The 288,358-nt window shown below is 40.5% G+C and overlaps 5 protein-coding genes across 5 annotated transcripts; 3 read left to right on the forward strand and 2 right to left on the reverse strand.

Moving 5' to 3' along the window:
* Positions 1 to 13,409: 13,409 nt before the first annotated feature.
* Positions 13,410 to 22,868, forward strand: ACTL6A (actin like 6A). Its single transcript, XM_066325779.1, has 14 exons — positions 13,410 to 13,555; positions 14,305 to 14,381; positions 14,577 to 14,751; positions 15,114 to 15,214; positions 16,457 to 16,554; positions 17,243 to 17,337; positions 17,570 to 17,676; positions 17,762 to 17,851; positions 18,037 to 18,098; positions 18,377 to 18,491; positions 18,804 to 18,884; positions 19,828 to 19,923; positions 20,928 to 21,014; positions 21,597 to 22,868. The coding sequence occupies exons 1-14, from the start codon at positions 13,531 to 13,533 to the stop codon at positions 21,675 to 21,677; spliced, it is 1,290 nt and encodes a 429-aa protein (XP_066181876.1). The 5' UTR covers positions 13,410 to 13,530; the 3' UTR covers positions 21,678 to 22,868.
* Positions 22,869 to 25,262: 2,394 nt separating this feature from the next.
* MRPL47 (mitochondrial ribosomal protein L47) lies at positions 25,263 to 29,512 on the reverse strand. The gene is made up of 7 exons (XM_066325780.1): positions 29,302 to 29,512; positions 28,440 to 28,585; positions 27,818 to 27,878; positions 27,053 to 27,149; positions 26,350 to 26,480; positions 25,981 to 26,076; positions 25,263 to 25,548 (listed from the first exon to the last, which is right to left on the reverse strand). The coding sequence occupies exons 1-7, from the start codon at positions 29,385 to 29,387 to the stop codon at positions 25,431 to 25,433; spliced, it is 735 nt and encodes a 244-aa protein (XP_066181877.1). The 5' UTR covers positions 29,388 to 29,512; the 3' UTR covers positions 25,263 to 25,430.
* A 119-nt stretch (positions 29,513 to 29,631) lies between these two features.
* NDUFB5 (NADH:ubiquinone oxidoreductase subunit B5) lies at positions 29,632 to 33,956 on the forward strand. Its single transcript, XM_066325782.1, has 6 exons — positions 29,632 to 29,818; positions 30,297 to 30,385; positions 31,249 to 31,315; positions 32,001 to 32,062; positions 33,050 to 33,156; positions 33,717 to 33,956. Exons 1-6 carry the CDS (start codon positions 29,668 to 29,670, stop codon positions 33,835 to 33,837), a joined length of 597 nt encoding a protein of 198 aa, XP_066181879.1. The 5' UTR covers positions 29,632 to 29,667; the 3' UTR covers positions 33,838 to 33,956.
* Positions 33,957 to 36,319: 2,363 nt separating this feature from the next.
* On the forward strand, positions 36,320 to 82,638 carry USP13 (ubiquitin specific peptidase 13). Its single transcript, XM_066325785.1, has 21 exons — positions 36,320 to 36,507; positions 46,088 to 46,213; positions 50,235 to 50,295; positions 58,564 to 58,685; positions 59,099 to 59,241; positions 59,476 to 59,660; positions 64,171 to 64,265; positions 65,863 to 66,050; positions 67,537 to 67,608; positions 67,873 to 67,966; positions 71,042 to 71,167; positions 72,440 to 72,593; positions 73,934 to 74,108; positions 74,477 to 74,565; positions 74,925 to 75,047; positions 76,459 to 76,485; positions 77,190 to 77,333; positions 78,305 to 78,471; positions 78,974 to 79,136; positions 80,718 to 80,802; positions 81,418 to 82,638. Exons 1-21 carry the CDS (start codon positions 36,355 to 36,357, stop codon positions 81,509 to 81,511), a joined length of 2,586 nt encoding a protein of 861 aa, XP_066181882.1. The 5' UTR covers positions 36,320 to 36,354; the 3' UTR covers positions 81,512 to 82,638.
* A 5,140-nt stretch (positions 82,639 to 87,778) lies between these two features.
* PEX5L (peroxisomal biogenesis factor 5 like) lies at positions 87,779 to 194,335 on the reverse strand. Its single transcript, XM_066325790.1, has 14 exons — positions 194,275 to 194,335; positions 128,017 to 128,121; positions 115,896 to 116,007; positions 113,827 to 114,036; positions 112,627 to 112,753; positions 112,045 to 112,141; positions 106,084 to 106,179; positions 99,550 to 99,666; positions 98,484 to 98,627; positions 97,578 to 97,648; positions 96,566 to 96,763; positions 95,145 to 95,310; positions 94,618 to 94,775; positions 87,779 to 93,995 (listed from the first exon to the last, which is right to left on the reverse strand). Exons 1-14 carry the CDS (start codon positions 194,293 to 194,295, stop codon positions 93,791 to 93,793), a joined length of 1,827 nt encoding a protein of 608 aa, XP_066181887.1. The 5' UTR covers positions 194,296 to 194,335; the 3' UTR covers positions 87,779 to 93,790.
* Positions 194,336 to 288,358: the final 94,023 nt, after the last annotated feature.

Raw genomic sequence — 288,358 nt, forward strand, 5'->3', positions numbered from 1 at the left:
CAACTATTCAGTGCCTTCTGGGGCCACTTTAACTAAGTTCATGCAATTAAATTATTCTCTAACACTCTGAATACACATGTCCCATGATTTCACACCAGAGTTTTGGAGTTACATCACCAGATTCCAGAAGTAACAGAATCATGCTTACTCATAGCAGTGGACAGTCAGGCCCAGGTAATAAAACAACAGCCTATTACTTGTAATCCAAACAAGTAATAAGAAGATAGAAAACCATAAGGCTTTGCTTTGATAAAAAATGAATTAGTACACTTTTCATCTGATGGTCTCATTATTCACTATGGTCACAGATTAAAACTCACAGTATTCCTGTGAGATATAGATCCAGAGAGATACTGTTCATTCAAAAACCCAACAAACCAACCAACCAAAAAAGTAATCTATGCCAGATCACGGACAGATGACGTCTACCAGATAAAATAATCCATCAGGTCACGAGAACTGACCTCCACCAGCAAGGCCACAGTTCAGGCTGAGCTGTCCAGTGCAGAGATAGCACTAACTCTGTTATCAATAGTGATTTGCTTTGTCATACACTATAGTTAGAAATTATTGTTCACTTGATGATAATTCACCTTTATTTTTTTTCCTTCTGTTTTTCAAGGGATGAGGAGTTCGGGCTACTGAATGTTTTCAGACATTCTTGAATTTATCCAGCCTGTCTCTCCTGGAGAGACTTCTCCTCTTGGCCTCTGTTTTGCCATCCTGACATCCCCCTCATGAACATCTCCTTGTTTTTCAGCCTGTGCCATACTTTCCCATCCTGGTCTGAGGCCTGACTTTTTGTCAGTGGATCAGTTTGTCCTTTTAATTATTCCTCTCCTCAGGGCCACAGATACCTTGCCCTAATTATTGGCAGTTACACTGTGAACAATTCACAGCACAGGCTCATTCCCTTTTCTTCCTTGCAGCTTCCCTCCCTCTGTCCCACTGTCTGGAAGCAAATGCCATTCTCTGCACAATACAGCTACGGAGCATTTTCAAGTTGAAAAGAGAGATGGTGAAGCAGATGGACAAGGAAAAGGTGGACAGAAAGACAAAGACTGAGGCTTTTTACCCACCATCTTCTCCATCTTACTTCTGAATATCTCATTTGATAACCTACTTTCCTAATTACTTGCCTTATCTAAATGTCATCATGTTATTTCCCTGTCAAAAGACAACACCCAGAATAATACAAAACTATCATTTTGAGGTTCTGCTTCCCAGATTACTATAAATGGTGGAATCATATGGAATGCTGAAAAACATCAGATAACAATAAATTTTCTTTGAGCTTATTGATTTTTTCCTCTACAGTGCAAGCATTTAAAATTATTCATATCCTAAACTGCTTTAAAGTGATGCTCAGAACACAGATATCAAAAAACAGTAACAATTTTTAGAAAGGGGAAAATTTCTGAACAAACGTATTTTCTCAACAGCCTGATGAAAAGATCATTTTCATCTCAGACTTTTAAAACTGTCACTCTGAATTCTCTTCTCTCTCACATATACACATCCAGACTCTCTGCTGCACTCCACTTGTTTTGATAATGCAAAGCTATCATAAACACATCTGAACACATAGCAACATCTAAAATTTAGCAACAGGAATTTACCACTCAAAATTAAGTGCCCCAATATATTTTTCTGCTGGGGAAAAGTGTAAGCCAAAATTACACTCTATATATTTGCAGTAAGCAAAAAATTGAGTAAAATAAATGTATGCTTTATGCTGGTTTATATATACCATGTCCATCAGGACAGGTGAGATTGCCAGGATGTCAAGCATATGTGGAGGTGCACATATATTAAGCAGCAAACAATGATTCTAATGACAGTTACTAATTTGAACTTTGATATATTGGCAATTCCACAGGAAAACAATACAACCACCTCATCCATCGTCCCTCTCTCCCAGGAAGCCATCACAAACAAGGAACTGTGCCAGAGTCATTCTAAGGGGAGTCATTTAAAACAACAACAAAAACCCAACGAAACCATCCCAAACCAACCACTTCAGTCTCACCCGTCATAACCCAGATTACACATAAACACTTCCGAGGTCATTTGGAATATCTGAATAGATATTTTTTGCCTCCTCTCATGCAAAATAACAAAATCTGGGCCCATTCTGTGAGGCAATGACCACCAGCAGCTTACACTACTGATCCCAGTGCCAGAAAAATGGTTTGCAGCCTGGAGGTTCTGTTTTCTCATTGTCCATAGGTGAGCAAAGAGTCACCCATGAGCCTTCAAGTGGTAATTCAACAGACAACATTTAAAACCAACAGGAGTTCAACATCTTCAGCATCCTGTGGGACAGGACTCCTTTCTGGATTTTCAACTCCCAGTTGATGTGGCCTAATATATACATACAACACAACAAAGAGTATTCAGAACTTCCCATTTGCCTGAGAGGCAACCACATTTCATGCTCTGAAATCTGCATTACACCACTCTGCGAGCTTATTTTAAATTAATTCTTCTGAAAAGATGTTGGGGATGAGTGGATGTATATGGTGATTGCGGTGCTGAGAGAGGCTGTGGGGTTCATAATTGCAAAGAGAATAAAATCCTGCTCTCCTATATAAGCAGCACCACTAAGATATTGTTCACATTAAGAAAAAACCTCTCTAATTTCAAGGTCAGCTGCATTTAGAACAACAACAACTACAAAAACAACAACAACAAGTAATGATGCTCAATGCTTTCAAAAAATCCAGACAGGACAGTTAATAAAATAGAAAAATCCTCACTTACCTCAATAGTTGTAAGCTGTTATTTCATACTCTGTAAACTTTCCCTCCCTGCTAACTAAACAAAAGTTCTGCAATCTCGATGCTAGAATAGCTCTCAAATACATACTGCAGAATACCAAAAAAGAGAAAGCCTATGTTGTCCTTACTAGCAGGCATCTCTCCAGGGATGATTGGTCATTACCCTGGCAACCCTCACAAATGGCAAATGACGTAAAGAGAGTGGGAAAAAAAGCCACTGGGAGCAGAAAGCACTATATGCATTATAGATAGTTCTGGGAATCCATGCTCACATATGCATTAAATGGCTTCAGAGGAGCACAGGGACCTTCCATTTTGCAGAGCTGCCTGCTGAGGTGAATAAGAAACTTTCTAATTTTTTTCTTAATCAAAACATTGGGAACATCTCTAAGTATTTAATTGAAGCAATTTGGGGGTTGATTATTTTAATAATTCAGACACTGGGTTTATTCTCTTTTTTTCCCCAATTCTGTTAAAATATCCCATTAAAATAGCTCACAGTCATATTCAGGCAAGGGTGGATGTATTTTTCATCATTCCTTTTCACCTTATTTGTTGCTACATAAAGTTACCTATTATTATATTTATTCCCTTTATGTCTCATTTTCCCCTAACAATTCATTTGTACAAATGGTACAAGAGTTCTCATGTTTATGTCATTAAAAACATCAGCAGTTGTATTCAGTGTTACTGATAATTATGCCTAAAAAAGATGTAGCTCTAGCCAAACACCAGGGGACAAAATAAAAAGCATTTTGCTATTTTTGCACAGAATGATCACAGTGAATTTGATCATACTATCATTTGTCTGTCACAGAGCAAGATGAATTTGGGTGTGGTTCCTTCTTCCACAATTAGATTTTTAAAAGCTCAAGTAAGATAAAAAGGAAATCTTGCTTAGAGATTGGCACCACTCTACAATTCAGAAAAACTGAAGGAATTCTGGGTGCAAAACCCAAAAAAAAGCATCCTCACCCCTGCTTGCATGTGTCACCAATTACAATCCAGGATCAGGCATCCTTCTCCTTGCTCTTCTTTAGACCTCAGGATTTCTGGATTCCTAAATGTAAAAAAAATAAAAAAAAAAAGCTTTCCAAGAGCATACTGAAGAGCATTAGCACTCAGATAATTTTATAACCTAAAGGAAAGGGTGCAATTCTCTGAAATAAGAACTGAAGAAGTAAGTGAGGTGAGGAGGCTGCTCTAACCACTTAGCTATTATGTAAAAGTTGGATGGAAATGGCTCTACCATGACAACTGAGTTTCCTGTTGAACTGATGAAAACACGTTAGATGTATTTGAACTCTGCCCCACTCCAAACCTGAATTGAAATGGAAGTAACCAGCAGCTTCCACGAGGACATTTCTGTCCCTGGCTGCCTAAATTCAATTAATTACAGCTTTATGGAGTAAAATTTAGCACTCAGTGAAATTCAGATTTTTCTTATTTTCCAAACCTGCTACTCCATTGCAATCAGGAGGAAGGTGTTACACTTGTATCATGACAATTTTGCAAAAAGCCTGAATGAGCCAATGGAAATGATTGAGTTTTATGACCAAAGAAGTAATGAACAGAAAGGATATTCCATAATGCTCCATTAGGTGTACTTTATTTATTTGCAGAAGACAACTCATTTTTAATTATTTAAACTCTGGCAACATGATACTAGCAAATGTTCTGCTGGGTTGTAATTGACAAATATCTTGGTCCAAGCAAAGTGAAATCTCAGTATAACATTACCCTGATATTACATCTTTTTCCTGACAGGAGGACAAGGATTACTTTGTGTTTAGAAACCACAGAAAGCAAAGTTTAGCCATTTGTGAATGCCCAATGAAAGCTCTATGTTCCCATAGATCTTCTCCCTGATGGTCGAAATCTAAGCTTCTAATTTTTTTTTTTTACAATTACTCTTTGCAGAAATTTAGATCCAACTACAAACTTTCCACCAACCTTTCCACTCCTTACCAAAACAAAAAAAAACTCCCTCCATTGATGTTCCCAGAGTTGCTTTTGTAAGAACAAATGTGGTCTGTCATGGAAATACTTTGTATGAAATGTCAGTAGATGTAAGACCAAAAGTACTGAAATATACAAAAACTTGGTGTGTTTTTGCAACATGCACAGAGATTTCTGTGTTTTGTGGTCTTAACAAAACCTTCATATTTCAGATCATATCCAGTCCTGTGAAGTTACCTTCGTCTGAGCATGTGAGATTGACACATGTGAATGTTGTGGGAAGCACAACAGGGACACATCCAGTCAGTGACTGGGGAGATGGGGAGGACACTGATGCAAAGCTGCAGTCAGGAAACAAAGTCTTGAATGGAGTCTTAGGAAGAGGCACAAAGGAAAATAGGGTTGCCAGTCCTTAAAGGACCTTTTCTATACACTGCTATAATTTGCCAACACATTAGCAAATTAAATTAAAAATTCATCAGTATGTTAAAAAAGACTGGAGACAGGAATCACTCAATAAGTAAATTATTACTGATTTTAAGTGATTCATCACAGAAAAGGATCAGCTTACTCAAGTGAGTGGAAATTAAAACTTTTCAGCATTTTTCTGGCTCAACCATCCAAATGCTTGTGAAACACATCCAGTTGCAGAATCCATTCACTTAACTATGCCTGCAGTGACCTGATGTAAAGGACAATCACACCTTCTGGTGCTTTCCAAATTATGTCTTTTCTCTTAGGTGTGTCTATCCCAGTCTGGTTTTTAGCTGGAAAAAAATGAGCTCAGGTTTTAGCAGGCCTGATGTCCTTTACGCCACAGAGTTACAGAAAAAATCCCAAACCCATCAGAACATATTATCTCTGCAAAAGCCCTTACACTGTCACATCATGTAAACATCAAAGGGAGAATGATGATCTTTGTTTCCCAGGCTATGGATATGATTCTGAACAATACCCTGTTGAGTAAGGACAATATATTCTTTTTCCTTCTCTATCCTTCTAGAGGAAGGACAGACGTGTGCCTCACTAGATGATGCCAAACCCCTTATTAGTGTCCTTGCACTTCTCCATTAGCAAAATTGCAGCAAGACCAGCTGATGTCAAGGGTGTCCATGCTGAAAGATAACAACATTCCTTAGGAGGAGAAATTACAGCCTTTTAGCATTCTCTGGCTTTCCCAGAATTTAGCTTTATCTGGGAACATTATTACAGTGAAATTTAGTGAGATAAGCTAAGGAATAGAAAGTACTAACTTTCAGAAAATGCAAACATCTGAACAGAAACACTGCTGTAAAGCAGTATCTTTTACTACCCCATTTTAATCAAATCCATAGACACAGTCTGCATTTTAACACAGATGTATCCAAACACAGGAATTTGTTCTCTGACTCCTTATTTTTCCCAGTTCCTGCATTTGTCATCCAGCACCTTCATGACCCAGACCTCTGCTGACCCTACAAACCCTGTGCTAAAATATTCCAGTGGGTGACAATCACTGCAATGGGGAATGCTGGGGCAGGAACACTGGAGCAGTTCTGACCAGGGGGACAACAGTAAGTCCAATCATTCCAGCACACGACAGGGGCAAGTTCACATGTGCAGGTGACACCTGCAGAGTCTTTGCTGACACTTTCAGGGCTGCTGCTTCAGATTGACCATCAGCCCAACCAAATCACAGTCCTGAGGGGTGCTGCAGCCTCAGGATCCTCATAGCTTGGGCTACAACTCATAGTAAGCAGCAGATCTGAAGTGTCCAGGACTGGCTCTCCCTGTGCTGGCACTCGTGAGCACTTGTACACACGTAGTGAAACTGTGTCTGCAGCTTTGATTAAAGCATATCTAAACAAGCCATTGAAAATAAGCAGCTTCTGGGAAATACAGCTTAAAAGGCCTGGCTTCCTCCAGTTGTTTCATGTTTAGATTCTTTTGTGTGTCTCAAAAAAGCAAAAATTTCTGATCAAAGCTTTTACTAGGATAAAGATGCTTATGCAAATCTGTGTTCTACATGGATGATCTCTTGCCAGCTAATATAATGCAGCTTATGCTGCAACCTTATCATCTGTGGAAGCACTCAAAAAGGTAGCATGAGCCCAGTTTCCTAAAAACACTGGTTTAAAAATACCTGAGACTTGCTTACATCAGTTGTCCCTAACATAAGCATCCCACAGTGCGAGACAGTTTTTTATCCCTATTTTTCTTGATTGCTCAAAGAAATCAAGGAATTAATAAATATAAAACACCAAGATTTTCATGGAGTGGTGCTCTCATATGCTGTTTATGCCCTGTGAGAAAGAACATCCCTGACCACCCTCCTAGACAGGATTCTGTATGCCACACCTAGTTCTCATATATAGGAGTAAATGATGAAGGAAGACTACCCACACATGTGAGCTGCCATATCTGGGCTCAAGGAAAATCCATCATCAGCAGATCTGATCAGGTTCTCCACTGTACCACATCTTTTCCTGATAACACTTGGAAACACTCATTCCTCTCCACTTCACTTGCAAGGAAGATGTCTTGGGCCTGATGCACACAATTTTGCTGTACTGAAATAAAAGACATGGTGTCAGTGTGGTGAGAAAGAAGAATCAGTCTCCAAGATAACCACATAAGCTGAAGAAAAAGGGATTATAAATGTGCATGTGATATAAAAGTCAGAATTCTTACAATAATTATTAAAAAAGCCATGAATGTATCATCAAACAATACACATCAACAAATGCAAAGATCTTATCTATAGCAGCCCAATACTTTTTAAAATGGAGCATAATAATACAGATGTGTGCTGATGCAGTAATTCAACAGCTGATTTTTGAACAGCTGTAGCATGACTGCCCTATGATACAGGTCTTTGGTGAATAAATATTCGGATAAAGCACTGCAATCTGAAGCTTCCCTTTATAAACTGGTAATTCTTAATAGAAACAAACCCTTTTCTCATCTGACTTCTTGCTGCAATGCAATTGCATTGCTCTACATGCTCATTTTGGATGACAGAGTACCTACTTGTCACAGTAATGACCTGAATGAATTCAAGAAAGAAGCAGCAATCACTTTGCAAACATGCCCATCCAGCAAATACACCGTTGTTTTTCCTCACTACTGTTTAATAATTTAGTTTACAACAATATATGTATGTATCTGGTGATGCAGTAATACATAAATCTAAATCCCTCAAGCCAATAGTTTGGTTTTTGAAGCCCAGCAGAAATAAGGATGCTCTCACTGCTATTCCAAACCCTGCAGCTCTCTGTGGATTGCCAGTGTCTCTGCCCCTGCTTTGCCTGTGCCCTCTCCTGGTGGCAGAGCACACGTCACACAGGGCAGATGTTACAAAACCCTCCCTGCACAACAGACTATTCCTGATGTCAAGTGCAAACAGCTTTCTAAAGTAAACCAGACCCAGATTCCAAGCCTGAGGGTGTTCCAAAAAGGTGACACAAAAGGTGTCACGAGGTCTGTAAGATGAGTGGCGAGCACGCCCTCACTGCTCTGCTCCTCACACTGCCCCATTTCACCTACAGAAACTCGGGCTTTTCTCTCTCAGAGAAAGAGAATCCCTTTTGGATTCCTCACCTCAGCACAGAGCCATGGTTCTAAGCTGCACAGCACCACAGTCTGAAAATGCTACTGAGGCACCCCAGCACTGGAAAGCTGGGAACAGGGATTTGAACCTTGCCATGCTGCAACTGGCCAGGAAGTAGATGAGTGCTCCATGTTACCTGCTCAGCTCCTATAACCAAACTCCCAGTGTCACAGTGGGAAGCACAGGGGATCAATGCCCTCATTAATGACAGGGCTCAGCTGACACAAAGCTCTGTTTGTCAGGCTAAGCTGGTTCCTAGCACTAAGGAGCTCTGCTTCTGCAGATGAGAGGTACTGAGCCAGGTCAGGGCTGGCCCAGCTGCCAAGCAAATAAGCCCTGCAAGAATCCAAAGCGACTGCAGACCAAGCACTAAGCCTGAAACAGTGAGTTCTGCCAGACCTGAGCCAAGAGAGACATATGTGCACAAGAGACTCATTTGAGAAGGGCAATTTGGGCACACTTCAGCTCTGGCCAAGGCCAGCTCAGCCCAGAAGACCAATTAACTCAGAACCAGTTCCAGACAAGTATTGCTGGACATTGCTGATCAAATCTGGCCCTGTGATTCCTTACTCTGCCTGATCTAAACAATGAAAGAGTCTGGAGGCCTCTAATGTGGTTTCCCAGGAACCACTTACAGTACAAAACTATCCAGCAGTTCTGTTATTACATGGTTTTCCCCCCTGTTCTCCAGCATATCCTAGTCACTATTATTGCAGCCAGTCAGATGGAATCTCAGCATGCTCTCTGAAATCTAGTCAGGCCATCCACTGGTGAGGGAAAGTTGACTGTGTATTAATGGCAAGCACCATCACCTCTTCCTTCAATCATGTTCTACAGTAAGAGTGAGTCATGGGTCTTTTGCAGAACTAGTTAAACACACTAGCTCCAAAAGAAGATTCTGGAACATAGATCCTCAGGACTGCCTTGCTGGAGTCACAGAGGGATTTCAAACACATCTCCTTTCCTCAGAATTTTCAATTGCTGAGACCAAACAGCATCTACAGTGGTTATCCAGGTTTAAGGTGTGTCTGTCTTTAGTACATGTTATATGAAATAGAATTAATTTGATTGGACTTCAGTCTGAGATAAGAGCCTAAAAATCATTGTGCCAGTGTTGAGGCTCCTTAGTGAGGCTCAGCATTTAATTTCTGTTCTTGCTCATTTTCTGCAGAAGGAGAATGATAGCACATTTATACTCAGCATCCCTGTGAGGAAGGGAAATATTTAAATTGACAAAGTACCCAGCTACTTTAGCAAAGAAAGTGGAAAGCTGACAGGTCATAAAAAGTTCTTGAGTGAGTAAGTAGTAATGACTGTTTTGCTTTTTCATCTACAGATGCTTTCCTAGTTCACATAAACATTTAAGACCTCATCTGAAAATAGGAAAAAATAAAACCTTTAACATGCATTTTGCAATCAAGAAGCAAGGAGGAAGCCAGACATGATGAATAAGCCATTGTCACAGCCAGTCTGCTGGCACTGCAGTCTGGGAGACTGGCTGGCAGTTGTGGGGCACAGCTCAAAAGCAACAGGCCATCAGCCATCCCATGGGGAAGTGCAGCTTGATGAGAAACAAAAAATCACTCTGTTCCATTTTGGTTTGACATGTACATTGCTTTCTACATTGCTTTGTGTTACCACAAAGGTGAATGCACTTGCTTGAAACAATGAAGCCTTAAAAACCTCAAAGCAATAATTAGGAGACTTCCGTTTCTCCAGATTATCACTGATGGAATTAATTTTTGCTTATGACATAGCATCATCATTTGATGTCTTGGTTCATGCCTCACTTTTAAATGATTCTTCTCTTTATTCCCATGGACAATTTATGCCAGTGTCTGGCTCTGAAGTTACTGTAAAATGTCACACAGTAAATCATGTGATAAGCACATGGTTTGTTACACCTGCATCCACAACTCCTGCCAAGACATTATGGACATTTGTACCAATATGGGAACCTAGATAAAATACAGCCATTCTTTCTACCTACTTTGATTTTATAATCCTTGCTTCTGATGAAACTAAACAAAAATTATTAAAAGACCCCTAAATATTTGGGTTCATATGGAAAGTGGTAGCGAAATTAGAGATTTCACCTGCTCTTACGCAAACACAGGATGATGTGCAGGAGTTCACTGAAATAATCTGAAATTTCCAACTCTGGAAGTCCAGTCAGGCTGGACTCTGCTGAAAACAGATGCCTCAAGTCTGTTTCTCTTGTGCGTGGAACAGTGTAGAGTTATCCACCTGCTACAAAGCAAAATCACTGCAGAGCCCTGTCAAACCACAGTGATGATGCTCATTTTCCCCTCATACTCCAGGCTTCTTGTGAATTGCATGGATTTGGCTTTGTTCCTTATGGCTATCAAATCCTGAGGCTTCTAGATACCAACATGATTTACAGGGCATGTTCTTGTCTTGAAGAAAATATTGAAGAAAACTAAAGCAGCAGAATGCTGTGTTGGTTTCTGGCTTGCAGATCAGTCACAAGCAGCTGTTGTGCAGAGAGCAGGATCTGGCTTGAAGAACCAGAAGAACCTAAATGAAGAACCTCTGGCCCAAGGTAATTCCAAATTTTCTGAACTGCTTTTCCCATGTGCAATTAATTCCTCCTCCTCAAAGAACTCTGCCTTGAGTATTAGTGCCACATACTGGAAGTCATGATAACACACTGACTTGAAAATATTTCATAACACAGATGAAGGTGCACTGGCTTTATGATGTATAGTTAATGAAATGGCAGCATTTATCTTTCTAATTCTAGCATTTATATGTTGTAGTTGTATTGTATTACAAATTACGAATTAATTTCTTAATTGCATGATAAAATTATGAAGCTTGCTCCTTAAAGAAACAGGGACTCAAACTGTGTGTCAAATTAAGTTCCTTGCCCTTGAGAGTTGGTAAATCAAATCACCTCCCTGTACTAACATAACTGTGCTTAAAAAAGACACACTCAAGTGATTGTCCCTTGGAATTGTTGGATTTTGCTGCTTTTGCCATGTTTTGACATCCTCCTCCTTAAAGGGGGATTGCTGTTCAGCAGCCCAGTGTTAACTGCAGCATCTTGGGAGGTGCAGTACAAACACATCTGGGCTGCTTTTCCTACTCACCAGCATAAAGTCTGCTGAGATTTGCAGCGATTCCTTCAATTCTCAACAGCTTTACCAAGCCTATTTATTCAGCTTCCAGGACTAAACTAATGAGTACACCAAATGTCAGTTTTATCTCTCTTCTTACCTCCCTGATTCAATTCAGTGTAAGTAGGGAAGTATAACTGAAACTTAAGTCACAAGTTGAGGAAAAAAACCTCAAAGTTTTATAGGAAGTTCTGAATTCCCTATCCAAGTAAGACAAAGCAAGCTCATGCAATTTATTTTTTAAATGGTGAAAATACAAGAAACACATCTTTTTATCATTTCTAGTCCAATGATTAGGTGCTATTTAGACTGCTCATTATGCCATCCAAAACTTTATAGTCAAATGTAAATGTAATAAGTAAAATATTAAGCAGGCTAAATCTAATCACTTGAAGATCCTTGGGACAGTATTACAAAAATAAGCTACATATCTTACGTAAACTTCAAAAGAGCACCCAGCTTCCCATCTCCTCAAAAAAATCCACCTCATAAAAATTCAATGAAGTGCACTCCAGGAACACTTGCCCTTTAAGCCAATTCCCCTGTTCTCCAATTCAAACTTCAGTCTTCTCTAATGCTAACTGCTGGTTAGGCCTGAGGTCTTTCTTTTGTTTTCTTAAATTCCTACAGCTTTGTAGTTACCCATCTCTGGCTGTTCTGGCTGAACACCAGGTTTGGCTGAGCGTTCCAACACCAAACAAGGCGATGTGAAATCCTGACTAGTTCAGCTGTAAAACTGGCAGCTGAAGTGCCCAGCTCTGCAGACACATCAGCCTCAGAGACCAAGGGCAAGAAAGGAACCACACGAGGCAGGGCTATCAAGATAGGCTTCAACAGCTTAATCTCAGTGAAGAGCCCAAAAGAGCAGTGACAGCAGCAGGGGAATGACAGAATCAGTTAGGCTGGAAAATATCTCTGAGATCATCAAGTCCAAGCTGTGCCTGGCACAATTTGAGGTTTTAACCTCTTCTCCTGTCACTGGTTGCCCAGGAGAAGAGCCTGACCCCACATGGTTACAGCCTCCTGTCAGGGAGGACCTGGAGAGGGCCCCGGGGCAGAGGCTCCTTTCCACAGCCCCGATGCTCGGAGCCATCCCACTCCTCATGTGGCAGCAAGTTCACCCTGCAAGCCCTCAGGATTCACAGGCCCCCTGTCCCCACTCCGCTGACCCGGCAGCCTGCCCCATGTCCCCTTCTGGGCTCCTCAACACGGGACATGGAGCTCCTGGAGCCGGTCCAGCGGAGGACATGATTAAGGGACTGGAGTTTTTCATGAGGGAAAATGCTGAGGGAGCAGAGCCTCTTCAGCCTCGGGAAGAGGTGACCTCTGCAATGTCTGCAGGCAGGTGTGAGAGGATGGATCAGGCCCTTCTCGCTGGTGGTGAGCAATAGAACAAGAGACAACGGGGAGAAACTGATGTACAGAAAGTTCCACCTGAGCATGAGAAAGAACTCTCCTGTGCAATGATCACTCACTAGAACGGACTGCCCACATTAGGTGTGGAGTCGACTTACTGGAGATACCCCAGGACCCCCTGAACGCAATCCTGCGCCATGTGCTCTGGGACGACCCTGCTGACGCTGGGAACTGCGACCAGAGGATGCACTGTGGTGCCTTCCCGCCTGAACCATTCTGTGATTCCTCTCACGATCCCCACCTCACCTGCCCCGCCCCTCTCACCTCCCGCGCCCTCCGCCCTCACCCCGTCCCGTCCCCTCCCGCCGCCGCTCCCCTCAGGCCGCCCCCCCGCTCCGCACTCCCTCGCCTGCCCGCCCTCCGCGTCCCGCTCCGGGATTGGCTGGCAGCGCACCGCCCCGCCTCCCGCCGGCCGCGATTGGTCTGTTGTGCCCGCGCGGCGCTGCCATTGGCGGGCGGGAGACGGCGCTGCGGGTCGGGCCGCGCCGCGGGCGGGGAGCGTGGCCGGGGCGCTTTTGTTGCTGGGTCGGCGGCGAGAAGAGCGGGCGGGGAGCGCGGGGCCCGCGGACACCGGGGCCGGCGGGGAGCGGGGCCGGGCGGCGCGGCGCGGGCACGGCGGACGGCGGGGCCGGGCCCAGCGGCAGCCATGAGCGGCGGCGTGTACGGGGGAGGTGAGTCCGGCGCCGCCCTCCCCTCCCCCGCCCCGCGAGGCGGCGCGTGCGGCCCCGGCGGGCGCCTCCCGCCTCCCTCAGCCCGGGCCGGCGCTGCCGCGGCCCCGCCGTCACCCACCCGTGAGGACGCGGCGGCGGCGGGCCTTGTTCTGCGCGGCCCCGAGGTGCCTCCGCCGCTCGCACCGCGGCCTTTGGGCAGTACCGAGGTCCGGAGAAGGACCCGCACTTCGGGATCCGGGTGTGGTTCCCCTGAGCCCCCGTGCGCACCCCTGTGACCGCCGTTCTTTTCCTTTGGGATGTGCAGAGATCAGCGGGGATCGGGCCCGTAGCGATGGGCGCTTCGTGCTCTGACCCCTTCCCTCGCACAGTCGGTGTTTTCAGTCCCACTTTCCTCATCTTCATCACCCCCGGGGCTATCTGGGCCCGCCTGGCTTCATGTGACTGTTAAATTAAAACTTTTTGAAAACTTTATCTTGCGATCTGTTTCGCCAGTACTACGTTTTCCCTCTTCTGCTGAAATTCTCTTTCTTACAGCATACGGAGGGATTGCATTGCCCCGGTTAAAGCCTGTCTGCAGTTTTCCAATAGCTCTCTTGTAGCGGGAGTTCTGAATAACAAAGTTTCTCCCTGCTTTCTACAAGGTCCCTTGATTTGCTTGTCTTCCTTTGCCAGTAAAGCAGGCAGTGGGCAGGGAAAGCTGAGGGTTGCCGAAGAGCGTAATAACCATTCTTTATTAACAATCTTTTCAGATGAAGTTGGGGCTCTGGTTTTTGACATTGGCTCGTACACAGTGAGAGCAGGCTATGCAGGCGAGGACTGCCCAAAGGTGAGAGAATCTGTGCCTCGATGGAAATTCAACATGAATTTATGCCTTAGGTCTTCTTTGCAAGTGACAGCCCTTCCGAATACATGGGGGTTTGTTCTGACTGTACTGTATAAAGAAACCTCTGAATTTATGAGAAAAACACCAACTTCGAAAACATTTCTAATCCTCACGTACTGCTTGCCTCTTGCCTTGCAGGTTGATTTTCCAACAGCCATTGGTGTGGTGCTAGAAAGGGACAATGGCAGCACTCTGATGGAGATAGATGGTGACAAAGGCAAACAAGGGGGCCCGACTTACTTCATAGACACTAATGCCCTGAGAGTTCCAAGGGAGCATATGGAAGCCATTTCACCTTTAAAAAATGGAATGAGTATGCTGATCTATCTTTTTCTACCTGATTTTAAAATAGCATTGCTAGGGCTGCAGGAAGTCATAGTTGTGGTGACAGATGCTATGTACAGCAACAGAGGCTGTGAGAACAGATTCGTGGTTTACAAATTGCATTGGTTTTCACTGTCAGTGGACTTTCAGCATAATTACTGAAGTCATGGTGGTTGTGAAGGAAGAGAATTCTGCAGACCTGTTAGAGGACGTGTGTGTGTTAGAGGACAGCTTTTGACTGGAGAGCTCTATGCAAAACAATAAAAAAAAAAAATTGGAAAGCCTTTACGTATTTATGAAATGAAACAAAAGTTAGAAGTAACTAATCTGTTTGTCTCAATGTTGTTACAGTTGAAGACTGGGATAGTTTCCAGGCAATTTTGGATCACACTTACAAGATGCATATTAAATCTGAAGCAAGTTTGCATCCTGTCCTTATGTCTGAAGCACCAGTGAGTAAAAGCAGCTGTGCATTTTGATAAATCTCTGCTGACTCTGCAAACATTAGTCCTGGATAAGTCTGGCAATGACTTCTAGGTGACAAGTGCTAAAACTTAGCTACAGAAATGACGGTTTAAAAATACTTGGACAGGTTCTGGAAAATATGTAAAAACCCCTCAATTTGAAATAGTTTGTATGAGTTGTATTAGAAAGTATTTACAATATGCTATTGTTTTTCACTTACTGAAAAGAAGCCAGAAGTTAAAGAAATTTTACAGCCTAGAATAAAAAGGAAAAGATGTTTGAATGACTTATATATTAAGTTACACTTAATCAAATGCCATCCAAAAATCTTGCTTCATTCAGCCTTACAAGTGATATTATGTGGCACAGAATAATATTTATAATGGAGAAGTTTTAATTTTTCTGTCTTTGTTTCTGTTAGTGGTTCTATGAGGCAGCTGAAATGGATGAATACGAATTTCTGGGAAAATCTGGACAAGGTTTCTGTTGTTTTAAAATGCTCAGCATTTGAAGGGCAGATCTTGAAGTTAAGGGTAGAAAAGAGTAGACATGCCATACACAAGTGATGCCTTCTTTAATAAAACCTTATGAAAAGGATTTTCTTGAATTTCATGATTGCCTTGTGTTGAATCAGAGCTTGTGGAGTGTGGATGAATTTGCAATGGCTGTTTGATGTGAGTACCTGAGTAGAGACATTCCCATTGACATTCTCCTTACAAACCTCATCTTACTTTGTTCTATTGGTTTAGAAAAAACTTCACATTTTCAGTAATGTGTTGAATATTTGAGGTATATCCTGGCTTAATCACAACTACAGTGGAACTGTAGAAAGATACTTTGGGAACTGGAAAGTCTGGATTTATTTTTCTTCCCACTGGACAAGTTCCTTCATGTATCTCTCCCCTTGTAAAAGGCAGGGTGCTTGCTTTAGAGAGTTCTTTGGGAACTTGACACTGGAAGAGCTCTAGAAGTGTAAAGAAATGCATTGTAACACAAAAGGTGTGCAGCACTTCTTTGTGATAGATAAGCATGGACGTATTGTAGTATAAATGGAATAAAAAACGTTCTAAAGAAGTAAATCACTTGAAATCCATTTCTGTAGAATTTTGGTAGGAATTCAAACTGTGGCTGCAATTTTTCTAACCACTTCTTTATTGTGTTAGCAATCAGTGTGGAAACACTGCTTCCTTTTGGTCACTTAGTTGTGGTTTGGATTTATTGTTTTTTAGTGGAACACTCGGGCAAAGCGTGAAAAACTGACGGAATTGATGTTTGAACACTACAACATCCCGGCTTTTTTCCTGTGTAAAACCGCCGTTCTGACAGCGTATCCTTGGAAATGTTTCACTGCATGGTTTCATTTCCCTCCCCCTAGGAAATTATGGGCAACTTTTTCCAGGCAACTCCAAGTATAACAGCATGCCTAAGTTTGTTCAAATTGATTTTTCCCATAAAGGTCCAGGGAAGAAGTAAACAAATTCAGTTTCAGAAGTTTAAGGCATTAGAGCTCATTTTTGAAGTTCTTCCAATCTGACTCTGTCCTTGGGGTCCAATAAATTTTTTTTATTATGGGTTTTTTCCAGTGTATACTGTGGATAAGAATATTACAGACCTGAAATGGTGGTGTCCACATTACTAAATACAGTAATTAGAGCTTGAGGTTTTCATAGCCTTAAGAAGAACATTTATAATTACTTTAAACTAGTAATAGGTTTCCAGCTTCAAGTCTAAATGAGTTGGATGTACTTAGAGCTTGCTGCATAGTAGTGGCACGAAGTCTCACCCTTGTACATCCAAAGCTTGAGCTAGTTCACAGATGGTTCACAGTTAAATTCTGCTCTCTATGAGATTGTGCACTTCACAGAAAGATGATACACACTGGAAAATGACAAATCACTTTGCAAACGCAAGGAATAACATGTTAGGGTCCTCATTCCTAGTTATGATCTAATAGTATGGCAGCACTTCTTTTCTAGAGTGAAAATTACAATGTTTTCCTTAATCGTTTGGACTAGTTTTGCTAATGGGAGATCTACAGGTCTCATCTTGGATAGTGGAGCAACACACACCACTGCTATTCCAGTGCATGATGGATATGTGCTTCAGCAAGGTATAAACTTTTATGGATAACTGCACTGCAGTGTCATGGTTGACTTAGTGTGATTTCTGCTTGTACAGTTTTGTTACTGCTTTTACATCTGTGTGCCTCCTTAAAAAGGAAAAAAAAAACAAAACCCTAATAGTATTCACTGACAAATAGTTGGGAGAGTCTATTCATGATTTGGATACTTTCCAGGTTAGTTGTTTTGGGTTTTATTTTGGATCTCTTTTTTGCCTTCTAGGTATTGTAAAATCACCACTTGCAGGAGACTTTATCACTATGCAGTGCCGGGAGTTGTTTCAGGAAATGAACATAGAGATAATTCCTCCATATATGATTGCTTCAAAGGTGGGAAAGTAACTTTATTTAGTAAGTGTTGTCTTGGAGGGAGGCTTAAACGTTTACCTGATGACTTTGTATCCTACAATCTCAGGAGGCAGTTCGTGAGGGGTCACCAGCAAATTGGAAGAGAAAAGAGAAGTTGCCCCAGGTCACCAGGTCTTGGCACAACTACATGTGTAATGTAAGTAGGTCATTCCTCCTGCTCTCACCTCCCCTAGTGTTCCATAAATAACTTTTGTTTGCAAGAATAACAGCGTTTTCTCTTGAAGAATGAGAAAATCTTTGAAAAGTTAGTATGAATTCTATAAATTTTATAAAATTGAGGACTAAAATTCATATAAATTCATGTTATTTTTAATTCCACAGTGTGTCATTCAGGACTTCCAGGCTTCTGTCCTCCAAGTATCAGATTCAACCTATGATGAACAGTATGTTACTTTCTTCTTTCTTGTAAAATCAGTTTCCAGCTGTGCATGTGATGTTTTATCTAAAAATTGATTTATGAAAGTAGGAGCACTGTATATAGGCAGGTGATAGGTTTTTGTTCAATATTCCAAGATGAGATCATGATAAATACTATGGGAAGTGCAAGTCTTAGGAATCACAGTATTGCCATTGGAACTGCAGTTGATAAGACTGCTTAGATAACTTGCCATCCTATCTAGAGAGCACTGGAATGTGTTGTTTTTCCTGTCTGATGCTCCAGGGTGGCAGCACAGATGCCAACAGTTCATTACGAGTTCCCCAATGGCTACAACTGTGACTTCGGTGCCGAGCGTCTGAAAATTCCCGAGGGATTGTTTGACCCTTCCAATGTAAAGGTAAAACCAGTGTGGGAGCTGTGATTGGAAGGCTGTGCACATGGCTTTGTTTTGTGTAAGGTGTTTAATTTTGTGATTTGGATGTATTTGCACTGTGGGGTTCTGGGGGTAGAATTTGCCTGTTTTGAACTATGGCTGGGGAAGGGAAGGATGAAATGTTCAAACTGGGAAAATAGAGGTACTTTTGTTCTTTCCCTAACAAAATGCTTAGCTCTCTCTCCAGTCATACTTGTAAAAGTCAGCTCATTCAGGGCTTTTCTCTGCCTTGCTCTCTTGAAGCAGTGATGTGTAGATTGCTAATTCTCCCTGCAGGGTTTATCTGGTAACACGATGTTGGGTGTGAGCCACGTTGTCACAACCAGCGTTGGAATGTGTGATATAGATATCAGGCCGGTAAGTGTTGGTCAGCCAGGCAGGATTTTAAGGCATGGATATTTTGGTGCTGATACATGTTTTTGGGACTAGAAGAGCCACAGTAAAGAAATTTCCTAGCACTACCTAGAATCGTGATAAATATGTTAAAATAATTTTGTAAGTATTCTATATTTGTAGATAGGGATATGTACCATTAGTGTTTTGTCTTCCAAGATGCTAAATCAGGACCTTCTACTTCGTGTTTCTACCCGTATTTAAAGATCTGATGTGCAGATTTCATGGCTGGCACTGCATAATTTGGATTGGACTGGCTTCAGATAAGCATTTCTATTTGTAACTTTGAGTGTTATCTTCAGATTTTTAGGCATCGTTATGTTTAGAACATCCATGGAACTAATAAAGAGCAGAAGGAAGAGAAGTTCTAAAGGGAAACATTCTTTTTTTAAAATGAAACATTTTTTAAAATGAATGTGCTTTCTCAGGTGTCAATTTGATACAGATTGCATGAGAGTTCTTTCAAATTTTTTTTTCTGTTAACCAGTGTGTGGGGAGGCCATGGTGCATGTTCACCAAGTGCAGCAATAGTGAGATAGAAAACTGCTGCAGGGCTGTAGGGGTTTCTTTTGAGGTTGCAGTCAGCTGTAAAAAACCCAACAGTTTGGATACAGGGGAGATCTGCAGGTTGAGGGCTCTCCAGAGTAGAAATTGTTCCATGAAATCATATAGAACATATGGATTCTGCCTTCCTATTATAGTTTAGTATTAAGCTTCCTTTCAATATTGTGAAGTGGTGAAATAATTAATTGAATTGGGACAGGTAATACTGTTGGCATCAAGTGATGTGTTATTGCTGCTGACTATACATAGTCATGCCATTGCTCTCTGTTGTGAGAAAGAGCTGTTTTCAGAATGATTTCTGAGGTAAAGCTCCAGGGTTTCTTTTTCTTTCTTCTCTTTTTAGGGTCTCTATGGCAGTGTGATTGTAGCAGGAGGGAACACCCTAATACAGAGTTTCACAGACAGATTGAACCGAGAGCTGTCTCAGAAAACCCCACCGGTAAAACTTCTCTTTCCATGATTGCACTGAGTACTTAACGTTTGACTTCTCTGCAACATTAAGTACACAAGGATATCATGGTACTGACTTTCTTGGGAACCTGAGTGCTGACCAGATTTCTGCAGGATTAAGAAACCTCCCCTCTCTAAAGAAAAGAAAGAATTCTTGAAGACTTTTTTAGAGAATAAGTTCCAATATTCCTTGAGTATTTTACTGCCTCACTCTTGCTTTCAGATTGTGATCCTAAGTTCTGTCATTGTCCCCAAGCAACAGCCAGTATTTCTCTTGCTGGTCTCTTTTGAAGTGTTGCTGACTAACTTGAGGGACCTTAAGTCATTCTGCCTGAAATCACTTTGTTGTGGCAATTGTTTCTCCTTGATTCTGCAGACCACCTAAATCACCAGGTTTTGTCTATGAGTAGCATATTTATGCTTTTAATCACTTGATGTCGAAGAAAGTATTGATACCTTGCATCTGAGAGTAGATATAGATGATGATACTTGAGTTTTTTTATTCAAGCAAAAATGTTCTGCTTGTGACAGCTCTGCAGTGATGAACGGTAGGAGAAAGTGAGAAATGTCTTCACTGCTTAGAACAGCTGAGGAGGAGCCCATTGAAATTCAAAGATTTTATTGCAATAAGACATTTGGAAAGCAAAAGGAATTACTGGGCCCAAAAAACACTAGATTACTTAAGTGTAGCAACAGGAGTCACTTTAGTCCCAGTACAGCGTTGGAGATGACACTCTACACTGTGATATTCTTGCTCTCCACCTGCCCCATTTGCAGTTGGGAGCCAAGGTAAAAACCCCATTTCCTGTTCCACTGTGGTTGTTTTGAATTGTAACTATGGGGCAGGTGAGCAGCATTGCAGAAGTACTAGAATGGACCTTTGTCAGCTGTGTATTAGCATAGACTCGGGGTTCCTTGTGCTGCTTGTCCCTAAAGGTCACCCAAGGGCTGACAGTCTGTGTGACATTTCGTGTTGGCTCCTTTTCTGTGCAGAGCATGCGCCTGAAGTTGATCGCCAACAACACGACCGTGGAGAGGAGGTTCAGCTCGTGGATTGGGGGCTCCATTTTGGCTTCTCTGGTGAGTGAACCTGTGGTGCTGTGCTGAGCAGCACTGCCACCTGGAAATCTGACTGCCCACAAGTGTGTATTGCAGAGTCTGTGCTGCGTCATCCTCATCTTGGCTATCCTCATGGTAAGGGGAAGAGAATCTGCTTTAAAAAGAGGTGTGAGCATTTCCAGTGACAACATATCCTGCCACCTTCTCCCATTTTTAATGGCAAGGGGCAGCCTTGAAATACATGCACTTTCTCAAGACTCCTTCACCTAGTAGACCATGAAAGTAGCAAACCTGTTTCTGCATCATATTCCTGAGGTTAATTCTACAAGTTACTGAGCACTGAAATGGTTTGTAGGGGTTGGTTTATCATCGTGAGAAGAGGAGACTGGAATCAGCATTTGGTGCTGCACTTCCTGTCCTGAGTTGAATCCCTTAGCAATGAAACTCAAGGAAGAGACAGTTGAGCAGGTCAAGTCCTAATACTTCATTTAATGTCAGGACTTGCTGGTTTTCCCTCCTAGAAAAACCTAATGGTGTTTCAATTGACCATCATTTGTGTTCTGCTATTTTTTCATTGTGTGTTGCTTTTGTTTCTTTTTGTAGGGTACTTTCCAGCAGATGTGGATTTCTAAACAAGAATATGAAGAAGGAGGGAAACAGTGTGTAGAAAGAAAATGTCCTTAGAGCTCTTCACTGTGAAAACTGCTGCCTGCTCGGTGCTCCTTCTGTTTTATAGCTTTAGCATACTCAGGAATGGGATGGACTCTTTTGTAGCAAGTTTCTATTGGGGTTTTTGCATCATTCAAGTTCCATTTGAACAAACCTTAGAAATTCCGAGAGACCTAAGTGGTACTATCATAGAAAAAAAGATGTTTACGTCCCTTGTAAAGCAATAATTCATGTAACAGGCATTTTATAATTTTGTATAAATATCTATTTTCTCTAGTCTCTTTTCCTGGGAACAGCTTGACAGATTAGCTAATAGATAGAGGCATAACCTTGCAAATGCCTTTGCTTATTTATTAATTATTTCTCATCTAATTTCTTGTCTATTTTCACATCCCAGTCTTCCTTGCTGGTACTTTGGCCTTAAACTGCTCTTTTTCTCTTCAAAAATAAAAGTTGGTCTTTTCTATTGGAGCAAGCTTGTGAGTACTTGCAGATCAAGTGACTCTGCTGTTTTAAAAGCTGAAAGTTTTGTATTCAGTGATCTATTTTAGTGTCAGCGTTTACTGTCACACAGGTGTTACATTCCACGGAGTGAATGTTGTTTGAAGCACTGATTTGCTCGTTTTTTGATGGCAGAGCAGTTTCATTTCAGGAAGCAAGCAATGCTTTCCACTTGATGCCTAAGAATGTATTGAATGCCTTGGTGATGTTGTTGAGAAGCAAAACCTGTTGGAGACAGGGAAATGGAGACCAAGAAGTGCCTCTCCAGGGCTGGCAGCAGAGGCAGGAGCTGTCAGTGCGTGGTTTGACCCTGCCGCAGGGAGCTGCGAGCGCTGTGTGCTCACGGCTGCTCCTGTGCCTCCCAGCAGGGGCTGTGAGTGCCTGTGTTTGCAGGGGGAAGCTGCACTCGGGCTCAGGAACGGGGATGACTTTTTTTTTGGGCAGGAGTGGGCTGTCAAGATGCAGCTCAGTGTTGCTTTAAAGCTCAATTTACAAGGGTGCGATGGTCTGTTTTGGGACACAATGAAGTTTTGCTCCTTATCTCATGTCTGTGGAAAACCAAATAGCATTGAACTGATTGAAAAAAAAATAAACAATACTGCTACATTTTTGTATTCTGAAAGATCTTGTGGAGAAATAATTATGAGGCCTCTATTGGAAAACTTTCACTTTACCTCCAAAGAATAAAGTAATTTATCAAACCAATCTGCTTTTATCTTCTCATGAGAATATTGCTCTTTAGACAAAGTTGCTTGATCAGATTTTCAAAGCTATTGCCAAAACTTGTTTCTCTTGCCAAATGAGGCAAACTGCAAAGCTGTATCAAGTGATCCAAGTCACCAGCTCTGGTCAGTGTGGAAGGAAAAGCCTTAGTCCAGTTTCCATTCAAGTGGAACATAACTGAACTGCTGCCTCAGCACGCTGCAGTTCCTTTATTGTAAGAAAAGGGGGAAAACCAGCGAAAACAAAAAACCCTTTTCTGAAAAGGGTTAAAAAGGCAGAAAGCGCTTGTGGCTCCCACCTCCCGGCCCGGCAGAGCCGCCGGGGCTGTTGAAAAGCCCGCGCAGAGGCCGGGAGGGAACGAGGGACCGGCTTCGGAACCGTCAGCTCTGGGGAGGAGCTGCGAGCAGGAAATGTGCTCCGGCTCCTGCCGTCCGCAGAGCTCGCGTGTTCCGCACGGAGCTGCGAACCGAGCGGTGCCCGGGGCTTTCTGCACGATCAAACACCCACCGCGGCCACCCCGCGTCGCCGCCCGGGGACAGACACCGCGTCCCGCCGGAACCACTGGACAGCAGCACACTCACACCCATCCCGGCTCCCCGCTTTTTATTCTGTTCGGTTCCGGGTGCTGCCGTCACAAGGCACGGTCCCATCCCGCTGCCGCGGGTTCCCGCAGCCCGGGGCGCGGCCCGTGCTCTCCTGCCACGGCTCATCGGCGGCCAGCGGACCTTCCGCTCTCCGCCCGCCCGTCTCAGCGGCCGCGGTGCGTTCTTCGCTCGGGGCTCGCTGCCCCCGGGCCGCGCCTTCCCGGCACCTCCGGCTGTTTCTGCTCCGTGTTCCGCGCCCTCCCCGCTCGCCTCCCGCTCCGCGTCTTTCTGCACTTGGGGCCGTCCCGCGGGCGGCTCCAGCCGCCGCCTTTCGCTGCTTTGTGCATTCGCTGCTCCAATCTCCGCTCTCGGTTCGCCCCTCGGTGAGTCCCGGCTCCGCCCGCCCCGCCTCCAGCCCCGCAGCCTCGGCCGCCGCCTCCCGCCAGCGCCTCGGGGCACCAGAGCTTGCCCTTTTCTTCCTGCGGGAAAAGCCAGTTCTTTACTCACATCACTTCTTCGACACGCTTTTTACAGACCTCGTGTGCAACTCTTCACCTGGTTCATAGCTTGCTTGCCGATTGCTCTATTGCTTAGTCAAAGCTATTCTACTTGTCCAGCAAATCCATCGATTCTTGGATTGCTTACAGCTTGACTGGTTCTCCTGGGACAAATCCCTTCCTAGTGCAGGTGCATTTGCTTTTCGGCCCAGTATTAGCTTGTTATGCTAAGGAATTTTCAGACCACAATTGTTGTTTTTTGCGTGAGAACTTGCAAATGACTTCGAAGAAGTGACAGGCTAACTTTGGCCATTTAGCACAGCAGGCCTGATTTGATGAGGCTTTTATTTTGTGTCTTTTACCTGTCACGACATCCCTTCTCTGGCGTGCTTAGATTTCATGATGCCAAATCAGCTTTTCTCTTCTGTTTCTCTGCAAAGGATTGTCGTGCAGTAGGAATATTTGTTGATATTCCAGCAGCACAGGGAGAGCAAAGCACTGCTGGAGGTTTTCTCTGCACTGTCAAAATTCTGACTATGAACAGTGTGGGAATTTTCTGTGATGCAGAGGAGGAAGTGAAGGTGCCAGTGATGGAGACAGTCCTGGTTCCCTTGCAGTGTTTTACCGGGTGATACTGCTGAAAACCTGCTCTCTGTGACTTGAATCTAGATTTCTAGACCACCACATGTGGAGGTTAAAAGCTTTCAGGAAGTGGAAGGTGAAGGTGTTTCCATCAACTGAGCACAACAGCAGGAACTCCTTCAGTCTCCTATTGCAGCCTTCGTTTCAGCATTTTGCACTCTGCAAAAAAAAACCAACATTCTTCAAGGGTTTGAATTTGTCAAAGAAATCAAGGTAGGACAAATGGATTAGAAGTTCCCCTGCTGAGGATTTAAGAAGGCAGACTTAAAGCAGTGGGAACTATTCCTCCTGCAGAGCAAAGAGCCCATTTCCCAGTGCATTGCTGCCAAAAGCAAACACACCCTGCATAGCTTACCTGGAACTCTGGGAAAATATTCAGAAAAAGTGATCAGAAAAATAGCAGGAAAAATCTGATCAGGGAAAAGGCTCATCTGTGAGCCTCAGATGCTTTCATGTTCCTGTCTGGTTTTAATGCACATTTGTTCAACTAAACCAGGCAAATATTACCCCTACCCATGTTACTCTCAGCTGGCACTCTGTGACTGCTCTTCACTGTTTCTAGTGTTTGTCTCACTCTTGTAACTCTGGCCAGCACAACACTTGTTCCTGGAAAGATTAGAAATTAAATTATTTGAGTTAAGCACCAAATCTGCTTTTTGATTCCAGATCACAAGTTTTATTAAAGTCCAGTGTGGTATTAAAAACAAAAAAAAAAAAGATGGAGACTCTCTGGAATGCTCCGTGGAGTTGTTAGTAGCTCCAGAACATGATTCATGTTCCACAGACACTTGACCAATTGCTTGCAGTGCTCTCCCAGCACGTTACTGGCTCTGGGATTTCACAGCAACGTCAGGGAACTTCCTTTCCAAGACCTTCTGCCTGGTCCTCTCCAGGCTTTGCTGCCTTGCCCTTTTCCGTAAGGCTTTTTCAATTCTGAGTCTGAAACAGAGAAGTTGGTGTGGTTCATTTCCAGCCAGCTTGTGAGCACTTGAATGAGCTCCCCCTCAGCTCAGAGAGAGGCTCTCAGTGATTAACAACTTCAGTTCCCATCTGCTTTTGGTAAGTAAAACAGCCTGCCAAGTAACATTTTTCACTCTGCTTCTGAATTCTACAGGAGTTCAGCTTCTGGGAGGATTTTTGATAATCTGCATTTGAAGTTACTTTTACAGTGCTACTGCATAACCCTGTACTGTAGTAACTAAGGTGGGAACAGAAAAAAAGAAACAGAGCAAGGTGTAATTTTAAAAAGGCTCATTTTCAGTCTAGTAGCTGAAAAAAGAAAAAGATGGCAGCTATTTTTTTCCCTTTGAAGTGGAATAAGGATACAAACAGATCAGAAGATAACTTTCAATGTCAAAATAATCTTTTTACCTGATGAAGTGATTCACATGAGGTAAGTAATAGAATCTCTTCTTTTTGTGTTTTTTGTTCAAGTGCCATGGTATTGGCCATTCCTTGTAACTGTACCTGTTGGAGAGAGATAAAAATGCTTACAGAATGTACACATTGTTTGAATGCTAGGATTTGACCCCTTTCTCTTGGTTTCAAATCCAGTGATAAAATGGTCTGGGAGATCACAGAATTTGTGTGTGGGTTTTCTTTCCAGCTCTTGCTGGCTTGGTTTCTAACTCTACTTCCTGTTATCTGTACAGACTATGCATCCTTCCTTGATTAGATAAGGATCCTCTGGGAGACACATACCACAAGAAAAATTCACCTATTGAAAAAGGTTTTCCATACCAGAAAGTGCGTCCCAAGAAGTCGTTTCTCCACTCTCCAGGGACTGGCTTTTCATGGCCCGTTTGTAAAAGCCTCAGAGCAATTTCTCTTTCTCTGACAACCAAGTCTATATTTTTCATAGATGTTTCTACCTGGAAACGGTAAAAAAAAGTTTCAGGATGCACCAACAATGCTGAAAATTTAAAGTATCTCAAAGACTTAAAACAAAATTTAAAGGGAAAACAAAGGTAAAACGTGTTGGAGTTTGATCACGAGTTCTCTCTCAGCAGGCCCTGTGTACTAGAACAGGAAGGAATAGGTGCTTAAAAAAACAAATTTGAGAGCAGGAGAGATAAAATAACTGACAGTCTGATATTTGATTAAAGACCCGCTGGGTCATGCATGAAGCCAGATCCAATGCTGATGCAGAAGTCAGAGGCAGAGGTCAGAAGGAAGCAGGAGAAGCAAACAGAAGATTTGCTTATGGTTTGTAGTGGCTGTTGGTTAGTTTAGTTTTCAGTGGAGTCAGGTCACAGCCCCAGTAATGCCCACTGGACAGTGAGAAAGCTGCCTTGACCAAATCATGACTTGAGCAGTTAGTGCATACACTAAAATCAGGGAAATAATTTTTTTTAAAAAAAGGTCTTTAACAAGTTTACAAACACTTGATCTTTCAGCAATTTTACTGAAGAGTTACAGTCTTTATGCAGTATGAACAAGTTACCTTTTCTAGTCGCTCTGGGCTTGGCATAGGCTTGCGCTGTCGTTTGGATTCTTGCTCTAAAGTTAAGAGCATGTTCTTTTCTTTCAGCAGGACATACCTGGAGCAGAAAGCACAGCAATTCAAAATTAACTGTGGGACAGCTAAGCAGTTAGCCACTATCTCTAATTCCAAATCCTATATCTGCTGGCTTCACATATAGAAACAAAAGAGGAGAATGAGGGAGACAGGTTTAGTTAAGTCTGGAATAAAGAGGGCTTAGGAGGGAAGAGTTTAACACTGTTGTCTTCTACTACCCGGACAGAGCCAGATTTTTCTTACATGTACACAGGAAAAGGACAGGAAAAAACAAGGAAAAAGCTGGTCACAGTAATGATTAAGTTCAGCCTGAAGTGGCAATGCAACCTCCAGCCTCAGAAACTTCCAAAATCAGAATTAATGCAGGCCTGAGCACCCTGACGGAATGAAGTGCCCCCCCCCCACCAGAAGGCACTGACAGCCAAGTCTGCCCAACTCAAACAACTCCCACAAGGGTTTGTACCAAATCTGAGTCTTCTGAACTAGACACAACTGTCCTACAGACCTGCAGTGCAGCTTCTGTGTTCTGAGCAGGGCCAGGGGTGGGGCTGTCCCAAGCCCAAAGCTGGCTGGAGCCGGCACAGCTCTGTGGCAGACTAAAGTTACTGCACCATGAGTTCACCAGCCACATTTTATTAAAAAAGTGCAGTGCTGCTCTGAAAGACAAGAAGCTTCTTCACCAAAACTTACCAAAGTTTGTGTAAATCTTCACTACTCTTGCCCCTGAGCTGCTTTATATTCCATGAATCCCCTGTAAAAGAGAAAAAAAACCACCATTAATTTAATGGAACCAAGTTTTCTTATTCTGGAAAAAAAAAGTGCTTCTATTAGGCTCAGCTGACACAACAGTATAAAGACCACTTTTAAAATACTACTGCTTGGACAGCCATGCTTGAGGATATTCAGCTTTGCTTTTTAAACACAATACAGAAAAGCAATTACACATAGTATGTATTTGTGTTTGTAAAAGGCTGAGAATACAGAAAGCTGTCAGATGAATCTTTACACTGAACTAGTTTTCTTCCATGGTACTTCTGCTTCATCAAAGCACATCTCTTCTATGACACACTCTCACTTCAGAGCAATGCAGAGGATTTAGAGCAGAACACTTTGCTGCACAACTGCAATTTGCTTTCATAAACACTGAATACACACAGCACAGATTAACAGGCATAAAGACACACAAGTGGATGTATGCACGTGTATCTAGAAAACTAAGTTGTATGCAGCTATGAATGCTCTCTATGATGCAAAAATACCAGGTCAGATTTCAGCTCAAAGATCACTTCGGGAAATGCTAAATCTAACTCACCAGACTTTACACTTTTTTCCCCCCAGTTTCCTGGATCATCAAAAAACTCCTCCAGACCTCTCCGAGACAGAGTTGTGTGCAGGAACTTCACCTGATGGAGGGTCTCAGTGTTTGGCAGGTTCTTGTGGTACAGATTCAGTGCCATCCTGCATAAAAGTTAAAAAGAAAGCTGTGTATAATAAGAAAAACAATATTCTGCTAAATGAGAATGTTTGTTTCATTCACAAAGGTACAGGTCCTACAAACAGGCTGCAAAGAAATAGCAGGGGATTCGTCAGTCACAAAAATGTCATCTAGGTGTTTTCTCCTCCCCCTAATTTAATCTATTTATCAATTTTCTATACTTAAGAGATAAAAGAAAATAAAAAATTAAGGAATAAATTTGAGCTGTGCTGTACGAGAGTACATCATAGAATCACAGAACTTTTAGCACTAGAAAGGACCTCTGGAGATCATCCAGTCCAACACCCGTTCCAAAGCAGGGTCACCCAGAGAAAGTGACATAGGAACTTATCCAGGTGGGTTTGGGGCGTCTCCGGAGACGGAGGACCCACGCCCTCGCCCGTGGCCTTAAGGCAAAAGCTGTGGACACGGGAAAGCACACAGCCCACCCGTGCTGGAAGCACCAGCACAATGACTGCAGGATCCCACAGGCACAGGGAACCACTTCGTGCTGCCCTCACCCGCCGCCTGCAGCCACGCACCGCCCGCAGCCCTCAGGGACCCCGGGACACAGGGACCCCGGGACACAGGGACCCCGGGACACAGGGACACCCGCCTCCCGCCAAAGGGTCTCCTTGCTCCCGGGAACCGCGCCCGGCCCTCCGTGCCTGAGCCCGAGTTCCCCCGGCTCAATGCGTACCCGGGGAGTCCCGGCCGAGCCCGGGGCAGCCGGAGTGCAGCCGTGAGGCACCGGCCAAGCGCAGCCATGGCCGCGGCCGCCGCCATCGCCCCGCGCCCTCCCACAGCGCCGGGGGCACGGGGCGGGAGCTGCCCTTTCCCAAGATGGCGCCGGCCCGGCTTCACCCCGCGCTCTCCGGCGGCACATTGAGCACAGCGAAGGCTTTGCCCTTTTCAAAGATGGCACCCGCGCGGCTTCGCCCCTCCACACCCTCCCGCTGCGCCGGGGGCACTGGGAAGGCTTTGCCCTTTCCCAAGATGGCGGCCCCCGGCTTCACCCCGCGGCGGGAAGCGGCGCCGCCGGCCCCGCCCCGTGCCAGTCCCAGCCATGGCGGCCATGAGCCGGGTGCTGCGGGCGGCCTCGGCCTGGGCGGCGCGGCGGGCGGGCGGCGCCGGCACCACCGGGACCACCCGGATCACCGGCATCACCGGCATCACCGGCATCACCGGGATCGGCCCCCGCCTCCCCGGCACCCTCGGTACGGCCCCGGCGGGGGAGCGGCGGGCCGGGGGCGGCGGGGGCGAGGTGACCTTGCGGAGCGGGGCAGAGGCGCTCTCCCGGAGCGGGAGGGCCCGGGGCACCGGAGCAGGTGCAGAGCCGTGGCCCCGTTCCTATGAAAAACTGCCGGGTTTGGGGAAAAATGGATGGAAAAGGGCGGGGGGCCGACCCGCCTGGCATTCTAATTGTCCATTTATTTGGCCCTGTATGGTGACATTCACTGATTCACGTGTTGGTGCTTACAGGTAGACATAGATCTCTGTAGTTAGAAGTAAGATAGGCTCATGCTAAGAAAATACGAAATTACTTCAGGCGAACTGCAGAAAACTCAGCCGCTGTTGTACCCTCTTTTTTTTTTTTTTTTTTTTTTTTTTTTCCTGTCCCCATGTGTGTTTGACCTTGTCCTGGCATAATCACCAATGGGGTATAAAACCATAATACTCTGGTTCAATTTTCAGTTCCTGTACGACACAGTGGTGACCATGGGAAGAGAATGTTTATCATCAAGGCAACAAGTTTTTATGATTCTCGATTTCTGAGCTTGTTGGTGAGTTATAAATCAAATGTATTGTATTCAGTGTAACGCATCAGTTGCAAATGGTGTAAGAATGTCTAAAATACAATTTCAATTGTTATTTAAGTGATACCATCTAAAATGTGATTGGAACTATTTACATAAAGAATTTTAGGTTCTCTTTAGGAATTTTTTGGTCATATGCTGTAAAATCAGCAAATGAAGTTCAAAGACTGGCTATATAGCAAAGGTTGTGATAGGTTCTTAAATTACATGTCTCTGTTCGTATAAGCATGACCCATAAATGCTTTCTACTCCAACCTCCTTTTTGAAACTTATTAGATACTCTTCTGCGGGGTTTGCCTTCACTTATCTACACCACTAATAACATAGGTGAGATTTAGGAAGCCTGGGCTGAGTTTGACCCCTCCAAAGTCAGGTATTGGATAAATCCCATTATAAGCAGCAACACCCAATTTGATACAACTCCCTTCATGTGATCAGGACTCTTTTATCTGCCTTCCACAGCTACAGAGCCCACAGTGGTTGCACTGGTGTTGGATTGTGCTGTCAGTGTCTCATTGCAGCTGCAGCCAGTCATGCCAAGGTGCTGAGGCAGATTTCAGGGAGATGTTGCTGTTTGCTGCTGCACAGACTGACCTCACTGGGAGATGGGAACTGACCTGAACAGGCTCATGGGCTGACACAGCATCACTTTCGTGTGTTCTGGTTCATCAGTTAACTCATTGCAATCAGCAGTGTTTATGTACAACATCTCTTTCCAACCTAGGAATGCAAATCTAAGAATTATTGGCTGTTTCACTATTTTCAGATCTCATGTAAATTTTGTCAGGGCTCTGAGTTGCCCACACTGACTGTTTTTTTCCCTTCTACAGAGATTCTATATATTCCTGACTGGAATACCAGTGGCCGTGCTCTTAACATATATCAACGTCTTTGTTGGTGAGTGCTCTGTCAGGGCTAGGCACAGTACAGTCAAAGTTATGAAATGGATAGAGAAAAAGGACTCTTTTAGGGCTCTCTCTTTGGAAGACCATGGAATAGGTGTAACATACAGTGATACTGCATAAGTACATAGAAAATGTTCCCAGTGTATTTGCTTTAGTTGTTGCTTTTTTAAAACAAAAGTTTGTCACATTTAAAAAAAATACATGTTCCTCTTTTTGTAGTCTTTCAAATGCCAGGGAGGTTTAGTAACTTGCTTTAATAAGACTGCAACTCTGGATTTTTATCTGGCAAAGTTGCCAAAATTCTGCTTGGCAATATGTGTTAAATCGACCGCTGTAATTATACATAATTAATTTAATAAAGAAATCAGGAAAAGTCCATGCTTTCAGCTGCTGTACTTTAAAGGGCGTTTCTGTGGACTTGATCCAAGTTGTTTCTTCTGTATAGCTGTTAATTTTACCCTTTTGGTGTGTTAACTTAAAATCTGTGAGTAGATACTTTCAGTGGGATGTGTCTGCAAAAATTGCAAGTTCCATTTTTCTGAAATAGAGCTCACACTGAGGGATTTACTATTCTCTATGTGGAATAATGATCTTTTCCTTATGTGAAAGGCAGAACATAAGGTAGGTTTGGAAAATAATCACAGAATTAAATATTCCTCCCTTCCTTCCCTTGTCAGGTGAAGCTGAACTTGCAGAGATTCCTGAAGGTTATGTTCCAGAGCACTGGGAATACTACAAAGTGAGTGCAACATGTAAAAGGGTGGGCATGTTATGGACAGCCTTTCTCTTGGGGATGCTTTTGGGAGTAAAATGTATGGACTATGATGATGTCTGTCAGTGTAGTAAAACTCAATAGTCCAGTTCTGATTTTGGTAAACTTTTTTGTGGCTTTATGGAACATGTAAAAGGCTGTAGGGAATCTGTTTATTGACAGAAGCAGATGCAAATGTTCTGTATGCAGTAAACTGGTGAAGCTGTATACCAAGAATTTTTCTGTAATATTCCTAATTAGGAAGAAAAGTCTTCTGCGTTCATAGCATGCAAGTTTTGTCTTTTTTTTTTTTTTTCTACAATAGCTTAAGAAACTGGAGTTTAAAGTGACATTTCTTTCTTTAGTGTTGTTTGCCAGTGTTGTTTTAAAGTACAATATCACACACACTTTTGGATCCAGAATTGAAGATTTTTATAGTCACAAACTCAAGGTTGTATGGTTTCAATTTAATTGTATTTTCTTAAAATTAGTGCCTGGCTTCTTGCTGCAAGCCCTGTTTTGTTTATGATAGGAAGTAATTGAATTCAGCAACATTATTGTGACTGTTTCAACTCATTTAGACTTTTGTTCCTAGTGAAATGCTCTCTATGTGAAGCAAAATATTGAAATGTTGCTGATTACAGTAAAGTTTGGAGTCCACTTCTGTGATTACTGTGGCAGTTTAAGGAACTTTAACTGAAAGAAAACAAATTATATCTTCCATTAAATTTTAGTTTTGCTACCAGACAGTCATCTGCAGGTTATCTTGGCATTAAGAATTGAAAAAGAAATACGACTTTTTAGGGTTCTGATCTCACAAGCAGTTGTGCATGTTTGTAACTTTACTGTTATGATTTGAATGGCAGCACTCATGGTGTCCATGACATCTTTTCAGCACTGTGGATATACAAAGAGATCCAGTTATGATGACCGTCCTGCCTGGAAATTGCACAACTAATCTCTGCTGTTTTCCAGCACCCCATAAGCCGCTGGATAGCTCGTTACATACTTGACCCCCCTGAGAAGAACTATGAGAAGGACATGGCCATGCTTGATGTGGAAGCGAGGAAATCTGAACTGAGGTATGTTTTATAGCTGAGGGGGTTAAAATCCTGATCCATGCTGTAGCTGACTCTTTGATTTTGCGTGACATACTGAGCTGGATACTGACATAAAGTGCTTTCATGTGTCCCCTGAGTGCTGCCTGCACTGGCTGCTGCCAGAGTGGGAGTCACAGTATCTGCTCTCACTGCCCTCTCAGGATTCAGGTTACCAGAACAATCCAAGGGCAAGGGGTCTTCAAAACATTTGGCATTTTTAAAGGTGTAGCTCTGTCTTCCTGAGTCAGCAAATGGAGCTCTTTTTGCCCCTGCTAATGCTATGCTCATGCTCACAGCTTAGAGAAGAACCTGTGATAAAACTGCCAGTATTTTTATTACTCCTTTGTGGAATGACTTGCTAAACAAACAAATAAAAACAAAATAGAAAGATTTAATAGCTCATGTCTTAATTGAACTCTTTATATTTTGGTCCTATGTTTCAGCAGTATTTATAAATCACTGATGCTAAAGTCATTGCTTTGTCAGTAATTCTCAACATCAAGAAACTTCATGCTGAGGGTGTCTATTGCTTTTTTTTTTAGGATGATGGAGTTGGAGGCACGCAGACTGATGAGACACCGGGGAGATGGACCTTGGTACCATTATGAAACACCTGACAAAAATCTTGTTGACAATTCTATGAAAGCCACACCTGACAATTAAATAATTTTAGGGCAGTGTGAAAAGTCTTAAATGCATACTGACAAATTGTGACTGTGCTATGGAACAGACATCCTGCTGTTTGCTGAAATACATAAATGAATAAACAGTGTTTGTGTTGATTCCAGTATCTTGAAAGAAACTATGTGACAGTTAAGCTCATACATCTGTTAAAGCTGTTAATCAGTGAAAATGCTTTATGTCAATAGCCAACAATCACTCCTTTCCTCCAGAACATGTGCACAAAACAAGCTGATAATATTAGCTTTCATTCTGTGGTTTCTAGTATTTATAGTTTTAAGTGAAAGATACAAGAAGCTAAGGGTTTTTTCTTTCTCAGTGCTTTGCATCAGGTAGTTGGTGAGAGATGAACTAAGTAAGAAAAGTACCTTCACACATACCTGCCATGCATTTTCAGAACTGTACAGCTGTTCTTCTACACCACTTTTGGCAACTCTTTAGGGAATACGAAGAGTTCTCTTGCCACCTGGCAGGATTTTGCCACTAGAGGGATGTGTTTCCTCAGATTCTACAGGCCATGGCACTCTGTTTTAAATTTCTCAAGAGGGAAGGAAAGTGCCTCTTACAGTTTGTGACTCTAAATTATCTGTCAATATTCAAAATCCTCACTTTTTAAAGGAAATAAGCCTAAACCCTTTACTAAACCCATATCATCTAGTGATTTGAAATGTAAAGCTCTGTATTTTTTTTACATTAGGCAACACTGCATGGAGTATTTTAAGCAAAAACTGCCTTGTTTGCTGTTTCCTGGCACTGACAAACATTAGAAAGACATTGATTTTCTATCAGTGCTTTACTTGTCCTTTTAGTTAGAATCAATCTTTCAGGTTAGATGGCTCATATGTCTTATGGTTCTCATAGTTTATAAATGCTGAGCTACTCATAAGAGAAGCCATTAAAAAAGCACAAAGTCTCTTCAGGTAAAATACATCTGTCTGACCCTCTATCAGTGTTTTTTATCCACCATCAAATGATGCTCACAAGTCTGATGTAATGTCTGTTTTTCAGTAAGTCTAAAACCACTCCATGGACATCACCCTCTGCCCTCAGTGTTTCACATTGTTCCCAACACTTGATTTTTCAGTAGTAAAAATTGCTGAGAACAGACTGTGCTACTCTGCTCACCCTCCCAGCCTGCTCACAGCTGGGTACAAACATTTTTCAGTTCTGTTTTTGAGATTTTCCTAGAATCACCTTTTGAAACTTCTCTATTTTTGAGGTAAAAGGTGGTTCTAGCAAAGGTCACATCGCCTCCTTGGAAGTGCTCAATGAATCCTTAGATATATTGTGGACAGTGGGTGGAAGGCAATTCATCTGCTCTATGCATCTTCATTTTAAATAGACTGGATATTTCTTTATTGCTGTTGCTGCCAGGCATATGGAGTAGTTATTAGACACTGCTTTAAAACAATAGCAATATTTTTTCCTACAAAGTTCACTCTTATTTCTCCTTTCTCTGGCATTATTCTTCCAAAGTGAAGAGCTGAAAGAAACACAGCAAAGGCCAAAAAAGGGCATTTTAAGGTAAAGGTACTACCCCTGAAGACAAGAAATTGAGGGTTGGCTCCTGGCACTGCCACAGGCTTCTCGAGCATCCCAGGATTCCCACCCTGTATCCCCCCACACCGACCTGCTCCTCTTGACCGCGGGGACATCCCACGGCGGGACCGCGACAGAGCTGTGTGACACACCTGCGCCGGGGGGCACCGGGCAGCGAGGAGAGGGGATTTTCTACTGTGTGTATTTTATACAAACCTGAGCCACCTGCGCCGCGGGGCACCGGGCAGCGAGGGGCTGAGAATGAAAACAGGAGATTTTTTTTACCATATGTATTTTATACAAACCTGAGCCACCTGCGCCGCGGGGCACTGGGCAGCGAGGGGCTGAGAATGAAAACAGAGAGGAGATTTTCTACTGTGTGCATCTTATACAAACATATATACACGCATATACATACATATATGTACACACATATATATACATATAGAGAATACATATACATAAGACATATATACATAATACATAATACACATACACAATACATATACATAATAATAAACATACATTATATATATACATACATATACATACATATACATGTAGTCTTTAAGAGCTTAAAAATAAATAACAGAGCGTAATAAAAGAGTACTACCGATCAGAGGGAAAGGTGCCCCGGGCTGCCCGGGCAGACCAGGAGCGGAGTCCCCGGGCACGGAGGTTTTCGGGCGAAGCGCGGCAATCCCGCCCCGCTGCCCTGCCCCTCGCCCGCCCCCGCCGGGACCCCCGAGTGCCGCCGCCGCAGCTGGTGCCGCTGCCGCTGCCATTGGATTAAAAATAGCATCTTCCCTCCCCCTGCCCTCCCTCGGGCCCGGCTCCCGCCGCCGCCCTGCCCCGGGCCCGGCCGCCCGCCGCCTCCATCGCCCGCGCAGAGCGGCTCGGCACGGAGGGCGGGCGGCAGCGAGGGCGGGCGGGAGCCGGGAGGGAAGGGAGGGAAGGAGGATGCAGCGGGCCGCGCTCTTCCGCGGCGGCGATGCGCAGATGGCCGCCGGGGACCTGGGCGAGCTGGTCGTCCCTTACATGCCCACGATCCGGGTGCCCAAGTCAGGGGACAGGGTCTACAAGACGGAATGTGCCTTCTCCTACGACTCGCCCGTGAGTGCAGCGAGCCACCCCCGGCTGCCTCCGCGCCCCCCGCCCGCCGCGGCCCCTTCCCTTCCCCGCCGCAGCCCCTCGGCCCCTCCCCGGGCCGCTGCTCCCCCTCAGCCTCCGGCATCCCCCCGGAGCCGCCCGCCACCTGCCGCGGCCCCTCGGCTCCGGTGCTCCTCAGGCCGGGGTCGCGGCTGCGGCGCTCCCTCACACCGCCGCGGCAGCGCCGTTCCTTCCTGCGTTTGTTTGTTTGTCTGTTTGCCTCCTTCAAGGCGCTCCCAAGTGCGTGCATGGACGCGGGGATTGTGTGGTTTGGGGGAAACTTCCCTGCTCGCTCTGTGTGCTCCACCCGGAGCCCTGCTTTGCTTTCGCACCGAGGGAGTGAAAAAAGGGAGAGTAATGGCCTTCTCCTTGGTGTATCTTGGCGAGCAGATGCCAATTATTTTGCTTTCCTACTGCCTCGGTGCTCGTTCTATTAAAAAAAAAATCTTCAGAGAAAGGTTCCAAGGTAAAGGCTGATCCTGAAAATCAGCGTGAAAGTTCCCCTGAAACACTTTCTCCCCCAGGGTTTCAGTTACATCACTGAACTTCAATGAACTCGTAGTATTTCCCCACCGGCTCGGTTCGTTTGCTGTTAGATGAATGTCTCATGTGCAGGAAACTTTCGGTGGTGTTATTCCTGTGGTGTCTTGCAAAACAACCCCCAGCTCCACAGATTGTGTGTGTTCCATGGCAGATTTTGGGGCCTGACTCAATTTTTAACTCCACTGCTAATATTGGAAGCCTTCAAAAATGGGAAGCGCTTAGCAAGAAACAGGTGCTTAAGAATTAGACATTTTCAAAAGAGGTTGAAAATTTTATTAAAAGTTGTTTCTCCACAGGAAACTGAGGTTTCCCAAAGGTGGTTGAGTACTACATGTTGATGTTAATGTCAGTGGCAGCAAACAGAAGGAAGCTGAACATTACAGAATATTCATTGAAAGATACATTTCAGACACGTTTTCAGAATCCTTTATCCCCTTCTATTTGATAATCCCCCCTCTCTTTGATAATTCCTTTTAATACAGAAAATCAGACTTGGTTTTAAAGGTGACTCAGCTGTCTGGTGTTCGTCATGTCTTGTTGAACAGAGGTTATTTTTACCCACACTCTTCAGATCTCAAGTGTCACCCAGCAGCCCTGACTGTACTGGGAGCTGGGCTGATTAGAACTGCCAAATCGGACTCCACCGCAGAGGCGATAATTGCATTATATACTTAAGAAGGTTTTGGCGGGGGAAAATCAATATGCCACATTCTTTCCTTCAGATTTCTGCTTGGCTGAGCACGTGGTTGATGTTTTTAGTAACACTTTCAGGCTTCTTGGATATTATGGTTTATAAAAAGTTTCTTTTAACAAGTAGGAAGGGATATAAAATACTATGGCAGATTAAAAAACAATCAATCACCACTCCTTGCAACAAGCCTCGATTGAACACAGCAAAAGCTGTGTTTAGCCAAAAAATATGTTCAAACAAAACATAAAACATTTGAGCCAAACGTAACAGAAACTATGGATAAAAGTAGCAAAAGGAGTGGGAAGCAGAATGTGTGATTTTTTTCTTTTAACTATAAAAATTTTCATCCTTTTGACATTATCAGGAAGAGATTTCAGATTTAGGAAAATGTTGCCCTCCAGTGTAAAAACTTCTCATTTAAATTGTGTTATGGGCATTCACTGGGCAAAAGGCTTGGCTGAGCTTATGCAGTACCAGTGGAAATAAAAGCAGTCTCAGTTTCTGTTGTTTTCCACAGCTTTTCAGCCCATACTACTCCTCTGCTTGGCTGAGTGAAAGATTTGCCTCAGATTTTATCTTAAATTCCCACATAATCCTATAGATACTTGGATATTGTTTGAAGGATGGAGATTCTAAGGGACATATGTAATGTGTGCTTTCTAGGGTCAAAACCTGTCATTTACAAATTGAAAATAGCAAAGCTGTGGTTTTTCAGTTTTTCATTCATGAGGAAAGTGAAAGGATACAGACAGGTTGTTTCTTGGCTAAAGGGAGATGTTTATGTTTTTATCAACTTACTACAGTAAGTTGATTTGGTGACTTATTTTCTTAGGTTATCGATGTATTACCTAAGTGACCCTCTTCCTCTTGAGGCACCTGCCTCTTTCTGAAAGATGTTGGCCCTGTTATAATGTCCAAGAATTTAAAAAAACCACATTCTTGGTTTTGTTAGCCATGCTAAAATTCCAGATTGCTTTTTTGCTGGAGGAGGTTTTTTTCCCTTGTAAGAATATTTCTCAGTATTTCCTCACATCTTCTCATTTTGCCATTTTAAAATATGCTCCTTGCTACAGTTTAACTTCACCATGTCACTTTATACGTGGTCATGCAGCAGCTCTACAGTCAAGTGTCTTTAGCTATATTAATTTGATATTAATCTTTTTCCTGCAAGGATGTGTTGTGATCTTTAAAATACACTGTAAACCATCAGACCTGCGAGTGTTAGAGTACAGAGTAATGTTATTATTGTAGAGAAAGATGCTGAAGCAAATTTGCAAGGACCAAGCAGAGTGGAATGGTCAAAATCAGAGCTTTTCCTGTCAGGGGGTGCCAAAGAAAATGAGGTACTGGGAGTGAGTAGTTCCCTCTTCTCCTTCCAGCTGTGCAAAGCTGAACGTGGCAGTGAGAGGAGGCTTTTGCAGCCCTGTTGGTCACTTGGTCAGTTGTGTCACCTTGTCTGAGTTTGAGTAGTCCATGTCCCAGTGGATACAGGCACCTTCACTGATTGTTCTCAAAACTCTTTGAGGTTCCTTTTCCGTGGGCTTTAAATCTTCCTTGGATGAAGATCTGAGAACAATGTCACCTTTGTGCTACAGGACGAGTCATTAGCTGAGAGACTTCAGAAGTGGGAGCTAGAAGTACAAGTGGCTGTTCAGTGTATTTTTTCTGTGTGGATTAACTGTATCATGGTGATCTTGTCGGAAAGGTGGTATTGTTAGAAATATAAACAGATGAGAAATTCATGTCCTTAGATCTGGCCTACTTCCAACAGAACATGCTAGGGTTGGTCTCTAGAAAGCTGGCAGGAACAGGAGGCAAATTTCTTTGCACTTAAGAGACCTAGTGACACTTTTATATAGCTTGGCTCATAACATGAGAAAATATGCTGTTTATGATTTACATTTTAATTACTTTTTGAGATTTTTTTTTTTTATATCTTCTAGAAAACTGTGTTTCTATGATGAAGGCTCCTACCCCAGTTAGCCATTCCTTTGTACAGGAATTGAGGAGGGAAGGCAGGCTGCCTACAAAACACAAGCCTGGCCTAGTGCTGAGTATTGCTTCCTCCAGGGACTGACCCAGCAGCTGTGGGAGCCAACCACTTCCCTGCAACTTGGTTGACAAAGTCCTCCACCTCTCAGTATTCACATCTGAGGTGCAGTCATGCCTCCTGGTGACTTTTTCCACATCTCCAACACCGTGCTGTAGGTTTCTTCTGTCCCATTTTGTCAACTGTGGCTTTTCTTCCTCATTGGATGCATGAGCCTGACTTTGTGTTCAGCAGAATGCAAAAGATATGAAGGTTGTATTAAATAATCTTTTGCTGTTCTTTTATTTTTTTAGAAGGATAATACTCAGCTTTGGAAATTCCACCTTTTACCGTGATCCTGGTCTCAAAAACCTCTGATCATTTATCACAGAACTACAGAGTCATAGAATGTGCTGAGTTGGAAGAGACCCATGAGGGTCACTGAGTGCTGGTCCTGGCCCTTAGAGGACACCCCAACAGTCCCACCCTGTGCCTGGGAGCCTTGTCCAGACACTTCTTGAGCTCTGTCAGGCTTGGTGCTGTCACCACATCCCTGGGAGCCTGTCCCCAGTGTCCAACCACTCTCTGGGTGAAAAACTTTTCTCTGATACCCAAACTAAACCTCTCCTGACACAGCTCCATGCCGTTCCCTCAGGTCCTGTCACTGGTGGTGAGAGTTGACGCATCTGGGGGAGAGACAACAGCTGGAACAGGTAAAAGGTGGAAAAGGGACACAAACTGGAGTATAGGAAGGGCTTTTATATGAGCTGTGGATGCTGCACATGGATGTGCTCTGAAACCTTCCCCACGAAGGGCATTGGTGACAACCCCAGCACAGCTCATGAGCCTGACACGGTGACAGGACCAGGCAAGCTGGCCCTGTGGAGTGCAGGGCTCTGTTTGTTTGAGCAGCTGGAAGTTTGGCTTTGCTCTGCTGGAAAACCTTGCTGCTGACAACAGCTTCCTTTGTGAATCTTGCTGACTTCATTCTTGTGGCTTGGGAACTCTGTAATGGTTATGTTGGGACAAGTCCCAAAATCTGAGCTGAGCTGATGCTCTGCTGTTTGTTGTGCAGTTGAGGCTGAAATCCTTGAGAGTCTGGGGTGTGTAATGGATATTGGTGATTGTGTTGCAGAAAACATTCTGGAAATAAGCACTTCCTGTCTGGTAATTCCTTTGGTCAATATTTCTTGAGGAAAATCAGAAAGTCACCGAGGCCTGTGTTTGTGAGGGGTAGGCTTGGATCTTGTTTCTGTTGATGGAATGAGAGCAGCAGAGAAAGAAACAAGAAGACTGAACACACCAAGACAAGGAGAATACTCCAGATAAGGATTTTGGCCTAGCTGCAAAAGGACCTCCAGTTAGTGAGGCAGTAAATTGCGTGGTGGTGGGTGATCACCTGAAAAGTCAGAGCAGTGTGGTACTGTTGCTTGACAGGGACATACCAAAGCTGTCACATGGGCAGGTGTTTTGCTGGCTGGAAGTGCACCAGGACACTCAACTGGTTCACATCAGCTGACCCACTGGTCTTCTGGTGTTGGAGAATGGTAACACCAGAAGAAGTTGTGCCTACAGTGGTTGGCACATGAGAAATAACTGTGGTGCTTGGGAGAACGAGCAGTGTGCATGTGCATTGTGCATTTCCTTGGAGTTGATTTAAATTTGGATGTTACTAGCCTTTTCCTCTTTATGTGCCCCTGACCATCCTGTTATCCAGAGTGGTGATGGACTGGAATATTTTGGGCAGCAGAGAGACTTGAATTCTGAGGTACCCAGAGTGTCAGAGGATAAATACAGAGATGCAGATGAATGTCAATACTGGAGCTCTACTGAAATGCTGTGGAACTATACATTTTCCTCTCAGTTCTTCTCCCCAGCTTTTCTGTTCTGGAAGTACAGCACTGTTTTTGTGACCAACAGAGCTGTACAGCCAGGTCTCTGCACTAAGCAAAATCCCAGCATCTGGGGTGCTGTGGAAGCAGTGCAGGTGGCACTGCTGGGGCTGCAGTGCTGGGCTGGAGCTTGGCAATCTCAAGTCTCACACAGTCTGCACCTGGATAAACTGACCCCAAACAGTGCTGATGGATGGGTGGAAGTTCTCTATTACTGGTTGCAGCTTAGTAGTACTCTTGACCCAGCATTAGTTTTGCCGTTGTGTTTGGTCACTAACTGTGAAGCTTTGATCCTGGCTGTGTATGTGACTTGTCCAAGACACTGCTTTGGAATTCATACCTGCTGCTTTGGAGTCCACCTGTGATTTATACGTGGGTGTGAGCAGTCAATCCACCTCTTGGAGTGGAAATTTGGTTTTGGGCTGACTGGCCCACACAGCTTTTTTCTTCCCAGGAAATGTTCTAAGTGCTATACTGGACTGGCCTTGTCCACTTGCCCATTTAGGAGCTACAACAAAGGCACCATAAATCTTTGTTAAGTAATTGTGAATTAATTTGCTTGTAGGGAAGTATCCAGTGCTGTCCAGTGCCATACAGTGCTTTTGTAAAGGAAGAACGGGGGGGAGGGGGGATTTCTTTTGCACTTCAAGTCAACAGTCCAACTACTGGAAGCCCTGTAATTTATTTCCTACTTCCACATCCTTCATCCTTTCTTTCTATGCCCAGCCCAGCTCTTCTTTTCCCATCTCTCATCTTTCACAGTAGTACAGGGCGCCTCTTCACTGCTTGTACATATTTTGCCATCAATGTCTGTGTATGTCAATGTCCTTCCGTTCCTTACTCTAATTCTGTTGCTTCTCCCTCTTGTCCTTTTTTTACCTGCTGCCCAATTTTACCCTCTCATTATTCCTTTTCTGCTTTCCTTTAGTGATCATTACTTTCTTGTCACCTTTGGCTGACAGAGGGCAGTTGTCCAGAAGGCAGACTTAGGCCACTGTTCATATCTTGTGTTTCTTTTGAATGTGACTAGATAAATTCTTGGCCTCAGCACACATTTTTTATTTTAGTTCTCCCACCCCACCCCAGAAGTAACTACATTTACTGCAGTGGAAACTTAAAAATGAGCTGTTTGTTTGCTGGAGCCATCTCTATGTCTTTTTGTGTTCAGTTGATTGTCTGTGGTTTGCTGTGGGTTTTTTTTCCTCCTTGTTTCAGTGTAGGTAGTACTGGTACCTGACAGGGAGACAGGCTTTCTTTTTGTTCTTCATTGTAAATTATTGTGTGTTGTTGAGATGAATATTAAGTGCAAGAACATCTGTTGTTCTTTTTAAGCCTGTCCTGAAATAAAATATGTGTCATTTAGTTAGACTATTGTTGGATTCAGTGCAATGTGTGTATGTTAGGAATGGTCCTGTAACTTTTCCAAATATATTAAAGATTGGATTGTAGTTCTACAGCAAGACTCTTATGACCAGAGTCTGATTAATTAATGGTGGTTCCTTATGAACAGACACCCTCAGCAGAGCCTGTAGCAGTTCTGTAAGGGCATGAATTTTGTAGGGAAACACTTTCATGGAAACCACAACAGAATGCACAGACAGTGACTCTGTGTCACAACTGGCACATTTATTTTGTATATGACAAAATGGATGAGTTTTCACTCTTCATGTTTGGGTGTGGAGACTTGAGGAGACTCAAGGTGCCATTTTACTCTCTCCTGTGATACTGTCTTAGCAAATGTTGTCGTTGTTCCAGAGGATCTAAAGCAAAAACCTGTGCAGGAGACACTGTCCCTGAGCCTGCAACCGTTTTCCATGTTAGGAGATCACCACAGCCCTTGTGTTTGTACAAAGTCACTGTTGTCTGAGCCACTGCAGGAGCTGAAATTGCTAAACCCTCAATTTCCCTGAGGGATCTAAATGGTTCGTGAGGGCTGGTAATGGGATGGAGGTCATTAGTTCAAGTCCTGATCAGGTTAGTGGTGTTTGAAAGCTGTTGGTGTCTGGTGCCATGAGCAGTGTGGAATGAGGGGGTGATCTCTCTCTCTCTGTCCTCATAGACCGGTGCTTGTGTTTGCCTCTCACCCACCAGCTTTTGCTCTGCTTTTGAGTCTGAGAGGGAGGAACTGGTGCATTTTACCTCTTTTTGCCTGTGGATTCTCTGCCTCTTTCCTTCCTCCAAAACATGTATTGGTATCCAAATAAGTAGGAGCAGCTCTTTTTTCTTTTTTAAAATACTTTTCTCCCTGGTGTGGGCTGTGTGTGTTCCCCTCTCTGAATAAAGCATACCATGAGCACCTTAGCAGCAAAGAGCAGGATGAAATACAGTGAGGAACAATCCCTTTTCCTTCTGCTTAGAATTTGAGAAGACTAATCTGCTCTTGGGTGGCCTTCTGGGCAGTGATGGAGCCTGAGCACCTACAAGCTTCTGCCCCACCAGTGCCACTCTAGATTAGAGTGATAAGGGTAGAGAATGTTTATACGTTACTTTATCCTAAACTTCACATTGCATGCCTGCTGCATCCTCAAGCAAGAACGAGGGAGAAAAATACCCAGCTAAAGTTCCTGGGTTTGTCAGATCAAGTTATGCTTTTCTGGTGTAGAATAGTGTCTCCAGTTCTTTAGATAAGCTGCCTTCCTCCAGCATAAACTTTCACACATATCTAAAACGAATGTCAAATGCAAAGATTTCCATGCCACAGATGATGTAAAATATCATTCCTTTCAGAACTGTTTGTCTGTTCAGTGGGGTTTAATTAACCAGCACAAAGTTTGTCTTAGATCACAGTTGAGTGTTTTTTGAGCACCAAACAGAGGCCTAATCCTTTGCTCAGCCATCTACAAAGGTGTCTTTTTCACACAGGCTTGTGTTTTAGTTTGACCTTTTGGGCTTTTGAACGGTCTGTCCACTTCTTTCCAAGCTGTGGGAGAGAACACTCTTCCTGTGTTCTCTTGGAGTAACAACTGTTTTGTTAGTAACCACAACCAACTTACTCAGACTCTACATTTAGCTCCTCTACTGAAAGTGTCAGATTGTTGTCATAGGCTGCCTGAGAAATGGTTCAGTGGTCTCTTGGATTCCCTCCAGAAAAAGAGAGAATGATCTCCAAGAAAACAAAACTTTAAACAAAGTTGCTGAGACACTAGAGTGACCCTGTGTGTTTTTATTTAGACTGGGTACCTCTAGGATCCTCTTGTAGGGGACACATCCATGACTTTCTCACAGAAAGAGGTAACGCAGAAGGGTTTGGATTTGGAATGCAGGATAGAAGAGCAGGCAGCATCTATGTGTCTAATATGACTTGTTTCTGGAGACAATGATCCTTCCTTTCATATATATATTTGTAATAATTTACTTCTGAGGTGCCTATGAATGAGTGTAGTTCATGTTGTTCTTTGGGGAATTAAACACAAGGTGTTCTGTGCTATCCAACAGCACAAACACACTCACAATAGAAGGAAGGTCACAGAGCTTCTGAAAGGCTCAATCTTTGTTATGCACCACCTACTCAAAACAATACATGTTAGAGGGCTTAAAAAAATTGATCTAACCCCAATGAGCAGATGACTGAAAGTCCTCCTGGCAGTGTGATGTAGGAGAGATCTTAGAGCAGTGCTAAAATTAAACAAGACCCTGGTACCAGCCAGCATCAACACCCAGTTTTAGGGAGAGCAAAAAGTGATGCCAGTTATGTTACTGAAATGTCATCATTTGTGACGAGCAGCAGGAGTATATATATTAATATTCCCTTTGTAATGCCCTTGTCTCCAAACTCTGTAGTTGTGTGAATGGAGAGGATCCCTGATAGATGCACACAAAACCCTTGCCAAGTTTTTGTTACTCAGTTTTGAGGGTTATGAGGTCACTTGAGATCTTTTTTTCTCAAGCAAGATTGTGATCAATTGTAGAAGCTGTGGCATCACATCCTGGACCATCAACTCTGCTGTGCTTCTGGTTTGGAATGATGTTCCTGCAGTCAAATGCCCACAAGAAATTCTGCTATTTCAAATAAATGCTCATGCTCATTTCTATGCTTTACGAATTTCTGTGCCTGTGAACCTCTGTGGGTTGGGCACTCTAGTGAAATTTTTCAAGACTAACTTCTGAAACTTCCAATTTGGACACTCACTAATCTGCAGTTGCAAGGTGACTCGTTTCAAAGAGTTTCTATAGGCTGTGGGATGATGTGTTCTTGTATGTGATATGATGGGAACGTTTCTTAGAGAGCTGATAGTGTAAACACCATAATATGTTATTAAAACCAGATTTTAGCTGCGTGCCTGATAACAGAAAGGGTCTGCAATTGTTTGGGCTTTTTTCTGTGTGCTGGGCTGCTCCTGTCCTGTTCAGTTCCTTCCCTGCTGTAACTGTTTGTGTCATTCCTTGCAGGACTCAGAAGGAGGTCTCTACGTGTGCATGAACACATTTCTGGGCTTTGGAAGGGAACACATTGAGAGGCATTACAGGAAAACAGGACAGTGTGTCTACCTGCACCTGAAACGCCACGTGAGACAGGTGAGGCTTCCCAAAGAGCACCCCAGCAGATCTCTTGTGCTTGTTTGGGTCATGCATTTCAGACACAGACCGAGTCCTGAGTGACTGAAGGGCACACATTCAGGTTTGGGGCTGGATATCAAATCCAGGTGCTTGGATCCCAACCAATCCTATAGCTTCAGTTCTGAGATGAATCAAAAGCCCTAAAGAGTCAGACCTTAAAGGCAGCTCTTTCCTGACTTTCACTGATGTTTTTCACTTACCATTTCTGTGTGTCACATACAGTTTTTCTGCATGTTAGTAGCTAAATACTTCTCTGAAACCTGTCTTTCAAGTGTGCAATTACTAGATTTGACTTGGATTTGGCTGGAAGCTGCTGAAATCTATTTATCTATTTTTCATAGGAGGTTTCATCTCAGGGTGCCAGGACTACTTTTCATCCTAAGATTCCTGTATAGTTAAACCTTGACTTGGCCTGGGATCTTCAGCTTAGCTTAAATTAATGCTGGATTCTAGAGACACACAGTGGCCTTCATTTAGCCTTTCCCCACATACGGGGGAAGTTCAGTTCCATGTGCACATCCAACCTCATGTTCCCTGCTCTTCCCTACCATCACTGCATATCAGCAGTCACTTGTAACCTGTGCTTTATAACCTCTGTCTGTGGTTTGTCTGGCATCTTTAAAAGACTCTTAATTACTTCTGACCTGAGCTATATGGGAGGTACTGAGTTTGCTTATAGCTCACTCTCCCATAAGCTCTGTCTCTACTGGCAATTTAGAGGGCTTAAAATAGCTGTTTGGAGTGGGTTAGAATCCTTGTTTCTCATTCTGAGCAATGCTTCCCCGGTGATGAAGGCCTTGAGTTATGTAAAGTGCCCTGACCACCTGCCTTATTTCCAGTAGAGGACTGTTCATAATTTATCAGAATTACAGTGAGATGGATTGCATGACTTCCAGGATGAGATGGAAGTTTGTTATACTTTAGAATTGCCTTTCTTCTAAAGGCAATACCAACATTTTCCTTCACTCTGTTCAGTGAGTTTTTGCACAGCCTGCTCTGGTTTTAGCAATGGTTCTTCTCACTGAATTTAACACTCCTGAAAGGTCAGCAGAAATCCTGTCAGCTTTCCCTGTATATAGCTTTCTTCCAGTAAGTTAAGGTAAACTGGGGTTAAAATGAGGCCTCAAAAATTCCTTTCCTGGTAAAGATTAGGCTGAAGAACTCCAAAATGGAGAAACAAATATCCCAACTGCTGTTTGGTGTTGCAAACTCCTTTGACTGAAGAAGTTCAGTGGTTCCTGTTTTTCTCTGGGTGAACCATGTTGTGGCAGAGGGGCTGGCTCTGTGCTGGAAGGTGCCAGCACACTGGTTCTCTGGGTCATGTGGCAGGAAACAGGGCTTGACTACACAGTGCAGGTGAATATTGCATCATGTAACAGGGCTCATAGCCAGGATTCCTCATATGTTAGCAGTGGATTTCTTTCTTTTTTTTTTTTTTTTTTTTTTTTTTTTTTTTTTTTTTTTTTTTTTTTTTTTCCATGACTATTTGCTTCTTAAGCGCTATCCATGTTTTCCTTTCTGTGTTTTCCTTTGAGCAATGTGAAGCATCAAGTGTTTTATGAAGTGTCTGGCACATGCTCCATTGTGGTTTTGGTTTTGGAAGCCAAGCTTTTAATGGTGTAGGATACAGTAAAGCCAAAGGCATTGGGTATGCTATCTTAAGATTCTTACAGTGAGGCTGCTATTCCTGCCTGTGGTTCCCTTGGCATCATCCTTGCAGAATGCACTACATTGCTGCAGAAATCCTGGGTTGCTTCCCAAGATGTTTGGGATAAATGTCAATTGTATATCTTGTCGCAATTCAATTAGAAAACAAGGGTCACATCTTCACCCTGCTGGCTCAAGTAGACCTGGAGCATCTGCCCGTGGCAGAGGCATCTGCTGAATCATCAGAGATGGACACAACTGCAAGTTATGGAGCACCCTCTGGTAAAATTCTTAGTTGAATAAAGGAAATTGATTTTTTTTTTAGTTTTTCCTTTTCCACAGAGTTACATTCTTCAGACTTTTTGAATCAGCCTCTTTCCTTCAGTGTATGACTTTTATGCAGCTGCTGTTCATTTCCAGGCAGAGCTTTAGCTTGGTGCTGTAGTGATGCCTCAGCCCTGTTGAAAACACCGGGCAGAGAAGCACAAAGATTTCCTACAGGGGCAGGTTTCTGGATGTTATCCAGGGATGATGGTACTATAAAAAGTGAGAGACAGCAGAACAGCCTGCACTGTCACCTTGTCCAAGGAGCATCACAAATGGGATTTAATGCCACTGCTGATGCCTGGTGTCACTCCAGTTTGTTGGGTGTGTCACGTCTGTTAGAAACAAAAATGGGTATGTGAAAGGAGAATGTTTTCAGTGATTCCTGGCAAGGTGAGAAAAGACTGTCAGGTTGTGGGTGTTTCAGGAGTATTGAGCATCTTCAATTCTGATGTATTTGTGTCTGGAAAAATCAAACTGAAATCACTGCCAGCCTGAGTTAAATATAAACACTCCATGTGAATTCTTTCTCTTTGAGATTGCTACCCTTAATGACTTTTACGATATTGCAGTTGGTGACATAAGAATTCAATTTTCTAATTCTGAGAATTAGGAAAAGACATTTTTTTTAGTTCTGGAAGTATAGTCCTTGGAGAATGTGTAATTTATTCATAATGCAATTGGGTTATGTTGTTTCTTGCTACTGCTTTCTAAAAAAGAATTAAAATAGATTCCCAGCTACTTCCTTCCCACTTGTTAAATTCCAGTAGCATTAATGAAAGAAATGTTCTGCATGTTATTTTCAGTTCATTGAGGAATTTTTATTTTTATTTTTATTTTAATTGCTGGAGTTGCAACCCTGACTTTTCCCTAGGGCTTTTCTACATGGATAATGGATTCTGTTCTTAAATGCAGCCAAGGGGTGTTTGTCAGCATCTGCTCTTTCTAAGAATGGAAAATTTTCCTATGATGTATAAGACCTCACTGATGATTAAAGCAGTTTGCTTAGGCCAAAGCTTTATTTACATGGTGAAGGGAACCACCCAAAATATGTGACCCTTTTGCCTGCGAAGGGGCAGAGGCGAACATGAACTTTCCCTGTAGGCTGACAGGTTCTTGGCTGGTTTCTCCCCACCTGTTGTATCTCAATATTATTATTAAAAAAAAAAAGTTGCCTGACAACCTTGCCAGTTACACTAACATTACACACTGCATCATGCATCATGTTGGCACCAAATAGCCACAGAGGCCTTTTTGATTTAATTTGATTTAATGGTGCTGTTTAATAAACAGCTTAAGGAGTAAGTGCATTGACTTTGACATTTCCTCAGTGAGTTGTGTTTTCCTTTGTAGTCTGAGGTGTTCTGAACTGAAAAAGTAGTGAAACTTAATCTCATTTGGAAGTTACTGTTTTCTGCTATGGTGCTTAAATTAAAAAATACAATAAAATCCCCCACTAAACAATTCCTTGGGTGTTGTCGAGGTTCCCCTTCACTTTCTAATATTTAGAAAACATGGTGGTAACTTGGATTAATGAAAGCAGGTGTAGATCCTGATGGAAAGGGCATTTTTTCCCTGGATAGAAGAAAATGAACCGAACTAACAGATCAAAGCAAAGTGGTCCTTCTGGAATTAGTTATGAAGGGTTGAATTGTTTATGCAAATAAAAGCCTTTTCTTCTGTCTAATTCAGCATTAGTCATTAAGAAATACTGTTGGGGACCTACTGGAGAGAGGTTTGAGAGGTGCTGGGTGTCTCTGTCTTGGTGACAGGGCACCTGTCACCCATGGTGGCTGTGGGACACCCTCTGATCCTTGGCCAACAAGCCAAGAGTGAAGGAGTGGGTGGAGTGGGAGGTGGTGGGCAGTGATGGGTGCCCATGTCAGAGGTGAGCAAAGAGCCTTTACGTTCTTGCTCATCAAGGGCTGTGATTTGATAGGAGGGGTTAATGCAGATTTACTGTTGTTTCACTTGATGGGTTTTTAATTGTCTCTTTCTCTCTTTCCAGAAGGTACCAGGAGCATCTGGTGGAGCTTTACCAAAAAGGAGGAATGCTAAGCTATTTTTAGGTACTGTGAGCAGCTGCTTTCACACAGTCCTTTTCTGACCCTCTCTGCATCTGGACTTGGATTTTGCCCACCATTGTGTCTGGCTTTGGGGCTCCTTTTGGGTTTTCTTTTCCTGCTGTTTGTTTTGGTTTTCTTTTTAGCTTTTGGTTCTAGATTTTATGGTTTTTCCAGGCAAATAAGTAATTCTTAACTATTTTGGTGCATATTGAGACATGTGTGTCTATATACATGAAAACATTTTAATGTAAAATAGATTCTCAACTATTCTGAAACAGCCTAGGCTTTGGAAGGCACTTTTTTTATTAGTTCTGTTGATTCTTTCTCTGTAATTTCCACAAAGCACTCTTTTATTGGAATGTTGACCCATACTTAATGTTTGAGGCCTCAGTGTGGCACTATTCTGCTCAGCAGCTGGTCATAGGAAGGGTTGTTACCATTTTAAAGTTGTTACACAGGTAAATGTTCTTCAGTGATGTTGTGGTCTCTCCTGTAATGAATGCAACTGCACATACATCATGAGCATTTGTGATTCTGTTATGTCCACAGTTCTATTCCCTTGCTTCATGGAAAGCAGTTTTCTTGCCATGCCCATATCATCCAAAATCCATTTATTCAGATTACCCAGAAAACCTGAGGGACTCATAAATATGGATGAAGAGAATGTGATGAAAAGCCTGTATTCTCTCTTCTCCCACAGCTTGTGGTATTTCTCCAATTCATCTATTATTTATTGTCTCTGTATTAATAGTGAATAGCGAATTTTTCTTCAGGTAACGAAAAGGTGAAATGTTTTCTTTGCAATTGCCAGCTCTTATGGCTAAAGAGAAACAATAGAATCACCTTTGTTGGAATTGCTTTGATCTGTGGAATGTGTCCCTAAGAGGCCTCTGCAGATTGTGATTGATTAAATTGTTATTGTTAATGTAAGTAAGTTTTGCAAGGAGGACTGAGAAGGAAAGAAGACTGAAAATGAGTCATCAAAAAGTTAAACTTGTAGGAAGAGACGTTACATCACAGATGTAAATGCCATTTACTGCCAGTTTACATTGAAAATCACGATTGTCACTGGATGATTATAAAATAATTGGTTCAGAAACAAAGCTGGCTGCAGTGCAGCAGTGCTTGTACAACGTTAGCAATGTGAGTGTAAATACAAAGTACAAAAGCACATTCAAATTTTGTCCTTGCTGGTCTTCTGCATACACCTGAAGGCTCCTGTCACTGAGGTGTGCCATCACTCAGGGTACTGGCAGAGTGTCTCTGATGTGCCACGTTGAAATCCTGTGTTTCATTTTTGTGTCTTGTGCCTTGTCCTGTCACTGGGCACTGCTGGAGAGAATCTGGCCCCATCCTCTTGACATATCCCCTTAAGATATTTGTGTGCCCTGATAAGATCCCCTCTCAGTCTCTTTTCCAGACTGAACAGGCCCAGCTCATCCCCATAAGAGAGATGCTTCAGTCCCTAATTATCTTTGTAGCCCTCCAGGGGACCCTCTCCATCCTCTCCTTGTCTTTCTTGGACTGAGGAGCCCAGAACTGGATGCAGTACTCCAGGTGCAGCCCCACCAGGGCAGACCAAAGGAGGAGGATGATCTCCCTTGATCTGCTGGCCACACTGTTCTTAATGTTCTTCTTGGAGGACACAGGGGCACATTGCTGGCTCATGGTTGGTTTATCCTGGCTGACACAGCCCAGGTATGTGACCTGCCAGGCAGGGCTTGCCCTGGACACAAAACCAGCCAAGGATCAGTGGCTGACTCCAGCATTCCTGTGTTTCTATGTGTGTATCAATAATTCCCTGAAGGAGATTTAAGCTTTGTGTACCAAGTCAATCCAGTTTGGGCATTTGTTACATTGCTCGTTATAATCCTCTTTGATGTAAAACTATTAAAGATACTAAGCCCTTTTCAATCTCCTTAGTATTAGGAAAACATCTTTTGGATGCTCACTGATTACTTTCTAGCACTGCTGCTATCTAGTAAATGGAATAGAAACACAGGCTGCTTGGCCAGTCAACTGCAATATTTATCTTTTCCTAAACATGGAAGAATTCACAGCAAAGTATGTGTGCATGTGCACATGTGCATCAGGTTCTGGGCACGTTTTGGTTTGGTTTTCTTTGGAGAAGGCAGGAGGATGCTGGCTGTGAGTGCTCTGTGTAATCAGGAAGCCTAACAGCATTTTCTATTGAAATGTAAGAACTGCCTTTAATCTGGCTGGTTTAGGTGTTGTGAGACAGTGTGGACATGACAGCTTCAGCTCAGGCTGTGCAGTGTTTCAGGGAGTTTGGGGTGATACTTAAAGCAGACTGTCTTCTTATTCAGTGCCATATGTGTGAACAAGAAAAACTCAGTTAATGGGGTGTACTGTGATCATCCTTATGAGCTTCTGGTCAAAAGGGGTAGTGGAATTAGAGAGAAGATTCTTGTGCTGGAGGGATTTGAGGTCCCATTTTTACCATAGTTACCAGCAAAGTCCCCCTGAACATGTTATCCTGGGAGTTATCTTCAGAATGTTCTAATTATGAAGAATTAACCCAATATAAGTGGTCTGGAAAGGGATTGAAAACTGAAGAAACTGGGTTTGCTGGTTGATTTAAAATTAGATAAGAGAATAAATCTGAAAGTGATTTTTAAGGTGTTACTGAATAACTGAAGCAGCTGAAAGATACAAAGAGCACAAGAGAAGTGCTTGGACTGTGTGTGCCCAAGGATGTGGTCCAAGTTACCTGTTGCTGATCAGAGAGGTGGTTCTGAGAGAGAGATGATGCAAATGGTTCTTTGAAATGTCAGCTCAGTTGTCAGCAGCAGTGGGAGATTTAAGTGGAACACCAGTAAATCAACACTTTATATTTTGTTCTCTATCATTTTGCTTTATAAATGGGAAGCAAACTTCTCTTCTGAACAGTGAACTGCATCTACACACAGTATTTTCCCCTATTTCTTTCTCCAAAACCAACTAGCAAACACCATTCCCCTCACCCCCAGCAAGCAAAGCACCTCAGGTCGATATTTGATCTCTGCATTGAGGGAGGAATCACCCCATTTTTGCCTGGTTCTGGTTCCCTCTTCCTGAGCATCTCCTGATCCGTGCCAGAGCCTGGACTCTTGGCTGTACAGAGCTGGCAGAGTGACTGTCATAAAACTTGTCTCTGGGCGGATGTTCTGTCTCAGATTGGTTACCAGAGCATCATCAGTGCTGCAAACCGTGGCAGCTCTGTTCTGAGCAAAGTCAGGGCTAACTCAGACCACCAGCTAAAAGTGATTTGAAGTCCTCAGATGAAAGCTCTGTCAGCAGATCTGTGACTGCTCCTGAGTATCTGTGACACACAGCGGGTCTCAGGAGACCTTGGAAAGGAAAACTTCCACTTGGGGAGGCTGGGAGAACTTGTAAACTTGCTGAGCTTTTCCTGGATGGCACCTCCCTGCTGATGGCAGTGGAGGGACTCGTGGCTACTGTTTCCAAGTGTAAAGGCCACTCCTAAGAGTGGCTGTACTGGATTTGACCACAGCTTCACTCTGTTCTCCCAGGTCTCCTAGGCAGAGCAGAGCCCTGCTTGCATTAAGGATGTTTTTGTTTGGAGAGCTTCTGAAAAGGGCTGTTACTGTGAGTGGTTAAAGTTTATATTTATGTGAGTAAGCAGAAGTAGAGTATCTGTATCTATGAATGAAAAGTTGTGATATAGGAGAATTTAAGCATTTCCTGACAATAGTTTTGCAATTTGGCCCAGTAAAACTGTGCATATTCCCCGAAAGCAGAAGTAGAGCAGTAGTAGATTAGCTGTTGCTTTTTAGTTTTGCCATGTATGCTTAAATTGAGTATAGGATGGTGGGCAGATACCTTACATTAGTATTAATAGAGTCTTAATAGTTTGCTGGTCTGGGTAGAACTGTGAAAATTAGACTAGGCTAATGCTGCTGTCAAAACAGTTCTGAATTTGAATTTTTGTGGTTTAGTTTTGCTTGCTTAACATATGACTGTGCCAGAGATGCAAGGGATGCAATAGGAAAAACATAAGAATGCTTTGGAGATGTAGCAAGCAATTTGAATGTTCTTTTACAAGTAGTGAATCAGTCAAATGATCCTTGTAGAAAGTTCTACTTTTCATTTTTTTCTGCAGAGGAAAACATTATGACTGGAAAGTAATTTTATTTTTTTTTTTACATAACTCTGTTTTATAATTTATCTGATGAAGTTAATATTTTGTATGTGCCTGAAAACAAATTAACTGATTGTTAACAAATTAACAAATTAGCTTATAGTTTGCAAAGTGCTGCTGCTGCTGTAATTCAGTATAGTTGAGAGGCTTCAGGAAGAAATAATTTGACTTAAAGGCCCAGGTCTCCACTTCCAAGTCAATATGAATTTGTCCATTGCTTTCAGCGAGGGCAGGATCAAGCCCAGATTCCTAAGATGTCTTTCTAGGGTTTCAAAACTAGTTGTAGACTTGCTAGTCAACATCCTCATTCAATTTTCACGTTTGTATTCCCTTTCACACGCATGCAGACACATCCATATGTGCAGGAAATCCTGCTTGGGGGTCCTATCTGGACTCTTTTATGCCCCTATTATTAGTGCAGTCAGTTGGTAACTTGTCTAAATCTGATCTGGACACATCCACTCCTTCTCTTCCCCTCTGCTGGGTTGGTTTACATTACAGTAGTGTCTCTCCCAGCTGCTGTTTTCAGTCAGTTCAGCAGCAGTGCATTCTCACCCTCACTCAGTGATGCCTTGTGAGGAGCAGTAAATTTACTTTACGGACCACTCGCCCAAAATAACGACGTCAGATGAGCCTCTGCCTTGAGGTGTCTGCTGCTTTGCTTTGCCTGGCCTCTCAACAGAGCACTTACAACCTGTTTTGGTGGCCAGAGAGCTGAACTGAGGCTCTCAGGAGTCACCAGAAAGGTGTTACTCCACTGGAAGGGAAGCAATGTCCTGTGCACCTTGACCATCAAGCTGTCACTCCTTGGAAGGATTACAGACTGTCTGGTTGTCTTGTAGCTCAGCCTTAGAATTTTTTTTTTGCCTTCTACTCACAGTGCATCTTGGAAGAACATCCTTGATCAGGAAACGACTTTGGATGAAGTGTAGTTCTTTAAAGCTCATGCTTTTCAGTGTCTTTAGTGGTAGAGTAATTTTTAATCAAATATGTTCCCTTTGCATGTAGATTTCACCCTACTCCTCTTTCCTGTAGTTACTCTTAATCCTCCTGATAATTCTGCACTAGAAACTACCTGCAGACTGCACATGATACTCAGTGGCTTCAGGGTTAAATTCTGTCCACTTTTAGTGTGGGCTCCATTGCCTTCTAAAGTCGTAGTCATCTGTTTTTATTATTTCTGCCCTCATGCTTTCTCAGCCTTGCTGGCCCTTGCACAGGCACAGAAAATATAATGCAGGTACAATTTCTCACTAAAATTAGCAGCTATGTCTCTCAGTACACACAAGCCAAGATTTAAAAATATGAGTGGTCTGGGTCTTTTCAACTGACATCATTAAGGGGTCCCTCTGAGTGTCCCTAAAAGGGATTAGTTTGTATGGTCACCTGCTCTGTATGGAGGGATTTCAGTCTGTGACCTTAGAAATCCACTCCACTCTTATGTACTGAGTCTGGACCCTGAGAAACTGTTTTTGGAGTGATAAGGCAGTGCCTTTTCACTCCTAGTCAGGGGGACTAGGTGTTGGGTGGAAGCGTACCAGTTTTAGGTGGTCACCTTCAAAAGGGGGTTTTTAAATCCTCATGTGTTTTCCGAGACTGTTATGAAGCTTTGTGCATCCTTTAAAACAGCAAAGTGGGATGCTGCCATACTGGTTTGTCAGGCAGAAGGAGTCCTATGCTGATGGGACACTAGTTTTTGCTTTTCTGCTGATACAGATTGCATGAAGCCTGAGGAGATCAAAAGGAAATTCCCTGCCCATTGCACACAAAAGGCTGGTGCTCCTAAGCATGTGAAGTCCTTAGATGACAGCAGATGATTGCTAATAGGATATTCCTGTCTTTCATCCCTGGATGCCTGGTTCAGATGCAGGTCAGGCTGGCAGCACTAAAGTCTGAACTGCTTGGCTGCTCTGTGCCTCGGGAGATGAGCCGCAGTGTGCGCCTGAATTTTGCACACAGGCCCCCGCAGCACTGCTGTTTGTCTAAGGCGATGGCAGGTGCTGTCAGTCCCTGTCCGGGCACAGGGCACTGCAGACCAGCGGCTCTCACACAGAGCCCGTGGCCGCTGTGAGCTGGTGCCAGGTTCCCTCTGGTGGCTGAGTGTCACCGCGGGAGCGTTCCCTGCCTCCAAACCCGGCTGAGCACAGCTGAGCTTTGGTCCTCTCTGAGGAACCTCTCTCCTGTTCAAGATGTGATCAGTACTTTCAGCGTTGTTATGCTGGCCACCATCAAATCTCTGGCATTAAGTGAAAATTCCTTATGATGCTTTGCTGTGTGGGCCATCAGGTTGGAGATACTCAGTTTCCTTGTTCCACAGAGCAGGAGAGCTCTTAAAAACTGCATCTGTGGAGATTCACTCCTGTGTCAAACCCAGGACTGTAATACAAACTGAGAAAGAAGCCTGGAGTAAAGTCATCTGGTCTCTGGTCATCTCCGTTATACAGCAATAAGGGATCATGACGAAAACAGTTTGATTTGGGGAATTAGTAATGAATTAATACCTTCTCTAAAAATGTCATGCTTTCAGTATGAGAAATGTTCTTGCTTTTTGTCCGTGTTGAGCTGATGAGAGAGGGGTTTTTTTGGTTGTTTTTTTTTTGGTGAGAGAGAGTTCATGTTGCTGGAAGTCACTGGCAGGGGGTGTTGTCACCTCTGGGCTGGCTGGTGCAGCAGGTGAGCCAAGAGTTGATGTTCCTCTCAAGAGCTGTTCTTTCCAGGTCAAGTTAAGATATATTTTGATACTGTTTTATCGTTTGGGTTGCTCAGTCTCTTACTGCTCACTGGGTAAATAGAGAGCTCAGTTTTCTGAGTCTGGCTTCTGTCATCCTCACCTCTCTCCCATACATATATTTGAGATTTCAGGCATTCCCAGGGTGCAGTGGTTGCTGCCAATGCTCATTTAGGATCAAATGACTCATTAAGCATCTGCCTGTACTGGGAGGGAGAAAATTAAGAGCCAGCTTTGGCTACTGCTAACACATCTCTTGTTTTGGTTGAACCTTACTGTGTCAGTGACTGGTACATCAGAATGCAGTGGATCCCACATGTCCAGATGAGAGAAGGATCCAGAAAGTCCCATTGTTGCCTGGGCAATTCTTGCAGTTGAATCTTGTAAAATTTCTGACACATGCATGTTTGGTTCTTAACTTTTTCATTTGTCTTGGGAAGAACAGAACAAAATTTTAACTCAGTCTTGTGTTAATTAATTAATAATTATATTTTTTTATGGCACTAGAGAAACAAACACTAGCCATTTAATTCCTAATACACCCTCCTGCTTCTCTTTGAGTCCACATATTTCTGGGCAAACATTTTAGCTGACATTGCTTGGTCAAGGCTCGTATTTAGGAAAAGAAGTCATTCTTACACTGGAAGAAAAATGTACACAAACACTGTGGAAGGCTTGATCTTCAAAGGAAAGCTTTACTTGCGAATTTGCTTTTTCAATAGATGGATACCCTTCAATAGTGCTTTTTCAATAGATGGATACCCTGGTTAAAGAGTGGAGTTAGCAAGAGAGGGATATTGTTAGTGTTACTGTGCTTGCTGTAGCTATTTGAGACTATGGATGAGACACAGGAATATTCCAGCCATGGAGACATCTTTATGGGAGGAAAGGCCACAGGTTCAAGATGGATGGGAGCCACAGCATGTTTCAGCCAGGTCTGTGATCTGGAAAATATGGGGTGCTCATTTTATTTGTCCTCTGCAATTTGGGCATGTGCAGTGCAACCTGGTCTCCATGCTTTATAGCATTTCAAGATTCTGGGTAAAAGGCACAGCAGTGTTGCATCCTGATTTTGTCCCAAAGGAGCAGAATTTTGTCAGCTGCTTTGCAGGATGTGATGTCTGCAACAGTGCACTGTTTGCAGAGGGGCCAAACCAGCTGTACCTGTGATTAGGGATGGCATTAAGTGGAGATTTTGGTCCTCAGAACATTCTCATGCTGCATGGTCAGATTTCAGTTTAGATCACGATTTCACAAATATTTCTAGCCAGAGAAACCACCGGCTGATGCCAGCCAGCAATGTTTATAGTGGCACCCCTGTCACAGTTTTGGAACATTGATCATGGGACAATCTCCTGACATTCCCCATCTTGTTTTCCAGATCTGGAGATAAGCAGTGATCTCAACAGTGACGATTTTGAATATGAGGATGAAGCAAAACTTGTTATCTTTCCTGATCACTATGAAATCTCCTTACCCAACATAGAAGAGCTACCAGCACTGGTCAGTGAGTGTGTGGAAGTGGCCATAGGAATTGTCTCCTATTTCTGTTTTTATCAAGATGGTGCCTTGTTTTCTTATGTGCAGTGCTTGTTTGGACAAGATCTTTCTTTGGCAGCTATAATAGAGTATCAGTCATTTTAAAAAGTGATCTTTGTTTCTTGGATTTCCTTCTATCCTCCTGTATTCCTTCCCTTACTATGGTGCCAGCTTGTCCTAGGGAAGCTCACATAGTACACATGCTTACTCTCCTGCTAAAATAATGACGACAGTCTAAAAGATTAGATGCATATTTGAGTATATAAATAGTCCTACTGATAAGCAGTTCTGTATGTGGTTAGCAATAGGCTGAATGCCAGGTTCTGTCCAGTCACTGAGTCGTGTAAGGCTTTGACTGACATCCATTTGTCTTCCAGGTGACGATAGCTTGTGATGCACTCCTCAGTGCAAAATCACCCTACAGGAAGCAGGAACCTGACTCCTGGGAAGAAGAGCTGCAGGCATCTAAACATGCTAAGACACTTGTGCAGTTAGACAATGGTGTTAGAATTCCCCCCAGGTGAGGGCAATAAGGTTTCCTCATTGTAGGCTCTCTTAATTCCAGGGTAACTGCACTAAAGGAACTCAGCTCATGATCCCCTTGTGCAGCACTGGGCTGGGAGTGTGGGTTGGTGCCCTGGGGTGACTTTATGATGCTTCTATCCCCAGCTGATGCTTGTATTCCCAACTGGGAAGCACAGAACCGGCTCCTGCCTTACGTGTTCCTGCTGTTTCTCCCTGTTTTGTGTGGCAGTGGTTGGAAATGCTCCAAGTGTGACCTGCGGGAGAACCTGTGGCTGAACCTGACCGACGGCTCCGTGCTCTGTGGGAAGTGGTTCTTCGATGGCAGTGGGGGCAATGGACATGCCATGGAGCACTACAAGGAGACAGGTTATCCCCTGGCAGTGAAGCTGGGAACCATCACTCCTGATGGAGCAGGTCAGCCACGTGGCATGTTCTGACCTGAGGTACCTCCTGTGCATGAGACTGACAGTGTGTATCTCCTACCAACTGGGTTTGTGCTTCTTGTGCAAAGTGTTGGAGAGTGGGAAAGGAAACTCTGAGTCTGTGAATGGTGATCAGGGTTGAGGGGAATGACACACACTCCATTCTCAGAAAGCCCATACCTATTTTATCTGCTCATGTTTATATTTTCTATTAGTATTTTTGAGTGTTTGCATAATACTAGGCTTATAGCATAAGAACGGTACTAGTCTGAAACAACAGAATGCAGAGAAACAATATTTTTTAGTTCTGCTGCATTTCCTAGGACAAGTGGTTCAACTTTCTGCAACAAAGAAACAAGAGGGTAATGAGCTTTTAAAATTTAAAAGTCTTGTTTGTAACAGCATGTATGGGTTTTTTAATCATCGTGGAAACTCCTCTTTTTCCTTGTTGAACAAAATGTTGCTGAAACAGTCTGATGAACTCTTATCTTCCTGGGGCTGCTGTGATGCTCATTTGTAAAATGTGTGATGATCTTGAGAGGGGAAAAAAGCTGTAGCTGTATCCTTGTTTGCATATTCTCCAAGTGTGATGTTCTGCAGTGTTGCTGTGGAGGGGATTATGGTGTGTGAAGATTAGATGGAACAAAAACATGAGGAGCTGAAAAAGTCATAACCAAAGAGATCTTTTGTTGCAGCTGCATGGAGAAGTAAAAATGGAAGAACATGTTGCATGATTATATTTTGGCTTTACTATTTATGACTACAGGGATGAAAAATTGCTGTTTAGAGCAGCCTTCTTTTTAACAAGCATCAGTTGAGAGCTTTTCTAAGTCCTATTCAGTGTTGGGGAAAGGCAACTGTTGTCAGATTCAACCAGCTGTGCCACAGAAACACTAAGCAAAAGCCATTTTTTTCTCTCCCAGATGGAATGTTATTTCCTTGCATGAGCTTGGTCTTGGAAGATTTCTGTCCAAATCTCTCAGTTATTGAAGGTGTTTAGAATTTGCCCAGCTGTAGGTTTCAACTGCATCTACAAAACAAACAGGATATTCTGTAGTGGGCTTTTTTTCAGAATTTTTTGTTTTCTTTCCCATCTTTAGCAGCAGTACTTGTTCCCTTATGGCTTCTGTCCTTGTGCCTCCCACTGATCAGCTGCTTCCTCTCTTATGTGGCCTTTGGGATAACAAAGGACAGGCTGTCATCCTCCTCTCTGAATGAGAGGCACCAGCTGTTCTCCACAGACCTTTGTTCTTCTGGATGATGTTTGCTTGGTTTCCCTTTAGAAAAGTCTTCCCTCCCCCAACCTTCCTTGTTCCTTTTCAGTAATTATTCTGTCTCTGATCTATATTTCTGCAGTACTCATAAGCCCTCGATGGGGCTGGGTGATAGATGAGCTTCAAGAAGGAGGCTCTGTGGCTGATGGTGACACAAAATCTGTCTGTTTGCTGCTTCCCTGGGTTAAGGGTGAAGAGGTGATGGTCCTGACATAATTTATTCCTTTTTCACATCAGTAGGAAGAAGAAGGAGGTGGTGCCAGTATTCCACTGACACTCACCCTACGTGTACACAGAGGAAAGAGCTCTTTGTCTTGCCCTGAGAAATCTGTGCTGTGTACACTGTGAAAGGTTTCTGAGGCACTGGCCCCATTTTGTAGCATTCTGTCAGCAGACACATCTGGGATCAGGGCAGAAATTGAACAAAGCTTCTCTTCCACTCTTGTACCTTGGGCAGGATGCACCAGGGAGTCAGAGGAGTTGTTTGCCTCAGTGGGCTGAGCACTGGGCAGACTGTGCTTCCTGCTGCCTCTCTTGACAGTGCCACTAGGTTTTCTTTCCAGTCACTGTGAGGTTGCTTGTTTGGAATAGATTGAGGCCTGGAATTGGGCACTGGCAGTGGGAAACCCCTTGTTTTGATCAGTGCTTGAAGGACTTGCTTTGTGGATGCTAATCTTAGCAGTTGTCAGATATTTTTGGGGAAATCCTCAGCCACTTCTTTTTTAGGGACAGTGTTACCATTGCCTGTCATCATCTAAGTAGAAAGGAGAGATGTCTGCACAGTGAGAACAGGTGTAAATCTTGAGCTGTGGGAGAAAATGTAGTCAAGTAGCACTGACATTTTCATTTTCTTAAAATAATATAGATCATAATGAATATTATGAGGAAAAACTTTCCAGCCAGGGGATGGTTTGGCACTTGAAAAATATCCCCAGGGAGGTGGTCACAGCACCAAGCCTGGGTTCAAAATGTATTTGGGCAACACTCTCAGGCTTGTGGTGGGATTCTTTGTGCATCCTTCATAGGGCCAGGAGTTGGACTGGATGATACTCATGGGTCTCTTCCAACTCAGCATATTCTATGATTTTTTTTTCTCTGTTTAATGGCATTCTGTGTTACCTGTTGTCTTAGATTTATCTTGGTGGGTTTTTTTCCTCCCTTCCACTTCCTTTTCCCCCTTTCTCACTCTAATGACACCAGGTCCTTGTGTGTCACATTTGCTGACCTGTCTACATTCCTCATCTACCAGAGTCTGTATGGCAGCACTGCAGACCTGTGTTTGGCAGCTCTTATCCTCTGTCTTTGGTTTTTTTTGAAATGAGTGAATTCTGTCTTTCTCCCATGAACTCAAGCTACTCAGCAGCAAATACTGAACAACAACACAAGCTGGGCTTGAGCAGAATATTAATCTTGTGTTCCACTTCTGCTGCTCTGGGCCAGTAGTCCAGGTGATTTGCTCTCTGCAGTTGTCAGAGGAGAGGGAAAACAATGTCAAAACCTTCCACACTGAAAGCAGTCACCCAAGCTCAGTTGCTGTGTAATCTCACTCCATTGGGTGTTTGAACTTTTCGGGATCTTCTGGCTGTGCAGTGACCTCACCAGAACACTATGGGAATGTTGTGATGCCATGTGTGTGGATGAACAGTCGTGTCTTCTGGGTGCATTTGCTACCACACAGCAGAATTCCAGCAGATGGCCACGCACATGCCAGAAAGGTCATGGGCACCAGTGTTAGTGGGGCATCTGATGGCTGATCTGCAGCTGGCAGCACAGCTCAAAGCACAGCTCCCTGCTTTTCCACAGGGCTGGTCAATGTTAAAAGTTAGTCTTTGAGTTCTTGGCTAACCTTCAATCTATCATTTCAGCATGGGTTTGGTACTAACAGACCTCGAGGAGAATGCCTTTTGTTAAAGGGGATGGGCTGAGTCAGAGCCAGGGTCTGCAGCTGCCAGGAGAGGCCAGGGTAAGGATCTTCCAGAAGTGATATTTGTGCTGTGAACAGCCTTTATCTGTGCTGCTGCTGTCTCCACCTGAGTTTGTCTCTCTTCCTTTCTCCTGGCTAAGCTTTCTCTGTCAGCCTAGGTTTGGTCTTAAGGAGCAAGGTCACTGTGAGAAACTGCTGGGCATGAAGGAAACTTCCTGAGGGAAATGCAGGGAGACTGGCACAGGGGCTCTGGATTTTGGTATAAGGAGACACCAAAGCAGTCATTGACTACAGAGGTGGAGACCTGATCAGAGAAAAGATGGAAGGCCTATTCAAGTCTTAAAAGTGCATGTCTTATCACTTTTAGCCTTGTATGATGCCTGCAGCTTTATTATTATTTGTTCAAGTAGGTGAAACCTGCTCTGATCTCAGTGTCATTATAGGACTTGATAGGTAAACTCTAAAAAAGAACGGTTTTACTTCCAATTCTTTTGTCCTTCTTTTGCATTTATTAAACTTGGTTTCATATTGAAAATATCATCATTAGACATACTGCTTCCCTTCAGTCTGAATTTTGCTCTGCCAGAATGTTTATGGGCTTTTACTTAAGGCTGTAAAGGCATATCACGAGAACTGAATTCTAAATCTCCCATACGATAAAGCAAGACACCTCACTCAGAAAATCAGCCTTTCACCCTAAACACAAGGTTAGATTAATCTTGGAAGTCCAATCCAGTGGTGTGTAATCCAAAAAATCCCTCTTTATTCTAATAAAGAATTTCTCTGTTCTTCCTGCATCTGTGTGTGAAAAGGGCAAAAGTGGACTTCTTAAACTGTGCTAAAAATTGAAATACTGTTTTCAATAGTGAGTTGGTGTGATATACTCACAGCTTTAATGGATCTGTGTCTAGCAGCTCTACAAAAATTCATAATCTCTTTTTGTCATGTTTAAGATGTGGGCTGGCTATATATCTGAGAACTTTGCATGCCCTGTTCTTGCTTTCCCTACAAATTTCTTGTTTTGGGTAGAGGAAATACTATGATCCCTATAAATGTTATTAGGTTTTAATACTGGGGAGGCAAATAATATTTTTTTTTTGAGAAGAGTGCTTGAGGTGATGTGTTAAAATACTTACTGACCTGTGTGCCTGTCCATGCGCTCCTGTGCTGGCCAGAACCAAACTTGGAGAATATAAATAAAGCATTTTGTATAGGCAGCCCAGTGCTGAGAATGCAGTGTTGGTAAACAGGGAGAGGGATAACATTTGATCCTGGGGCTCACTGGTTTCTCTCTGCTTTTGCAGATGTCTATTCCTTTGATGAAGAGGAGCCGGTTTTAGATCCGCATATAGCAAAACATTTGGCACACTTTGGGATTGATATGCTGCAGATGCAAGTGGTAGGAAATCCATTTCTTATTTAGCTTGTTGTTCACTTGTGTGTTCACTTGGGGGTGGGAGAGAAACAGGAGAAGAATGACACCTGTAGATTATTTGTGATTCCTTCAGACTGTTATGACACTATTCAGCTCAGTAAAGTTCAGCCAGCTAATTTGGGGGTTATTGTCTCAGTTCTGGGTAAATGGTTGCTCTCAAATACAGAAGTTGCCTTCTGAAAGAGGTACCTTTTGGTCTCTAGTTTACATTTTTCACTTTTCCTATGATGTAGCATTTGTCTTCAAGGTGAAAAAACCTCATTCAATTAGAGAAAAATGTCTAGGATATTTAATTACAGTGAGTGAAGGAAAGCCTGTTGCATGTGTAAACAGATACAGTACACAGGCGAAAAGAAGCTAAGCAATGGATAAGTTAAAAAGTGGCAGAAAGTTCTTTATGTAAATTTTAATTTAGGTTTTGTCAATAAATACATTAAAAATGAGAAAAATACATTTTCTCAAGTCTAGAAGACAGCATGATCAAAGGTGTGGCATGCTAGAAAGAGACTGGGGAAAAAAGGATTATCTGTGTGTGTCTGTATTGGTAAAGAAGTACTTCCATTAACTTGTATCTTAGTGGATGTTGATTCCAGTTCTCTTTAAATAATGTAAGAAATCAGAATAGGTTATGCTTATAAAGGCAGGAGTGGTTTTTGTGGTTGTGTTGGTTTTTTGTTTGGTGTGGTTTGTTTTTTGGTTTTGTTTTTTTAACCCAAGCATACAACCGAAAATGTTAAAAAGGAGCAAACCTGCTACTGGTTAAATGTATTTCATTGTCCAAGTGGTGAGAAAATTATAATAATTGAAATGATAGGGAAGAGTTAAACTGTGATTTCAAAAGTCTTTATGATACTAATAATATTTTTTATATACTAATGTCCTTGCCAGGATCATGAATAAGAAGTTTCTTTAATCCAAGTAATTCTGGAAAGCCTGTTTTACTCAGAAGCCTTGAAAACCTAGTCTTGACTGTTGCAAAGGTTTCACCTGTGGTCTTTGGTCTGTACAATTCTTTGAGAAGTGACAGAGTAGTGCCAGCAGTAAATGACACTGTAGTGACCTGCACCTACAGGCTGAAGGCTGAGTGTAAAGGGGAGAAACTTCAGGGTCACAAATTATTGGCTTTTACCATTTGAAAGAGGGGAAGAGTTCTTGGATCTGCAGCTCTTCGTGTGGTTTGTTTGTTATGAGCAGCTTCTACAGCAGCAGCTATTCCTGGCCATTATAAAGGGAATAGGAAACCTGGAAAAGTGCAGTGTTTGATGCTGGGGCTGGAGGTCACAGGGCTGAGAGACGTGAAGCTCCCAGCTGGGACTGAGGTCACGACTGGGAGCACTTGAAGAGCCAGTGGCTGTGCTAAAGAACCAAGGGTGTGTTGGAGGAACAAACTTCTGACTTTCTGACCCTCACCTTCCCCTGCATGCAGGATTTACCTCCCTTTGCCCATTGATTTGGCTCTTCATTTCTTGGAGTATAGCTCCCAAAGTTGGTGGTGGTGATGGCAGCTGCGTAACTGTGGCAGAAGTTAAAGAGACTAACATGAGAATCTTGTTGCTTTCAGACAGAGAACGGGCTAAGAGATAATGACATAAAGCCAAGAGTCTCAGAATGGGAAGTGATTCAGGAAGCTGGTGTAAAACTCAAGCCCATGTATGGCCCAGGATACACTGGCATGAAGAACCTGGGAAACAGCTGCTACCTCAATGCTGTCATGCAGGCCATTTTCAGCATCCCAGAGTTCCAGAGAGCGTAAGTAGCTCCAAACTACTTCTTGTCACCGGCTGCTGCGTGCATCAATTCATTGTTTTTCCAAGGAAAATGTTATTTTAGTTTTTGTCTCATCTGCAAACAAGTCTCTTTCAGTCAGTTCAGTGCTGTTTGGAGGATTTAGTGACCGTTTTGGTCTGTTCTGGAAAAGGCCGTAATACAAAACACCATCTGTCTCCGAAATAAAAACTCACTGTCTCAACTTCAGTGCTGGGAAATCGTGTGCCACCTTGTAAATTTGATGTCCCAGTCTCTGCTTTTTATATAGAGATTCACATATCTCTGGTTACCTGGATATGATCAGTATCACATTAGGGGGTTTGTACTGGCCTGTGAAGAATCACTGCACGAGTCATCCTGTGCTCCAGTGTGATTTCTGCCAAAAACTGGCACAAAATGTTGGTATTGAGCCATGCTAGTGAAAAACACTGCACCTGTTGCATGCAGGTCTGGCTAAGGTGGGTACTATCAGAGGCACATTTTAATCAAAACTAAAAAAAAAAAAAAAAAAAAAAAGAGGCAAGAATTGCGTAAACATATTCTTCCACCGAGTAATTAAGAGATTAAAAGGACAAAAGCATAACAGAAAAATACTAAATAGTCCCAACTGATCAAAACTGAACACATCACTCCAAGTAGAGAAACTTTTTTATAAAGGACAGTCAGTGGTTTGAAACAAAATTCAGAGTGCCCTTTCTTTCCAAAGCAGCAATAGTGTATGTGCTGAAAGTGAAGCTTTTAGATTTTGGAAACCCTCCCAAGTTTTTGTGTTGGAGAAGAGGGAGAAAACTGATGTTTATTTTCTTTGTTAGCCATGTGCAGTACAGTCTGTAAATTCACTAAGTGCCAGCTCTTCTGCCTCCACTGTTGAAAAATATCTACATGGACTTTATTAAATAAGATCATTTTCCACAGCATGGTCTTGAGAATTACCTGGAGGACTTAGTGTCATCAAAATAATGGAAATCTTTGATGAGAGAGGGACCAGCACCCTGACCACACCTACCCAGCCTGATCTGTCGTGTGCTCAAGGGCAGCAGTGCTCAGAGAGTGCTGCTGAGTGCTTCACTTTCCACTAGGCTGGCTAGAAGAGTGTTTCCCTCAGTGTTACCAGAATTGCTTGTCTTGTGAAACCGAGTAGGAATGTTCTTTTTACGTATTTTGGTCCTGATACAAACTTGAATTTACTTGGCTGCGTTGGTTGGGAGTAGAAAGGACACTGGTTCTCAGCTCTGAGGTTTTGACCAACACCATCCTGCAGCTTTTGCATGATTAAGGAATAGAACATAAATTCACATGAAGAACACAACCATATTCTTTAAAGCTAGAAGCTTCCAAGTAAATGTCCTCAATGTCCATTTCTTAACTTATTTACTATTATTTTTCTATGACAGAAGCACTCATTGGGGATAGATTGAATCATTAAGCTGCAATATTTGAATGTTTCTGCTTTGTTCTTTCTTCCCAGGTATGTGGGAAACCTTCCACGAATATTTGACTACTCCCCTCTTGATCCAACACAAGACTTCAACACTCAGATGTAAGTGACATTTCTCGGTTATTTACTTGGTCAGGTAAATAGAACCTAAATGATTTAATGGCAGAGCAAAAGAACACCTTTTCATGAGCTCACAGGTGAGATATGGCACAGGGAGAATGAGAGGATTTGACTCCTTAGTTGCAGGTAATGATGGTTCATCAAGGAGTCAAAAGTACTAAAGTTCTTTTTTTTTTGCTTGAAATAAGTCTTCTATTCTGTTTTTCTCACGTATTTGTTTCCACCCCACCACTTTCTTCCTTACAGGGCTAAACTGGGACACGGCCTCCTTTCAGGCCAATACTCTAAGCCACCCATGAAATCTGAGCTCATTGAGCAGGTGATGAAAGAAGAACACAAGGTATTTGCCTGAGTTTGTACAGCCTGGTAACTAGGTACAAGTGATATCCTGAGAAAAGGGAACAGGTGCTGGGCATTGAGGAACACGTGTGGATCCAGCATGGATGGGATGCTTTAGCAAGGTGGAATGTGCAGATTACTAAGTCAGGGATAAATTAGTCAGGCACTATTTGTGCAGTGCATCAAAGCAAGCACTGGTCCTGCTGATAAAGTGCTCTGCTGCTCCAGTGATGAGTGCAAATGTTCACAGAACTTGCAACCAATGTTTGTCTTCTCTGAGGAACAACAACAACAGTGTTGTGCAGAGAGCCCTGGAAGTAAACATTAAATTTCTGAAAGAAGTAGAAAGAGCTGAAGAATTGTTTCCAGGAGGTGTCTGACAATACTCCACTTGGTTTCAGGAGAAGCTGTCTAGGTAATGCAAGTTTAGGTGGTGCTGGAGGGGCTGTGCAGAGCCACAGGAGTAAAGCATGCTCTTTTCCTCTACCTTCATCTGTCAATTATTGACAAAGGAATTTCTCCTGAAATCAGAATGCCAGTAAGATTTTGGACAGACAGAGCATCTGGTACAGAGTAGTTTGCATGATCTGGAAGTCGTGTGTCTCCCAAATAATTGATTTATATAGTAGCAATTTGTTGTTTTAGAACGGCAAATGAATCCTGTTTGTTCCCATTAAATAAAGTTCAAGACTAATCCACACTCCACTGGGAAATAGGAATAGTGAGACAGACTTCAGCAAACTCCATACATTGAATTATGTGCACTGACTGACCTGCTTTCCTGAACACATACAGGATGTGGCTGGAAAATATTGTGCTGGAAGTTCAGGGATCTGAATCCTTGGAATAAAGCTGCACCTCCATGTTTAGCTCAGCAGCCACTACTAGATGAGATACTGAGAACACTTTAATGACAGATGGTATAAAACTGTGTCAGGTTGTAGTAGGCATCTACTGACATTTAACAGTACTTATGTTCATTAGTTCAGTTTAATGAAGCTTAAGTTACATGCATGAAGTTACTTCCTTATCAAGCAATTCATAGCATATATTAGGATTTGAAACAGCATTTACAGCTTTTGTTGCTTGTGGTGTTGATGATTTATTTACAGAAAAAGTCAGGTATAGATATATTCTCTATTCCTTCACTCTTGGAATACAAATCTATGGTCTTTTCAGATTGAGGATGCCTTTTTGTTTGTTTGTCTGCATACCATTTTAGGCCTTAAATATTTTTAAGTGCTTCTACTTTGTGTCTATAATATCAATTATTCATTTTACTTTTAATTCCTTTACTTTTTTTTTCCTTTCTACATGTAAAGAAGTTCTCAATCTTTCTGTGCCTTTGGAATTCATCCAAAGTTTTGGGGAGTTGTTGTCTGTAAAAGCATTCATATGAGATCTGCAGTGGTCCAGCACAATCTATATTTAGCTAAACTGTTTTGCAACTGTTGTTGGGGAAAGTATTCCAGGTATTCTGTAAATATTTGTGATGCTGTGGAGTTGAAATTTTTCACCACAGAAGTTTAGCCTGGAAATGGCAGCATTTTTCTTGGACCCACTTTAGGATTAAAAAGAGGCTAAAAATGCTTAAAGAGTCATCAGCCAGGGCTTGATTTTCTGCTTAGAGTTTTAACTTGTTGTTTTTTGTTGATTTTGTTCAGAGCTTCTGTTGTTTTTTTGGGTTTTTTTTCCCCCTTTTATTGTCCTTGAGGTGAGATTGCAAGATTCAATCCTTTTTTTGCAGACTGTCACACAAGGCATGTTTCTCTTCTCCCTCCTCAAGTGGCTGAGCACAAAGTGCATAGGTGGAAGCAAGGCTTGATTCCAAAGTCAGTGCAGCAGGCATCAGGGCCACATTCCTGCTTCTGGCAGAGGAAGAGCCTGGGATGTTGTAGTGGGAGCTGCTTTATGCACTTCTCTCCCCAGCCCTGGTTTTGATGTGAGGACACTGAAGTAATACATAACCCAGGAATCAGAAATCCCTAGAACATTTCTCTGTTCAAGCAATACTGTCTCTTGATGGGAACATTTATGGATCATCTTGGCCTGGTGTGGTTGGTGGTGTACAGCCAAAATTTGAATAACCATTTAAAAATGAGAATCTGCTTCTGATTTCACTGGGTCTAGGAATACTGCACCCTGGTAAAACAAAGAGAAAAATTACTCTTCTAGTGTGTGTTTTATATGGCCTCCACTTCATGCTGCTTTTTCTATTTTTATATTCATATGACAGCTCAAGTGTACTAAGGAATGAAATTGGCTGACAGCCTCTGAGAGCTCCTAAAGGTTATACTTTTGCTTGGATTGTCTAGAAAATTATTTGTTTTCATGGATGGTGAGGGCAAATCTGAGTAATAGATTCTGACCCCGTCAAAAATGTTCTTCAAAGGGCATAATAGCTAGTGTTCTCTTGAGGATCTGGAATGGTTGGAGAGGTATTTAAAATCGTGTAAAGGATTAGAAAGTCAAACCCAGGACTATCTTGGAAGCCAGAGATTTTCTAATTTAGGGCAGTTTCCTCCTGATGGAATGGCCAAAGGCAGTAAGTTAGGGTTTTCAACATGAACAACACCTGCAAATTGCAAATTCATGTCTGCTCTTAACAACCCACCTGGGAATGCATGCTGCACACAGTAGTTGTTCTCTGCTTGGTTCTGCACAGCTCTCTGGAAAGGTTTTGTTGAGGAAAGCTGCCAGCTGATACACCAAAGTGTTTCAATGCTCTGGCACAGGGTTCTGAATGCAATATCTAATGTTATATAACAATGTAGGCTTTCAGCCTTTCTGAAAACTATTAACCTTTAAAATCCTCCCATAATCTCTTTAAAATGCCAATTGCCAAAGGACAGGTAGAGTGAGTGCTGTAGAAACTAAGCCATAAAGCATATTGTAAATCTTGTTTCAGGACCCTTCCCATTTTTATTAAAATGGAAAAATAGGTGAAATGGAAACTATCATTCCTCCAGTGCTAGAAGTGGGCCGTAGACAGATTTAGTGGAGTAACTTTGAGATATTTGGTCTTTGATTGAATAAAAATCCCTTTTATAAAGACTTTTTTCTCTCTTTTATTTAGCCTCAACACAATGGAATATCTCCTCGAATGTTCAAGGCTTTTATAAGTAAAGGCCACCCAGAATTCTCATCTAATAGACAACAAGACGCACAGGAATTTTTCCTACATCTTATAAATCTAGTAGAGGTGAGAAATTCTGAACTGCTGCTTCTTTTTCTGGTTATATTAGACAATGAAGGCAAAACGGTTACATGAGTGGCTCATTTTATAGTTATATTATTTTTAGCCTTAGATATGTAGAAGGTGGGACTAATTAAAATGTAATTTGTTTTAGAAGCATTTGCTTCCTTAATTCTTCCTCTTCTTTACTTCAGACTCTTGCATGGCCATGAACAGGGCCAGTGATGCTGCTAACAAATATAAAGAGGTTGAGCATCACTCTACAGGCTATAAGATTCATAAACATATGTGACATTTTAAACTGCTGCTCCTATTTACCATATTGAAGTCTGTCATGGAATATTAATGAATTGGGTATTATTATGATTATTATTGTTATTGTTTCAAATTCATATAATTGTTGGGAGCAAATTAATTACCCTGTCCAGCTGTTTTACAAATCCCAGCTGTATGTTACTGAATCATGGGAGGAAGGATTCCCCCACTGAAAGCAGTGACTGTTTGTCAGTTGAATATTTCTATATAAAGCTTTATTTCCACCAAGCTCCAGCCCAGTGCTGTGTGTAAAGGAATCATACTGTGAATTTTAATGCTGCCTTTCAGAAAAGGAATTTATAAATACATGCAGTTTTGATGTAAAGCATTTCTTGTCTACCCTTCCTCCCTCGTTTTCCCATTTTCCCCAAGAATTGAGGCTATTTATTCATGTGTTCAGTCTCTAGATGAAGTTACTCACATTTGTATGCATAATGTTCCACATCCCTAAATGCATGTACTGATTATAGGGTGGTTAGAAGAGACTTTTCTGTTTCTTGCCTGATAACAGACATTAACATGAACAACAAAGAGGAGGTATATTATTTGCATGACATTCCCATCTGGATAATGAACTACAAGTTGCTTGTTCTGTTTCAGTGCATATTCAGAGTGTAGGAGCAATTCTATTTGCTGAGAGGATGCCCCATGTTATTTATCTGAGCTTTCTGTCTTTACTATAACTTGCCACCTTCCTACCTGCTGCTCACCTTGACTCAGTCAGGTTTTGGGGTACATACCCTGCAGGCTCCTGTGTGTAGAGAGATGCTGCTGTGGGTGCAGAGATTTTTGGATTCCAGTGGTTTTCTCTGTAGGCGCCCGAGCTCTGCACACAATCCAGCATGAGCTGGGCTGCCACATCAGTGTCTTTGTGCTTGCCTTAAAACAACCAGCAGCCTTCAGGTTTTCTGGTCAGTTTAATGATCTCCATGGGAGTGATTTGGTGGAAAACATTCCTTCCAGAGGAACCCTGTGGGCTCAGAAAACCCCAGCGATGTTTTCCGGTTCCTGGTGGAGGAGCGCACGCAGTGCTGCCAGTCCAGGAAGGTGCGCTACACGGAGAGAGTGGACTACATCATGCAGCTACCTGTGGCCATGGAGGCAGCAACTAACAAAGGTAAAGGAGAAAACTGCTCTGTCTGACCCAGGGATGTGCCACAGCATGCCCAGAGACCCCCACCAGCACTGGGTCTCCTTTGTCCTGGACGGAGAAACAGTTTGGGAAAACTTCTTCATTATAAAAGAGGAGCTGAATATACTAATGAATATCTTCTAAAAACACACACTCACAAAAAAAAAAAAAAAAAAAAAACAAAAAAACAAAAAAAACAAAAAAAAAACAAAACACACCCGAAAACCCCCTAAACCAGAACAATAAAAAACCCAAATCTGCTTTCTCTTCTTAAGAGCAGATTATAAGATTATAATATACTAACAGAGAACAGGGCTATTAAGGTAGTTTGTCATCTGTAAATCTAAAATACACAATTTGAATGTTCTGGAGAGTGGGAAGGAGGATGAAGTGTTGGATGTTGATTTAATAAGCACGAGTGTTTTTTCTCGTGCCTATGAAAAGCACCTTAGTTTTTAGAGCAGAAAGTGGCTGAGGAGGCTTGAAGACACAGGAGCAGGAGGGAGGAACTGACAAGTTGTGGTTGCTTCTGCAGTCAGTGGTGACGAGCCTTGCAGAATAACATAATAAGTGTATGCTTGAGGTGGAAGTGAAGAGGACATCACAGGAACATGAAGGGAGATGTGCCTCTAATTTCCTACATAATCTGAACATTTAAAATATTTTAAAACCAGAAGGTTCTATTTAGATTGTTTGATGAGATCCTATGAAATACCACAAGGCAGAGAATTCTGCCTACTTTTTACCTAGCCCACAACTCCTTGCACTGGACAAGAAGTTTAGGAGAACTTTGCATTCTTTGTTCATCAGTTTCAGTGATGACTCTGTTGCTTATAAAAGAACATGTTATTTCCAGGTAATGACTCAGGAGACAGATTAGTTTGTAAATTTACCATATGGCACTGCTCAACTTACCAGTATCAAGACTTTTTCTAGATCATGCATAATCCTGTCTAAAAAGTCAGATGACACAGATAAGCAGCAATAACTTTCCAACTCAGATTGAGCTCTGATAGAGTGGGTGTGTGGTGTTAATGTTCCCACAGGATTTTGGCTGTCATGGCAGAGTTTTCATTGTCTGTGTCCTGGTATTTCCAGTTCTGTGTTTTCACCATGAACAGAAACCTTAGAGATGTGGCTGGAAGTGTAGCTCCTGACCCCAATTTTTTACAGACAAAAAGACTTGATGTCTAGTTAAAAGCATGTAAAACTTTTATTGCTGAGTAGGCTTTTGTGTTTCTAAAACTTGCAAAAACAAGCCTGATGAGGAACACATAACATAATGACAATGTTCATTAGCTTCTAGTGTTATGTGTATTTCTCAGATGAATTAATTGCCTATGAATTGAAGAGGCGAGAAGCAGAAGCTGCAAGGAGACCTCTGCCAGAGCTGGTCCGTGCCAAGATCCCATTCACTGCATGTCTGCAGGCCTTTTCTGAACCAAGCAACGTGGAGGATTTCTGGAGCAGTGCCCTTCAAGCAAAATCTGCAGGAGTTAAGTAAGTGTATAGTCAAAAATTGTGCCCTGTGCTTGTCTTGCTACCTGGTCATAGTGCAGAGAGAAACACAGAAATGCACAGTGAGCTCTGGCCTCACATTAGTGTTGGGGCTCATCAATGTGATGTGCAGATCGAGCCTTGCAAGTGCTGTAATGATGAACTGAGCAAGAAGTTAATTGTTCTCATCGGTCAGACTCCAGGAGGTGATGCAGTCTGGTTGTTGAGAGCTTGAACTTTTAATGCTTGTAGGGTTGGACCCTTTGTATCCACCATCAGTAGCTCATCTCAGTGTGCATGAGGTGCTGAGATCTGTGCTGCTGGGGATTCTGTTCCTGATTTCAATGAATTGTGTTTCTTGTCCTTCCCAGGACTTCCCGTTTCGCTTCGTTTCCTGAGTATTTAGTGGTGCAGATAAAGAAATTCACCTTTGGCCTTGACTGGATACCCAAAAAGCTTGGTATGTGCCTGTTTTATTTACATTTCTATCCCAGATAATTAATAAGAGGTGCACACTATAGTGAGGACCTGATTCAAGTCTTAAGTTTGTACTGTGAAGATACTAATTAAATTTTCTTCTATTTTACAACAAATTTAACCAATCCATCAGGTCTGTGGAGTTAAAACACAGTTTCATATGATCTGAGCTAGTTAAATTGTGCTTTGACATTCCAAATTTCTCAAAGAACTCTTTTCAGAAGGAGAATCCTGGTTGTTCCTGTACCTTGAGTACCAGAGTCCCCTCTCTGAAGGGGTAGGTTGCACCATAAGGTCATTTTGCTGGCTGCAAAAGCTTAGCCCATTTCTCTGCTTTTGCAGATGTTTCTATAGACATGCCAGATTTCCTGGATATCAGTCACCTTCGGGCCAGGGGGCTCCAGCCAGGAGAAGAGGAGCTCCCAGACATTGCTCCTCCCATTGTCATTCCTGATGACCCAAAAGGTATTTACTGTCTTATTCTCCCCTGTATTTCCCTTTTCTTCTAGCACACAGGATTCTCTTTAATCTTCACCATTTGGAACTATGAACTTCTGTACTTCTGTACTCTAGCTCTGTACTTCTGTAGCTGAAGACAGTTCCAACACAACCTTTTTGCCTCCCTACTGGGACAACCCCAGTTCTTCCAGCTTTTCTGTTTTGAGGATTTATTATAGAATCACAGAATGTTTTGGGTTGGAAGGGATCTTAAAGATCATCTAGTTCCAACCCCCTTGCCATGGACAGGGACAGCTTTCCCTAGAAGGTTTGACAACTGATGTTGCTGTTCTTGACTCTCTCCAGAGAGCCTTCAGTGCATGTCCATGACTTCCTTGGAGTAAAGTCACTGTGCACTTCCCAGCTCTAGCACAGTACAACGATACTTAATACACAAATGACTACAATTTAGGAGAACAGCTTTCCAGGCATAGACTAGAACTCTAGATCTTATTAATTTTAAAAATACCAGAATGGTTAAGCCCTCACAGCTGTGCCTGCATGCATAGTCCTCTTGTCTGGATGTACATGGGCTGCACAGCCCATTAAAAAAGCTCTGTGTCAAGGAGAAGATGGCAAACAGCTGACTATAAGGTTTGTGGAGCAGAAAGAAGGAGGAGTGATTAAAATGCTATGCTTGTTTTTTTTCTTAAGTACTCTGTATTTTTATGCTAAAGTTGAGAAACAAGAATATTAAATATCCTCCTTCTTTATTTCCTGGGTTTCCCTGGAGAATAAAATGGTTTATAGCAAGTAAAATCATGTTTTTATAGAGTGACTTTTGACCCAGGTGGTTGCACTTTCCCCCAGATGACTGAAGTTTGAGTGCGTCAGTATTTAATACAAAGTAATGCAACTGCTCTCATGACACGAGTGCCCCATTTACTTGGATATTTATAATGATGGTGGCATAATACCATGCTGTATGAATGTGAAAGAAAGCTAGTACCTGATATTGTGTGCAGAGCAAGGATACGACAAACTTCAATTCTCTAAAGGTTTTAATTCCATCCCTTATCTAAGTTCCTCACAAAGGCCTGTACCTTCTTACCCTCTTGCTGAATGGACTGACCTAGTTTTAGTGTAAATGCATGGGTGATGGTACTTTATTTTTAAGATTCTTGCTTAGATCAGCCATCAGCTTTATTTCCTACTAGTGTATGGTATCAGTGACACTTTTCTCTGAACTGAGTTAGAGAAATATCCCTGCTTTAATTCATGGCAAAAACATCAGGGAAGTAAGGATGAAACTGCCCTGTCTCCAGGAGGTCAACTATTTCAATGAGTTTAAAAATATGGAATTGTTTTACCCATGTGGATCTACTTGGCCTTCATATAAGTCCTTTTCCCTGTTTCTTTCCCCATTGTTAATTTTCAGATCGCATGATGAACCATTTCGTGGAGTGTACGTATCTCACTTTTCTACTGTTTAAAAAATTGTTATGCTTTTGCTCAGCTAATGGCTTCTCTCTCCTCATAGAGAGGCACGAAGCCTTGCCCTGCATGCTTCCAAATAAAAGCTGATTTCTGTGCTTGTTCAGTGTTTACTTCCATGTGTGCAGGACTCTCTTTGAGAGTTAGTACTACCAGAATATCAGCTGCTCCTTTGTCTGCTGCTCCTCAGGAGAATCTGGCAGTTCTGGGGGTGACAGCCTGGCTCCCTCTGCACTCTGATCTCACATAAAGCTGTCTGACCCTGTCATCCAGAGGCTGCCAGACCTGGCAGCTGTTATTTCTCTAACCTGCAAGATCCTGCCTTTGAGAGGGGCTTGGCTTTGGCTGCCATTTCTAGCTGAGCTCAGCACCTGACTTCCTCCCTCCTTGAAATCCAGGGTTGAGGTATTTAAAATAAATAAAAGTCCTGTAGGAATTCATCAGGATTTAATGATCTATGGGGATTCCTACTGAGACAAAAGATTGTCATTAAGTCCATAACAACTACTGCAATGCTTTGTACAAGGCTGTTTTCTAATGGCTGTGGGTTTATCAAAGTACTAAACCAAATCCAAGCAATATGTGTTGTAGTGTATGGCACCGTGAGTAACAGTAAGAAATATTCTACAATGAATGAAATTAGACTTTTATATTTTAGAAGGTCCTTTCTTGTAGCCCTAGATATTGATGAGTCTTCAGTCATGCAGCTGGCAGAGATGGGCTTTCCTTTGGAGGCATGTCGGAAAGCTGTGTACTACACAGGCAACCTGGGTGCTGAAGTTGCTTTCAACTGGATCATTGCACACATGGAAGAACCAGGTCAGTGACTGGAGAGTGTAAGTTAAGCTCAGCTCCTGGTTGTGGATTTTGGCAGTCAGTAGAAATTTTATAATGTGTGACAGAGAAACAACGGCCCCCCTTCCCCACCTGGGAAACCTGGAGGTGTGAGTCAATTTTCCTAAGCTGCTCCTGGGATGTGCAGATCTTGACCATTATGTGGTGTCCTCTGCCTAGAAGAAGACAACAAACTAAGCTACACCAGAAGTCCTGTCCTCACCACTGGTGTGGGCCAGCTCTGTTTCCCTTTGGCTAGGTCCGTGCTGCTAAGGGGGAAGCTGACTTGTGACCAAGTGTAAGTACAAAGAATCCTGTGGTCTGGATGCTTTTCTTCCATATCAGCCTTCTCTAGCTCAGGCTGGAGCATTCATGCCACACTTGGGCTGTGTAGTGATGGACAGGGCTGCTAGATGTTCTCCACTTCCTGTGTTTCATCCATGCAAAGTTTGGACTCACGATTCAGCACTGAGTGCATCTGAGTGCTCCCTTGCCAGGAAACTCCAGATCTGGTTGAGTTCACGCTTCACCATGAGCTTTTGTGTTGCTTGTGTAAACGGGGAATGAGTTTCACTGGGGCTTGGCAGACATTTTCAGATATGGGATCAGTTCATTTTACATCTGTGCACTGGGTTGTCTATGATCCTGATGCCATCATTGCTTCCATACCAATCTTTGCTGCTTTCCTCCAGTTGTTTCACTTCTGCAATGTGCCGAGTTATTCCAGTCTGCTCAGTATGAGCTTGTGCACCTAGATATTTTGTAATGTGCACATTCATCTTGTTGTTTTTAAGGCTTTCCACACATGTAAGTCTGAATTTAGATGCCAGTGAAATAAACTTACATTGATTTCAGGACTGATTTTGAGGTCCTGTGTGTTGTTTGTTTGTGTTTGCTGTTGACTTTCCAGTTATGTGAGGCAAAAGAAGGAGCTGATGAATGTTTATTTGTTCCAGACTTCGCTGAGCCATTGGTCATACCTGCCTTTGGAGAAGTTGCTTCCAGTGGGGCAGCTGCTTTAGGAGCTGTAGGGCTAGATAACCAGCCTCCTGAAGAGATGGTTGCAATTATCATTTCCATGGGATTCCAAAGGAATCTAGCGATTCAGGCGCTGAAGGCAACAGTGAGTTCATGGGTTGTTGGTAGCACTGGGCTTTTGTTTCGTGTTCTTTGTGCATGTTCATGCTCAGATGCTTTTGAAATGTGTACAAAAATCCAGTTAGTGGATGATGACCCTGAAACTGTCGTGGCAAAGTGTGGGATGCCTGACTTCTCTGGAGTGGGGAAGGTGCTTTGTGTATTTCACTGGAATGGTAAAGTGTGGAAGGCAGTGAGGACAACCTACCTGCTTTTAATATCTGTTGAAGAATAACCTGGATGCTTGGAGACTGGATGTCTGCAAGATAAGAACCTGGGGCAGTGGGTCTTATTTGTGGGAGTATTTCTTTTTCATATACCAAGCTTTTACAGAGTGCTTGCTGAATGCTAATTTCCAGGGAGGTAGAGGTATCTTACAATTTTTAAGTGCTGTAAGCATGATCCTTACTCTGTTCAGAGGCTGATGAGTGGCAGCATGATGTTAGAGAGTGTATTAAAAGCTGCTCTTTTGATTGTTTGACTGGCAGAACAATAACTTAGAGCGTGCGCTGGAGTGGATCTTCAGCCACCCTGACCCTGAGGAAGAAAGTGACCCTTCTTTGGACACCGTGGATATGGAGAACAATGCTAATGCCAATATCCTTGCAGAGACAGGGTCAGAGGGACCCAGGATCAAAGATGGCCCTGGAAGTAAGTTCTGCTTCAGCTTAGACCTGGCTGTCATTTTGTTTCATCACACCCACCTTGTTGATAGAGCTCCTTCCTGTTTTGAAAGTAGTTATTGTGGGTGTTTTTGGACTCAATCCAGACAATTTACTTCCAGTCTTGTTTCTGGAGCTGGATCCAGCTCTGTGGGCTGCTGAGTTCCGTGGGCTGTGTTTGCTCAGAAAACTCTCTCCTTGGACTCACTGAATATCCCGAGTCCATAGTTTTTTGCTACTAGAGCACACAGATCTGTCCTGGCCTAGGTTTACTTTTTGTTCTGTTGCTACAAGATAAAGAAAAGCTAGAATGTTTAAATCTGCAGAGGCTGAGCATCCTAAAGACAACCCTGCTGTTACAGACCACCTGAGTTTCTGTCCTCCTGTGGTCTGCTGGGCGATTTGATAATCCCTCCAACCGAGTCCCTTATTCACAATACCACAGGTATAGTTGGTGTCCTGCATGTTTTGTTTTCTTTTGGTTGAGATTCTCTGTCATACTTCTGCTAAATATGCCACAAGGTGGGGCTAATGTACAGCAAGCAAAGCTGAGAAAAACCTCCTGGAGGTATCACAGCGCTGGAGTATAAAAGCCCGGTGGCAGTGCTAAGGACGTCACAGAAAGTTTTTTGAAGGGTCTTTAGTGACCAGTTCTAATAACTGTTCTAAACTTCTACCTCTGATCTTGAAGGTAAAGGTCCTAGGAAAAAAAAACAGGCAATTTGATTTTTGGGTCTGTGATTGGTACTGTTATATTAACATTACAAATATCAACTTTAAGTCTTTTGGAGACATTGGAAACATTGATTATTGCAAGGTTAAAAAAAAAAAAAAAACAACCCAAACTTGGAATAATTATTTTTTTGGGGTACTTAGCCTTTATAGACTGAGACCCTTTACTGAATGCCTGAAATCCTGATAACCAACATGATTCTGTAAAATGGCTCCAGAAAGCCCTCTCCAGCAAAATCCAGGCCCATGTCCTTATGCAATATCCTGAAAGAATGTACCCTTTTACTTGTAATTCAGGTGAATGGCATGAATGGGTGGGGATCAAGAACCAGTGCTGAGTTCTCCAGAGACTTTAAGCATAAAAATTGTCCTTGTTTTAAAGGAAGAGCTTTCTTTTCTGTCCTCTCTTCTATGGGCTGCTGAAATACAAACTTCTTTGGTTTTTTATATATGACAGAGCAGTGATCACTCATATAGACATAGCTAATTTGTGTGCAGAATGAACTCCCTGTTTGGCACTTTCTGTGGTGTTCAATGTGAACTGGGAATGAATCTGCTGTTTTCTTTCCTTGTAGGGGCTGTGGTCACAGCCCTGCTGTATGTTCACAGGTCTCTGTGGGTTTGATTTGGATTGGTTTGATGTTTGACAGTGAATCTGAGCCACTGGTTGAGTTGGGATCATGCTGCAGTGTTACTGGAGAAACTGAGTTTGTGGATGCAGAGTCTGAGTTGGGAGTGCTTTGATGCTTCTCCAGTATAAGAAAGAACATTTCCCCTGGAGTCATATTGCAGTGGTAGCAGTAAAAGATTTAAGGGCCATTTCTGTTTCTTAAAACAGGGTATGAGCTGTTTGGGTTCATCAGCCACATGGGAACATCCACAATGAGTGGCCACTACGTTTGTCACCTCCGAAAGGAAGGAAGGTGAGTGCAACTGAGAGAGACACATGGGATGAGCAAGTGTGTGGTTTGAAGCATCTGTACAGAGCAGGGTGTGCTCATGGCAAACATGGGCTGTTACCATCTGTAGGTTTTCCACAAAGAAATGAAAATGGTAACAGATGTGATGTCAGTTCTGATCCCACTGAAGTCTGTGGTGAAATGTACCATTGGCTCTCCTGTGCTTGCCATTCCAAATCTCTATTCAGTTTGGGGCATTGGTTCGGTATCTGGCTTAGTTTATCTGAGCTGTCCCCAACTTCCTTTTGTTGCCCATCAGTAGGAACCCATGGAGCTGTGGGCTGATACCAGTGTTGCTGGTGCTGATCATGGCTGGGATTTTGATATGCTCCCATTGTTTGACTTTGGGAATCCCTGATTTTCGTTTGTTTGAGCTGGAACTACACATGCCTCTGCACATCCCTCCTTTTCAATTCCTGACTCTGCCAGCTGGTTTGGCCATTTCTGTGATCCTTTATTCTCATTGCAAGGCCTAATTTTAGATTTTAAACTCTTTGAGGTTTCGGTCTGAGAAGTCTCTGGTAAACCTGTGGTGATTTTTATACTCATGGAATGTAATCAATCTTGTTTCCCTTTCAGATGGGTGATCTACAATGACCTTAGAGTCTGTGCCTCAGAACGACCTCCCAAAGACCTGGGCTACATTTATTTCTACCACAGGATACCAAGTTAGGCCTCAAATCTATCACCTGGCCTTAAGAAGCCATAAGCCTTTTTAATCTGCCCAAAAAAAGCATACAATAAAAATCCAAAACCAACAGAAGACCCCTTAACCCTTGGACTGCCAAAAAGCAAAGGAAAATATGGGATGTTTATAGTGTATTTAAAACCAATCATTTGATGCCGCCTTAAGTGTTAGACGGAAAATTTCTATTAGGTGCTGTATAGGACATTGTTTTAAATTTATACACCTTACAGGCCATGTGGATTTCTGGTGGAGTTTGCAGCTAGTGTGTGGAGAATATGGAAGCTTCAGTGTTGAGCAAGAGCAGTTCAGCCCAGCTCCTGCCTGTCCTGTCCGTGTGTCCTTTGAAGACCACAAACAAATGTTTGTGTCTTTGGTGACTGGGAGCCTGTGTTTTCATCCAGAGTCCAGATCACGTAGAGAAATCATTTGAAGGGAGGGGGTTTGTGGCTGTTCTTCAAAGCAGAATGTCTTACTTCAGAGATTATTTTCAGTGCAGTGAGAAAAGTCAGCTGAAGTTATATCTCTTGGAATTCAGTGGTACAGTATCTTGATTTGACTTTTCCATGCATAAGCCTAAGAGACTAATGGAGACAGGAGCTATCTCCTGTCAGTGCCCTGTACATTTTTTGCCAAAGAGGTATTTTATTTTTGCAGACATGGGTTTCTTCATCTTCACTTGAATGTTCATTTTGTAAAGTCTTTCAACAGATTCAGGATTACAGCTGGCTAAAAGCAGCAGACTTTCTGACTATGAAATTTAATACACACCCTCAGGAAAGGTAAAGCTGCTTTTAAAATTTTGTTTTCTTATGGAGGAGGTAAAGAAAGGTTTAGTGGCCCATTATATTTATGTCAAGGAAATTTGTATCAAGACCACTTATATTCCATCTGAAATCTGACAAAGTACTTGCAGTGCAATCCTGCTTTCTGCTAAAGATTTCTTAGACATTGACTTTCATATCTGAGTGGGGGAAATTGCTTAGTAAGTTTGCTGATTTATGGATTTACCCCTCTCTCCCTCCCTTAAAAACCCAAACCAACAAGAACAAAAAAACAACAAAAAACACCCTTGAACTGGCATTTTTGCTTTCTTTAAACTTTAAACTTCTTTAAATGTGTCAATAATCTGATCTCTTCAACAGACACCTCCTAAAAGGGGTTTGATATCTCTGGCAGGGATGATGGGATGGGTAGGCAGGAGCTGGCCTTTATGTCTTTTTTTCCTTTTTTTGTGTTATTTAAGTGTTTTTCACAGGTGAGAATACATATGTGGGTTTTAAAATTATATTTGAAAACACTCATTCTAGAAAAATTGCAGTGGTGAGTGCAAAATCTTTCATGATTTTGAAAAAAAAGAAGAAACCCAAAGGTTCACAGTGTTGGACACTGCTTAGAGGCTGTTGCTGAAGTTGCCTTGTACAATGTTACCAGGCCCTCAAAATAAATTGCAGCAATCAAAAAAAAATTCCTTTTTTGCAGATTGCAAGAGAGCCAGAGAGATGCCATTACATTTTCTCTGCAGTTAGTGCCTGCAAGTTTTAATAGCAAAATTCAGGCAGCTACACACTACAGAAGAGAACCCAAATCAAACATGTGGTTATGAGAAGGGCATTTTAGTTTCTGCAGTGTCTTGGGGAAAATAATTCTCCCTCTGGTCATAAAGCCTCACACAGAGCCAAAAAACCACTGTTGGTATTTTATTCAGGTTTTCATCTTAAGAGATTGTGAGAGAAATTCCAGTGCAATAATTCTGTAAAGGTGTCTAATTGCTGGGAAAGCTCCCTGCACTTAGAGCTCTTATGGACACATTAGTGCAGTGTCCTGGCACATTAATGAGTGGCCCCTATGAGATTCAGCTGCCTTGTGCTTACTGAGCCACCAGTTCTGGATGAAATAAAAGCTGCCAGTAATTTATTTTCTTCTTCCGGATTTTGGATATTTGAGAACTTCACCAGAAAGTGACAGGTTTGAAAATGGGATCAGCAAATTATGCAGTGATACATCTTCTATTTAAAGTGAAAGAGCAAACCTTCTGTATATCTGTGTGGCTTTTTTCATTCTGGCAGTAGAAAAAGGAGGAAAGGTCTTTTTTTTTTCCCCTTCCTTTAATTTTTAATTTTTTTTAAATTCCCATGTATATTCCACGGAAGTTCAACACAGCAGCTTCCCTCTTGCCTCATGAACTTAAAGGGCTATTTAGAAACTACCGAGACCTGGTGGCTGCTGCCTTTTTGTTTGGAAATGTTGGCTGAATAAAGGCCAGCTGAATAACTCCCGTGTTCATTGCCCAGCTGGAAGCATGGCTGGTTTTGTAGGCTCAAGGATGGAGCTGGAATCTTGCAAATTGGTGCATCCCAGAACTGTGATGGCTGTGGAACTGCCTGGTCTCAGGAGGCACAAGTGGAAGGTGATAAAGTGGAAATGGTGTTTGAAAGGGGAAGGCCCTTGGCTGGCTGTGGTAAGTGAATAGGAGCAGCTCAGATCCTGGAGTTCTTTTCAGTTCATCACTTCTGTGTTTTACCTGCCCAAACCAAAGTTGGTCAGGAGTGCAGGGAGCAGTTTAGGGGAAAGGATTGCAGGTTTTCTATAATGTAGCACTTAAAAATATGCTAGAAGTTCTTCAGTGAGGTGCTTGAGGAATTACTTTATTCTCTCTCAAAACAATGGCCTCCCTCCTTTTTTCAAGTTAGGTTAAGTCATCTCCCTTTCGTGATGGGTTTTGTGTGAAGAAGAAACATCATGAACCTGGGGGAGCAGGATGTAAACTGATGGGGGGCAGAGGAGTTTTGGTGGGCTTGGGGTTTTTTTTAAACTCCATCATTGCAGAAGCCCCACTCAAAGAGAGTGGTCAGCCAGGCTGTGCCTGCTGCAATGTGAGTGTGCTGAATTGTGCCAGGGGCACAGCCTGGGCACTCTCCCTGTGTCAGGTGCTGAAGGAGCTTCTTGGCCAAAAAAAAAAAAAAGGAGGAAGAAAAATCACTGTGAGCTGTTTGAGACAATCTATCCTGAGAATCATGGCAAGCCAGGACCTGGCAGTAAATAATGCTCTTATTTTTACTTTTTTGTATGATACATTTAGGTTAGGAGATAGGAAGGAATTAAAACCTCAGTAACTTTTCCTTGATTTCCTCATCTCCTCTCATTCCTAGCAGCATGCTGGATCCACAGACTCTTCATTCTGAGTCACAATCTTCAGTCTCCAAAACACATGTAGACACAAACTCCTATTTAATCTTCATAGCTAAAATATCATTAGGATACAAATTAATTTATTGAGAGCTGTGGTTTTAAAACAAGTGTAGATGTTTCATTTGTAACTCTACTGTGTTCAGTGCCATTACCTCTCACTGACTTTGGTGTAAGTGAAACCAACATCAATCAGCCCAGTGCTTTGATTCAGGCAGCCTCCACCAGGTCACAACACACATTCAGAATGTGGATGCATCCAGAACTCATTAGATTTCTTTAGAAACCTCCAACTGATTCCTTTTGTTCTCCATCCTGGCAGCAGCCATTTTTATCCTCTTGGCTGTTTTCATGCATTGGAAGTCTATGCAAAATATGTAACTGGACATTTTATTGTTTTTCCTGTCGCTCTTCCTACCATAATGGCTGAGATTGGTGTCTGATTTCTACTCACTCTTCAGTGGTTTTACTGTTGTATCCTGGAAGTGTCTGTCCTGGTTTACTTTGCACCATTCAGAGTTGTTTGCTTGAAGCACTGTTAACTTTCTGGAGAGTATTTGTCTGAGATGAGAAAGGCTGTGAATGACATTGTTGCAACTGTTTTAAATTAAAAAGAAATATTCTCACATCCGGTGACTGTGTGGATTCTTGCTTCTTTATTCCTGTCTGAACTGAAGAGGAATAGACAGAATGTGTTTTGATGCTGCCCCTCACTCTTTGTGGTCATATTTGGTGTTTTACTTTAAAAAACCCTGCACAGGGGTCAGAGAGGTTTGTGAGAGTCTTGATTTTCTGTGACTCCTGGCATTTCTGTGTATTAAAACAAACAAACAAACAAACAAAAAACAAAAAAAACCCCCAAAAAACCAAAAAAAACAAACCAGGCTTTAAATTAGATTGGTTTGTTTTTAACTTTTAGGCATGGTGATGTTCTTTCATCACAAGAGCTGGCAATGTTTGAGTCATTAATAGTCATTGAGTGGAACAGTCAATAGCTATCATTTCACCCCAAATTTCTGATTTATTTGTCTGTAGTTCCTCATATTCTGGAATTTCCTCTGCTGCTCAGTAAAGGAGAAGCCTGTTTTCCTCACGTGTAAGGACTTTACATAGAAATGTGACTTTGGGGACTCTGGTAGATGCAATAGGCTGAATAAGAAGACTGAGGGTTGATCACAGGACCAGCAACTGGAGGAGAGGTAAGAGGTAAATCAGCTGGGCTCAGTGACACTTCTTCACATAGAAGTAGAGGACATGTGACATACTGAGTGATATGAAATGTAGAGATGGTTGAGCTTCTGAAGTCTAAATTTAATGGTCTTTGGTTTCTCTTGTATCACAGATGTCTTTTGTGACCATGGCAACTCAAGCCACGCTGTTCACACCCCTTGTGGCAACTGGAAGAGGTGGGAGAGTGGCTCCCTGGAGAAGCCAACAAGCTCTGTGCAGAACTTCCAGGAATTTCCTGTATAGGATTTGTGCCTGCTGGCTTTTGCAGACTGTTTGTGGGAGGCAGCATTGGATAAGTGACAAGTTACCACCTTCTGCTCCCCCTCGTTGAGGTGGGAAGGAGCACCTTTGTGTCCCTCAGGTGTCCTACAAGCTTAACCTGGATAAGGGCAGCACTGACAGCCGTGGTGGAAGACAGATGCTGTGAATTTATTGAGAACAGTTACTGCATGAGTGACAGTTGTTTGGGGTGGGTGATGATGTTTTCAGCTGTTTGGAGTGGGTGAATATGTTTTCAGATGTCTTCAGCAGTGTTTTTTGAGCAGTTTTGTGTGTGGATTCGGTACTGTTGCTGTTCTCCCACTGTCTTCAGCTTTAGGACAACAGTGCTGTGTTCCTGATTTGGGTTCCCTATGAGCACATAACCAAAGGATTTTCCTGCTGCTGCTTTGTCAGTGGATTTGAGCAGAAAGAACTAAACTAGCCTTAAAATCTTCCAGAAAACACACCAGTGTCAAGAGCCCACACTTAATTTTGTCCTAACCTGAGGGTTAGTGTGGTTTTTGTGTTCCCTTTTGTTCCTTGGTGGAAGGTTCTGGTCAAAGCCATAAGTTTTAGCCAGCTGGTTTTTCTGACAGGGCTTTCCTCCTGCAGGCAAGCCATGGCTGTGCCTTCTGTTTGTTTTTCTGGAGCAGCTCCATGTCCATAGAGAGAGTCCTGCTTTTTCCATTGCCCTGTGCTGCCACTGTCACAGCCCCTCGTTGGCTCTCAGCTCTTCTGTCCACAGCAGCACACAGGGATTTTTATCCCTCATGGCTGTGCTTATGTTGGTGTCTCACAGCAAAAACACAGAGTAGGAATGACACCATCCTTGTCAGCACTTTTACCTCATCCCATGAAGGAACTGAAAAAGAACTGAGAGCCAGCTCCTGCGGTGGGATGTGAGAAATTGCTTCAGTGATTTCAGTCACTGCATGTTGGCTTTGCTTTTCATAAAGGTTGGTTTGTGATATCATTACTTCTGTTTTAATTATTGCATGGTCTTCAGGAAAAAATCTTACCTACTTGTTTTTCCCCATTTTCCTCATATGGGCTGTATGTGCAGAACCCTCTGGGCCAGGCCTCAGCTGGTATAAATTTCAGTTGTAAGTATCATTGATCAACATGTCAAAATAAAAATCAATTCTAAAAATAACTCTGCCTCAGAGAAACAATGAATTTAGGAAAAATGAGAACAAAAGTGTCTTCTGGACTTAATTTTTGAGCTGAGAAGCGTGTTCACTTGGTAAACAATAGGAGAGAAGAGCTCATTGAAAAAAATCCTTTCAGCTGGAGACTTTGATCCCTCCTTTCAGTTTAAGTCATTGAAGTCAACACCCTTTTCAAGTTGAAAAGAGATTTATGAAAGATTTGAAGCCACAGACAAAGTTTATTTTTAAAACATATTTAAAAATCGCACAGTTATAAATACAGGTAAATAAATACAATTTAATATGTGGAAAAGAACCCAAGGAAGGCATGCTTCCATTACAGTACAAAAATACTACATTAAGTGTGGTGCTTTGCAAATAGTCATCTATGACCTTAATAAATTTAACACATCCAATATGCACATCATTCTTTTTTTATTATTTTTTTTGATAGATTCTTTTAAAGGAGCAGTGCAGGGAAACACCAAATTAAAGCATCAGTAAACTATAGGTCTGTGTTTCATATTATACACAGCTGATAATGCACTAAGCATACAGAGGCAGAGTTACCTGTAGTAAGGAACTGACCTTTTCCCCCTCTGGTATGTTCTTTACATTCAGGTTGTGAACCTGGGTCAGTGTGAGCCTTTGTAAGGGAATGTAAACATTCAGGTGTCGGGCTGGGCTCCCACATGGGCACCTCTGCTGAGCCCTGCCCTGCACTGCCCCAGGACACCACCAGTTCAGGGGGCACTGGAAGTGTGTGCAGCAGCAGGGCTCTTCAGATGGCCCAGGTGAAAGTATCTGCCAACCCTGTAATCGCTCCTTTCCTCTAGGTCGGCTTAAAAATAAAGCCAAAAAGAACTGATGCAAGATTGCAAAGGTTTTTCAAACGGTTTACAGCATATAGAAGAAGCCACACAGAATGCCTCTCAAAACTATATAGTTTTATTTTACTCTAGATATGTTATACTCTGATATATAAAATATATTTATAAATTTTTTTTTTTTACTTTTCTGAATTTACAATAGCTTACTGATATTAAAAAGGATATTTAAATTAAAGTTTAGCCAATGTCGATGGCATTCTGTAAATGTAGAAGGGGAAAAGAGATCAAAGCACATCAAATCTTGACCATGCAAGCTTGCTCAATGGGCTGTCACATATTGCAAGCATTTGTAAAGTTACAGCATATTTTAGGAAAATTTAGATTCCTTCTGTCTCTTTACCTTGCCTGATGCCTGTTACTTTGTGGGCTGAGGCTCTGAAGCTTCCCATGGATTCTCTGACATGCCTGGTTTTCATTTTGCCTGTGTTTGTTCAGTATCAGTGATCTCTTCATGCATGGCACTCCTGTTCTCTGATCTATTTCACCAGTCCAAAAACCAGCAGAACCATAATGAAGGAATCTGATTCTAGCCTAGGTAAGATTTGAATAGTAGATGATACTGTATTGCATATCCACCATTTTTTTTTTCACAACGTGCAGTGCATTTTGTCTTACCATTTTTGTGAATACTTGGTATATTATTAACATTTATTACATAAATTCACTGTACAAACTGCTAAGCTGACAACACTGGTGACCAGAAATCACATTTTTTTTTTTAACTGTGCAGGTAATTCATGCGAAAATAATGAATATATCTCATTTTGCAGAGGCATGTTTGGGCAAAACAGATCTACAACCAATTTATGGTTTGCTCTGTTTCTCACTGGCTCCAACAGACAATGATTCAGGCCTCAGGCTTTGGCTGTGCCAAAGGACAGCAGTTGTTATTTCTGCCATGGAGGCCCATGCTCTGTGGATGTTCCTAGGATACCTGGCTGTTCTGTGGTTGAGACTAGAGATGAAAATGTGAAAATCCAAACAACCCAGCTTTTGCTGTGAAAGCTGTGCAGATACAGCTTTTTAATTCTTGAGAGGGTACTAAAATATGTCTGCAAAAGCTGTTATACAGATGTCTGTTATTAATTTAGCACTTGGAGCAAACATGAAGCCCACAACACAAAGTGAATTCTAAGGATGGGATTTTAAAAGGGCTCTGTGTTTGGTCTAGCCTGTTCCGGATAATATGAACAACTCAGATTTGAGTCTGGCAGATGCAAAAGACCTGTAAAATGTTCCACAGATGATACAAAACAATAGTTTAAGAATACCCTATGTGTGAGCCTTCTGCATGCATTCTCTAAACACATGCTCAGGTAGCATTACTGCATGCTCAGGGTTAATATTGCATAGTGGTTACTGGTTAATGTACTCGCATGCAATATTGTCATATGAGGTTTTGTGTCATTTGAACCTCCCCCTCGATATCTTTACAAGTGCTGTGATTTATCAGATCATAAGAAAACACCACTAGATACAGATATGTTTGTATGTGTGCCTAAAAGTCAAATCGGCTCTTCAAGCTGACATAAACCAGTCTGTAGCCACAAGGCTCCTGTGGTCATTCCAGTTTAAAGAGGTCAGCCAGAAATGAGCATTTTGCCTTCGGGGCAAAGCCTCACTCCCTGAACACTCCCTGTGATTCCAGTGCCTGCTCAGCACGTGCGGTGGTACCAGAGCCAGCCCTCTCCTGGTAATACCTGCATGTGAGCTGACCATGCAAAGTGCTGAGCACTCTTGTGCAGACTTTCAGGGTTCAGCAGCTTGATGGATCAGGCTTCTAGGTCATAACTATTCCTAAAGCTTTGCAGAGGACAAGGACTGTCCCATGCTGGGGCTAGGAAAACATTTTTTTTTAAATGCATGAAATATAAAATAGAAAAAAAAAAGGATTCAAAAACTTGGAATCAGTTACCTGGCAGTGATAAATCACCTCTGGAAAAAGAGAGGAGTAACAAGAAAGGGAAACAGGGGTGGGACATGGTGATACACCATTGCAGCACTCTAGTTGGGCCTCACCTCATGGATGCTCTACAGCATCTTGAAGTGTCTGAGTCTCTCCTCTGCTGAAATTGGTAATCTGTACATGCAACTGCTTCCCTTGACCTGAGCAAGGTTGTGTTTGAGTTACCTTCCTGCCCAGGGGGGTGCTCCCCTCTCCCCTGCAGGGAGACAGTGATATCCCCTGCTCCCAGGTAGTGCAAGGAATGCTGCTTCCCATCTTCCTTCCTGCACACCTGGGCACGTCAGGGGTGGCAGGAGGCTCTGCCTTGGTCGAGCTCCCAGGGAGTGCTGACAACAGGACCCAGATTTGCTGTCTCTCACTCTCAGGCTCAATCTGCTACTGTTCAGCACCCGGCTGATTTATCCCACCTCATGCTTGGTTAGAAGCACAAGTGGATAAATTTTCTATTCAGGTTGTTAATATGCTGCAGCCTCCTCACATGTTTCCTCTTGCTGTTTCAGGCAAAGATACAAACTTGTCCTGAATATTCTACGAACGCCAAGAGGGGGTCAGCTCAAAGCTGTATCTAATCCCGCCTGCTGCACTGGCAGTGCTTGGCAGAGGGGGCTAAAGGAGGATGATAAAGCCCAGGATCCTAAAGAAGTGCCCAGAAGTCCCAAGAATTGCTGGGCCTGACCTGTTAGAGTGAGGTGAGCTCGGTCTCCAGCCAGTCCCCCACACCGACCAGTCCAGAATGTGTGAGATGGGCCACTGTCCCCTGTCACCTGCCCTGCTTTAGCCTTTCCCTGTGCCTCAGTCAGTGGTTGACTGGCCATAGGCTACCTACAGCAGCAGAGAGCAGCTGGGATGATCTCCAAGGCTGTGCCCCTCTTTGGACAGGCTTTGTGCCCATGTGGTGTCCAGCAGGCTGGGATGGGCTGGGGGCTGAGCCTCCCTTGGGAAGGCAGATTTCAGCCCTGGGGAGTTGTCTCAGGGTTACACACACAGCTCGTGCCAGTCCCATGGGTGTGGACATACTTCAGCAGATAAATGTAGTTTTCAGCAGTGCATCCCAGGATAAATCAAAAGCTACCTAGTTGGTCTGTTCCTTATGGAGAGGCTTGGGCTTGCATAAGGTTTTCCTAATGATTTCTGTGTTACTCATCCACGGGCTGGAGGAGATGTTTAGTGAACTGCCATGAGAATCAAATATCCCTTGTCATTCTGACTCTGAGAATTACTTTTTTTTTTGTTGTTAATTTCAAAGATATGAAAATAAAGTCCCTGAACAGCTAATTCCTCTGGGTAAGCACCGATTATCCTACACCACAGCACAAAGGATATTCTAGAAGAACTTGTGTGATGGCAGGGCATCAAGCAAAATCTAAGCACATATGCCTTTGCTTTACAGCCTCTTCTCAAAGCTGCCTCCCTTCTCTCTTATCACTTCCCAGATTCAATTGCACTGCACCTTCTGCTCTGCCTTATCAATAAAGAGCTGTCATCACACATCGCTGTCAAAGCAAAAGAGCAAACTGTTGTCAGCAGATATGCATACAGCAGCCCACTTAGCTAAAGTGACATTCCCAGGCACTCCCATCCTTAGACAAAGCTGCAGGAATCAGTTACGAAACACCTGATAGATAAACAGGAATATATGTGTAAACAATGAATTAATAAAGCACTCTTAAAAAAATTTCAGCAGCTGTTTTGGCACCTCTATTTTGTGGGACAGAGTGAGAGGTAAACCTTTTGTTTTTCTAATGACAATTATTTTTATTTAACAACTTATAGATGGTGATTAGATGCAGTGATTACACTGTCTTACATGGAATTTTCCTTTAAATGCTGGCTCAAAATAACAGACAGCTGGAAGAAACTTTAGGTTGGTACTGGTGAAACTGTCCAACTCCCACAGAGCATCTTTCTCTGTGATCTGTGCAGTTGGATTTCTTTTTTTATCTCTCTGAGCTGGATTTTTCTTCTAATGTCGTTTATAGGAAATGTGCTATTTCTCCCACTTTAACACATTACAGTAGCTACTCTGGACATTGAACTCCTGACCACAGATCAACACATCTAATTACACTTTTTAATCTTTCACTACTCAAGAAAAAATACTTAAAATATCAGCAATTGAAAATCACCTCCTAAAAATTTCTCTTCCTTCTTTGATTGACACATTCACCCTGAGCCAAATGTGTTTGATTGTAGCTGAATCAATCCATTCATGAGGGATTGGTAGTGTCCCAACCCTGCTCCCCATCCATCCAGCCAGGGAAATTGAAGATAGTGTGTTTATATACACTTTTGTAAGCAGCTGCATGTACTCAGGTTGTCTGAGCATTTTCTCTGGTATCGTGGACGTCCTGGAGACTTTTAACAGCAGGATCAAGCCTTGGTCTCAATCCTACAAGCATTGTACAGACCAGTTTCTTTAAGGAAAGCTTTCCCTTGAGCATGGTCTGCAGGCAGTAACTCCTAGGAATATTTTTCTTCATTTCCAATGAATATCTGTAGCTTGTTGTGTTCTGAAATGACATCACTTGCATACAACATGTATGTGCATGCACATGCATGTATATGTGTAGTACCTGATGGATGCATATAATAATCTTCCTAGCTGTTAATGCAGTTTATATTGTCTTTGCATTTTTTAACATAAAAATATTGAAAACCCTCTCATCACATTTCAGGAAATGATATTTGGTCCTCTCTGCCAACAAAGCCATCCTGTACACTCCATTGTTGGTGACTAAAATAAAAGCATAGCACTATTTTACAAAGAAGAAAGATTAAAGTGCATAAGTACAAAGGTGCAGACCCTGCCACGAGCTCCTTCAGACTGCCCCAGATCAAGGACAGCTGGTTTGAACAGTAACAATTCCAGTGCAAATGTCCTCTTCTGCTGGCAACCCTTGGCTTCCCCAAATGTACCTGGGCTCATGCCATAGCCCTCCATGGACTATGTTCCTCTTGATATTGCACATGGCTTATGAGCCTGCAGAACTGGGCCCAAATTAATCCAGGTACCTTTGGAAGCAAAAAATCGATTGCCAGCTAATAAATAAACTCAAAATAAAACACATCCTTTTAACATGCATCTATTTTCAGAGCTGTGTTAAAAACGGACCTTGAGAAGATTTTTCATCAAGGAAACCAAAGGACAGGGAGTCCCCACTGTGGGGGAAAGTGGTGTCAGCATAGTGCAATGAGCTACTAAGCAGGTTCCTTGGATGCACTGCTTGCCATTCTAACGTGCAATAACCATTATCTAGGTTTCTTCTTAAGATACTTTTCTTTTTTTACAGCTGTATGTATATAGAGAGATATAGCTTGCATGGGATGAAGATTCTTCAGAAATTGCTATTTCGTCTAGTCCAGGGCTTTGTCTGATTAGCCACAGCTCATTTCAACCCTTTGAGTTTGAATCTATTTACACTATTTTTTGTGCTTTTGAACTTTTCCTTTATGAATAATATCTGAAGGAATTCCCCTACTGATCTAAGTCATGATCTTTCGGAAAATATGGTCATTTGGAGATGAGTAATAAAAAAGTTCTCTGTTTCCTAATACAATTCAATCAATTTTTGAATCCTTTTTATTACGGCTCTAGATTAAAAGCTCTTAAGAGAATGTCTAGATCACCCACGTTGGCAGCTTGAAATAGTTCTGGCTGGTCCATCATAGACAGAGCAATCCGAAGTGCTGCCCAAATATTGCCTGATAGAGCAGGGTGGGGAACCTGCTGTTGATTCCTGCTTTTTCTTTGCAAGCTGAGAGCAGTGAGGAAATTGCTGACAGCCTCTCTGTAGGGAAGGAGAAGAAAAAAAAAAAAAAGAAACAAGCAATATAATTTGCTTAACAACCACTGGCAAACTTTCTAAAGTTCCATATCAGGCTTAAATATATTGTTTTACAATGTTGTCCATCAGTCCCTTTGTGTTGTTCTTGCTTGATTTTCATCAAGCATGGCCTGGGGTAACACAAAACTCAGTCTACCCAAATATTTGGGAGGTCTGTCTTCATTGCAGCAAAGCTCCCCTTCACCTTCCCTGTCCTAACCTGAGAGCTGGACTCTGGAATATCACCTTTATTCCTGAAGTATGTTTTTGATGGCATAAACTACTTGAAGCAGCTTAACTCAAATTTCCCTTTTAAAGACAGGCTCATATATTTTCTTTTGCAAAAGCTCTTAAGAACAAGACTAATTCTAAGTGCAAGAACAAGCCCACTGATTATAAGAGTACTTGCAGTTAGAGCTACAAAACTGCTTTTTAGTCCTGTGTAAAAAGTGATGACCATTTTACAACAGCTGAGATTATGCAGTCATATTCTGGTTGGTTTTTTTCTTGGGTAGTGCCAGCTTGGAAATGAATTTTCACTTGGTATTGTGATGGCTGACTGTGTCTCCACATTTTCTATGCTCACCTGTATGCCCCTAGGTTGATGCAGCTAATCCCCAGGTTGTATCTGGACCTGATGAAGCCAGGCTGGATTTCCAAAGCTCGTGTGTAAGCCTCCACAGCTTCCTCACTGCGATCCCCGTTTGCCAGGGTTGCCCCAAGGCGGTTCCACAACGTGTAGTCCTGGGGAGAAAAGGAGTTTTCTACTGCAGCTGTCAAAAACCAGACAGACCATCTCATTTTTGCCTGTAAAGGAAGAGGGACTGCAGAAAATAATGCTATTGTATCTTAATTGACGAGGAATGTGAGGTTCTGACTGGTGATCAAAGGTAACTTTATATATCCAATACCATTAATCAGCACACAGGTAGGAATTGGGCATGCATAAATCTGCTTCTGAACAGGGCTGTCTTGTAATTAACATTTCTATTTCGGGCCTTACACTTTTAATGGCAGAAGTGGCATGTCATTAATAATAGCCTGATCCAGATGGGAAAAAGGAACTGGCCTGCAAAGTTATTTTTTAAAAAAATGTAAAAGTATAAAAGGTACCTCTGGTCGAACAGTTAAAGCAGCACTAAATGCATCTATTGCTCTGTTAAATTCTCCATTCAGGTGAAAAAGAACCCCAAGTCCCGTCTGCAGGTCAGGGTCTATCATATCACCATTCTGATGAGCAGCCTCCAGGTACAAATCCTTTACCTCTTCAAGTAATGAGCTAGACAAGGGAGAAAAATAACTTAGACAAGGGAGAAAAATAACTTAAAGGTCCACCATGCAGTCATTTACAAATATTTCAGTGTTGATTGCATAGCCTGAAATTAAAGTCTTGGTAGTGGATTTATCAGAAGTTTTATACTCCTAAAATTTGTAAACGAGCTTCTTCATCATGGCAAAGGTTTACTTCAGGGTGCTGTTGTAAACTCACATCTGAAATTAAAAAAATCATCTATGAAATGAGGTCAAAGCACAACCATGAACCCAAGTGGAATGACATGAAGGTTTATCAAAATTATTCAAATTAGATGAGTATCTCAGACATAAAACAGTTCTTTACTGGCAAAAATAGTAGTACTTTTTAAGAGGAATAGATAAAGGACCAGCCAAGACCCTTAAAAAAGATGCCAAAACATAAGAATTCTGTGCCCACTTCTTAAAACCTTTGCACTGACAGCACCAGCTGCCAGCAGGATGAAGTCAAAGTGGAATAACACACTTAGCAATTAAGCAGAACTTGCATATTTTATTTTTGCTCATACGAAATTATCTTGTCAACCCAGGACTTGTAAGTGATGAGGGTAAAACATAAGGCCTGTCTTCACAATGACAAGCAGTGAGATAGCCTGAGTGCTTTGGTTCTCTAAATCATGTTTATGCCTTTAATGACTTTATTGTGCATCTCACAGTCCAGAGGTACTTGTTTATTGAAATCAGGATGAGGGGCTGCCAAATCATTAATTTTTTGTTATTTAAGATGGCTGAAGATAAATCAAATGACTGTGTTGTCTCTTGGTTTGAACTAGAAGAGCTTTTAAACAAGCAGGTGCCACCTCTCAATATTCTAAGTGAACTCACGTTGCACTGCAAAATGGCTCATTCCTGGATTCTGCTGTGTTGGGATATGGGAAAACAGTAGGCAAAACACACACAGGTTGAGCTGGATAAAGGCTTGGTATGGATGTGAAAGCAGCTGAAGGATGAGGGTGCAGAATTTGGGAATACAAAGGCAGGAGACAGGGATGGAGGAAAGCAATGGGAGTTGAGGAGAAGCTTTTTTTTTTTTTTTTTAACTTCCAGGGATGGTGTAAAAGATAAAGCTTTCAGTCATTAAAGCAAATGTTCTCTGTTGGCTTCCCTCTCCTGCTATTACAGACAATAGGCTGGATTTCTACAGAACAAAGGGACATAGCAGGCACCATCAGTTTGAGGGATATCATTAGTATTCCCACCATGAGGATTTCCACTGCATTTACCTTTCATCTGCTGTCTTAGACATCCTCCTGGTAAGTGCTGGGGACCCTTTTTTGCTTCTCACTATATACTTGTACTTTGGATTTTGCTTTATCCAGTTTCTCAGGGATTGATAGGCTTCTTGTTGATGGCCAGTGTTGGTATAACTCACAGCCAGGGCCATCAGAGCTTTCAGGTTGTTTGGCTGCAGTTCCAAGCACCTAGGCAGAAAAAAAAAAAAAAAAAAAAAAAAAAAAAAAAAAAAGGTATTGAGATATTTCAGCAGCCAAGCACAATTCTCGAATTGTTCCAAAATAATCTATGGGGAGAAAATCACAATCATCACTGTTGCTCTTTTGAAACCCAGGGATGAGCAAGCTCAGGCAACCCCTTGGATTTCTATCTAGGTAAACTAATAAGGGACATATAAACAAGTTTGAGTATCTTTAGGTGAAATAACTTTATTGTTATCAGTGCTGATGCAATTGAATATTGCTTCAAATGGAAACATAAAAACCCGTTACAGAAAGATAATAATAATAATAATAATAATAATAATAATAATAATAATAATAATAATAATGCTGGGTTTTTGGAGCTCACATTTTATGTACAAGAATTCTGTGATCTTCACATCTCCATCAACCTAAAAATGTTGTCAGTTCAGCAGCTGAAGGGAGCTCATTCCAATTAAGAAAACCTCTTAATTTAAGGATGGACTACAGAAAATATGCCAAGTGGCTGGAATGTAAAAAAGGCACTTCATTTGCATCATGCCTAACTCATATTTATTAGGCCTTCTTTTTTGTGCATTTAGTTGAATTACTCCATGAAATATTGCACTTTTTTAATAAAACAGAAATATTAATCACTAGTCATCCCTCTGAAGTCAATGGGAGTTTCTATATCTGTGTCAGTGCTCTACTCTGCTGTGTAAATGCTTCACATTCCAAGACAGGAATGACATTAAATATCCCCCGGTGTCCATTACCCAACACTCATCAGACCCCAGATTCAGGACTCATCTCCCTCTACCTTTGGAGGGCCACGATGGCTGCCTGCTCATTTTCATTTTCTGCCTGTGTTATACCCAGGAACTGCCAGGCCTGCAAAAAATAATAACCATTTGGTTTGTTAAATATTTCCAACTGCAAACAGAATTACAACCAATATCACTGTTAAACACAGGAGTGAGGAAAAGCAGTAGATAAGTCCAGCACTAATCGCAGATTTTTCTACAGTGTGCCCACCAACAGTCCCAATCAATAAAGTTCTGAACATCTTTGGGCCTAATAAATATTTATAGTCAAGGATTGTGTAGGTATTCTCTCAGTGTGTAATCACATGATGATTGCTTAAATTTGAGTTACTGTACCTTTTAAATTTTGCTACGATTTTATGGAAAATAGAGAAGAAGAACTATTTAGTTGTATATTATATAGATTAGTGGTTTCTAGGGAGCTTGGGATTCTCTGCTTTTTTGAAATATGCTGCTTAATTTAACATAGCAGTAGATTCAATGAGCCCTAGATACAGTATAGATATTTTTAACATTTCACAACAAACCCAGACTTTAAATATAAACTAGTTGAAAACAGGAACATTGAAGAAATTCATGTAACTAAAAACTTTTTCAACAGTCTCGTTGAATCAAATATACTCATCTTTTTGATAGCAATGTTTACAAGATAGTTTGAAAACATCAGGACATGATCATAAGGTTTGAAATATTTCAAACAACCATATTTCAAAAGCAAAATGCTCATCCTGTGATGAACTCATTGTTGTCTATTTAAAGGCACACACTAATTCATAACCCTTAGAATCCAATGTTTCCGTCAGTCGTGACTGGCAAAGGTTGGAGCCCAGGAATCATTCCATCATCCCCTGCTGAAGGGAGTTCCCTTTTCCTCAGCCAGGAAAAGGCACAGCAGTGAATACCTCGGCATCGTTGGGCTCTTGGAGAATTGCAGCCTCCAGGTAAAGGATTGTAACAGGCAGATCACCTTCTTTCATTTTTTTCAGTCCTTCCTCAAAAGCACCGGGCCAGTCTTTGAAGGGATTGTCAGTGTGGAAATAATAACCCTGGAGAAGAGAGATAATGGACCCGTGGTGAATGACAAGTTCCAGGGAATGACAAGTCTAGAAACATACAATGACTCACTATTTTCCAACTGGGTGTAAACAACCTTTGTTCTGTGGAAATGGCACAAGCTCCCCCCGTGGAATTTCAATGACAAAAAGTGTAAAAAGTCACATCACCGGGCATTTATGTTTCTGCTCTCTTTATTTTTACTTCAGCTCTAAAGTTATATTTACTGGTGCTTATGCTGGGCTCTCCATCAAAGAAAATGTCAACAACTCACAGTGCCTGAGTATGAGCAGAACTGAACCTCTGAGCCCAGGACATCCAATGTGGTGGTGAAGAACACGCCCCAAGCAGCTGCAGTGCTCATAACCTCGTGGCTGCTCAGTTAAAGTCCTGAAATCTTCAATTAACCTTCCAGATACAGAACAGTGCTGCAAGCACCTGAGTTTATTTTAGCATTCCTTTAAGTTTTGCCTTTTTTCTCCTGTCACTGCAGTGTAAAGGGTGTGTGGTAACAGCAGCTACGTAATAGAAACCAAATTAAAATACGAAGTGGAAGGAATGAAGAAAAGAGATGGAATCTCCATAATTTCTATCCTCAACATTGTTTGAGTGTGCCAGCCCAGACATTTTTATTTGGTGCTTCTCCTGAAGTGCCTGTCTTCAAAAGGGCCCATAAATCCAGCAGTTGCTTTGTGATCCTTTCAGCTCAGTTTAAGCTGTGTGCAAGTCCAAACATATTCTCACTGTGGCAAGGTCTTCTAAATTTGCCCCACCCACAGGCAGTTAAAGAAGACCAGCTCTTTGGGCTAAAATTAGCTTCCATGTCCAAAGAGTTTCCTTGGGTTCCTTGGAAGATCTGAGGCTTATTTCAAATTTGCACAGGGGGGGTGTATTGCAATAAAAACTTGGTGCTACCTTCTCAATGGTTGAGATGGTCACTTGCCCTGGTGCTTCCTGGTTCTCTGAAATCCAGTTTCTGCGAGCCATTTCTTCCCATTCTGCTTGCATTTTATCCCAAAACTCTGTGTCAGACTGTAAGAAAAGGAGGAGAAGAGAAAATAAACACCAAAACTTTAAAATAAAGTTTTGGGTTTTTTTTTAACTTTTGAATTCCTTTCTACTGATGGTCTGAGTGTCAATTTTGCTGAGCAGTATTATTTCTATCAATAATCCCATGGACTGAAATACTACAGCTCCCATTTGGAATTCCAGATAATTAAATTTCATCTCTTAAACTGGAATGCATTTTGTCAACAGAAAACTTTTTATCTCAGAGGCAGCGTATGTCCTACTTGAAGCAGGATTTGCAGAACCTTACACTTCATCTTACAGATGCTAACAGCAAATTGTTACACAAAATTTGAAGGCAGTTAATGCTGCAAGTCCCCTGGACAAAGAAAAGAAAGGGAAAAAAATCAACTAAGTGCATATGCAAAAGAATAACAATAAAGAGTTTGAAAGAGAGCAAGCATTGCTTACTTGGGTATACTCAGCATCATTTTCAGCTATGAGAAAGAAATGCCGAAGATCAGACAGAGGGTGCTTGCATAAAGGATGTAATACAAATTGGGATTTTTGACACAGTGGAGAAATCTTAATACTGCATTGTATACTCTGCTGGTGAGAGGAACCTACAAGAGATTCTAAAATTTTACAGTGTGATTAACATTCAGCTCAAAGAGGAGGGGGAAAATGCACATACAAGGGAAAGAGAAATTATGAAAAACAGATGAGATTTAGGACAACGAATGAGATTAGCAACGACCAGAAGGAGGGAACAACTGTGGCTACTAGAAAATGATGCCAAGAAATAGAAATAGAATTAAAGAAGGGGAGAATCCAAATTAAGGTGCTACTTTTTCAGCTTCCACACACCAGTCATGGAACTCCGAAAAGGAGATCCATAGCAGAGTATTTGCAGAGCACTACAAGCCTTTCCAAAATTCTCCCATTCCTATGAGGATATAGCCAGTGTTTTTCAGTGAACTGAGCACTGGGGGCACAGTTTCTCAGCTTATTTATATCAAAGACAACAGCACAAATAAATCTATTGAGATTTAGACAGAATCATTTGAGGAGCAAGGTGCTAATCAAAATTAATTGAAGGTTTTATGAACTGGTCCAGATAGTTTTGTGTGAATCTTTGGTACAAGGCTGACAACTCCAATACAAGGCAGCTCCACAGCCAGGCATGATTGGAAAAATAGAGCTTAGACTGTGATTACATGGCTTTCTACAACCCTCCTGAACTGCTGGGGATGAGGAAAGTATACTGCCTTCCATTCAGGAAGAAATTCAGGATCGTCTGAATCACGCAATTGTTGGATCTGTGAAGGTATCTGCTGTATTCTTCTGTGGAAAAGGAAATAAAGAGGAAATTATTCACTCTTGGAGAGGAGATTTCACTCCAGGTAATAGAAGTGAACTGCCCCTGACCACTCTGTTACACCACTTGAGAACCTGCTCTCATTCCAGACTTGAAGAAAATACATTCATATGAAGAGTTGTGAGATTCTACTGAAATATCCATTTAGGGTTTGAAAAGGCTGGGATAATGAATCAGATTTTTCTCTTTGAATCTTACCAGCCATGACCAGAGACAATTGAATCCCTAAAAAGTTCCTGTTCAACAGATAACTCCATCAACTGCTTCTCATTCAGCACAAATGTCCTCTGCACTGAAATAAAAATTATGTGATCATGTTAACTTGCAATAATTTTGAGATTTAGCATGAAGTAAAAAAGTGGAAATTTCCCTTTCTTTCAAATGAAAACAAATAACTAACAAACAAATAACTACTTTCAAATGAAACAAAAAAACCTACTGAAAACCAATTAGTAGTGGCCTTGGTTAGCCAGATTAATTTATAGAAATAATTATATATGTGTGTGTGTGTAGGATATTTATATTAGAATTTTTGCTTGCATTTTCCCCCACAAAAATTCCTTATGGATCAATGGTACAGAAACATCAAATCATATTTCTGCAGACAGTAAGCAAGCATATAAGTGGATTTGCATCTTAAATTCAAATTCTGCTGTTTCAATTATATATTTATAATTCTCACAGGGGTTCACTGTGTTTACACTCCATGTAAAAAGCCAGCTGTGCACTCAGGTAGCCACTCTGAATGTCCATCTACGCAGAGGCAAAGGAGGAGGGGAAATGCAGTGAGGAGAAGACCAGCTTTGCTACAACCTCTCTCAGCCCATCCTACACTGCTTGGACACAGGACCAGCAGTCATTTTGCAATGATAAAGAAAGATTTGCTTGTTTGGGCCAGGCTACAGCCTTCTGAGGACATTCAGCACCAGAAGTTCCTGAAAATGCTACAGGAGTCTGCACTGAGTCCCTGGACCAGGCAGTGACCCAGTGCTGTGGTACCACTGTCAACAGCAGAGCAGCTCAATGTCCCTGAGAAAGAGCATTGTAAATATTACACACATTTAAATATTGTAAATATTACAGTCTTTGCTGAAGGCCTAATTCTATTTCAGCTGCCATTAGCAGCCTTTTTTTCATTAACTTCAGTGGCAGGAGGGTTAAATCAATATTGAGGCTTTCTGAGAACCTGGCTTTGGATCAAGGCTCCTAGATCTAATTTTAACTCTGTTTGCTACACCACCGCTGCCAATTAACCTCATTTCAATGTTTTTTGCCACCTTAAGGCTGGCAAAGAACTTTGCACGAACCAAAAGTTTTCAGACCAGTTGAACACATTTAACACATTCTTAGATCATCTGCAGCAGTTAAGAGGAATGACAACCAGGAAAACTGTTCATACCATCTGACTGCTTCCAAGCAGAAAATTCTGCATTTTGTCAAAGAAGCTATTTTTACTCTTAGTATTTTAGAAATATGCTGAAGCAGTTAAACAAATGGGAAGCAAAATATTTCCAGGCTCTTTATTTCCTATGATCCAATGAAAGGGGGGCAGGGGATGTATTTATAAATTTACCTATTGTCATAACTTTCAGAATTTTGCCTGTCCTTTATTGCCAAAAAGTAATTTGCAATATTCCTAACTGACCAATGAATAAGAAAGCTTCTGTCATTGTTCTCTGAATTACTGCATTACCATACTTTTTGATGTGGAAGACACAGTAAATTAAACTTGTGTGCTTAACTAGGTGAAACTTCCTTAGCTGATATCTTCTGGAAAATGAAAAAAATCTGAAGTTTTTACTGAAGTTTAGAGATAAAAAGTGTTTATCAAGGCAGAGATTCCCACTGTGTCTTGAAAGAGTATCAAATAAAATGACTCGAGTTCCTAGTTCCTGATTTAAAATACAGTTTGGCCAGTTTCAGGCCCATCCAAAGAAATGTCTAAATAGTGAGACAGGAAAATTGTAGGTACAGAGAGGGCTGCAACCAGTACTCATGGGAACCACAAAGCTGATGGTCCTGGAATATGCTTTCCATGGCTAGAACAAATTAATCCCATCTTTTCCCTCCTATTGTCACATAATTTAGCTGTAATGTGCTCTGATGCTTCAAAGCAGTACATTATACAGCAGATGGTTCATGTGACATTGTGTTGTAAATAAAATGATGCTGGGAAGGACAGCACAAAATTTCTTATGCATAAGCTCACCAAACAATGTAGCATCTGCAGTTTAATCAGAGAAATGTGGAATAAGAAAATAACAAAACAGCTTTTTTTCCATCTCTGAGACACTGCTCTGTTGGAAGTTTTTGCACCGTCTTGCTTTTATTTTTATTTATTCTAACTCATCACCGGTAGGATGGTTGTTGATAAAACAATTGTTTTAATGAATATAAGTACGGGATGGATCTGAATCCCCATCTTGGCATTTCTTTAAAAGTTCGAACCCACCAATTTTTGGTGAAACAGAGCTAATGATTAGAAAGATTCTGTTAAAACATAGTTCCTATGGCACTTGGAAATTATTGAGACAAAAACTCAAATCTAATTTCCTGAATAACAGAAAAGGTAGCAAGGTCTGCAAACATCCAAACACTACAAGGGAATCTGGACCCTCTCTAGTAAAAAAGCTATTTTACTCAACACTTTATTCTTAAAAGATTCCCCAACGGCATAGACAACTTTAAACCTTCTTAAGAAAGAATTACCTTGCAAATCTTCATTAATCTCAAAGTTTGACATCTTAAAACCATTCCCAAAGCACTGAAGTGAATACTGGGTGGAGGATAAAGTTTGGTGTCTTCATTTACTGAATTGTTAATTAATTCCTTTCAAACTAGGCCACAAAGAACCCGAGATTTACTTCCTTTTCTTGATCAGTTTTCTGGCTAATCTTTCCACTTGGAGCTTTCCCAATTGAAGAATATTATAGAAATATCCAAAGCCTAAAAAATGAATTTTTGACCTGTATCTATTCTCTGCCTATGAAAGCACTAATCTTTCTGAGATGGGCTCCAATTTATTTCAATCACTCCAGCTTTCTTATCACTTCATTTTAGTTAGGATGAAAAATCAGCTCTTTTCATATGCAAATGGAATAACTGCTCTGTACAGTCTTGAAGAATTTATATTTTAACTACCTGGCTCAAGGTTCTATTTTAAGCAGAAAGAATAACTTAAGGCTGCCAGCTACAGTTGGGGAAACATTTAATTCAATTCATTTTAATAGCCATTTTTGAGACTACTTTAAACTATTTTAACAACCTGTTCTCTGTTGCCTCAGAACGACCTTTTAGTCTGCAGGGTTTGGGTTTTTTTTTCCACAGTATATTCTCCTCCTCACTTTAGTCTGCAAAGTAATTCAATAATGTCTTGTAATCTGTTGTTGGACTCAACTCATTTTTCTTTCTGCTGAGTGTCTGGAAACTCCCCATCACCCAAGGTTCTGGCAATTGCAGGAGTACTGACATCATTTGCTTAACCACTGGCGCTGAGATGTTCAACATCAGATTCCCTGTGCTGCCTTCACAGGCCACAGCACAGCCCGTCCCACCCTGAGGATCAGCCCGCACTGCAAGCAGGAACATCTAAAGCGTTTTAAGCACTGGTAATTTGAAAGCAAGTTCCCTCCTTTCCTGCCAGGAGCAAATGTGTATGATATGTGACATCAAAAACATCTCCTGTGCCTCACCAGCACTTGTTTATGAAGGATTTATTTGATCCAGAAAGAAAAAATGCCTTCTGTGCTTAGGTTATGAAAGAGCTAATTTACTGATTGTGTCCATTGTAGCTTTGCATGCTGAGACCAGATATTTTTGTGTGTGCAATAAAATCCCAAGAAACTATGGTAGAAAGCCTGCATCTTACCAAAGTATATAATGAAAAAACCTTACAAATCAGATTTGTTACTTCAACAAGAAATTCCCTTTCTAGCTAGAAGCCGATATTAGATTTAGGCATAGTTTTGTTTCTCATCAGCCAATATTAATGTAGAATAGTTCAAGTGTCAACACTGGAATTAGAATGGAATAAAACTTGAGTTAGAAGAGTATTAAAATACATGACTAAAATTTAAATCTATACTCAAACACCCCTAAAGTGTTCTAGATGGTTTGGAGACTAATGAGCCTGCAGTCCATGCTAAAAATAACCAGTTTTGAGGAACTGGTTTCACAGCTTCATCCTTTGCACCCTAAGAACTCATTTCAGCAGCTGTTACATAATTTAGCCTGAAATTCTGTCCTTGCTGGAATGGAGTTGTCTTGACTCTTTGTGGTGATGGGATTTTGAAGGGTTGCCCATGGAACCCGTGAGAGGTTAATGATGCTCCAGATCAATGCTTATATCTAATTTTTTTTGTTGAGTTCTGCTAAAAAAACTGTATTCTAATTTTTGTCTAGACAGGATGAATTTGGGCTAGTGGTATAGGACAACACACAGGAGAAGTTTTAGATGTTGGAAATGTAGAAGTTAGGGAAGAAAAATCAGAAGTACAATAGGAGAACTATCCAAATACCTTTATCTTTTCAAACCAAACAGATTTACCAGGAAACAAGAATACTCCTGTGCTTAGCATTCTGCCACTAGTTGTAAAAATGTGAAAATGGTGCGTGGTTGGTGCTTATGTACAGCTCTGCTTTACAGCAGGCAGTTGTGCTGTTCTTCAGTGATTCTGAGCTCTGGTTTCACAGTGGGGACTTGGTGTGTGTCTGGGCTTAAAGAACTGGTGGCACACAATTGCTGAGGAGAAACGTTTCCCTCTTTTACTTGTGGTTTGGAATTAGCTGCATTTATGAGACATTTGTCTGTTTGCTCTAGCAATGATAATCCAGCTTTAAAATTTGGTTTTCTCTAATGTTTCTTTATAGGTAAGGGTTCTGGATTTCCTTTTTTTTTTTTTTTAAGCGACAAACTGCTATTTTTAATTAATAGCTCCATGAATTGCATATTTTCTCTGCTTTAAATAATCCAATTCCAACTCTCTCCTCTGCTTGTGCTGCAAGATAAAAAAAGAAAGCTGCAGAACATCAGCTGAAAATGAAAACAGTAAATGAAATAATACCTCAACAGCTGCCTTTGCTCTTTCAAATTCCTCCTCCAAGGAGTGATTTCTGGACAGAAGAGGTGTTCCCCAACGCTGCTCCTTACTTGACCGTGCCTAAAAAAATAAAAGAATAAATCAGAAAGGGATGATAGACTCTGTTTCACACTTGTGAGTTATTTCCTTAATTGTCTAGATCTCCAAATGGCCTTTTCTTTGGGAGAACTACTTGTTTGCCTGCATGAACTCCACTGAATTGTCTTACACTGTAGCAGAGACTACTTCTCATGGGAAGCAGAGTAATTTATTTTTTCCAGATTTTTCTTTTCACTCAAGATGTGTGAAAGATAAAGAGACATCTGAGAAAAGGCAATGCAAGGGTTGGATTACAAAAGGAGAGACCTGAATATTTGGTATGAGACTTTTACCTTCCTTGTTCCTTCTGCATTATGACTGTGGGAATGCGTTCCACTGACTCCCATCCAGGAAGAAAACATTTCTTTTTTCCCTGCACATTTTGTGGTTTTTTTCAGGTTTTCTTTTGGGATCACATTGGAGAGCCAGGTTTGCCCTGGATTCCAGTGGAAGGACAAATCCTTTTTACAACCATCACCTCTCTTATGTACCACACTATTGGTCTATCCCACTGGAAGCACATAATAACTTTTTGCCTGTTCTTTTTCTATAAACGATTTTTTTAAACAAAAAGCACTTTACAAAACCAAACATTTAAGGATGACACAAAAAGCACAAAGTGGCCTAATCTTGCTAAACAAAGCTCTGACTGCTAATCCCTTCCCCAGTGTTTGTCAGGAGGTTAAACTCATTAGTCACTTGTGTGCCCGTGCCTCCAATTGCATTAATTTCCCTGATTATATTTCTGATGACTGTACTTGTAATATTCAATTTCTGTGAACCACACTGCTAAAAGACTAATTTTGATCCCATCAGACTCATTGGGCTGTCTGTGCAAATGTTGGAATGGGATGGAACATCTGACAGGTTTCTGAGCTCTCAAATATGTCACGTGTAGTGTACGGCCAAACATATTTCTCTGTGGTTGTACACACTTGGCTGTTTCCCCCAGGAAGATGACATTCATTTGTCAAATGAGCTTTAGGTTTTTTGTCTTGCTCCTGAGGCTTTGGTCTCTCAGTTGGAGAGTGAGGAGTGAAATGGACATTGAGTGGATGAAACACATAAGGTAAGAAAGCAAGGATACAACAGGATTTCTGTGAGAAGCACGTGGTGGTGGTGGGCACCGTGTGTGTTCTCCTGTGCTGGCTTCTGCACTTGGCTTTGACAGGAAACTCAGAGTGTGAGGGAAGGTCTACACTGAGGATCTATTGTTTCTGCTTTCACATCTTCTACCTCTAGCCCACATTTGGAAAATACTGTTTTCCTTTGGTGAGGCCAGGAAGAGATTTCAGGTTGCCATTGAAAACAAACCAAGCCCTGTTCCTATACATAAAACAGTTCTTTTACTGATTAATAGAATTTCGGGTAGAAGAGATAACTGGCTCAGATCATTCATTTGTCTGTGTATCACATGATGGCATTTGCCACTCAACACCCATGGAACCAAAATTATGTTCTTCAGAGAATAAACTAAGGTTGTCTGGAATAAATATATCTTAGAAAGCTGCTTGGGTTTAATTTAAAGTTATCAAGAGACCTTAATGTCATCACTTTGTTTACAATTTGTTTAACTGCCCTCCTTGTTTCTCTTATTAATTTTAAGTTCAGTTTCCCTCTATTACTTTTTTTTTCCTCATGCTTTTTAATACTCCTTATTTTCTCTCTAGAAAGATACTGATGATTTTAATCAGGTTTTGGTGATATAAAGACATTTAATGATATAAAAGCATCACAATATTAAATATTCTCAATATGGAACATTCAGATTTTAAACTTGTTGTATCACTTTTACTCTGCCTCTTAATTTTTTATAGCTATGCAGACAAGCAAAGTGAACCCTTTATTGCAGCACCTCTCTTGCTGCTCCTCTATGCAGAAATCAGATGATTTCTGTCTCCCACTAATTATGTTTGCTTCTACACACTCCTCTTCCCCCAGGGAACAGGGGATACTCCTGTTGTTTCAAGCTCCCTCCCAGCAGAGTGTTGTAAGTGGAGCCTGCATTCTTGGTCTGAAATACATATTGCAATACAGTTCCTTGGAAAATCACATATTTATACAGATGCCTTGATCACCAGCTCCTTTTTATATGGCTTTTATTTTCATTTTTTTTTTATTCCACTGTTGCATCATATGGAAATTTTCTGAGGAATTGGCTTGCATGATTATTTTTAGATCAATAAAACTGAAGAACATTGTTTCTCTTTGGAATCCCAGAACAATCCCTAAGTGATTACAATTCCTAGTAAATAACTACTGCTCCTGAGACCTCAGGTTAGCCAGTTTTAATCTGTTTAACAACTGCTTTATTCACATTGTGTGGTGACAATTTTACAATCAGAATATGGCACATTAATTCAAAACTCTTGTAAAATATCACACATCAACATTTATCAACTGGACCTGTAATCTGATCAAAGAATTTAATTTGTTTTTCTTGACACGGGACTCTATTGATAGGCTCTAATTATGTTCCTGGCCTTTCCATTATTTATGACTTGGCTCCTGCAAACCGTTTGATTACTTCTGCTTTTTACCCATTTGTTTCCAGTGACTGCCATTGCTCAGGTCAAGGACAAGCCTGTAAATGAGGATGTTCAAAATGAGCTCTGCAGAAGGGCAGAGTGAGCTTCAGCACGGGGGTGAGGGGGAGAGGACAAGAAGCACAGAGCTCCCCTCCTCTGCCACAGGACAGAGTGCACACTTTGTCCCCACATCATCCCCACAGGAACAGACTTTCTCCTCCACTAAATGAACAGCAGGAGGGGAAAACAGGTCATCAACAAAAGCTGCATTTCTATATAGACAATGTGGATTGTACTGTGGGTTGTGACACCCAGAAATGAAAAACCTCATGGAAAAATCCCATGGAAAAGCCCCATGGAAGCTCTGGGGTTTGATATTCTCACCTCTCTACAAAGGAGGTGCTGGAGCTGGTCATGGCTTCTGTGTTCAGGGACAAAACCTTCCATTCCAATGCATTTGCACACCCTTTCCTGCACTTGGGTTCTCCTTACGTGCTGTTGGACCTTAACTGTTGGTGAGAGGCTTAAATTACAGTCTTAACTTTAGATCAAGTCTTCAGAGCTGAATCTGTGCCTTGTGTCTCTTCATTTCCTCAGAGTAAGTGGCACATCCAGGGAAAGTTAGGGCCATTAGTCTTTCTGTAGCTATTTGGGAGAGGTGGGGAATTAATTTTACGTTCCAAATATTGTTGCCTCAAACTGGAGATTTTTAAGTTTTACAGGATTTGCACTATATCTTTGTCTAAGAGCATTGACATATTAGAATTAGGTACAGATTTTTAGCACGTCGGGGGTTTTGTATAACCTGTGTGAGTAATGCAATATTTAAAATCCCCAGGAAAATATGAAAAGAGTTGAAACATGAGCAGACTTTATGCATAGACAATGGAACATATTATCTCCCTCTGCAGTTTATAATTTTAAGATTAAAAATTAACCTTCAAAATCCTCCTCCTCCCCACCAAACACTGTAAGATATCTCAGTACCAATAAAAGGACAACAAGGAACTTTTCAGAATGGCAGATAAATAAAAGAACAAGGATATTTTGGGCCAATGCAGTTTAAGAGTTAATAATATGTAAAATATGAGGTAAATGCTGAGAAGCAAGACAGCCACATCCAGTGAGAGCCACCAGTGACCTGCCCATTACAGCCATCAAACACATTTCTCCCTTCTTAGCTCAAAGCTTGTCTTTTGGATTTTGTATTGGCACAAGCGCTGGTAAACAAAGGATTTTGTTAAGAAGATTGCATAATTTTAATGAAAATATGACCCAGTTCCTTAGCATTTCACTTTGAGGAGCTAAATCTAACACGCCAAAGATGAGTGATGAGGTGATTGGGAAACTGCTGATGGAAGGCTGCAGCAAGTTTGACAAGATGAAATCTTTAGGGTATGGCAGAATGTGTTGCATTTGCAAAGGTTACCCTTAAATGAGATAGACAAGACCTACAGAGGACAAAGTATGGAAAACATATGCTTTGATAAAAGCCCTAATGTGATTTCTTTTGCAAGCAGATTAAGAACTCAGTCAAGACAGATGAGCCTGTGTGTTGGGAGCTGACAGCTTTGACAGTCCAAGTACCAGCAGGATGAACAGGCAGTGAACAAAACCACATTTCTGAGTAACCTACCTAGAATAAGAGCACATTCTCACTTCAGGTCATTTCTCTGCATTAATAATTAACAGTTTAACATTTTGTTGCTCAAATGGACCACAAGTTTGAAACAAGCAGGTTATGACAAACCAAAACAAAACATGAAATGTACCAAGACAACAGATAAGAAATTTAGTTTCTGCTTTTCATTTCAAGTTGGCTTATTCCACTTCACAGTTTTTTATTTTGAAGTATCAGTCATTTTACAAAACATTATGGAGCCTCAATTGACTGAACTTAAATAGAGTGAAAAATTCCAATTTTTGTTTCTGCAGTTATTCTAGTGGAAGACAAAAAGGAAATAGATCATCTGGAGATACACTGCATTTGTAATTGCTTTTACAGAAAGCCACAGCATTTAAATCCTGTGCCTGTCTACTTGACTTACACACATCTTGGGGGAACACAAATGTCCTGGAATTTAGATCTATTGGAACAGCTTCCTACAAGAGGGTCAGGGGTGCTTCAATATGAGCTGGACAAAGCACCTGAGAACACAACATCCATTTGAAGTGGATAGCATTGTGGAGTAGACCTTTTCCATTACTGAGATGTACAAATCTATTGTAGCGAAAGGGAAGATATCATGCATTACATGTGTAATGTAATCCAGAGGGGGAAAACCCCCATTTTGTCATGTAAAGATGGCAGAGAAGTAAAGGACACTTTTTCTCCTAAGAAAAACCCCAAAATGGATCTCATAACTGGATTCTATTTCTAAGTTCTGCAAAAAAGAAAGAAAGAAAAAAAAAAGGTGTATAATCTCAGGATACACATTTGGCAAGTAGTGTCTCATGTTTCCATTTTCAAATGAGGCTATTAATTTTCATTAATTTCCAGATTTTCTATCTGACAGAAAGTTTTTGAAGTCCAGGCCTAAAAATAGCTGTGGAAGGTGAGAAAATTCTTTTCAACTAAAAGCCAATCCACCAAAAACCTCTTTTTTCCCCCTCCCAGTGGCAATGGCTGAAGTATTTCAGTAAGAGTAAGAAGCAGCAGAGAAGGTGTGTGAACAACCCGACCTATGGGAATGCAGATACAAATATTTGCACCCGTTGGTGCACACATACATGCAACCCTCAGCAATCATTTCCAACAAGACCTGGCCAAGACACAAGACAACAGTGGAATTGGGCAAATCAACAAACCTTTATTAGCCCAGAGCCCTCCGTATTAATGCTCCTTTTCCAGCAGGAAAAAGTCCTGTGACCACACTGCTCCCCCACCTGTGGAGATAAACTGCTAATGAACATTGGGGTAATGATTGCTCCCTGTTTTCCTGAGCAATTCTCCAATTCTGGGGATTCCTGCCTGACCAAGACATCTAAAGGATAGATATTTAACATGGGTGGGGAACCACTAGAAGTCTGAATTTCAGAACTGGAGGGAGGGGGAAAAAATGATGATGTTCTAAACTCTAGTTTGAAGTTTTTTTCCCTCTGTACAGGAAGGTCAGAGTTCACTGCAGTATTAAACTCTGAATGTTTCAGATGCTGACAGTGACTTTCATAACCTATTCATTTCAGCAGTGTGGGAAGATATTTCCCCTGATGATCCTGATAATATCCCTTGAGCAGTTCTCCCAGAATGTCAGTGGTTAGCCAGTGGGAAATCCCTCCTTGCCTTTTTATTATTAATAAATCTTCCAAATCCTCTTACCTGTATTGCAGGTGCAAGTTCTAATTCTGATGCTGAATCAGAGTCCAAGGCACTCTTGACATTAGTCAGCTCAGACTGTGATCTGTTTTCTGTGGACCTAGAAATAATGCATTTACACACTCAGCACTGGGACACGCTGCCCCATGTCCTTCAGGTTCACAAGCACACACTGATTCATCAGGTTATTTCTTTCAACTGAATTGCTTAACTTTCAGTTATCAAAAAGTGCCTGGACCCTTCTTTGTGTTCTCACTCTTCTATTTCATAGACAGGGAGACTGAGGCTCAACAAAGACACAAGACTGTGCCTCAGTCCGTGTTTAAAAATCAGTAAAGGATTTCACTGCCTGTCTCACCATTCATTAAGTAATTGTACCTGCTACTTTCCACAACATTAAAAATTGCTGGTAAAACGGCATTTTATAGTGCATTTGACTATGATATATTGTCCAAAATATGTGCTTGAACAAATTTAATGTCATCTTAACAGGTTTAATAACGTGATTTGTTATCAGGCAAGCGTTTCTGTGGATTGAGAAAGCTGGGCTGGAAATATTTTTTTAAGGAAAACAAAAAGTTGTACCATAAAATCTCTTTAGATGGAGCTCTGGATGATGATGATGTTCGTTCTGCAGAAGGGTGGACCTTGCTACTCCTGTCTCCATGAAAACTGACATCATCCCATTTCTCTATCTGTGTCTGAATATCAACTGAAAAATAAAGAATAGAGAAATATGAATCTTTTAAAGAAACTACTTCTGAAATTTTTATCTCCTCTGTAAAATGTGTGTTATAGAGAAAATAATGCCACCAAAGTGTATATTTTAATAAAGGTCCAACATACAGAAATATTGTGCACCTTTCTAGCTGATACAGTGTGAAAATACTCTGAAATTCATAACATTTTTCTAAATCTGTTGGCATTCATGGTCAGAACGTCAGTGCAAGTCTTGACTTGAAATCAGTGACTTGCATGTAATTTAGACAAATTGTAAAAATGAAGCTTCTTTTAGAGACTAACGTAAAAATGACTATGTAGGCAACTGATATTATTCAGTCGTGTCAGACTCACTTTGCAAAGATCAGATGTTCAGCTTCTGTTTGAAGATAAAGGTCTCTGAAAGAATTTCTGTGCTGATGAATGGAAAATTTGCTGCCTTGGTATAAATTACATTTACCTTGCAAATTTCTCAGTGGCACTGCAAGTAATTTAGTTTGGATGGAACTAAATCAAATTCACCTTTTCCAAAGCTTGTCGATAGATCAGGCTTGGCAGGATATTGAGTTGTTTTGAGGATTTGTTTTTTTCAATCTGTATAAATATGTCTCTTGTCAAGAATGGATTTTTTTCCTCTCCTATGCATAGATAAAGCAGTATTTACAAATATAAATGTGCATTTGTGACATCTGCAGTTCTGAAAAGGACATCAGTATGGGCTGACTCTCATTTGTGCCCTTTAGCAATTTCTCATTACACCCCTGCAGATTTTTTTACCATTTTACACACCCTGATTAAATACCTTTTTCCGAAGAAATTTCAAAACTTTATTAGCCCACTTAGTGACAACTTAATAGGTATAATGGCAAAAGCAAAATGCAAAATGTGTTCACAGTGCCTAAGGTTTAAAGCTGCTCAAGCAGTTTATAATGGGGAGCAGAGGTTACACTGCTGAAATGTGCTGCAGAAAAATTTCTGGTGTTGCTCATTATTTTGTGACTGCAGCCAGGAGAAACCTGTGCTAAGCAGGGCTATGGAGCACTGATAAAACAGCTGCACTCTTACCTAAATCTAGAGAAGACTTGTCTGTAACTCTGACAGCCTGGACTTTCTGCTCAGAATCCACACTGATCAGGTCAGGATTCTCTGTCTTCTTTCTGTGGGTTGAAGCTTTTAAGCCTTCACTTCTTGAAGGATTCTCGGATTTCTTTGCTTTGTTTTGGGTTTGTGAGACAGGTTCACTAAGATCCAAGAGATCCAGACCTGTTGATAATACTTGGAGACAAAATATTAAAATTCAGTGTTGCTTTAATTCAAATAGCTCACTTTTTAAGATTCGTTTTAATTGAGGAAACAAATTACTGATGCGTTTGCATTTGGCTAGAGTAAGTATTCCTGGTGAAAGATGATGACCAGTATATTAAAATATGCCTGGGGATTTCAGGTGTTTAGCTGAGTGCAGTTTAGTGGATTTGCAAAAAAAAGCTTTTCCTCTGAAAATCTTAAAGACATCTGAAGTCTTGCGGCCTTCACAGGTAAAACTCTCTTTTGTGAGGGTTCCCTGTTCAACTGAGCTTTTAGATACGATTTGGTTTAATCTTTTGATTTGTTAAGTCCTGGTAAGAGCTGCTGAGGGCAGTGTAGTTGTGTCACAATCCATTTGGGAACAGCTGGAGCAGGCAGCTCCTGGGTGGACCTGCCTCATAAAGCAATGCAGGGGTTTATTAATGGTTTCTGTTGGTGTTTGTCCTTTGGGCCATAAATACTGAATATAAACTCTAATGCCATTTCTATTAAGGACTGTATCTGTACAAAAGGAATGTTCAATTTCAGCTCTTCTTTTCAATTTTGCCTAAAGAGTAACAACATTCACGATTCTTTAGCATGTAAAAGGTAGAAAAACTCCTTCTTTATCATCGTGTTACAAGGCAGGTATTTTTGACAAATCAATTTGCATTATCTCTTGCAGTGCTTTATCTGTGTTCTTGGAAATCACTGATTTTCACCAATCTTCATAGAATGAGTTTTTATTTTATTATTAAATGCATCTAATGAACACCCCCCACCCCAATCTAATAGGTAGGCAAGGCAGGTCTAAAATTTACAGGTACATTTTAAACCAAAGAGCATTCTTAAACAATCTGAAATAGTTCTATCCATCCCTGTAATATCTTCGGCTACATTTTTTAAAGTGAAAAAACATTACTTACAATTGTAATCTAATTCAGTATTTCAGCTTTTGTTACTAGAACTTGCACGCTGCTTTAGACACGTATCAATTAGAAGCCAAGATAATCACTCAGCAGTCAATTATTAATTTAATAATTTGCATGTATATAAATTTTAATTAAGTGGCTTCTAACAAGCCAAGTCCTTTTATAAGACAGCAAGAGAGCACAGTAGTGCAGTGCTGATATTATTGTGCCTCAGCTAATCTCCTCAACAGCATCGATTACCTTTGCACAGACACTGAGTGGGAGGGGGCTAATTTCTAAAACTACTTCCAAAGGACAAGATACTTCAAATAGAGTTCAGTATAATTCAAAAGGTTTTTGGGATTCACTCTTAGTTTTTATTACCTTTTCTGCTACCTCATTGCAACTCAAAGGAGGTAAGAAATATATTAGATCACTAATATATAATATTAATTATATAATTTCACTAATGAAGTGCCTGAACTCAGCCTGGATAAAGTGTTTTGGTACCAACCCCCCCTTTTTTCTCTCTAACATCTCATCCAAGATTTCAATTAAAAAAAATCTTTCTAGAGTAAGGAATGTGTTTGATTAAAACCAGACTAAATGTGGGTTTTCCCACAGGTTAAAATTTTGCGAAACTAAATACAGAGAATGGATCCAAACTCATATGTACATCCTGTGAGACTTAAGCTAATTGCATTAATTTCAGCCCCAAAGATCTGCTCGAATCGATGTGATTTGAATCACATCAGGTTTCCCCTAAAATATAATGAACAAAGTTTTTCTTCTAACAGGTCTGGCAATTATAATTTAATGCCAGCTTGTAATTCTGCACACAGTAACAAACCAAGAAATCACTTGATAAAAACGTGCCATGATTAAGATGACACTAAAACTATTTTTCTCGAGTGAGGGATAATAAAGAATGTTGTTTACCTGCAGTATTCGATGTTACAGGCCTTGCCACAGCTTCTGGCTTAGTTTCACAGAGAAAGTCATCAATGGAGGGGCTCAGGAGGGGTCTGCTCTCCTGCTGCTCATTCACCAGCTAGCAACAAAGAACCCCAGGTCACAGAGCGTTCTTGGGATGCAGAATTTACAGAAATAAAACATATTCTCACAGTATCTTTATTATATTTATAGTCTCACAACGTGCTTTATTTTCTATTGTGAGAGTAAGATATTAAAATTAGATGATGCACAAAAAGCACTGGGGTTAAAATAAAATAAAATAAAATAAAATAAAAGGCTTGGTTACCCTTTTGGGGCAAAATTATATTCCAGTTTGACAAATCACACAAAAAATAAAGCAGCAAGATGATTTTTCCTTAGCAGATATGGCATACTATTGCTTATAGGGCTAAAATCACAGTCCCTTCAAATCCATGGTGAAGTTCCTTTCTCTATCACCAGGAGGCTAAGCAGGGATTGGGTTTTTTTTTTTTTTTTTTTTTTTTTGGAAGTGGCCTTTTTTTCCCCACAAGTAACATGCTTCCCCACAGAACTGCCACAACAGCATTTCAGCTTGCAAATAAGCATTAGCCCATTAAACAATAACCTGCTGAGACAGGAAACACCTCTCTGCCATACAACAACATGTGAATGACAGTGGATGGAGCCTGGTGAGTGTGTGAACCTCCTGTGTGAGTTCTGGCTGTGGGAAGACTCATAAAGTGCTTTTTATTTATGAGCAGTTTTCCATTTTTAATTGTATGAGTGCTTTGTTGTTCTGCTACCTGACAAAAATCTCATTTACAAAAATAAAGGTATTATAGGCTATTTTAATTGGGAATTAAAAAGACAGAGCAGTACAAGTCTCAGAAATAAAAGTCTCCTCTCAATTATCTCTGATTGGAGGATCAAGATCTAAACTGAGCTGGAGGGATGTCTGATGGTGTGCCCTGCACTAACTTTGTCTTAATTTCTTTATCTGAAAAAAAGTTCTCCCACTGCTGCTTTTGTCTGGAGCTCTTTCAGCTTTATTTTCTCCTTTCCATCTTCTTCTTAATGACCTTCTGTTCTAACTCTTTTTCCATTGTTGAATTTTAAAAGTTTTCTCTCAGATATGTCTGAATTTTTAAGTTTAGCATGCTAATATGGACTAAAGCTGGCCAAAAAGGGTATTTACTCACCCTCATATTTGTTAAATACTGGCCCTGAGGTGCTCCAGCAGCAGGATTATCTCTAAAGTTATTACAGCAAACCAGATTAGACTCACTGCTGTTCAGTACTTGCTGTTTTGCTGCAAAGCTGCAGCAAAATACTGGAGGTACTGAAGTAACAAGCCCATGATTCTGATGGATCAAACATTCAAGTTGAAGTCTCACACTGACAAATGTATCTGCCCAGGAGCTCAGAGTTTTGCTCTAAAACACCCCTGTTTAGTTGCCATGAGCACCGTGGCAGACAGGTGAGTGATTGCCTGCCCAAATGAGCCCAGCACAACATGCAAATGTGGGGTCTGAATTTAGAAATCTGGCAGCGATGCTGCCCCAAACTCCAAATATGCATGTGCTAAACCCAGCCTGCAGCTGCACCTCACCAGGGAATTAATCATGGGGGGGTTGACTCTGGATTGCCTGTCCAGGTTGCTGTCTCATTCAATGCACACAAGGCACCTGCTTAATTTGGTAAATCTCAACACTTGATTGGAAATTGCATTTATATCAACTGCACACCTTTGATTTACATTCTCCCCAGGTCTGCAATCTACCTAATGATTTGGAACTCAAGCAGACCTAATTTTTCTTTTTGTAATTTGGTGACAGTCCTTACTCATGACTATTTTGAAAACATGTGGGTACCTTAAGTTAAGAGTTCAGTCTTTTCCAAACTGCTTTAAGTATTTTAAAATTTTATCCCAATATCAGCAAAAGTTTCTTGTTTATATATATATTTCTTTTTGCATTTACACCACATAAAGAAAAGTCCTAGACCATTTGGAGAGAGGAATAGGAGGGAAGTAAGAAGATGTTCTGTAGGGATTAGTGTAAATTTAAAACTTCATAGGAAATAATCTGTTTCTTTATCTATAAGACTATCATTAGGGAATATTATATTATCACATAATATTTAGATGCTTATCAAGTTTCCCATTGCATTCCATGAAGAAATGGGAGAAAGATGAGGAAAGAATGGGAGAAGGATGAAAAGAAAAAAAGACTATGAGAACCAAAGTACCCAAGATCACTCATTGCAGACAGTGAAGAATAGAAAATCTGAAGACCAACTGTTAATTAAAGGCAGTTTATTGCCCAAACCTCCTGCAGAGGTCAGAGAATAAGCTCTGGGAAGACCAGAAGTAATGTTAAGAATCAGAGTCATGGAGGGGAAAGAGACAAGACTTAATAAAGATCTGAATTTTTCCAAGGTCCAACTGAAGTATGAGCTCTGATAATTTTTTTGCCTTTTCAAAGATGGTTATCACATCCTTGGAATTTTCTTTATTATATTCATTAGATTTATTACATTTTAAAGGCAGACTAAAAGAGTTTGACTCAGTCAGGCTAACAAAATGATGATTGAGTAGGAATGTAGTTGCTGTTCATGTACACATAAAGGGAGAATGGTCAGATGACACTGGAGGAGCAAAGTTCTTTCAGCTATAGAGAAATGTTGGCCTGATAACGGAATTATAAACTGGGCACAAGAACATCTGGTCTGGGAATTAAAAGAACTGAACTATCCCAGCAGTGAATTTTGTGAGCAGTGGTTTTTTCTCACTGCAGGGGGACAAAATGCCCACCTATTTAAAATGGTTTTGCCAAGCCTTCTACAGGGCTGTTTATGATGTGACTGTGACCAGCAGGATCCCTCCTAGCCCGGTGTCCTCTGCTCCCATGGCTAAGGACTAGAAGCTGTAGGAATGTCTTACTGAAAGGTAATAAATAAAGGTAAAATAATCTGCTTTCAGCTCAAATATTTTTGTCAGAACAGATTGCAAAAACATGACCACATCTACTCAGTCTCAATAAACACAAACTATTTATGAATAGCAATAGAAAATATTAGAAAAATGCTATTTTGACGTGAAGCAGACATTTAATGATGAATTAAGACTTAACAAGTTAAAGTGCCATGAGATGATAGTTTTTTTTTGGAGAAGTGGGCAGTGGGGGAGGTTTCTGACATTACTCTGTAAGAAATGCCACTTGTTAAGCCCTTGGTCTCACACTTGGGATTTCATTTTGCTACCTCATATGCTGTACCAAATTTACCCCTCGCTTAATACTGCTCAAGTTATTAGAGTTATATCAGGCATGAATTTGGAGTAGTGCATAAAAGATTTATGAGATTAAAACTATGATCTATATTAAACCAATAATTTATGGTTCTCAAGCACCTTTCAGGTTAAAAATCAGAGAATGCCTTAAAACATTAATGAATCAAGCCTGGCACCAGCACAGAGCTGAGGGGTATTATCTCTGTGCTGCAGATGAGGGAAGCAAAGTGAAACTAGGGAAGTCACCCAGCATCCCTGGGTGCTGGAGAAGCAGCACTGGGGGCAGGAGCCAGGCAGTTGATCCCACACCAGATTTATGTGCCCAATATCTGCACACACACCAAGTGGAGCAGACTCAGCCTTGGAAAATGGGGCTATCTCAGTGCTAATTTAGCCAATGGGTGCCATAAATTCTCATAATGTCTCTAGGAACTTAAATTCTCTCTATAAGATTCACTTTAATTAAAGAAGAAGCCCACGCACTCCTTTAATTGAGGGATTTGTGAAATCTGTGGAGGCTGATATTCCCTACTACCAACATATCTGAAGGCACTCATCAAGCATATAAGATACTCCTAAATTCAAATGAGTCTTCTGGGAACAACGCAGCAGAAAAAGGTGGTTTTCTTACCCCAGTGCTGCTACTGTAATTTTTCATTCCAAAAAGCATGTAAGTGGGGTTTTGGGTGCTTTGGGAGAGATACTGGGAGAGTCAAAAGTGTCTAATACCAGCCCTTGTGCTTCAAAGTATGCAAAGCAAGGATCATTTAGCAATAACTATGGTATGGTCCTTCCAGCCCACTTTATATTTTCTTACTGCATTCCTGATCTTCATCTGTTTGCAGTGCAAAGGCAAGTTGGTTTGTTTCTTTTTTTTAAATTTTACTAGGGCATAACATAATGCTAGTCTTTAAGATAAATTATTTAGACTCTAAATTGGGAGGGTTTCCAGTCAGGCATGGGCAGCTAATTAGCACCTATGTTTTGAGCACAGAGTGAACTAGTTCTCTTAAATTAAGTGCCTGAATTCCCTCCATGTTCAATAGGGAGAGATAAATGCCTAGAAAAGCAACTCCAGAGGGAGATAGTGCCTGTCCAATTTAGGCTGTCCCTCAGGAGGCTCTCAAAGGCACCTAGCTTTCCCCCTGGCTGTATATGGGATTTATTTTAGAAGGACTGGCTTAAAAGGCATCTAAAATGTAGATGTAATTCGCTACTGAAGTGAGTTGGATTGAATTTTGGATTGGATCCATTTTGTTGCCTGAGCCTGATTGAATTACTCATGGCACTAATTTAGGAAACCCCAAACTACTACTGGGTAATCCCCTGTACTCTTCAGCAGCAAAGCTGCTCCTGGGCACTGAGACTTTCTCCTGTGCTGCCCACTCAGTGTGGTGAGAGGGTGGCTGGGCTGCATCAGTGACATGAGCTGCTCTGGAGGGCTCAGAGTGGTGATGGAGATGTGGTCATGAGCATGGGAGAAAGCAGGAAACATTTAACTTTAACTCAGATTTTCTACTGGAAAAACTTTATATTTGAACTTCCCTCTGAAAAACTTGTCTGCTGTTTGGGTGACACTGAACAAACAGGTAAAAGAGTCAGATCGATTCCAGCAGCTTTTAAGTGCTATTCTTAGGCAGAGACACCAGCTAATTTCAACCATTAGTAATTTTTTTAATGCACAGCAATGGTTGCCTGACAGATTCTCCACACACCTGGCACCTCATGACCTTTGGTGGCACTCACTGGGATAAGAGGAAAAAAATCAATTTATTTCTACTACCTGTTTCCTTCTAAAAACTGATAAATGGGAACATCAACTAAGAATGTAAAGTATTGTTTTCTAGAGTGTAACTGGAAGTATTGGCCTGACAGTCCTGTCTGTGGATCATTATCTTGGCAGGATAAGAACTGGAAGACCTCCTTTCCTGGTTGCAGAGGGGTGTTTGGAGAGAGAAATCCTGACAAACTCAGTAGCCTCATGATAAAAGTTGAGTTGCATGAATTTTGATTTTTTTCTTTTCTCACATTTCTAGTGTGTTTATAAAGATTTCACAATCAAAATTCGCACACTTTATTTACTCTTGTGTAGTAAGTGTGATTACTTTTTGCCCCATCCTCGTGCCAGAATGACACATTAATTTTTCTCTGTCACTCTACTATGAATGTATGTCCCAATGAAGCTGACATGAGAGCCAAAAAATCTGGTTTTCACCAGAAGAGAGAATCGATTCACACGACACATGGTATAACTGACTTCCACCTCACTAGAATTGTGGGAAGCTCCAAAACTGAGATGAGTCCATTGCACCCCCTTGCAAAGAGCACTCTGGAGCTGCTGCCTCTCTGAGCAGCTCTGCTCACCAGGTGCCACCAACGCTCTGTTGGTAGTTGGAACTGTGTGGTGTGGCCTGTGAATCAGAGGTGACAATTTCTTACCTGGAATTACACAAGCCAAGTCACCCCCCAGGGCTTCACACTAACAGCTGTCAGGGGTTGTGTGAAGTCAGAGAAGCTGTGGGAGGATTGCTGCAGATATTGGATATTTGAATTCATGTGCCAGCTGTGTTGTCTGAAACCTTTGCTTGTGTTGCATCTCCAAAAAGAGCAATTGCATTGCTGGGTGACAACTCTTGTGATCTCTGTGTCACACCAACTCCAGACCTGTGTTTCTACGTGCTGACCTGTACAGGGTGTACTGTTGCAAGGTAAAATCAAACATCTCAGTATCTCCTGCTCTCTGTTCAGCCTGGTCTGGTGAAAGGAGGTTTAACATGGGAGTTGTGTCTGGTCCCTGCATTTTGGCCTGGCTCCAGCTAAGCACTTAAACACGCTCTGCAAAACTCAAGGTTAAAGCACGTGCTTAACTGTCCTACTGGATCAGAGCCATGGAGGAAGAGGAGGAAAGTTACTCTTGTCTTTTTTTAGCTGTGACTGACAGTTTGGCCTTTACCCATACGGATTTACAGTGATTTATTGTAAATTGCCTGTTCCATTCATGCCTGCATGCTCCATGCACTTGTTTAAGTTAAAGGGAGTTGCTATCAAAAATGGAATGCCTCTCCCTCCTGGGTGTTAGAAGATTTTATTTAACAAATATCATGAGTTTTCTTTGTGGTGTGACCTGGTGATTTCTGCTTTAGCCTCTCCCCTGCCCCGTATCATTATCTGGGCTGAAGATCTACAGCAGTGATCAAAGACAACATTTTGTCGTTGCCATGGATAATTTGAGATCCCTGCTCTATTTTTGCATATGGGCTCAAATGACTTGAAAACCACGTGGATTTTTTTTCTTGCCCTCCCTGCGGATTTTTCTATCAAACAAAGTTCTGCAGCATATCTAGAGTCAGGCTGTGGTTTTGGATGTGTCACTGTGTCTGGTCATAGGAACCAAACCCTAAGTTCTTGTTATATGGCCTTCCCTGTCCATGGCATGTCTGGTTGCTTTGGGATGTTTTCAGCAGATTATAAAGAGGAGAGCTTGAAACTCATGAGCTCTTTGTGAATTGCAGCTCAGTAGAACAGTTTCACTGAAAAACCAGCAAGTTCAGGGATTCAGGAACTGTAGCACATGGTTTGCAACCCTTCAACAGGACAGTATATTCATACTTGGAGTTTTCATGAATGAAGAACCAAGAAGTTTCTCAAAAGTAACTCTTATTAATTAATATAAAATCCAGAGCTAAATTCTGTGTTATATTATTCACAAAAAAAAGTTTGTCTAATCTTTCTGTCCTTAAGGAATAGCAAGGAATTTTTCAATGTATGAAACAGTATGGTTAATCTTTTCACTTTATTAAAAAAAATTACACCACTAATTCCCATAGTAATTTCAAATTAAAATTTTAATTTTGTGAAAAAAATCTATTTAATTTATGTGACAGAGAGATCTATATAACTTTAGGAAAGCAGCCAATTTGTGACTTTTAAGAATATTGTCAAGACAATTTTATTGTCCTCATGAGAATATTTCTGCTGAAATTATGCATACAGCCCTAAAAGCAATTAATGATGAGCAATATTTAACTTAGAGGTAAAGAACCAATTAATATTTGTACTGTTAAGCATGCATTTATTCATTTTTGTATTTTTTTTTCTCTTCTTGTATTTACCTTGTCCTAATAATAGAGGAAAAAGAGTTATCAGTAGGATTTAGGATGTATCCTCTGATAAACTACTCAAAGCTTTTTATATTATATCAGATCTGAGATATATAGAACATACTGCTAATGAATTTATCATTAATCCTTTTAAAAGAATCCAAAAAATAGGATCTCAAGCCTAGTTATCCTAAGGTCAGTGAGGAAATTGCCACTGTTCTCAGAAGACAGATTGGAATGTACAATGAATTCTTGCACTCCAGACTTTGATAATGACAATAATTAAAGCTGGCATGATTTTTGCCTTTTTTACCTGAATGTATTTCACTAAGTTTAAATGGAGTGAATTCTGGTTTAGGTTGGTGTAAAAGAGAAGGGAAGCTAATTACACCCACTGGAACATCCCACCATTCTTTTATAATCTTATTGAGAAAATATGGAGTGGGCTGGAAGTCAGTGCAAGCCTAGTGCTAAGAAGCTTAAAATGAACATGATTGATTCAAATGGGACTGTTAAGTTTAAATGGAAAACTGTGATTATGCAATCAAATTCATGTAGTGAGCCCTTGATACACACATCAGAAAATCTACTAACAACATTGGGAGCTGAATATTAGCTCTCTTTAATCTTTTTCCTCTATAAAATTGAATGGAAGCATTCAAAAATCTCCTGTTAGGGATTAAAAAACCCCAAATAACCCGCCAAACCCCACAGAGAAGCCCCAGAACAAAACAAATATTAAAAAAAGCCTAACAAAGCAAGCAAGAAAAGAAAATTAAACCTAAGCAAAAACATACTACCACCACCAAAATAAGAAAATACATACATACACACATACAGACATACATAAAAGCAAATGAAAACCAAAGCACCAAAACAGTGAAATTTAGCAGTGGAAATGTTTGAGTATTTTATTCACAAGCCCTTAAGCAAATATAAATGTGCTTAGGTCAACTAAGTATTGGCATGCAAATGAAGTTCCCTTAAAAAAATAATAGCTCCTACTCTGAATACTAACTAATACCTTATAGACCATAAAAAAAGCCTTAAGCATCTGGTGGAGTTAATTGGGGTGTAGTAATGAAACATATCTCTTTTTCTGACGTGTGCTGTAGCCTGCATTTTTCACAGGGGAGGATGAATTTCAGCATGGTTCTCATGATGTAATTCCAGCTTTTAAAATTTCTTATTTCCAAGTCAAATTCTAAACCCTAAAGTGTTCTGTGTCTTAACTTCTAAAATGAGAAGTGCTCAAGATCAAAACTCTGCTCTGAGCAATGTCTGTGTGGGTCTCATAAATTCTAAGTGGGCAGCTCCAATATTTTTCAGTTACAAGCAGAAGTGGGGAATGGCTTTGAAGATACACTTTGCATTTCTTTTTCCTATGGGTGAAGTTCTCATGGACTCCCATTTCTGTTCTATGCGATTTCAGAGTATATTGGCCACAGGACTGTCATGAATGTGAATCCCCTCCTTCTTTCTTTCTGTTGTCTTTATAGGGATCCTACCACGAGCAGCTTTCCAACCTGTGTAGTCTAATAAAGAATCTAAATTAGGTGTGACGGATCTGGGACAAATAACTCCTGTGACACTGGGAGATTTCTTTTGTTTTTGCTGGCAAAGCATTTAAGTATGAACTTTTTACTGCTCAATAAAGCAGTTAATCATATTTTAAAGGATAAGTCTGGGTCGAGGTATGTGATTGAATCAGATCCTTTGAAGTTCACTGACCTGCAGTAAATTGGGGATTTCACAGCTGACTGCACAATTAAACTTTGACTTCAGGGCATATTTAGGTTTCAATTTCTCATTAGAAAGTAATTCTGAAGCAAGATTTTTTCTCCTGACAAATGCAAAGAAGCTGTGAAGAGGTTAAACAAAAGTTTTATTTTGCAATTGAAACCAAATTTATGCATGATTTTTCTCATTTATTCCTCTGCTTCAGGTAGAAGTAATTGGTTCATAACTTAATATCCAGGTAATCTCTGAACCTTCAGCAAGATTTCTTACACTTTTTCTAAGTTCTATTCATATGAAAAAAATACCTTTTTTTCATTTGTCCCAGTCTCTTATGAATTATCTTTTAAAAGATAAAGGGAGACAGCAACATGGATAGAGTTATATTCTACAAAATCCTATTAGAACGGAAGGATCACTCTCTTGATGCTTAAAGTATTAAATTTGGTGACTACTGAATCCTTTTTCACGCCAGTAAGTGTGAAGAAAGTGACTTTTAAGGAAGGTAATTGAGACAGGAAGACAGGATTACAAAAAATAGATACTGAAAGGTCCATTCAATTACCAGGAATACCCCTCTGCTCACAGTGGTACACTCATTACTGCTGGAATGGTGATTGAGATTCCCAGTTGCCATATAATGCCACAGCCCCACAGGAGTCTGCAGTACTTTTTTGGTTCATGTTATTTGAAGATTTGCCTCCAGTTTTGATGATGTAAAACTATATCTGATGGTATAAAATAATCTGTGAATTGGAAACATAATTTAAATTTTAATTCACAGTATTTATTAAAAAGTAGGTGCCATATTTTAAAAGTTGGGCTTTGCTAGGAGCATTACAATAAAATAGGACTATTATCTGTCTCATTCTGTGTTGGATAGGTTTTTGCACTTTCCAGAAGAAGGGAGCAAAGAGATGTACTTTAAATTACAAATTCAGGGGCCTACATATATTATCACTATCAAAAAGCAGATTTAGCGACTCTTCTTTGTGTATCAGATTCCAATTATGCTTCCTGTGGAGTCTGTCTCCACAGTCAGGCATAATTAATCCTCCATTCATGAAGGATTTTGGAAATGGGAGATTTCACTTTTTTTTTTTTTTTTTTTTTTTTTTTTTTTTTCTCTTAGAAAAGCCAGTGCTCCTGTCTGGGCCTGACCCTTGCATTTCAGCTGCAGGGTTTTGGTTAGGTAGATGTAAGGTTGGAGCAGCATAGATAATGCATTAAATTACTCCCTAAGGCGTGGACCTGCCCTCACTGGGTTTGGTGGTGGTGAGAACTTTGGGAAGACCAGGCTTTGTTAAGACCAGGCTTTATTCCCCTGACCCATTTGACTTGGGAAGTTTCCAGTCAATTTGGAACTTGTTCCACCCCGTGAGCAGCAACCACATCCATCTGTTTCATCATGTAAGGAGCAGAGACAGACACTGGGATGGGGATGGGTGACACAGCAGAGCGTTTTCCTGCGTGGATGATGGGGATGAGGGGTTCACACGGGCACACTGCAGTGACAGCATCTCAAACCAACACTTCAGCCAGACAATTAGGGGACAAATGACATATGCAACATGTGGTCGTACAACTGCACAATCACACATACATGATGCAGAGATGGCTATGGAAAATACTCACTTTTTCACTTGATTCTGCTTCCTTTTGGCTTCTGCACCCCTTTGGTGCATAGCAGGGAAGTAGGTATTTGTGTTTAGTGGAAGAAATTACACTGACTAACAGACACAAGCATTTTACTCATAAATTTATCATAGACTATTGCTGAGGAGACTGACAGACAGCCACTACAAATGGTGTGTTAAACATTTAATGAACCCAGGCTGAACTCCTGGCCCTGTTGAAGCCAATGGAAGTTTTGCATGTCAATCTTTTTTGGGGTGCAGTGAAGGTTTAGAGGGGGCGGCATTTTATACGGATTTCTAATTTTTTATTAATCACTCAGTGGAAAATTAGAAATGATGCCTTAAACAGAGCATCTTTTTTCTCTCTGCAATTTCTTCATAGACATTGGAGTTCACCATGAACAAAACGTGGTGTTCAACAGGGGCTGAGGAGGAGGTGCCAGACCTGGTTTCCAAATTAGTAGATGGTATTTCTAGAATGTGTATTAGTGCAGCACATCTGCGACGCTCTGCTAGAGAAGTATGTGCTGGTCTGTGTGCATCTTAAAACTTTCTAAAGTACAGGAGCTGTTATCCTAAATCATGAGAGGAATAAAACAGGACTGTGGATTCTGTTTATGGCTCTCACTTAAAAACAGCTTCCAGCAATTTCCATTCCTGATGAGCTGGAAGTATTTGTGTGCAGTAAATATGGGCAGTAAACTAAATGCTCTTGCCTGGGGACCAAATTCCTGTACGTGAGCAACATGAGGGAATAAAATCCACTCTCATACGAGAGTGCTGTGGTTTACAGTAGTGTTCAGTCACTGTCTTTAAGAGACTAATGGAACCACCAAATGCTTGGTGGCTACTCCAAGGTATGTGTAAGGTTCAGGTGGGGATATACGTCCTTCCTTTGACTGAAGGTGTAGAAATGAAAGCAATGAGATGCGCAAAGCCACGTATTCTGATCCAGACCAGGAGCAGAACCCCAGTGAGAGCTTAGGAATGGGATCTGAGGTTTTGGAAATGACACTACTGTGAACTGCTTGTTATTTTATATACGCACCAAATGGGAAAATTTTACATATGAATTGCAAATGAATATTTGTGGCATGACAATTGATGGCGTGAATCAGAACCGAGATCTTAAACCATCTTTAAACAACTTTCTGGTAACTGAACTGGGAGGGGGGAAAACAAAAAAGGCATTTTTGTTTAAATTTCCCCATCAAAGCATCTAACCCCCCAATATTTACCCCAGGCTGTTTCTCCCCCCCTCAGCGAAGCAGCGGGACGCCATGGCGCGGGATGGGTCACCCAGCGGGGCCGGGGACTCGCGCAGCGCCCGCGGCCCCCTCAGAGCCCCGCGCCGCGCCCACCTGGGATGCCACAGTGAGGAGGGGCTTTTCTTCTGCAGACTCCTCCCTCGGAATCTCCTTCATCACCATGGCCACAGCCTTATCGGCCGCCCTAGCGCCTTTGCCCTACAACAGCGAAACCAACAATGGCGCCAAGTCAGCAGCGGGCTCCGACCGCCTCCGCGCACGCGCTCCGGCCCGGCCGCGCCTGGAAGCCAAGCTCGGTTGGAAGCAGGGCACGCACACACACGCACGCACTGTTTAAAAATAGTAAAAGTAATAATAGTAATAATAGAACAAATGGTCCGTCAAGCCCGTGGTGAAGGAGGCGGTTGGGGTCTAGCCGTGGTCTGGTGGCTCGTTAGAGTTGCCGCAATGAAGCCAACAGGAATCCGGCCATTTTCCTGCTGGGCCGAGGCCTGCTGGAAATTCCCCCCTGCCAACCTTCCGCAGGATAACATCCCCAGATCAGGATTGGAGGATTAGCCCCTTGGTTTAATTTCAGTTATCTGAAAGTTTATACCCAAAAAACCTCTATGTGGGTTTTTTGGGGTTTTTTTTCCTAAACAATAGCATCAAGCGGAGTTTTCAAATAAAGCCCAGTTCCTTGTTGTTCACTGAGGCAAACTCTCCCTGAAATTTGAATGTATAATCTGGACCCGCAGAGTTTATAGCTCTAGTAACATTTAAAAAAGCAATTTACATCACATAAACAGTCTGGGTTTTTGCTAACAGAACATACGGAGCCAAATTCTGCCATCGTAGGCATTGCTACAGCTCTCCCTAAAATGATCATTGTTGTATAATTTACTGTAAGGATTTTTTTTAAAAAACTTTACTTTTTTTAAACTTCTCTTAATACATTGTAAACATCATGGAAAAGTTAAGGTATTTTAATTTTTATTTAATATAAATTAGCCAAATAAAAAGTGCACCAATATTATGTGTCATGCTGTTTGATGCCATTCTTTTTATTTAGTGAGGGTCTTTATCATCTTCGCATGGGTTTCTGTATCTTGATCTTTGGTCTTATTTTGATCTCTTCCTCTTGCAAGTGACAGAGAAGGCTGGAGCTTACACATAAAGCATCACAGCAGAGCAGTATTATGCCAGTGACCCTGGGCAGGTCCTCATTATTATACTTTAAAGGCTCCCATTGATTTCAGTGGAAGTTTTAGCTGTGCAAAGACTGCAGGATCTGGCTCCATAAAAGTATTTTACACTGGACTTAAATATATTTAAATCCTTAAAAGTCTATTAACAGAGGGGTTCTTTACTAAGACATCATATACAAGAATTATCTTCACTAGCAGTGTATTCTGTATCAAGTAAACCCCCAGTATTGCTTACACCGAACTACAGATTGTTTCAGGAACATTTCACCAATTGCAGGTAAAACCATTAAGTACTATTGCAGGTTCTAAACAGATTTTATTACTGGTCAGGTCAACATTAGATTAGCTTGCTTGTGCAACACATCACAGATACCCTAGAGAGAGTTCTTTGCATGCTGCAAGAAATTCTCAGAGCCGAAGTGTCACAAATGATAAGCATGCTGGATTTGTGATGCCTTTGATATCCAAAGAACTGCAAAGTCATTGTAAAATTAAATATATTAAATTCAATGAGAATTACGTTTAATTGGTAAGCATATCAAAGGTTCTGGGCCAATTACGTGTTTGTTCATGATTCATATGACATATTCCAGGTCTATGAAGCTTGTTTCCAGTATGACACATGAGCTATCATTAGCTAGCACTAATAGCATGCTATTGGTCTTTATAAAATGTTGTCCTTTTGTGCTGGGTGCTAGAACAAAATCGTTTATCAGCTAGGAAGGATGCATTGGAAAGCATGCAGTGCTTTTTATTTCTTGCAGAGTAAAAACCCACCAAAGCAAAGGTCAGGTCACTTTTTTGAAGACAGAGCCACTTTTTCTTCAAGGTTTCACCTACTGCCTGAAAAGAGTCATGATACTCGTATTAGTGCCTGCTGTTCATCCTCCACACACGTAACTGCAAAGCCCTGGGAGTGGCTGACACCAAATATAAAACCTCTCTCACCAGTTCAAAGTGGCCATGCTACAGTGGAGAAAAACAACCCAAAGGATACCTCTGTGCTATTTTTAATGAGCACACTTTGTTTATTTGCTGGGCAAAGCAAGTGGTTTGATCCTACTTTTTTTTTTTTTTTTTTTTTTTTTTTTTTTGTCAGATCTCAATTTTCTTAAAAGAAAAACGCACTTTGCTGTGTGTAAGTCAGGTTGACATTTCTAGCTGCTCAGCCTATGGTATGTGAAACATTTTGAAACTAGAAGTTGATAGCAATTTTCTGGATACCAAAGAGAAAGCCAATGCAGTGGAATAGCTCAATTTGTCAGATTCTGCTGGAGATGTACACAGGGGAGCAATTCACTGGAAAATGCAGCTTTTTATTCTGTTGCCTAGAAATTAATATTGTTGTCCTAGGTAAGGTAGGTAACCTTGAGAATTTTGGTCTCTCTTCCCTGTAGTGACCACTATGTAGCCAATTCTTCTCTATGAAGCCATTAGGCCAAGAATTGGAGAGAAATAAAACCAGTTTTCCTGTGGTCAGGATAACCTTGTTACTGTTGTCAACAGCAGCTGAAATTAAAACTTCCAGCATATTTATTACAATAACTGTTGAAGGATTATTAGTTGTAAGGTGCTATTTACTTGACCTCCTTCAAAAATAAGAGTTGTTTCTTAGCAAGCCAAAGTACCATATAAATTAACCTTGTACAGCAGTTTACTGCTCAAGCCCTGTAATCCTGTAACAGCTAATTTTACACATGCCAGGACTTCAAAACAAACAGTTTGTTGGTAGTGGAGGTTTGCAAGGTACATTACTTTCTCATGTAAACCACAGTTTAACAATTCAGTAAATAAATTTCATCCTTCCCTATTGGTTTGCAATGGAGAAATGGAAACAACTGTGATGTAGAACATGACAACCCATGTACAAATCATGACAAATGTGAACTGATGAAGGAAAAAATGTATTATTTGTTTTAATGGAACCTACTGCTTAAGAAAAACTGAGAAACGTGTCAGTATTTCATTATTTGATACGTTAAAAAAATGCAACAGTTCCCTTAGATAATATCTCCAAAGCAAAATAAGGAGTAGTGTTCAGAGTATTCCCCTGATGCTAAATATTGATAAAAACATGGAGTTCAAAACTTAATAATAGTTTCTCTAAGTTTATCCTTTGAGATCAGAAAATGGGTAGTAGTAGACATTTCCATAGGAGTATGCTGATTTAACAGGATTTTATAAAGAAATACTTTTTTTTTCTGCTGCTGTTTCTGAATAGCTCCAAATTCAATTTTGCACAAGTCACACTATTTAGATGTGGTACTTAGTAATGAGTATTTAATTAAATTACTGTAAGAGCATATTAATGTAAATTTCTAGTGCAGCATAAAACTGATTTTTTTCATTTTAATAAGTGATGCATATAGCTTTGTAACCATGCTCAGCTATGAGCAATCATTTAGTACTTGGGGCCAACAGATCACCTTCAAATCCTGATGGGCAGATGAGAACGAGCACATGGTCACACTTGAAACATTATTATTTAGTGAAATACTATATAATTCTGTAATTATTTTCTTCATTACAGTGATTTGCAAATTTGTTCTTGCATATGAAAAGCCAAACAGCCAGTGCTTTGTAAATGTTTAACATTTTGACAACAGTATTTAAACTATAATGATTAATTGCAGAAATTCTTTGTTGTTATCTATGCAATAAAGGGATTTTATCTAAACCTGTTTCATAACTATAAGCTTGCTTTTGACAAATATTTAAGGTACTTGAGTCCCAAATTCACTTTTCAGGAATATTTATAGCATCTGTTCTTGTGAGAAAGTGAGCAGAAAGAAATGGAGTGATCAAGTTTTCTTTTTTAGTATGTATGCATAAAGAAAGTATTCCTTCATTACACAGACCTGTGCTGTTCTACTTATTTTCCAAAGATCCTACCAAGCTCTTTCAGCTTTAACTGACACACTACAGTGCTTCCCTGTTCACAGAAATCATCTCAACACAGGCATGTTTAAATTTAAGCTTCTGTAAAATAGAAGTTTTAAGACAGCTTTCCTTATAAAGGAATTTGATAGGTAAAAAAATCATCTTCAGAGAGTGCTGGTAAAGGTATGACAAAATTTCTGGTTTCATGGGCATGTCCTTTTCTAGCTGAGGAGAAACAGAATAACACCTCGCTGCATTTATGAATGTAATGCCAAAAAATATGGCCAATTGTCTTGAACTTTCCCACTGGGCAATTGAATTGAAGTGTTTAAAAACAAAATAAAAACAACCCCCTGCAGTTCAGGACATGTTGAAGTATTGATCTGCTCTTTAAATGTCTTTAACAGGTTGGGAGGGCCTTTGTAAGGCAAACTTTATGAAAGATGAATAAACGAGAACTTCGAGTTTTGGTAGCTGTTGTCCTCCTGTGCTGGGAGAAAGAACAGGGAGAGCTGCTGAACATGTTGAATTTGGGAGGCTTGGCTGCTCTCCAGATCCCCCAGCAGCTGATGTATTAGAGTACCAGCTAAGCAGCCTATTCCAAATGGCTTTATTCGCCACAAATCTTCCTGTTTTGTGCGACTTAAAAATAAAAATGAAAGGAAAAACTTGGCTTTATTCTTTTTTAAAGTTTGCAGTGCTGAGATTTTTACCTCTGAAAATGAGCACACAGAGCTGTGCAATGGGAGTTCTAGCGTCCACAATACAACTGTGAGCTCTTGATTTATATAGGATCTGTTTATGACTTCAGATTTTTCCCTTCTCAGGCTTTTATTTTCATGTTCTCTGCATATGTCTTTCTTCTCATCTATACTCTTCTACTTTTTTCTAGGGGTATAACACTTTGTATTTCATATGTAATTAAAAATAATGAGGAAACACACGGTGAGGCAGTTTTATGGACTAATACAAGATCAGTATTTAACAAAAAAAAAAAATCTGTTTCATCGAAGCTCTTGGTAGTTTTTTATCATGAGCCTAATAAAGTCAGGTATATATCTAAGATAAATGTGGACACAATTCCTTTAAGCAGATTGACCATGGTGAGGAAACATGAACAAGCTCTCAGTCCTGAACTGGAAGCAGCATTGTCAGGGTAGACCAGCTTTCAGAACCTGAGCTATTATTTGGTATTGATTTGCATTTGGAACCTCTTATCAAGCTCTCTGTTAGTGATTATCCAAACTCTTTTGACATGTGACCTTCAGTAGTTCATTCTTACAGGATTATGATGAAATACAGACAGACAGAGTTGGCTACAGACAAGGAAGCAGCTATAGGAAGACTTGCCCAAGAAGCAATGTAGAGTAAAGCAGCTAAACCCATACTGGCTGAATTCACAGTGCTCTACTCCTCTTTCGTCCCTTTCCTCATCTTTTCATTCTCATGTTGATGGAATAACAGATATCAGTGTTAATACAGGAAAACTTCACTGCATTCAAGAAAAATGGCAAAGAAAGGGACAAAAGCTGATAAAAGGCAATCAGCATAAATATTCACATTTACCCTCACTGGGCTGTGTCTTATATCCATTTAAATGTCGATAGGGAGGTTAAATTGCATTCCAGCTTGAGAAGCATTTGCATTGAAATGGCACTGTAAGGTTTTCTGTTTATTGACTCTCAGTAACTGTTGCATCACTGTGCTCCCTTGGGAAGCTGTCTCAGTCTGAAGCCTATGGATTCATTCCCAAAGCCAAGTGGGACAGCTTCCAAAGTATCTCTGCTGGAAGCTCTGCAAGACCCATTTTTCTCTCAAGAACTTGTGCAAAGTTACTGTACTTAAAACTTTTGAACACAAATTATGACTGGAAATTAATAAACAATTCTGTCAAATCTACCTCATTTTCTATAAGCCAGTAGGATTCCTGCAGGTTAAGAGGAGCATGTGAAATAAGGGTGTTTTTTCTCTCTGAAGTCAGAGTTTTATTTGGAGTATAATAGACAGTGCACAGTTTGAGATAACAACAAGATAACAACACTGTAATGTTGGAACAATAATGATGATTTAACTGTAAATAGTAAATCCAGCTGGGAATATAGAGCAGGGGTGGTAAGAAGAAGGAGGTCTGGGACAGAACTAACTGCTTAGAGGTTGTTTAAGGTTCTGGTCCTTTTCCGAATGAGTTATATAATTTATCTCCTTGTGATAGAAGACTTGGATGAGAGGTTTTTTTTCCCTTTTCAATTGTCATATTTTAATAAGACCGTTGTGAATATGCGGGAACTATTTTTTAGCACTTATTTGATTGACTTCTTAATAATTTGGAATTGCATTACCAAAGGGATGAGTCCTTTGACTGCACAATGGTATATGACTTAAAAAATCTTAGGGAATAGCTGCAGGATTTCTTTCATCTTTGCTTAGTCTGTACCAAGGAACTTTGTGAAATCATTTGGTTTAGCAACTGGCAATTTTAAATTTGTTTGGTAGTCTTCAGCAGAGAATTAATACTGAAGTATTTTCTCTCCTCTATTTTGAGTTTCTTTTATGTTGATTCCAGTCTTATGATCCCAAATCATAACATACACATAGCATCTAAATTACTTACTATTATTTGCTATATTGCCATGATGATGCGTGTGCTGAACTAGAATAAGAGATTCCTCTGGTACCAGTTCAAGAGAAATTCCAGGAGATCAGATCCCTTACAAAATAAACAACTGTGATGAAAGTGCTGTCTGTCATCCAAATGTTTACTGCACACATGATGTGTAAATGATGGATTTTGTTCCCTCATTTCCTCCCAGCACACGATGTATTGTTCTTTGAAGTGGTAGGAGCTCCTCACCTCCTGCTACACAGTTTTTATGGTTTTGTTTCATGAAACATTCAGAGAACTCAGACTAACTCTGCAGTCTGTTTAGGAAAAGCAATGAAACAAACTGAGAAGTGGTGCTATTTTATGTGGAAAAATCAGCAGCTTATCAGTGAGCAGGAATACAGGATAGTCTTTGTAGAAAATGCAGAATATATAACATTGTTCCAAGTTAACTGGATCAGACAAGCTGTTAAAAGGCAGCTGTTTCTGAGCTTGTCCTTTAGAAACTCTTTTATAGGTGTAGCAATAGGGTAACCCTCAGTGAAATTAACGGCTGTTCCTATTTAACCTCAGATAATGGCTTCAGATACAAAGCTTGACACAAGCATTTACCTTCTTGCATGCTTGTCACAAATGTTTATAGATGTTGGGAATCTTGCCTCTGACAGTTTTGCTTGGATCTGCATTTGAATGATCTTTGCCTTTATCTCTGTTACTGTGAGAGAGGTTTCTGTTCTCCCAGTTGTGCCATCTTAAGAGTCAAAAAACTAATTTATTGATATCAATATAGCAAAGGCCGTGTTGACCAGAGAAAAATATTAAGTGAGTCATGGCATAGCCTAAAAGTTCTGTGTATTTAAAGAAAAAAAAACCCAGAAAAAAATCAGCTGTTTCCAGAAGTTGTTGTGCCTTAACTGCAGTATCTTAATATCACTAAAGTTTCTCAATAATAAAATCCACACAGATCTGGCAACATGGAACTATTTTGGCCTCATGTAAAATGTGCTATTCGAGTATCTTGAAGCAGTCTGTCTTCAATTTCAGAGAAAAAGTGTGTGATCTCTGGGATGAGTTCAGTTCTGTGGGTTGGTTCTCTCTTTTATTACATCTTCGCCTGGGACAAATGAAAATCGTATGATGATACTTTATAAGCAAAAGACAACTGGAAGTATAACTGTGTCTGGAACATGATGCAAGTTATTTTAAAAAGAAAGTTATGCAGGTTCTGATGTTTAAATAGAATAATCTGTGCTCTGCCAGCCTGGAACATAGAAGAAATATACATTTTTTTTCCAATGTTTGCAGACTTTGTTGTTCTTGTTCCAGATATCATTATTAATTCCAGCACTACACAGTTATACACCTGAGCAGCCAGAAAAGGAATCAGGTCCCATTAGCCCCATATTTTTGTTAGTGTAGACTTTTTCTAGATTAGGCAGACACTCATCAGACATTTAGAATGAGAAAAAGACAGGCAAAGGGATAAACACAATTTAAAAGATAAAGAAATCTCTGACTAAGCCAGAAAAAAGATCTGAATGCATAATAACCTGATCATATCCAAAAGATATAATTCTATGAGAGTTTTAAGATCATTTTCAAGTCCTTGAACTGTGGTTTTCTACACAGAAAGACACTGGTACTCAAAAGAATATAACAGAAATGTTTATCAAAACTACTGGAAGAGGCATAAAAATTGCCTGTTGTTCTCTCCTGCTTTACATTACCACATTAAGAGTCCAAATTGCTTATTTTTATAGTCAAGGCTTTACTCTGATTTTGGAAGCCCTTAAGGAAGGTAATGTTTAGCAAAGGTGGAATTATGTTGAATGAGGGTGACTGTTCAGATGACCTTTATTTTGGAATCAGATAAAATTCTGCATACTGTTGTGAAAAATGAGATATGTATTTAAGTAAATGAATTGGTATATGTCTCTTACTAGGTACCTAATCTCAGAGCCATTTAAAAATTGTATTAGTTCTTAAATTACTTATTTTGATTGTTCTGGTCTTGTTTTTGAGGGATGACAGCTTGGGCACTGAAGACAGTTGGGAATGCATTGTCACCACTATTAACTCTTATTGGAGATTAGGAAGAAAATCTCAGGATTTGAGTTCTATAAATATGGGGTAAACATTATGTGATCAAAATTCATGTCCTCAGTTTAATGTTTTCATACAGATTCCTTCATGGTTTGTGCATAATCATACAAGATTTAATTCTGTTTAGGATTTTTGTTTTTCTTTGGCTCACTTGTTAAACACCTTGCTCAAAGGCTATTAAAAACTATGAAAGTTTTTATGAACATGAAATGCTAAAATGTATTTAATCCCAACATAATAATAGATGTGATTCTCCTGTGTAAAAGGATAGAAAGATGATGAGGCAGAGAATTAATGGAACAAAAAGTAACAAAGGGTTGCTGGAAATTTGTGACTGGGTTTGTTTCGAAGCAGATGGATGTTACTTTCTCATCATCTGTGATTAGACCTGTATATATAAAATAAGGAAAACATACCTCACTGGATGGTAGGTTTGAAAATAACACATTAGCATAGTTTATGATTGAAAAATACTTTTATTTTCTTGACCTACATGAGCTCTCTCCAGCCATGGTTCGAAATGCTGCCTGAATAAATTTAGCCCTTCCTGTAATACAAACATTTGATTCCCCATAATATAAACTCTTTATACCCTTGAATTTATTATGGAATTTTTTTTTTGCTACAACCTTAAGATTTGAGTCCTTTCTAGAGTGAATGGTGTCAAAGTAGAACTCTTTTAGTACTTGGGTCATAAAGGGTCTTTATACTGCATCCTTGACCCAAAATTCATTCTGAGTCTCTTGTGCTACTTGTTCTTTGCAACAAAGGGTTCAGAACCTGAGTGTACTTACCTCCAGAATAAAACCCTATTTTTGATCTGTATAGCAGACTATACCCACCCCCTTATGTTTATTCCCTAAAAAGAGTAAACTCTCACTTATCAGACAATGGCAATAGTAGATGAGGAATTGGAATAACAGTGTGGCTGCAAAATAACTTCATGTCCCTGACCTGGACATGGCCTCTGCATGCACTTTCAGCTTCAGAATGATCTCATCCGAAGTACCAAAGTGTGTTAATGCTGCTTTTGCAGCATTAACAGCATCATATAAAAGCAGCATTAGCAGCATCATATAAGCCCATTTAGAGAGGATTATGCTACTGTCCCTTCATTTACACAGTTTGAAATCCTTCAGGGAGAAATTCTTAAAACTGAGGTGGTCTGATTGTGCTCTTAAAAATGTTCCTAATTCTCTGACCTGTACTGTTAATGTGGAGAATGGGCTTTTCTATTCTAATATTGCAAATACATTGTAATTACAAACAGGAAAACGAAAAAAAAAAAAAAAAAAAAAAAGTAGGTGCATTAGTAGATAATTACTTCTAGACCTAATCATAAGTTCAGCTGCCTTGGACAGCTGAAAGTTCATTCTAAGCAAGGAATCATAGAATTATTTGAGTTGGAGGCATTTTAAAGACCACCTGGTTCAAATTCCCTGCCATGAGCAGGGACACCTTCTATTAGATCAGGTTGTTCAGAGTCCCATCTGGCTTGATAATCTATTTTTACTGTTTAAGATAATTTTTTAGCATATTTAGCTAAATAATTCTAGCATAATGGGCCACATCAGTTACATTTGTATAAATCTGCTCTTTTGAGTATGTTTGCATGTATTCTATACTCTTTTCTGCTTTGGTGGATTTAATTTCATTTTCATATCAATGACAGTAATTAGCACCTGGCCTGTTCTACAAGGAGCTGAAAGCAACATCTCTATTTGTGATAGCCAGCACATCACTGATATTGGATATTCTCTGTACTGTTCTGCTTGAACAGGAATGCATTCTCTCCTACAGAAATTGTTTTACCTATTTTATTTCTTTTTACATACTTATAGCGAAAAGCATCTACTAAAGAGAAAAATAAGAAACTTGTGTACTTATTCACTCACTTTATATACACTTTTAAAATGTGTCCTTTAGGAGTGTACAATGTTTATAAGTGTTAATGTATAACGTTATGCAGTCTACTTGTGCTGAGGTTGGCAGGTTCCTTATTAGAGAAGCAAGTTCTCTGTTTTTGTTTCTGTAATTCAACAGTATCACAAAATTCAGTTGTTAACTACCAGTTTGAGGATGTCTGCAGTGTAATCAAAAAGGTGGTGAGTCCACACTTTTTACAGCCACTTAGTTTGGCTGGTAGTGTAGCAATTTAGTTTAATAAAAACTCTGTGGGTATCTACTACATTATATCTGTTTCCAAGCAGTTAAAGCAGCTGGTAGCAGCAAATGGCTCTTATGGAGAAATTCTTAATTCTCAAAACATCTTAATTAAGATTTCATATGCAAAAAAGTGCTAAATCATCAGTTATTTTTTCCAAGAAGCTTCTATTCTGATTACTTTCTTGGGATGTAAATGATGCTACTTGTGTTTCAAAACTGGGTTCTGGCAGATTCCAAACCCCTTGGAGGTACAGTTGCTCCAGTTAATGGATTATGCCTCTTCAGCTGGGATGTCAAATCTAGCACCAGTCTGTCCTGTGCAGTTAAAGCTAAACTAAATCTCCCCTGCACCCCAGGGCACAGTAACCTGAGGCTGTGGAGGTTAAATGGACTGACAACAGCACGACAGATATTGTCAGAAATATTTCTCCTCAGAGGTTCCATTAAAAAAATAAATCTGTCTCAATTGTGCAGTGCAGTCCTATATTCTGCTGGTGTCTCCTTCCACAAGATCACATTCATTTACCACAAACTCTTCCTGAACATCAAAATTGATCTTTCTCAAGTGAAAGAGCAGGGATGAGTTAACCATCTTCTGAATGGCTTGCAGACAGCCTCAATAAATGTGCTTTTTCTCAGAGAATGAGCAGGCTCTTAGCTGAGGGAGAGGGGGGCAGCAGCTCACTCATGTCTCATTGTGGCAAGGACTAGTCCAGGATGTGGCTGACAAACACCTGGAGAGGGGTTGGGTATTTTTGGCACCCCAGGGTGGGTGAGGTGGGTGTTAACCTGGGTGTAGAGAATAAACTGTGGAGCTTCAAACATATGTATTTGTGTCAAATATGTTTGCTTTTATCTATCTATGTCTGTATTTATACCATTTATATCTGTATCTTTGCTTTCTACTCACTGAGGAGAGCAACTGAGCCAGCACAGGGAAAGAAAGGTCCATTTGATGTCGTAGTGCTGCAGTAATTCACTATCCTGTCTCTTTTTGTATTTAGAAACAGAGAGTGGCCTTAGATAGCTTCTCTAATGACAGTGCTATGACTGACTGAAATCAGTCTATCAGCCAGCACTCTGGATTTTGTATTCGCTGGAACACTCTGCTGCTTCACTTCACTCTGAAAATCTTGTAAATAAGGAAGTTTCATTCCAACTTCACTCTTTCCCATTAAGCGTGAGACACTTCATATTAATGAAACAGCAGTGAAATGATATAAAGATGGCTTTGTCAGCTCAGATCGTTAAAAATTACTTGAGTAAATACACAGGCATATGCTTAGACTGGCGAGGGCTGGAAGGTTTTTTTCAGTCCAGATACCAGGAGCATAATTGAGGAATAAAAGGAGCTGCTGCAGATGGTGATAGCAGTGAGAGGCCCAGTGACATGTGCTTCAACTCCAAGTTTGCTACAGGGGAGTTACTGAGGTAGGATAACACACCAGAGCTACTGCCAGAATCTCAGGCTCCAAGAAACATGCTTATTAGCTAATTAGAGCTACATATTCATAAAGAGAGTGAATAGAATCAGCCCTTCTTATGGGGAGGTGCTCATGGGTTGAAAAGAGAAGTGAGAAATGCGTGTCTGTCCCAAGAGATCAGCGCCAGCCAGGATCCGGAAAAGATGAAGCAATGAGGATTTCCAGGAGCGAGGCAACCTGTGGTACTGGCACTGTGTAGGCACTGCCTGGTCAGGGGGAAGAAGAATTACCTATAATTGTGTCAATTGCCCGGTAGGATCGGAAAATACCCGTGCTTCCCTGGAAGGGAAGGAGGCTGTCACCTGGGTCACAAGGTGGCCTTGTTTGAAACCCTGCCAAGCTGTGGTTGGTCTAAAATCTGAACTAAGAGTGACCACAGCAAGACCAGGATTTTTTTTCGCCCTCCTGTTCACACTTTAACATGAGGCGCCTGTGGAGTCATTGGCAACTCCAGAACAATTCAAGCAGCTGATTCAGTCAGTGAACTGGAAAGCACAGCTTGGACAGTTTTCACACACTGAAATTGCACTGTCCACTCATCAGCTACACTTGAGTTTTTGCACACATTTTGTGTCATTTCATTAATAGAATAAGTTTTTTTGGTCAGTAACAGTGCCAACAGCTAAAGAGAGTTTGGCTACAGTAGAGTGAGAACTTTTATCTTAGTACATGGAAGACCATCTCCTTTCTACCATGTTATCCTGGAAGTGTTGGAAAAAACCCCTCTCTCTTTCATGCTCCTGTTCCCTGAACAGTAGAGGAATAACTCCTTGAATACCTGGTGAGGCTGTTTCTATTTTCTCCAAAAGATTTTTTTTGTGCTAGGGTTTTTGTTAAATGCTGACCTTTTATTTCTCTATTGTCTGTGATAATATAGTTTAACTGTTTATTATTTCCATATACGGGCTTTAAATATTTTGTTTTGCACTCTGTAAATATCCTTACATTACCAAAGGCTGTGAGTTTTTTGAAACTCTCCTAAAGGTCTGCTTGCAAATGTAAAAAATACGCACGTTCCACACACAAAGATAGCTGGAAGTCAATTATTAATTAAAACAAGGCAGTGTCTTCTGTGCAAATGTGAGCTCTTAGAGAGTAGACGCAGACAAGAGACACACACAATGAATGCATCAAGTGCTCGCATTTTGTGACTTAATTTGAAATTTTAGTCTGAATTTTCCTGTTTTATTTATGAACCAAAGGCTCCATGCACGATTGGTTTTCTGTGCACGAGAGCAGGATCAAGCTAAAAAAAAACAAAAGATTTTTTTGTTTGTTTATCTTGTAGCTGCCTAATTTAGAGCTCCTATTACTGAGCATGACTTGTTTATAACTGTATCAGGCTAGCCATTTGACTTTAATGAGGAGTATTACATATATCACCAGATCAGCAAATTATAGACGACATTTTAAATTGTTACAAATACTGTGGGAGCCACAAGAAGGAGGACTTTCTTCCCAAGGTTTCTCTGTACCATTGAGAAAGTGGCTTTAAATTTCTGGGTTGTGTGATACCATGTGATATAGTAATTCTTAGTAATTCCTAGCTTTTGAGGTTATGATATTCCTTGTGCTCACCTTAGCTGACCTCATACAAAATAGATAGAAAAAAACCTTTCTTTGTTTTGTATATCACTTGTATCTTGCAGGGAAAATCTTCTAAGATATATATATATATATATACGTAAAATTTTTGTGTGATTTGTATTATTCTGCTTGTGAAGTGCTCTAGTGCTGCTCTTAAGTCAGAGGAGCATCCTGGCCGACTCTCTGACCTTTCAGTTTGGAGAAAACCAAGCTCAGATGGAGACATTGATTTGCTCCCTCCACCCTCCTCATGAGATACATCCCCAAAAACCATTCTGCTGTTCACATCAATGTGCCAGCACTTCACTTCTCCACTGGGAGTGGATGGTGCTGAATACTCCCACGAGCAGGGATTTCAGCAGCCTGGAGAAAGGATCTCAACTGATCTGGAGGGGAATGTTTTATTTTGGGAAACTGCTACCTTTCTTCTCCTGGGTTCACACTTCAGGGCAGGTGTGATGTTGTGCTGAGAGCATTTCATGAATTTTCAGTTTGCATCCCCTTTCAGTGTCCTTAGGATTCTATGCTGGACGTCCTCTATTTTTTTTTTTTACTTCTATTTTTCTATTCTTTACAGTGCACCCAAAAGGCAGCAGAGCACCTGCTATCACAGTAGAGTTCTATTCAATGTAGTACTTGAACTCCAGGTAAACACTTGCTGTCTGCTTCAAGTATGATTTTTATAAATCCTCCTAGGAAATACTCTATAAAATAGCGATGAAGGCTACTTTTTGATCCTTAATTTTACTTTGCAGTAAATCTATCAACACTTGAAATTCATCCTTTGAGAATTACATGTTCAGTGAGTCAGAAATGCTGTTACAGAACTAAAATTAGATATTTCCGTTTCACTTTGTGACTATCAGGATGTTTGCCCTGATGTGTATTGCCCTCTATTCTGTTTCTTATACAGAATATCATACCCAGAAAGAATAGGTACTCTTTGTATAGGGGGATGGGAAATATTGTCTACTGAAACTGCTGAGTTAGAGTTACACTGTGGGAATAAATCTCAGCTGTGGCCTCTTAGGGACACAAATCCTATTGCAGTAGCTATTGAACAGGGTTGACATTTCTCCTACCATGTTTATATATTGATTTAATATCATTATTTAGAAAAATATATAAGAATGGTCTGGAATAATGATCACCTTGCAAGACATTCTGAATAAAGCAGTAGTGAAACACAGATCTATCAGAAGAACTGCTGGAACTTCTGCTCATTTGGCACCAGCACCAGTGTAAATGCTGACAATACACTTGTAAATGTTCCTATCCAGACTGTTCTGGCTTGTGTCTGGTTCATTGTCTGACTGGAAGGATCACAATGAAAAATTTGTTTATTTGACCCAGAATTAAAGTGACTATCGATGCAATGCAAAATTATGAAAGTAGTTAGCTTTGAATCACATGGGGTTTTTTACTGAGTCCAAGTTTTCCTATTACAGATGTGACAGAAAAATATATAGCTCAGAAAGAAATCAGTAAATTAACATTTGGAACTGATATCTCAAAATATTTTCACAGAAGACTGTCACCAAAAGATGGAGATGTTATAAACCTAATATGTGCTATATTTTTCCTGAAAAATCTATGTACATCAAATGTTTAATAAAATTGTATGCAATTCTGAGTCATGCTGAACACATCCTCTCAGTGAAAAGAAATAAGGACATTTAAAACTAACATATATATTAAAGCAAAAGGACTTTCTTGGTTTGTTGGCTTTTTTTAAACAATGCTATTTCAGTATTTGCTGCATAAGATGCATCTTTATTCCTTTGTTTGGCTTGTTGCTTCTATGGATGAATTCCAAACGAAAAACTCATATCTCCTTTCTCAGTTGCACATTTTGTAAAAACGACCTAATGTTGGCAGAGACTGGAATAAAACCAGCAGGACTGGAGGGAGGTAAAGGAATTTCTGAAATTCATGGCAATGTTCAGAGCTCCACGGGAAATCTTTGCAATGCAGTTGTCATCTCTACAGTAGAACAGAACAACTTTTGAGAGGTCGATGTTTTTCTCCCTGGGGTTCTGATGGGGGATGGACGTGAGGAAACACATCTATAAAGGACTGTTAACTTCTTGAAAGTCGTTCAGAATTATGAAGACCAGAGCCAATACAGCAAGTATTGACAGAAAGTGAAATTGAAAGAAATCAAGGAATGTGGCACAGAGTAATGAATAAGCACAGCTGTCCCTCACCAGTTTAAAGAGAAAATACTTTCCCATAGTCTTTTATTTTTTAAACTAATTTCAGCTATTGATGTGAAATCAAAGATTATACTCTCCTTTTTGCAATAACTCTGCCTGTAGTCTTCTACTTCTTTCATGTATAAAATGATTGAAATAGGAGTGAAGAGCCACATAGGATCCTCTAGAATCCTGGGAAATCATGATGTAAAATAAGCTATAGAAAAATAACAGCATTTTGCTCAGAAAAATCCAGAACAGTAGATGTTGTTCTCTAGCAGTTCAGTTATCAACTAGCAATTATCAAAATGGCTAGAAGCCAGTTAAAAGCACTACAGATTCTCCTATTGTGAGGTTGTATACTGCTGTCTATCTACAGCTGGTAGTGCTCTATTACAAGCCCCTGAGAACATGAATATGGTGTGTTCTGTAAGTATTTCCTGAGTAATGCAATTACAAAACCAGAAACTATACCCTGGATTGTAATTGCAGTTACATGTGACTCATATAAAGACAAAAGCTGGTGTAAGATATAACAGCCTATTCTGATGTGTGTAAGGACTAAATCTCATACATTTAAACCCTAAGTATAACTCCCTGTCTCAGTTAGGGATGGGACACAGGCCAGCCCTGTTATCTGCCCTCAGAGCATTAACCTGGAGGCATTTAGACAGTGGTTGTTGCTTGATGCTGTAAGACGTTAAATGCTCCCAATCCCATACCAGGCTATAAGGGGTGATCAGTAAATCTCCTAAACAGGAATTACATTTAGCAAAATAAGTCTTCCTTCTCTTGTTTTAATCGGTTGAGTTCCTGAATTAGTGGAAGCATTCAGAATGCATTAAAAATTAACATCAAAAAGCAGCCTAAAGTTTGTATTCAGTCAGCACAAACCCGTTTGTGACTGTAATTTCCAACTTCAGGCTTTGCTTGGTTCTGAGTGGCAAATGAAGCTCATAATTGTATTGTGAATGATGGGGAAGTATGATAATGAAACATCTGGAATATTTAGGAGGTAGCCCCAGTCAGTGTGCACAGCTGCAGCAAGCCAGAGCTCCTAGGTGGTAAAAACTCCTTATCTTTGTACAGGTTTAAAAAAAAAAAAAATAGTTGTTGATATGTTGACGAAGTTCACAATCCTATTATCAGTTTCATCACATCTCCCTGTTCCAAATCCCATCAGGGATTGTGTACACTTATGGAGAACTACTTGTCTCCTGGTTTCAGGAGAACAGAGAGAGCAGTTGTGAAAACTGCCCACGTCAGACAGAGGAAGAGAGAACAGAGATAATGGAAAATGTCAGAAGTAAAGAGAAGGAGAAGACAGACTGATGAGATCGTCAGCCCTCATGAAGTATGTCATGTCAAAGGTGTTTGACATGATGAAGTGAGATAACAAGCCCACACCACACACTGAAAGTTTCTCTGCTTATATACTTGCATATCTGCAGCAAAATTTTACTATTTTTAAAGCATTTTGCATAGAATGGTTTGGGTTGGAAGGGACCTTAAGGATTATCTAGTTCCAGCCCTTCTGCCATGAGCCAGCATGCCACCCACTAGCTCAGGTTACCCAGGGTCCCATCCAGCCTGGCCTTCAACACTTGCAAGGATGGAGCACCCACAGCTTCTCTGGGCAGCCAGTGTCTCACCACCCTCTGAGCAAAGAATTTCCAGCACTCCCAAGTCCTCTCTGCAGAGCTGTCCTCAGTGTTTGTGATTAAAGGCTCAGAGAGAAAAAGTTCTCCCATGGACTTTGTCAGTCTAAAGTTTCTGAAGAATCTGCCACAGAACTTATAGCAGAGAGAGTTTGAAAAGCATCGGGACCAATCTAGAATCTATAAGTGAAGGTCAGCAAATGTAGCTGTTCTTTATGAGGAACTAATCTGTGGGGGCTGGTCTAGCTGGGACAAAGAGCCGGCCAGATCTCACCCCTGACACGCCAGACCTTGGCTCCAAGCTCTGGGAGGCATTTATCTCGCCCAGGGTGAGCAGGGGATATCCTCCCAAGAGCCTTTGAGGCTACTATGTTAATGAATCTGAGTTCAGTTCCCCTATTGGTTACTTGTGTTCCATATACGGTAATATTTCTACAATGATCCACCCCCAAGTCTATATATTGTTACTCCTCCCTTGTTTCTGGTCTTTGGAATTTGTCCCAATATTTTGTTTGGTTTTTGGGCTTCATCCCTATTTTATTTGTCATTAAAGTGAAATTTCTTTTCAGGCTCTCCATTGTTCTCACTCCTTTCTCTGTGCCGCATTTGCCCTGAAGTCAGGGAACCCAAAAGACTCGTTGCAGCCACCCTCACTGCCACACTCATCATGGCGGTGCACTTTTACTTTTGTTTACACTCACAGATAAGGATTAAAACTTGTGGATTTCAGAAGAATTCTACCCAAGTTAGGGCAGTCCCGCAGCAGCTGTGAAATTGGAATACCAGCACAGCACATTGCCCCAGCCTTAGCACCTCCCATTCGCAAGTTGTCCTACGTACTCACTTTGAGGGAGGTGAAATAGAGCTGGCTGGCTTTGGACTTGTTCTGTGTGGTTGCATCTGCCTCTGTTTCCCTGGTGTGATCTGTTTTGTAAGAATGTATTATTAATAACCAATAATTCTGCTAAAGTGGGCAGGTAATTGACATATGCTTGTGCAATTTCTAGTTTGTCTCCTAGTCCATGTGTTTTTTTAGTCTTATGTTATTTTTAATTGTATTTTCAGGGAGGTAAATCTCCTATGTTTGGCAGTCTCGAGATACATGCAAGTATATGGAGTTGTGCTCCATCAGGACCTTGTCACAAGGTGAGAGGGATGGGTTTTTTTCACAACCATTAAAGAATTATAATGGTTAAAGGTGCCATTGCAAGTTCTCCTACTAGCTCATTCTCAATAGAAGATCTGCTGTGATTTGTTAAAGCTCAAAAACATCCTGTGTCCAGTCTTGGGCAGTTTCTGGGCTACAAATGAACCTGAACTTCCACTTTGAGAAAGTTCAAATTGGTAGTAAGCAGTGAAAATTGATTGTCCTAAACTCCAGAGCTGTATAGCACAAATATGGCCTGCAGTAATCCTATAGCTCTGCATCTCCATGCACTGCACGTGGTAAGAAAATATTGTCTCCAGCTGCTGCCTGCAAAAGACTTTCTATTCTGAGATATAACATTTCTCTGTAGGGATACATTAGCTGAATTCATATATATAGCCTGTCAGAAGTCATAATCCAGAGAATTAAGCTTTTAAACATTTGTGAACTACCTCGTATAATGAACTTCTTATCCTGTTATTGAAAAGACTCAGTGAAGTGAGACACTTAATTTTTGTAGAGTGAAATCTTTTTAAAAGACCAGTTAGGGAGAAAATTCAGCATCTGAAGAAACACAAATATCAGAGTTTCAAAGCTTCTAACTACATGACTGTATTTCAGCAACATGCACACATTTGCAATAAATCACACTATTCATCATCCTTTCCTAAATGTACACAAGGATGTAAATAGGTAAGAAAACTTCAACTGAAAAGTTCCATTATTTGCAAAATTATGGAAGATTTGTGCTGCTGTGTTATTTTACCCATTGCATGTGCAAATATCAGAGACAAATTGCACGGGGCAATCTCTCTTCTTGAGACTAAAGGTCTGCCACATAAACAAAGCAGTAAAAATTCCAGTAAAAACTGGAATTGAATTATTAACCTCTAGAGTTCTAAATCAGCCTTAAAAGTAGTCTGTGGACTACTTTAGTCTCTGCAATCCTCCTCTTACAGTAGATTTCCAGCTCTCAGTGTGCAGTCTGGCAGCAGTAAGTGCACTATGGCTGGGAGCAGCTGTTCATGATGGTATCCAGCAGCTGAAAAAAATCCCACTGAGAATGCCAAAAAGCAAAGTTTTAAAATCTACTCTAGAAACATCCCTCCAACCCCCTTCCCCTAAAGGACAATTTATTCACAAAAGATAAAGTTAATTTTGGATGAAAAAAGCATAAATTAAAATGTAGAGAGTTTTCTGCTTGTTTTGGGGTTGGTTTCCCCATCTCCTCCCCCTTTTTTCTCCTATCTATATCTTTGCACCTTCTGAAAATAATCAGATGCCTTGGCACACCAGATTGTGTGGCTCCTCAGCCTTACATATGTTATAAATTCAGGATCCTCTTTCTGAAAGGCTGGGGTGTGATGGGATGTCTCCTGAGAGGCTGCCACACCTGGAAGGCCAGGCGTATCCTTCCTCCTGATTCTGTCTTGGTAATTTTTCAATATGCCTTTCTTGGAGCTGGTAGCGCTCAGGTGTCAGATATGACTTTGTCAGAAAAATGTACTTGTGCTTATGTTGCAGTGTCTTTTAGATCAGTTTGGAGTACTTGTGATTCTATATCCTCCTCTTGGAAAATGTAGGTGGACTTTGACACTCTTACAGAAGCCAGAATTGTTGATGGATGGGTTGAAGTCAGAGTTTCTTGTGGGTGTATGCAGCCCCTGTGTGCATGAGTGACACTGAAAGACAACTGTGTGCTGTCCCCAGGCCACCCTGTCACTGTTACCACTTCCCAGTGTGGATTTTGGGAATGGCTGCAGCCTTGTCTTCTCTATCTCATTCCTGGGGGTGACTTGGGAAAACACCAGGTACTAGTGCAAGCAAGATGAGCACAAATAATCTGATTCTTTTTACTGTCCTCTGGTCTAAAGCCACTGAATGTAACTCTTGCCTGCCTGCTAAGGCTGTGGTCAGGCATTGTGGTCAGTGGCAGTAAGAGGAACCACAGCATGGGGCTGGAATTGAGTCACTGGAAGAGCCATAAGACTATTGGCTCCTCTGACTTCCTCAAGAGCTTTCTTCAAAGGAGTTACTAAATCTGCTGTGCCATAGGGATGTGCATACATGCTTTGGTGCCCAGATGCATGGAAAGATTTTCCTCTTTTTAAAGTGTTGCACTTGATGTGGATCCACAGAAACCACAGCTGAAGAGGTGGCCCAGGGAGCTGTCAGGGTGCAGCTTTCCACTGGGTTCCCTCTGAGGGTGTTTCTAACCAATATTGCTGCTGGTGTAATAGCTATGGTTTGTAGACACAAAATCTGCTTGTGGGTAATTCAAGGGCTGTACTCTGATCCTAATATCTCTTTTGAGTCTGTTTAATTCATTTGTACTAGAGGTAATACATGACCTTTACCAGATCTGTACCTGACTATACCTGCCATTGAATCTCTGCATTTTGCTTACTGGCTTCATAGCATTTAATTAAAAATGTGTCGGAGTATGTTCTTGGCTGTTGCAAAATTCTCACAGTAAATGATGGATCTATGGATTTTTAAAAATCATCTTGTCCATTTCTTTTTATTTTGACTTGGCTGTGTTTCTGTCATAAAAATAATTTTTAAATGGCACTTTTTAATAGAGCACTAGTGAAATCTGCAGGCAGCATCAGAAAGCCCGTTGATCTCTTGTCAGTGGGTCCCACAATACTGGCTGATTATAATTTTCTTTTTATGTCAGAGAACGTATTTCAGTGGAAGCACTCCAAACTTAAACTAACTTGAGAGTTTTAATTAAATGTCATTTGCATTTGGCTGCTGCTGTCTGTGTGGGGAAGAGTGGGATGACACAGCTTCTTCATTCCTTTAGCTGTGGTGTTGCTGAATGAAGCTTCCTTTTTGCCTGCTGTAGGAAGAAAGACAAAGCAAAATACTTGTTCTTTTATTGTAGCTCTTCATTCCTCCTGTCAGTGAGATACGTGGGACTTGCAGCACGTGAGAGGCAGGAAATCACTCATATTTAGGAAGAATATTGTTAGTACTTATCCCAGAAGCCTGAATGCATTTCCTAGATAAAGCCTATGATTAGATCACTCACCAGATATCAAAAATACAAAGGTTGTCAATGCTTTTTAGCACTTGTTATAGGTGCAATTAATTTCTGTGTCCTACAAGGGATATTATCATATGTGACTATGTATAAGTTTATCTCCTACAGATTTATAGATTCTTTGTATGACATAAATACAAATATCTTCTTTGGTGGGGCTGAGGGGTTTGCACCAGGTGATCCCCAGAGGCCTTTCCAAACTAAATTATTCTATGATTCTATTCCCTTACGCTGAATTTAATCTTTGTATCCTTTTAAGTGAAGAAGATTTTTAATAGTTAGTCCAAGGTGAAGGAGCAGAGCCACTTGTGATGTGAGTCATTCAGTACCTGGGTGGGAACTGAGGGACAGTGTTTTTACCAAGTTGCCTGAGGTTCCTGTTCTGCAGATGCCATCTGGCAAATTACTTTCTTACAAATAGTGGGAGTATTTAATCTCCAGTGTGTCATATAAAGTATGTACTGTGTGATAATCCTGAAGACACTTGCTGCAGCACACTGGGTCCTGACTCAGGGAAAAGCAGCTGTGAAGGGATGTGAATGAGCTGGGAATTTGAAAACACTCAAACTGATAGAGTGAGTAATTACTTGTCTGAAAGGGAAGGGTATGAATCCCCATCCCTGGTACTGAACTCGAGTGCAAAAACTGAGTCTGCTCAGCACAGGAAGGTGCAGGTCCCAGCAGGATTCAGGGTTTCCCCTCTTCTTGCTCACCCTGCTGCTCTGGTCAGGGCCCTTTTAGTCCAGAGCAGGAAGAGGCTCCCCCAGGAACAGCCCTCCAGGAATGCTCTAATTGCAGATGGCAAAAGCACCGCTGGATCTGCTCGTCTTCCCATCCCTGACACTTTGATTAATATTTGCAAGGATGGTCTCCAGCCCCAAAGCTGATGATTTAAGATTAACTTGGGTCAAAGAAACAAAAGCCTCTAATACATTTCAAGATTGATGAATAGGAGCAGTCCTCTGGGGCAGAGAATAGGGCATTTCCAGAGGAAAGAAATGTTACATTCTGTGTTATTATACAAGGCAATGATTTTTTAAATTATAAACTGTTTGTTTCAGTATGAAGAGAAAATGACTCTGTTTAATAGCTGCTTTCCACTGATATTCTCATTAAAAGAGGGATATCACCCTCTAAAGGGTAAAAAATGTCAGAATAATGAGGAATGTGCTCAACAGACAATGGGAGCTTTTTGCTGGCAAGGTGCTAACTGGTGAAAATGTAAATGCCTGACCTTTAGATTTCTGTTGGGAGTTCTAAATGTGTGTCTTTGTTTTGAAAAGTGAAATTGTTACATGATTTTTGATGGAACTGATGAACTATAATGGCTGTTGAGACAAAAGCATGAAATCTGTGGAAAAAAGGTGCAAATTAAGCTCCTGAAGAAATACATTTGGTTTCTATGTTTCGTCAGAAGACTATAAACAAGAAATAATCATAAATGGTATTGGTCCCTCTCCAATAATTTCATTTTACTGATCGTTCAAAAGCTATATTAAAGCTTCAGTTGTTATCCACCCATCAGAAACATTTAAAAGTGCAGGTAAACTCTGAATTCTTCCTCTAAAATAACTGAACCCTACAGAATTGCTAACTATGTTCAGGAGGATGACTCTACTGAAGATTATTGTCTCCTAGGAGATAATGATCATCTTCATTTCACGCTTCTGGAAAATTCTCAGTACCTTACAGAATCACTGAGCTAAGAAATTAATTTCTATGGCTTGTATGAGGATGTCTCCAGACTCACTGTTTTCAAGTAGCCCTTGGAGTACTGACGTCTACATCGATTTGATATTTTTCACATGTAAAATTCTAACAAGAAAAATGCTCCCAGTTCTTGATTTTCCTCTCTTCTTATGATGTAGTTGATTTAGACCATAATTTCTTGATGTTAGTGCACACCATTAGGTGTAAGTTATCACAGAAATATTGTAACAGATCCATGCTCACCAAATTTTCTGGTTGTTACAGGAATCCACTCAGATCCTGTGTACCTGGAGCAGACAGACTCTGTCTCTTCTCCTAAATATGATCGTTTATTTCTACTCATATTAACTGTGAAATAGACACTGGCCCCTCTTTGTGCCCTAGCTTGAAATCCATGATGAGGCATAACATAAACTAACCAAATCTCAATGTTAGGCTGAAAATTTTGGATAATCTTTTGGCTTAGTAGTGTGTCACTCACATAATCATCGAGGTAAAAAAACCCTTCAAATAAAGAAAGCATGCCTAAAAGGCTAACAGCTTGGAGTGTAAACCTTTTCCTCCAGTAGGTATTTGATATAAATAATGGATCATAAACTGCTTTTTAAATGGTGCTAGAAACGGGTTGAATATTCAGTCTGTCCTCCTTGAGAAGTCACATGTGAACAGTTCTTCATTTTCAATCCCAGATTTTTATTCAGAATTACTGAATGGATTCTCATGTAAACATATTTCAATCTACTGAAGAATTACAAATGTGATTTCAATATTCAGCTCCTGTGTGATTTGTTACTTTCAGGATGTGGTGTTGGCTCTCTCTGTTTTGTGGTTGGATGAATGCAGCTCTAGCAAAGCCTTGAGAAATATTATCAGAGCTGTAAACATTTTTTAAAAGCTGATAGAGGAAGGCTGGCTGAGTAAGGGATCTTTACATATTCTATTCTGGGTTTCCTGAGCTGAACTTTGCTAGAGGCATTGTTACAAGGAGAAAATATCCTGTATAATATTTAATGTGGTGAAATTTAAAGCATATGTATGCGTCTGCATTTCTGTGTCAGGACTTAAGCCTCAGGCATTGAGGACACTTCTTCAAGCCCTTCTGTTAAATCCATTAAGCATTAGCCTCTGCAGTGCTCTGCTAATCATCACCAAGTTTGGTAAGCTAAAGGTGATAAAACATGAAGGAGGAAAGGGTTTGCCAAGCAAATAAATTTACCTCTGCACACATAACTCAGATGATTGTGTCACAGATATGGGGAATGTTCTGGAATTGTGCTGTCTATGCTCAGACAGTTTGAGTATGGATGTTACTTTGTTTTGTCTTGAGACAAAGTACAGGCAGTCGGGAAATTATATTTAATAGGATAAGATATGGTTGATGATGTTGCCAAAAGCTAAAAGAGATGTGCTAGGATGTACTTGGTGAGATTAATAATTTTCTGCAGGAAACTAATTCTCCTTGCCTGTGTATATTATTAATCTCTCCTTGAATTTATCTCCTTAAAAAGTTTAGGAAACAATTTGTTTACTGATTTTCTTAATGCTAATTTCTGCTGAGCTTTCCAGTGTTTTCTTTCCTAAACTGGTGCAGGACTTAAAGGGTGAGTAGGGCTCAGGCTTGGTGCAACTGAACATATTTGCATATGAACACATGGACTCTTTTAATTAAAAAAACCTTCTTTTCATTTCCAAGGATGGATTGGTTTTTTTCTGCCTACATAAAACATTTTTGAGTATTTGCCACTGGCCAATCTGTAGAAGACTGAAATTGTATTGAGACTGAATATTTTGGACGTATGATCTTACCTTGAAGGCTTTCAGAGTTGCTATTGTACACACAGCCAACCTGTGCAGAATTCTTCTAAAACTAGTTATATGGGAAATCAGATATAGAAGGTTTTTTTTGGAAGAAACTTACAAGAAAATAATATGTGTTTCTTCAATTCTTCCTGCATTTTCCTGCCAAAGGTACTGAACTTTCATAAACTTATAGTGAGGAAATTGCTGTATTAATTACTGAAATTTAGCAGACTCTGAAATGTGATTTAGGTCCTGGATTGCATTACAATACAAATGTTACTAGGTGGATTGGCATTCAAACAGTTTCTAGCAATTTACTAGAAAACTTTTCTATCTTATTCCTTTGAAAGCTTTAAGTCAGAGAAGCTTTTGAGTTGCAGATGCCAAAAAAATCTGAGAATTTTGAGAAAAATATGTGGGCAAGTGTTTCTGTTGGTTTAAATACAAGTGTTTGACTACATGTGCAGCTTTTAGGTGTGCGGTTCCATTCGCATGTGCAATGTCAAAAACATTCATACTTTGGTAGGCAAAATGAGATCCAGGCAGCCCCATGGAACCAGGCTGCACCAGCCCTTTGAGCTGACAAAGCTGTTTGCAGATGCTTCATGAAGCAATGCATTGTTTATTGCCTCCTGTATTTATAGACCTTTTACGTTCTCCTTATTTTTCTGCTGAGAAAATGATGTTATTCCAAGACTTGTCATCTTCCTGAAGATTATTCAGCCTGTATTATATGACTTGAAATAAAACTGGAAACTAATAGTGCTGCCCAAGATGCAAAACCCATCTTCTGAGAAATGTATTAGTGACAGGGCACATTGTATTCAAAGATAAACCCCAGGAAACCTTCAGTACCTTCAGACTTGTATGGATCTCCTTCAGAAATGTAGCCACCAAGCAAATAAGATTGTTAAAGAAGGACTAGATGTAAACCTGGTGAGTAAGTAATGATTTAAGTAATAATGACTTATTGCAGTACTTTGTTTCTCAGATCTGAATGATGTTCCTAATTTTGTGTGTTTTATGTAACATCACTCACAGATTTTTGTTTGAATAAATCAGGATAAACCTTAGGGAGATTTTTATTGCTTCTGAAGATGTTTTATGGGTGAGGTTATTCTTGTGATCGCCTTTCTGTTACTTGTGGTTATCACTGCAGTATGTGAGTGCTTCACAAATATTTATCTTTGCATGCCCTTACCAAATCTGTCTGGGCCCTGACAAGGGCAGCATTAACCCTGCCTGTTTCAGCATATGAATGCTGGCACTGGTGATCATCCTACCTGGGCACTGGAAATCACACAAACTGAATTTTAATGCTCTGGCCTGCACTAGCTAACACCTCTGAAATCCAGTGCTGCCTGTTCAAACACAGATTTCTGAACTCACAGCATAGCCATTGTCACAGGCAGAGACACCTGGCACAAAGACATTAAGATAAATTTTTAAGTCTTTAGCAGCCTGGAATGACTCAGTGAGTAGTTGCATTTTTGAAGTATCTGATTTGACCAAAGCTGTCAGAATCCCCAGCATTATTTGGTGCATTGCAAAACATTTTTCCTTATTTTATATCTTCTGTCCCTATTTAATATATTTTTACATTGTTTTTTATTTTTGTGCACTTGGTAGATGCATGTTTCATCTTGGGCATCTGGGAAAGAATCCTTGATTGTTACTGTCTGGAATAACTCCACTGGCAACATCTTGCAATTTATACACCTTTTGAGCTTTTATTTCCTTATTGACAGGTAAATGCAAAAACTAGGTGAGATTTTTTGACACTTTGGGCATCTCTATTTCTGCTGGAGGAGGAAATATAGAGTGTCCTCAAATTGGCCATGCAGTACTGTTTAAATACTGGAGGCTTTGACTGTCTTTGAACTTATAAATAGTAATGGAAAGCATTTTATTATCATACTTTAGTATCTAGAAACAGTGGAGACACAAGCTCCTGTAGAAGTACAGTCTCCCTTGCAAGTGCCAAACGAAATTCTTTTATGCTGTGACTGAGCATATCCCAAATAATTTTAAGCTACTGATTGATTTTCTCTTGCTTCCTGTGGGCTCTTTGGTTTAATAGAGAGTTTGAACAGTGGAATGCAGAACGACTGATTTTATCCTGTGATTAATCTCATATATGACAGTTGAGGGACACTTCTGGCTTTTTCCCCCCATATTTTTTCCAGAGAAACCTTTCATTTATTCATAGCTGTCTCATAAATGACTATACAGATGACTAGATGCTGTTCCTAATGTTCCTTTCCCCACAGTGTGGCCAATAAATCCACTGGTGATTACAGGGAGCTTCCTTTATGACTTTCTAAAATAATTCCATCGACAGCTGTTCCTCCACCTAGTGACTCCTATTGACAATGATCCATTTGAAGTGCACACCTTCAGTGCCATTCACAAGGATCTGAAGAGACAGGGCAAGCCCTGTTCTGCAGGTAGAGGCTGAGGAACAGAGGGATTGATTTTCTAAGGGTCAACTAAGTGCATGGCAAAGCAGGGCTTTGAATATTTTTCTCCAGCTCATGAGCTCACTTTTTTAATCAATGAATTGTTCTTGGGTTGGAAGTGTGGGCACTGTTTGTAAAGCATTTTCACTTGTCGAGGTGTGTGTGTTTCCAGTGGAGGTTGGAACCTTTGCAGAGGGAATTAAGGCATAACAACTGTGACAATGCTTTTGTTAACTGCATTTCTAAGTCTCTCTAGATATCATCCATGGGTTTTCCTTCATTGGGAACTTTTCCTCTCTCTGAGCCACAGGTAGAAAACCACCAGTGTGGATTAAGAAGTAAAGGTGGGGTTTTTTTCTCTGTTTTTTATTTTACTACTGTTGTCTGTCTGCCTCTGTTGTCATTTGGACATTCTGGATCATTGTCCTAGCTCATGTGTTCCTTTGCAACAAATGGTTACTTAAACCCTTACCCTTATGGTAAAATTTAATTCTTTTATACAGTTTTTTTATCCAAATATGACCACTACTGCATGGCAAGAAATGAGATGAGGTCTTCTCCAGTAACTCGTCTATCTTTGAGAGTAACTCTCTGCCATCTGATCAGAAACCACATTGCTTCCTGTAACTTCACACTTACTCATCTTTGCAGAACCAACCCACTGAAAACTGACAGTAGAATTTTGGGTATTTTTAATTACTGATAGAAAATACTATCTTGAGATCTACTAAGATTGCATAATCTGGAGGTGTGCAACAGCCTCCTGTCTTGCACACAAGAATTTCCACCAGTTCACCTCTTTAAAGTCTGTCCTTCACTTACTTGTACACTCAGAAGTCTTGTTTGGGCTGAACTTCCTATCTGGGACCACGTGAAGTCAGCACCAAACAAGTGAAAACCAAGCAAATATCTCCTGCTTTTCTATTTACCTTCCTGTGATTACTCCTTCTGTCACTCCCCTACTCCAGGCTGCAGCAGACTTGTGAACCAGACATGAGGCAGCAGGGCAGAGCTGGAGAAAATCAGCAGCAAGGAGACGTCCAAAGATAAAGTACAAACATAATTTCAATCCAATCCAACCTGTCTGTTACTTGTAACAAGAATGGATATATATAATCTGCATAACCTTCATGTATCTTCAGTCATTTCCCCACAACTTAATTTTGAGAGGAATGATGTTCAAATCAATGTGATTAGGTTCAGCGCCTGGCTCTGCTACAATATTTTTGTGAAACCTTGCCCAGATTTTTATTGTTTCCATTTGTCATCACTAAAGGGACAGTAGTAGCTATTTGCCCATTTACAAAGTCGGAACAAAAATTTCAGAAGTGGCAGACTTTTTGGCAGCTAATGTTTCATTTAAAACACAACTCCCATTAGATTTTCCCCAACATTTTGGTTACCAAAAGATGCAGATAAGGGGGTTTTGATATTTTTGAAGTTATTTACAAAGATTAGGTTTCTGATCCCAAAGAAAGCTGGGAAGAGAGTTGTTTGGTGATTCTGTGAATGCTGCAAAGCCTCATCTTTAGGCACTAAACGAAGTGGGACTAAGGCTCAGACAAAAATAAATCACTTGAGCTGTAGGAAAAACACTCCATGTCTGCTCGTCTACCCCAGGGATCAATATGGGATGAACACTGGTAAACATCTCCATTAATGACCTGCTTGACGGGCCACAGCGAGCCCAGCAGGGCTACAGGCATTAAACTGAGAGTGGCTGGGTGACCAAATGGTTGTGCTGCTGTTTAGAGGGATCTCAAGAGGCTGGAAAAATGGGCTCCTGAACTCAACAAAGCAAAGCCTTGGACCTGGTGAGGAATAACCCCCTGCACCAGGACAGACCATGGGGAGTCTGGCCAGAAAGACCTTGGCAGAAAAGGGCCTGGGGGTTCCTGGTGGGCACCAAATTGAGTCCAGCAAAGGGTAGTGAAGACGAGGAAGAGAACTGGAGAATCTTAAATATGAGCGATGGTTGGAGAGAGCATCAGAACAGGTTGCCTAGAGAGGCTGTGGACTCTCCATCCTTGGAGATATTCAAAATCCCAGTGGACACCATCCTTGGCAACTTGCTTTAGTTAACTCTTCTCCTAGCAGAGATCTCCATAATCTCCAGAGGTTCCTCCAACATCAACACTTACATGATTCTGTGGAACTGATGAAGAATGGCTGAAATAACTGGGGTTGTTTTCTATTTGGTGCAGCGTAGGAGAGTGAATCCTTACAGCCTGGTGCATTAACTCACTCACAACAATTTCATATGTCTAAGCCCACAGTGTCCTTAATTATACAGTCAATTTTGATAAATTTATGTAAACTCTTTGATGTAAGAATGTGGTTTTTGTTAGTGGGGAATATGGCTCTGAATCCTCCCTGAACTGTTCATTGACACTTCCTCACAAACTCTCAGATCTCATTGTGATGGGCAGGTCCAAATCTTCATGTACTCTCACATTTATTTTGAAAATACGCATGTTAGCTTTGAAAAGTTTCAGCTTCTATTTTTTTTTATGCACAGTGTTAGCGCATTTGTGTGTGAACAGTGGTAGACATGCAGAGCTCAATGTGTAAGTGTGACCTCTGGGGTTTTCTGCTTTGGCAGGATGCTTCTCCCTGTTGGAATACTTAATCCAGCAATGTTTGCAAAGGCAGTTGAGAGGCTTGGATGGAAGGCGAAACAAAGGTGCAAAGTATCACAGTGTCACGATATTTACTATCAAGCTAAAGGGCTCTGAACCCAAGGGATCTTTTTTATGACAAAAGTAACATTTAATTCCGGGGTTTTTGCTAAGCTTACACATCTTATATCTGAGCACTTTGCAGGTCTTGCTGGTATAATTGCATCTGCAGGTGATGAAAAGAAACAACTTTTCCTACTGAGAATATCACAAAAAGATGCTGAATTCACAGTAGATTACAATACACTGGGCCTTTGCAGTTTTTACCAAAGAGGACATGAAATTGTTGAGACTACACACCATTATGATGGAGAAAGCATAGCACTAATATGTACTTTCCTCAGCTCTGGAGTTTATTCTCCTAAGCCAGTTGAAGTCCACATACTGAAATATATCCACTCTGCTAAGAAAAATATTGATATATATCAAACTTTCTAATTTACATTATTTTCAGCAAAATTATTGCCCATGTGAATTCTCCTAATGCATGTAGTGCAAAGTTGGTTCATACAGGATTGTCCATGAGGATTTAGCTTGGAGGAGTTGAAACTCAGAGAACTGTCTGGTCACAAAAGAGAAAACTTCTTACCTCCAACCCTAATTAAAGCTGTCTGTTGATGTCAGGTTCACATGCTGCTGTTTCAATTCACATTAAGGCTAGTTATTGATTTCAGCACAATGAAAGAGAAGAACAGCAAAGGCAGTATTAAAGGAGATGTCTGCTGCACATGTGTCTGCTTAGGGCTGGAACACTGCAGGGGCTGGAAACTTTGGATCTTGGCACCATGTGCAGGGTCAGAAAAGCACAGACTGAAGCTGAAAGTCGGTGGGTGATTGTGATGAGAAACTAACGGCTGAAAAATGTTTAAAGAGAAATATCCACACTAATTCATCAGTGCTCAGCCTGTACTAATAGAAACTGCTCTGCATATTACATACAATTCTCAACATTCGTGCTTCCTGTGTTACAAAAAATCTGATCCAGCTTATCACTGCATGGTAATTTGCATTTATTCAACAAGGGGTGCCTTGCTTTATGTACCCACGACATGAAAGAGGTGAGAACTTAAAAGACTGTCGTAGATTAAGGCCCAGTATAAATTAACTTGCTCAAAGACACCACCAGTCACCTGCTCCTTGCAGCTTTCATTAAGAAGCAGATCCCTCTTTGGAATGCAGATTTGGTAACAGCTAATTAGTTTATGTAGCTAATCTCTTACACAGTCTTTCAGGTTATGAAGATAAACTAAACAGGATGAATAGGAAAAAAACACCTACAGCTCGCTGATAATAATCTATCCCTGGACATTTTCCCCATCTTAATGTACATTGAGACATCTTTCAAAGCCGAATACTGTCGGAACAGCTGGGAGAAGCTGCAGAAAAGCCTTGAATAGTGATTTACATCTGACTGCTTTGGACTTAAGTACAGGAGGGCTGCTTACTGTAAGATGCTTTTCAGTGTTGGAATTGGGGGCTAGGAGAGATCAGTGGGGAAGAATGATCCAGGCAGTTCTAGGGAGGGAAGAAGTAATCTGATTTATCTGTCCTGTTGTGTCATGGCAAGAATGAATGCTGTATTCACCTCCGTGAAGGCAATTCACTCAGCTGAGTGAGATGTGGAGATGGAAAAGCCCATTTACAGTGAAAAAGATCAGAAAGGATTTTCTCAGCTTGCTGTTACTTAGATTTATGTGGCACCAGTCAGGTTGCAATGAACGTTCTCACTATCAAAATATTTTGTTCCTTTAGTATCTCTCTCTTCAGTCACCAAGTTTAAAGGTACTTCCACTCTTGGTTTTATAAGAAAGGAAGTTCTGGTTTTTCAGTGTGCTTTATTTGTAGTTCCAAGTGAAGCAAAAACAAATCAGCTTAAATAGGGCTCTGTTTTTTTAAACATACGAGCAAACAAATAAATAATTCCTCTTTGTATTCTAAGAATATATTTGGGGTTCCCTTTGCACACACAAGTATTTTCAATGTGAGGAGTTTTATACTTTCAAATTCCTGAACTAGTCCGACTTGCAGGTCTGCATCTTCTGAAACTTTGCTCTCTGAAAAGAACATTGCAGATTTAGATTCAGTGTTGTCCTAGTGTGGCACTGAAAGTCAAGAATTTATGAATTCTTTAGGAATATGAACCAACTCATTAAAAATAATGAGATAGTAAAAATAAAACTGTCAATTATTCTGCTTGCTTTGTGACTTGTTAAGTCTACATTTTAAAGTTCCTCTCCACAACCAAGAAAAGTTAAACACATTTTTCCAGAATCAGAAGACGTGCGACTCTAGAGGCTGGCTGTTTTAAAAAGAACAGAATGAGACCAAAAAGCAAATTGGTGAAAATGGAAAAAGGATGCAATAACATTGAAAATGGAATTTATGGAAGAAAGCTCCTTTATGTGGTACACAATTGTGGATGGAAGTCAGCTGGCATCCACTGTGTGTGGATATTTTGTTTATTAAGCCAGGAGCACGTGTACAGGAAGAGGACAACTGATGCAGATGAGGAAGTGACAGTTGTGTGCAAAAATGTGCATTCAATTTGTGTTTTATTGAATACTGTCAGTAGATGGCTCGGTGAATGGCAGAGCATCTGTCTTTTTAAACATAATTAAATTCTCACTGATTTGCATCTCAGATTTGTTCTCTTGATAATAAGCTGTTCTGCAGATGTGACATCATCTATTGAAACTGCTCAGAACATCACACAATTATTAATATATTATCACTAAATTGATAGTGAATGGTTTTCCAAGTCATAAAGTGAAGGACCAGATCATTTCACAATAAAAAGGATGTAAAATAGCTAATTACTTGGACTGAATTGCCTAAATGATTTTGTTCTGCACTTTGTGTGTTAAACACTGACAAATGAGGGCAATTAATACAGTACAAAAGTCCAGAGTGTGCAACTTACAGCACCTACTGCTCAGTGAAGTTATTTCTTCTCCATGGGTCAGTCATTTTTCACAATCAGTCCCAGATATTAGGGCCCACCTGTTTGCATTTCCGCCAAGATTCCAACATTATATAAGTTACCATTATTTTATTGTCCCTGTAGTGGCCCATGTGTGTGGGATGTGTGGGACATTCATGAGCTGTTTGTGCTGCAAAGCTCATGAGTGCTTGTGAGATCTTCCTTGTTACGTGGCTTTACAGCAAGATAGTCCATAGCTCTTAAACTTGACACAGTCTCCAAAAGAGATTGGCCAATTTTCAAATTTATTAAATATTAATTTTATATTGTATACATGTCCTCTTCTATGCATCAACTTTCTTTTGCTGTGGCAATTTCCTTTAGGTGAGCAGATTTTAGATAGAAAATTTCTACTCTAGTCATGTAAGTTCTAATTTCAATTTTTCTAAACAAATACCGTCTTCCCCAAAGAGCTTCTAAATGAGATAGAGACTGTTTGTTTCAGAGGGTTTTTTGGTGGAGAAAGGAGGTCCTACATTAAAATTAATTATTTTGCAGTTTCTTGATTACCTAGGTTTTACTTCTGGACATTCCTGTCTTGATATGTCTCATTCTGCATCTGTAAAATTAAGGAAATAAATGTTCTTGCGTCTCTTTTGCCTGCTTGGTTTAATCTGGGAGGCCTTTGGGGAGCATATCATGTTCACACAACATCCTTCTATTTCACCCAGGAGAGCCATGGTCAGAATAATCATCCTGTATCCCATTCTTTCCATTTCCCAAAATTATTTAATCTTCCTCACTCCATCAGAGTGGTGCTCACACACCAAACTGTAGAATACCCTGGTGTAGTGGAAGCCATTCTTACTACTTTTTTATTGAAGCAACTCTAATTTGTATGGAATAAATGCTTTCAGGTGGACTGTAGAAAGCCCTGTTTATGAATATTGAGAAAACCCAGTGTGAGAAAAACTAAGAAGATAATGCCCTGAATGTCAGACCCTTGCTTTACTGAACATTTTATTTTTTATTTTCAAATAATCAGCAAAAGAAAGGCAAAAACTCAGGTCTTTTTCTTTCCAGCATACCTCCTTTGGCCGCTGGGTTATATCCAAGTTTGCTTTTATCCCTCTTTTGACTGGAGCTATGAATATTTAATCAACTCCACGCACAGTGGAGCAGATTCGGCAGGAAGGGATGAAAATTCCATTAATACAGCAGATTGTCCTACATCTGCTGGCTTGGGGACACCTTGAAGGTGGCAGATGTTGTTGTGGATTCCACAGACACCCTCTGGAAGAGGGCACCTCTCTTCTGGAGAGGGCACTGGTGCTCCTCTGTTTTCTGTAGTTTGGGAGGAGGAACTTAGGCCACCTCGGTTTAACAGCAACATTTTGGGTATTGGAATCCCAGGAAGGGGTCTGAAGGAGTCTTTCCTCTGTCTCAGAGATAAGCCAAACCTGCCTTTTCTGAGCAGTGGATTTCCAGAGCAGCCCCAGCTCTGAATGGCTGTGAATGGTGATTTCAGGCACGCATTCACCTCAGAGTCTGGGGCACAGCTTGAGCTGAGGATTTCAGGACACAGGGCAACATTTCTGTGTTAGATGATGTCCTGTTCAGCACCACTGTGCCTCTGTGCTTCTCCTGCCCTGACCAGGTGCTTCATGGAAAGATGAGAATCCTAATGAGCAAGTGCTTTCCAAAGATTTCATCTCTTCCTTTTTTTCTTTTTGTCTTCCAGCCTAAATCATTGTTTTATCCACAGCAATTTCCAGAATCTTTACAATAATAAAATAAAATGGTTGCTCAAACAATCAAAATCACTGCAAATAGCACATGGAGCAAACCAGCTGTGCTTTTAATGACACAGTTTGAAAAGCACATGTCAAAACACAAATGAAAATGCTTACTAAAGATCACACCAGTTAGGGCAGCAGAGCACAGTACTGTTGGGTGAAAGGCTGTACATAAGGAGCTCTGACTTCTGTCTCCTTGTTAAGCAGTACTTCACGTGACCTTCTGCAGTACTTGAGCTGCACAGCCTCAGCAACACTTGCAGGCACACTAAAGAACTATTTTGATCCTGTTTTACAGAGGAGATAATTCAAAGCAAAGAGAAGTAAAAGTACAAAAGCAGAGGACATAGAGAAATATCCTTTGTTTCTTTTAGCTCAGAGGCAAGCTCTAAACCCATTCCATTAATCCCACTACGTGTGTGACAACAAGGGCAGAGAAGAGCTGGGCTGTGTGGCCGCACCCATTTCTGATACTGTTTTATAGCAAACCCAGGTAAGACCAGACCCATCTGAGCCGAGTGAACCTGTCTCTGCTCCCATCCAGAAGCAATGTTCTTTTCCCTTAGAAGCCTCTGGAGGCACTTGAAAGGCACTGCCTTTCCCCTCTGTCCCAGGCGGTGTCTCATTACAAGGTGGTAAATAACTCGCCTGCGGTTTCTGCAGCTCGCTAAAACCAGAGACAGAAACAAAACCAGCCAGATTTTTCTCCCTATTCATTTTCCACTTAATGAATAGTGAATGGAAATATATTTTTTTAATGAACTTTGATGGAAGCTGAAGCATGGACAGGATGGATGGAAAGAAAACAGAGAACAGTGTCACCCTCTGTACACAGTGACACATCCCTTCTGTATAGTCCTAAAATTGTCAGCTTTGATGCTCCTTCGGGTCCTTTCTTTCACCTGCATCATGTTCTTTTTCTGCAGCCTTGGGTGCTTAGGATGAGATTTCTGAGACAGGTTGCAAAGCTTCTTGCCTTTCTCAGCCTAAATGCCACTTTCACGGTCCTGCTTTCAGAAGGCGTTTTCTAGCAGCAGAGTCAAAAACAATTCAAGGACAGCAAAGTCTTGTGCTTGATGAAGATGAATAAAAACATTGTGCTGGTGCAATAATCAGTGCTGCACTTAATTTGCCTGATGTAGTTTGTCTAATAAATACCTGATTCTTCGTACTCTCACATCAAGTTAGATGTAAATTAATTAAGATAATGTTGACAGACACTACTGTGTTGTTTTTCTGCTGACTTATAAAAAATTGTTTATTTTTGCTTAGATGTTCAGTTATGTTTTGCTGTGGGAAAATCTAATTGTCAGCTATTAGTGGCACTGCCAGGAATCACTGTGGAGGCTGGCCTCCACTTATTAATGGGATTGCTATATGGTATCTTCTCTACTCTCATCATTTTTCTCTCCTCTCATCAATTTATAAGCCTTCCTTCACACCTCTTAGCTTTCAGGCAATCTGCCTTTATTCCTCTCCTGACCTTTCCCTACTGGCCTCAGCAGTTTCTCTCTATTCTTGCTTGGCTCCTTCTCCTTCTCTTCATTTTAAGTGCAGCTTCTCTGTCACCATTTGATCTCTCAATAGTGGTGGCCTTTTGTTCCCTGCACTTTGTTTCTCAGCCTGGCACAGTCCCACCAGCAATCCAGACCTGGGTATCTCCCACCTGCTGTTCCCACAGACATTTTCTAACAGGATCTGTGAGAGGAGCAAGACCCTGCAAGGCAGTGGTATTTCACTGGTTATTTTATGTGTTCTGCAAAAACACACACTGGAAACAGAATCTTTGCTGTTTTATGGAGACTTTAGAGTAAACTATTGCTTTTGTAAGAGTCACCATTTGCAGCAATAGCCACAGCCAGCTCTCTGAGGAGAGGAGCATGGGCAGGGCTGGAACAAATCTTGCGCTTTTCTCCCCCATAATCTTGACCAAGGTATTTCATTTGGCTTTCCATTGAAGTTTGAAATTTCAAAATAAATAAAAAAACTTTCAGAATGCCCCTCTTCTAACTCACTTCCACACTTATATGGTAACACCATTGTTATCAATGTAATAAGATTAAACTGAAATTGCCTGTATTGGGTTAGATTTTGCTGAAGAAAGCAGCTTGTACCCAAAAGCATACTTGCTTTTTTCAAGCTGTATCAGCTAATCTAATAAAAGACACCATTTTCACAAAACTCTCTTTGCTTATGCCCATTTCTCATATCCTCCTAAATCAATAAATAAAGTTAAGGGTATCTAAAAATAAACCAGGCTTGTTTTGTGGCAGGTTCCCAGGCACACCCTGCAAAATACCCTAAGAATCTGGCTATACATCTGCTCAGCACTACTTCATCTGGGAGACAACTGCTTGGAAGAAAACCAAGGCAGAGACAAGGACCTGATTTTTTTTTTTTTTCAGAATGTAACTTTTCTCACTTTGCATAAAAGAGTTATTTATGTACCCAGTGCATCCTAGAGCCATGTAAAATGGTGTGGTAAATTGTTTACTGATTCCTTCCCTAAGAGCATAACTGTTTCGAGCAGTACAATTTCACACACCACCTGATACTGCAGATGTATTTCATTCTTGTGTGCTTGATCTGTACTGAACATTTCAGTATTGCTATAGATAAATGAAGTACATGGCAGGTAAAGAGATTACAAGCACATTTCTTCAGTGCAAGCTGGAGGCTTTCAAGAAAATATCTCTTAATGATGTGTTGACAAATCCATAGTTCTACAGTTATTAAGGCACTATTCCCTTGAATTTCATACAATGTGATGAAAATATTCATACTTGTATCTAACCTTTCATTCCTCATCTGAACACCTAGGATTCTGAGCTGTGATTACCACCTTAAAAATGCTTATTCTGTAATAATTTGCATGGAAAAGAAATAATGAATTCACAATATTTTACTCTTTTTTTTTTCCCCTCTCCCTTCTTCAGTTTCTTAAGTGAATGTCACATTCTACGGGAATGTCAGAAAATTTATAAGTCCTCAAAATGGTTCATCCCCAACTGTTGATTTAATGCCCATTATTTGAAATCAAAGTATTTCTAGGCCACCACAGTAAACATGAGATTAGTGTGGTGCTGGGGATGTTCTTAATCACCAGGGACTGCAAAGTACTTCAGAAACCTGAAATTTCTTTGGGTCATATAGTGACTGCCTTTGGAGTGAGAGAAATGCCCACCCAATGACACTGACAGAGATTTGGCAGAATAAATCTCAGAAGATATTCTTCTATTGAACCTCCAGCATGCGTTGTCCTGTTCCAGAGACGTTGTTTGAGATTTACAGATGGAGTGCTGTCCTTACAGGTAGTGTTAGAGGTTCTGAAATTCTTATATCTCCTTCACTAATTGGTCCTTAGAATTCAAAATCAGATTATGATGTGAGTGCAATTAGTCAGGATCTAAACCAACAAAGGACTGTTTCATTTCGCATTGACCACTGGAGCAACTTGGTTACTATGAACTAAATGAGAAATCTACTTTTATCCTCGAAAAGGGTACTGAAACACTGTTTCCTCTAACAGTACTTCAGACAATACAAAAGACAAAAAACCTTTTACAAAACAGTCTCCTTGAAGTTGCTTGTGCTTTTTTCCCCTTTGCACGTGTTCAGAGATAATCAAACCCCTCAGGGAAGGCAGGTTATCAACTCCCTCCATGAAGAACAATCTTATATCTTTAATCGTTCTCGCCTATGTGAAAAGTAGGCAACCTGGAGGGAAAACAGCATGCCTTTACTGGTTTCAGATCCAAACATTTATATTAGTGCCTGAAGATTGGTCTACATTTTCAGTTTTCTCCACCAGCATTCAGACTTCTGTGAAGTAGAATGAGCTCAGTTGGGGAAAACATAAGTTTACAGAGTGTCAGCTGAACCTTTTCTTCTTTTAAATCTACCTCAGTGTACAGTAGGAGGAGAAACTTTTCCCTAAAATAAGAAAAAAAGAGTGTTTACATTGATATTGTAATTAAAATTATAGCTGTCTCCCAATTTCTCTGCGAGAACCCTCTGGAAAGTGTTCCCCTACATATAAAATATTAAACTGATGAAATCAAGCTTACACTGCATTATATGAAGTGAACATTTGATAACTCCTCTGTGAGAGCTTTCAGTGCTATTGCTCTCAGATTGTGCTTAACTTTAATATAAATGATGGCAAAGTGCTGCCGTGGGTTTTACCCAGTGTCTTCAGAATCTACGACATTGCAATAAAAGAAATGTGTATAATCTGTTTTCTATGTTACTAATAAGCTACATGAATCCATGGAGTTGTTGAGAAATTGGCTGATTTGGGTCTGACCTACACCCAGCAGCAGGACTGAGGTCACTGCACTTTACCTGCTTTGTGTGATTTCTGCCAGACCAGGAAGCAAAAAGCTCTAATTGCCTGCTCTTCCCCGGTGACCTGGAAACCTGTTGTGCTGGAAGATATGATAAATATAATACAGGCACAGTTTGTGGAGGGGAAACCTGAACTGCCAGTGCTTATACTCAAGTTTCCTCTCTGCTCCCTGCTCTGGGGATCCAACAAGCACAAGGCAAGGAAGAAAAAGATGGATCATGGATAGCCACAACCTTGTGCTGTAAAGCATCAGTTCTCACTTCTCTCATTAGCAGCAGTGATCAGTGGTCAGATATCAGCATCCTCATTAATTCACCCTCTGTCCTGCTCCTTCCTCTGTGATTTGCACTTGTGAAGCAACTCACCAGCCCTTGCTGCTCATTGAAAATATGATGTTCCCATTTAACCAGCAAGGGATATGGGGTGCTTTGCATAAACATTGTTAGGTGCTTGTACGCACTTACAAGGCAATAATCTGACTGCAGCTATTATCCAATTAAACTGACAGAACATGACAGGAATAATAATATCAGTGTAATAACTCCAAGGGAGAAGGTGTTAGTTAAACACTGTCTATATCCCAAACACTTCTAAAACTTCAAGAGTTAAGGCGATTTTAATTTTATGTTTATTTTAGGAATTACTTGGTACAGTAAGGTGCAAGTCAGATACCACTGTCAGAGTTCACAAACACAGAGGAGGCCTCATAATGAAAATTATGCAAAATAAATCCTGATCAAAGTGAATTTTTTAACTTTTATCTTTTTCTGCTTTTCCAAATGTGAGTTTTGATCAAAAACAAATGATCAAATAACACAGATTCTGATCCAATCCTATGGCATGAGCTGATACTAATTATGGCATTTGTGACATTTATGTAAGAGTGGAGCTCACAGTTGTGTAAGGGCCAGGTTGATTGACAGTGTAGCATCTGAGATTTTTTTTTTATTGCTGTGCTGAGCAGGTCAGTTTGAAAGGTAATTTGGTTTGTACTGGGCTTCCAATTTAGAAATTGTGCTGGAGAGGAAACTGAAATTGAGAAACCACAGTTAGTTGACTGTTTGGCTGTGTTTGTTAAGGGGATTGGGAAGAATGTAAAGGGAAAGGACTTCCCTCTGATTTTCTGCTTCTCTGTGACACTGCACATCTGCTCCACAGGGACTTGATCAGTGGAAAAATCCTGAGCTTTGCTGGAAGCTCCCACCTGCCTCACGAGCTCTGTCTGTGCCCGTGGTGCTGCTGCCCAGCCCTGCTCCCACAAGGAACCATCCAAAGTCCTTCTGATCTACCAAGATTAATCTGCTTTTAGGACTATACAACTGCTTTTGTCCTTGTGTTGGGCCCTCCCTCCTCAGGACCCCAAGCCCACCACTGATTCTGAATCCCAGGATTTGGAGCACTATATGCCAGTGTAGACAGTAATGAGGAGGGTGCAGGACATCCAGAATATCACTCATGGAGCTCTGAAAAGCAGTCCATGCACAGAAGATGGACTAATGACTGAAGAAGATAGAAATGTTCCTTTATGTCTTTGGGACTTCTCTCATCCTGTTAGATGAGCTCCCTGTGCACAGATTGTCTCTGATACACGGTCCAGTACAATGTCTTGAAGAATTTGCATAAACATTAAATAAGCAGCTCAATGCAATGTAGTAAATGACTATTTGAGGGAACAAAGCCTCAATGTGATGGACTTTCTGGCTTGCAGTGACAGATCTGATGTCATGCTCTGTGCTAGAGTAGTTACATTGCTTTGTGCTGCTGGCACAGAGAGATCCCAAGCACCTCCATCAGTAGGGAAGGCAGGAATAGCTTTGAGAGGAGTAATGTTCCCTCCAGCATTAAATTAGATTGGACCCCTTGGACAACTGTTTCTGTTGTTTGTTTTTAGGAGACAACTGGGTAGATTTTAGGAATAACAAATTACTAAGAGCGAGGTTCAGTCCCACAAGGAGGTAATCTTAAGTTCTGTTTGTTGGTAACAGGAGTTGGGCACAGAAAGCAGAAGCTGATGCTGACTGGTAGCAATAAGTGTCTTTAGTTGACTGGTATAACTTAAGCAGGTATTTTGAGACATACAATCACTATGGACTCTTACAGACACACTTTTTGTCAACATTCATGTCTTTAAATCTCCAATGTTCACAGAGTATCAGTGTTTTCCAGATGAATGTTATGTAGGGAATAAACCCTCCCTGTGTCCTAGTCTGAGGAAAAGGTATGTCAAATAAATTCTTAGTGACAAATCTGCATCGAGCACTAGACTGCTTCTGATTTTTTCCAGACAGCATCACTTATTTTTTTGACAAAAGAAACTGCTGAGAATGGCTAAGAGAGCAAAACACACATATCACCCAGAGACATCAGCACAGTCTACCTGCCCTCTGCTGACTGCTTGTTTTCACATAATTCTGCATATTTTTGCATAATGGGCATGCTATAATTTCCATGAGTGTATTTTCAGTTTAGAGATTTTAAAGCAAAATACTTTCTTTCAGCTATGAAAAGCTTTTCCCAAAATTCTCATTACCATTAATTCAGTGCTGGGTTATACAATTAGGAATAACTAATTAGACAAAGCAGGTAACAGTGCCAAAAACACCTCCACCATGTGCATTTGAAGTGAATGATGCATCCTGTTTAGCTGGGAATGCACTGAGGAATGCAGCAGCTTGTCTGTCTCTTGTTTCTGTCAAGATCACTTGGCTTTCTGAAAGATGTATTTTGAGCACAGTCTCCTGGGCTCCACTGAGGAACTGGAGTCTCATTCTTTGGTTTGTGCTACTGCCACTGGAGTGGTCGCTGTCCTCTGCCACCTTCTGAATCCTGGGAATTGTTTGGAAGCCTGCAAGCTAACACAGGGTGAAAGCCTGTCAGGGACCATTACGGCAGCCTAGCAGAGATTATTACAGTCCAGCATCCAGGCCCTTCCCCTGACCTTTTACCAGCATAAATAAAACCTGTAGGGTAACAGCATTTAGCTTAATTTCTCAGACTTTGTGCTCAAGATTACTGCCTGGAGGTTGTTAGCCATGTATGAGTTATTATTTTTAAAAGAGGCTATATTTTGAAAAATGAAGCTTGAAAGCCCTTTGAGGCTACTTTAATGCATCTGCCTCCTAAACCTGAGAGGTGGGAAAACACTGCATGTTATGCTGCTTTCTCTGCTCACAGCTCGGGATTGCTTTCCATGACTTGGTGGTTTTGAACCACTTTTAAAGCAAACAGACAATGTTTTTCAGAAAGATTTATGGTAAAATTGCAGTATACTGGAGCATCAGAATGAGGAGGCAGAAATGTTAAGACTTGCAATGGAAAATGTAACTTGTACATTTGATTAAATTGCTGACCGCGAACAGGTTTGTGTTCCAAAAGCAGGAATTTGTCAGACAGACAGTTTCCTCGTGGGCGACTGCTGGAGTTTTCTGTAGATCAACCTCACTCACATATGGCATGGGCTTTCTGGAATTGCAAATGCCATGTTTCCTTCAGGCGCTGGCTTTTGGAAGAGGGAAGGAACTGACTGAAGAACAAAGGCAGCATTATTGAGTGGGATTCTGGAGCCAGGGATGGCTGTTTGCACAACCCAGCAACAGGCACTTCACAGCTGCAGCAAGGGGAATAGTCTACATTTGCTCTGCCAGGGAGCCTGCTGATTTCCAAGGCACCCAGGGAGCTAATTTAGGTACTGAAACTTAGGTGTACAGGTTCTGATGTGTTTTACCTCTCAGTCTGCTGTGTAGAACTGAAAAGTGACTTCCTTCTGTAGCTTTTACCATTTACAGGATGGAGATAAAACTACTGACCTGATTTCCAATGACATTCTGGAAATAAGTGAGAACTGTTCAAGATGACTCTACTGACAAAGCCTCACATGTGCAAGAAGGGCAGCAGGTACACCACTTGTCTCTGCAGCACCTCAGTGACCCTGGTGATTGCACACCAGCCTCTACCACACCTGGGCTCCCCCTTCTGCCACTCATTCCTTACTCCTGTCACCATTTTAGGGCAGAACTCTTTGACCCCTGTCACACCTGCCCTTCTCTGCCTGTGTATGAACAAGAAGCTGTGTGTATTTATGTCAATTTTTTTTTAAGTGATTATGGTGATACTGGTAAAAATGGAAGAATTAAGGGCACCAAAACCTCATATTTACAACACAGCCACAGACCAACAAAATCAGTGAGGGCTTTTTTCTTTTGAAGGGCCTGAGTCCCAAAACACCTTGGAGGAGACCACAGAGCAGTGTACATAGGCCATCTGTCTACAAATCTACTGGCTAGGGTAAAATTTTGCAATAATTCTCCTATTACGTGCAATGTAGCTTGAGGCTCCCCCACGTATTTTTCAAAAGACACTTAAATCTTAGGTGATTTTAGTTTTCGTTGCATGTATGTATGGAAAATAAGGAAGCCTTTGTAGTTCCCTGGTGAGTGCCTGAAGACCTGGGAGCCATGGAATTAAAGACATTCCCTCTGCAGATTTCTCAAGCTGATGTCTTGCCCCAACTTCCATTTTGTTTTTCTCTCTCAGTATCTCTTTGCTCACTACTGCCAGCCAGAAAAACAGGCTGAAGCTCACTAAGATGAAGTAGCTGGGTCACGCCAGAAAGTGCTGATGTGAGCTGTTTCTTAACAGGTTGAGCTGTTATTTTCCCTCATAACCCTCTGGATGTGCTGAAACAATAGATTTTTTTTTTAGTGTAGGAAAGTATATGCATCTTGGACTAAAGCTATGGATGTACAGAATTATTTTTAATGGTGCAGGATTTAGTATTTCCCGTCCTATGCCTTAAAAACTGAATAACCTGCTAGTAGCTAACAAGTCCCACTATTTTGAGACATTATGTCAGATTATATCAAAGGATCTAAGAGAAAAAACACAACACATGAATTTAACCACATGATTGATCTGTCTCAGATGGCTTGGTACTGTCCCTGAGGTGTTTTTATAAAGAGAAGAACCAAGGCACAGAGAACTTCAAAAAACAGGGGGCTGTTTTTACAGGCACAGTGAACTTTGTGTCTAGTGAGATTCACTTTTCAAACACCTTAGGATCCCAATAAAAGCTTTTTGGTGTATGCCAAGCCGGCAATACACCAATAAATACTGGTATGAAATGTTGATTTCCTGTTGATTTGCTAACTCTGTGGTCTGTATGGTCTTCCAGTATGACACTAAAAGTTTGTGTTGAAGACAGAGGGGTTAATAAGAAAATATTAAAGTCCATACACAGAGAAGAATAATTTTTAGAATTGTTTTGGAGATATTCTGTTGTTTACTGGTAGTTTTGGATTGATATCATAGATTATCTCCTTTAATTTTATATTTTTGGTTATGTATATAAAAGTACAAAAAAGCTTGTTCTTTTACAAGCCTGCTTTTTCAAAATGCATTTAGAATTTTAGCCTTAGTGATTACCTCTAGTGAAGATACAGCTATTGATTTTCTGGGGACAAGAGTACTCTTATTATGTAGAGGTTACAGTCCTACAAATTTTCATAACAACACAAAATATTTTTCCATTATAAGTCTGGTAGGAAGGGAGAATGGAAATTTTTTTCATTCTCTTTCTGTGACCTTCCAAATGATTCTGTTTAATCCTGCATTTATCTGCCTGAAGCATTAGTCATACAAGTTGCCTATTTAGAAAAGTTCTTTACTTCTTCTATAGAAATGATCTAAACTTCATGTGAAAACAGATTTTGATTGATTTCTCTAGTTCATTCTTAAACATACCATTGGAGATTAGTCACAAAGTTAAAGCCACATTTACCAAGTAACTATGGCTATAGAGTATGTTCAGAAGTACTCGGGTTGGGAAAGGTTCCTTACAGAAATAGCTTTATTTCCCACAAGGCTCACATTATCTTCCCAGTTCTACATGAAAACTTTACTCTTTAAATACACTTCATATTTTAGATAAAGCGAGAAGTCTTTCAAGACACTTGCACTTCAGATTGCTGTACTGATAAAATATATAGGGATTTATTTTAAGAAGTTTGAGGACGGTGCAGCCTCTGCAGTGTGAACTGCAGCAGTTGTGGCCTTGCCCACTCACTGCCACCAGCTCAATGTGCAGATTTGATGCCAATAACCAGAAAGTTCCCCCAGCTGCAGACTGGCAAAGAGAGTCCTCTGCTCAGTGCTGGCGTGTTTGAAAAAATGGTTGTCTTCCTTCTGGCATCTGCCCATTCTAATTTTTCCTTAGGGCTTGGAGCACCAATATATACAGGATCCACAGCTTCAAGTGAAAAGATAAAAGGTTGTGTCTCATGGCAGGGTACTTTGTTGGAGCCAGTGGAAATTTGCTATTTCTTTCCACTGCGTAGTCACTGATGTATTGGTAAGGCTCAGGCACTGAATTAACTCCAGCCACTCCATACAGAAAGCATTTTAGGCACTATTTTTTTCGGGGGGGAGGTGATGGAGTGAAAATGGAGTGAAAATAGAGTGTAAGTATTTAAAGGAACATACACTATTGCTCAGTAAAGTGATTTTTTTAAAGGACATCTGTGTTTTGTTAACTCACACACAGCCCTGAGCAGTTCACTCTGACTGAGCTACACGGGGCACCCTGGCAGAATCCAGCAGGTCTGAAATGCTGGGAATCACAAATACCTCACAGCCTGCCTGGGTTATTAACATATCCCATTCAGTTTTTGTGAAAACCCTTCAGTATAACCTGGTTTGCTGAGCTGCCAAAATGGTTTTTAAATAACACTGATGGATGGCATTAGGAGACCGGGCTCCCTTAAGCAAAACACCTGGCACTCAGTAGCCATTGATAAAGCTTTTATCATCCAGCCATACAATTTCCAGTATTTTTAACTGTAATTTCACCCCTAATTGTAACAAAGTAAGCTTTAAAGAGAGATTCTCTTTCCCTGGGAATTTCCAGGTAACAACTGACACCATTCTCCCTGCGGAACTGCTGCCGTGACCCCCAGCTGGAACCGGTCACAGGGCAGGACACAGACTGACCTCTGCTGTGCCCATTGGGACACTCTGGGAAGAGCTCTGCTGCCAAAGCAAAGGGTCAAACATTCAGGAGCTCCTCCACCAGCTTCCAACCACGGCACAATAGGCACAGAAGGAACGACATTGCTGCCGAGTACTCAGGGGACCCAGGTGAATCTTCAATCAGCTAAATGTGACATTACTGCCACATCCCAAGGGACCCAGGGATCCAGACCCTGACAGTCTGCCCTGACATGTAACTGGCCAGAATTCTTCTCTGGGACTTCACTGCTGGCATTCCCAGCTGAGGGGACCTGAGTGGATTTGCTCACGCAGTGAGCAGAATGATGTGTCTTGATTAAGGCTCATTTGAATAGCTTTGTTTTGAGTAAATACAGCTGCAAGGGAAAGGTGCAGGCACACAGTCTTGTTGGTGAATTATTATCAACTTTTGTTGCTGGATAAATACAAATAAAGTACTTGGGAGAAAAAAAAAAGTTGTTGGTCAAAATGTTAGAAATTCAAGGCAAGGCACGGCTTTAGGTAAGTCAGGCTGACAGCACCCAGGCAGAGATTCATTGCACTAAGCTCTGCTGAGTCTGTTCTAAATAAAACAGGTAGGCTCTGCTTTATAAACAAGTGGATTCATCTACTGAGTCCTTGAAGAGAGATTTTTTTTTTGCCTTTGTATTGTCATGAAGATATAATAGAAAAATCCCCTAAGTCCTAATCCAGCATTAAAAATATATGGTAGATGTATTTTGGTTTGAATTAATGATAGTGAATAATTTCTCTGAAAGGAAGTAAATGTCATACTGTCTGAAATATATAAGCTTCTAAAATTCAGTATTTCCTAGCTGATTGATCCAGATAAATATTCAAGTATTTAGTAATGTACTTTTCAGGCAAGATCACTCTATTTCTGTTTTATGTGTACACAATGTACACAAAATATTTCCAAATCAGCACACTTAATTTTGGTATTAGTTTCACAGAAATTACTACTTTTTATGCCAAGAAATGAGAAGGAAATTAACCCAAGAAACTGGTGTCTTCATGGAGTTAACAGGCAAGAAATGATTTCAGAGAATGCAACTGGAAAGCATGAAATACTGTTTTAAGTGCTGGGATTATTGGCTTGGTTGTCATAAAGCAGGGGTAGTGGGTGATACTGGATGTAATTTCCACTGAACAGGGAAATGATAAGTTGGTGGTGGAGTCAATGCTTGACTTGATTTACCTTGATTTACCAGCACAGAACAATTTCTCCTTTCAGCCTCCCTCTGCTCCTTTCTTGGCTTCTAACATTCTCCTGGAGAGAGGATTGTCTTCAGCTGTAGTCTGTTCAGTGTCTTTAAATATTGATTCTTCTTCTTCCCGAATCAGGACACATGCTAACCTATTTCTTTCACTGACAAGTACAAACCTCCTTGTCTTCTGCTTCCATTCTCAGTGTGGGTAAAATGGTACTTCCATGTTTTGCAACTGGTTGAATAACCTTCTTACCTTTCCTTATTATAAGAGAGGAGTTTCTGATCTGTAGCCTTGTCCACCTCACTGGACAGTGATGTTAGTGAGAATTGTTTTCAGGCTTAGAGACTGTCACTCCGTTGTGTTAATTGGAGTGTAAAAACTTTCATTGCCAGGAACTTTCTGAGAAAATGCTAAAATAGCTGAGTGATCAAACCATCTCAGAGGAGGCAGGACTACATTTTGCCTACTGTAACATAGAGATACGCACTCCTGATAGACATGTGAATAGATTTTAAATTTTCTCTGCAGAGCAGCCCTCCTGTTACGTGACCCAGCTGTTTTTTCTAAGAGTTGATCAGAATTCCCTCCCACAAGACTAGAGGTGAAATCCTGGTTCCTCCAGAGGCAATGGACACTTTTACACTGTAAGCTCATTTTGTGCTGTGTAGAGCAGGAGGCTGCTGATGCCTTGAGGGTTTTTCCTCCAACTCCTCAAACTGCCACTTTTGTCCACTGTAAGTGAACTGGAAAACTGAGTTGGGAACAAGAACACACTTTTGACTGATTCTTTCATGTGTTTTACACAGCTCCCGAGTTAGCTGCATGCTTCATGCCTACAAATGTAATTTCAAGCCTTTTCAGCTTACCTGAGAATTCTAAAAATATTATCTGCTTTATTATATTACTCTAAGGTAGTTTCTAATGTATTTTGTGTGTGTACAAAAGAAATATTTTGTTGATGCTAAGAATACTTTGAACAGTCTGGAGTATCACTGCAGCAGTATCTTGAGCAAGTGACAGTAGATTCCCCTTCACTTAAATCTTTAGGCTTAAAATAAATGCTTTTCCAGAGTATGTGCTGTTCTCACTCACATGATGATCTTGAAGATCAATTGTGTCAAGTGTGTGAAGTCCATCGGCCTGTATTATGTTACAGTTCATAAGACAGGTCAATAAATGGATCCTTCCAGCCTCAAAATATGTCAAGGTGTTAGAACACACTTTGTTTTGTAACTTCAAGTGTGGTCCAAATGTCAAGAACATTTGCTAGTTTTGCTATTAGTTGTGCACCTCGGTGTATGTTTATTTATAGACTTTTCATCGGTACAATGTTGTAGTTCAATGGGAGCTTCTGCCTGGTTTTGTCTCCAGCTGCCCACTACACATTTGTATATAGGTGAAAACTTAAAAGTAGTAAAAAATTTCTGGATTATCAGTTTCATTTTTCCAGGAGGCTGAGGTTCTAGAGTAGCTAATATGTCTTCATTTCCCTTACAGCTGTTGTTAAATTGGATTAGAATTTAATTCGCAACTCTTGTGTTTTCTCCTTTCTCCTTTGGGACCAACCACATGGAAAATCATAAAATAAAATACCTTGCTTGCAGCAATGAAATAACTTTCAACAAAAAGGAAAGTATTGAAGCAACTTTACTAAGTGACTAGAATTGTTCAAATGAATTACAAATGATATCTAAATGAAATTTTAGAAGAGGCTGTCTAAACCTACTGAAAAAGAACATGTTTAGTGAAGCTCTACCTCTCAGAAGAGTAGAGCAGAGTACCACTCTAATCAAAGAACAATTAATTAATTCATTCTTCTACACGTCAAATGATTGACTAGAAAAGAAAATCCTCCATGAAGATGAATGGTATGAAAAGGAAAATACTAAGCAAGAATCTTTTTTTTTTTTTTTTTTGGTAACAAGCAGAAATTTGCAGAGAGAGAAACTCGGGTTTGCTCTAGAAAATAAACCACAAGTAAACAGGAAGTGGTGGCTGAGGGCTGGTTTATGGCACCCTTACTCCAAGAAAAATCTTACTCCATTAGCAGCACCATTAAATCCAGCAGTGCTACTTGTACAAAAAGCTCATTTTTGTTCTTTTGAGTTGTCACAATCTGACGCTACAGGGATATACTTTGTAAGACAGCGATGAAATGTTTTTCCATCGCTGCTCATCTGCACATTCATAATACATCAGAAATACCTTTTTTTTTTTTTTAGCTCTGTATCTATTCTTGGCTAGGAGGTTTTGAAACAGAATTCACACAACATCCTGCATCCCTGATGTTTTGTTCCTACCGCTCCCCAACTGTATCTGTCTGCACGTACCATTTCGTTATGTACATCTAAGCACTGACGTGGTCAAAAGGTTAATACGTTGCAGGGGAGGAGGAGTGGGTTCCCAAAAGGTTATGAGCCTCCCTAAGGACTTCACAGCAGCCATGATACCTATATTCCTTTTAGATGGTAATACCTGGCAACACGCTCGCATGCTTAAATTATTATATGTGCAATTTATATTCCCCTAGTTTGCTCTCAAAGCCTTGCTGTTCTGAAGCAATCTCCTGCTCAGTGACAGAAGATCCAGATCTCGCTGCTCAGCCTGTGAGTGTTTGGAAATGACCCTCTTTTTTTCAAAGGTGAGAAAACATTCTGATTCCTGCACCTTACAGTCTCTCCTGCAAGCTGCCCGTTTCTGACTCCCTTTTGCATTTCGTCTCTTTTACCACGAAAAATACAAAATCCTCTTAAACAATTTTCTTTCCCCCCCGACCCCAAACTTACCTTGCAGTATTTTGGTAGCATATTAGCTTGCACTGGACTTTCTTCCCTGGATGCTGGCATCAGAGTCCAAATGAGGTCATTAATCTAAAAGAGTGGAGTGGTCTCATGCCAGCCCCGGTTCCGGAGGGCGCCGCGCTCGGTCCTGTCCCCGTGAGCTCTGCAGCCTGTGCTGAGCCAGGCTCGGGGCTCCCACAGCAGGGCTGCTAATGGTCAGGAGTGCACAGCCTGAGCACTGCTGTGTCAGTAGCAGGAAGCTTTTACTGTGCCTGGGTTCCTGTCAGTGCTACTAATTCAATCACTTACATATGCAATAAATTCGCATGAAAAATTAACAAACACCTAACCAGCAGCAGAGCCCTCTGTTCAGTCTTTGTTTTTCCTAAAAAAAGCAACGTAGCTTTCCCTTAAAATGATTGGATTTAATGGTTCATTTCAGCATTTTGTGAAAAAAAAAATCTTTTATTCCTAAATAGCTTCTCGATATTAATCCATGACATTATTTTATTTAGCTTTTATTACTAATATCTTCCATCAGGTTCTCTTCTAATTACATCTGTATCATGCCTTGAACTAAAAGGGACTGAGTAGATGTCAGGGTGGGGTATAACTCAGCAGCTTGCAGTGATCTATTACACTCAAGATCTATTTGATTTGATTCTATTTTCCATCTCTAAGATCCACTACAGATAATTTTTGGTATCATTAGTAGTAATAGCTCTAAAGGCAGTGCAGCCTAAAGAGGAAAAAAGACCTCAGGACTCCTTTCTCCTCCTAAACAAGAATCCCTAGGGAATTGAGATCCTAGTATCACATCTTTCCCTATTACCTTTTTGAGAGATTGGTGATGCTCCCTGGAGAACTGGTCTGGGATTCTACAAGCAGTAGCCTACAGCTCATACAGTCTAACGACAAAGAAATGTGTTCAGAACTGACAATAACTTAAAGCAAAAGCTGCGGTCTTTAACAGCAGGTTCTGTTGAAACTGTCATTCCTAACACAGCTTGAGAAAGGAGGGTGAAGTAAATGTACACATCCTCTGCCCATGGGGCAGGCTGAGGTTTATACCAGCTGTTTAAGCAGCTGGTGACCACAGTGATATTCAGGATGCCTTTGGCATATTCCCTCCCCCATAGAAATGCTCCAGCACCTGCAGCCATGTGTGTCAACTGCCTGGGCCCTCTCACAGCTGCCTTTTGACACTCTAATAAACTGAAAATCACATGGGCAAGGATGTGCCCCATGTAATATAAAGGAATTAATCTTAAATTCCAGTGTCCACTAAAGTGCTTCCTCTGAATGTAGTCAGGGAGATTAAAGTAACTTAATTCTCTAGAAAATGCCTCTTTCTGAGGCCTTTAACTTTTTCATAAGACTTCCATCAGTCGTTGAGAAGGTTATCTCACTATGTTCTTCAAAGTTTCCAGTTGGTATGTGCGCTTGTGACCATGCTAAGATCCCTTCTTTGCTCTGTTTCTGGCAGTCTCCCCCTTTACGGCCTTAGAGTTATTCAAACCTGTTCTGCTGCTTTGCATGAACTCTTCTGCTTCATACCTTTTCACAACTCTGTATCTTGAGAAGCCACTTTGAGTATCTAGATCAGTACAGCAGTTGGTTGTTTTGCCATTGTTCAATACCAGTCTGCTCCTTGCCTTCTTAAAATTATCATATTATGTGTTATTAGACGTAGAAAGCCCCCCTGAAACCAAATCACCTTATTTTAGAAAAAATGCTAGGGGTAATGCATTGTAATTTTTTCTGCATTATATAAGAAAAATGGAGAAACCAGAATAAGTAAGTGTTGCTTTCACTGTAATCAACAGCAAATCCAGCAAGGTCAGCTTGTTCCTGAAGACTCTGCTGGTGTGGCCTAGTGCAGCAAACTGATTTTGTGGAAATCAAGAGTGGCCTCACAGTGCTTTTCCACTGGATCTATTTCTTTTGTTATGGATTTGGAGTACACAACAGTTATGAGGTAAAGCATTGAATGAATTGCATTACAGTTGATTAGCCAGACATAGATGGCATTAGACTGGGACACAGTGGTGCAAAAAAATCAGTTGTAGTTTCATAGAACCAATGGATAAAATCACAGTGTCCTATCTGCTAAAACACGTGTTCAACCAGCTCCACTCCTAAAACCCTGACCCCTTGCTTGGCTGCTGAGCCTGGCTCAGAATGGGATTTTCCTCCTCAGCCCCTGTGGCTGGGGCTCAGTTGTGCCATCCTGCATTGTGCTGTTACAGACACCCTGACTACACTTGGCTTCAGAGCTCCTCTGTTATTTTAGTTTTCCTTACCCATTCAGGATTCTCTGTGATACTCGTCTGCTTCTCTTCCCTCCCATGAAATATTGTTCTGTCCATGTCCTATCAGCAACATCCCAGGAGGAAGGGTTAAATTTACATGGCCAGGCTTCTATGTTTTGAAGAGACCCCTCAGGAATTTGGGATTGCATTATTGGTATGTATTTTCCAACTCCCCTACTAACTCAGTCATATGGAGGGTACTGAGTCCTGTACCATGCAGTCACACTCCAATTTCTGAGTGAAATCTGGCAAAAAGTTTGGACTCAAATATAAAAGTTATTTTTAAGATGATGTTTCATTTTTATAGGAATGAAATAGTGCCTTAGAAAATAAAAACAAAAGTGCTGTCCATAACTGTGTGGTATCTTTTAGCCTTCATGCTGCTATGGTTCTCTGCTGTTACTAAGTATTAATAGAAAAGTGACACAGAACAGAATTCTGTGGTGGATTTCCTCTGGAAACTACACTTCTCATATTTCAGAAATTATTTTTGCTGTCAATAAGCACAAATTCTAGGGACTGCACAGAACTAAAGCTGCAGAGAAACAAATAGTAACCAGATTGACTAAATAATTGCTTCTCCTCTTAGATAGTGAGAATCTGTAAACATAAATTATAGTAGAATTTAATGTCTGTAAAATTTATATTTTTCCTTTATTAAAATAATTTGAGAAGAAAAAAATCACAAGTGCAGTTGAACTTTTAAGCAGCAATTCTGGTTCCTTTTCAAGAAGTGTCAGCTATAAAGAATCAAAAAAAACCCAAAGACCACCACCAAAAAAAACTCCCATGAAAAGTTTAAAATTGTCTTTAACTAATGGAGTATTTTGTAAAATATTTGCAGTTCTTTGCTATATGTGTATTTAATTGTCAGCTGAAGTGGGAATGATAGTCATTGATGATCATCTCTATGGTTTCAAAATAAAATATACACTAGAACGTGTTATGTAAGTTTTTAACTTTAGATGAATGTAAATGTTTCTATTGTACCCCTTGCAGACTGCTGTCCAAAATAATGTGCAGTTGATAGCAACTACCTTCTTGTCTGAAATGCTAGATGGGATTTTAATTCTTAGAGCTGTTGTTTTAGCAAGAAAGACCAGAAAACAAAGACAGCCTGTTGGCAGTGGTATTTTGAAAGCATCATGCAGACACCATAGTTGGAAAATAATGATGGTTGTTTATTGTGTATTACTGTAAGCCAAGAATTCTATTTCCTTGTGCACATAGCTGTAAAAAAGCCACTAAAACCTTTATTAGTCCCGTGTTTTGTATTTGCAGATATGGCAACACTTTGTGCCTAGGTTTCAGCCAAACTGAGGTCTGATATTTGTGGTCTCTCTAGCCTGTGTCTATCGTGTCTGGTTGGCCACATCAGTAACATCTACTCCCTAGTTCTGCAAATGACACACAGGATGGAACGCGAGCATGTTTGTGTGCATGAAGGAATAGTAAATACTCGCTTGTAAATTGACATAAAATTGCTTTGCTTGGTGCTTAGCAAATACACAGAATCTATATGCAACAATCTGAATATACGATTTTTCTGTGATTATTAATGAGTCTGAGCCAATTATTTGGAGTTTTATTCCAATTTTTATTCTTGGTATTTGTCAGCGATTACTTGAGAAAAAGGCAGTGAAATTTGCTTTCTCTTTGGCAACTATAAAACACTTTGGAAATAAACATTTCTTTTTTTGTATAATGGCAAGAAAAAATACTTAATCCCCTGCTCAGTAAATCTAGTGATATGCTTTTGCATATCTTTGTCTAGCCAATATCCAGTGATGTCACCTATTTAGAAACTCTTTTGCTGGTGTGAGTCTTGAAATTCTGAGTAGCAGAGTGATGCTCAGTACACTACAGCACAGAACTGATAATGACCAAGAGCTGCAGGGCTCTAACGATATTATCAGATTGTGATGGAGTGTTCAGGGACATCTGTCTCCCTGATACACTGTGGGATGCAAATCACAGATATGAGATGGGACAGGAACTCCAGAAACCAGATCCTGAGGTACTTTTATGAGCCTGAATCAATCCAGAAATAATTTTCTGACTCAGTACAGAGACGGAGCACTGACTCTAAGATGTGCCTTTGTGATCCCTTCCAAAAGAACAAAAGTGAATTCAGCAGATTTTCCTGACTAGGACTGCAAATCAGAAAACTGAGTTCTCTTATTTAAGACCACATGCTCTAAATAATAACCAATGCATTTTGTTTCTGGAGCTCAGGAGAGAAAAGAGAGCTGGTGGTAGTATGGAAAAAGAGCTTAGTCTTGGCTCAGCCAACGTCAGGGAAAATAACCTCACTGGTTTCGATGTGTTTATATCCTCATGCACACAAAATTTGGTTATTATTGAAATACACTTAAGCTTCCTGTTACACAGTGTTGACACAGCTGGTGATTTCCAGCCCTCAGTGCCCACTTGCAGGAACATGAATACGAGATGGTGAAAGGCTTCAATGCCTCCAACAGAAACCATTGAGTTTAGCTGCATGGGGGAAATACATTTCCTCTGATTGTAAAGGTTTTAGATGAAGCAAAAACATGAGTTCAGCTGAGTGGGAGACTTGATAAGAAAGCTGGCAGAGAGAATATTCAAACTTTAGAGCTCAGCTCTACTCAAAATGATGTTTTGGACTTGGCAAAGTGGCACTAATTTGTCACTGCCTGTGTGGGTCCCTCAGCAGGAGGTTACTCAAGCTGTGAAGACAGTCAAGCCCCCCATAGCTGTAACAGGAAGGCTTTTGACTCCTTGAAGTTGAATATTTTGGTCTTTCTTAACTAGAGTCAGGGTGTGTTTCCGCTGAAGTCACAGAAATTAGAGAATGCAATTTCTGAGAGACTTCTGAAGACGACTTCAACGGGGTGACTGAGAGGGGACCTCGCTCATTTACAGAAATACCTAAAGGGAAGGGGTCAAGAAGATGGACCTGGCTCTTCTTGGTGGTACCAAACAACCAAACAGGAGGCAATGGGCAGAAACTGATGCACAGAAAGTGAACATGAGAAAGAACTTTCCTGTGCAGTGACTGTGCACTGGAACAGACTGCCCAGAGAGGATGTGGAGTGTCCCTCACTGGAGACACCCCAGAGCCACCTGGACACAATCCTGGTGGTTGTGCTCTGAGATGATCCTGCTGAGGCAGGGATGTTGGACCAGATGATCCCCTGGTTCACTCTCACCTGAACCATTCTGTGAAGACAAGGAAGGTGCTGTTCCTGAGTTACTGAGGTACAATCTTCTGCATGTCATAACCAAATCACAGGCAAGCATGTCATAACCAAATCTCCCAGCAACCGATTGTGTTTCATCTTTGAAGTAATTAATTTTTTTGCTTCCACTATTCCAGTTGGAAGGCTACTAAAAGTCTTGATTGCTCTAATGATCAGAAACTTTCTTCTAATATCCAACCTAAATTTATTCACAGCTGGTTAATATCCATTTGTTTCTGTGCCAGTTTTGTTCTTAGCTAATTTAGGTTTTTCCATATCTGGTGTTTATCTGCCTGATGCATTTACATGCTGTGATTATGGTCCTGCTGAGCTGTCATTCTGCTCAATGAAATAAGCCAAAATCTTTTGGTTTCTTCTTGTAAGATAGACTTTCTCTTCTCCTTGATCATCCTTCTTTGGACCTGTTTCCATGCCTCTCTTCTGTACAAGATTCTCAGCTGAAAATCTGCTATTGGCATTGTCAACTGGCACTGATATTTTCCTGACTATTCTGGAAAGAACTCTTCTAAAACTAGATCTGCATCTGTCTTTTTTATGGATGTATTTTATCGACAACTTACAGTCATTATGTATGTGCAAGTTGTTCTTCTCAGTAATTTCTAAATGATAGTCCATGGCTTAGGGTAGGCTTTTGTTATTGATGATCAGCACTATCCTGTAGTGTTAAATGAAATTATAATTTCATTGTTGAAGTACAGACAGGTCCCTCTGTACAGTGGCTGAAGCTCAGCAGTACTGAATGTTTCCCAATATTGATGATTTCCAGCACTGAGTAATCAACAAATACAGACACTGTCTTCCTGCTTCTGGTACGTTTATGGATGAAACATCAAAACCAACCCCTTCCAACAGTCATCCACAAAAATCTTCCCTATTAAACTTTCCTCAGTCTGACAGTTCTTCCTTTAGTGCTCTATTTTTTATTTCTCCATGAATGAGTTTCCTGCCTTCTTTACAGATTTACTGCTATTCTTTACTTTCTCCAGCTTCAATAATAATTTCTTTTGTAACACGGTAACAAATGCTTACCAAAGATCATACAGATCAAGTCAGTTATACCTCCCTGGCCTAAAACCCCAGTTTGATAAGAGAAAATGCTGTTGAGTTAGTCTGACATTATGTTTTCCTGATAAATTCAAATTGCCTTTTTTTTTTTATTTTATTTTATTTTTATTTGTGTGTGTGTGTGTCTGGGTTTGTTTAGTTTTCCTTCAAGTCTGTTCCCTAAAACTTTGAAGATTATAGATAGCCATATGGGTATCTGGGCTCTTAGTTGTCTTACCATTTTTCTCACCTTATCTTAAATCTGGTATATTTTCTGTTGTTCTGTTCACATTCAAAACTAGACTACAACACATTTTCTACCAAGTCTCCAATTTAATATAACGCATTTGTAATAGCTGAAGAATTCATGCTCTCTTAAACATTTTGGTTTTGCACCATAAATTAGGTTATCCATAATACAGATGCCACTTTGAGTATGTTTTGCTTCTCCTCCCTCTTTTTTATGAGATAACCAAAAAACTTCCAATGATTGTTTTTATATACTTTAATATATTTCTAAGATCTAAATAAGCTTTACTTTAGGCAACTTGTACTTTTTCCTTCTGCCTGTGAGGAACTATCTCCATTCCCTGGGTGTTCTCCACATTCTGTGTTAAGGCATAACTTCAACAATTTAATAATTGAAAATATTAGCTGTGATGCTTCTTAAATTTTTTTTACTCATTTTCTTTGGGTCCAGGTTCTTAATATAACCAATACCTTTGGTTTTCTATCTTTCCTGAGCAGCATGTAGTCCTTTTTTGTGAGTGCTACATGGATTATTGTCCTTTCACTATTTCCATATAATATCCAGCTGTCTTCTAATAATTATGATTTCTTTTGTTTGCACAGGTTCAGGCAATCCTATGCATCCCTTCCAGCTGTATGTAACTTGCCACATTGTGTACATTACCTGGATTGGGTAGAGAGGTAATAACAACAATATTTTCTTCTGTTCAGAACAAAACCAGCATTCACTCACTCAGTTTCCATACTTTTGCATTGTTTTCTCTGTTGTACATCCTAATTTCCCCCACTTCTTTTACCTAACATTGTTTCTTGTGTTCCTTTTAAAAAGCCTTCTTAAAATTGTCCTGGTTCTTAAAAGGACTATTAGACAACAAATAGCAAAAAATGTCATCTGCATCTCAAGCCTGCAACTGGAAAATTATATTCGTTGTTAAACTTCCATGAATGACAGCAGAAATAACCTGTCACTTTGATGAGACACATGTCAAGCTGTATTTTTTATTTCATTAATCATTTCTGTCACATTTCTGTCATTACTCCCATGACAATGGTGTCCAAGGCCATATTAAGGACTAAGTCCGTCTCCTACCTAACATAAATAATATAAATCCATTCTTTTGTTTAAGATATGAATTCCTTTTTTTTTCAGATTTTAAAAACTTCTGACAGATTATTAGCATATCAAAATGTGATGTTTACTCTCAGTTTTACACAGTACTCAGAAATACTAAAAAAAGCTTCTATTTATTATAGTCTTTGTTTATTCCTACATCAATATTAGCAAAATTGACCACAGGAAATTCTGTGAAGTTAAACTTTAATATTCAGCATTACTTATTGAGAACCATATTTCAATATTTCAGGGTAGGCTTAAACGGGCAAGTCTTTCCTCTCAACTGATTTTCAATTAACAGTGAATAAAGAGTTTCTGGACCTTTTATTGGTACACCTACTAGACAGTAAGTGCTGAATTTGAAAATGCATTTTGTGACATCTTTCCTGCCCCTATCCAGGAAATGCTGTATTCACTTGACACTGTAGCTTTGGAACCCAACTGCTGACATTGGGAAGACAGAAATTAATGTGAAAAAGGCTTAGAAGCAAATTAATCTGTTTTTTACAGTGTAATTTCAGATCAGATTCACTGATAAAAAGGTTAAGACAGCTGGCTCTAATGTTGGTGAGGCAAATTTAAAAGTTTGTTTCCTCAGCTTTTGAAAGTGATTGAAGTCTATAAAGCCAAATGATTGATAGTAAATGCATGTCAAAATAATTCTGAAGGTCTCATTTTTAAGTATCAGTGGACAAGAGCATCTGAATTTCTTTTATGTATTTCGTAACAGCAAACAAAGTCATAACGTAATCAAGAAATGTAATTTGTCTGAATTCATTGCACAGTATTTTCCTTATTACGCATCCTTTAGGTGTTGTTCTAAATGCGTATTTTATTGAAAAATGCTATCCAAAAGTGTTGGTAAGTTGTATTTAACATCCATATTGGGATAAGAGGTGTAGAAAGGAAATGATATGAAATGAACATGTTACCTTAAGACATGTTCTAGGACAAGTGAACATGAAGCAGTAGAGTGTTCCACATTCTACAGAGAAACTCACAAATATTTTAGCGTGGCTCTTTTCCTCTAGGGATTGCCAAGACAGAGAAGCATGTGAGAAAGGTGAGTTTATGGGCACAGGTCTACCCTGAAAAATGTTATAGACAAAACTCAGCCTTTTCTTTTTCAGGCTTCTTCCTTTCTTGTGGTAGTTCCGTATTGCTTCCTAATTCTCATACAGTTTGTCAAGAGGGAGCTCTGCTGGAGACCAAGTTTTCCACCATCAGTTCCCCTCCTTCTGCTGCTGGCAGTGAGCAGAACTTGGCTGTGGAACACTTTTGTTTTGTGACCCAAGTGCTGCTGAGAGGGACTCAGCCCCACTCCACACAGGCTGGAAAACACAGACCAAATGGCAGGAGGCAAAACACTTCATGAAATCCTTCCAACTCGAGCAAGGAGGAGAAAATCAACAAACAGGACAGTGAAAGGAGCAACACTGGCAAATCTGAGAGGTGCAACAGGCAGTGGAGAAGAAGAAGAAGAAAACTTACACTGTCTTGATGCTTACATCTACTGTGCCAACCTACAGGAGTTTGGTACAATATGTGGTTTTGAGAGGAGCTGCAGTAATGCTGATACATGACTAATTGTGCAAACTTTGGGAAAATCACATTCACGGGCTAACACTAAACTTGATTTGTGATTTGGGTTGTGATTTGTATTTCTGAGCATGGGTAAACTGATGAGACGTGGATTATTTTTTTTTCCCCATTGCGTATAATGAGTTTCAGTTACTTGATATTTTAGAATTTACTTTATTTATATGCAAATAAACCATTGGAAGTAAAGCTCATGTAGCAGTGACTCAGAACTTCAAAAGCCTGAGAGCAGAGCAATGAAATATTAGACTGTTTATAATAATTCCAACCTGGCAGAAAAATTTGCTGAATTTGGTCTTTATGATCCTTAGGCATTTTTATTAGAAATATTACCAGATAATGATGAACATCTACAGGTACCAAAGGCCACCCCCTAGTTTACATGCCATGACACTGATTTGGAAGACAAGTGTTTCTCTCAGTTTTGCAGAATCACCTATTTCTGAAACAGACTAAAAAATTAGATTTTGTGAAACAAACAACTAGCATGTATTTGGAGTGCTGGGTAGATTCATTCTAAGTACTATTTCAATTTCTATGCTTTTACCTTTTTCATTTTCAACATTTGCAAAAAGAGTAGCAAATTAAGCTGGATAGATGATTTTAAACAGACCTGGTTTGTGCATCAATGCCCTTTTTTAAAAGCTTGCTTAGAAACAAGATTATTAAAAATTACGAAATATTTTACAGCTGAGTTATGAGACTGCATTTCCTAAAGTCTAAATATCTGTATGAATTATTTTTTCCATCCTTTCAAGCCCCTTGTTCTATTTGGGCAATTCATCCTAGTACAGCTGGTGGACTTTATCCCAACTCTTTATCCTCCTCCTTTGCACAGTAAGTTGTGACAATAGTGGTAGATTAAAAAAAACAAGTACAGCATGGTTCTTGAGTAAACAGTGCCTCTGGTGAAAGTTATATACTGGGTTTAGACTAACATTTATATTAATATATGACAGGGACTACGCTAGGCACTGCTATTTTTCTGTTTTGAATGAATTTAATTCCAGAATAGAGGGGTGGATCCTTAGTTAGCAAAAGTTCTTCCTAATTTACACCCAGTAAAAATACAGCATGAGCCAAGAATTTCTGAGCCTTTGCAAGATTTTCTACTAGGCTCTTGTAAAACTGCTCAACAGCTCAAGGAACACTTCTCCCTACCAACATTGCAAATGCTCACAACTTTTACAGTTTCAGTCTCTGCCTTCGCCAAATGTAATTTATCATCTTCTTTCTTTGAATGAACTTCATTCGGTGAAAGTGAGTGCACTAGTTCTACATTTTTTCAATTTACAAGCAGTTCATAATCTGCTGTTCAAAACTTAGTAGAGCTGCTACTGAAACACTGGAAAATATCAAGGCAAAATGGAAAACATGCCACAATAACGACTGCCCTATTATTGTCAGTACTTTTAGAAAAGAGTTGTAATAATAAGATATTATCAGTTTATCATAATGCAATTTTACTTAGCCTAGGAATTATAGTTTATGGACACCACTAGAGATCAGTTAGGATTCCAGCCATGTGCCCAGATTTTTAAAATTTTGTCGCTTAAAGTTATTAATTTTATGTTGGTATTAACAGCTAAGCGGAGATTCAATTTAGCATTGAATTCAATTTTGTGTGCATATTCTTCGTGGGCCATTTTATTAATGTAAAAATGCACATTACTTTTTTTTCTATCCATAACTGTTTAATGGTTTGGGGTTTATTTATTTTAGGTAGCAGTGTAACCAACACTATTACAGTATTTTTAATAGGTTTCCAAGTAAACCAAAATGGGATTTGCTGTTGCAGTTAATATTCACACTGTTCTGCTTCCCTTTCCTCAGTGAGTTAGCTGTGTCTTAAATGTTGAGAAATCAGTGCAAAAATGCCTTTTATAAAATATTCAGCAAGGCTTTTCAGGCCCACTAAAACGTGTGAAGCCCTTGAGGTTCCATCTTGCAAGAATTTTCATGTACTAATATTATTTTTTTTTGTAGACAACGATCATACAGGTGTGTGTTCGACAACCAAAACTGTAATGAAATGTGAATCATTAATATGGATCATTTCACGTAAATAGGGAATGCCAATGGTACAATCCTAAATATCACAACGCAAGAATTAAGGGCATGAAGTTGATTGCCCATGCAATTAAAAGTTTAGGAGACAAGCTATCTGATCTGGAACTTTGCCAAGGCATCGTGACTAACAAGCCTGCTCCTGCAAAAAAGTGCCAGAGGAACTCTGATAGCCCTGTGTGGTCAAGATTTCTGCTTTGTCTAAATTAAGCCATCTCGAAACACAACACTGCCATATATAAAATCCCATGCCAACATTTGGCAAAGCACTTCTTCTGCTCAAGCATTTGTGCTGGGGAAGGCTGACTAAATACAGCATCAGGGCAAACAGTTTTGAAAGCATTTATTTTGAATTTCATAGGAAGCCAAATGCTCTGCAAATCCCATTCTGTGACTGAAATTTGCCCCCTGTTCATTTATAGAACTTTCATAAAAGTCAACAGGAAGACTGGTACCAGGTCTATAATATACTGTAAAAACTTTAAAACATCTTATAGCTGGTTGTTAAAATGACAGCAATTTTAGAGTAGTGATTGGGGGTTGAACTCAGCTTATGTTCTGCTTCCATCTGGTCTGCTACTGCTTTGCTGGGGATGGAAAACAGCACACACATTTTATCACATATTATTGCACATATTATCCTAAGAGACAAATACTCTCTTTTCACCTGTACAATTTAGCACTTAGACTTGGCTCTTCTGCCTTATCTGTGAATCCCAGGGTGTGCTCCTGCATCCATCAGGTCCTGTCCTCTCAGAGCCTACATCTACTGAATTAAATAGGAGTTCTTACATAACTGAGGTTGTGGATTTGTGGACTAACAGCCTGTGCATCCCATCTGAAGTTCTCTTTCTCATGCAGCAGCCTCAGTGCTTAAGCTCACCAGGATGGTGAAATAGCCTTCAAAGAGCTCTCATGGCACTGCACTTCTCTGGTTGTGGTGCTGGCCCTGTGGAAGGCCACTTCACCTCTCTCCACCTGAAAGCATGTGGTGCACAAGTGATCACAAAAGCAAATTCTACACAAAGACACCTGGAAATGTGAAGGCAGGACATACCTTCATTTTAGATGTTTTAAACTGCCTTTGGAATTGTAGCTTAGGACCTCTCTAGTATCTCTGCGTTGTGAGGCTTCACTTAGAAACAAGTAAGAAGAAAATCTAAACCTAGGTCTTTGGAATAAACAAAGTGATTTTCTGGCTTTTGGGGAAAAAAAAAAAAAACCAACAAAACCCAACCAAACAACAAACCAAATCTGTACTATAAACAAAGCATTAAGAAGAGATACACACATTATGGCCTGATGTGGTAAAGTACTTTCAGTGCTGGATTTCAGCAGAGCTTAAATGCAAAGTATATTTCATCTACACCTGCAAAATTTGCTGAGCTTAGTGAGAAATCTCCCACTGAAGCTGATAATGATTGATGCCTCTCCAAGATAGGTAAATTCCCAATCTCTGTAATTATGCTTATTACCTTGTTACTTTTGTTAAGGTTCTCCCCTTTTAGTGTATTACAAGAATTAGGTGAGTTACAGCAGGTTATTGGTGAAACACGCTCTGCAAACATCTTTTAAAAATAAGTGGACAATGGAAATAATTCTGCAGATTCTACTTTTATATCTGAGAACAGAACAGTAGGAAAAACGGAAATGATTACTGAAATTCTAAAATCAGATCCTACATTTGATCCCGATAACTTTGCAAGAGCTATTGCTTTAAAGAGTGTAGGATCAGGCAGTTTATATTGGCTCATCATTTTGGATTTGGATGTATCCAGGTAGTGTAGTTTACCCAGCTAAACACCCCACCTTCTCTTCAAGAAGAGTAAGTTCCATTAAGGGCTCAGTGCTCGAAAAATGAGATCATTTTTGCTTTGGAGTCCAGGGTGCTGATTTATGTGTCTAACTTGTTGGTTTGGTTTATGGTTCACCTTATTGTAGATTAACAGGTAATTGCAAATAGTTCTCCCTAAATTAGTAAAACTCTTAGAAGAAGTCCTGGATACTAGGAAAGGACCTATAATGTTTAAAAGGTGCTGACATTTTTCTTAGCATGAGGTTTGATAATGTATTTGAATGGTAACTCAGCTTATGTTCCAACAGGGTTTAATCAACATTACAGTAGATCATTTCATTGCAAAGACATTAGCTTCTTATTGTCTTTGCCTGACTCACTTAAAGGCTCTAATTAAGGATATACTAAACATGAAAATCTCTCCTAAGGCTTTAGGCTTTGTAGATGTTATCCGAAGCTCATTAATGCTTCCTGTTAGGACAAAAATATATTCAAAGTTTGGATGATGAACTGAGGTGGGCTAATGTTTTTAAAAATGACAAGTGTACTCAATAGGAATAGTATTTTTACTTCAGCGAGCCTTTTAAGAGAATTCGGTTGGAATTTAATTATATCTGAGCTAGAAAAAGAAAAGTATTTTGAAAGAAAAAAAATAAACTACACCAGTCACAACGTATTTGCATGTTTTGACCTTATTCCCTATTGCAAGTCTGATTTCAATCTTTTAATGATGCAGAAAATTTACAATGCTGTGAGACACCTCAAGATTCCATTAGATTTCCTTTCATAAAGTACTGTACGTCTGTTGAAATCCTGCAAGATGTAACTCACAGCAAAGAACTTCTGCTTTCTTAAAGACGTAAAAACCTATCTGGCAAAGTCCCACCCAGCAGCATTATTTACAGGACTGGTTCTGTGTTTTAACCTTATTATCAGAAATGAACAGTAACGCGCCCACTCCCTCCATTGATTACAGCTCTCCTGAAAACCTGTTTGCTCTCCTACCACACGCAGTATGATGGCACATTATTGACCACTGCTGCGACCAGATAACACAAACGTGAAGGAGTAACCGGGATCACTCAGCTCTGGAAGGCAGTGCTGAATCAGAAAACTCTCTGAACTCGTCTGTATGATGCTGGGCACTGCCTGCTGCCCCCCAAGACCATTTCAGTATTTCAGTGGGTGTTTAAAGGCTGCCACACCAAACAGAAGTGGTCAGCTCGCACCTGCTGCGGCTCCTCTCTGAACAGCCTCGGTGCTAACACCAGCACACACCGGGCTGGGGCCACTGTGCCTGATAAAAGCATCTGATCCTTCCTGGCACCGAACACCAAGCCAGATTCATCCAAAGCAAAGGAATGAATCTGGAAGACCAATGTAAACCTTTACTCCACTTTGATACTTCCTCCTTCAAAACAGACTTGGCTTTCCGAGGAAGAGCCGTGTGAAGGAGAGCGGGAGTCAAGGTTAAAGCCATCAGGTCCAAGGCAGTAAATGTTTTTAGCAGCGAGGGGTGTATTCTGCCAAGGCAAGATCACTAGGATCATGAGACAAGATTTCTGCCTCAAATCTTCAAGTCTCTTCGCCATGTGTTTGAATTCATTCTACAAAGTCATTCCCTGGCTTAGCAAAATCAATCCTCATCCCGTGTCGGGAGGGAAGAATAGAAATCCATCACCTTTAAACACAGCACACTGAGCAAAATCGACAGTTTGAGTGTGGCGTGAAACCTCTGCAGATTTTGCAAAGCAAGTGCTCTGTCTTTTCCCTTATTGTTTGCCCTTCACTTGACATACAGGAAGAGATGCATCAAGAGGATGGCAGGAGACATGTGTCACTTTAAAGCATGCCATAATAATGTTTGCCCTGGAATACTCCCTTGAATCTGTTTGAACAAGCAGGCGTCATACATGGAAAAACACACAGAGAACTTCACCTAGTTACAAAGTTGTCAGAAGCCCTTTGCCATCCTCCCCGACCCTGAGCAGCGCCAGCCCCAGACACGCCGCTCCCCTTCGGCCCCGCGGCGGAGTGCCGCGGCCACACCGCACCAGGTCACTTGTTGCACACCGTGTCGGGGTGGCATCTCCCCTCCGCTCGACCCACCGAAACTTCCCGGAGCCGCGTTGGAGCGGAGCCCGTGTGCCGCCGGCGGCCGCTTACCTGCATGTGTCCCTGGTACATGGTGCCCCGGCCGCTCGGCTGCCCCTCAGGCCGGCACGGCGGCTCTGCGCTGCGCCGGGGACACTCCTCCCGGCCGCTCGGCTACAAGAAAGAAAGAAAAAAAAAAAAAAAAAAAAAAAAAAAAAAGGAAGGAAGGAAAAAAAAAAAAAAAAGAAAAGGAAAAAAAAAAAAAAGCCTAACCCTGAACGAGCTATTTTTTGCTAAAGCTCCGCTTGTCCTGGCAGCTGCTGTAGTGGTTTCAGGCTCCCAGAGCTGTTTGCCGCCCTCCCCTCGGCTCGCTGCTCCGTTTCCCCGTGCCAGGCGGTGCTGGCGCTGCCAGGAGCCGCTGCCGGGCGCTGGGCAGGCGGCGGCCCCGGGCAGCGCTGCGGGGCGGCCGGGCGGGGAGAGCCGCGGGGCGGAGCGGAGCGGGGCCGCCGCTGCTGCCGGGCCTCGTCCCGCTGCAGCCGCCCCGGCCTGCCGGCCCCGGCCCCGGCCGCCCTCCCCCGCCTCCCGCCGGCAGCCCCGGCCTCTTTCCCGCCCCCTTTCCCTCCTCCTCCTCCCTTCTCTCCTCCCTCCTTCCCTCCCTCCTTCCCTCCGCAGGGGGAGCGCGCAGCATCCAGGGAACGCGCGGAGCCCCGCGGTTCCCGGGCGGAGCCGGCGGCGGTCCCGCTGCCCCGGCCCCAGCGCCCCGCCAGGGCCGGCGGCTCCCACCGCCGACATTAAAAGAAAAATAACAAAAACAAACAAAAAAACCCCCCCAAAACAATACGAAAAAAATGCCCTACTAAACATAAGGGCAAAAATGGGAGCGTCCCGGAGGCAGGACTCGGCAGAAGCTGGCTGTGGCCCGCGGAGGCTCCGCGGGTTTGGCCGGCGTGGGAGCGGCTCGGCGATCCCGGGAACGGGGCTGCTGCGGGGCGGGAGCGGCAGCGCCGCGGTCCCGCCGCAATTCCCGGGATTCTGCGAAAGGACCGCGCCGGGCCCTACCTTGTGCTCTGCGTATGAAGAGCGAACGTGATCTCTTGTGATTCCCAGAAAATATCAGGAGACTCTTGTTCTGGCTTGGTAGTATCGCTTAGTGGCGTTTTTCTACCCTTGCCAAAGACATTAATATAGGCAAGAATCTGGCGCTGGCCCGTACGTGCAAGATTCTGACCTTGCAAGCTGGCACAACGGGCCTGGCTAAATCCTGCAGGACACACCTGCATCGTCTTGGATCCAGCTTTTCTCTCTACTTCGCCACCTCAAACCTGAAACTCCCAATCTGCTAAAAGGAGCAGCTGCTTCAATTTCATCGTAAATTTCTGTCCTACCCAGTGTTTCTATATTCAGTAGCACAGAAAACCTCTAGCGCCTGGAATTTGCTAGATTGTGTAATTTCTTGGCTCCGAGCTCTCAAGTTTCACTATTAAACTGCACAAAACTTTATGATGCTTTTGATAGACCAGAGCAATCCAACCTTAAGCATGCCTCTGTACTAGAGCAATGCAAAATAGATTTCTTATTCCTGAAACCAGCACATTTGTATCATCACGGCTCTCATTTCAGCTGACTAAAAAAGCCTTTTTGAAGTGTTCCCATTCAGCTAAAAAAAATGGGTTTTTTCAGAACATGAGTTCGTAAAGTCTTCAGTGATGGCATAAGCAAAATCTATCCAATTATTTTTTTCACTTAGGCTTAAGAGCTTTATCTTTTAGATAGATAGCAAACATGACAGTTCTCTTACATCCAGTGAATACATATCCAGCTCACTGAGATTTTCAGAGCAGCCGAGGAGTTTAGCCATGTATTGGTGATAAAAGGAAATAAGGAATGAATATTTTTTGTCTAAATCCCTTAAGCCGCTTTGAAAATCTCAATTAAGAGCTGATGAGCTTAAAATACATCTTTGGGATTGTCCATATATGTTAGACATGTATCACTGTAAAACTTCGCAAAGGGTGACTGCACTTAGGGGAAAAGATCAGACTTGAATGACCATGGTTTCACTTAAAATACAAAATATAGGCAACAGATTTTTCAGATGTAAATATGTGGTTGGCTTTGTGATCAATGTATAAATTTAGATCTAGGGGGAAAAATACCAAGTCCTATTTACACTTGGAGCCCTGATGTCTTTGCTGTTTGTTGAGATTTATTGGACTGTTTAGCTTTTAGTAATCTTGGAGGTGCAATTTTTCACTCTGACTACAGTAGACCCAGAGTGTCCATTCCTGTGTCACTGTGCAGGTTTTCTGTAGTAGCTGAATGTTTCTAAGGCACTTGAAAATATCTTTTTCTTACTTTTTTTTTATTGTTATCGTTGTTTTAAGTCTGAGGCTCTTGTATTTTTCTCAGGGGGAAAACTGGTGGAAATTTGTCAATGCCAGTGTGTAGCAACATCCACTTTTTCTAAATCTAAGTATATGCATCGTGATTTAAATTTTTCCTACAGGGTATGAAAATCACACTTATAGTAGAAGAGTTGTTAATTCAGCAATGCTTATTCATGCTGTGTTAATTGTGAGTGGGGGGACAGACACTGGCAGAATTTGTCAAGGTCCAAACGCTAGAGATTAACAGTGTAGTGTGTTAGAGGCATTTTTCCTAATGCATCTGAAGCAGGTGCATTCGTTGCACAATTTGTTGATGCAGTGGCATGCTGATGTCACATTTTGGCAGGATTTGAGCGAGACAGTAAAGCCAGATAGATCCAGCTTTTGCCTTTTCCCTTAGCAGGGGCTAAATCGCTTGTCCCTGGTCAGGGAGAAAGCTGGCAGAGCAGCAGTCTGTGCAGAGCAGAGATGGAGAGAGATGTTTGCAGGGACACAGGGGCTGGCAGGAGATCCTGCTTGAGGAGCTGTTCTCCAAATGTGGTTCAGCCCAAGCCACGCTCACAAGTGCTCTGCTTCCACAGGTGTAAATTCTGCCTTTGCTCTCGCTCTTCACAAGAAGCAGCTTCAGCGAGATTGTTTCTCTCTCCATCTAGTTCTAATCTGGAATCAGTATATGATCTTTATTGCTCAGTTATACTGCAATTTAAAAAATCCAGTGCTGGCTGGCACAGAAAGCATTAATGTGTAATTCTGCACCGTATATATAAAGGCAAGTTCTTTACAGCTTAGAAACAGGTGAGTGCCAGGATCCATGATCTTCTCCGACTCTGTTTGTGAATGTGAAAATCTATTTTGTTACAGGGCATGGATAAATCACACAAAGTTCACTTGCTTAAAATGCTTTGAAAACATTTTTCTTTTGTGGTCCTTTTTGGTCTGTCTCTGTGGTTGCATTAATATTTGAACCAGTGATGTCTGTGTGCTATGATCTCTCTAAGCTTTGTTGTTTGTTATGGCAAAAATGGAAAAAAAATCACGGTAGAAAATTTGAAAGTCATAATGTTTGTTAAGAAAAAGAAAAGTCACCATATGGCTCAACAGATTTTAATTAATATTAAATTGCCAGGGGAAATTTGAAGGAAGTCAAATAAAAATCCTTTATTTTACAAATAAATGTTCAGATTTTGTTTTTAAATACATTGCTGGGGCAATTTGGGCTATTGGGAAGCCTGAAGACAGTAATGGGAGTGCAGGGACTTTCTCAGAAATACAAAGTGCACAAGATGATTTTGCAGAAGCTGGCAGCTACCTAGTTACTGTCAAAACCCTGACACTTAACTACCCCTGAGAGGTGGTAGATACTTCATTCCTTTAAACATCCCTGATATTGCTGTCATCCTGTAAACTTTAAAAAACACTCTTAAATTGCTGGCTGTGAAACTGCACATTTATATAGATTCCAAGTCAACCACACTTATTCTGACACTCTTCATTAACGCAGTGGTTGGAATGGTGGGGTCTGTGATTTCCATGCCCAGAAACCACATGGCAAAGGAAAGTCATGGCTTTTATCAGGAAAATCTTGCACTGATAAACAGGCCTGCACACTCCATGTAGAAAAGTGAAAATATCCTCAGTGTGTTGTGTGAAATGAAGTGCTCAATGGAAGAGTTTTAAGTCCAAATCGGGGGGGATGAGTTTGTAGCATTGGAGATTTGGGGGCCACTTTGGGGAACTTGTGCCTCTGAAACCCAGCAGGTTTCTGTATCCGTCACTCAAGGGTGCTGGTCACATCTCTCTGAATCCCTGGGTGTTTCTCATGTATGACAACAGACTGTGTTGCCAGCATCCAACAATAGCACATTTGGTCATAAAGACACAGATTTGCTGCTTTGTTCAATAATAGATTAATGTTTTGGTGCATATATGTTGTATAAAACACCAGTCTATTAGCTCATGTAACCATGGAGATAAGTGATCTGCGTACATGGAAACTCTTTGGGTTCATTTATGCCTGGTGCCTATATTTTATTGAGAAATAGATCTTTACAAACATTATCATTAATAAATATTTTTGTTAATGCTATTTTCTGCTGAGAAAATTGGCCTAATTTGTGAAAACATGGAGCTGATTAAAAATTAACCACTGAAAATAACCCGACTTATTCTTAGACTGAAGTGAGGTTGCAAAAAACTGTCAATATTAATATATTAATAGTGTTAAACTTTATCAATAACATACAGTTAGGATTTGTAATATTGTTAGTTCTGACAGATTTTAACTACACTTTATACTTTTTCTAGTGTTTCTAGTTTTTCTAAACTTTCTAGTTTTCTAGTGGCAGTTGTAAGGCATGAAAGGTACAACCACACATTAGTGAAAGTGCTAATTATATTATGTGTACTTACACATTCTTTTCCTATGCTAATGTGTTTATATATGTTTAGGGAATACATATAAAGAAGGTTTTTGAGATTCTTTACATTCTTTAATGAAAAATAAATTTGAACAAGACACAATCCAAAATTAATTTTAAAAAGCTGGAAGTTTTGCTAATGATGCATATACAAGGTTTAATTAGAAAGACTCAATGAAGAAACCACCAGCCACAGTAACAAATGGCAATTAGATTGTAGGTAATGTGGGTAGAATACTAACAGTATAATTCTTCATTATGTTGGAGTCACACCAGTTTTATTCACCTGTAGCTCTGTATCTGTTAGTAAATACCAGCCTACAACTTGTCAGCAGAATGAAGAATAATCTCACATTATTACGAATTGTAACCAGTATAATTACAAACTCCCAGTCCTGTTCCAGTTGGAGTTTCTGTTGCTGTGGCCCTGTTGGGTGTGTGGCATGTCCCTTGTTGCCCCAATTTGATGTGCAGGATAAATGCTGTGAGTGGCACTGGGGGAGCAGCCCAGCTCTGTCCTGGCCAGCTCTTGGAGCAAGGCTACTCCTTCACAGAATCACAGAATATTTCCAGTTGGAAGGGACCTCTGGAGGTTACTCAGTCCAACCCCTGCCAAGGCAGGGTCACCCAAAGCAGGTGACACAAGAACAGGTCCGGGTGGGTTTGGGATGTCTCCAAAGAGGAAGATTCAGTGTCCTGCCTGTGCAGCCCAGCCCAGTGCTCTGCACCCTCAGTGTGAAGTTCTTCCTCATGTGAAGGTGGAAGTTCTTGTGGTTTAGTTTATACTTTGTCTTTGCTCTCCTGCCCATATCTGAAACAAGTGCTGTGGAGAAATTGTGACTTCCTCGGGGAGGGCGAGCTCTGAGTGGGTTTGCACTGGGCTCACCTTTCCCACTTGCAATGAGCTCAGCAGGAGCTGGTGCTGCGATGTGCAGCCACTGAGAGAGGATACAAACCATGGTCAGAGAGTAACACATCATCCACATCAAATTATCAAATCATAAGAACAGGAAATTACCTCCCAGTAGGTCTGTCCTGCCTTTACCCCGTGTGGTTGTGTTTCTTAGCACCATAGTTACTGTTGTTTATCCAGCCACACAGTCAGGGCTTTTTGGTTTTTTGTGTGTGCACAGAAGGTTTTATTTGTTTGCAGAGGAGCTGGTTTGGATGTTTAGTGACACTGTTCTCTACACAAAAATGCCTCACACAGGAAGGATCATCTGCCAGTGTAGACTAAGAAAAGAGGAGAAGGCATGTCTTTCCACTCTCACAGGCCCCTGATTGCAGGTCCCAGGAAAGGTACATGTCAGTGGCCAAATGGCCATTGCTCTGAAGCTTTCCTGAGTTTGGATCCCGGTGTGTGTCTGCTGAAATCAACACAAGTCTTTCACTGGCTCCGTTGAAACAGAGTGCATCCACACAAGTGCTGCAGACCTGTAACCCGACCATTCCTCGTTTATGAAGTAGGAAAAGGTTTCATGGAAGATTTAGAACCTCCCTCCAGGGGGATTTAGATCCCTCCAGGGATGCCCTGGTCCTGCAGTTGCTGTGGTGGCAGTGTAGCACAAATGTATTGAAAGTCTTAAAATGTGGAAAGCTCACAACCCCACAGATAATCAGCTCCAATTCTTAAATATCCTAATATTTGAATTTTTATTGTTGACCTTATTTAAACATGCATTGATGAAGTTTATGCCCTTTGTTCTATTAGCTTTGGACAAAATTCATATGAAGAATTACATATATTCCATTTTCTTTTGTAGCTACTCTGTACACATTTGAAGAAAATTATTGCATCTTCCTGTAATTTTCTCTTTTCTAAATGAGTAAACAACGCCAGATCTTTAAACCTTGTCACAGTTGGGTTTTCTAGATCTTGATCATCTTTTTTATTACTTCTCTTAGACTGGTTTACTTTAGTAGTGACCTAAACTGGACAAGTACCAGAATAAATTCACCATTTGTGTTACATGCAGTATTTCTGCTTCTACATCTCTGTGTGGTATTACAACACCAGGATACTGTTGAGTAGTGTTATACCTGTGATCTTGTTACCTCAGATGATACTACTGAATCATTTTCTTAGCCACTGTGGTTTTTGATTAGTCCTACCTAACTTTAGAATTTTGGTGCTGTACTTAACCACATTTGCTGCTTCTTCAAAACCATTTCTCCCCTTTATCTAGATGTTTTTAAATTTTGAGGGCATCCTTATCTTATTCTCTTCAGCTATTTCTAGATTTATATTCCCTGCGAATTTAACTAATAAGGCTTCTATTCTTTTAGCCAAATCATTAATCAAAATACTGAATTACATGCTGGAATGCCACTCAGGAAAGCTCTCTAGTTTGACAGTGAATCATCAGTAACTCTTTTCTGAGTAAAGCTAAGCAATCATGTAAGTGGGATTTTTCTAGACTATGTTTCCCCCCAGTTCTTTATGACGAGATTGTAAAGTTCTTATTAAATAAACCTACAGCATTTTGCCTGCCTGTAATTCCTGTGGCAGTGCTGTACAGGAAACCAGTCTGCAATGCTGATTACTCCTCCCCATGTTTTCATCTAGATATTAAAATAATGTCTTTGTTACAGGATTTCTGCTGTAACTAGAAATGATCTGCCTAGCTCTTTTGGCCCTATTTTTAATGATAAGCACCGTGTTTGTACCTCTCTGTATGTTTTGTTTGATGCTTCTATTTATGCTCAGAATATCTGACATAAGGTTTCATCAGGTGGAGTATTCTGAAGACAGAGAACTTGGCTAAATACTTTCAAGCCCATGTTTGCCCATCACTACTGTTATGTCTGTTGTGCTTTCCATTACACCTTTCCATTACATCTGGTAATTGAAATCTATCTTTTTTTTTTTTTTTTTTCACAAACCAGTAGTATTTTAGTTTCGTATAGCTCACTGGAAGTTCCAAAATGGGTTTTAGAAGCTGCCTAAGTATGCAGGCATTTATCTACTCCAAGCTCCTGATGTCTGTGCTGGATGGGTGGCAGTGACAGCCTGGCTGTGACTTACAGCCAGCTTTGGTGCATCTGCACTGCATTGCCATTACATCAGTGAGTGCAGTGTAAACACATAAATTTACCCTAAATTAGGAAGAATTGCTTGGATAGAAAACTTGTTTATAAAGTTCATGAAAGTCTGGCTGAAGTGGTTGAGTATTGCTAAAAATGTTTCTGCTGTACTAGTACCTAAAACGTGTTGGCCCTGAAATGAAAGGAGGATTTAAAAGGATTTTCTTCTGATCTTTCTTTTTCTCGAGTACAAAAATTCTCTCCAGATCTCAAAGTGAAGATTTGGCTCTTTAATTAGGTTTTATCCGCTAGTGATTGCTGATGATATAGATGAGACAGAGTCCTCTTACTGTATTAACTGCTTTTCTGTTTGTTGCACTAACAAACCTTCAGAAATTACTGGATTCAGCAGAGCATCCATTTAGAGCAACTCCACATGGTTACTGACACAAGGGACTTGCTGGCAGCAGAAGGTTTAATGTTGCCATATAAATTCAGGGTAGGCAGCATGAAAAAGGTATGAGAGAACTTTATTCCTTAGATCCTGTTCAATAGAAAAGAAAGAAAAATTTTTATTGAAGTAGGAATATTCTTACTCACTGGAGAGGTGCTGCAACACAGAGGAGTTAGAAAACTCAAATACCTGGATCTTAAGAATTGTCTTCAAACAAGAGATCTCGAGGCATTTTGGGAGTAAGTGCTGTTATCAGCATTTTGTGCAGATAGAGAAGGATTGGGAAATTCCATCAGTGGTCGAGGAGGTTGTTAAACAGCCCAAAAAGCTGAGACATTTTATGATCAGCAGTTCCAAAAAGATTCATCAGGGAGTATTCAAGGAACTGCTTTAGAATGTCTCTGGACTGTTAATGTTGGTTTTTATTAATTGATAGAGCCCTGGGAAAGGCAAATACTGTGCCAGAATTTTAAATGGGATGGCTTCATAATTACAGGCCTTTCAGCCTGGTGCCAATCTCTGGCAAAATAATGGAAGACTGATATAGGATATTATTAGCAAAATAATCAGGAATAATGTAATATATGGCAGTACTTATTGGTTTATGGAAAATATATCTTGTTGGACTAACTCAATAACTTTCTTCTGATATATGAGGTTTGGTTGATGAATGTTCTGGTGCTGATGTAATGGACTTTCTTGGGGCATTTGTCATGGTACCACACAACCTTTGATTAAGGAATGAGAATAATGCAAATTCAACTGGCCAAAATATTAAAAAGACCTAAAACTGCTTATCTGGTAGTTTTAATATGCAAAGTGGGAATTATTCTCTAATAGGCTCCCTTTGGGATTGTTGGGTCATGCTCTGTTTCCCATTTCTTTTAAAGACCGTGAAATTATTTTAAAAATAATTAATGGCAAATTTATGTACATTCAATAATTTTTGGGCCTTTGGAAATAAATTTAGGGTATGAAATTATTAGTAAATCATATACACTTCAGTAAAACCAAAGGTAAACCCCTGTCTTTTGAAGGGCAAGGAACTGGACTTTGATGATCTTTATGGATCCCTTCCAACTCAGGCTATTATATGGATCTGTGACTCTAAATTATATTTACAGGATGAATGACTGACCTGAGAAGTAATAACTGAAAGGTTTGTGGGAGATCATGATAGATAATTGGGAGGAATGTAGGGTTTTACTGTCACACCAAAGGCCTAAAGGTGGCCTAAAAAGAACCTTCCAGCAGTAGGGCTGGTGCTTTCCTGTGTCAGTAGTGATGTGATAACTTCACCAACAGCTGAGTCCATGTGAAGATACAGATTCATGTGTCAGAAAGGAATACAGAGTTGTTGGAGGCTTGGAGAATGATTAATGGACTGGATATTATGTACAGCAAGACACTCAAGGACTTGAATCTATTTAGCTTAAGCAGAAGTAATTTGTCCCAGCCTGTATCTATATAAGGCACACAATATAAGGCTGGAAAACTTTGAAATAGCAGTTAGAAGGAAATAAAATGATGTACAGTTGGAAGTTAGGCACAGGTAGACTCTAGGTACATATTTCTGACATCATGGTAATAAAGCATTGAAATGGTTTTTAAGGAGTCATTGTGGGCTCTGTACCTGGGCTTTTTAAAATCAAGATTCCTTGGGTTGGTTTTTTTCTGAAAAACATATTGTACTTCAAGTGAGAATTGACTTAGGCTAAACCTGTAGTTGTGTAATAGGAAGATTGCATCGTGTTATTATCATTGTTATTGATCATAGTGTTATTGATCATTGTTAGAACTGTTTTAATCATTTCTAAACTGATTTACCACTGATACCCAGTGGGACACTGACAAGATAGTACCTGTTCCTACTGATTTCCAGCCCAGGGTGTTAAGCTCTATGCCGCACAACTTCCTACTAATGAAGAGAAAGGCTGGAATTTCTTAAATATATGTTTTTTTACACATGGCATGTATGTGTGAGAGCCCTGCTTCCATGCTCAGAGTGGGAGGTTAAAGGGAGCTCTTTCCCCATCTTGCTCCTTGCCCAGGAGCAGTTCTCAAGCTGTGCCTTGTGCTGGGTGAGTGCAGCAGCCTGGAAACCCCACCCAGGGCCAAGCTGAACCTCAGTCTGTGGCCTCTGACAGCTGATGTCACTGGGAAGACTCTTCTTGGAAGCCAGGGCCGATCTCCCACATACACCCCAGATGAAGAATGTGCTTTCCTCAGTTCCCTTGGAGCCATCAAAGCTTTTTTCATTACAATTTTTGGCTTTCTTCTGCTGCACTGGCTCCCAAGTCATTACTTTCCTCTGCTGAGCAGGAAGTTTGTGTTTCAGATGCTCCTTTTTCATAATGTGTGTTCAATTTCAACCCCCTAGCAGTATTTTTTATTAATGATGGGTCTTTCTTCTTTTTTCCCTTTTTGTTTGCTTGTTTGTGGGAGTTTTGTTTTGTTGGAATTTTTGGGGTTTTTTTGTTTGGTTGGTTTTTTTGCAGTTTTTTTATTCGGTTGGTTTGGTTTTTTTGCTTTTTACTGGAATACCTGTGTTGGCTAAATAGTTCCTGTCACATAGACCAGGAATTTGCTGACAGACAGAAAATTTTACTGCCTAAAAAGGAGGATGTAAGGAAAGACTCTTCTGGACCTGTTTTTATGGGATCCTGAGCGTGTGTCTGTGCCACCAGCTCAGAAGGCCAAATCCTCATGTCCTTGCCCAGATGCTGGAATATGAGAGGTGCTCTGAAATTTTTCAGTCCAGCTGGGCCAGTTCCAGATTGATTCAGTATCACCCCTGTAGTCACTGGGTATCCTTTATGTTTGATGTGGTGTCGTGTGGAGAGGCAGCACAAGGATCTCTGTGTTTTACAGCATTTCACAGCAAAGAGAGGCAGCCGTGCAGAGAATTGTGTACATTGCCTCGTTGGTAAGAGAACAGAATTGATTCCAGCACAGGCTGGTGGAGGGAGCTGTGAGGGACACCTGCCAAGGGAAAAGCTGCTGGGTCACCAGTTCTGGTAATTCACCAGCTTCAGTTCATCTTCTCTTCTGCTGTTACAAGAATGGCAAGACAGGATTAACAGCGAGGAAGTCACTTTTACATAGCAGGAGTTTGTAAATGTCAGAGTCAGCGTGTCAGGCTAGCCTGCCACAAACAAATTCTGCTGCATTTTTCTTTCTGGGTTTTCTGTCATTCACAAATTGCCTGTGTTTCAGGCGCATTATTTAATGGTTCTAGGCTTATTCATAACAGAGATATTCATTTTGACTACAGAGAGGGAAAAAAAGGCATCTTTTTTTCAGTTGCTAACAGAATAGTATCTTAACATATTGGGATGTGTAGACGGTAGCAGACAAAATTTGACAGCAGTTCTTTGACAAAGAGAGAATGAAAAGCTCACTCTGGACTTTAAAGTTCTTTATAGGATGTACATCAGCAGCAATGAGGTCTAACAGGCTGAGGTAGGGTGAGAATAATCATTTGCATTTTATGCTTATGTGAGAAATATCTCTGTAAAACAAGTGATTAAAGAGCAGCACTGAGCTCTGAAGTCTGTCTTTTGAAAAACTGATTCTTTGAAAGCTGCCTTCTAGTTTGTCAGTGTCAGGGAAACCGGTTTTATTTTAGGAATTCTTTCATGTCTATATGATAATAGAAGCCTCCAGTGCAGGGGAAATATTTTTACTTTGGTTGGTCCAGTTTGACTGCTTGTCCTGATCGTGAATAACAGAATAAAAACCCCAGTGGACTAAGAAGAGGTTATTTTCAAAGCAAACATGACTGATACAATAACACAAGATTCAGAGAAAGATGTGAGATTTGCACTTACAGATCTCTGGTGCTTTTGTAAATCTAATCCCCAAAAATAAGCCCTCCTCATTACAACCAGCTATGTAAGAGAGATTCTGCACAGCCGTGCAACTGAATAAAGGATAAAAACAAAGCTATACAGTTATTACAAGTTTTAATTGTTCACTTTTTTTTTCTTTTTTTTTTTTTTTTTTTTTTTTTTTTACTTTTAAAGAGAATATTTGATTCTCAGTAACAATGAATTTTCATAATTTTCAAAAATAAACACTTCCTCACTTTGTCAGGGCTGTTACCTGGTCATGTAAACTGAGAGTTTAGACCAGGAATTTATCTAAACTTTCCTAGCACTGCTTCTCTTTAAACTTGTCACTAGCACAGCCTCCCTACTGCGGCTTTCTCAGTTGTAATTTGGGGCATGTCATTAGCTGCACATGTCCCAGGGCCAGCAGAGAGTCATAAACTCTGATAAAAAGCTGTTACTGACAGCTCATCTTAATGGGGGATTTCAGATGCAGAAAGTAGCACGAGCAGATGTGATCAGGGGAAAAGAATAAACAATGACTAACAGATACAGAACCACAGAGCTATAACTATAAATACAAACAAACCATTGTGTTATGCTCACTTTCACCATGACAGACAACCTTTCACTACAACAATACATACACAGCAATAAAAGCTGGAAAATCCTGGAGCAGATCCTCAGCAGAGATAAATTCTCACAGCTCCATGACAACAGCATTGTGATAATTTATACCTGACAAAGGCCTGCTCTTTGCAGAACAACTCCACCTCTTTCAGAGTGGAATTCATCTTTTTGCAGCGAGGTATTTACCTTCCCTGATGTAGGCTTAGCAAGTAAATCCTGCGTGAGGGGTTGGAAGGCAAATAGATCTTGTGCTGCTTTGCTGCATCAGAGTATTTCACCTGCTGTGTTGTTGCATCGTTCAGGGGAATGATTTGGCCTCCAAAGAATTCCTAATAGGAAAGGCTTTGCTAACTAATGTGAAAGTCAGCTGGTGTCCCTTGAGATGCTATAATTAAGATACAGCAGATGTTGAAACTTTTCTTCAGAAGGTACTAGTGATTAAGACATCATGTGTAGTAGACATATGCATTTGCTTAGATACAAGGGAGAAAATAGGGGTTGTGTGAGATCCCTGTTCCATGAGGCGAGGAGGAAGATGCAGTGTGTGCTGGGAATTTGTTTAGACAAATGGCAAAAGAATTAACTTGGGAAGTGTCTGGCTGATTAAGGGCAAAAATGTTGCTGACTTGCTGAAGCAGGAGGGCATGTAGAGAATTTGTGCTTTGGCAAAAGAACTGATGGGTAGGTCCAAGGAGGAGACAACAGCCTAATTTTTTAAATGCATTTCCCTTTACTCACTTTATTTGGATTGTTGTGTATCATCCTGCTTTGCTCTGTAACTAAATGAAAAGATGGAGAAAAGTTTGGGTCTTGTCTTTACTTTGGAAGCTCTCAAATCCCTTGTCCTTCTCTGAAGAATGAGTCATTTCATCTGAATTTTTTGCTTTCTTTTCTGTATTTCTGCTTGTCTGCTGTTTCATTTTGCTAAAGATACCTTGCCTAGTGTGTTTCTACTGCTTGTGACAGGGTGTTTCTTTCTGATGTGCTAAAAATCCTTCCAGCAGCTGATTCTGGAATACTGATGTTCCAGTCTCAGTGCCTCTTCACAAATCAGATCAAGGAAATTGTTGTTTAAGCACTGTTTATGCAAACTTTGGTTCAGAAACTGAGTGATGTTTCTGTTCAGGATTCAGAAAATGCACTTAGGCTGTATAATATTGAAGTCTTTACTCCAATGATGGATAAAGAGACTTTAATGTGTTCAATTAAAGCCTCACAATTCTCTTTGTGGTAACAGATTGTGCTATCACCCTAGGAGAACTGTGAAGTGAGTTAATAGTGATCAGAATATCTACTGTACCTGCACCTCAGTTTTCCTGCGTTACTGGCATGTTGGCTCTGCTGTCTTGCTTAAATTCCAGCTAAAAAAATTACATTCTGTCCACCTGAATTGTAACTCCCTCTGAAGCACTCAGCCCTCCTTCAGCTCCCCTACCTGTCCTTTACTTCTGCTCCAGCCTGAGCAATCTCTGGGAGCTGGCAGGCTCTGGAGCTCTGGTCATGATTCCTCCATACAACCTACAAGTTCATTTTCACAGCACTTTCTCAGGACAAAAGGCAACATTTGAGTTATTTTATTCCTTCCCAATACAGCTGTATAATTTCAGATAAAACCATGAAGAAGTAAGGCCAGCTGACTGAATGTTTCTGGGAGCTGTGTTGGCACTGTGATTTTGATATGCTTTTATATGGGTGTCATTTGCAGTAGATAAATGAAAATATTTTCAGAGCTAAAAACATTTAAAAAATGACATGACAAAACCACCTATAATCTCTTTAAAATGTGAACTGCAGTTCAACCAAGGTGCCACTCTCCTATTCTAGCTAATAGAGCAAAAATGCTTTCAATTTTTGTAACATTTTTCTCTTAAGCACTGCAAAACATTTTAAAAGTTTTAGAAGTTATGGATTATCATCATCTTCATTTGAGAGGGGAAGGCACTGAATCTCAGAGGAAAGTTCAAATAATTGGAGAGGAAACTTCGAAGTACTGACATCTTCAGCTTTGAAATCATCTTCTTTCTGAAATGTAAAATCATTTGTCATTGCAGCAAAACTGTTCCCAAAATATGACTTGTATTTTCTAAAGAGAGTCAGAACAGTGTTTATGTAAGCCTCAAAATACCTAAAAATCTTAGGTATGACTGAAGCCATTTCTTTAGGCTGGGGAGTGATCACTTGATCACTTCCTGCAATCAACAGTTACAACCAATTCTTGCTTTACCCTTCTGTAGAAACTGAGCTGTTAATAGAAATAAAAGATGATTAACTATTTCCTTTAAAAACGTGAGTAGAGATAAATTGAATCACTATTGTTACTTCTTGACACCTTTTTTTCCTTTGGCTTTGGGGTTTTTTTAAACAAGATTAGCATAATAGGTTTCTGACTTACAACTAAGTCTCTTAGGCTGGAGAGAAACGTTTCTGGGTTTGTTTGCCCAAAAATTCAAAGCCTAAAAACTGACAGAAGAAATACATCTTACCTCAAACCAAAGGTACTTGGTTCAGTCAGGAACTCAACAGAGGAGTAAAAATGTTGAATCTTAACTTCAACATCAAGTAAACTGCATTTATTCCTCCATCAGCTTTGAATTTTTAGATCTTAGTCCCGAAGGGAAGGATATAGTTGGGAATTAGTTGAGATGAAACTGTATTTCCAGAACCACCTTTTCCTCCAGTGCTGCTCTGTGGCCATGGACATCCTCTGTAGCCATGACACTGTCAAAAAATGAATTGCTTTTCATAGGTGACCGCCTCGTTCTATTCTTCTCCATATTTTAGTTTCATTCACTGTCTTAGCATGCTACAAAAAATTCACATCTTTGAGTGGTTTTGCTGTAAGGTGCCACAATGTCCTGCTGGGGTCACCAAGCAAAGCTGACACTGACACGTATTGCTTTTTGTTGGAGAAAAATAGGGCAAATAAAATACAATAATGTGGTTATCTAAGTCAGTGATGAGGTTGATGTAGCGCTGTGCAACTGAACAACTGATACAAAGATATCCTGAGACTCACAACCAGATGTTTCAGAGTGAAGATTTATTCTTTCTCTAGAAAGAAGAGCACAATTATATCTGAGAATAAATGTGGGAGGTTGGGAAATTTCATTTCCCTCTTACTAGTAACGTTTGCATGTTTTATAAACTTGAAACTCCCCTTCTCAGAGGCCCTTGATGTGGCTTTAATTTCTATTTCAGACCTCAAGAAAAGCTGGCATACATGAAAGCCCCTCTAGTTTTGGCAGCTACTGTCCTTGGTTTGAGAAAAAGAACCAGCTTCATTCCTCATCCTAAATGGTTGTGGCTGTCACAGCATTTATCACTGGTTTGTCTGTTTTAACTCTGAGAACTTCAAATAAATGGGTTTTCCACATCTCAGAAGTCACAAAATTTGAGATTACCGAAAACTTGTTGTGCTTAAACAAAGAACAACATATTTAGAGAGCTGGTAAAGGGTTGAACTTCTGTTGCCATGGGATGAACTGTTCAGGAACCAATGTAAAAGAAGGGTGAAAAATCAATTCTGCGTGTCCATGCAATTGTTCATCATGTTCATTGGCATTTCAGGGGCTTTAATGAGATGTCTCTGGCACTCAGACATGGATGGAATGAACAAGTTTAAAGAGCTCTAAGTTGTATTTATAGGCCTATCGTTCACATGAGCCAGATATCCAATGTGTGCTGGTGAGTGACAATTAAAAGAAGAAGGAAATTCGACGTGATGCTCTACAATGCAGCTTTGGGTTGTGGTCACTTTTCAAGTCCTTCATCAATTCAGATCCCAGTGAGCAGCTGTAAGGACAAATCGGTATCTAAACCACACATTAGAGATGGGTCCCAAATAGTGATGGAAGCATCAGCTCTGCTGTGCTGAAAGAATGGAACTCATGGAAAGGAAATGGATTAAGGAATTCTAGTTTGGGTTCTAGGCTTCCAGCTTTGGTTCTAGCTCAGGTTCCATGGTTCTAGCTCAGGTTCTGTGCTCCTAACTCTGGTTCCAGCTCGAGGTTTGGGGTTCAGGGTCCTTCATCAATTCGTATTTCAGTGAGCAGCTGTAAGGACAAATCAGTACCTAAACCACACATTAGAGATGGGTCCCAAATTGTGGTGGAAGCAGCAGCTCTGCTGTGCTGGAAGAGTGGAAATCTTGGGAAGGAAATGGACCAGGGATTTCTGGTAACAAATAAGAGTGTTGTTATGGGCTTCTCGACCTGCAGTGGGCTGGGACGGTCTGTTGACTTTTCTGCTGGTTGTTCTCTGATGTAGCAGTCAAGAACATTTCAAAGCAGAAGAATCCACATCCTTTTGATGATAAATCCTGAGCTTTTCTGGGCAGAGACCTGGAACATTTGCTGTTTTGTGAAGAATGAGGAACACATGGTCCTTTGTAAATAATAAATGATAAAAATAAAGCATGAGTAACCATGCTGTAAAAAGAGAGCAGCAAATGCATTGAGAAATATCAACTGCAGGACCAGGATTACCTCCTGACCTGTGATTAGTATTTGTCATTTAACTTTAGAGTTTTAACTCTTAAACTTAACTACTTAATTGCTGAAGTAAGGACTGTTACAAAATTGGCTTTTATAAAAATTAAAATATGCAACTTCAGGTGGGATTTGTCAAAAAGTAGAAAAATTAGAAAGAGGGTAATAAGAAAAATAGAAAATATGATAAAATACAATCTGAACAAAAGAATAAAGTTTGAGTTTCCTCTACTTACAGCTTATCAGTGAAATTAATGCATTTTTGTGGGATGTAGAATGCTCTGATAATCTTCTGAGTAATACTGAATGTCTCTGTCATAGGACATGCATTTAATAAAAGTTTTTCCACAGGATAAAATGGTGTTTCGGGCTGTTATTAGAGTTTGGCATGGGTGGCATAGGGATAAGAATAAAATATGTTTATTCAATATGCATTTTTATAAATATTATTTTTAATTTTTGTTTTATTTTTAAAATAAATTAACTTTATGAAGTATTTTCTGGCAGGTCAGGTTATGTGACAGCAGAATCATGAGAAATTTGTACATGTTAAGGATGTATTTCAGTTGAAGTCATACAATTCAGGAGTTGTAATGTTTGGTAGAAATAAAATTTTATTTCTAAAATAAAACTATTTTTGTTTTTGAGGATTTAATTTTTTTTTCTTCAAAAAGAGCAGAGTTGTCTGTAGAATTGGCATCTTTTATTGCAACTTCAAAAGGAAATTCAGAGACTCCTGTCCTGTAAATATTTTACAGAACCTAACTGATGCTGCCCATGAATACCAAATACACCACTTCTTTCAGTAGTCACATCAACCTTTATTTTTTTTCTTCCCATGATGGTATATAATATATATTTTCAGGATCATATACTAATAATGTCATGATTTAAAAAAAAATGATTTCTTAGACAATCTCTTTACTATAATAAGTCTAGCTTGCTTTTCCAAGTTCTAGCCTCTGCGTGATCCCAGGAGGCACAGAGCTCCAGAGACACTGCTGGGATGGACTTTCATGTGTCACTTCAGTGTCTCCACTGTTTATTTCCCTGTATTTTAGAAAAATAGCACAGGAACTCAACAGTGTGAATATGGCTTCCTGCTCTATCAGTAACCTAATCTATCTTATCTCAATTGAGCTCCACATGCATCCTTTTATTTTCATTTTCTTCACCAGAAAGAAAATTTAGTTTTTATAATTCTGCTACTGGTACTATTGGTACTTTATATATTTATCTTCAGTGTCTGGTGACATGTGAGTTCCATGTGTAGCCAGATGTCATCCCTGGCTGTAAATCAATCAATCAATCAATCAATCAATCAATCAATTAGTCTATCTATCTATCTATCTATCTATCAATCTATCTGTCTATCTATCTATCTATCTACTTATCCATGAAAAGAGGAGAGAATGGGTAAAGAAGAGAGTGATTGGCATTGGAAATTTATTTTTTATTTGTGACAAACTTCAGCACATTATTTACAGGCAAATCTATCCCATTAAATCTTGACAGAGGGATGTGTCAGCAGAATTTCCTGTAATTGATACCCACAAAGTGATCCACACTGCAGGTACCCCACAGCACCTGATTATTTTGAAGGCAGAGAACAGTGCAGTGATGTTCTTTTCCCTGAGCAAGTGTTGGAGCAACATCTTTAAGAATACTGCCAGGAAATTCACTGTATTTGCATGCTCATACAAGACCATACTAATGGGAGAGAACTGCTTTGTTCCATGAAAAGTACTTCCAGGTAATGGCTCTACTCACAGTGACAGGCAGTTGGGATGATCCAGAAATAATTCTCAGGACTGTAATTTGTTGTTGTTGTTGTTGCAACAATTAGCTGGAGTCTGCAGAATTCCTCACTGAGGGCTGGAACCAGAAAAAGCAGAGCTGACTAATGGAGCAGTGTGTAAGGAGTGATATAGAGGTCATCGACCCACAGAGAACTAGAAAATGGTGTTCCACATTTTTTTAACAACGCAGCATTTCAGAGAGGAGTCGGGTATTTTTCCACCAGACTATACTTAATATTCCAGAGCATGACTTTTTCTTCTGGGTTTGAAATGTCTGGCTATGGGAGATCTTTAGATATTTCACGGTCTCCCACCTAAAACTGGGGACACTGAGAATGTGCAAACCCCTTGGCAGCTGCTTCCATCTGACAGCAGCGTGTGATGGTCAGTGTTAGAGATGAGCAGTGCCAGACACTGAAATGGGCCTGAAAAATGATGGGGCTGATTTTCAGTCCAGTCTTTGCCTACAGCTGGGTTTTCTATTTTATTTTAACCATGATCCAAGGAGCCAGGGCATGGCTTTTCTCACTGTTGGGAGACCTGGCAGGAGAGACCCTAAAAGCTGAAGTAGAAGGTTTCCTTGGACTGTAGGAAAGTTTGAAGGCTCTGTCTGGATGTGCTGGTGGATTTTAGAAAGCTTAATGAGCAAGAATCACTATGACAGCTATTTCAGTCATAGACAGGCTTGCTCTTTACACCCTACAGCCCCAGAGCTGTAAAAATAGCTATTTGCAAGTTTGAGGCAGGAAACACATTTGAGCTTGGTGATGAGGTGAAGGGCTGTGTTTTTCTTCTGTTTCTCTGATTTTCTGCTGCAGAGGGATGAGTCCTGGTGTGCACATGGCTCCAGCAGTGTCCCAGTCCCCACCTTGGTGAAAATTCCCATTGCTAAGGAAATGAGCAATAAAAAAATAAAGGTTGAAAAAGACGAATGAAAGAAAAATTATATCTTTGGGGCAATTCTAGCCAAAAGACAAAAAAAAAAAAAAAAAAAAAATCCCCCACAAAAACAACAAAGAAACAAACAATTTTCGAGGCTTGTCAGGGAGATAACTTGTTTTACTCTCTTTCTTATAGTGCAGGGACACAGAAATCAGATATGAACTAGATGTTAAATTAATGAAGGTTAAAGCCAACACTTTTAGCTGATCTAATTTTCCATTGCATAATAGAGAAAAATCTCTCTTTCGGGGGTTTCTTTTGAAGGTGAGCAAGGGAAGTGGAATAAGATGTGTCCCTGAGGCTTCTGAAGTGCCAAACCTTGAGGGCTTCATTTACATTCCTCTAAGATATACAGTGGTACAGAGGCTCTTTCTAATAGCAAATAGCAGAAGATGTGAATGAAAAGTACTAAGTTTTGTTAGATAACTGAAAGTTAAACAATTGTTCAAACCAAAAAAAGACTTAAATTGCAGAAGAGTGAATGTAATTAATGGGAAGAACCTGCTCTGTGATATGACAAGTACAAAACTAAATTAAGATCTAGACCTGTTATTTCATGCAAATAGAACAATGAGAGATGAAGGAGTTCAACCAGGAAGTCAGGAAATAGAATTAGAGATGAACTGGAGTGAAAAACTGGAAGGAAACACAATAGAACACAAATGAAAAGTGATAATAAGCAAACATAATCAATAGTATAAGAGTTCTGAACTAAACAAAATCTGGAAGGAGACAGTCTGGAAGTTGCAGTAGGTTTCATAGTCATTTCTCTGTAAAGGATGGGACAGTAACAAAGATGTTACTTGAAATGATTAAGATTCTAAGGGCAAGCCAGTTTTCCAGTCTGCCTCAGTGTTTAATTTTTTCTGCAGAAGCAGAAATCCCAAGCAGCACAAATTCCAACCAGCCTGGGCCATGAGCAGGAGACTCAAGCAGGTGTAAGTGCTGTTGTTATCATTGTTAACCCAGCATTGTGGCTCTGAAAATGCTGAAATGGGCCAAGGAATGTTTCTGGGGTAATTATGGAGTAACTCAATCAAGACAAGTCCTTTCCTAATCAGCTCTGAGATTGACTGAGGGCCTGCATTACATGGTTTTATAGAACCATCTTTTCAAGCCAAGAGGCATGAGAATCCAGACAACCTGTTTAACACATGTAGAAACTCTCATTTAATAATTCCTGTATGCTGCCTACAACTATATAAATATAAACATACACAATTAAAGCCTGAAAGTAGTTCTTTGAAAATAACAGGAGGAGACAGAAGCCAACTGCAATCTTTGACTCACAGGATTGCTCTGAACTATCAGACTGGTGTATCCATGAATTAAAGTAAAGAACAATTTGAGAGGTATGTCAGGCAGGGAATCTCCAGTAGAACTGTGACAGAAATGTAATTTTATAAGCCATTAGAGATATTTGATTTGGAAAATTCTTATCACTCAGTTAAAAAAAAAAAAAAAAAGACTTGAAAGCAATATAGACATTTTTGTTTTCAAAAGGAGGGCAAAAGAATTGAGCTGCCAAAATGAAGATGAAGTGTTGCCATGGTTATAGCTGAAGCTGCTCTGGACTGCTGTTCATCTTGGGGTTGCAGCATTACAGCATCATGAAAGAACTGTCCTCTACTAAACTCAGCAGCATCACCAACCAAGCCAGAAAACACCATATACTGGGGTGTGAGCAACATACAAATACACTTTGCTAGTATTTTTTTGAGTTACAGTGGATAATCTGTATCACTGGCTATAATTACTGTTCCCTTCTAAATCTCTGATTTACCTACAACCACTTATTTGATGTAATCAGTCCATAAATAAATGCAATTCGCTTCATTATTTTTTTCATGCAACTGAATATGCACAAAATAGGTTCACACAGAGACCAGAATATGTAATAGCTCTGCATTAGGGGACTTGGCATTGGCAGGACTTTAAAACTGTTTAATGCTCAGTAGCTCGTTTTAGTGACAAAAAGGACATGTATGAGGTTTGGAGACTTCTAAAATCTAATATTTTTCTGAACACAGACAAAATTTGAAAAGCTGCTACAAGTCTCTTAAACTTTCCAGCTCTTGGTTTCCTTGTCACTTAAATGGAGTTGCAATTTATGACAAATTTTCTGGCTCCAGTGGGTCTTCACTTAGAATTAAAGAGATTCTGAACAAGACCCAGTGATTAATGTTTCAAGAAAAGAAATAATTGCCAAGTATTATTAATTTAATTTCTCTACAGTATTTATAGACATTTTTCAGAATTCTGAATCAAAATCTCTTTTCATATAGAAAAGCTTTACAGGAGACAGTAGTAATGACATACTTCACACACATACCTTCTTAATGTATGCAAATTATTGTGTTTTTAGAAATTACACACAGCCACTGCAATCTTACAAACCCCTGCAAATTAAAATGAAAGAAAATTACTTTAAAACAGCCTTGTTCATCGAGCATTTATCTTTCTACTAGACAGGAATATAAAGTAAAAAGAAACTCAGAAGAGCCAGAGGCATGAGCAGAACTTCTTATCATGACAAACGATCCAGCTACTTATGAGATGCTAGTTCTGAAAATCAATGAATAGTGACAATATCTTTTAAGAAGATTGCAGCACTTAATATTAAAGTTTTCTGATCTTCCTAGGGACCAAATCCTGGCTCTTGGTAAGATCACTGAGAGTTCTGCTAATGCCTCTAATGAGAGCACCACCAAACCTCAAGAGCCTCATTTGAAAGCGAATTAGCTTTCCTGAGCAGCACCGTGAACAAGTTCAAATTAGTTGCATCACACTGTGGAATAAAAATCTGTGCTTGCTTTTGTCTCTTTGTGTCTGTGCATGCGTGTATGAAGGAACGTTCAGTTCTGTAAAATGTGATATGTTTTTGGTGCGAAAAGCTGACATTTTGAGCAGCGAGGGGAACTGGCTCTGCAAAATCAGTTAAGTTCTGATTTGACAGCCAATAGCTTTTTGCCAATTTTAACAGACAAAAGTGCTGCAGTTTATTGTTTATTTTGCACAAAATTATAACTTTTAGAGGCTTTGCTTTAGGTGTGGTATATCTGCTTTTATGGGAGGAGGATGTGTGTCTGGATTCTGTTCTTGTGAATTCTCGGTTTATGCGTGGATAATATAATCTGAAATGCTACCAAATTCAAAGAATTAACTTTATATAGTTGTATACATGTGGGAAAATAAACTACTTGCTTTATTTTCAGAAGGCTCTTTGAGAATTAACTGGAGGAAAACTTTTTCAGTGAAGACAGCACTGCTTGAAGCCATGGAGGAATCACAGAGATTCTTCTTGGTGTGAACTGCTATAGAGTGAAAACTCTATTTCATGTGCCTGATGTTATATAAGCAAGATCTATTTTAGAAAGGCTACAATCTTTTAATATGCAGTACAACATATGAGAAATACAGAATGATTAAAGAGGGATCACTATTTTGTAAACAAGTTGTGAGTACCATTACAGCCTTTGCAGAAATTAAAAGGTTATATGGCTCTACAGAGTTTTAGGGAGGATGTTACATAACTGCTTAGTGCTTTTGCTCTGTTTGTCAGTCTGTGTATCTCTCTTGCTGCATCTGCACAGAACTGATTGGAATATGAAGTGATTTTTTTATGCTTTCACTCTTTTTTATAGCTGTAACAGGGTCTCTGTGGATGGGTGCACGATTCTGTTCAGGGGTCTGGGTGAAAGATTGCTCCTGGCTTAAGGACCATGAAATGGACATGGATGTATGTAATTGGTTGGTTTGCATGCATAAAAATGCAAGTCAGAAACTGCTGTGGTTCATACATCATTCCTTGTCCTCAGAGAGGCTTTTTATCATTTGTAACTTCCTCCTGAGGAGTGGCCTGCATGCATTTCTTAACCACATACCCCGAAGCAAAGAGAGGTGCCCAAGAAAGGATGGGAATCTTGAGAAATGCTGAGCAGCTCCAAGCTTTCCAGGAACTCCTTCTCTACACAGGGAAATCCTGCAGAATTTTAGGATGGTTTTCTTTCACCAGAAGAACATCCACACCCTCCTGTGCATTTCTGAAGCTGAGTATCAGGATACCTGTGGGGCTGAGCTCCTGCAGACAGCAGGTGTGTGTGTGAGGAGCACAGTGTGCTGTCACTAAAGGCACGATGCTCTACAATCTGGCTGGTGACCCAGTGCATACAATAACAGTTTGCCATGTACAATATGCTTGTTTCTGGAAGCTTAGTAGCCAGTGGAAATCAGAGATCAGAAACTGTCGTTTTGAAAGGGCAGAGAGTAATTGAAATCCACCCGAGGCTGGTTCACCTGAGGACTGTGTGCTTCCACTCCTTCAGCAGCTGAATTCCCAGTGCACCAGGCTGAAATGCCACATCACTGCTCGTGTCAGTGGGAATTATGTGTGCAGCTGGGAGAAGTCAGTGTTACAAACGTGGCTTTAAAGTGTGGGCTTCTGGCTTTTAGCATTTTTAAACCTGATTTTGTATCCATGGACAAAGTTAAAATTTGTTCTGCACGAGTTACAAAAGCAAGGAAGAAATATCCAGAAGCAAAGGCATCACATGAAGAGCCAGGAAATTGCAGCTCCATCCTGGCTCTGTCACTGATTTGCTGCTGAGTGACTTTGGAGGAGACATCCAGCATGAGATCCAGGTGAGTGCACTCACCAGAATCAGTGACCCCAACTCCCAGTACAGACTGAACTAGCACAGGTCCTTGATTTAGGGCATAATTCATTACTCCCTAAAGCAGATACCTGAATCCTACTGATTTCTCACAGAAATAAAAGAGTACTTTAGCATTAGTCTAAAGGTGTTTAAAGCTGTGTGAGAGAATCACCTTTCAGCTCATACAAAGTGTATGACATTCACGCAACACGTATGATCAGTGAAGATCTGCTTGGTTAAATCAAAGGATTTTTCAAAAGAAAAAAGAACACTACATTCTTGATTTGCCAGTGCTTGGCTGTCACTGCAGCATATTTCTGTAATAAAATTGACTAACATTGCAGAAATAGTGATTTTTTTTTTATATTCAGAGGCAATCATTGGACACTTACATTCTTTATCATCAAGGACACTCAGTAGTCAATTTTATTAATGCACAATAGATCTAACTTGCCACTAAATTGGAATAGTTACATTTTGCACTCATTTTGTCCAGCTAAATAAGATTTATGGGAACAGAGAATCAGATGTTTACATTATTGAATGTGGACGGATTATGAAAACAATTTCCAAACTGATTAACAAATGAGTGCAATACAATGAGTAATATTTTATGAGTGTCTGTGGTTTCAGAATGCAGTTCTCCAATTCCTGGCATCCCCAGTTGTTCTGGGGAGAATTGCTTAAAAAATAAGAACTATAAGTCAAGGCTCAATTCTTCCAGAGATTCATTTGATTGCATGTCTTGTGTTGGTGAAATCCACTGTGGCACAGCTTGTCCCATAAGGTTTGTGTAATGAAAATAAGAAAAGTTTCCCCAACCTCATCATTTCCCAAATTTATAGGGATTTTACCAGTTGTGTGGTATATGAATATTCAGAACTTTTCCCCAATGTCTCAGAATATGCTATGAATAATTTATAGCTGTAGACTAAAGTCTTGTCCTTTCAGCTTTGGAAATGTATGCATCAACACAGACGTCTCCATTTCCTGCTATTGAAACTGTATCCTAAATATTCTTTGTTCTAAATTGCCAGCCTTGCTGGGGAGGCCCAGGACACCAACATGTACATGCACTTGGTGATGTTATAATTGTGGTTGTCAAAAGGAAATTTAATGCCTCCCGTAAATGGTTATCTGCAAAACCAGAATCCTTCCTATGCTGGGTCTCTTCAGCAGAGAGTAGCAAAGATGTTATTTATCCAACACACAGAAACTGGGCTCTAAAGCACATTAAGCAACATGGCAAATATTGTTGCTTTCTAGATGAAGTTTCTACATTTGATACTCTCCCATCAGACATGAACTGGAGCGTTTTATTATATTCTTTTCTTCAGTTCTAGAAACAAGTTTCTGTTTCATACATAGAAATTCCTGTCTCAAGACACTATTTAAGTGGGAGGTATTTGTGTGTGTGTGTAAATTGGTAAACTGTGTAGATTGGTGTCATGCTTTGCAATTCAGCTTTAATTGTAATAGGCAACAGTGACAGTAAGGTTCTAGTAAAATCCTACTGAGAATAGTCCTGGCCTTTCCTGTTGCTCCTAGAGAATTATATGGGTTGTACCATATTTTATTCTGCATTTAATGTTGGAGTTAATGAAGTTTCCTTTCAAAAGAATTTGTCATAAACTTGTTTACAAGGAAAAATAGCTTTTAGGAGAGAACTAGAAGGATGAGCCAGGAGTTTTCTTCCTTAAATAAATGTAACATAAGCATTGTTACAATAATTTCCAGTGTGCATAAATTACCTGAGCATCTGTGGACTGTTTTCTTTTCTGGTTATTTCATCTGCATTTCCAGTCGCAATATTGCATTTAACAGGACAGTGGCTTGTTTTCAATTCATGCAGAAACCTGGTAGGCATTGCTGGGGTCAGAGTTTTATTCTGATACTAGGAAAGAACAGAATCGTCTCAACAGACTGGTAATGTTTAGTTGAAGACACAAGTGCTGATTTCAGGTGATTTAAAGACAGTCTATTTTCATTTAAAATTTAATAGGTTGAGTGAGGATTAAGCCTTTATGGTATTATTCAAATTACTGAGAGTGTGAATACAGTCTAACCTGAAGGCTCAGGACCCACAAGTTGGTGAAAATGATAACTGGGATTTTTTCTGTTGGCACTGTTGGGATGCTGCTGTGGGATCAGGGGCTGTGCAGGGTGGGATAAGAGGCTGTTGGGATGCTGCTGTGGGATCAGGGGCTGTGCAGGGTGGGATAAGAGGCTGTTGGGATGCTGCTGTGGGATCAGGGCTGTGCAGGGTGGGATAAGAGGCTGTTGGGATGCTGCTGTGGGATCAGGGCTGTGCAGGGTGGGATAAGAGGCTGTTGGGATGTTGCTGTGGGATCAGTGGCACAGCCAGGGGCTGGCACAGGCAATGAGCCTACCTGGGTCAGTGCATGGCAGGGGGAGGCACTGGAGCCATGGCCAAGACAACCCCTCTGGATTTCAGCTGGGGAAATCCAGCCCATCAAGACTTCCCCCAGGGAGTGAATTCAATCCCAGGGCAGGGGACATGAAGAGAAAAGTGCCCACAGTGAGGACACAGGAGGCTTGTTCCCCTGGGCATCACCAGACTGGGAGAGAGCAGGTGCAGCTGGAGCTCTCAGGAAGGATTTCTGTGGATGTTGCTGGACTTTTCCCTCTGAGAGCAGGGCACAAGGAGGAGTCCTGTAGCTATCAGCCCAGGAGGGGCAGCTCCGTCTGCCACATGCCACTGTGCAAAGCCTGAGACAGTTCTCTTGCTCCCCTGTCGTTCTCCTCTGTCCCAGTGCCCAGCCTATCCTGATGGAGAAGCCAGGAAGGGCAGGGTGGATGTGCCTCAGCCACACGTCTTGGCTTGTGCTAAAAAACAGAGGAAGTTGCTGGAGAAGGGAGATACATAATCTTGGAGGTTTTGGAACAATTTTACCAGAACTGAGAAAAGAGAACAAGGCTTGTGTGGGAAAGCTCTGACACATATCCAATTTGAGATGTCTGGAGGATCACAGCAGCTTCCTTTGGATTTGCCCATGGAATCTGAAGATTGGCTTAGTATTTTCTGCAACGTGCATGTTCCATTTTTATCTTTCTGCTCTCTGCTTAGGAACTTTTTCCTACTATATACTCCCTCTTCTCACTGTTTCTCCTCAGGTTTGGAGTTTTTCTGTTATGAGGTGCTAAATAAGGACAAAATTTCTGCAGCATAATCTGTGTTTATGAAACTGCTGCTGTATGAGGGGCTCAGTGGTCTACACAGGGATAAATAACTAACAGCTTGATGAAGACGAAGAAATCATTCTTTAAATTCTGATGTAAGGGAACTATTCCAGTCTGACTTTTGTGTTAGCCCATCTGAAGCCTTAGGAACATACAAAAGAGATATAATAAAAATGAGAATTATGTACTTCATGAATTTAGGCATTATTGCTTCCAAATTGATTATTTCCTTTCCAGTGGAGATTGACTGTAGTTCAGTTGCTATAACAACATACATCTGACAAAGAAAGAAAATTGAAATCAAAACTCTGAGACCTGAGAAAACCTGCACAGGTAAGTCTTCTTTATATTGGTACACAAAACAATGTTTCTGTGCTACCTGTAAGGTGATTGTGAGGTAGGTGTTACCTATTTACTAGAGTAAGGAGAGAAAAAAGAAATGCCACATGCCCAAATGTTCACTTTCCTTCTATCTCATGCTTCAAATAGGGTAAAAGGTTCAAAATTCTACGTAAACAAGAGGCCACATCCCATCAGAAAAGGTTTCCCTGCGTGAGATTTTCTGTAGGCTGCAGATCAGTTTGCCAGTTCTCAGCTGGGTGTTTTTGAGCAGGATCACAAGTGCCATCTTTTGCAGCCCATGACATTTGCAGCGGCTGTGCCTGTGTGGTTTGGGCTGTGGGAGGTTCCCCGTTGGCAGCAGGAACAGCCAGCAGGGCTGGGAGCATCTGCAGGAGGGTGGGCAAGGCTGGTGAGCCACAGCCCGCTCCAAGTCAGCTCATCCCAACAGGGGAACCTGCTCTGAGTCAGATCCCAGGAGGCAGTGCCTCCCCACAGGATCCCTCCTTACCAAACCACTTAGATGACGCTCAGATACAGAATTTCTACCCTCAGAGTGCCTCTCTTTCCAGAGAGGGATGTGCTTCTTTGATATCTTGTTATCTAATACCCAACCTGATAGTGTAGTCTCTGTTGTTAACAAAGCAATCACATTTTAAGACGAAGTTGTTGACTTAAGTCTTTGTAATATTGACAGAGTCTGAATAAAAGTGATAGAATTTCTAAATAAGTTATGTAGCTGCAGGATTTTAGTTTCAAATTCCAGTATCTCAGAGATACTGACTTTTAATGAAACAATTGTATTTATGCTTTCAGTAGAGAGTAGGTGCTCTGTGTGCTCTGAACCTCAGCCAGGATCCAGTAGATTGTTATGAAGAAGGATCTTTTTTGCTTCCCTTGAGTCAAGGCATCAAATATATTTCAGATGTGATGGATTACTGTAGCAGAATGGTTTCTCTGTCTTTTTGCTTTAACTGCTGCAAGACACGTGTAAGAGAGAGAGTGCAGGGCAAGGAGAAAACCTTAAAAGCGGGTGAAATTAGACTTGAAACTTCAACAGGAACATGACCAAACCAAAATCTGTTTAATGAAATTCATGGGTGCATAGACCTACAGCTGGAACAAGTTGTCACAGGTCAATTTTCATTTTGCTGTGTGATAAATTGCTGCAGTTGGGGTGATAGCCCCAGAAACATCAGTCCCTTCAAGTTCCTGTGCCAACAGGTTTCTTTGCATTGTTCCAAAACGATCCCAAACTGGGCAGAACTCAAGTATTTAATTTCTGTCCTGTGGAAAGAATGTTTATTTCCTGTAGGTCTGCCAAAATCATGTATCTCACTAATAACCTCTAGATTTTTCAGCACCTCATGAGTAACATTTGCCTTTTGTTGAACGTTGGCACAACTGGAGTTTTTCAATGTTTTGCAGGTGTAGCTGGAAGCAGGAATTGTCCATCAGATGCTTGGTCCCCCAGGGGTGTCCTGGTACAGCAGGAAAGAAGATCAAAATAGTGAAATGAAGGCAAATAAGCGTGTCTGTCAAATAAATCACACATGCTACCCATGCCTGAGAACCAGACTTTAAGCTCTCATCCTCTTTCCTACTGATCTCTTAATTTATGATAGTTTGACAGATGGAAAGGTCACCGTGCTGGTTTTATTTGAGAGGTTCATGCCATGGTAGCTTTTCTGCCAAGGGTAATAAGTTGCATTAAGGAATTTGCCAGAAAGAACAAATCTGTCTTATTTATAATTATCTGAGTTCTAATTATTTCTCCTAAATGGGCAGTCAGATAATAATGTGTAAACAGAAAGTAAGCACAGAACTGCAATTGGTACACAGTGGATATTTTCCCCCAAGCTGTATTACACTTTCAGGCTTTACCATGGTACACAGAAAAACCACTCAAACTGTGCAGACCACAAATCTGTCCAAATCTTAAATCATCCATTTTTTGCTGTCGTGCAAAGAGATGAAGGGTTTCTTTACCACACTAATTTACCTCTAGCACTTTGTGCCATGGGAAATGGATCAACCAGTGCACAGGTCTGGGACTAATAACTGTGGAACCCCACCCTGAGATTTATCTTCAGCTCTTGGTAGGTTTAATTGACCCAAGCACAAGGAAAACATAATAAATATCAGGGAAGAGATTTCTGGTTAAAAAAAAGCTGACTGAAACACCTCATGCACTTACTGAAGTTTTAGAAAAAATATTGCACTGGAAAATTGATGAAGATCTGAAAAACTGATATCAGCTGTAATTGATTCCTCCTGAAACCTGGCCCCAGTGATTACCAGTGTGACAGCTGTGAGATGTCTTTGTGGGTTGCCCATGCACTCACTCTACAAATGGACAAAGCTGTATTTTCTGGATTTCACATGAATGAAATGTAAAGTTTGTCACTAACCTTTTGCAGTAGATTTTAGTGGTAGAAGATTAAATGAACAGAGTTAAAAGCATCCTTGATGAGGCCGCCCAATAATTTTGTGCGAGGACACAGCAGAGGTACCTTGGACAGCAACTTTTTCTCTTCCCGTGTGCCGGGGAGTGAGGGAGGAGGAACTGGAGAGGATCCAAGGTTGGACAGAGCCAGACAAATGAGGAGGATCACTGAGGGATCAAGTGAAGGCTGCTCCTTGTGGGAATTGTGTGAGAGCCACTGTCTGTTCTTTCCACAGTTGCTTCCAGAGTCTCAGGTGGAAATATTCCTACAGAGCGAGCTGAGAAACCCTTTTTATCATTCACCAGCTCTCTGATGCTTCAGAGCAACTCTCAAGTGCAGACTCACCAAAGAGACTTCTAAAGGCCTTTCCAGTGCAGTGAAATTTCTGTTGGGGAGGTTCTTGAAACTAACCTTCTTTTTAGTTCTTGGAACTGAGGAAAAGCGACAGCTGCATGCATTGAAATTCCCATTGTAAGGGGTGGAAAGTTTGCAAATGGTAAAACCCTTTTAATTTTGATACATTTGCACTGTAATAATGGCATAAATAAGCCTCTTCAAAGGATTTAGGGCAGGTAGCTGAAAAAAAACATTCTGTCATCTACCTTTGATGAGAGCTTCAAGGCAAATAATAAATGAGCAGATGAAGCTTTCTGTGGAAAGTCATGTTTTCAAACATGTCCAAATAACTTCTTCAGTTCCTGGTAGCAGTGTGCTAAAAGCAAAAGCAAATCATTAAAAATAGAGAAGGTACTTCCAGATTAATAGGTCTGGCTACCCTAAAATTTCCCTCAAGAATTGCCAATAGAAAAATTAATGGTTCCACTTCCAGTGAATTATCATTGCTTATTTCCCAAGCAGTGAAAATAAAAATAAAAATAGAAGAACATAATTCCTTATCTTTCTTTTTCTTTCTTTCTTTCTTTCTTTCTTTCTTTCTTTCTTTCTTTCTTTCTTTCTTTCTTTCTTTCTTTCTTTCTTTCTTTCTTTCTTTCTTTCTTTCTTTCTTTCTTTCTCTCTCTCTCTCTCTCTCTCTCTCTCTCTCTCTCTCTCTTTCTCTTTTTCTCTCTTTCTTTCTCTTTCTTTCTCTCTTTCTCTTTCTTTCTCTCTCTTTTTTTCTTTCCTTCTCTGTCACCAGGTGAGTTTGCAGATTAAATTTAATGACTGACTAGTTAGAGGCATAAAAGAAAGGCATATAGAAAATGTAAGTAAGTGAAGGATAATAAATATGTTGAATTTGATGAAGCCATGATTCTACACAAAAATTTCAGTAGGATTTAAATGAAATCCTGAGGAATACATGAAAGAGGTCTTCTATGGCTTGAGTTACAGAGAGGAATAACAATCCTCTTGTCAATAGCCAGATTTTGGGACGATTTGAGATGAAATATCTATACTGGGTAAAGTAGAGTACAGTGCTGCAGGGATTCCTGCTGTGCTGTACAATCTTTACTGTAGCCTTAGACAGACTCTCAGATATCCAAACAATAACAGCCAGAGGTTATCCAAGCCCAGGGAGAGCTTTAAAATTATTCTAATTTCCTCCCTGAGAGGCACCATGGTTTTAATTCCTGGAACCCGGAGAAGGATTCAGGGAAGACCAGGCCAGGGAAATTTTTCAGTAGGGGATGTTTTAATCACTAGCTGTAGAGCTCTAACATATCACTTCTCAGAGGCATTTAATAAAAACAAACAACCTGGTTATGAACATAGGAGATGTACTTATAAGAGATGAAAGGAAGTCATGGTTTGGGTCATTGCTGCTTTTTTCATGTATCACATTCAGTCCAGTGGCCCATGAAATAATTAATCTGTTAATGATGTTGTGAAAATGAACAGGAAGTTAATTGTGGACAGTTAAATCCAAAAGGGTCAGAACAGGAAAATGCCCACATGAAAATGCAAAGCCATTTAGGTTGAAAAATCAGCCAAGAAAATCAGATTATTCTTGAGACAATGCTGTATTTTAAGAACTTTAGGAACTTGATTGCAAGGGAACTACCCCAATGTGTAAAATCAGGTATGTGGCTGAAGTGTCTTCCTAACTCAGGTCATGTAGAAATACAGTGGAGAAATATAATCAAAATATTTAGATTTCAGCTGGTGGAGCAAGAGCTGTTTAGTCGTGTGAACTGTGCTGATAGAGGGTGAAAGGTTTTCAGAAGAGGAGTGTTCCAAAAGGCAATAATTGCTCTCATTAAAAATTTCATCCTGAACTTTGTATTTGTATTCCAGAAATCCTTCATTGGAGGGAAGAGATTTGGCTGTTTTACAGAAGAGTAAAATTAAACTTTTGATTTGAGCTGATTGTGAGACAGACTGTGAGAAAATTATTTTGTGCATGACTTTTTAGCTCTGTCTCCAGTCAACAGATATTATTCTCCTGCTTTGGAAATGGTTATTATTAGATATAATAGAGCATGTTCTTACCTTAGTTCTGCCTCTGTGATTTCAGACTTCTCCTGCTGGATTCACAGGAGTAAATTAAAACTGCATTTGCAACAGTATACTTTAAATCTGCATTCATGCAGTTGAAATGCTGAGTAAAATCCTTGCTCAATTAAAACTACAGAGACTTTTGCCAGTACCTTTAACTCACTCAGGATCCTGTCCCCTGTCACTTGTGTAGAACTGCACAGAATATCCAGATGATCCAAGTTTCTTTCCATTGTGAAACTGAAACCCAAACACTTCATCCATTTCAGGACTGAGGAAATGTGTTCTCCCTACTAAAGCACAGCTTCCCATTCTATGGATAGCTCTATTTTAGTACAGAGAGCTTTGTTTCATTCCATGATTGAGAGGGGCTTATTTGCAATTTGGGTTCACAGAGGGTTGCTCTAGGCCCCTGAACATGCCTGTGAATGATTGCATCCATTAGCAGAGAAGCTATATATTCCTGGAAGAAACATTTCCGAGGAAGATTAACCAGTTTAAAGGGGTTTTGTTATTTTTTCCCCCTTTTATGAGCCTTCATTTCCCACCTTTTATGAACAAGGCGTTTAGACTTAGATATTGCTGAAAAATTACAATCTTCTCCTTAAGATAGAAAATGTCAATTAATTCAATTTAGTTAAAACACTGATTTATGTTCTGAAAATGAGTCATTTTCCATTTAGCTACAGAATACTTCACTTTCCACTTCAAAGAGAATAAAGAGTTCACAGTAAATATTATCTTCTCTTTAAATTTTTCTACTCATAGCACGTCTTGAATACAAGGACTATGAAGTTATTTAATCCATTTTCTAAGCTAGGTCTATCTTGTCGACATATGTGCACAATGTACATCATAACAATATTAAAGACAGTGAAAGATGGGTTAGATATTAAAATTTAAAATACAGTAGCCTTTTTATGGCTGACTTTGAATCTGCAATCAGCCAAAATGTCGTTGACTATCTCAGTTTTGGATATGTAGCTGATGAAAAGCTGAAGAAAAGAATGAAATTCAGAGAATTATTTGATTATCTCTCATCAGCTGTGGTAGATTATTTTCCTGTAGAGTTTAAAATTTAGGGGGAAAAATCCCATATCTGAGCTGTGAAACAGTATTTTCCTTGATCCTCTGACATTTTTTCTTATAATTAGTAAAAGACAGGCAACCAAACCCCCAGATTCTTAATTTTAATTTGTAGCCCAGTGACACCTTCCTTTCTTCTATCTCGAACTATTTTATCCCTCAGTTATGTTGTTTTGGGGGATTTGGTTTTGGCTTTTTGTTTTGTTTTGTCTTTGTTTTGTTTTGGTTTTTGGTTTTGGTTTTTGTTTTTGTGTTGTTTGTTTTTTTGTTTTGTTTGGGTTGGGTTTTTTTTGTTTGGGTTTTTTTTTTTTTTTTTTTTTTTTTTTTTTTTTTTTTTTTTTTTTTTTTTTTTTTTTTTGGCTGTGGTATGATTTTATTCTCCTCCTGTTTGTTTATTAAAATCCCCGGCAGGGAATACTGTGTAACACCACTGAGTACTAACCCAGCCTCCTCAGATCCTGACTGCTGCAATCTCAGGTTTTATGCAGGAGGGACTGAAATTATTACATTACAGAGGAGTGGATCATTTTTGATCAGCTGCTTTTCCTTTCCCAGAGGTTCCTCAGATCTTTTTCCTTTGGGACATGAAAGCATCCTCTTCTGTAGATTCTTTCCACACCTCTGTTGACATGGGGGTGCTGTCCTTGCTCATGGAATGCAAATCCATCTGTTTAGTTTGGGGAGGCAACACTTAACCAGGCACTCCTTTGTTTCCACTTGTTTGGGTTTCTCTGTGCTGTGATTTACTGATACTTGTGCACAAGCTCTGATCTCTGGATTTGTTCGTGGAGAAATATTCAGAGAGCTTGTGCTCTGATATTTTTTAGAGTCACCTACAAAGGTCAAAGAATCATAGAATAGCTGGAGCTGGAAGGGACCCATAAGGATCAATTTATCACAAGGATATATTGTTGTTGGTTTATTGCCTGTGTGTGCTTTCTTAACAATTCCCTTAATTGTATGACTTCAAAATGTATTGAACATTCTTGATGGGAGATTGAACATTGTGAATATAAATCTCTTGATGGATTTAAAACAACGGACATATTTCTTTACTTATTTGAATTCTCTAAAAAAACCCAAAAACATTCAGAGTCCTTTTTAACCTGAACTTTGGGAGTCTGGCTCAGCTCCCACAAGCACCTCATTTGGAGAACTCACTGGTGCTGGGTTCTCCTCCTCCCTGGCCCATCAGCATCTCTGACTGCATCAGGACACAGACTTGACAAAGGCAGGACACAAAGAAAACTGACTGAGCTTGAACCTGCTGTACACAGGAACCCCAGCTCCCTCTTCACTCTGTTTTTCTTTCTATTCTAAATCATGCTGGAGTTTGATTTGCATGCTGATGACTAACATAGCCGAAAAGTTCATTAACTTATAGGAACAGAAAATCACACCAGATTGTTTAACTCATTTAATCAGAAGTAGCTCTCACAACAGATTGAAGAGTATTAGAACAAAAAAGGGTGTCCTCCCTGCATGTATCTCTCCTGCAGTGCAGCATGCAGATGGTCATCTTTAAATCTCAATTCTTCAACTCTCAGAGTCCAAACTGAAACCCAGGCTTTGCAGTCTCTATGAGCAGGGCATGGCAGCTGCCAAGGTGCAGCCCATGGTTACAGCAGCTGCCCCCAAGCCCTGAAAGAGGGAGCTAAGAACAGAGTGAGAACCATCCTCAGGTCCTTACTTTGCTCATTGCTCTGCTATGGAAATTACAGCACTTGAAAAGCAGTTGTTTTATACAATAACTGAAGTTTTCTTCATTTCTGAAATAATGGATTTCACCCAGCTGAATTCTTGTGAATTTCTCTCGCTTTCTTCCTTCCTCCTCCCTCAGCTCCCTGCTGAAAATCGACTCCAAAGAGGGAAATCAGACCTCTGCATGATATAGCTGGGTATTTCCCTTTCCTTTCAGATTTGCACTAAAAGCTCATCAGCATTTATTAAAGTTCTTCTTTCTTCAGTCGTGGGCAGGTATCAAAGACCTTCACTCAGTAACTGTGGCCACCAAACCCTGTTTTTCACACTCCAGTATGAGGAAGACAAGTGCTAAACGTTCTCATCAGACAGATGAAGGCATTCTGTGCCCTGAAAGCTCTTCTGTGCCTAGGTCAGGTGCTCTGAGGATATTTCACAAAAGAGAAAGGGATACAGAGCAGGGAAAAACCTTGTGCTGCTCAGCTGTGACACTTCACACACGCACAAATCCTGTTTCTCATCTTCCCTGGCATTTGTGGCAGCATCTCTGAGTGATAGTTCCTACAGTTTGATGCAGAAACATTTTGCTGGGAAATAGGTGCTGTAATCTCTGTTTAAATTTAGTGTTATGGCTATATGCCCTTGGCTGCTCCTCTGTGAGCCGTTGAGGCTTAGCTGATTGATTTCTCAACTGGTGAGCAGGAGTCTGTAGAGAAGACATTGATTTCTGTAAAGCTGGTCGTATTATGTCCCAGGATAATAAGCAGCTTAATTCAGGTTTTCAGAGGTATTTATGAATGAAGCTGAGGTCTGTGTCAGCACAGCCCCCTGCTCTGAGTTGTCTTGTACAGAGGGCAAATTCCTCACCTCCATTTTTCTCTTCAGTATTTTGACATATCTTGGAAAAACAGGCATTGTTATCTGGATTCAGGGAGAATGTTTATCCTTAGTTTAGCTTTCTATGCAGCCCCTCCTTTTTTCCTTCTCCCTGCCCATCCTCTACTTCTTCCCTCCGTGTTTTTGGTGTGCCTGGACGTGCACAAATGTGTGTGAGTGAGAGGGCACGGCAGGGATGACAGATAATGAAGTAATTGCTTTCTTCCCCCTTCCCTTCTTTTTGTCCTCTATCCTCCAAACATTTTCTAAAAAAAGCATTAACATGTGACAATGTACATTTATTCTCTCATCCTGCCTGTTCAGTGAAGCCTTTGGGGTGTGTTTAATTTTCTTGTTTCGATGCACAGATTTTCTTGCACTCTGTGTGCTACTGCTCCAGAAAGCAGCACTAGAGCAAATCCTGATTTCTCTGAGCAGAGAGGAGCAAGGTCAATCACTGCCCTGACATTGATACACTTTGGTTTTAAGGGCAGACCTCATGTACAGACCTGTGTACATTAAAATAATTCTCCTTTAGTGTAATTTCAGACTCAGCTTCATTTTTTATTTTATGTGTCAGGGATCAGTGACCAGAGTGGGGAAGAAATGGAAAAATGATAGAATGAAGTTGCCTTTCCTTTGAATTTTTCACAGTGGACTGCTTTCAAAAGAAAGTAAATACAAGGGAAATACAGCTGCACATGATGACAGAGGGAATCAGATTTGTTTAAACACAGCTGGAAACAATGCTGGAGATGAGGACAGTGCTTTGAAATAATTTTTATGGTCAGTAGCTGCATAAGAACTTTCCAAATAGATTCGATTTTCTCTGAAGCTGAAATGCTTTGTGCAGTAACTTTTGGGAACATTTGCAATATGTCTGGAGACTGATGCAATTGTTAATAGTACTGTTGCCTTCTGCTTCTTGCTTTATCAAAAAAAAAAAAAAAAAAAAAAAAAGGCAAACAAAGCAGCATGTTCTGATAGAGTATCCACCTGTCAGAGTTTCTTTTCTAACTAATCATATCAAATCAAATTCCTCCTTAGATAGATTATTTTTTTTTCTTCATGGCTCTCCATAGGCCTAATCTTATGATACCTATAAAGAAGTAGCTCATGCCATCTTCCTTTAGAGTGCAAGGGAGAGAAACCCATAGTCTTACATGGGCTGAAATTTTCTTTTGGTCAACCAAAATGTTTTGGTTTGTCCTTATGTACCATGGTTTTGTCTTGGTGAAAAAAAGAGTTCAAACTTTGATAGCTTTTTATTTAATTTGCAACTACTGGCTGTCAAGAACTTCAGGAAACTTTGTAGCTGATTGGGAAATACAGCAAAAGCAAAGGTAGAGTTGTATATTTTATTTTAAATCTCAAAACTTTTTAATTCCAAATTAGTTTATGAGCTAGAACAATAAGCAGTCCTCAGCACAAACGTGGGTTGGAAGTATCTCATACCCCACTGTGCTATGGTTGTGTGAGGACTCCCAGGACTCAGTTACTGATTTTTTAGGTCTTTTTGGTTTCATGTTCTGGCATGGATCAGGAGTGGATGCTGCCCACATGAATGGAGAAGGTTCAGTGTGGTTGTGGCCATTTCTGTACCACACACCAAGGAGCTTATTCCTCACTGGCTCACCATAAATAGGAAGAGTAAAATGCTGTTAAAGCTTTGGGTAAATCTCCTGTAGAATAAACCTCTGATGTGCCATTTGGAATGTGTGGCAGGGATGTAGTCTGATGAACTGGATATGAGTTGGAATCTATAGATTCCTGATTTCTAATGCCACCTGGACACCAAGAGGAAACAAAATTTTGGTCAGGTACTTGGTTTCCTTCATCTCAATCTCCCAGTTTGCAAGTGATAAAGTTTTCTCATTTCCCCTAATGGAGCCCTTGTACAGAGGGAAATAAGTTGAGTGAAGAGGAGGAACAAAGCCCTGTTGCTTATTCTGAAATGTATCAGAGATGAGACCAGACAGCAACGTGTTATCTGAAAGGCTTTTATTCCTTTCTACCTCAGGGACAATTGAGCTTTAACACATGCATAGCTGATCCTGACAGCATGTCTCTTTATCTATTAAGTATCATTTACACTGCAGGCTGGCTGAGAACTGTATTCAGGGGAGTGCAATTTCATTGCCAGAGCATTGATCAAAAGGATTTTCTTTTAATGCAAACAGACAAGGTACAGACTATATATGAATGTAAAATGGAGTTCTAGAACACTGAAGGACTTCTTTTCTATCAGAAGATAAATCTGTTTCATTAATGGAGTGGTGAAGGATGTTTGAATTCTACTTCACAGCTTCCATCGAGGCAGTGCAGTAACCAGACACCTCTATGTGTATGGAACCTGCCTATGTCAGTGAATCATTAAAAAATCATAAGCATTTGACACTGAATTATTTGGCTACAGTGACAAGTCATTAAACACCAGTCCTGCAAATTAATGCTTGATTATTTTTTCATCCTAAAGATGTATGATGAGCCTTCAAGGGAAAAGATGTTTTTTTGGTCCTGGTACTGGAGTTTGCTCTAGGGTGAGCTGGGCTTGGCTCCTGTTTCTGCCAAAAACTTGGGCAAAAATTATATCAAAAACATCTGAACGGTCCCTGTTCTTCAGTTTACAGTTAAGTGAGAAAAATTGCATGGCTTTCTCCCCCTCTTCTGCATTTGGGGGAAGTGACTGTTGTGTGTTTGCTCAGTGTCTGGCACAAAAGGGTCCCAGGTTTGGGGGCTGCACACAGGCACCACAATGAAAAAAAGGGAGTAATAGTAAGTAACTAAATGCAAATTTTCATGATTTACACCATGAATTTTTATAAAAATAAGAAAACATTGTTCTGAAATGAGAAAGTTCTTCGTGATCAAGGAGTAAATTAACTCACATGCTTTCTTGAACAATAAAATCTGAAGTGCTTTTTCTCCTCTTCAAAGTGAGAACATATCACTGCTTTATTACTCATTATTGAGAATATACCTTAGAGTACAGACTAAGGTACTGTGGTCTGTGTTGCTGCTGTAGTCAGGAGACTGTTAATCAGTCTTACTAATTTGTTTTTATAAAAATATTAATTTACATTGCTGCTAAACTTCCTTTCTTACTTAGTATAATAGTAGTAGGAAATATTGCCAGCTTGTGCCATAAGGAATAATGACTTCTCTTCAGTGTATTGCAGGCTGATACTTTCACAAGACTTTTTTCCACGTTAAAATTATGTTTAAATTTATGCATTAAATGTGCTTGCAGAGATAGTCTTCACAATTGCAGATTCATAGACACCTCACAGCACTTGAACTTGCCTGATCTCCTCCCAGGCAGGGATGGGCAGCCAAGGGATGGATCACTGCAAACAGAGCTGTCCTGCCTCCAACAAACCAGGTCAGGGCTGCCTCCCATCACAGACTGTGAGCACACCTTTGGGAAACCAGCACAGAATCCTTCCATTTAACTAAGTAGTGTTCTCCAAAATTTTCAAAAGTTTCCAAACATTTTCAGAAGGTCTCCAAAATTTTCAAACATTTTTGGGGGTGTGGGTTTTGATTGGCAGAATTTTTTTCTGCCCCTTCAGTGCAAGGACAGGATTCTGCATTCCCCTCTAAAATCCATTCCTCAGCTGAGATTGCTGGAGAGCGTCAGTGGGTAAAACAAGGGCATCACTTTTCTGAGAGCTGTGTGGAAGTCACCAGCTCACACCAAACACACCTTTGGATGGCTTTGAAATTTGGCAATTTTGTCAAGTCATGGCAGAGCTGATCTTGCAGTCTTTGCCATATCACAGTACTTAATTCCTGAGATACTTAGGCTCAGTTAAAAGAATTCTCTGGGTAATGCCTTTGTTCATTTTTTGATGCTGATCCTCTGTCTTTCCACTGATATTAAATCAATATTTTTATCTTAATTATTATTTAAACTAATGTAATTCATAAGTCAATGCCAACTTTTTCTGTTTTTCAGACATCCTACAAATAGCTGAGGGATGTTCCCTTCACATACACCTTCCTGGAATTCAGGAAAGAGAAAATATCTTTTCTATCTGAACTCTGAGTGGTAAGAGGCTTCACTTCTTTGAATGCTTTTGTAATGCTGGGAAATCAAGTCCTGGAATCAGAACACCTCATTTATCTCACAAAATTAGATTGGTTTCAGCACAACCCAGTGAAGAACGTCTGTGGCTACACACAATATGCTATTACTGCAACAACCAAATGAGAGGACTCTGCATGGTATTTAATTTGAGAGATGCCTGTAGTCTAGTTCTAATAAACAAAATTCTGTGATGGTTTTGAGTACATGATGTACTTTACTCTTTTGCTGTAGCAACAGTAAAGCCCAAATGAGAAATTATTCTGTGAAGGTTAGAGAACTTCTTGTATTTGTGTTACCTCTGCACAGCTGAGAATTTCTTCCTTTGGAATATTTGAATCTATTTTTAAAATAAAATTATTTGATTTGTAGCTGGTTCAAGTCTCCCACAAAGGCCCAGTGGTAGAACTGTTTTATATCACTTCCTCCTGAAGTACAGATGATCTCACTTGAAGTGCAAGAAATTTCCTCTGTCTTTCTTTTATCTGGTGAGACATAAAACAGGGGAGAGGATGGTGGGCTGATGGTGATTATTTAATCCTTTGCAGCAGTCTGTCAGGGTTAGGACTTTCAGAGAGTAATTTCTGGAGGGTATCATCAGAGAATGCTGTTCAATATTTCATGGCCAGGGAAATAATCTGAAACCCAGGAGACTCAGCCACTTGCATTGTTTAAAGTCCTTGGACTTCTGTGACTGTTTTCAGAGGCAATTTAAGGACAGACTATTATTGTATTAAAGGAATAAACAAAGGCTTCAAGCTTTTGGGGATGCAGTAGCCAGTTAAAAGAAACATGGAATGAAGAGAAGAAGAAAATATGAAGAGCCCTTTATTCATCACATGGTGGCTGTGTGTCTGTCTCACATAAGTCTGTGGGATGACCAGGAATACTTTAGTGAAGGTGAAAAATAGCTGGTATCATTAAAAATTACTGGAGGCAAAGGGGAAAGATAGGAGTATTGAGAAATGCTTTTAATTATGCTCATGTTGAAGTATAGTAAAATTAAATGGACTGGGTTGAACTTTGGTGACAGTTTCTGGTAAAAGTACTGAAGCAAGGTAATAAAAATAGAGGTCAAGGAGCTCTGGTTACATCTTATGCAAGACTGAATAGAAAATATGAACCTGTGACCTACTAAACCAAGTGCATTAGGTAACAAATATCTATATCTGGTAGCTTAATCAGTGACTTGGAAAAGATATATGGCATTTTTTGTAAATTCAGTTTAAAATGCACCTGAAATTAAAACTAAGCACTAAAGTACAGAACAAGAAGGCATAATAATGTTTTTAACTGTGCTACTGAAAGTTCACTGTGATTTTAGGGAACAAGACCATAAAATGACTGAAAATAGGTACCATATCTTTCAGCTTCAGACATCACTAGCTACTGAGCCATACCTAGGGAAAGAATGTTGTCAGGAACCTGTGATTAAAATCAATTACTGCCTAGGCAGCTTACCATCTGGAGGAGGGAAAGCCTTTCATTCTCTTAACTTGTGCATCTCGTTTTTGAGTTGTGAAAACTCAGGCAATCCACTGTGTTCAGTAACTCAGCTGCTTCCGTCCTGCTCTATAGTCAAAGTTATTTTCAAAGATATGTAGTCGAAGCTTTTTTCCTCGTATTTTTCTGAAGTATCATTAAATTGTCTTTAATTCGGTAGCCAGTTCCTTCTGCACTTTTATAAAAAAGATTTTTGATGACGAATGAACAAGTTTGCATTGATAATTTTGCAAAATCTGTGGTTTAAAATGCCTGTCCTGTTATATTTTCTCTAGATTGATCAGTTAAATCTTTCATGTTTGGAAGGTTTGATTCAGATGGAAGTGGAAAGGACATCCAGAAACATGTAAACCAAAACTGTATCACACATTTATGTCATCCTGATGAATTGCTTTGAAATACTCCCCAATATGATTTCCACAAAATGTATTTCCAGAAGTTTTTTTCTTCTAAATGTCACTATCTTCTCCAGTCTGGGGAGATAACTGAATCATACCTGTTATTTATAGTCAATTTTCTCTTCTTGACTTCTTTCTGAATTGAATTCAGACAAACTTAGTTAGCTTTTGGGATTTCAGGTGTTCATAACAGTTGTTGACCAAGAGGCTTGCTAATTGTATAATAAGTTACATAGATTTTCTGAAATTGAGGAGCAACACTTCCCAGCATCCGAGTAGGTAGGTTGATAAATACCTATCTGTTAATAGAAAGGCTGCATTTAAGTAGTGATCCTAAATCAAATTCTCTAACAGGCTTTTCATATCAGAATTTCCTTGTGAATTATTAGAAGGTGATAGTTGATCTTCTCAGGTATTGTGTCTGCTAGTGATGTGTAAATTATCCTGTGTGGCATAAACTGATTTTAGTTGACATAGAACTATGACCTGAGTATCTGCCCCTTTGTTCTCAGCATTTAAACTTGAATATCTCTGTATACTTTCTAGTTCCTACCACTTTCATGTCTTTGGGGGCTGAAACCTGGGCATCAGTGCCAATAAATCCCTTTCCCAGTAGGATGTGAGTGAAGCAGTTCACCTGCACTCTCATGGCTTTGTAAAGGCCGTATCTCAATTGTCTGTGGGATGAAATCCTCAGGGATTTGGTTTTCTCCTTCTTTATCCTTTCTTAAAAGCACCTGGGGTCTTGTGGCCGTGTTCCCAAATGGAAAACAATAAAGTGCCTGAAGTTGGGCGTCAAATCCATCTGGGCTGATGTTTGAATCCCTGTGCTAGTGAAGATGAAGATGGATTATCAGTCATTTCCCAGGCAGTATTCTGGAGCTTGCAGCTCCCTGACAGGCATTTTATTCATTGAGGTGAGCAGAGTAGTGGGGAATGGCTCAAATGAGCAGAGAAAGAGCTCTGTGGTGTGGGAGCTGTGCCCAGCCTTGACCCATGTAAGGGACTGAGGAGCAGCAGGGAGCCCCATTCCTTTGCTGTGGGGGGACTTCTTCAGCTTCATAAATGCATAAATACCAGATTGCTGTTCCCCTGCAAGAGGCGGGCAAGCCAGCACCTGAAAAATACTGAGTTATTTTCCCTGATGTTATTTTCCATCCTCCTTTGTATGTTTATTTGTTGGTATTTCTGTATTTGCTTGTGTGACCCACAGCAAAAAGGAAAGAGCAAGCTGCCAGGGCAACAGCCAGAACTGCTATCCACTAAAAGTAGGGAATGACTGAGAAAGGTAATGAGGACATATTTTGATTCCTTATTTTCTTAAACTGTATTGCATTAACCTGTTCACATTCATTTTTGTTTACCTCTTAGTAAAAGGGCTGATGTGTTAATCAGGGCAACTTTATGGGCAGTACTTTCAGTTTAGAGTTTGCACAGCCAGCTGTGTTGAGAGTGTAGAGATTGCCTTGGAGAAATTTTTAGTGAAAAATATTTCCAGTTTTTGTTACCAAGGACAAACAAGCTTTGATGTGCTAATGGTGTGAGATGAACTAATCTGAGCTGTGAGCACCTCTCAAGAAAAAAACAGATCCTGATATCACTATACTTCAATAAAGATACTTTTCTTCCACTGTCAAAATTAATTCCCTCTGGTTTTATAATTTTATTGTACATTTCTTACCAGCCCAAAGAATATTGGTGTTCTGGCAAATTCAGCTTTAGCAAGGCCATCACTTCCAAACCTGTTATATCATATATTAATAAAGAAGGGATGTGTAGATTGAATGAACAAGCTATTTGTAAACCTCGGGAAATTTTTCAATTAAAACGTTTCATCTTCAAACAGCACAAAGAGCTATCTAAAGATATAGATATGAGAAACATGGGTTTAATATTTTTAAATTCCCATATCTTTTCTTGAGCAGTTACATGTCCTTTGTGGTTACAAAGGATCTTCTTTATGACAAAAAAAGGAACTCTCTTTCAGTCAGCAAAATATATTCTCATTGTAAAAGACGGTAGTGAAATGAAAGAAAAAGAAAACCAGATGAGTGTAGGGATATATTGGCACTGTTTTAGTTGATACATCAGCTGTTTGTGGCTGTTAATCAGATGTATTTACTTTATTGATCAAATGACACATTCCCACTTTGTGTGTGTGTGTGTGATGGTAATGATGCTGCTGCTGCAGGTGAATGGGTTGGGCTCTGTCCAAATCTGTAGTGTGGAGCATGAAAAAATCCTCTTGGATTATTAATACTTCATTTGAGCTTGCAGTGCAGGGAATTAGATTTTAGTTTGCATGTTAATAGTAAATTCATTTAGCCTCTGAGATACCATAAATATGCCACACTTCAAGGATGGCAATGCTCTGTTGAAAGCTCTTTGCTCAGCATTAATTTGATATGAATTTGAGATAATAAAGCTGAACACTGCAGTTTGGTGTGACACATTCCAGGCATCGAGCAGTGCCACACAAAGGTGTCCAAGTCATCAGGACCAATTTTATCTGCTGAAGCAGCTGTGTTGCCACCAGGCTTGTTCTGGCTTTCACCATCCAACACAGGAGTGCCTGCCACATTTCCAGCTGGGGGCTGGTTTTGGGCACCTTTCACAAATGAGCAGGATTTTCACACAGTTTGATTTTGTGTTTGGCATTTTTATCAGAGTAACAAGGATAGCAATCCTCTCTTAGATTTATGAAACATTAAATCACCCAGAGTGGCCACTTCGCCCAGAGAAGCTGTGGAGGCCCCACACTTTTCTGTAGGTTCTCAAATGACTGTTCCTGTCACTTTGTGTGTCTTTTTCACTGCATCAGCTCCAGCTATTGCAATGTTCAGGATGCCCAAGCAAGGTGAAGTGTCAGTTTAGAGACAGAGTGTTGGCCTGGTAACTTAATTTTAAGAGATAGAGATTTTTTTTTTAAGCTTTCCTTACAAAAGAAAATTGGGATGTTAAATTAATTTTTCTACTTTTCTGGGAGCTTGAGGCTACCATGGGTAACTTCTATGTTTAAACTGCCCTAGTCAGCAAAGTCACAGGTTCCTCCAATTCAAAATTGGTCAATTATCTGTTTCCCCAAGCAAGAAATACTCTACACCCAGCAAATCTGTCTGACTTGATTAGGAAAGCTGGAGGGAAGGCATTCAGCTTCTCTTTACCTGGGGCTAGGTGCTTCTAAAAATTCTGCTTAAAACATCTTTTACTTCAACTTGTCTGTTTTGCCTGCTCCAATCAAAGAAGTGCACATGACATGAAGTGTGCACGAAGTATGCCAACATTTTTAAAAAAAATTCTCTCATGAAGGCTTTTCATGCCTCTCTGTTCATTGGGTAGGTTTTGGCATGGATTTTTCATTATTTTGTATAGAATTGAGGGTCCCAATACTGCAACTGATTCAGTGCAGAAGTAAATCAGTGCCCATTTGCAGCCCCAGTAATTCTAAAGGATGGGATGAGATGTCAGGGGAAGGCTGGGTGAAAGGGCTTTGAGTTAGTCACAGCCTTGAGATCATATAAAAAATAAGCAGGCTCCAAATTACCCAAATATTATATTAGAAGATAATAAACCAGACATTAATTCTGTAAACAGAGAGAGATTAAATAGCCTGGGTGAGACAGATTTAATAATGAGTTTGGAGATGAATCAGACTCCCTGACCCCTGTCCTTGCAGTCTTGCTCTGAAGGTCAAAACCTGTCAGCAGCAGCAGTTAAAATGTGTGCTGGACCATCTCTGGGCATTCCAGGGCACACTCCACCTCCTGCCCACCACTGCAGGGCTGCACTGTGCACAGACCCTTCCTCAGCTGACTCTGGGCTCTGTGGGATTCAGTCACCTGCTTGGATCAAATATTCATATCTGGATGGTGGTTCTGGAGACTTTCCTGGACACATTAACTTATCTTTTGTTCGTGGAGGATGCTGAAAAACATTAAGAATCACAAAGATGACAAGCATCTCTCTTTTTCAATTACTTGTAAATCTGCTGAGAATTTATCAATTTTAGTTTAGAAACTTGTTCTAGGTGTAGCCTTACACACTGCAGGGCAGCTCTCCTCTGAATTAGTTAAAATCTTTACTAATGGCAGGAAAGTATTGCATGGTTGTGTTAAGTAGATGACACTTGGATAATATTTTTTCCTGATGTTTGGCTTAAATTCACTGGGTGCATATGCACCATTTAAGTGTCAAACCCCTCAGTTTTGACAGGTAAAGCACTTTTGCACTACCTTAATGAATAACTGGAAATACTTTAGTCATCAGACAACTCCAAAAAAACTGATGCTGAGTTTCCACATATGCAAATCTCATAAATTGACACTTGGGGTTTTTTTTAAGCAAATGAAAAGCAAACAGTTGAAACAAAATTAAACTGCCATTCAGCCTGCATGCTCACAGTAACTTCTGGTAGTTGCAGTTAATGTGAATATACAGGTTTTTTTGGTTCAATCATTATTTTTAACAGTGAAGCCTATCTAATCATTAGCTGGATCGTGAAGTCAATTCCTTTCCTGCATTTTGTAGCTCATCTTGCCTAAATTGTTTCAGTTCCTCAGAGATAGTTTTTGAATATGCATGACATATTTCAGCATAATAACTAGGAAGTCATTTTATGTTGCATCTCATTAGCAAAATAAGTATCAAAACAGGTTTCCCTTCCCTTAGAGGAAGCTCTTCAATTAGCTCCAGAGAACAATTCACCTTCAGCTCCCCCACACGTTAATACCTATTCCAGAATGTTTGATCTTAAATACTGGACTAGATCATCTTTAATTTCACTGCATATAACTTACTTTTCCTCTTCAAGGATCATAGAAGGCCAGACCAATTTGGCACTGAGTTCTAAGCTGGGTATAAACCAAAGTCTGAATCAAATAATTTGTTTTGTGCTTTTGCACATTTTTGGGATGGACTCCTCATCTCCTGCTTCTGAGAGCATCTGGCTGCTCAGGTTGCTCCTTCCCACAAATTCAGGATATAGAGATATAAAGTGTGCAGTGGGGAGCCCTCAGTTCGTGCTGCTCCTCCAACCCTTGTAAGAGAGAGTGCAGACCTTGCCCAGTATTATTTTATGTACCACATCAACAGAAGGCCTACAGAATAAATTGTATTTATGGGGCTCCAAAATACAAGTCATGTTTTAAACAAGTACATCCTTGCATCCCAGCTTGGATAACATTGTCCTCTGCTGTAGCAGAACACAAAAATCCCTGAAATGTGGTTTGTGGCCTCACACAACAGTTTAGACCTAGACCTAGACATAACCTAGACCTAGACATAGCCTAGAACCAGAATGAGCCTAGAACCAGAATGAGCCTAGAACTAAAGGGAAAGGCTATGGACATAGTTTGTGGTGCTGAAATCAGAACATACTTAGTCTTTTGAGATCTTAGGACCATTATAACAATTGGCTTTTTTTTTGTGCCATTGAGGTTTGTTGATGTTTTCCCAGATGGCTGCATTTTCATGTGGATAGAAAATCTCAGTAGAACCCCTGGGCCCAGGAGATGAAAAATGAAAGAGAAAGCTGAAATATCTACCTGCTTGAGCCCAGCTCTTGTGTTCTGATCTGTCTTTGAAGCACCCTCAGTAAATATTGATTTTCTATGAGGTCTATACTGTGTTCTGTCAGAAAAACCATGAGTTTGAAGAAACCTCAGGATTTTTTTAAGTACACTCCCCTGCTTACCTCGAGGCAGATCAATCCGTATTTTAGAAATAAAGTGCGTGTTGGATTGCTGGACTGGAAGGCAAACAGTTGTTCTTTCACTCCAACCTGTAACAGGCGTGAAACAATCTTGCAGATACAGGAATCTGTTGTTTATAGTTATAATCATATTTGACACAGTTTCCCTTCATTTGCCCTTGTGTAATTTATTAGAAATATTCATATTGAAAACAAAGCCTTGCTGCAAAAAGAAGCTGATGGAAACACACGATATGCTGCTGTGTCCACAGGACACTCAATCATTCAGGGGAAAAGGAGGATTATATGTCTGGCTTAAAATTCTGGCCTGACTTACAGTAAAAACTGCATGTTTATAACTTGCAGCTCTAAATACACCACATCAACATTTTTACTGTATTTTGTACAAGTTTGTGAAGAACAGATGTGGAATTCACTGAGCCTTATGTACTGTGGGTTGTGATGAAAAGTCAGGAAAATACAGGATGTTGTAGGAAAAAGAGGTGTGATGTAAATGGGAACAAATTGCATCTCAGTAGGACATGGCCTGGACAGAGCAATCATTCTTGCTCCTCAAGTAATTTCCATTTCTCCAGGGAGCTGCTTTATAATTAATGTTCTTTGTTTATGGTACACTTATGTCTTCAAGAAAAAAATAAAATAGAGAAGTAGACATGTCCTTCATCAAATCTCTCAGCGTGCAGGCCAGCAATTATTCTTATATAACTTGTATTGTGTGTAGTATAAAGCTCCCATGCAGTGCTGAACACTGAAGGGCTGCTAATGCATTCACAGCACAAGTAAGGAGAAAATAATTCTGTTGACTGGGGTTATGAAAAAAACCTCCTTTGACTCTCCAGCCTGTCTGTACCAATGTGTGGGCTTGAGGCTTGGGGTTTGGTGCTGTCATGCATTCAGAAAGTGTAGATGTAACAGGAAGGAGCTTTTCTCTCCATCCTTCCACCCCTGCACTGTTTGGGGGAAAGCTCAGGGGCTGTGCTGGAGGGCTGGGAGAGGTTCCTCTGATGGTTTGGATCAATTCTCATCGTTTTTATGAGTAAACCTGTAGGAATTGCTTGCTTCCAGGCTTTTTGGACCAAGCATCACAGTTGGATGCCTGATCCCTTCTTTATCCAAACTCTATGTGTTGTATAGCACTAGCTCTGAGATTAGCTCCTGTGAAAAGACATTTCTGTGATGCTTCTCATGCTTTAAATACATCATCTGTGAATGCACAGTGAACTCACGTCTGTTGAATGAAGCCAGTTACAATTTAGAAATATTTCCTCAGTGCATTAACTTGTTTAAAAGTTTTATTTTGATTAAAACTCCATAGTTTCAAGCAGCAGTTGTCACTTTTCCCACAAATTCATTTAAAGACTGTCTGCCCTGGTTGACCCATAACACTTGATATTGTGAAGTTTCTACTACTAAAGAAAGTTAAGCTCACCACCTATAAGATTGTCTGTAACCTAAAAAAGGGAACTGATTTTAAGAAATAAAAGTTTCTAAGCTAAAATTTGATCAAAATACTTCTTTGTTATAGGAGAAAATCTGGATAACAGGCAGACAGAAAAGTTTGATAGGTGTGAGCAGTAGGTTAGTGTCACTTGATCATAATTCAGTGAAATGCCCCAAACATTGCATTTCACTTAAGTCCCTCCTGGCAGGCAGGACTTCGGTTTTATGAAAACGAGGAGAAAATGGGCCATTTCTGTGCTGAGATCTGAACTCTCCAGGTGCCAGGTTTGAACTGGCCAAACTTTGTCTTGTCTATCTCCCCTGGAACAGGTTCATTTTAACTGATCCATAACATCAACAGCTCTAGTGCTGGCCTGGCTCCTGACTGCAAGAATTTAAATGCTCAGAGCTCTGTATCTCTCCTGTTATTTGGTAGTTTTATTCTAACCTTGGCTTTTGCAGTCCAAGGCTTCCATGGCCAAGCCAGATTTTGCTGTATCCCAGTTTGAAAAAGTGGCTGGTGCACATTAAAAATATGAGATGCATACTAAAAAAAAGTAAATACGTTGTTTGTGGGGGGAAAGGTTCACACTTTTAAAGAAATCTCATCATTTTTTAAGGCCTGATTCACATTTTTAATGCTAGTGTTGGCAATAATGCTGTTTTTCTCCATACAGTTCCTTTTGAAAGGAAAAAAGCTAACACTACCCAGTGGGACACTTATCTTGAAATTCAAATAGCAATGGTAGATATGCAAAAGAAAGACAATAAAAAAGGAGAGAATGCAAAAATCAAAAAATCCCAGGACAGATGTTTAAAGCTGGATTATATCTTGTCTTCTCAGGGATGTTCAATAAAATTAAACCAAATGAATTTGGATTTGAAGTGTATTAGTGAAACGATAATAAACCGTTCTATGTACACGCAGTCAGAATTTAAATGGGCCCAATTTGCTTTAGTGTAATTCACTTTGAAAGGAGTGAAACCAAGTTATACCATCTCTATTTCTGAAGGAAAAGCCATCCTCTTAGCAGAGATGATCTGTGCAATTTGCCTTAAATTGACACTTTTTTGGTTAATTCAGCTTCTTTTCCTGAGTGTCCTTGACATATCTGGGAGCTAACAAAGGGATGAATGCTGCCAGATTCAGGAAGATTCTTCCTTCATTATGCTTACCTCTAAATTTTGCAGGCTCTTAATATGCTCAGTGGAACACGTTGTCTTCCTCCCCTGATGAAGTCAGTGAAAACTCAGCTGCAAGTGATGGGAACTGGATAAACTGAGGTGAGGTGTTTGTGCTTCCTCAGGCAGAGATGTGCTCCCAGCCCCAGCTGAGGTGGTTGTGGAGTTCCACCTTGGGATCCTGGAGCTGCCAGCCCAGGACATCTTCTCTTCTCCCTTCTGCACTGCAGAAACGTGGGAAGAGATGGACAGGAGCCATCCCAGCCAGTGCCTGTGCCCCTCTGCTGCACCTGAAACCAAGGTGGGAAATCATCAATGCAAGTATCTGTGCAACAGAGAAAACCGTAGAAATCATAGTAATTTTACAGCCAATTAACACTAGCACAGTGTTGAGCTAATGAGGGCTTTGTGGTTTCATGCTGCCTCCTGACAGACAGGGCCATGTGAAGCTGGAATGGCACAGACAGGTAACACCAGCTCCAGCACAGAGCCTGCCAATGCAACAGAAGCCAAACAGATTTTTTCAACTAATCTTGAAATGTCCACTGCCATGTCCACTGCTTCCCAATCAGGATTTCTGATTTGGCACTGGGGGATCTAAAGAGGGATTAATGCATTGTCTGAATGAGACACCACCATTATCCTTACGTGGGTTTGTTGAAATGGAAAACCTGGAAAATTAATCTCTCTCTTTAAAGCAGCATGTGGTTATGTGAGATTTGGATTTAATGACCCAGATATCATCTCAATTCCTGCCCCATGTCTTAGTTCTGGTTTGGGTTAACTTTATTTTTATATTCTCTAAGCTACATTCTTTCACTTTGTGCAATCAGATGAAGAATTTTTGAGTTATGGAATAGAAGATGCTGTCCATGATTTTAAATACTTACACTAACTGCTGTCTTCTTCTTCAATTTTAAGAAGCTCACATTTCATATTACTGGTATTATTTTCAGAATCAGTACCTAGCCTTTCAGTGATACAGGTCTTTAAAAGAGGATTTTGATTTTTATAGAATTTTGTTAGAAGGAAGCAGGTTTTGAGCATCTGTGGTGGCTTTGAGCATCATGAGGATCATGTAGATCTCACTAATATCTAACCCACCTTTAATCTCCACTGTAAGGGGACAGTAGATCTGGAGAAATTGCAGAAATCTAAACTGCTTTATAACACAAGTAGATCCATCCATGTGTGGAATCAGACAAGGTGGATTAATTTATTTTTGATCCCTCTGGTAACATAAGAAACATTTCAAACCAGAGGATTTCCACAGCAAAATTTTTTCTATCTTCCTTAGCAGGTAACTGGAAAGGAAAAAGCTACATAGAGCCTTCAAATCTGGTTGTGGAGGGGTCTGAAGTTTAATACAGATTAATCCTTGGAATACCAGCCTTCCCATCCTTAATACCAAGACAGATTTTCTTAAATCTGCATTCCCATTAGCCACATATCACATCTAGAAGTGTGACAGGATCAAAAGTGTGACTTGATCCCCATTGGATAGCACTTAGGCAAAACGTATTATATTTAGAAAGCAACTGACATCACTTATGCACCTTTTGAAATGAGATTCTTTGTGTATTTTCAGTGTAAGCTGTGTTTTGGACTGGCAGTTCTCACGATGTGTTCCTTTTGCTCCCATTCACCAGGGAGAATATATGGAACACTCGAGCAGCTCCCAACAAGCCCAGATGAATAGCTGTGAGCTATCTATATTTTCGTGGGAGTGGGGTTGGGGTTATGGCATTTTCACTAGTGATTAAATGTCTTCCAAACCTATTCACGCTGCAGAGCTATAAATTATGGATTTTTCACATTAATGAAAAGAGCCCTTGGAGCCCTCTGGAGTGCATAGTTCTATTTTTACATTTCACTATCGGAGAATGAGGAAAGATAGGCCAATGTGTTTCTTTTTTTAAAATGGCAGGAGCAGAAATTTGGCCTGTTCTGGTCGTCATTCAAATGCCAAATCGTTACCCATTGTGGGGGACACACTCAGAGCCCATATTTGTTACATCATTTCATCAGGGGGATTTTGCCACTCACTTTGAGCTCATTAGCAGACCTGGCCTAAAAAACCCCTTACGTAGGAAATCTGAAATTGCTCCACTATGAAAATGATGTGGTATATGGTCTTAGAATGGGGTTATAATTTGGAAATCAAACTTGAAAGTTCCCAATAAATGGTGCTGTGTCTTATCATGTTGCTGGTTTTTCTGTATTGTTTCCTGTGTCTTGGTTTTTGTGAGTACAGAAAGTGAAGAAGGTTTAATTCCCTTTGTTTTCTTTACAAGGAAGTTTCTGTCATCCTCTGGATATACTGAGGAGAAAAAAAAAAAAAAAGCTTTTCATTAAAGCAGAATGGAAAAGACTCTGCCATTCCTAAGGTGACTATGATGAAAAATAAATTAAGAGCAAAAGCCCCAAATCACGGGTCATCTCTACTGATCACCTGGCAATCAAAAGGGAACACAGAATTTCATCTTCACGTGATCTGTCTGTAAAAGAGTCTGTAGCTGTATTTGCATAAATAGTGCTCTCTCATCCAGAACTGATAAAAGTGAAAATAATGGATCCCAGAGAGAAAAACTGAAGTAATTTATTCTTTTAGCCTCATATCACAACAAGTTTATTCCATTTTTTAATTTTTTTTTTTCTTTTGTGAGTACCAAAGCTAGGTCTGCACAGAAGTAAAAACCACTGAGACAGCTCTGAGCTCCAGCAATTGGCATTTTGGGTAAACAGTGTGAGAGGTCACAAGCTTCAGCCCTCTGTAAACAGGAAGAAATTGTATTGAAATTGGAATCCTGGAAGGGTTTACTGATTTACAGCTTCCTTGAGAAGACAGGGAGGTCTCTGAGTGAAAGTACCTGTAGGTTCAGGCAGAATCTTCCAGCCCTCTCAGCATGAGGCTCCTTCTCAGAATACAATATGCAGTTGTTGTTGTTGGACAGGTTATCCTAAAATGGTTTCAGGCACGTATAAATGAGTCAGGAGTGAGCAACAGGAATAAGTAATTGCATGCAGGAAATAGGCAGCATTGAAAGCCTTTGGGAATTGTTTAAAACATGCTGATTTCTCCACTTTTCCTTCTTTTCTGGCTTTGGCGAGGAGATTTTAAAATGAGAAAGGGAAAAAAAAAAAAACCAACAAAGCAACAGCAGCAGAAACCAGTGCAATAAATAAAAACCCATGGAAAGAAATCAAGACATTAAAGTTACAACAAGCCTGTGCCCCAGCACTACCAGAGACTCATCCTCAGCAAGGGGCCAAGTCACATCTCTTGGAAAGAACAGAGGTCAAACTCTCTGGAGAAATAATTCTGTTAATCACCAATACAAAGCAGTTTCAGAAACTGAAGTCATTAATTTGTAGATTTAATACATTGCCTATGGTACCTTAAATCAGCCCTAGACAGGAACAGACAGAATGGAGGACCAGAGCTGTTCCAAAGCAGTTTTCATCTTGATAAAGCTCCTCATAGTTGCTTAAAAAATTACTCATCTTTGATGTTCTACAATGCCATAATTTGGGTAGGTGATAGACTGAACTGCAAACAGTGTTTTTGATAACTGCTAAATCTAAATTGCTATTTTAATCAACTGTAACACTTAGATTGTCAGCTGATAAAAAATGTGTGCAGAAGACACATTGCTGGTGTAAGTGCAGTGGTATTTAAAATCAATATAAACTGAGCAAAATTATGTTCCTCTTTGCTTTTCTTCTTAGGTTTCTATGGAAACCTTCTTGGAGGTGGTCTGAAGAAATGTTAAAATAGAACAATAAATTGTGTGATTTATACATGCAAAGTAAATATCCTTCCTGCATATTTTATGGAGGTGAAAAAGTGATTTCATCATTTAATATTCTCTCTTGACAACCAAATTAACTATGACCCAGTCTCCTTAGACTTTACTTTTCTGCATTTGGCTAACATGTTTGAGAGAGGAAAAACAGACATCTTTTATGCTGACCATCTATTATTTATCTGTACTTTACTAAACTATCTTGATTTTTTAGAAACAACAACCTTCACAACTTTTACCATGGAAAGAGTGTCTAAAAAGTTATTTTGAAACTACAGTTCTGTCAACACCATGAATTACCATGGTGTTCCTTCAGACTTTTAACCAGAATAATATAAAATGTAAACCTATATTGACACATCACTATAAATAAACAGTAATAGCAATGGGCTAGGATATATTGTGTACATGTATTTTCTTCATGATTCACCATTATGTAGGATGATTTGCACTGATCCTAAACCAGCTATACACTCCAGTTTGATATCCAGCACTGTTCTACTACATTTAGTGGGTTTGTACCTTTGTATTCTGGTGTATAATTTTTTTGTTTGTGTTCTCTTTGCTCTGGTCCCTGCCTTTGAAGGCTGGCTGTGAAATCTGTAGAAAACACACAGTCTAGTTTCCTCTGTAGACATGCAGTGACTGCCATGAACAGCATCACTGTTGTGTTATGTTATCACATGTGTTATGTGAAGAAATATTTGAGGTGGCTGCTGATCCCTCCACTGGGTTTAACCTTGTGGTGGAAATGAGTTTTTCCAAGAAAGGAGCTCCTGTGAGCCATAGGCACTGCACACTCACTGTGTCCACAGCTCCTGCTTTGTTTCCCCCCTCACAGCTTTGGAAAACCTCTCTTGGGCTCTGCTAATACGGGTCTCCATTCCCTGTTAGATTATATTCCTTGTCTCTTGTGTTCTCCTCCTGTCTGGGCCCATCAATAAACCTCTGTAAATCGGGGCAAGTTTTAATTCTCACACTGGTGACTGTGTGTGCATTTTTTCAGGCTCTTCTTGGAGGTCCAGTGCAGAAAGTAATAGGGACCCTCTTCTACCTGGCTCTTCTGTGCACAGCAGCAATTCGTAGGGTTTTTTATATTCTTACAAACATGAGAAACTCTGTTAAATCTTTGAGCCCCATCTAATGAATCTCCCTGCTGAGTATTTGCTGTACATACCATTTCTTTCCATGAGAACTACAATTACAGGTGACAGATGAAGCTGGATGTCATTAACCAAATCGTTTGCTCACCAAAACATGTATCTTTCGTTTAATTAAAGTTAGGATTTAATATAATTCCTGCTAACCGAAAAAGAGGGTTATTTTCTGGAGAACAATCGAACAGTTTTATTCTGCTATTTTCAAAACGGAAGATTTCAGCCTCTTTCAAGTCTTTTTATTCCAAGTTTAAGTTGCTTTTCTCTCCCAGGAAAGGCTGCTTACAGAGCAGAGGAGACATTTACTGGGCTCTAAGAGGGTGCCCCCTGTTTTAACCCTCCCCGCACTCAGCCCTGACACAAGGGAGAGCAGAGGGTGATGCCACCGAGCCCAGGGCAGTGCAGGCTCGGCTCTTCTCAGCCACACTCTGTGCACAGACATTTCCCTGCCAAACCTGCCTCTGACCTCCCCGCTCCCTGCGCTGTTGCCTTCATCCATCCTGTGACACAGATGAAGCGCTGGTCCTGAGCTGGCTACAGCGAGAGAAATCAGCAGCTGCATTCCCCACACTCTGCTGTCCTCTTTCTTTCTCCTTTGTCTCTGTTACCATCTCCTCACCTTCCCCACTTTAAACTGAATCTTCTTGCTTCATCACTATCTGCAGTCCTTTTCCCTTTCAAAGAACCCTTGTCAGTGCTGTCTATTCTTTCCATAACCCCGCGGTTCATTTTTTCTCGTGGAAGAGCAGCAGAACGGAGCTCCCCGATGGGCTGCCTCTGGCCGTGCTCAAGGCTGAGGCCGCTTTCAATTTGTGTTATTACAGCGCTGCACAGGTAAACAGAAACAAGCTGCTTACTTTCCATTTGCAAAACCTTAATCCCTCAGAGCTGTGAGAACTGGTGACAGCAGAGACAAAAGCTTGAATGCTGCGTTTGCAGAACTCTGAGAGCGCCAGAGGCTTTGTCAATGAGTGCCAGAGGGGCTGAGGCAGAAACTGGTCCCAAAATCATTGCTAATCATTTCCACAAACCATTTCTAAATGCAAACAGTGTAACCCTGCCACTGGACAGAGTGCTCTTCTTGTACTTAGGGCCCAGAGCAGCGTGGTGTTACACTTTGGCATTTGTGTGAAGAAGGGGTCAGTCGTCTCTCAGCTGCTGTGGAGGAATTGTCCCTTGTCCCCCTGCTGCCCACACCTTGGCTGCCATCTCCTGCAGCTCCATCACGGACTGAGCAGTGGTTTTCAGCCTCCCTGAGCTCCCGGCTGCCTGTGGACTGGCAGACACAGAAATGCTGTGTCCTCTGTGACAGTCCAGGAGGTGTGGAGTTAAATGGTTTGGAGTTTTCTGACACCCTGAGCAGGAAAATCAGGGCTCTGCAGGGAGGCTCATCTGAGTCTGTGCTGTGGAAAGGGTTCTTTTGCAAGACAGCTCCTGGTGGAGCTGCCAGAGCACTCACACAGTGATGTCCTGCCCATGGATGCCTAAGCACATCTACATCTATTCAGGAGCTGGAGGTTCTGTGATTGATATATTTGGATGCTCAAAAATAGATTTTGATAGTCAAAAATGTAATCTAAAATAACAGAAGCACAAGCAAGTACTTTAGGAATATTTTGAAGAAGCTGGAGGAAGAAGAGATCCTATCTGGACACAGGAAGTGGAGAACAGGGTGTAAAGGAAAAGGAGCCCAAACACGCTCTCTGGAGGAGCAAGGCAATGGATGGAGCATTTGCTGCTTGCACAGAGCCTCGAGTGAGGGCGAGGCAGGGCTGGACAACTCTGCCTCCTGAGAGCAGCATTTCTGTCTGCTCAGCCCAAGGGACAGGATTACCTGAAAGGCTCCAAGTGCTGCAGTTTGGGAATCCTGCTGTGATGGGAACTGGCAGGGCTGTGCACGATCCTCCACCAGCACCACTTCTCTGATGCTGCCTGAACTAGAATGATTTATCTCATCTCCACCCTATGATCTCATTTTCTCTCTGCTGTGATGCTTATGTCGAAGTTTTTTGGAATAATGGACTTCGCTCTCACCTTGACTCTTCCATTTATACTTCTGATGGGGATTATTGCTTTTTCTTGAAGATTCCCCTTTTCCATTTTCATGTAATTTTTTTTAATCATCAAATAATCTAGTTGGAAGACTGCCTAAGGAATTTGTTCAGATACCAGCTAATCGCATTGGAACTCAAAATGACTGATAAATGCACTAAATGCAAAAAAGCTACCAAATACACAAGGCTTTGCCAACTTAGGATGCACTGACAGTGAGTAATGGAAGCTGTTTGGAAATCTCAGTGAGTGCATTTATTAGTGGTTTCAAAATGCTTGCCACAATGATTAAAAAAGTTCATCATAGTGATTATTCAGTTGCTACATGAAAGCTAATGGCTGAAATTCTTAGCCAAGGGGATTTTTTTTTTTTCCCTCAGATGTCTTTCTGTATCCAGGTCTGCAGGTGCAGGGATGGTTTGCTACAAAAGCAAAACCTCCCTTGCACTGTTCAGAGTGGGGAAAAAAATCTTGAAACTGTGCAAACATTTTCTGAGATCCACATGCAGAACCTGTCTGCTACAGGTTTATGATGAGCAGAATGGAAGAGCACAAGGTTTAAATTTAATGTAGTTTATGTGTTTCTGTTTAAAATTTGACTTTCTAAGATGGGTCAGAAGTTGAGTGAAGAACTTTGGGAGCAGAAGCACGGTAGGAGACACTGTGTTTTAGTAGAGTACTCTGGAAAGAGAATGCAATTCTGGGTTACCTCCTCTTTAGAGGCATTCAGGGCAGACTTGCTCCTGGGATATTACTTATCAGAGCCATGGCAAGAGATCTCTGTAGACAGATGGCAGGGATAGGTTTTATTACTTCAAAAAGGGGTTTGCTGTGAAAGGTGCATCACAGCCAAGTGCTTGATATTTTTATACTATTGTCTTTGGCTCATATAAGCATGAATAAATTGCAATTAAATTATATTCAACATAAATTTATATCATAATTTATAAATATATTTCTATTTAAAATTAATTAGAATTTTTAAAAAGAAAGGCCTACACACTTTCAAGTTGCACCAGGAATAAATAAATAATGAGGGAGGAAAATGTTCAAATGTAGCCACAAACAGCAGTGACATCACATGCCCTGAAAGCTGAATCCAGTGCCCAGCTCTACTTGAGTCTCCATTTAGAGGGAATCTCCAAAAGGTGAATTCTTTTGCTAGACCCATGGCACAAATAATCATTACAAAAACTGTGAGAAATGTTAAGCACTGACATAACACTTCCATCTCCACAGCACTGAGCAATCAATGAATTGTTGGCTCTTCAAACGCTCTGCAAGATAAACCCCTGCTGTGCTCTGCCCTAGGGAAATTCTGCAAATGTCATGTGATGCCCTTTCAGGAAAACCAGTCTGGGCTTTAGAATGATTTCTGAGGCATGATAAAAGTCAGGTCTGGCAGTGTCTGTACGAAAAGATGACTTCCTCCAAGGGCAGGGCCATGAATCCCTGCTCCCAGAACCACAACCACTGACTTCTATGATATTATGTGCATGTCCTCTTGTATCTTCTCTCCTTAAAAGTCTGTGCTTTCTGAGAAACTTCGAACGTTGCTGCACAATCAATAACTACACTGATAATATTCTAGATTCTGCATAAAAAATAACTTAGGAGTACTCTTGTATTTGTGCCATCTTAGTAAAATTTATGCTAAATTAAATGAACATTGAGAAACTGCAGCCATAAGTATGAACTGGATGGTTATTCCACTTTTTCCAATACTCCTCATATTTCTTATACTCCAGTTTCATAAGTATTCTAAGAAATCATTTCCCCAATAGAAGCAGCAAATATAAAACAAATATTGAAAGATACCCTGGAGAATGTAAGTTTTAAATTGATGAAATTTATAAAAATCTAATTTAGAATTTTATAATTAGAATACAAACATCTAATTTGTACCACTGGAACTTCCAGTTAATGCACATCAGACTCTGAATATTAAACATCTCACAAAATAGTGCAGTTGCAAATCAAGATTGTAGTTCTATTTTAGTTGTAGACTCTATCCACAAGAAGATTGCAGGGAAAGTCATTATAACGCATGGAAATGGTGGATGCACAGTTACAAAAGTTGTTGAAAATAGTCACTTGTGCTTATCCACACTGGGCTGAACTGAGATACAGTAGGGCAGTCATGCCTGCAGTAATTTTTGACAGTGAAAGGGACTGTGGGATGCAACTGAAGAGACATAAAACCAGAGACATGAGAGCAATGGTGCTCATTTTCTTTTCTAGGTCTTTTAACCAGATGCAAAAATTTTGTTGGCTGTTCATGCAGGGCAGAGCACCCAAACACAGGGAGACAAATATTGTCTGTGTAAAGAAGGATGCCTGGTTTAATTCCTTTTGTCCCAGTTTTAAGTCCATAGCTCCCTGACTCTGACTAACCAATATTTGATTGTCTGACTCTAGGACATTGAATGTGTCTAAAACTTACATTTTGTCCCATGCATCAAGCAAGCCAAGCAATAGTACAGTCAGAGAAATAAGCACTTTGCTGTGAATTATCTGTTGCTTCCTCATAAAATTTCTGGTCAGAGCCAGTGGAAGTATTAAAAATCATATTGAGCAGAGCTGAAAAGAGTTTCTCAGTCTACTATAAAAATCGCAGAAATATATTTTTACTTATTTTAAAAATAGTGGGGATATTGCAGCACGACATGGCTGACTCCTCTTTTAGCACAAAAAGGCAGTAATGGGAGATTGCAGTGTCACTCTGACATGCCAGCTATCTCATTTCCTGCACAGTCCAAAGATGGGTTTGAAAGTAATTAGAATGAATATAGAGCCAAGATTTTAAGTGCTAAGTAGTACAGCATTTAAAATTCAAGTATCTTGCAGTACAGGGAAAGGCATCAGTTTGTAGGGATTGAACAAACTCAATCCTGGGGGCTCAGCTTTTCCTGTTTAGTCAGAAAAGTTTGGGATCAAAAATATCAAAGAGATTATTAATTTTAACTGCCCATTTTGTATACTTTGTAATGTGTCTAAATGATCAATTCTCTTGCTTAACATTTCTCTTTGCCACAAGAAGAAACAGTCAAGCAAAGCTGGTCGTTCTTCCATTGTCACACTTTTCCTCATTTTTCGTTCCACTTCTTTACTTTTTCTTCTGAATGGTAAATTTAGGTAATTTGTTGTCACTCTCAAAGTAAATTGCAATAAAAATTTTAGCTTTGGCCAGACTGCAAACACTGTTTTCCTTGAGGGAAGCCATGGAAGGGCATCTCTAGATGATGGATATGCTTTGAAATCAGCTTCCTTTAAATGGAGAAGGATCCAGCTCGTGCGAGCTCAGCTGCTGCAATGTGCAGTGTTGCCAACATCAGATGTTGCAAATGTCTGCCAGCCAGTTGGAAACCCCCAAAATGGTGTAAGGATTACAGGATGTAAAAATAACAGCTTTGAGGGTTTGGCCTTCTTTTTGGAGCTTTGGGCTGTTGATAAAAACTGGCAGCAATGGGCATGGTTCTGGGAGAGGAGGGAAGAGTTTTTCTACCTGTATTTTCAAACCTTCTTTGTGGATGGAACTTCAGCCAAACTTGAATAAAAGCAGAAGCAAGGAAATGCCTGCTGTACAGTTAAAGACATGGCATGTAATTTTTTCTGCTGGTAGGGTTTTAACTTAGAACACATCTGCTTTGAACAAGCATAAGCTTGGCATGTATTCTGGCTGCCCCTTGAGGCACCGTGGGCACTGCCTGTGAACTGAAGTGGATGGTGAAATTCCCAGTTTCAACAGACTAATTCAGCTGTTGAAGTATGCGGTGAGGTGAGATGTTTGCCAGATGAATTTTGGCACATACACTTGAGATTCAAACAGGCCACGGTGCCTTGGCCAAGGCTGGCCCAGGCCAGTGGCCACAGTATGGGCAGCACATTTTGCCTCTCTGCAAGCTCTGACATTGCTCCAGGCCCTGCAGTGCAGGCTCCTTTCATCTCTGCCAGGCAGCTTCTGAGCAGCCGTGTGGAGGAGAAGGGGTCTGTGTTCACACAAACTGAGGCACACAAAGAGAGGAATAAATGCTGAGTGAGAAGGAGAAAGCCCAGAGGACTGAGGCAGATGTGCCATTCAGAGCTCAGAAGGAACTCTCCGCTCTTTGAATTATCTTTGGTGTTTCAGACTTGGGATGCTCTGTGTGGGTGCCACCCACCTTTTAGCTTTATTATCCACCAAGACACAAAGCAAAAACTGAAAAGTGGTGGAAAAAATGGTCTCTAAAAACATCTCATTCACTGTTGCTTTCCTTTTCCAGTTTCTCTTTACAATCTATTTTCAAACAAAGGCACAATATTTTCTGTGCCCCACAAGGGAACAAGGAATACTAATGAGCTGAAAATACAATAGGATGGTTTTCAGGTTTTGCAAATAAAAACCACGGTGTGGTTTTTTGTGAGAGTCATTGTGTTGAATTCTTTGTTGTTCATTCATATTTGGCAACCAGAGGGCATTCACTGAACTGCAGATGTAGGATGTGTATCTGGGTACCTATTTATCTTCACTGCATTCCAGACTACCTTCTGTCTGTGCCACAGGTTCTTTGGTCTGTGAACAACAAGTTAAGTGAGCCAGTAAGCTAATAAATAAGTTATCAGTGTGTAGATGGTAGTTTCAGATTTTTTTTGTAACTTGTTCTGCACTGCAGTTTTTTTTACTGTGGCTACTTTTATGAATCCTTAAAAGTTGATTCAGTCTCCTTCTAGGATCACACAGAGCTGTGATTTTGGCTCAGGTCTGCCAGTGATGCTGGGAAGGTCAGGACTTGTGCTCTAGAGTATGAAATACCTGCTGCAGTCTTGAATGGGAGACATTAAAGTCACTTTTGCCTCAGTCTTCTGTTCAGCTTACTGCTGGAGTTGCTGCTCAGTGAATGCTTTCCTGTCCGTGCATCCTTACTGTCTTTCCAGGGCCAGCACCTTCCTTCTCTCCCATTCTCTCCCCTGAGTTCACAAACCATGGGGTTTTTAGAGTCAGGGGACCATCAATCCAAACTTCCAGATTAAGGGATAGATTTTAGTAATGGCCTGGAGGCATCAAGAAGCACTAATGCATTAAATGTTGGAAGATAGCAGGAGCAGGAAAATGCTTGATTCAGAGATAAAGTGACCTAATGCTAATTACATCTGTTAAGCAATCCAAAATCATGTCACAAATTGGAAAGGACCTTTCCCAATTAGTAAAGAGTTCATTAAAAAAAGACTAAAAGCTAGCAGGAGATAGAAAGAGCTTGAACCACACATATATTTTAACTGGACTTGAAAAGAGGAATATTCTTGTATCATAAGGTGTTTGCTGATTCTAAAAGCTTCTGTGTCTATTTCTGAACGACTGAGATCTGTATTAGAATCACAGAATATCCTGAGCTGGAAGGAGCCCACAAGGATCAGAGTCCAACTCCTGGCCCTGCACAAGACACCCCAACGATCCCAGATGTCCCTGAGAGCTGTGGCCAAATTCAGATTTGGGGCTCCCTGGGAGCCTGTTCCAGTGCCCAGCCACCCTCTGGGTGAAAAACCCATTCCTGATCTACTGACAGGTACAAGAATTATGAACCTGTCTGCTGTTCTTCATCCATTTGCTGTTCCTGCTTAGGGATACCTTTCTTTCTCGAGGAAGAGCTGCTTCTTTTGCATGATAATGAAAAAAAGTTGTTAAAGGCTTACAGGCATACCATGTCTTAAGAAACAGTGAATGGACATGCCAATTATTGTTTCTAACAGAAAAACTTCTTTATCAAAATTCTGTCCAAACCATGAATAAAAAGCCAGAGTGGACCTGGGGAGTTTAGATGTCTATTACAGAGGAAATATTTACCAGCACAGGGTGTAGACAACAAGTATTTTGTGAATCCCCTTGCGAGAAGCTCTCCCTTTGGAAATTTCATGCTGTCTACCTGCTGAGAAAGCTTTCACAAGAAGGGCTCAAGGGTTTGCAGGAATGTTCAGCTCATGAATCTTTACATAACTCTCCCCTCTCCTTTTTCTGACAAGTGTCTTTTTTTGTACTGTCCACTGAGTAACTTTAGTTGCCTTTAGTACCGAGTAACTGCACCAAAAGTGAGCCAGACCATGCTGCCAGTGACTGGAGACCTGGGTTTGGATAATGTCAACACCCTGATGTTTTCATGGGTTCCCAAAGAGTTTGTGATCTCTGCTTTTCTCTGCAGTATTTTGCACATGCAAGGTGGGTTCACAATGCTAACAAATAAGACAGACACAGAATTGCATACACTCACTGTGCACAGGAACAGTCACAAAATGTGCAGGCATGACAGGAGTCAGTGTGTGCCTACAGCAGGCTTCAGTGCTGGGATCCTGAGTGCTACCATGGCACAGATCAGTGGAAATGATTGTACTTAACTAAGGCATGATAAAACAGAAGGAACTCGGCTCTTTGCGTATTACTCTTTGATTAAAAAAGATGTGCTGCAGCTCCATGGTAATATCTGGTGTAATTCTGCAGTCCTTCTCTGGCCAGACTCATTAATCCCAAGTTTTTAAGCATGCCTGGTTTTCTAGGGCAAGCACTGGAAACAGCAAGTTCTTAGCCCTTCTGCAAACTGGGGTCTATGAGTTTGGTTATAAATGCAGCCTGAATGGTGCCTTTAAAATCACACCATTTCACTGTTACCTTGCAGAGTTCAGCAACCTTTACCTGATATAAGGACATTAACTGGCACATCTGTAGTCCTGTAGATAAATTCATATCAGCTTCTGGCATGCACTTGCTCTGTTTAACTCTTGCTGCTGTTTCCTTTAATGGGACACCTTAACAAATACCCAGATAATCTTGTGATGTTTTTGATGTGCAGGGTCAGCTTATAGATAGTCTCTATACTATTAATGTATCTGCATATGTTTTATATTTTAGAACCTTTCAAGTGCAGCTTTTGATCTCAGTAACATTTGTCTTTACACATTTCTAAATGTACAATTTGTCTGAAAGTGTGGCTATCAGCTGGGCTGGTAGGAATATTACTTGCTATTATGTCAAAATCAAATATAGAAAGGTTATGTATCTCACCCAGCATCTAAGGAGAAAATGGAGCTCTGGGACTTGCTTTGCTTTCATACTGGAGCTTCTGTCTAAAAGTCTTTATACAAACATTCTGCTCCTGGTGCTGGTGACACAAAAAAGTAGCAGCTTCATGTCTAGACATAACCATCCTCCAAATCCAGATATTTAATTTTTTGGTTGCACTTGCACAGAAATCAGAGATCAAAATAATAGATTTTGATCAAGCAACATTTTGCCTTCCAACATGACTGTTCCCAAATTAAATTAATTCAATTTTGGGTGAATCAATTCATGCTTAGCCTGTGGAGTTCTGTTGAGTTTAGATTCTCAAAAATCAGCTGGAAAGGATGAAGGTTGAGTAATTATTTTTACGATTGGCTGCCCATTCAATCTCTGTTTCTCTAATGGGATTGTTCAGTGAGTATTCCACCAAAAAACACGGAAATTGCCTCAGCTAATTCCCCTCTGCAGAAAAAGATGAAAACCATAACATTGTATTTAGCTGCTTGCTTCTTACACAGGTTCTGCCTGAACCCTTTTAGTGCATTTTAATCTGTGTCACTTACTTGAGCTAGTTCTGACAGAGGCAGCTCAGCTCTGACTCTCCATTGAGCCCATTTGCTGCAGCAGACACCTACACACGTTCCTCGGTCCTGCTCCTGGGGTGAATGAGCTGGGAGCTAAAGATAAACTCTTGCTCAAAGCTCTCCTTGCCTTTGGCATCAAGGAGGGGGCAGTTATTCACTTGTTGCACACTGTTATTACCTCATTGATCTGCAGTGAGTAAACAAGGATTTATAGCAAGTAGGGATTTGGATAAAGAGTCACCATGGGGAAAGGCAGGATGTATTTAGCCAGAGTCAAAAACCTGCCAAGGATCTCTGGCGATCTATAGTACTGAATTAACTAAAAAAACCACCCTAAACCAGGTTTAAAAACCCCAAAAAGCAACAAAACCCCCACTAAGCAGGGAAGTACAGAGCAGTCTTGCTGTAGGGTAGATAGAGCAAGAAACAAGTGTTGCCTGAATAAAAACCTTCTCTCAAATATTAGCCTGAGAGGGAAAAGTTGTTGAAATTAACTGCTTGAAGTAGAGGGTGAGGCAATGAACTGGCTCTGGGATGAGGAGGGGTGCACAGGGATGAAGCTGGACACAAGCAATTCCCCTCAGAGAAACAAATGATCTTCACTGCTGCCTGACTCCCCACCTGGCACCTGCTGACCATGGAAACATAGCCCTGCTCCCCATTTCCAACACAGATTAATGTTATTTTAGTTCCTTGATTAGTAGGGAGAATGCTGTGGAGCAGATTTATAAAGACACAGAAATGCTTAAATCCTGTTGTTAACAAAATGCCTTTGAAAGTCAGCTATTGTGTTCTAACCATTTAATTTCTCTGATTATAACCTGGAATAAGTTACTCCCTACTTAAAATAACCAGTCAAGCCATGAATAGGAAAAGCATTTCCTTACTGATTTTTAAGTCCTCTTTAATTATAGGCTCTCACTGGCTCTTGAATGTAGGATCTGTGAAGAGTTCAGCACATTTTAAGACAAACCTCCTGAACAAAGGGAGGAACAAAGCATGTCTTGTCAGAAAAACAATAAATAAGTCTTAATCTTAAAATACAACTCCTGGCTCAATCTTTTCATCACTCCTACATCACAGGCCAAATTCTGCTGTGATTGGAGCAGGTGGATCTCTTGCCCATCAGGGAAGAGGTGAAATAGAGAGAATTCTCATAACCAACGAAGAAGAACAAATCACAACCTGCAAACTCCTGGGTGTGTTGTGTTCTACAAAGATTATGAGAATGCTCAGGAAATGAAGAGTTATTTCCATGAGAGAGTTAGGCCTGTGGAGTCTGATATTCCCTGTGGAATATCATTCCTTTGTGACTGTACAGACAGGGTTTTGCCAGGCACAGATATTTTTTCTTATTGAGAGGGTTTGCAGTGCCTGGGCTGTAGGAAGTTGTTCTTTGTCTACAAGAAAATAAAAGAAAGAGCAAGTGCTGGAACTGTTATTTCCTTAATTACCCGCTACATTCAGTTAGACTAAATCCTCTATAAATAGAATTAATTTTATTTAAGTTATCACAATAGCTTTATTTAATCTAGAGCACATACGAGCAAAGCTTATTTAAAACCTGACCAATCTTTTTAATTATTCATTGTTCTTCAGTTACTTTGTAATGTGGGTGGAAAAACACTTGAGGTTCTTTTCCTTAAACTGGATAAATCCATATTCATATTTATCTTGGTTTTCCCATTGCATTTGAGGGCAGTAGTGAGTTTAAACTGTGTCAGCATTTGGCTAGGAGTGAATTGTAGAAAATTATTTTAATTGATTTTTATGTTTTGAATAATATGTTAACAGGCAATCATTGAATTTTCCTTATGCACACAAACAAAACTCATGGGAACATGTAATGTTAAATCAGATGTTTTACATTTAGGCTTAAATCTATCTAATAACGTCTAAATCCAGTTTTGGGCAGATCACAGGCAAATTTCCACTCAAAGTCAGTGCCAGGCACTGCAGGGATGGACTACTACAGTGTTTTAGGGCACTTCTCGATCAAGTCTGATTTCTTAGACCCAAATTTCATTTTAAAGCAGAAATGAGTTTGTGGAAGTCGGTGGAATGACACAGCTGCAAGATTCCTCTCAGCCCTGAAACCTCACACAAGTGAGGGGCAGAAGGAAAGCCTTTACCTGCCCTTGCCCTGCGTGGGGAACCTGCTGGTCTCTGCTAGGGATCAGTGTGGGTTGGACATGCAGCAGTTAATTCTTTGTCCCAGGGTGCTCGTGGCTCTCAGGAGATGGAGCCAACACAGCAGAGTGGAGTGTGGCCACAGCCCTGCAGGCTGTTCAGTGTTCTGCACACAGAGTAGGAGTCCCTGTGCTGATAATTCATCACATTGATCCCCCCTTTTCCTGGCCCAGGTACTGCTCAGAGTCATTAATGTCAGGAGGGTTCAGCACTCTGAACCACAGGCTTCACTTGTGATCTCTGCTACAATCACACACCATGTAAATACTACAGGAAAAATTCAAGCACAGATAAATTCTCAGCTGGAAAGGAACATTTAAAAGCTATTAATTTAAAGAATCACCAGGGAGGAAAAGATTAGCTTCACTGGAAATGGAAGATACAAAAGATAAACTCTTTCTGTCACTGCGATTTAGCAGCATGAAGGACTTGAAGGCAGATGCTGTGTGATTTATTATTTTTATGTGTGGGTAGTTCATACATGGTCTTTTTAACATGCTGTAACTTTACAAAACATGTTTGTGCCTTTACTTATTTTTTTTTTCTCTTTTCCCTCCTATGTAAATTACTTTTCTGTGCATTTAATGATTAGGACATTAAAAACTTTTTGCCAGTTAAAGACAGGTGCTATGAAATACCCCTTGACTCTATTGTGAAAACAGCAGTTGAATGTCTGCTAAATAGGGAATAACAATCATGTAATAAGTAAATAATAAATTCATTATTGAAGGGTAAAGTAACTGCTCACAAGCACCGGCTCTTTCCTGTGTTGCCACTCTTGCTGTAAAACTCTTGGTAAATTGCTCCAGGTTTCTGGGTATCTATATTTGATTTGTATCCCATTTGGGGTTTGTCTACTTAAACTATTTTTCAAGGTAAAGACTTTTTCTCTTTTTCTCTGGCTTTCTGTGCCTTTTTTTTTTTTTTTTAAAGCCCTGATCTAAATTTGGGATCCAGGCACTGCTGTAGTTCAGTAACAGTGACACATAACAGCAGCAATGTCAGGATTGAAAAAGGCATTTCCTCTGGTATTTGGCATTTAATGTAATGTCAATATGCTGAAAGATTTTAAGAAAGTAGTCTGAATCATGCTGCTGTCATTCCCGAAATTTTTGTGCCAACACAAATTGAGAGTGGCGTGCATGGCTTGTATTTGGATTGAGAACATCAAGTAAAATTGAGTAAGTTATACTAGAGCCTGCATTAGACTCACGACCTTCATAGGCATAATATCAGGTCTTGGTAGAAATTGTTCAATCAATGGTAAGGACAGAGTCTGAGGGATTTACAAGGATGACATTTGACATGACTAAAATATTTTATCAGTGGCCTCTGCAAGAATGCCTTTAAGCACCACTGCCATAAAGCTGATTGCAACGTGAAAAGAGCAAGAGAGCAGGATGCAAAAATGCCAATTCCTCACTACATTTCAGCTTTTACAGACCAAAAATCCTGGGGTCAGAGTGAATTGTAGCTTTGGAGTTGACTAAGAAAGATATATCCTGAGTCAATGCAGGAAGGATTTTTCTTTCTGGACCTGGAGACTTAATCATCACCAGAGACACCAAGAAACTTTCTGTAAGGTTACAGGTAAAGGATTCTGGTGTTCCAGGAGTCTTAGTATGCCCACCATACACCAAAGAACTGTTTAACTTGAATTTGATAGGATTCAAAAAAATTCATTGCAGGAGTAGGCAAGGTTGGTCACTTGTGCAAGAGGATTGTTTCATCAATTCCCTTGGCAGTTTCACTGGGACCTTCTGCTCCTCTGCCTGCCCTGTGTGGATCCCACCCCCAGCTCTGTGTGTTTCTGATGGTGCACTCACTGCAGTCCCTCCTTCCAGGGGTGTCCTCCCCGGGCTCCAGGCCCTGTACAGCCTCATCCTGGGGAGATCTGTCCTCCTGGAAATGGGAGGATTCCAACAGAATCCAGAAATCTCACAAAGCAGCATCCCAGAGCCTAAATTTCTGAATTAGGAGTCCAGGACCAAGGGGCTCTGACTGAAATGTGCCTGGTTCCCAGGCTAAATGCAATGCAAAGGCAGTGCTGGGATCACAGCAACTTCTGGGGAGATGGCACTTTGTAAGAAACCACCCAGAAAAATTTTTGGGTAGCACAGAACCTTCCAGTAGATCTCTATTGATGGCCTCTCCTTTGATTAACTGCTTTTTCAACAAAAAACCCAATTAGAACAATTTTATCATCTCTAATACTGAGCTGGTCCTGATTTTTCACTGCAGAAGACTGCAGTTAGTTAGGGCTATTCCCATATTGAGAGAAAAAGAAATAAAATCTGTTATTTACATCCTGTGTTATTCAGTCATTTGCTCTTGAGAAAAATCTCCAAAATCAATCCCATAAAGTTCAAATTTTAATACTCATGGGTTTGCTCCCTTTTGCACTGCAAGGCTGCATTTACTCTTGGGTTGTAGGGCAGTTACTAAATGGAATTACAGCTGTTAGAGAAGGTAACATCCTACTGAGCCACCCACTTCAAACCCTCTCATGGGCTATAACTGAAAAATAAAAGATGCAGGACTTATACTTAAGGCTCCTCCAGATTAAAATGCAGGAATGGTGGCACAGGATTTTGAATTCCCTTGAATAGTTTCACCCTAGAAGGAGCAGTATCACTTCTGCTAATGACAGAAAATGGGGCTGGCCATGTAGCCTGGCATGATTTATGGTGGAGTGCAGCACACTGTGAAGTTCTTTAGCCTTTAATTCCACCAAGACTTGCAATCTCCACAACCAGAATTCTCTAACATTAATGAATGTAGCAGCTGAATAAGGGTGAAAAGAATGCACAAATTATTTCTTAATGGCTTAGTTAAAATGTTTATTTTAACCTCCATGAGGGACCTTGCTTTTCAAAATTAAGTTCCCTCATGGAGAAGCCAGCTATGGAATGGGATTGCCTACAAGATAAGAAATTATTTGTTCCATTCCTATTGGAGTGATGGAGCATTAGAGAAAGAGGTTTAACCTTCTCTTACTTTGGAGAAGGAATACAATTTGAACTTCATCTAAAAGTGCTTTTTCCCAGCCAAATGTGGGTACACTGCAGCATTTAGGTGTTGCCAGTGAACCTGGCTCAGATTCCTTCATCATTCTGTTGGTAAGAGCGATGCTGCAGGCCAGACAGTGCCACTTCTGATACCTTCGGGACTTATTTATTGCCAATGAAAAACAAATGGCTCAATTTCGGTAAGAAAATCTGGTGGAAAAGCAAAGAATTGGAACAGCATTAACTCCTCATCCTTCAGCTGTAGCTCTTCAGTGAAACTTTGGTTGTTTGAGTAGCAGAAATAAGGTGTGGTTTGGAAAACAAGCAGAAAGAAATCTTTGGTGCACAAAGTTAATATTCTTAAGTACCTAACTGTAAAATAGAAGGGCATTAATTTATTTTGGTGGCTTCTGAATATGAGAGTATTTAGTGAAATATCAAATAAGCTTGTGAAAAGGCTGGGGGCTGCATTGGTGTGTCTGGAAACACACAAGGGAGGGTTGAACAAGCAGAGCCATACTCTTCTGAAAATATCTCCAAATCCACGGCTTTTAGAGGAGTTTCTCCCCTAAACTGCTGTGTCCAAATATCCTTAAATCCTTATCCTCCACAGAAATGAGGTGCAGGAAGCAGGATATTGCAGCCCTGGTGACTGGACGCTGCAATCTGCTGTCACAAGGAGCCGAGGCTGAGAGAGACAGTTATGAAATGATCAGGTAATGTGGATCCTCTTGGCTTTTTCTGTCAGGGATTGAAAGAGTCAGAGAGGAGTATATTTTATGGCCTGAATATTCCTCATTATGAGGGAGTCCTATCTTTTTCTCATTAAAATGGTGCTGAGTCAGGCACTTCTATATACTGGGACAGAAAAAATATATGAATGTTGTTTAAGAAAGATAAGTATCCTATTTCCAGTCAAATTCATGCTTCAGTGTGGAAGGATCCTGAAGGGGCCAGTCCCTACAGGAGTGAGCAGTAGGTTACCACAGTACTGCTGCTGCAGGGTTTCATCTTTAACAAAGAGCAGTCAGGGCAAAACCCACACTCTCTTTTGGGATGCACCTTGTCTAGCTCAGGTGCACTGCCCTGGATGCTTCTCCTCTCTTCAGGAGAGGAATAAACACTGCCTCTGTATAGTCCCAATGGCTTTGTTCCAATCCTGTCCATTATCCACTTATCAGTACCTTTGCAGGTTCCTGTGCTCAAGGCAGAGCTGTGTTTTTCCTACACCAGTGCCCAGCCCCATGCCAGTTTGCTCAGTCTCGCTTTCAAGCTATATGGGAATTCTAATGGAAGCACTAAATCATTTTGCTGTGGAAAGTGATTCTGCTTTGTCTATTAGCTGTGATTAGCATTCACTCTTCTTGTTTTAAATGAGCACTCAGCTCTGGGATCACCCTCTAAACACATCATTTTGCTCATTTTAGGTCTTCCTTCCCTTTCTAGTAAATAGGTACCTTGAGGACGACTCAGCTATCATAGCTCATTATTCCTCAAGCCTGGGAGTTTATGATGAATCTGTACAATTTTTATATAAACAATGGCTAACACAGTTGTACAAATTATTTCCTTTTGAACTAAAGAATGGATCATTAGCATGAACTTAAAATCTGTTAGTTTATTCTTTACACATTGAATTATCATCTATGTATATGAGATGTGACTGTAAAAGTCTTCCAATGATGCTCCCTTTGCCTTGTGCAGCTCTAGGGATCAGCTGATGACACATGTGAAAATAAAACCCATTGAGATAGATAAAAACCCTTTCCAGCTCCCTTTTGCTATTCCAGGGATTAAATTTACCAAAATCCTGGCATGTCTGGGAATTTCTTGTTAGTAAATGGGCCCTCAAGGTGAGAGAGTGACAAAGTGGCAGCACGTTCTTGGCTGCCTTCTGCCTCCTGTCTTTGGACTGTGATCCGGGAAATGCCCTCAGCCACAGCATATCCTTTTCTGCAAGAATATCCCTCTGGGGCTGCGCCAGCCCAGGATGCACCAGAGCAGCCTCTATTAGATGGCTCCGTGCCATGAAACCAAGCCAAGCCCCAGCTGAAGACAAGAGAGAGAGAGTGCAGAAGATTTAAGGTCACTTTACCCAAAGCTGTGCCTGCTGAGGGCAGTTTGGAGCACTGGAGGTGCTGGAGAAACCTGGTGACAGCACCCATCAGGTGTGTCTGTTATGGGACTGAAAATGCCATTTGAGCACAGTCATTTATGTGGGAAATGGTTACTGTGCTGATGGGCTCTTGCAATTTATCCCTTTTGGGAGAATCCAATGAAATGGATTCAGAAAAGGAAGGGTCAAAAGGAAGAATAAGAGTTTGAGGGAGAAGAGGACTTTTTTTTTTTTTTTTTAATGCATGTTTTCTCTTCAGTGACTGAAGGCAAAATAATTTAAGAGTTGTGTAGTGAAGAAGAGGTTTGGAGAGGAAAAGAAAGGCAGTGCAGAACATCCAGGCCACAAGAAGTGGGGAGCTGTGCAGAGGTGCCCTGTGACAGCTCAGGGAACATGAGATGTCAGAGCAGCAAGGTTTGAGCTGGGATTTTTAAAGTAACTCATCTGTTTGCACTGGAGCAGATAAGCAATGCTCATCTGACCCATTTTGTTATTTCACTGCAGTGAAGTCCACCTGAAGGTGACTTTCCTACAGCCTAGAGCAGTAGTGAAGCACAGAGGATGGTTCTCTGTGGTGGGTGAAGCTCAGAGTGATCACTGCTCCAGAGCCACTGTCCAACACACATCTCTGCCACCAGGTCACCAGCCCTTCATGATATCTGGTCCCATCTCCACTAAATTCTCACCTCTGCATCTGGGAACCAATTTGGTCAGCACCAAAACCAGGCCTGCTTTGGATTAAATATTTGCCAAAGTGTTTGCAGACAAAGGGACTGGAAGAGCTGCTCCATCTCCTGCTGTTTGCACAGTAAATAACCCAGGCATGCAGCTGTCCCCTACATGTACAGGTGCTTTCCATGCAGGAAAGCATAAAGCCTGGTTTTCTGCCTGCATGGGTGGGCTTCTAAGACCCAGACAAGTGGACTGATTAAGGAAATATTTATATATCCAAGGAAACTTCCATCCTTCATTGCTCACATCACATTCAGAGAGGCAGTGCTTCCACAGAAGACTTGCTTTTGGAGGAGGAAAGTAATTTCTGAATGCTCAAATACCTTGGTAGGCTAAACATGGAAGTAGGCTTGCATTAAAAGTTATAATGTAGCAAAAATGATGTAATTGCCGGGTTGTATGGAAAGAAATAACAGGGCTTGTGTTACTGTAAGCCAATAACACTGCTTTTCCTTTTTAAACTGAAAGCACACCAGGATGAACAGGCAAAGCTCACTGGTTCTGGACATGGCCCCGGTCCCACAAGCTCAATCAGCCTTTTCCAACAGTGGCTCTCTGCCAAGGTGATGGGCTACCGCCACAGCAAGCACTGGAGCAGAAATGGCAGAACCCCTCAGATAACTCACTCAGCACTTGAACTGCTTTAAAAACATGTTCTCAATCCTCAAGCTCAGACAAATCTGTCCACAGCCAAAATTTTGTCCTAAAACTACTGTTTGGACTAAGCTGAGGGTGGCATTAGAAGGCACTAAATATTTATTTGGGGATTCTGATGATGCTGAACATTTTTTTTTTTTCTTGTGGAAGCTCCTATCCCAATGACCAGAAAGGAAGAACAGGACTTGGATGGAACAGATGGTTCAGCAGATGGTGACTTGCTCCTTTTTTAACCAGGCTTTTGTGTAAATGGAGTGTGGCATGGATCTCTGTATGCTTTTTGACTTTGAGAGTGTGTATGTGTGCTTTTGGTCTTTAATAAGTATTTAAATATGAAACCATCTATTGTGATGATGATATGGATCTTACTGGCTTTTACAAGACTTAAAAAGTTCTTGAAAATGTGGGCTTTTTTCACTGATATATGAAACCAACACTGTCTTTGCCAAAGAAGTATTTTGGTTCTGATTTTTAATTAAACGAGAGTAGCTACAATCCTTGACTGTAGGACTGGACAAAGCAAGATTTTATAACAGTCTTGGGTTTTTTTTAATTTTTTCTTGTTTTGGTTCTCCACCACTTGGCTTAACTTTCCTCACTGCCCAGAGCATTAAGGTTGCAATGAACCTGAAAGAGGTAACTGAAGAAGGGTGAGGTGTGAGGTTCATTCTGCAAACAGTTCTCTCAGGCTGTCAAAAGTTCTACAGTCCCCAGCACCTACTTACCATTCCTGTGCTGGAGGTAACAGCCCCCTCAAACATGCCAGCAGCACTGCTTCTCTGTGTGCTCCCTAACCCATTTCATCCAAAAATTAGATGGGTTTGTGAAAAAATGTACTGTTGAACCATTTCAACTAATGCGCCTTTTTTAGACTGATAAAGGTTAAGGAAAAGTCACCTAAGCAGACTGAGCATCAGCAGATCTGAGGCAGTATAATTTCTACCACAGGAAATCTGAGGATTTGTCATGAGGATTAGACTGAGAGTGGCAGGATATTGCACTGGCACAGCTGGAACAGAAAAGCATGTCCTTTTACTGCCTAGGAGTGGTTAAACCAATACAGTGTCTTCTGTCTTCTTAATATTCATATTCCTGTAACTCACCTGTACATTTACTCCAAATTTCACATTACTTCTTAAGGCCACAGGGTGGTTTTCTAGGATCCAGCTTTTTAAGTTAATGTAATGGAAGATGGTTGTCCTGTCTCTCGTTTCATGTAAATTTTTCTATCTTCTTTTAACATTAGGTGTTTGTTCTTTTGCTCATTATTGTCCCAGGTAGGAGATTGTGGAGGCAGAGTGGTGTTTCTGTGCCAGAATTCACAGGTTTTGCAGTCTGTTTTAAACGACACTGAAATATATTTTGTCTTCCAAAACAAAAGACAAGCTACTTGCAGAATTGTCCAGCTTTACTTTGTCTCCTGCTTGAAGTGCTCCTAAGCTGAATATAATGAAGATCTATTCTAAGAATTCCTAAGGGATCTCTTTACACAGGATCTGGAACTGATCCATGGGTTTCAACACTTTAACCAATGCACCGTCTAATATTGATTTCCTTCAGAAGTCAAAGCAATTTGTTTTTCTTCCCTGGAGACTTTGGGTTTCTACCTTTGGCTGCAGTCCTTGAATTAATATGGAAATTGAGAACACCGCTTAGGACCAGTCTCACATGCAGGCACAACGTGCAGTCTCATGGAGCCAGGTTTTCATTTGGGTTCTCAGAGGATCCTTTGGTCTCCTCTGGCAGCTGTACAACTCACACAGTTCTTTTCTCACCCCTCTCTGAGCTCCTGAGGAGCAGAGCACTAAGTGACTTATTTCTGACCTCTTTTTTTATCTTCCCTCCTCTCTTTTGGTGACTCTTTCTCATGTCACTGGAGAAAAGACCAGAACAGTTCTCTGGAAATTTTCTTTATAAATAAGGAGCTGATTATAGGTGATTAATAAGGAGGCAGCTCCATGGAAAACAGCCATCTCTCCCATCATTAATCCATAGTCACCCACAGATGACTGTCCAGCAAGCCAGAAGTGTCAGATTTACAGCTAAAGCCTAGCACCTTTCTGCTAATCAGCATTTCCCAGTGTGGTCAGTGCCTGGTGGGGCTCCCTCCCTTCCCTTGGCAGTCCCGAGGCAGAGGGGCTCTCATCTGCTTTTTACCACACAGTCCTGGAGGTGAAATCCTGGGGAATCAGGTGTCCCATGGGGCTGTTCCATGCTGGAATTCCTGGGGTAAGCCTCAGTGTGACAGAGGCCTGAGGAGCTTTGTGCTGTGCCTGTGTGGATTCAGTGGAGCACAGAGACACAAGGCACACGAGAGCAGGGGCACATGCAGCAGTGCAGGTCATCAAAGCTGTCCTTTTAAATGACAGTAATCCTTCTTGTGGATTTGTCACAATGCCAAAGGAGCTGAAACAATTCCTCTGGGACACGAAGTGCAGGCAGGATGTAACCCGTTAGGATCATATCCAGCCTCATTTGAAGGGTAAGGCTCTTGGTGGTGTTAAATGACAATCTGTTCTGAATTTATCCTGCCCATATGTCATCAGTAACAACCTAAAAAACACACCTCTCGTTTTAGATCCAAGTTTGCATCTGTTCCAAGCAAAACATGGACCATCTTCCTGTATATTCCTAGCCAGTCTATATTAGACAACACAGGAGTAAGCTGAAACAGGAAAAATTCCTTTTGGTTTTATGGGAAAAATATCACAAGCCACTGTAATTTTTGACCTGGCTTTGCATGAATATAAAATCTCAGAGGAGAAAACATCTCAAAATACTTCCCCATGGTTCCATGACATATGCAGGGTTATTGAGGCTCAGGTACTGTCCCTTAGCAGAAACATTCTGATGTTTCAGCTGTGATTTGTTCATCTGTGTTTGGTTGCTGTATCATACAGATAAAGAGCATCTTTAAAATGAGGATCTGAGCTGTGAGCAATCTATCCCTGGATGCTGAGATGCCAATAGCTGATAAGGTTTATGAGGGGTTATCGCTTCAAAGGAATTGATTTGTAATTGTTTTCTACTTTTAAATACGTAGCTGGACATCCAATATGATCTACAGGAGCATCTGACAGGATTACATGCTTAATTTACATTGATTAAAACCAATGTTTAGGTGCTTCTATAAATCTCCTGGCTGTTTGTCTTGATCTCTAGGCAAGTAAATGCTTTGGAAAGTTGAAGCAAAAAAATTAGGGCCTGGTTTTCAAGATCTCACATCTCATGTGACATCAATGGCCAAAAATTTAAAATGCTCTTATCTCAGCATCCTGAACTCTTGCAAATTCTACCCGTTTGCTGTCATAGTTTGATATATACTTTTTCACTAATTTTGAACTTGTAATCTGAAAGAAGTCAAGCCATACTGCATAGAAATCTGCAATCCCAGAATATAAACATTCTAACACTAGTATTTACTATTAAATGAAGATTTTTTTTTACTGTTACAGTGATACAGAAAAAAACCCCATCCAAAGTGAAATTCTGCTGTAAATAAATCTTGGTGCTTTGTTTGCTTAGCCTACTAATTTTCTACGTCAAATACCCTCATTTCACATTTTAAAATATCTTTTATGAAGACAGAAGTCAAGAGAAAAAGATCAAACACCTTTTCATATGTTACTTTCAAAAACAAAACTTCTGAAGGCTGGACTCTTCAGGCTTCTAGACCAATGCCACCCCTGTGCCTTCAGGGAGACCCTCAAAGGGAGGCAATGATAATGGAGAGATTCTGCTGTTGTACAAAGTAATAATATAAACAAACTTTCATCCTCTTGGATGCATCAGTGCCAGGAGGGAGAGAAAAAGTTTACTTGCAGCATCTCAGTGAGCAGCAATGTCAGACAGCAGCCTTGTTGAACAAGGAGGTGCCATGAGAGTTCTTGAGAGCAAGCCTATCTTAAAGAGTTTAAATATCTGTGTTTTATTCAATATTCAGAAGAGATTTGAATTTCCAAATATTTTTCTAAGGAATCTTTCTGCTGAGCTGGCATTGAAATTCCAAGCTGCAGAACCGAGGAAGTGTTTTAAGATCCAATTACAATGAATAAAGAAAGCAAATTATGTCCTACAGAAATGCTGGCACCAGCATAAACCCAGCCACATTCCCGAATGCTGGCTTTGTTAATAATGTTCTTTTTCACACTTTTGTGGTATGAGGTCATGCATGATGAATTTTTTGCTGGCATGAATATTAATTTCTTTTAGAGTTCCTTCTCTTTCCCCATCATCCCTTCTTCCTGTTAGCGCGTCAATATGAACCAAAATTAGGCCAAAACTATTTTGATGATAAAACCTGAGCTGTGTTGTAAGTAAAATGATATTGCTGAACTGTGAAATATTCTGCCAGAAATTTACTGAGAGTGGCTGAAATGTGCTGCACCATTTCATCCATCTGCTCCCCAAACCACAAGTCTCCCTCATAGGAGAGATGGAGACACGCTACGAGTTCCTCGTTGTTTCACAAGGCTATAGTTAGGGCTGCAAGCTCCTATTTTTGGACTCTTTGGTGACTACTGTGAGAGTTTGTGTGATAAGGAAGGGAAAATTCACATCTTCCCAAATTAGCAGCCTCTCTGCACCCGTTTTCCTGCTCTTTGTCCCATTTTGCACAAGACCAGCTGCCCCTGTGAGGGTACAGAGAAAGTGACAGCTGAATGTAGCCAGTGTGACATTTAGGATCTAAATGGCTCCTCACAAGAGCTTCAGGGTGTCTAAGGGCAGCAGAGTTATAGTTTGGCCCGGAATTTATTTTGTCTTTATTTGTTTGTTTTGCCAGAATTTCATTGGTTCTCTGATGTTTCTCTAAAACTCCGATCTATACTTTAAAACCAGACAATACAGTCAGGAATATTTTTGGGACGACTTCATAATTCAGTAGAAAGTAAGGAAATACTCAGGAAGTTTAAAATCTCTGTTTTCATACATTCAAAGTCCAAGTTTAGATTTTAAAATCACAGCAATTTGATTTAATTTTAATGAGATTCCAGGATATTTTAAAAATTAGTAAAGACCTAGAAATGACTTCTTATTAGATGATAAGGGCATATTAATGTGACTTGATCCAGTATAAGATTTCCCAATTCAAAATAACAAAAATGCAATTTAAGCTTAATTATACATGAAAATGACTCAAGGAATGTAGAGTTTAAAATTTTTCAGTAAATTATGTATTAAGTTGAGCCATTCCACCACATGTCGCAAATGCAACACATCAAGGACACCTTGTTAAAATAACTCTTGGATCAATATAGAAAACACAAAATATAATTAATTCTGACTGCTTTTAGACTCACATTTTTTCTGCCTGATTAAAATTTAACTGAAATAAATTAAAAATAACAGAAAATAAATTGCCCAGCAACCTAAAACCTCCTCCTAAGTTTTGTGCACTTGCTGAAATTTTCTTCCTGTAGTTGTATTGACTTCAAATAGATCAGAGCAGTAAATTTTCTAGCAGATAAATATGGCATTTTTGTAAAGGTCTGAGCAGGAAAAGGTGGAGAATACAGTCTGCCCTGGTAGAGCACAAAAGTTGGGGGGATGCCCAGGCAGGAATAATGATTCAGGCCAGCTCCTCTCACACTGCAGAGCCTCTGGCAGCACACGGGGTGTGTTCCCAGTCCAGCTCACACACTCCAGGACTCTCCCCATCCAGCCTGGCCCCGTGCAGTGAGATTTAGCTCTTGGTAATTCCAAATCAGGGTCACAGCTCTTTTAATGGACGGGCCCAGCCAGATCTCCCTTCCTCCCCTATCAAGCAGGAGCTGTTCCAGGGGTTTGTTGGTGCTCACTCTACACCTGAGAGGAGGAAAGAGTTTTGTGGCAGAAACAAAACCACCTGCAGTGAGGACAAGCTGCAGCCTAATTAAACTTAACTGTCCCCAAGTGCTTTCTTGAGAATAGTTGCTCAAAATTACCTAAACTAATCCACATTCTTAAAACCCCCTGAGGTTTTGTTTTCCTCTCGTTTATTGGGATTCTACCTCTATAGTTCCCGTGATTGTGCTGATGTTGCCTTTGATTTATGCTGAGGAACCTGCAAGCAAAATCTGGCCACTCAGCATTAAGGCTGAAATGCTTGTCCTCAGACAGCTCTCAGCCTGAGGAACGTTTCCATCTCTTGCCCACTAAGATAATCACAGAGCTCTCTATTTGATAGCACGAGGAAATTGCAAGTTAAACTCTCTGTTAGAAGTTTTTGAGAATAACCAGAGTTAGGCAGTGAAAACAAAAGTTCCCACTGAATCCGCTTCAGTAGATTCAAAGACCCAGAAAGAAAATGAAAAAACTTTCTTGTTAATGAGAAAATATAATTGTCTATTTATATAACTCCTTTTTTATTCTAGAGAACCTCATCAATTTGGGCTTGACCTTCTCTTTCTCCCTATTTTTTCAATTCTTACATATTTTCTGTGCAATGTCTCACTATTAAGGGGACTGCAAAAGCAGAATCAGGCTCTCTCTAAGTGAGCAGCAATCTAACTATAAATGAGTAATAATCTAGCACTTAGAAAAAGTCTTTAAGAGGGCAAAAGATCACTGCAGTTTGTATAATGAGTGTCACAGCTGAGTTCAGGACAAGGGGAGGAGATCCCAAATGGAAAAGGGAGAATTTAGGGGCATGGATAAAATGAAATAAGGAAAATGCAATTTGGTTCTGCTGATATTTCAATATCAGCACGTAATAAGAGCTCATTGGAAATTTTCAGGAAGAATTCTTTTCCTTTGGATAATGCTGATAATATCAACATCAAAACCTTTGGCTGGGCTGTGTCCTATGGCACTGCCCTCCCCAGAAATGACACAAGGCGGGGAATTCTTCCACATCCTGCATTGCCCAGGCCAGAGCTCACCCTTTGCCCAGCTGTGGTTCTTTCCCTGAATTTCAGGCACGGAACAAAGATCATTCTGCATGCCAGAACACAGAATTATTCATGCCTCACTTTTCAAGCCACTGTTAAAAAACCAGTTTAGGTACTCACATCTCTCATCTGACATCACCACCACATCATCCTGTGCCGTGTGGGCACATCCACATGATTCCCCACCCTGTCCCATGTGTTCCAAGGAGTTCTGTGTTCTTGGGGACAAACAGAATTGACCTGACACTGAAGAGCTGCTGGCCTGGAGAGTTTCATAGAGATGGGCCAAAAAGCTGCTTCTCAGTTTTTGAAAACTTGAAGGGAATTTTCTCCCAATTTAGTAATAATAATATTAATGTGTAACTTCACAGAAAATGTTGAAATTGATATTTCCATTAAGATTTCATTGTTTGCTTGTTTGTTTTTTATGCTTGAAGAGAATAGATTATTATTTTCTGCAAGAATTATTTCTTTGGTTTAATACCACAAAACTGAGCTTTTGTTTTTTTAACAATCAAGTCTTCAGACTTCTAGTCTTTCCAGAAATGCAGAGGCCTTGACCACGTGTGTGTTTTATTTAGCTTCAGGAGCAGATTATGGGTTTTATGAAGCCTGATTAATGTATATACTTGGCCCCTGCCCTTATGTTTCATTTCATTAGTATTCCATTCATTTTCCCATGGTTTTAATGAACGTATCATTTAGGATCCTATTTTTATCACAGAATTGAGCTGGCATAATTTAATAATGAGTTTCATCTAAGATGGTTAAACCATTGCAGAAAAACTCAGGTTTCTTTTAGTCCAATTTGAGTGGTCTATTTTGTTTCATTTTGTTTGAAATTGTTAGAAGTATTTTAATTCAGTTGACAACAAGCTACTCTTCCCAGTAAATAATAGGGTATTAAATCTTTTGCTTTGCTATAATTACACTGGTAGGGAATCTATTTATCTTATATGAATGCTGCTTTCTCATATAATCATCCTTTGTGCTCCAAAATTGTAAAGAAACTTATAGATTCTCTTGCTTCTTATGATCTATTTGAGAACACTTGGCAATAAGAAAATAAAACAGCTGTAAAAAATCTATTTTATCTGCTTGGCTGCCAATTTTCTGTTTAAGTGAACCTGAATAGTCATGTAAAGGAAGTTTTTTTCCATTTCAAACATATATGACAGTGGCCTTGTGGACCTTTTCCTAAGAAATACCAGATGTATTCCTAAGCATTGTATTCTGCCCTTGAAATGTGGGTTTGTACAAGGAGGTAACACTTCTGCTCACAAAAGCAAAGCCTGGTGCCATTTGCATTAGCAATCACTCTCCAGCCTTTGCTGAGGACCTCTGATGCAGCTCCTCCTTGTGCTCTTACAGCCTCAGGGTTTGGCAATTGGGAACATGAAGGAGAAGGTAAAGTGGGAGCTCTTGTGACCCTGACTGGTTTATGGACACCCCTGACCCCATTCAGTTTGCTCATACAGAATAAACACTTTGTAGGAAAACATGGAGATGAGAAACAGAAAGTGGATAAACACAGACTTACGTATCCAGCAAACTAGAGGAGATTATTTTCCTCTTCTCAGCTGAATAGAGCTGGATCCCACTAAATTCAGTTTCTGCTTAGTGGGATTCTCTGTGTACTTTGATCAAAACTACAGGAAATCACTAAAAGAATACAACTCTTTCCCAGCACCCCCTGTTATTTTGACCAGCTTTGATCTCTGAGGCAGCTGTTACTTGAAATCTTTAAGAAATAGATGTGTAGTTAATAGCAAGGGAGATAAAACTGTGAAACTCTGAAGATGGAAGAAAGATTTTTTGATAACAAAAAGGACTATAACTTTATCTCTTCAAGACAAACACTAATATTTACCAGTTTTATAACATACCTGGCACATTAGGTTCTCCCTAGTGCAGGAGGATAAATTTCTGTGGCAATGCCAGATGCTCATTTTGAGAACCTGAACTTCATTTTGAGGTTATGAATTGACCTGAACATCAGTAATTTCTTTTAGAAATTCTTCAACACATCGAAGTGATGCAAAGGTTTTGAAATCTGCTCTTTTCACTGACATTTCTGACCCACTGGAGGGTTTTAGGCAAGTGATTTCACCTCTGTGTACCTTAATTTCCTCATCCAGATATTGAGGATCATCATACTTCTGTATATGACCTTGAGACCTAATGATTGCAAGTGCTATACAAAGACAGTACTATTTTTATTAGTAATATTTTAATTTTTCTACAATACCTTTGCCATGCTAATTAAAACAGTTTGGTTTTATTTCAAAGTGATAAGAGCCTTAAGTGGAACAGGGCAGTTTGTGGATGTATGAGGTTCACATTTTTAAACAATTATTAGAGATTAGGCAATTTTTTTTGTATGAATTTATATTTCTTTTTGTGGAATACCTGTATAGAAATTCTTCCTGAAAAATTCAGGGCTCCAACCTCCCTTAGGCTGTAAGTTTTTTTTATTTCTCTGTGCAACAGGTTGAAGCTTGTTTTGCAGCTAATGGTGTTCTTAGAAGCCTGTTTTAATTATTTCAGAGCGCTGGTGATATTTTTAAAGATGCAAACTATCAAAAAGCCAGATATTACCTAAAGGAAAAAAAAAATCTATTCTATGTCTCCAGCAGACAATAATGTCAGTCAAATTCTAGCTCTGAGTCAGGTAAGATTTACTCTGTTTCTCTTCACAGCCAGCAGAGAGGGAGGTTTTGCCTGTAATTAGACGCGAGGAGCTGGACTCCCGTTAAGAGTTTGCTCATCAGCAAGAAAGGTGAGTCCTTGTTGCTGTCATCTTTGCTCTTCACAGCTGGGACCCGGCACTAACAAGATGTTCTGGAGGCAAGCAGTGCCCTGGTGACCCGAGAGGGAGCAGGAACAGCGGCAGTGCTGTCCCAGGTAACCCTCCGCAGCCTGGGGCTGCACTGATCAGTCTGTGAGCACCTGCAGAGCCGGCAGCCAGCAGAGCTGGGCTCTCCAGCCCTCTCTGATGATTTCCCCTCTGCCTCGTGGCTGGCATGTTTTAGTTTCGACCTCATTAGATACGTGACTCAAAGCATTTAAGCCTCGGAGCCCAGGCATACAAGCAATTAATAGTAGATTTATAAATGTCACCGGCTGGTCGCCTCATTGTTGTGGCACACAAAGGGCTCTTCTGAACTCTGGATTCCTCAAGGCACGAAATCAATGAGTAAAATGGTTTACAAAATATGAGCCCATAGAGCTTTATGTCCTTGTGGTCCTTGTCGGAGTAAAACGCATTAGTTCCCTGGGGAACTGTGGGAATCACATTGGTTTTCTCAAGAGAAGAAAATTTGAAAGCCCTCAGCAAGAGCTCAGGAAATGGCACTTTGCATTTGATGCCTGGCCACAATAAAAATATTTATTCAGGGGAATAACTGTAAGAGAACATTTTAAGAGCTTTTCTTTTTCATTTTTCCACCCAACTTTCTGCCAAACAGAGGCCTCTCAACCACCCAAAATGCACATTACAAAAACGTGTCCAGAAAGTACAAAGAAATGATTCTTTGAGACAGAGGAAAATTTTGAGTTGGATTTTTTTTTTTTTTATCTTTCCATCGTGACACTTGGAAGTTCAGGTTTGCCATTAACAGTTTGTGAGGGTGAACTGGCCATTGACTCACAAATGGCTCCTGAATTTGCAGTTCCAGGAAACAGCAGGCTGAGGGAAGCAGCAGAGTCTGTCAAGAGTTCAGCTGTTTGATCTGCTGCCTGGTAAAATCTCCAGGCTCTATGCCCTGCTCTAACCCATTTCTTGTTACTTGTAGTTGAAGCTATTTTTGAGTCAGTCAGCAATCATATATTGTGCTATTTGCTACAGATCTAATTAAAATAATACTGGTACAGGATCTAGTTATGTTTTTTCCCTTGGAAAAGTGTTTGCCTGAGCTGAAATAGGGGTAACATAGAGGCCACAGTGTAATACATTTCAGCCCTACTTTGCCACCACACTCCTGAGATGAGCTTTTCTCAAATGATTCTTTTGCTCTAAGACACAGGCCTAAAATTCAGTAACAAGCTGAAATGGCTGCTGGCTGAAAAAAGTTATAACTGATACAGATATCCACTGAAACTGGATCTTAGAGAGAACATTCATTTTATACACAAAGGAACACCAAATTACACCTCATTTGTCATGGGTACAGTTTCATGTAAATATTTTGAAATAAATATAATTGTGAGCTAATGCATTTGGGCTAAAATCACTGCAATCCCAACTGCTGTGACTTCAGCAGTGTTTGCTATAAACAAATTCTGACCTTCCTACATCAGTATTATCAGAAAAAGTTGTGGAGAGGAATGCAGCTTTTGGAATCCATGGGGAGTTCAGAATGTTTTGAGGAGACCCCAGAACACTGGAAGAACACTGGAACACTGGATCTTTCAAGAGAAAGATCACAGGAGAATGCAGAGGCCATTCCTTAACAATACATCCCTGTTCAGCATCACTTCATATCAATCCAGAGACTCACAGATTACACTATGATATGTCCTGATCTCTCCTGATTTCTTTTGTCTCGTGTGTGACGAGATCTGTAGGTTCTGTTGTTACATCTGACACAGAGGAGAGTCCCAGCCAGGAGAGAACTTCCCATGCTCAGGTGCCACAAGGGGTGCATCTGCACCCCATGAAGAAATGGAGAGCAGTGAAACTGCTCTAACACAATGTTCCTGAACTAATGAGTCTGCCTGGGAAATTGGTGTTCTTCATTTCCTCAGATCTGGCACCTCACCAAAGTGGTTTGGCTGCTGTCAAGCTCTCAGTGCTGTGTGCCCTGAGTGTCCAGGGCTGGTCACAGTGGTGGGTTCTCCCCACAGAGCACCAGCTGCCATGGAGACCTGCCTGCAGGATTTCTGTGCAAAAGGCATATCAAAACTGAAAGAAGTATCATAAATAAGACTGTGTCTTGAAGGGAGGATCCTAAATTTTGTCACAGCCCATATAGAGCCACGGGGCAGGTGTTCCCAGGGACTGGGTGACAGGAACAAACCACAGGTGTCACCCAGTGTGGTCACATTCCAAGAGCACAGCCCACCAGCACTGCCCCAGCTCTGTGTGAGCTGTGGTGGGATCACCTGGAGGCACAGCACAGGACATCACCGTTCATTTTTCTCTCCTGGTGTTTGGAAAAAAAACAAATAATAGCTGCAAGTAAAACGGTTAGCACAGGTTTATTACCTTCGAGGGAAACAAATCACAAAAGGTTAAATTGAAATTAACTGGGTTGAACACAAGGTAAATCAATAGGATTATACCAGGTTCACAAAAAGGAAAGACTTTCTTCTATTCTGTGACCTTTTGTGAGGACAAGTTGGAGGAAAAACACAAAAATGGAGAGAGAAGATTCTGTGCTCTAGACAAATAGCAGTAACCAGATGTTTTTAGCAGGTGCTGTAAGCCCTAAACAGTGGGATTTTACTTCATGGAGCCTTATTTGTGTAAAGCCAAGAAAAGACTTAGACTAAGGCCAGATGGGTGCAAGTGGCCATGGGCACTGCTTCCAAAAAAGCTCAGTGGCATCTCATTTGCTCTGGTGGGAATATGGAAGGAAAATTTCTTCTCAACAGACAACTCGTCTAAAAATAACTCCCTTAAACAGATTTTCAGTCTTCTATTTGTATGTCGATATTAAGCAGAAGTAGTTTATGACTACTGAGACAGATTTTGTTATTAGGAATTTGCATTTTAAGTTGAATTGAGCCAAGGAAAAATTCCCTCCAAATTATTTTCCTCTATTTTTAATTCCCATTTTGAATTTTAAGTGCTTGATTTCAGGTCACCACCATCCAGGGCAGTTTATGTTATGGCTTCACAGTGTACTATAGCACTGACTACAGCTGCAAGCTTGCCAGACCTATTGCTGTGAGCTGCAGTTGCTGCATTATCTATCTATTACTAAAAACTGATTGAAATATGAACTATGAAATGATGACTATGAAATATAAAATTTTCATCTGTGCAGTGAATCTTACTCCTTTTCATAACTATATCTGTTCATATATACACCAAAATTGCAGAGGCTTCCATTCCTGAAATAAGATTCAACTGCTGTGATACTTTTTAATGTTGCCAAACAATTGTTTGTTTCCCGAAGCTAATAGTGTGTCAAGAGTAACATCAAGATGCAGTTTGGCAAATGGATGAATGCTGGGTTAGAATAAGGTGATTAATTGTACAGCAGAGATCACTTGTAGCTCCTGGGTAAATACAATCACTAAGAACAAAGACAAAGAAGAAAATCCCATGTTAGTGCACATCCCACATGTGCTTTGGATGCCCTCTGGATGAGTTAGGGAAAAAGTATAGAAGGAAACTGGGAAGCAAATAGTCTGTTTCTTGGAGGTCTTAGAATCTTGATGAAATGCAAAAATAATTTAATTCAAACTGGAAAAATGCCAGTTCATGTCAAGGAAAGGAGTTGATGTTGTACATACTTGCTGTGATGGGCAAATCTGGGAAGGAGTAACATGAAGGAGTGAGAAGCTGTTGGAATGCCTGTGCCTATGCAGCATGAATGAGGAGGCATTGTTCATCTCCATACAACAGTGGCAGAATACATGTGTTTTTAGGTAGCTCATTACAACAAACAAATTGAAGGTCACTCAGTATAGGGCAGAAATAACTGCAGAGGGAATTCTGTAGAGACAAAAAGGGAAGGTTGGAATGGATCAATATTTATAGGCTGGTGAAAAGAAGGTTAAGTGGCTAAGAACAAAGAATTTGCCAACAGTCTACAAATGGGATAGGCAGCAAGAAATAAGAGGAATTCTTTAGAATGTCCTAAGGCAGAAAGGAGGAAGAAATTAAAATTTAAGCTGAACACTAAGAAAAAAACCTCTCATACAGGAATTGAGTTGTTAAAATCTCACAGGGAACTATTTGAACCTCACTGCTTGAAGACTTGGACACAGTCTTGACTAAATATATTTCTGGGAATAATTCATTTCCATTAGTATCAGGACATGACCTTCTCACCAGCTCCCATTAATCTACATTGTGTAAGTGCCTTGTGAGGCAGCAGCAGGGACTGGGCTGGCTCTTAATGCTTGGCTGGGGGACAGGAAACTCCAAACAAGTGCAGCTCAGACCCATGGCAGGGCCTGGGACCAGTCCCATCTCCCAGATGAGTCCATATAGATCTATTGAGTGAGTATCCCCCAAAGACTTTGAAACTCACAAGTCATTTGTATTAGAGTAGGATCTACAGTAATTAACTTTTTTATCTATAATAACTCCAATGTGAAATCAGATTTAGAAAATAATATCTGTCTTTCATGTTTGGGAGTTTGCATATTTTGGCTTTCCTTCTGGACTGACTTTTTGATAACTCAATGACTTCCTGTTCTGCTCCCTAGGGACTTTCCTCTTGGGACACTGTCTCATGGTCTCTGCCAGGGCTTCAGACAAAGCTCCTGACTGTCATTTACCTCATTCCTCTTTTGCCATGTGTGCCATTGGGACCATCTTCACCAAAGGCTCAGTTGCTTCCTCTAGGGAAGGAGCAGTCTCCCTGTGGGCTAGATGGGTCTGTCAAATTTGGACACTTTTTAAAGGAATATTCTCAGACTGAAAATGCCCAAATCAAATGTTTACTGTCCATTGCAACCTCCCATGGTACTCATATCCCACCTCTAGTTCAGGCAGGTTCAGATGGAATTAAAACCCTCCAGACTGGTATCATATGTGAAAGTAGTTGTGACCTCAAATCACAGATAATGCAGATAGAATATGCTAAAACCCACTGCTGCACCTGGCACCGACTTCCAGCTCTGTTGGAAGTCACAGTTAGGTGTGCCACCTAAAGAGGAATCAAACACAGATTTTCCACATGAATCTTTGCAACCTAGCAAGACACATAAGGTGTGTGGGGGGAAGATTTTGCTGTTTGTGTTCATATGCCGAGACTACATTGCATGTTCACATTCACATTATTTTTAATTTAGTAAATAAAAGTCTATGCAATTATATCCAAAATTATTTGGGATGAGTAGCACAGAGCTGCACAAAAAGAGCAGCTTTTTATGGTTTTGTGTTCTGGGACAATGGAAGAGACTATTTTCATAGACAGCATCTTTTTAGTTTTCCAGTATGTTTTGCTCTGTAGAAATATCCTCTGGTGGGTTTTGTTGTGGATTTTTTAATGTCCCTATGGGAGTACAGTGTGTGCCTGGGAGAAAATAATGACTCTTAAGATGATTAACATGTTATTAAACTCTGGGATAATCGCTGTCCTGTCAAGTGTCAGCTCGTGCATTTCATCAGCCCCATGTGACAGTGCTCTCATTACTTTCTTTGATCTAAGGAGAGTATTTTTCATGAACAGTTGCTGAATGTGACCCCTTTGGAACTGCAAACAGCAAAAAGAAAACAAATGTGGGTAAACATTACAAAGTCACTCAAAAAATAATACTGTTTTTATACCAGCTGAAGTAAGCCTAAGCTGACTCCTCATGTGGCAACGCATGGGTGGGACTGGTAACAGTGAACAGCTGGAGGATAACAAAGTGTGAACTTTGCAAGAAATACAGATAATTCTGCTTTTCAGACTGGCTGATGAGTCACATACAAGCACCTGCATGATGAAATGGACCTGTGCCATCTGCTACAAGTGCTTTTGCATTGGCCAAAAAGCTAAGCCTGAGTTTATGCCAGGGCCTTGAGTACATGTCCTAATGGAGTTTAGTTGGATGAGCTCAGCTCAAGATCAGCCTCTTCACTGCCAAGAACTATTGTGAATAACACTAGAAAAGAGTGCAGGTCCTGCTTTCCCTGGGTAGTTGCTGTTGAGGGGTGAGTATCATTTTCCCCATGTTATTTTTCAGCCCTGTTGCAGTTGTGTCTCTGCTGACCTCTGGCCTGCAGACTTGAAGCTAAACCCAAACCCACTGGCTGCTTGTCCAGCTGGAGCTGTCTCATCACTGAGGGCCCACTGGGCAACCACTGGGCTGTGTCTGACCCTGGTCACTGTCCCCAGCCCCGATCATGACACTCCTGTTGTGCTCACCTTCTCTCCCACTCACAAGTGGTCTTTGCTGCTCTTGCTTCATCAGTGTTCTCAGATTTCATGCATCTGGGTAACTGGGTAACTCTGCTTAGTTTGGGGCTTCCAAACAAAATAAGTGAAGGGACGTAATAATTGCTTTCCAAGGTCCATCACATGGTCAACAACTGAAATCAAACTTGTAAGTAATGTTGTGTTTTACCCTGATAGAGGAGTGAGACCAAAGGCAGATAAAGACACCCTGTGAAGTGGTACATTCAAACCACACTTCACCTGCTGAGTGACTTTGATTTCTACCACCCTGCTGCTGCCTCTTTTTAGCTGTGAGAGCCTCTGTACAAGAGAACAGTGGCTTTCTCCACTGAAAAATTCATTTGTTTTGTTTTTTGGATTTTGCCAGGGAGCCAGCATTTAATCACTAAGATGTGTCATGCTGCTAAGCTGTGTGACAGCTTGATGCACCGAGGGATGCTCCCCACTGAAAATGTAAACAATTTATGCTGTATATTTTTCCACCTAAAGAATCTACAGATTTTTCTTAATAATGGCTTTCCTTTTTTCCTGTTACAAAGTAGTGTCTGCATTATTTGCAATTACAAAAAATAGTCTGCATTTCCAGTCTGCTAGTGGTGAAGTTGAACAGCTTTTTTACCTAATCTTACTTTACAATGGATTTTTTGTTTGGTTTGGTTTGTTGGGGTTTTGTTTGTTTGTTTGTTCGGTGGGGGTTTTGTGTGTGTGTGTGTTTGTGTGTTTTTGTTTTGTTGTTTTTTTGTTGTTTTTTTTTCCTCTGTGATCATTATTTTAAAGTACAAAACAATAATATGTTTACTTTGAAAAGAAAAAAAAAAAAAAAAAAAAAAGGATTTGTATATCAGAATAGCCAGGCTGCTGCTTACTTCTGCTCTTTCTGGCTTCTAATACAGCTATTAGAGACCAAAATGACTGTATCATCTCTCAGCTGTGCGAGGTGCAATTTCTGAAGTTGAATACAGAGGGTTATGGTCCATTTTAGGTACAAGCAGGAACTATAGCTCAGAGCCTGCCATTATATCTTAGAGTTCCACAATAGCCCTTGTTATGTTTTGATACATTCATTTGGTCTTCCCAAAAAGATTGCGTATCCTACTCTACTCTCCACCATCCTTTCCCTGTCAGGTATCCTCCCTTTACATGCTGCTGGTAGAGTGGGGCTTTTCCACAGCACTTTGCCACAACTGATTTGTCAGAGGCTCTCTGTATTTCTGACCAGGTGACACTGTAAATGATCCTTACAAGAAAGCACTTCCAGCTCCGGGTAGGGAAGGCTTTTCCTTTTATCTTGGCACTCAATGTCAAAATAACCCTCACTGTCTGGGGAAAATCCCTTCCCCATTTTGAAATTTCCAAACCTCTTCTGAGTTGCAGGAGCCAGAATTCTCTTTGGATACTGAAATTTATTTAAATTCATAATTTTTTAAGAAAACCTGTTCATATTTTTTAGATGTACTTTGTGATCGCTCTGAGCACAAGGCAGACGTTTCCATCTTTAAAGAAGTGAACTGCCAAATTTGCAAGATGAGATTACAAACCAGGTAGAGAGGTGAAAAATAAAAAATAATTGCAGGCTGCGTTGAGGACCTGACAAGTATCTCTTTTCCTGGCTGCCACTGGAGTTTCTCGGAGGCACATTCTGGCGTGGGAGGCAACCAGGCACTTCAGCCACATCAGCCTGAAGTGTTACTTTTTCAGGACCAACCTTTTCCTGGGCTATTAACCTTCTGTTTAAACTTCCAATCGAACATACGCTGTCTGGCACTACCCAAGCTTAGCAGCATGTTTGAAAGTGCTACATCATTTCCTTGCAGCTTCTCAACTCAGGAAACATTGTATTGGAGCTTTGATTAACCCCCGCTGTCAGTGAAGATACAGAGCAGAACTGGAGTAGCCTGAATTGTGCTTACAAGGATTTTGTTGACGCCTTTTTATAGACAGTATGCTGACATTTTGTACAGATGGAAAAATCTGGGTTTCTTTCTCCCACTTACTGTTCTCCTACGCACGTACACACAGTCTCCCATGTATATATTTACTGCTTGTAGGAGGATCAGATCATCACAATTACAAGAGGGGAGTTTTAGACACCAGTGGCTCAGATTTGAATGTTTATTTCTCACTCCCAGTCAAATCAACACAGAGCTACATCTGTAATTAGCAGCAGCAGCAAACAATTCCATTTGCATATGTAAAAACTTGATTTTTGGTATACTAATTATCATCTGTTCTTAGGCTAGAAACACAAAGGTATTTAGATGCCAGCTTATGGGTTTTTTTATTCCTTCTCAGGTACATTCTGTGATTTTAGCTGCCAATATCTTTAAAAACAAAATTTGGTATCAGTGCCATAAAATGTGTTACAAAAGAGAGATGCATGAACTGCATAACTTGCATTTCAGGTGGTCTCTGCGTCTGATTTGGGACACAGCACTGGAGGTTTGGGGTTTTTTGCTTTGGTTTGGAGTTTTTTTAAGAGAGCAGTATACCGCCTTTGCTGTACTTTTGGCAGGGGTCCCTCTCTTCTGCTCTAAGTGACAGCCATAACATACACATCTTTATTTCACAGTAGTATTTTGGGGTTTTTTTCCACATTTCAAGCTACCTCCTCCTGTTTGTGCTTTAGATTTTCATCTGTTTCAGAGCCTCTATTCCCTGTGGTTATGTGTTCTGTTCAACTGCCTTAATAAGACAAGCATTGAGAAGAAATCAACAGCTGAATATTTCTTATATTCCAGAAACTCCAGCTAAGTTATATCTGGGCTTCAACATTTGATTGCTCTGATTAAATCATAATTATAGACAGCAGGGAAAGTAAAGAAAGTTTAGCTAGCAATTTTTGTCTTTTATGCTTGACCTGAAACCTGCTGAAGCCAGTGGGAGTCCACAAAGTCTCCATCCAAAATCCCCCAGAGGCACAAAAGTGCCCATTAAACCAGTGGCAGTTTTTTCTGTCTCAGCCTTTGTGATTTCTTCACTGAGCCAAAAGGCAGACTGGAACACCAGGCAACAGGTTTTACTCCCAGATTTAAAAAGTTTTATGATAGAAACAGGAAACCTCTAATAATAAATTACAATTAAAAAGATAGTTATTCAGTTCAGAGCAGGTTTTTTTTCCCATGACTTGTTAATTTGCTTGCAAATCATTCCAGCTTTTTGGATTTAACACTGAGGAATTCACCAAATGTTTAAACAAACAAATATCATATACTTAAATCAGTTTGGCTTTCCAGTGTTCCATCTGGCCTCTGCTTTTGGTTGATAGGAAAAACAAACCTGATCTGTTGAGAGACTAATGAATATCTACTTATGGTTTTTACTTACTGGAATTATATCGACCAGATAATTCTGTAATTAACTTCTCTTTCTGTTTCTAAAAGTACTCCTTAATCACTGTGTTTCCAAAATATTCTTATTGAGATAAAAATTAATTGGAAATCGTATCACATCAATTCTGCTAATCATTTTTGGAGAGAGATTCACCTGCTAAAGATAAGAATAATTTTGATACATTTCATTTGTTTTCAAGGTATGCCAATGCATTAAATGGGAGCAAACACGAAGATTATTAATCTGTACTGTGAATTTGTATTGCCGAGTGTTTAGCTCTTCATAAGATAATTAAAGCAGTTTCAACTTTTTACTTTTAGTGTAGTTTAAATAGTGACAAATTTAAAAGAAATGAGGAGGCTGCTAATTAGTTTGTGACGATGGTTACATGCCTGGTTCATTGCAAGCAATTGAGAAAACAACTTCTGATTTTTGCATGTTGCTTTTTAGGCAGTATTTATTGCACAGGCTGCACAAATAGAATGTTAGAGCAACTGACCATGAGGTACATAAATAAGAGGTTGTTTTACCAGAAATA

Source organism: Sylvia atricapilla, chromosome 10 (genome assembly GCF_009819655.1).
Source record: "Sylvia atricapilla isolate bSylAtr1 chromosome 10, bSylAtr1.pri, whole genome shotgun sequence".
Lineage (NCBI taxonomy): Eukaryota > Metazoa > Chordata > Aves > Passeriformes > Sylviidae > Sylvia > Sylvia atricapilla.

What these genes read in the sequence shown, in the direction of transcription:
- USP13 (XM_066325785.1), top strand. Translation starts at nt 36,355, where the DNA reads ATGCAGCGGGCCGCGCTCTTCCGCGGCGGCGATGCGCAGATGGCCGCC. An exon ending in ATATGCTGCAGATGCAAGTG is followed by an intron (nt 64,266 to 65,862) that starts GTAGGAAATCCA and finishes TGTTGCTTTCAG; the next exon opens with ACAGAGAACGGGCTAAGAGA. An exon ending in GATGAACCATTTCGTGGAGT is followed by an intron (nt 76,486 to 77,189) that starts GTACGTATCTCA and finishes CCTTTCTTGTAG; the next exon opens with CCCTAGATATTGATGAGTCT.
- MRPL47 (XM_066325780.1), bottom strand. Translation starts at nt 29,387, where the DNA reads ATGGCGGCGGCCGCGGCCATGGCTGCGCTTGGCCGGTGCCTCACGGCT. An exon ending in GAAGATTTACACAAACTTTG is followed by an intron (nt 27,150 to 27,817) that starts GTAAGTTTTGGT and finishes TTTCTGCTCCAG; the next exon opens with GTATGTCCTGCTGAAAGAAA. An exon ending in GCCCAGAGCGACTAGAAAAG is followed by an intron (nt 26,481 to 27,052) that starts GTAACTTGTTCA and finishes TACCGTTTCCAG; the next exon opens with GTAGAAACATCTATGAAAAA.
- PEX5L (XM_066325790.1), bottom strand. Translation starts at nt 194,295, where the DNA reads ATGTACCAGGGACACATGCAG. An exon ending in CAAGTCTTCTCTAGATTTAG is followed by an intron (nt 112,754 to 113,826) that starts GTAAGAGTGCAG and finishes TTTATTTTTCAG; the next exon opens with TTGATATTCAGACACAGATA. An exon ending in TCTAAGACAGCAGATGAAAG is followed by an intron (nt 95,311 to 96,565) that starts GTAAATGCAGTG and finishes TCCCTTGTCTAG; the next exon opens with CTCATTACTTGAAGAGGTAA.
- NDUFB5 (XM_066325782.1), top strand. Translation starts at nt 29,668, where the DNA reads ATGGCGGCCATGAGCCGGGTGCTGCGGGCGGCCTCGGCCTGGGCGGCG. An exon ending in AGCACTGGGAATACTACAAA is followed by an intron (nt 32,063 to 33,049) that starts GTGAGTGCAACA and finishes GCTGTTTTCCAG; the next exon opens with CACCCCATAAGCCGCTGGAT. An exon ending in GCGAGGAAATCTGAACTGAG is followed by an intron (nt 33,157 to 33,716) that starts GTATGTTTTATA and finishes TTTTTTTTTTAG; the next exon opens with GATGATGGAGTTGGAGGCAC.
- ACTL6A (XM_066325779.1), top strand. Translation starts at nt 13,531, where the DNA reads ATGAGCGGCGGCGTGTACGGGGGAG. An exon ending in CAGGCGAGGACTGCCCAAAG is followed by an intron (nt 14,382 to 14,576) that starts GTGAGAGAATCT and finishes CTTGCCTTGCAG; the next exon opens with GTTGATTTTCCAACAGCCAT. An exon ending in TGTCTCAGAAAACCCCACCG is followed by an intron (nt 19,924 to 20,927) that starts GTAAAACTTCTC and finishes TTTTCTGTGCAG; the next exon opens with AGCATGCGCCTGAAGTTGAT.